This window comes from Idiotropiscis lumnitzeri, chromosome 7 (genome assembly GCF_059441095.1).
Source record: "Idiotropiscis lumnitzeri isolate Australia: NSW breed Sydney's pygmy pipehorse chromosome 7, RoL_Ilum_1.0, whole genome shotgun sequence".
Taxonomy (NCBI): Eukaryota; Metazoa; Chordata; class Actinopteri; order Syngnathiformes; family Syngnathidae; genus Idiotropiscis; species Idiotropiscis lumnitzeri.
The window spans coordinates 8,879,337-9,099,810 of record NC_142397.1 but is presented as its reverse complement, the minus strand read 5'-3'; the positions used below and the strand labels follow the sequence as shown (position 1 = coordinate 9,099,810).

General features: G+C 41.5%; 17 protein-coding genes and 1 long non-coding RNA gene across 36 annotated transcripts; 12 read left to right on the top strand and 6 right to left on the bottom strand.

Moving 5' to 3' along the window:
* Window positions 1–29,658: 29,658 nt before the first annotated feature.
* pld3 (phospholipase D family member 3) lies at window positions 29,659–37,263 on the top strand. 2 transcript variants are annotated; one of them, XM_088300670.1, is made up of 12 exons: window positions 29,659–29,826; window positions 30,810–30,882; window positions 31,518–31,568; window positions 31,634–31,788; window positions 32,456–32,639; window positions 32,703–32,820; window positions 33,974–34,101; window positions 34,768–34,965; window positions 35,035–35,174; window positions 35,419–35,584; window positions 35,668–35,767; window positions 36,029–37,263. In XM_088300670.1, the coding sequence occupies exons 2-12, from the start codon at window positions 30,856–30,858 to the stop codon at window positions 36,214–36,216; spliced, it is 1,455 nt and encodes a 484-aa protein (XP_088156796.1). In that variant the 5' UTR covers window positions 29,659–29,826; window positions 30,810–30,855; the 3' UTR covers window positions 36,217–37,263. The 2 variants fall into 2 exon arrangements, with proteins under 2 accessions (XP_088156796.1, XP_088156794.1); XM_088300668.1 differs by having other exon boundaries at window positions 31,503–31,568.
* An 810-nt stretch (window positions 37,264–38,073) lies between these two features.
* Window positions 38,074–66,753, top strand: prx (periaxin). Its single transcript, XM_088301342.1, has 10 exons — window positions 38,074–38,203; window positions 46,098–46,153; window positions 47,035–47,142; window positions 48,411–48,536; window positions 48,837–49,005; window positions 49,982–50,175; window positions 50,796–51,025; window positions 51,391–52,467; window positions 52,513–63,998; window positions 65,347–66,753. The coding sequence occupies exons 1-10, from the start codon at window positions 38,146–38,148 to the stop codon at window positions 65,595–65,597; spliced, it is 13,755 nt and encodes a 4,584-aa protein (XP_088157468.1). The 5' UTR covers window positions 38,074–38,145; the 3' UTR covers window positions 65,598–66,753.
* A 1,966-nt stretch (window positions 66,754–68,719) lies between these two features.
* LOC148333436 (uncharacterized) lies at window positions 68,720–78,852 on the bottom strand. The gene is made up of 4 exons (XR_015844297.1): window positions 78,718–78,852; window positions 73,402–73,520; window positions 73,090–73,172; window positions 68,720–69,182 (listed from the first exon to the last, which is right to left on the bottom strand). It is a non-coding gene; the product is annotated as an uncharacterized LOC148333436 (long non-coding RNA).
* Window positions 68,820–76,708, top strand: LOC148333437 (uncharacterized). Of its 2 annotated transcripts, none has more exons than XM_088301336.1 (6): window positions 68,820–69,233; window positions 70,122–72,612; window positions 73,041–73,210; window positions 73,434–73,549; window positions 74,165–74,288; window positions 74,826–76,708. In XM_088301336.1, exons 2-6 carry the CDS (start codon window positions 70,368–70,370, stop codon window positions 74,955–74,957), a joined length of 2,787 nt encoding a protein of 928 aa, XP_088157462.1. In that variant the 5' UTR covers window positions 68,820–69,233; window positions 70,122–70,367; the 3' UTR covers window positions 74,958–76,708. The 2 variants fall into 2 exon arrangements, with proteins under 2 accessions (XP_088157462.1, XP_088157463.1); XM_088301337.1 differs by having other exon boundaries at window positions 68,820–69,659.
* Window positions 78,853–78,906: 54 nt separating the features above from the next.
* Window positions 78,907–85,686, top strand: kcnk6 (potassium channel, subfamily K, member 6). The gene is made up of 4 exons (XM_088301341.1): window positions 78,907–79,024; window positions 79,539–80,006; window positions 82,634–83,026; window positions 85,159–85,686. The coding sequence occupies exons 1-4, from the start codon at window positions 78,913–78,915 to the stop codon at window positions 85,359–85,361; spliced, it is 1,176 nt and encodes a 391-aa protein (XP_088157467.1). The 5' UTR covers window positions 78,907–78,912; the 3' UTR covers window positions 85,362–85,686.
* Window positions 85,687–85,726: 40 nt separating this feature from the next.
* Window positions 85,727–89,632, bottom strand: sertad3 (SERTA domain containing 3). Of its 2 annotated transcripts, none has more exons than XM_088301338.1 (2): window positions 89,510–89,632; window positions 85,727–87,405 (listed from the first exon to the last, which is right to left on the bottom strand). In XM_088301338.1, the coding sequence occupies exon 2, from the start codon at window positions 87,396–87,398 to the stop codon at window positions 86,565–86,567; it is 834 nt and encodes a 277-aa protein (XP_088157464.1). In that variant the 5' UTR covers window positions 87,399–87,405; window positions 89,510–89,632; the 3' UTR covers window positions 85,727–86,564. The 2 variants fall into 2 exon arrangements, with proteins under 2 accessions (XP_088157464.1, XP_088157465.1); XM_088301339.1 differs by lacking the exon at window positions 89,510–89,632 and adding an exon at window positions 88,816–89,039.
* Window positions 89,633–92,493: 2,861 nt separating this feature from the next.
* rsf1a (remodeling and spacing factor 1a) lies at window positions 92,494–103,516 on the bottom strand. 2 transcript variants are annotated; one of them, XM_088300408.1, is made up of 20 exons: window positions 103,281–103,516; window positions 101,876–101,967; window positions 101,691–101,783; window positions 101,089–101,294; window positions 100,881–101,005; window positions 100,499–100,585; window positions 100,294–100,379; window positions 99,870–100,218; window positions 99,226–99,685; window positions 98,314–98,485; window positions 97,865–98,068; window positions 97,651–97,755; window positions 96,728–96,807; window positions 96,590–96,638; window positions 96,412–96,512; window positions 96,226–96,290; window positions 95,779–95,947; window positions 95,398–95,618; window positions 95,148–95,333; window positions 92,494–94,757 (listed from the first exon to the last, which is right to left on the bottom strand). In XM_088300408.1, the coding sequence occupies exons 1-20, from the start codon at window positions 103,432–103,434 to the stop codon at window positions 94,054–94,056; spliced, it is 3,708 nt and encodes a 1,235-aa protein (XP_088156534.1). In that variant the 5' UTR covers window positions 103,435–103,516; the 3' UTR covers window positions 92,494–94,053. The 2 variants fall into 2 exon arrangements, with proteins under 2 accessions (XP_088156534.1, XP_088156533.1); XM_088300407.1 differs by having other exon boundaries at window positions 99,870–100,379.
* Window positions 103,488–110,772, top strand: LOC148333432 (pannexin-1-like). 2 transcript variants are annotated; one of them, XM_088300410.1, is made up of 8 exons: window positions 103,488–103,558; window positions 105,749–105,938; window positions 106,456–106,565; window positions 106,764–106,951; window positions 107,726–108,010; window positions 108,885–109,107; window positions 109,253–109,481; window positions 110,138–110,772. In XM_088300410.1, the coding sequence occupies exons 2-8, from the start codon at window positions 105,758–105,760 to the stop codon at window positions 110,224–110,226; spliced, it is 1,305 nt and encodes a 434-aa protein (XP_088156536.1). In that variant the 5' UTR covers window positions 103,488–103,558; window positions 105,749–105,757; the 3' UTR covers window positions 110,227–110,772. The 2 variants fall into 2 exon arrangements, with proteins under 2 accessions (XP_088156536.1, XP_088156535.1); XM_088300409.1 differs by lacking the exon at window positions 103,488–103,558 and adding an exon at window positions 104,346–104,498.
* A 1,944-nt stretch (window positions 110,773–112,716) lies between these two features.
* On the bottom strand, window positions 112,717–137,669 carry LOC148333431 (fibroblast growth factor 12-like). Of its 3 annotated transcripts, XM_088300436.1 has the most exons (6): window positions 137,531–137,669; window positions 137,211–137,421; window positions 121,054–121,164; window positions 118,348–118,451; window positions 116,598–116,796; window positions 112,717–114,899 (listed from the first exon to the last, which is right to left on the bottom strand). In XM_088300436.1, the coding sequence occupies exons 2-6, from the start codon at window positions 137,236–137,238 to the stop codon at window positions 114,715–114,717; spliced, it is 627 nt and encodes a 208-aa protein (XP_088156562.1). In that variant the 5' UTR covers window positions 137,239–137,421; window positions 137,531–137,669; the 3' UTR covers window positions 112,717–114,714. The 3 variants fall into 3 exon arrangements, with proteins under 3 accessions (XP_088156562.1, XP_088156561.1, XP_088156560.1); XM_088300435.1 differs by having other exon boundaries at window positions 137,211–137,608; XM_088300434.1 differs by lacking the exons at window positions 137,211–137,421; window positions 137,531–137,669 and adding an exon at window positions 124,448–126,119.
* A 1,211-nt stretch (window positions 137,670–138,880) lies between these two features.
* Window positions 138,881–146,373, bottom strand: LOC148333430 (nucleotidyltransferase MB21D2). Its single transcript, XM_088301424.1, has 3 exons — window positions 145,980–146,373; window positions 144,572–144,954; window positions 138,881–143,726 (listed from the first exon to the last, which is right to left on the bottom strand). The coding sequence occupies exons 1-3, from the start codon at window positions 146,227–146,229 to the stop codon at window positions 142,845–142,847; spliced, it is 1,515 nt and encodes a 504-aa protein (XP_088157550.1). The 5' UTR covers window positions 146,230–146,373; the 3' UTR covers window positions 138,881–142,844.
* Window positions 146,374–146,912: 539 nt separating this feature from the next.
* Window positions 146,913–150,314, top strand: LOC148333429 (presenilin-associated rhomboid-like protein, mitochondrial). 2 transcript variants are annotated; one of them, XM_088300105.1, is made up of 10 exons: window positions 146,913–147,060; window positions 147,617–147,839; window positions 148,411–148,539; window positions 148,629–148,677; window positions 148,865–148,960; window positions 149,049–149,198; window positions 149,404–149,474; window positions 149,585–149,686; window positions 149,793–149,890; window positions 150,013–150,314. In XM_088300105.1, the coding sequence occupies exons 1-10, from the start codon at window positions 146,984–146,986 to the stop codon at window positions 150,134–150,136; spliced, it is 1,119 nt and encodes a 372-aa protein (XP_088156231.1). In that variant the 5' UTR covers window positions 146,913–146,983; the 3' UTR covers window positions 150,137–150,314. The 2 variants fall into 2 exon arrangements, with proteins under 2 accessions (XP_088156231.1, XP_088156230.1); XM_088300104.1 differs by having other exon boundaries at window positions 148,411–148,551.
* A 777-nt stretch (window positions 150,315–151,091) lies between these two features.
* LOC148333428 (claudin-7-like) lies at window positions 151,092–154,157 on the top strand. The gene is made up of 6 exons (XM_088300107.1): window positions 151,092–151,456; window positions 152,541–152,763; window positions 152,919–153,083; window positions 153,196–153,277; window positions 153,658–153,780; window positions 153,901–154,157. Exons 2-6 carry the CDS (start codon window positions 152,547–152,549, stop codon window positions 154,004–154,006), a joined length of 693 nt encoding a protein of 230 aa, XP_088156233.1. The 5' UTR covers window positions 151,092–151,456; window positions 152,541–152,546; the 3' UTR covers window positions 154,007–154,157.
* Window positions 154,158–156,569: 2,412 nt separating this feature from the next.
* Window positions 156,570–175,773, top strand: LOC148333427 (exocyst complex component 3-like protein 2). The gene is made up of 15 exons (XM_088300103.1): window positions 156,570–156,841; window positions 163,019–163,489; window positions 163,666–163,904; window positions 168,063–168,331; window positions 168,431–168,682; window positions 169,656–169,774; window positions 169,888–170,002; window positions 171,148–171,258; window positions 171,833–171,933; window positions 172,009–172,125; window positions 172,409–172,550; window positions 172,767–172,889; window positions 172,994–173,149; window positions 173,414–173,535; window positions 173,666–175,773. The coding sequence occupies exons 2-15, from the start codon at window positions 163,044–163,046 to the stop codon at window positions 174,000–174,002; spliced, it is 2,649 nt and encodes an 882-aa protein (XP_088156229.1). The 5' UTR covers window positions 156,570–156,841; window positions 163,019–163,043; the 3' UTR covers window positions 174,003–175,773.
* A 290-nt stretch (window positions 175,774–176,063) lies between these two features.
* LOC148333426 (uncharacterized) lies at window positions 176,064–182,242 on the top strand. 3 transcript variants are annotated; one of them, XM_088300836.1, is made up of 7 exons: window positions 176,064–176,437; window positions 177,132–177,327; window positions 177,490–177,797; window positions 178,008–178,077; window positions 178,959–179,140; window positions 179,480–180,063; window positions 180,559–182,242. In XM_088300836.1, exons 1-7 carry the CDS (start codon window positions 176,282–176,284, stop codon window positions 181,367–181,369), a joined length of 2,307 nt encoding a protein of 768 aa, XP_088156962.1. In that variant the 5' UTR covers window positions 176,064–176,281; the 3' UTR covers window positions 181,370–182,242. The 3 variants fall into 3 exon arrangements, with proteins under 3 accessions (XP_088156962.1, XP_088156963.1, XP_088156964.1); XM_088300837.1 differs by having other exon boundaries at window positions 176,067–176,437; window positions 177,132–177,315; window positions 180,559–182,233; XM_088300838.1 differs by lacking the exon at window positions 176,064–176,437 and adding an exon at window positions 176,755–176,899 and having other exon boundaries at window positions 177,132–177,315; window positions 180,559–182,241.
* Window positions 182,243–182,902: 660 nt separating this feature from the next.
* Window positions 182,903–188,993, top strand: rnf168 (ring finger protein 168). 8 transcript variants are annotated; one of them, XM_088300839.1, is made up of 10 exons: window positions 182,904–183,256; window positions 183,471–183,512; window positions 184,236–184,288; window positions 184,447–184,653; window positions 184,946–185,147; window positions 185,424–185,488; window positions 186,079–186,234; window positions 186,377–186,471; window positions 186,888–186,960; window positions 187,689–188,993. In XM_088300839.1, exons 2-10 carry the CDS (start codon window positions 183,497–183,499, stop codon window positions 188,268–188,270), a joined length of 1,449 nt encoding a protein of 482 aa, XP_088156965.1. In that variant the 5' UTR covers window positions 182,904–183,256; window positions 183,471–183,496; the 3' UTR covers window positions 188,271–188,993. The 8 variants fall into 8 exon arrangements, with proteins under 8 accessions (XP_088156967.1, XP_088156965.1, XP_088156968.1 ...); XM_088300841.1 differs by lacking the exon at window positions 184,236–184,288 and having other exon boundaries at window positions 182,903–183,256; XM_088300842.1 differs by lacking the exon at window positions 183,471–183,512.
* Window positions 188,994–189,143: 150 nt separating this feature from the next.
* clns1a (chloride channel, nucleotide-sensitive, 1A) lies at window positions 189,144–193,433 on the top strand. Its single transcript, XM_088301041.1, has 8 exons — window positions 189,144–189,557; window positions 189,974–190,110; window positions 190,605–190,757; window positions 191,023–191,133; window positions 191,303–191,308; window positions 191,405–191,578; window positions 192,360–192,429; window positions 193,210–193,433. Coding segments are annotated over exons 1-8 (771 nt in total). The 5' UTR covers window positions 189,144–189,438; the 3' UTR covers window positions 193,211–193,433.
* On the bottom strand, window positions 192,845–196,298 carry aqp11 (aquaporin 11). The gene is made up of 3 exons (XM_088301040.1): window positions 195,528–196,298; window positions 194,430–194,546; window positions 192,845–193,782 (listed from the first exon to the last, which is right to left on the bottom strand). Exons 1-3 carry the CDS (start codon window positions 196,123–196,125, stop codon window positions 193,706–193,708), a joined length of 792 nt encoding a protein of 263 aa, XP_088157166.1. The 5' UTR covers window positions 196,126–196,298; the 3' UTR covers window positions 192,845–193,705.
* Window positions 196,299–197,256: 958 nt separating this feature from the next.
* On the top strand, window positions 197,257–218,821 carry pak1 (p21 protein (Cdc42/Rac)-activated kinase 1). Of its 2 annotated transcripts, XM_088301220.1 has the most exons (17): window positions 197,257–197,429; window positions 208,988–209,201; window positions 209,529–209,623; window positions 209,998–210,072; window positions 211,251–211,323; window positions 211,410–211,447; window positions 211,925–212,038; window positions 212,771–213,020; window positions 213,149–213,172; window positions 214,251–214,314; window positions 214,397–214,445; window positions 215,418–215,530; window positions 215,644–215,761; window positions 215,847–215,946; window positions 216,278–216,474; window positions 216,835–216,972; window positions 217,716–218,821. In XM_088301220.1, exons 2-17 carry the CDS (start codon window positions 209,009–209,011, stop codon window positions 217,800–217,802), a joined length of 1,728 nt encoding a protein of 575 aa, XP_088157346.1. In that variant the 5' UTR covers window positions 197,257–197,429; window positions 208,988–209,008; the 3' UTR covers window positions 217,803–218,821. The 2 variants fall into 2 exon arrangements, with proteins under 2 accessions (XP_088157346.1, XP_088157347.1); XM_088301221.1 differs by lacking the exon at window positions 213,149–213,172.
* The last annotated feature ends 1,653 nt before the right edge of the window (window positions 218,822–220,474 follow it).

Below are 220,474 nucleotides of genomic sequence, written 5' to 3'. Positions count from 1 at the left end.
AGGCATTTCAAGGTTCTGGAACACAATCAAGTCCTAACTCAAGGCACCACTTTCACTTGAACTTACAAAGTTTTTTTCTAAAACAAAAAAAAAAAGCTTGTTCAGCTCTTGGGATTAATGTTTTAAAAAAGTGGAAAAGTGGAAGGACCTGGGGCAAAAGATAAAAGTTTTGCATATTTACTGTCAAGAAGAAGAATAGGAGGAGTAGGAAGAGAAGGAGGCAGACGAAGAGAGAAAGTGCGCCAGCGACACTCTTGCCATCTTGTTGACTATTTGACCCCTGGGGCACAACAGACAACTCACAATCATGCTTGCAATTACACAACAAAACTGAGAAATGAAGGGGGAAAAAAACAACAAAAAGGTGGGAGAGAACCGAAGAAATAAAAAGAGAAGACGTCGTGACAGAAAGTGCGACAAATTAAGAAATGAGAAGAGGAGCACGAAAGAGAGAAAGCTGTGTGTGTGTGTGCGCCGTGTGTTTTCAGGCCCTAGGATGCAAATGAAGCGATGCATCCTGGATCCTGTTAGGTGGATGCTGTGTTTACTCTGCTTATAGCCTGTGGGGAAGGAGGGGTGAGGAGAGGGGGAGGAGGTGAGGATGGGGGAAGAGTGAAAGATGGGGGGGGGGGGTGGAAGAAGGCCAGGCCGGAGGGGTGAGGAGGAGGAGGAAAGCAGCACTTACAGTTCTGCCTTGGGGACATACACTCCCTTTCTTAATGGGTGACATGATGTGACACACACACGCACACCTACACACACACACACACACCATAACTGTAAACTTACATGTCATACATATACGTAACAAACATGCATTTGAAGATGGAAGTTGACGTTAAGTTGGTGTCAGCGTCCAAACAAAGTAGTCAAAAGGAAGTCAGAACAACGAAATTAATTCTGCACCAATCGACAAACCACCCAAGTAACCAACCAACTGACCTTGCACTAAATAACTAACAAACCACCGGTCAAACTCCCAATCAATCGATTGATCGATCAATCAAACAACCATTCACTCAACCAACTAGATAAACAGCCAACAACCAATCAATCAATCATCCAACCAGTTAGCCAGCTGAACAACCAACCAAAAAAATCAACCCAATCACCCAACAGACTAACTCATGTGGACTCTGCATGTCTTCCTCTTTGATCCATGTGCCTCCCTTTTATGATTTTTTTTTTAATGAGCAACCAACCATCTTAAACTAACACACAGCCAACCAGTCAACAAACAAACAAAGCAAGCAAGCAACCAACCTGTAATATCTTCTTCCTTGTCAATTCTCTACAGCACCAACCAACCAAAGTAACTATGTATCAAAATGTAATGTTTTGTTCCTTGATCTATATGCTAAACAATTAAACAAGCAACCAACCAACTAGCCAACTAACTAACTAACTACAATACAATAGGTCTGTAAGAAAATGTGCTAGTTTCTCTTTTACAGTCATTTTAAGGTCATAATCCTGCTCACTTTGATGAAAATACAAGAGCGGAGAGAGTTAATCATTATTTACTGACTAAGTCGGCTTTGAAAGGTGAATAATGCACGAATACATGTCGCAACCCAAGATTCATCTTGCTGATTGGTGAACATGCGCACGCACGCACACACGCACACTACACTCATACAAGCCGGCATTAAAAAAATGTTACATAGCAAAAGGATGTCAATTTTAACAAACTTTAATCCCAAAATAAAAAAGAAGCTGCATAAAAATGCACTCACACACACACACACACACGGTGAGTTAAGTGTGTCAGTCAGACGTTCAGATAAACGCTTGGACTTTGTCCTGCCGGGCAAAGAGACCTGATAAAAATGAACGTTGCAGAGAGACAGACAGACCAGAGTGATTGCGTTAAACACTAAAAGTGTGTGTGTCTGTGTGCGTGTGTGTGTGCGTGCGCGTGTGTGTTTGCATGCGTACAGACAAAAGTGTACAGTAAAGATGGCTCGACAGCAGGCAGGGGAAAGTTGACCAAAAGGTTGCTGCTTGAACCGCTCTACACGGTCCAGCTCTCATCTATTTAGTTTTCAATTTTCTTCTTCTTTTCCGCATATATATGCAAGTTGAGCCGCGCTTTTTCTTGTGACTTTACCGGCACTGACCCACTTTCCCTCCCTCCTAGAATCATTAAACGCTTTTTGTTCTTATCGCTGTTCTGCTCTCTGTTATGACGGCACACCCGCGCAACAAATTGCTCGCGTACATTTCATAATACAAAGTTAGACATTTTTCCAAACGATCAATTATCTACACATGCTCAAGATTCATTACGCAAGTCATTATATTGCTTTTTGCCGTTCAAATGACTAGTTATGTAAATAAGCTGTACAAGGAATATATAATTCAGTAGCAGTACGTTTATTGGAATGTGGCGTGGCATGTATAGCACTCATTACAGTGGAAGTTGTGCAAACTTGAAAACCAAAATTTAATGAATAAACCTTGTTGATGTTTTATTTTCTAAATACTGTGGTTTTTCAAAGAACGCTTTTGTTCACTTTTATTTAAAATTCAATGTATTTTTTTTCTCGGATGAGGTGAGGTTACCAAAACACTCCATCCATCTGCTCCTGGTCCAACCCCCCTGTCAAATTTTTTAACCCATTGTGGCACACCAATTAAAAAGTTTGCACACCCCTGATGTAAACGGTAGTAACGTGTTGATTTATTTTAGCTTGTACAGTAGCTTCAGTTGCATGTGTAAGTGTATTAGTAAATTTTGTATTACCATGTGTGGTAGCACATGTGAAAGTATGCGTAGTATTTGCCATGCGGTTCTACAACAAAGCAACGAGTTTTTAGAAAATAAAAAATATATAATATGGCATAACTCCTCCTTGTGACTGCCCCCTGGAAGGCCCTTCGATGATTCCAAATCGTATTGCCGAGGAGAATATATTTCACAGTAATTCTTGTTTATGGCCTTTCAGAAATGGCAGTTTTGATGCAAGGAAACTAAATCAGGTTCCAAGTGCACTTGTGCGAACCTGCCGTGCTGAGCTGGGCCATGTTTCACCAGTGTCTTGGGGATGTTTGTTCATGCGTCAGAAAGGAGTTGTCAAGGCAAATATCCTCGGGACCCGAGGAAGGGGGGGAAAAAAAAGAGGATTTGATGAGGTTGAGAGGCGAGAGCAGCTCAAGCGACAACGACAGGAACACTTTTTTGTGACGGGAATTAACACCAACGAATAATTAGCAGCTATCTCAACAACACTGTCACAAAGCCAGTCACTCTTTTGGCACCTCGCAATAAGCCAAAATGTTCTGTGTAGTAGAATAGTTGTCGGACAGTGATGACTGCTGTCAATACGAGAGATCAACTCTAGACCTGACTAGTTTTTCGACTGAGCTTCAGTATCTTCCACGCAAATCGATATTTTTGCTTTCACCCCCAATCAGATAATTAGGTTATAACATAGTTATATGACAATGACGACTGATTTTAACACAACCCAGGGCACACTTCCAGACCTGACTAGTCCATGGATTGAGCTTTGACAAATTTTTTTTTCACAGAGATCTCAATGTACACGCAATCAGCCGATAATATAATACAATAGTTGTATGACAGCAACAATTACATTTAACACCACAGGTCGGGAGAAGCGAATGCCTGGCGGTATAGGCTACATCACGTCTCGGGATTAGAACTGCTCCAGGCCCATGTAGTACTCGGACGGAGTTTAGTGTCTGTCACGTGACCATAATCAGAAAATAAACAGCGATGAATACTTTCAACAGATCACGCATAAGACGTGAGTGTCAGGTGTTAAGCTTTACACCCCGTCCCCGCATTACCTTACACAGAGACGACATCACATCTTTATTACGGCTTTTATTTGATGTCTACACCATTTATACAAAAATGATAAAAGACTATTACGCCTCTGTTTAGCTGATTTAAATCAATAAAACTGTGATAAATGACAGAGAAATGTTGATATGGCGTGTGTGTGTGTGTGCATAACAAAGCATCAAAAATGTGACTTTGTAAATACGCCGACAACACAGATTAGTTAGCTGCAAATATTTGCAGCAAATCAGATAATTTGTGTTGTTTGAGAGCAGCACAGACAAACTCTGATTGTTTAATATGACACCAACTCAACATCTCATTGACTTGCCTCACTCTGACACCGGCCACCTCAATAGGTACGCTAACTCATGAGTTCCAATTGAAAATAAAAAGCGCACACCTTGAAATGACAATGCTAGTACATACTCAATAGGTTTTCTATTGTGCTTGTCTAAATTTGAAATAGTCGGGTTACCTGAGAATAGGGTCTTTTAATGTCTACCAAATGAAGTGGCCAGAGGGTCTATTTTATGCTGCGTGAGGAAGAGTACACACACACACACACACACACGCACACAAGCCCTCAAGTTATCTTATCATTCATCACAGGTGTGTTGAAGGGACCCCACCCTTTACCGGTTTCCATCTGGGACTCAGACACTTGTACAGTGTGCGTGTGTGTGTGTTTGTGTGTACACACATAAAAGATAATTGAGTTAGAAAATTATATATTTTCTGCGCAACTCGGTTCTTCTGACAAAACAGTATCTGTTATGAGATAGACAGACATAGATACAGACATACTTACAGTCATAATAAAAATAATAAAAAAATATCAATACTAAAGGGCGGAACGTGGACTTTGCATGTTGCCGGCGTGGCTTTTCTCCAGGTATTCTGGTTACCTCCCACAATCCTGAAACATGCATGGTAGGTTGATTGAAGGCTCTAAATTGTCCCTCGGTGTGATTGTGAGCGATGATGGTTGTTTGTCTTTGTGTGCCCAGCGATTGGCTGGCAACCAGTTCAGGGTGTACCATGCATCAGAAACTCTGAAATGAATTACAGGCAGACTATTTGACTGTTTCACAATATCTTGTCTTAAAGCATTTACTTAACTTGACAAAAGAAAAAAAAGTCATCTGAATAATCGGTCGGGCACTGATAAACACCTTTCCAGATGAACGTGTTCAACATCAACACATTTCCTGAATGAAATGGGTTCATGCTCGGTTCATCAACACTCACACTTCTTCCAATGGAAAGAACATTTTCTAGTGAAGATGTTCAGCAATTAAGTTTTTTTGCAATGAAAGGGTACAACACCCACACAATTTCTGTTAAAAGGGCACAAAACATATTTCCTGATCAGGGGCTCAGCACCCACACTTATTCCAGTTCATCGATACCCACACTATTCCTAGTGAAAGACTTAAATACTTAAACCCAGAAAAGGGGTTAAATACCCACATTTTTACCTCTGGAAGCCCTCCACACACATTTTCTAAGTGAATGTGGTCCACACTCTTGTTACAATGCAACACAGTTTTCCCAGTAAATGGGTTTAACACCCACATTTATCCCTGTGAAACAAGAGTAGAACACCCGCATTTTCCCCGGCTTGGATGGCCAGTGTGACAGGGGCGTAAAGACTAAATAGCTCAATGAAAAAGCAAGCAGAGGCAGAATGTTTGATGCAACAATTGTGCGCAATACATTGCGTAGCAAACTTAACTAATTTACTACCATTGACGGCTAAAGACGTCAAAGATCCATTTTTATTTATTTTTTACTCGGCTGGTCGTAAATGAGTTAATGATGTGTCCCAAGGGCCTTGTAATTTTGGTCACCACAAGAAAATCTTCCTGTGATGACATCATCACGAGGCCACAATGGCGCCACATACAGATCGAGCCATGGTGAGTGGCTAGCGTGCTAGCGTAGCATCCAAAGAGCAGAGGCGGTCACACCAGCGTGACAACACACTTCATTAACACTGTGTGTCTGTGTGTGTGTGTATACAGCTGGACACACAAAATGTGCGAGCACACACGCACACACACACCCACAGACACACACACTCACACACAACAATAGAACAGGTCGCCAACAGCTGGCAGAATGAGTGCATGCGATGCACAATAATAGGAAAACCCTCTCACCTGTCGGCTTTACACTGACGTCCATTTTAGAATGCGCACTACTTCATAAAATGAGGGCTGCAAAACAAACGGTTAGGTTTTGGCTTATTTTCCACATCAATACATTGCTGGACTTAAAGCGCTCTCTTTGGTTTACTGTTGTACTATGTTATTGTAATTGATTCACTCCTTCGATATGTACTAGGAAATATCAAGCAGCTGACAATAGGGCTGCTCGATTATGGAAAAAAATATTAATCACGATTATTTTAATAATAATTCAAATCACAATTATTCAAATGATTTAGGTATAAATGGAAACAATGTTGAGACAGATCAGATTGATGTTATCTTAAAAAAAGGTGCAAATGTATAATTCCGAGTATGGTTTCCTTGTATCAACAAGCAGTGCATTCGAGTTTACACTTAGAATTTGCCATAGAACTGTTGTAACTTCTAAATAAACAATTTCAACAAGTATACACACTTTAGTATTAGTCATTGGAATATCAGTACTATTTTAACAATGTTTTTTATATAAAATAATACATACTGTATAGAATAATCGTTTTTTATGATTATGCCAATTTTGTCATCGTTGAGTGGAATAATCGTAATTGTAATTGAATTTCGATTAATTGCACAGCCCTAGCTGACAATGTCATTAGGCGATAGCAATGATGTCTTCAACTGAGCCTTAAGTGTTCTAATATTTTTTTCATATAATTGATTAATGAAGTATATATTAAAATCCACATATAGTAATTAGGTAGAATGGGATGAGTGAATAATTTCAAACGCGGACACTGCTGATTCATCAGTGCAACACTGGGCCAAGACAGCCACACAGATGAAATTGGTTGGGTGAGCTATTAGTGACAGCTGCAGACGTCCCGACCCGCTCTTCCATCCACACAGGAATTCCATTCTTACTTTCACCCTTCTGTGACTTGATGTTGTTTGTACGCCGCCTCCAATCGGAGGACCCCCGGCCAGCCCCAATTAACAACCCTCCGTTGCGCCCGACCCCCCACCACCCGCTTCCCTCACACATACAGATGCACTGAGTGTGGCACCCAGCTGTGTCAGATTAGCAGCCTCCACCCAGGCCATTAAGACAGGAGCTTTGAAATTAACACTCACACACCACAGAGACAAAAAAATCCTTATGAAGACGACACGTGTCACCTGAGGAAGATGTTACACCGCTCTCGTGTCTGCCCCATATCAAAACCCAACAAGCGACACCTCAACTCAACTTTATTTATATAGCGCTTTAAAACAACCATTGCTACATACACAGTGCTGTACATGAAGACTGAAGATACAGCACCATAAAAAAACTAACGTTAGCATGCGGGTTCAGTCATCCGATTTGCTACGTGCTTCGGCAATGACAACACCAAAGTCGGACTTGTTCAAGTTAACAAGGCTTTGTGGTGAACATCAGCTAAGTAACATGACTCAGCACTGAGCTTGCGCTAGCTATGCTAAGCTACACTCGCTTTTTTTTCTTTTGAAGGGCAAGCAGGGCAGAAGGATGAAAAAAAGTGAGAGGGAGGACGGGGGGGGATGAATGAATGAATGCTGCTGTGTCTTCAGTACGCGCCTGCGAGTGTGTGCGTGTGTTACAGTCAGGTACACAAGCTCTTCTTATTTCCAGCTGGAAATGTGCAGCTTGGCCCTCTGCAGCCACCGTAGACATGGTGATACCATAAATACCATATTACAAATGTGTAACTATTGCCTGTCATGTAATATGCATGCCAGGCCAGTTGGTGGCGATGTCACGTTTACGGCACTGATGGCCTGCGTGAACAGTATTGCAAAATCAATTGGCACAACATTTTTTTCTTTTAGACAGCACTCAAAACCTTTTAAATGCTAAAATGTACAAAGTAACATTTTTTTTTTACCAAAGAAAAAAGTAGTTGAACATGAAAGCAATACTTAAAAGTGTTCTGTGGAAGTTGATCCAAGAAAAGCACATTTTATGTTTTTTTTGGCAATAGGAGAAACAAAGTAAATTCTATAAGTGGCTAAAAATCTAACCTTGATTTGAATAATGTCATTTTCATTTTCTATAAAAAATCCAAAATCAGTTTTGTTTGCCTTTTGAAAAATAAAAAGTCACATCCTAAGCAGGGAGTGATCCTCAAACACAATGAGGATCTCTTTGGCGTACGTTTAAACTGTCAGAGATATAACTGCTGAATAACCGACAGCATCTGCAAGTTAACAAGCTAGGGGCCACCCAGAGCTCGGCAACAGTTATTCCCCAAGGCCGTGTTGTGGGAAAAAACGACTACAATTGGAAATTGGATATTTGTGAGTAATAAAATAAATATATCTTATGTGAGCTAAAAAAAAAAATCTATTAAATGTATTAACCCAATTTGTGTAAAAAATATTTTTTTTGTTGGGAAAGCATAAAAGTACAACAAGATTATGTGAAAATGTTTTAGAAAAAACAGAAATTGGATTTTGTGAGGAAAACATTTTGAAATAGGAAATCTAATTTATCAGAAAATTGATTAAACAAATTCGATCTTTGTAAAAAATAAAAAAAAAAGATTTTGTGACTTTTGTGAATGAAGATGATTACGAACAGAAATTGGATTTTTGTGGGAAACAGTGGATTCAAATTGGATATCAAGATTTTATGAAACTGCCATTGGCAGGCAACCAGTCCAGGGTGTACACCACCTACTGCCCGAGGACAGCTGGAATGGGCTACGGCACGCCTGCGGCCCAAGAGAGGAGAAGCGGCTCCGATAATGAGTGGATGGATGGATTTTATGAAAGAAGTGGTTCCTTTTTTTTGTTTGTTTTGTTTTTTTTTAACTGTGACTGGCTGGGAAGCAGTTCAGGGTGCCCCGACCTAGGAAGACAGCTGTGATAGGGATAACCCTCGTGAGGATGAAGCGGTTTAGATAATGCATACATGGAAATCACATTTAAAAATGATTGAAATTAAACTCAGACTTTTGTTAGTAAAAAAGCTGTAAGGTTCTTTTTATGGAAAGAAATCATGAAAATATATTGGCAATTGGTTTCTGGGGGGGGGAATCTGATTTGATGAAATTAAAAAAAAGTTTTTGTAAATTTGAAAGCAGCTTTTTGTGAAATAAAAAAAAAATAGTGTTATTTAAAAAATATTTTTCGGGAGGTGAAATTTGAATGAAATGGACTGGTTAGCCTCACAGTGCAGAGGTGCAGGGTTCGATTCTGGCTGCAGCCTTCCAGTGTGGAGTTTGCATGTTCTCCCCGTGCCTGCGTGGGTTTCCTCTGGGTACTCTCGTTTCCTCCCACATTCCCAAAACATGCATGATAGGTTGATTGGACCCTCGAAATTATCCCGATGTATGAGTGTGAGTGTGGATCGTTGTTCGTCTCTGTGTGCCCTGCAACTGGCTGGCAACCAGTCCAGGGTGTACTCCTGCCTACTGCCCGAAGTAAACTGTCATAGAAGACAAAAAAAAAAGAAAAAAAAATCTACAGCCGTGTGCGGCTTTAACAAGGAGGCGCCATCAACAGTTAACCCCCGGGGCTGCTTGCAGACGGGCCTTGTTGTATTTTAATAGTTGCTGCTACCTGCCTGCCTGCCTTATTGTTCTCCACCCCCACCACATAAGCCCAAACAAGAACCGAGCATCACCTTGGTCTTTTCGTCCTTTCCTGTCAAATACTGACTGCACAAGAGTCAGAACGGTCCTACCTGAGCTAAATATTCCAACTCTGGCCATTCCCAAGAAAGAAACCACCCTTTCACTCTCACTGCCTCCTGTCAAAATAAACACATTGCGAGCTCATTCAGTGTGTGTGTGTGTTTGTGCGTGCGTGTGCGCGCGAGTATTTATAACACACGGCGTGGTATCTGACATAAGCGGCGGCGTTGGGCCTTCCTGGCAGATAGAGGGGCCGCCGGTCGGCCGGCCCGCAGCCCAACGGGGGGAACTTTCCTGGCTCGGGGAAGCCTCAGGACAATCCCACCTTTCATGGGGGAAGGAGAGAACGCCGCCGCGACGGGCCCGGGGAATGTCTCTCTCGTTCTCTTTCTACCTCTCTACCACGGCCCAAAACCCGCCCTATTCCCCCAACTCAAAGCAGGACGTCCTTGTTCTGCTTTATCGTCGATACAAAATTATTCAGCACATGTTACAGCATAGTATTCAAGCCATCAACTGTTAGAGAATAATTTCAAGATCTTTAAAGAAACTTCCTTATGATAACAGCATTATTTCCAACATAAAAATGTAGTTTTTGTTAAATTGCACTGTTCCAAATTACTTCGCACAGCAGTGTTTCAATATATTAAAAAAACTGTAAATATTTGTTGAATTTGCAGCATTAGGAGGTTGTAGTTGCTGAAATCTAATATTTTTTCAATCTAAAACATGGTGAAGTGACAGTTTAACATTGGACCTCTTCGCAAGTCTTGTATACATTAAACTTGGGAGTTTTTTTGCAGAGTCGAAATCATGGAGAAAGCTGGTCGGCACCCTTCAGGTCCCGGAAGGTGTGAAAATAACATCAGAAAAGTATGTGGAGTTTCTGACTGACTACTTTCTTCCATCATTCAAAATTGAGAAATTTGACAAGAAAAAGTCAAATATGTGCATGACAATGCATCATCTCATGCTTGAAGAAATTCCTCTACATCATGGGTTGCTATGGGCATAAAAGGAGAAAATTCCTGATGATTAACACCCAACGTTCGCCGCTCAATGTAACAAGCGGGCATCGTACGTGCTATCATTTGTCATTTCGCTAGCTTGTGTGTTTAATATTAGCATCTTGACATGCGACAACTGCAAGTTTATTTTTTTTTTCCATCTGTGCAGTCCGCCACGGCCGCGTCCAAAGGAGCCTGGTCCTGGTCCGCAGCCCATGGGTTGGGGACCACTGATATAAATGATGTTTTATGATATGAAAAGTTGAACCGTGATTGACTGATTGGAGTTTGATGGCCTTGGCGGAGGTCATCCCCCTGCTCAAGTTTCTCTAATATTTTGTGTAGAAGCCATCAGTCGCCATCTGTGAAAGTGCACATATGAATATTCCTCTTGTATGTCATGTTATGCCGGCTGCCATAGCTTCAAAACATTCCTTCATCCGCAACTTCCCCGCCATAATCTCCCCCCCACCCCCCCACCTTGAGCTCCACAAAGCTACCTTTTAGTGGGTTTAAAATTAGAATGTTCTGCAGTCGTAGTGACGGAGGGAGGGAGACTCTCTTTTTCTCTCTCTATTTGAGAATGCTGGTTGGACAGTTTTTGGAAGATGGTGCTGTTGCTGCTGCAAGGCCGCCACGCTCTTCCCGTAAGGACGCTGAGTGGCGTTATTCAAAGAGCTGCGGTAAGACGAAGATCCAAATAAAGATGGCATCAATTTGCATGGAGGAAGTGAAGGTGGGTGGGAGTTGGGGGTTGAGTCGGGATCCAAGTCACCTGGGACACGGGAAATGTCCAGGAACAAATTATGGGAAAAAACACGACGTGTGCTATATCTATCACTCAGTTGAGTTTATTGGGACAGAGCTACGGCCGTCTTCTGCGGGGTGGGTAACGTAAATGCAGTGCTACTGGGTGACCACTTCCTAAACCTAACCAGATATGAAGTAAAAATGTGCAAAGGATCATGCTCTTAATATATTTCATTTTTGCTGCCACATTTTTCAATGCATGTATGAAAGAGCCAATATTCTAAGACAACAACAAAGGGTTTGAAGTAAACAACACCAAAAAAAGAGCTCTCATGCATAAAAATTACCATTCAAGGATGACACAAAACTGGTGACCAATAAACCAACATTAAGTGCAAGAAGTTATTTTGTAAATGTTTAAAAAAAAATATTCTGAATTAATTCAAGAGCTACTCCGTTAAATTTGAAATTTCAGACGGCAAATTCCCAGAATTTTGCAATCCAAGTCTTCAAGGGAGGTCAAATCGCCTATGACAGGACAACATAAAATTGATCGTATAAGTGACTGATAGCTTATTGTTTTTAATGGTGGTTTTCATTCTGATGGCTTGAGGCACGCCACCCTGCATCCTGTTGTCACGTCAACCGTTCTTGATCCCTTCCAGGAACCTGCCCGAGTTTTCACACTCAACAATGTGTACACACACATGACTCACTCGCTGCCGCAATCAAACGTGTGTGTGATAGTTCTTCAGAAGACTCGTATGATTGGGCCATTGAGAACTGGAAGGGCGAACTCAACTCATTTAGATACTATTTTAAATTAGCCAGATATAACCACAAAACTGAGGAACTGTCGTCAACTTTCGTTTCATGGATTTGATCTTGGTCACTATCATCTAGATTGTCTGGAAAAAAATAATGTCCACTTACAAACGCTCTCCATGTAATGTGAGAAGTTTTTTCTTAGTATAAGTACTCAAGTCCGTCAAGTATAATTTACCCAAAAAGTTAGTTTAGTAAACGAAAGGGAGTAAATGTAGCACGTTACGACTCACCTATGATTCCAACAGCACTATAAAATCATTTCATAATAGGAGTGATTCCCAACCCCCTCAATCTGTCTTTCATGGCTGCGCGTGGCTCGGCGCTGGGATATCTATGGTAAGGCATCTATGGGCTCTTTCAGTGCACGCCGCACCACCAAACGTATCACTGTCATGCTGCCACAGCACCACATCTGCCAACTTCTCCCAGATGAAGAAAAGAATTCTGTTCTGCTTTGTAAGACGTCTCACTCGTGTGGTAAGACGCACTCGGACACACGAGTGGTCAAAATTAGTTTGATTGGTTGTCAGGAGAGTCCGAATAAATATTAGTTTGAGTTGACCACATGAAATCCGGTAGGTATGTCAGGTCAGGGGTAGAGCCACAAAAATGAAGAAGAAGCTATACTGGAAAAGATAAGCAAAGTAAAGCTACAAAAGTAGCTTAGTAAAATAACAAACAGAACATACAGTGAACAAGAACATGATCATGGAGGCAAAAAAAAAAATTTAGTGGTACGTTCCAACCTGCTTTTTTCCCCCCTCATGGTCCCCTGCAACACTAGATCGACTTATCACGCAGATATTTTTGTGTATAGCGGCATCACACTCCCTTTTTGCCATGTATCACTCATACGTGACAAAACTAATCATCCCTGCTGTTGTAGAATTATACAACTCTCACGTTTCCAAGGAAAACATGCTGCTAAAATTGCCCAAAATGTCAGTTCAGCTCAAAAGATTCAGACTCAAAATATGAGGAAAATACCCTCTTCTTTTCATATTCACATGGCTGTTAAGAATGTTCACATGTTAAAAAGCGGAGCAATCCTATCATCCTAAAAGCAAACACGGGTAGTTCCCGTTGAACACTTGGAAAGAAAACAAGACAAAGTGAAGGCGGGAACAGAGCCGCTGGTTGTGAGCAAACACGACTGGTTCAACTGGTTACTGCAGGGAACATTTTGTGGAAACCACAGGAAAGGTACGACCAGGGACGGGGATGGAGTTTTCCTCCTTTGGAAGATTAATCATCAACATTCATATCTACAAATCGACCATTGTTTAATAATGACATTTGTTGTTTTGACCTTAAATATTGTAGTTGTGCGACGTTACACGGACATAGAGATGAAATATGGAGTCAATATAGTGTATAAATATTAAATGAGAGGCAAATATGCTATATTTGGTGTATGGACATTAAATATTATGTACATGCACTACATTAGATATACAGTACCGACATTAAATGTAACCTAAATTAGAGATGCATAAATATTAAATATGGTCAAAATATGCTCCATTAGAGGAACGGTATATAAACACGACATTTGATGTAAATATGCTACATTTGAGGCGCACTGTATACAAAGTGAAATAAATACACAAAATTAGAGATGTCTTTTAAACCAATGTGAGAAATTGAGTTCATTCAGATCAAAGTAAACCATACAAAATGTAACGTCAAATGTTTACTTGCATCTACTCTTATGTTGTCCTTATTTGTGTACATTTTTCTTACGCTTGTGTTGTTGTTTACATGATTTTAAGAAAGTTGTTTCACGTGTTGCGTCAGTTAAAACACAGTAATATGATATAAATATCACTCAAACCTATTCAAAGGTCGATTCCGATCTGAGACAAGTCCAAATACGGAACGGGAAACACTTAAATATTCACCTTTACAGCTCAGCCGCATGTTTGACTTTTTCTTTCTTTCTTTTTTTATTTTTTTTATATGCACTCTGCTTTGACAGCACCACTTTATAAGCGAGATGGAATTTCTGATTGGACGTGCGATCTGTCGTTACTAAAGGAGAATTCCGCCATACTCCGCAAACAACAACATTGACTTTCCTCAGCTGTGTCAATGAAAACAACAACAGACCTCCACACACACACACAAACACACACACACAGATATACAATTGTACAAGAGCGTATACACACACAGACACGCACACACACTCTTACACTTGTTCCTCACTTTTGGCCAGAAATAGCAAAATAAACAGAGATGTTAGCCGAAAGGAAAAAGGTCAGAGTGGCTCGCAGGCAACATGAAGGAAAACAAACCTCACTTGACCCCAAAGGGACCAAAACAACATCATCTACACGAGCATGATGTGATTATTTTCTTTTCATTTTTTCCTATACATTACAACCCCCACAACACACACAACCATTAATATAAAAAATGCTGGCAACAAAAGTGAGGGCGCCCCTCAGTCAAAATGTAAACATTGGGACAAATAAGGCCTTCTCCAAAATTCCATAATCTTAATAACATTATTAGGTGAGCCAAAAGATTCTAATTCCTACTAGAATGTAGTCCTAATTTTTCAAGTAGAAAACATAATTTTATGAGAATTAAGTCCCATTTTTTAAAATAATAGATATTTTAGGAAAAGTCATGATAAAACAGAATACAGCTGTCAAGAAAAAACATTCAGAAGTTGTTTCGTATCCAAGAATAGTCAGTTTCTACACACAGAAAATGTAATCTTATTCGAATAAAGTCCTGTTTCTTTTTTTGGGAGATAAAATATACTTACAATACAACTTATTTCAGTCAAACAGTATATCAAAACTGTATTTCGCTTGCAATTTCTTTCTGTTCAGGCTGCTCAGTGCAAAATGGACAAGTTGACCCAAATGAATGATGAAATAGAAATAGAAGAACGTTAAAAAATCTCTTAAAATATGATTTTGCACTCTTAAGAAAAGTTTCAGGATGCAGACGCTTTCACCTTGGAAGGAATGAATTTATGATTCCCACTATTCACAAAGAAGAAAAACTGTTCTGAAATATAACCAAATAATATGAGGTGAATTAGAGGACAACAAGAAGATCACCAACGATACTGACGATGTTAACGGGTTCTGGCAGTGAACGCGGTCGGACTGGATCACCGTTTTGCGTTAATCATTTAAATCAACAGAGAAGCAACAGTGTGACGGCTCGTCAATAGCGTGCCCGTGTTTAAATATGGCGTTAAAGTAAAAAAAAAAAAAAAAAAAAAAAGATGCTATGCTAACAAGCTAATGAGGCTGAAAGGACTGAGGGTAAGAGCTAAACAGAGCGGGTCCAGTTGAGCCCGAGGGTACAGTTAGTGCAGCTCCATCCTCCGTACGTTTCCTTCAAAACATCCGCCGCATGAATTAAGACGTCTTATTTCGCCAGCGGCCTCCACCCGCTGGCCCCTCCCGTCCTTTTTCTTCTCACTGGCCCAAGGAAAAAAAAAATCTTGAAAGACTTTGGGTTAGCGCGGCGGCAGTTTTTTTTTTTTTGCTCTCAAAGAGGCCCTAAGAGTTATAAAAGTGGCCAGCAGACTCAATGAACAAGCGCGGCGACCATGCCGAAATTTGTTTTAAGACAGCGACTGATAACTTGTTTAATGACATGCATAAAGAACATCTAAGGAAGGGGTGGGCAAACTTTTTTATTGGCGGGCCACAATGGGTTCTAAAATTTGGCAGAGGGGCCGGACCACGAGCAGATGAATGGAGTGTTTTGGTGACCTCACCTCATCGGAGAAAAGAAATATTAAAAACAATTACTTTAAATGAAAGTGAACAAAAGCATTACAACAATATATATATGTCTTTGACACACCACAGTATTTTGAGAATAAAACATTAACAAGGTTTATTCATTTAATTTTTTTCAAGTTCGGCGGGCCGGAATAAAACGTTTAACGGGCCTTAGTTTTCCCACGCCTGATCTAAGGGATACTGATATTTCAGATATTTGACACAGAGATCTTGCCGGGCTGCTGTATTATGCTGCAGATCCACTATTCATTCAACGCACACACAGAGAAAGGGATGGATAGATAGATAGATTTTTTTTTTTCAACTTTTCGAAGAAGCGGGGATAAACCGCCAATAACTACTTTGAACGGTACAATTCATATATTTTAGTACGGTATGAGACACAAACCAGAATGTTTGAAAGAGTCAGTCAGTTCAATAATTAAAAGGCGTTTTCACAGCTATAAGTCGACTTTTTGGCTTTTCCGATATAATCCACAAATTTCCTGTGCAGCTCACATCGACCCCCGTCGAACGCAGATGGCTATTTGACCGTATTACAACACGATTATGTCCCTGTCACCTCATTCAACGGCATGTCATCTCCGAATCACAAGCTATAAATATTGTTTCCTCTCTTCACTTTACACACACATGAGCACACACACACTTACACAGCAGCGCCACAAGGCTGCAATTAAAGTGCATTTAATTTTAGTCTCATCTGGCACGGTGCTGGCACAAAGGTAGCAGTGTTGGCCCAAAAGGGAAGGAACACAGCGAGGTATTGATGCTGATGGCCGCAGTCTCCTGTGGAGGGAAGTAAGCAAGAAGAAGAAGAAGAAGCGAGCAGAGAGGAACGTTGCAGTTTTGTCACCATCGTCTGGAGGGTGTAGTAATATGAAGTGAAGAAGTAATCCTCACGTTAACGACTAAAAAAGTGAATCATCCAATGGCAAGGATTCTTGAGAATTTTTTGTGGGTCGTCAAATGATTGACATGTCTACCAAATCGTGGTGAAACTGGCTTTGGGGGCTCAATTTTTTTAACAAGTTATACTTGGACTAAGATTCACAACAAAACGGAACGGTTAAACATTTAATTAGTTTGAAGAGGAGCTGAGGATAAATCCTGGCGTCAAACTTTACCACCATGTTCGGCCCCGACACAATTATGAGAACTAAAAAATACATTCTCACAATTCTAACTAATATTACACGCACTTTAGCACTGTACATCAGTCTAAACCAGGCGTGGGCAAACTACGGCCCGGGGACCACATGCGGCCCGTTAAACGTTTAATCCGGCCGGCCGAACTTGAAAAAAATTAAATAAATAAATATATATTTTGTTGTAATGCTTTTGTTCACTTTAATTTAAAATTAAATGGGTTTTTTTTTCCGATGAGGTGAGGTTTCCAAAAAACTCCATCCATCTGCTCCTGGTCCGGCCCCTCTGTCAAATTTTAGACCCCATTGTGGCCCACCAATCAAAAGGTTTGCCCACCCCTGCTTTTAAATATACTAGTTGACTTCCTGAGTCTTTTCAAGAATGCCCACTTGAGACTTTTTATGTGAGTGAAATCATACCAGACATAACTAACAAGTTGAATGTTTCCAAGTCAAACATTTTCAGATGCTGAATTTTCAAAACATTGTCTAAAGTACAAACAAGGTTTACCAAACACCTTGAAATGGCCAAAATGAAATGAATATTTCACTTCAAACCGAAATGGGAGACTTCCTACCGTTTCAGGAATGGCATATTGAGACTTGTGGGTCTACTCGTGATAGATTACCAAAATATTTTTTTTTTACCTGTCTTCCAAATTTCATGTTGATGAGGGAATCTTGGGATTGGATTTTTGAAATGTTCCATTTTGCCCAAGAATAGCACACTCAAAACTGATATTAATAATTTAACATTCATGAGTTTGAAGAGGAGACGAGGATGTTTTTAGGGCTTCAATTCCGGCTGTGCCTCGACTCCGCCCTGAGTTTCTGTTCATTGTTACCGCTTCAGGTGCTGCGTTAATGGTTAATGGCGGGCTGGGCCCTGGCGGAGCGAGCTGGGAGGCAGCGGCGGCAGTCACGAAAGAAAACGGTGACGTTTGGCTGCCATTATTCACGGCGGCTTTTGTTCCTGCAGCAGGCAGGAGTGTTTGCACTGGGATGAATGGGAAGGGGTGTGGAGGGTGGCCATGTTGAGGGGGGGTGGGGTGGCATGCCAGGTGAACAAGTCACAGGGTTAAAGTGTGATACAACTTTTGAGGAGCGGATAAGACACACAAAGGCCTCTGTGTTTCTACATTGGCTATCTTACACTTTTAATCGTGGCCTCTTTTCCTTTGCTCCTAGCTTGGTCCGACACTTGTTGGTTGGCCGTATATACGTCACACATGCACACACACACACATATGGTGAGCACAGCCATGTTTGCATGGTGTGTTTGCACAATATGGTGACAGAGGAGGAGCAGGGATGTTCCCCTCGCTGGAGGGATGCTCTGCTCCTGCACATCTAATAACAAACCTCTTATGCAACAAGTAGGGTTGTTGGGAAGACATTTAAATATTGATACCAAAGTTGGTTTTGCAGCAGTTTTTGTTATCCAAACCCTTTTTACAGTAACTTGAACAACTATTATCCATCAAATGTATTATGGCAATTCGACATTTATACGGTTTGACAGTCATGACGGCCCTCTGAGGGAAACCGTAACTACAATGGCTCGCAACAAAAACGAGTCTGATACCCCTGCCTTGGGAGGACGCTACATGAAGCTTGTTAATGCTATGTATATTCTATGTTACCGGCGTCCACGGCAATCACCTTTCAGGTCACAACAGAAAAAGACGGCTGGTTGGGACACAACAGGAGGATAAGATGGGCAAACTTGAACGGCTGTGATTCCCATAGATTTTTACACGATCAAAATATTTGCCAGGTTGCACATAAGAAACCGATTTGGCTGAAGTTGAACGGGGTGAACGCAACTAAAACTGACAGGTAAATATGAGGTAATAAAAAAATTTGGAGGTGGCCTGTAGTGGTTTACGAGGCGTATTTATTCCAGACTTCTCGCAATTGCCGCCTACAACTCTTCTACATCTAAGCCATGTGTTTAATTTATCCTCAATGTCCGCGCTGGGGGGTGCAATATACAGCTTGGATGTAAATAATCATCTTTTGCTTGTTTGGTACAAGAGATGTATTTGTAAAATAGCTGTTGACAGAAAAGTAAAACTGTCAAACATTTATTTAGTGGCAGTAAGTATTAACCCGCACTGTCACAAACTCTGGAGCTTTGTGGTTTGCATGCAAAGCGGCGCTACCGTTAAGTGCTTGCGCTGTTGTGGTTATGGAGCTCGAAGCAGGCGACGTGCATTACGCAAGCGGTGGCAGGTTAACTCAAACAGTGGCTTGCCCCCCAAAAAAGACAGAAATAAAAAAGCAGACGCGTGGCTTCTAATGCCCGAAACCAGCTTGAGTGATCGCATGCGAGCTGTTGCGTGTTGGCGCGTGCACATGGGGTGGTATATATTCTCTCACACGCACACACACAGTGGAGTCTCAGAACAATGGCCGGCTTTGACTGAGGCCGACTGACAGGAGGAGATGGGCTGGATCCATTGTCTCTTGTGTTTACTCACAGACTCACCTGGCACTGAGCTAATAGCACACGCTCTATCTATCAGTGCAGGGGGACTGCCAACCACCCCCAACCATACACCCCCCCCCCCCCGCCTCCTCATACACACCCACTCACAAACACACACACACACACACAAAAATAAAAATAATTCAAATTCTATGCATTGATTTCCGTGCTTGAATTAATGCTGTTAACAGGCGTCTATGTCAGTTTATGCAGCTCTGTGTGTGTGGGGGTGTGCGTGTGTGTGTGAGGGGGTGAGTGCGTGCGTGTGAGTAGTCACACCTGGGTGTCCCGGGAGGTTGCGGTGGTGGTAGAGGATGGTTTATGGAGGAGAAAGAGGTGAAGTTGGGGGAAGGTGGGTGGAGGAGGTATCGGGGGATTCTTTCAGGTTTTTACTACTGTGCAAACACACACACACGCACCCCCCCCCACACACACACACGCAGTTGATAGGTTTGATGGGATCAGTTGGAAGCCTCACACTGACCCTGCCCCAACCTCGCCCTTGTTTGATCCAGAGAAGATGGGTGTGTGTGTGTGCATGTGTGTAATTGTGCAGACATTATGAGATTATTTGGATTTTGACAACAACAGACATCAACAAAAGCCATGAACCGCACGCACGCATGCACAAACACACAGGTTGTAAAGTTGGTTTGATTTTCACCCTATAAACTGTGCACACGTGTGTGTGCTCTGTACATGTGTGTGTGTGTGTGTGTGGAACGTGAAGATTTTAACAGCAGACACCAACACGAACACAAGCCATTTTAGAAACCAACATTTACTGATAATTCAATTACAAATAGAATGAAAATATGAGACTATTGTATTATTACTCAAATGTTGACATATTTGACAGAAACATTCAATTTAAACTCTTCTACATCTGCTTGATTTAAAAAAAATTAAAATAATAATAAACAAGGTTCTGAGACATAAAGGTTTGCCCACCCTGTCTCACCCCATATGTCCCCTCACTCCTGACCTCACATCCACCAATCAGACGCCACTGCTGATAAAAGTTTTTTTTTTTTTAAGTTTTTCAAACTCCAGATCAAGGCTGCCTGCTAGCTGATAACGCGTGACATACCTGTTGCATTAATGATTACTCAACTTGCCTTTATTTTCATATTTCTGTTCAGGCACTAACCAGAGAGCCTCTCAGGCCCCATGAGTGCGGATTATTGCAGACAGTCAGCTCCAGCCGGCGGCCATGAACATCAAACAGACTTGAGTGGGCAGTAATGGAGTAGGACGGGTGGGGGTGCGGGGTCGTTATCTCGAGCGCCATCAGGTCACCGCGCGCCCAACTTGCTGCTAGTGTATGCCCGGATGCCCGTTATGTGACATCTCTCAGTGGAGAAGATCATTAATCAGCAGAGTGATTATTTACACATGGAAATATTTGCTTGTATAGAATGGCGGTTGATGAAATGCGCATGTCTTGGTATTGAATTACATTTGATCAATGTATCTGTAAAATAAGCAATGAATTGTAACTCTATGAAAAAAAAAACTGCAGATTGGTATTATTTTTAAAATACTTCTTGACCCAAAGCCAGGTTGACTTATCACCATGAAACTTTGGGGCATGTGCCTATCATGAGTAGACCCTCAAAAAAGAAAACTTGCCTGAAGTGATTAAGGAAATTTGTCAAATTGGTTTGAAGTTGCTGTGTTAGGGCCATTTCTAAGGGTCCTTAAAAGCAAACAAAGTCCTGGAGATTCCAAACATCGCGCGACTTCTTCTCTCTAAGCTAGTTTTACTATCATGAGTTGACTCACGATTGAATCTCAAGAAGCCACGATTGAAAAGACAAAGTAAGTCTGCCATTTTGTTTTTTAGCAACCATGTTACGATTCAATAACTCTTGATAGCGCCTCCTGAATTATTTGAAAATTCAGCCCCACAAAAAGAAGTGGAAAGGTTTCCATTTTGGTTTGAAGCGCTCTTGGAATTTCGTAAATTCAGCCCCCTTAGCCAGTTTGACTTGGCAACGTGAGATTTGGGAGACAAACAGTTGGCAGAAGGCATGCCTAAAAAGCCACAGAATGTGCGTCATTTTGGCTCCAAAAATGGAAAATTTGTCCATTTCCAGAGTTCCTTATAGGGCAACTTATCCTAGAAATTTTGTCCAATTGCTACAAAATTTAAAGCATATATACTTGACAGATGGCTAATACAAAATTGTGAGGGATTTGCTTTTGTCACAGCATGTGGGCGGAGTATGGTGGGGAGGTTGGATGAGTCACTATAAAACGAAGAACTAACGCTAGAATTCTCTAAAAATTCAGTCCATGAAGCCAGTTTGACTTAAATACATGAAATTTGATGGACGTGTGTATCATGAGTCGACGCACAAAAACATCTCAAAATGCCATGCTTAAGAAGACAGGAAGTCCTAATTTCTGGCTCAAATCAGCGAGTTAATTTTGGCCATTTCCTGGGTTACTTTCTTCACACTCCGTATACTGGCATAAAATCTTTCATCAATTGCATGTAAGTGAAGTAAGAGGAACAAAGACTATTGAGAGCGCCAGTAAATATAACCTAAGTTTTGAGACACGCCCAATAGCGAACGCTGCGGGTCGGCCAGTGACCTGCTGGTTGTCTGGGCTTGATAAAGGAAGTCCTGGTTAATGAGTAATGAGCCTGGACGCTACAGGTGGGGCGGGCGTGGGGGCTTTCGGCCGGGACGCCGCGCTGATAAGAGGGGACGACAGAGTGACTTTTAAAGGGGGGGCGGTGGTAGAGGCAGTAAAAAACCGTCGCCTCACATTAGCGCATCCACGCTCACGTCAGCGACGAGCAAGGGGAAAGGAACATACGAGAAACGATGGAAAAACGTCAATTCTGTGACAGGGTGACGGCCCTTTAGGCAAGAGGCGGGATGATTAATGGTCACACTGAGAATAATAAACGACTATCTGAACTGGTAGGCTAAGATAATATACAATGGACAGTACAAGTCATGACATAAGCACACTTTTCCACATTTCCAAAAGGTCCAACATTGATATTTTTCAGTTGTTTTTTTTTTTCAATTGCTACATTCATCAAATGGAATAAATTGATGAACTCAAGTAATATTTTTCTTTATGACTTTCCATGTTGAAAAGACAGCATGACCCTGATTTCACAACACATAAATTGAATGATATACAATATACTATATATGATATACAAAACATATGTGCAGAGTAATATTGTAGCTTTTGTTAACATTAATGTTATTAGAATGTTCCGTTTTAATAGATTACACGATCATCTAATTATGCAAAGTCGTCCAGCCACTGTTTATTGTTAATTTCATTCTCAGGTGCTTGTATACTACCACAATAAACGGCTACTCTAAAATGTAAGGTTTTACTCTATTGCGTCCATTTCAGATGTTCTAGTAAACTTTTCCTGACCTGCCCTCACCAAGATTGAGTATATCTCTTCAAAAACATTTTTTATGGTTAGATAAAACAAAGGTTGAACATTTGGTCATACTTTGTGTAGTTTTAAAATGTATATTCAGTCCGAATTTGAGCTGTCAATATCAAGTATTTGAAGGATCAAATATTATATTGATTATGCCACCAAATTAATTGAATAATCTGATATATTGGTTTGCATTAATGAGTATTACAAAATAAATTTCTCCGATTACTGTCGAACCAATTATTGGTGCTTATTTGATATTGTTTAGTAATGAAAGAAAATAACTAAACAATTAAGAATTATCACACGAAAGGAATTTATATGGTATTCGTCTTATTATAAGTCTATATTATAAGTCTGATTTTTGTAAAAGTATTATTTTGGTGGCTGGTGTGTGCTAAGTCCCATTTAACAAAAATGTAAATGTTATAGGTTAATTCTCAACACAATCACATTCATCTTGGAAGATTACAGGTGTGCAACTACATCAGTCGTTTACTTTTACTTTCCATCATAAACAAATGTTTAATTGAGTTATACAGGATATGGGCCCCTAATAGTGGAGACAGTTTTGAAATTATTATCTTCATATAATTTTTACTGTACACAGTATCACAAAAAAAACTCATTTGAATAGGCGTGCGTAGACTTTTTATATCCACTGTAAAAATTGTGAAACCTTAAAGTGCCTCCACATAATTCCTTACTATCAGAGGTAGAAACTGATTCTTGATATTCAAGGCCATACAAACATTAACAGTCGTATTAAAACACATGCACTATTAAACACATTGATGTTTCACCAGGAAGTGATGTTGGCCAATCACCGTACAGGACATCCCATAATGTACAGCACACGCCTGATCACAAAAGAATAAAATGGTGGAATGTGGCAGTGAGTGATGACATTGAGACTGATAAGGCCGCTGATAGTGAACTAAAAGGGGTTGCCATGACAACCCGCTCACTTTTAACCTTGCTGGAGCTTGACTTCCTCATTTTGGATGGCCAAACGTGGGAATAGACATGATGAACACCACGGTTGTCACTTAAAAGGTGTTTAAAAAAAAAAAAAAATCATCTTTGTCACCTGAAACCTTGCCTAGGCTCCAAATCCTGTTTGCCAAAGCATCGAATGGGCTCCACCTTTAAGAGCTGGACTCCCGCCGTGTTTGTGATTCTTGCGTCTTAGACCAACAATGTAAAGGAAATCCTTGTAAAAGCTTTAAGGGTTAAAAGTCCTGAAGAGTTTAGAAACCGGGCCCTCCTCTGTCCACCCGCACTCACTTCGACCGTTGGGTAATCAGTTACCCGCTCTATCAGGCCCCTTACGCACACTCACATCAAATGGAGAGTCCCCCAAAGTCCACTTGTACGTCGGCTTCAATGTGGACGCAAATAAAGAATCAAACTATCAAAGTACTTTGTTGTCATTAAAAAAATAATAATAATAATAATAATACATTTGTGCTCAAATTCATGCTGTGTTGGTTTATGTAATAAATGCATGTACCTCTATCAGAATTGTTTTTTTTAAATAATTTGTTTGTGTGGAGCATTACGCAAAAAAAAAAAAAAAACAGTTTTCATGAACGCTTGTACAAAGGTGATTCTGGAACACCTTCGAAAGATTTACACCAAACTTTGTAGGTGGGTTGGCAGCGTGTACACTGTACGTGTCTTCCTGTTCTTTGTACTACAAATCTGTATCTTTACTCTTTCTCGTGTGTTTATTCTTCTATTTTGTAATCATTCAGGCAAATCCCCGCATTCCCGTAATTGGTCCAAAAGTCCAAAGAACTGCAGCGGTCTCGGAATCTATCCGCCTCTTTCCATCCCACCCAAATATGGTCCTTCAAACACCAGGCCAGCTCACATTTTTTCGGCGGTTGTGTTGGTCCTATCATGCTGTCACTTAAACCTGGCACCACTCCAGTGCTATGCCGGGGTGGTCCACTTCCTGTTGGTTCCGTTCTGATGTGCATCCACAAGGCCTAAGCTGTCACCTCACTTCCTTGAGCAATTCTGAGTGCATTCCAACGTGACCAAGAATCGATTTTGACTCTTGTCCAGTTCTTTCTGGCCCCCGCCGCCCACTCTCTGTGCGAGCTGGACTCTGAGACTGGGGAGGTGGGAACATTGTAGGAGGTACACCGGTGAAACTGGCAGTGGCGGAGGGGGTCAAGGGGGGGTTGGAGGGGTGAAATGGACTGCTTGTTCTGCATCAGGTGAAGGTTGACAGATAACCTATTTGCAAAGCTGAGCTAGTTTGAACCTTTCATCAGGATTGTATGCAGTTTATGTTATCACTAGTAAAGGACAAGATGGACGGATTTAGTGATTCTGATTTAATACGTCTATCAAGTTCTGTCCATTTTACTATATTTTACTCATACATATGAAACAAGCCCCAAAAATAGTCGGAGGATATACTGTATTCCTGCCACTGAAGGCTTTGAGCAGATATATTTTCAGAGCTCTATCACGCAGGTATATGCTGGAAAGTATAAAGTAAAATTGACTGTTGAAAATTGAGCGGAAAATGTTTTCAGAGCATTCAACAGATACCCCACAAGGTCAGAGAGCTGAGGGAATATCTCGATTTTTCATGCCGTTGATGCTTCATTTTATATACTTGGTAAACATTTTAATTTACTCATTCAAATTCGGCAGGCTTGTTAACTGTTCTCTGTGGTTATGTCAAATTTACAAGACATTTCTCATTTTCATTTTACATGGGCTTTGTGATCTTTGGAGACCCAAAGAACCCAACACACCTCAATGCTTAAGTTGAGCCACTCAAAAGCAACTATTTCCTTCTCCACATTCTTTAACTGCACAGTTGACTGGCTTTGCAAAGATCGGCATGCATATAAACGCAGAGTGAGATAACCAATTGCGAAATCAAACAGATCAATAAAAAAATGACTGGCGAAGCTGACTAAGATTGAGGTCAGCACAGCACGGCTAGTTGAAGAACAACAAAAAAGGGGGTCATTCCGTGTGACATCACTTAGTGGGTTGAACTGAGCGGATTTTGATTTGAACGAAACTTACTGTACTGGTGGATAGTGACGGCACAACATTAATTCTCAAATTTGAGGTCAATCGGCGCAAGGGTTTGGGGCTACGCCATAGCGAATTTTAACGAGTTAAGCAAAAAGGGGCGTCACTGCCTTCGTTTGAACCCTTGTACTTGAGAACTGCTGGGTCAATCTTCGCAAAACAGGTATTGTCGTAAAGGGAATTCAACAAGGAATCACAATCTGCAATAATTTTGATGTGTGCATATTTCGGTTGCTGTACATTTTGACCAATAATTTGACCTTGAAATTAATTTTGTGGATCAGGTGACCGTCACAAATCTTTTCATGAAATTTAATCTCTGAAATGTTCTTTAAAACATGTAAAAGTTTCAGATATGTCATTTTATCAGCAATAAAGAGTCAACATATCCATAAATTCAGATTTACAATAAATATTCAATTTATATTCACTTTGAATGAATATCCAATGAATATTTGATGTATTGAGATCCCAACTATGTCATTTTGTCTTGTTTGTTAGCACGAGTTTGCTTTCCTAAAGCAAAGCTATGTGGTTACTTGAAATACACAAAGTACTAGTCTCCTTCTTTTATTTTTATTTTTACAGTAAAATTCAACTAGGGGTGGCAATAAAGATGAATGGTTCACTATCTTCCAAAGTGCTTCTTGTTGTGAAGTGAGTTGCATTCAGTTCAGCACCACCATACAGCGCTTGTCATTTAAATGTTTGCTCCCAAATCAAACAATATGGCCTGACGACAGCTTGTATCTCAAGAAAAATGTACAAGTCAGGTCACTCATATCTCAAGAAACCACTGTATAGTTGAAATTTTATAGGCCAAGAAGATTAGATTAGACCAGTTGGAAAACTGACTGGACAAAAAGAAAAATCTAACATCCACATACACTTATGGGAACCAGTGCAGCCAATACACTTTTACGAATAAACTAATACAATTTTATGGAACTAATGTTATAATGTAGATTGTAAATATTAGGTGGTAATTTTAATGGTACAGTGGAAGGCCTTGCTGGTCCTGACGTCCCACCACTGCATTTTGTTCATGTTCGTGCTTTGTGAGTCACTGTTTTCCGGGATGCAAACAAACCTACCACGACGTCAAACAGTTATTCATGCAACAGCTTGTGCACGATGAGCGTGTGCGCACACACATACACACGATAGGAAGTAGTTTGTCAGTTGTCTAAGTGATAATGATGCAGTGACGTCACCAATGAGTCATTTTATATCATTAACAACTTAGCATGGAATTTACCTTACTATACAAATCAATTTAGGATGGAATGAAAGAGCAGAAATTTCACTGTGTTACTAAACTACCTATAACTGTACAGCAAATAACACAAACAGTGTTATTACAGTGAATAGAGTACACTAAATGACAGAAATGCATCATCAAGACTATTCTAAGTGAGGGTTGGCCAGCTTGGCTGTGGAAGTCGACGTTTATGACTGTGTCATAACTGGGCCATAAATGTTAAATGAATCTGGGAAGCACAGATGACACACATTGTCGCTAACAATAGATAATAGCACACATGGCCTTGCTGCCTCACCATACTTATTTTAACTCTCAATTAGGGGTGGCAGAGGGTTTCGTTTACTTTTTTCAAGAGATAATCCTGGAATTTCTTTTCTTTCTTATCAAACGTTAAGTTCTAGCACCCGACAAAACTGCTCACCTATCATACACACATTCCACACTTTTAACCCTGGCTGCTGTTGAAAACATACAGTCACTATACAACACACTTCCTCTTTTGTATTGCATATCCGGTATTATTTGGACAGACATCAGGATGTGCGGCTTTGCGAGTTTAGGCTTTACAGTTTTTGCAAACAAATCATTCCTTTGCCCACGGGTTGCCAATTGACATTGGAGCAGTGCAGTGGTTGGACGTTACCTTTACCCCAACTGCGGTTCAGCACTGTCTTGAGAAGCTTAATAGCCACACTGCTCCAATGTGTAATGCAATTGTGCCATCAACGACAAGGTTCTTGAAACGGTATCTGTTCTTGAGGAACCATGCACGGAAGGCTTGCTTCTGTAGCCACTGATGAGCAGACACCGAACCCTTCAAGCAGGTGTTTGCACAAAGCGAGGGAAAGACTATCTGGATTTTGAGGAAGGCTGCTTGGAGCTCAGCAGCAACAAAAAGTTGATGCAGCGGATCCTTCGGAAAATGATCAAGCTTTACGTATACTCACTACAGGCTGGGCAAAGACTTTAAGCGGAAGCTTATGATGCACAACTTTGTTTTTTATTTTCTATAGGTAGGGAATTTTGGATCAAATCTAAGACTTTATCTTAAATGTATACCACATAACCTAATCTCTATTATGCTAGATATTTAGCTAGTTTAACCAGTCAACATTTCTTTTTAGTTCCCAGAAACACCACAGTTTACACAAAACGTACCAAATTTAAACACATTTTCTAGATACAACACACGATAGAAATATTCTATTTAATCTAGTTCCTGTTAAATTGGATGAATATGGTGCATTGTACAACGTATTAACACACAAATAATCATTTATGCCAAGTAGGAAAAATGAATCTGTACTTCCAAGATGGCGCCTTGAAGCTTCCACCACTTCCTACAAATGGCGTCCTTCTCAGCTAAAGCCGATGTAATGCTTAACTATAATACACCCTTAAATGGCAAAAATACTTTCGGTATAAATTTGTTGTCCTCCTCACCAAGCATCTTCAAGAAGCAGAAGTAGCTTTATTAACGTTTTTGCATGGTCGTTCAATGGCATATTCACTGCCGAAGAGTACGCACACACAAGAGCAATATCATCCAGTCTGTGAGTTTTCTTGTGCGTTTTTTTCTTTTACATGATGACTTAGCAATTCCTTACTTCTCGTTCACGTATATATATATATATATATATATATATACACATGTTAATATTATTGTTATATATTGATTCACGTACACACAAAGGTCCAGTGGTCTTTAAAAAATCTTAACTGAAGTTTTAGTGAAGTTATTAAATGGCGACGTCGTTCGTACTTTCAAAGAGTAAACAAGTACAAGATTCCATCCAGTCGATCTGTACAAGTATAACTAACTGCTGATAAAACATAATGAAAAAAACATATACCATAAAAATTAGTTTGGGAACTGTGTGTGAATCTTTTCTTTTAACATTTTTGCTTTTGCTATGTCTTCTCTTACTATTCGGTTTTGCATGATTAATTACACATAGATATTGGTTTATTTACCTGCTCGGGGCATGCGTTACATGTGTCCCCACTATTCTAACGCATTACGTTATACGTTTGTGGACATTTGTTTTTTAAAAAAATGGGAGAAAGTTATGTTGCCTACGGGCTGACACAAACAAATTTAATCACCTGGCAGCCACTTTTACCTAATGGTTTAAAGTCAGTCATCCGCGGGATTACAGCGATATCTAGAGGTAACCTTTGACACTGCATGCGTATAAATAAAAACGCAACCTCGCGCGTCACATGACTCTGCTCATCTCTCATTGGTTTACTTAGGTCACATGACTGATACAGGCGCTGTACCACTGTAAACAATTTGAAGCTTGATCGCTCCATCGTGACACAGTTTCTTGTTTTTGTTTGAAAGAAATCGTGAGGGAAAGTGACTTTAAATGACATTTAGTGACATGTGGAGAGACTAACTCTATTGTCCAGGACTTCAGTGGAAAGACAAGCTTGAGAGCAGGTGCGTAAAAAAAAAAGAATTGCTTTTTTAAGGCGACGTGTTTGTGCTGGCTAAGCAAAACAAGCGAATCTCAGTGGAAAAATTTGAATTGAATTCCTTTTGACCTGTTTCGTATTACGTCGTGTGCTTTTTATTAACGGCTTTGATATGGTGACACCTTTATGATAATTAGCTCTTAGCGTAGCTTGTCTCTGTTGTGTCTAAAAATTAAACCATATTTTCATTTTTTTTTACTTTTGAAGGACAAAGGAGGAAAATAGTTATCAGAGATATGCCGAGGTAATTTTAAAGTCACTGTAAAAGTAAATCAATGCAAACGTGTTAAAAAGTACAAGTAAAAGTAAATGGGATTAGCTTTTAAATATTATTCTAAACCTTGTTAAAGTAAAAAAGTATCTAAAAGTTTAAAAAGTGCACGTAAAAGTAATAAAATAAATAAAGTAACTGTGCGGTGAAGAATGAGTAAGTAATTTTTAGGTACAAGAGTAAAAAAAGTAACGTAAGTACAGTGTAACTAACAGTAAAAATCTATATAAATGTAAAAAATATAGTTAGAAGTTAAAGTACATGTAAAAGTAACTTTAAGAAAAAAAATTTAAAAAGTTATTTTGAAATACCACTTAACAAAAAACAAACGTTTAAATAAATGTAAACATAAAATTAAATTAAACTGAAAGAAAAATTAAGTAAAAAAAACATGCAAAACAGTGACTATTACACACAAGAGTTGCTGAATGCTGCAATAGAGTGAACTCATGTGTCACCCAGTAATTCGATTTTATTATTACCATACTATATTCAATTAAAGACATCAAATTTAAATCTGCATTGTTAGAATTAGTTGTGATGGTAATGCAACGCATGTGATTATAATTAAAGAGGATATCAGCTAAAGTCAAAGCCCTAGAAACTTCTCTTTGTGTGTGCGTGAGTGAAAGCATGTGATTCTTTGTACTGTTTCGTCACGTTTTTTTTTCTGACAGTTGATGTCCTCAGAGGCATCAAAACAGAGCAACTTCCCGAGTGAACATGAAAATTGACGTCCCCTATGAGAAGGTACCATGAAAAATTAGTTACTACTTGTATCTCAAGTTTGATATGCGCAACTTCTGAATGGCATCTCTAACATTCATCCATTATTCAATGAGAAATTAGAGAAAATGTTTTTGTAATAGTGAAAAAAATCAATCCTGGAGCTTCATGAAAATGTAATAGGCTTTTCCTAAGCCTCTCACAAGTTTTGCATTAGATCGCTTTTTGCATCGTTATTCTAGAAATGACAACAACTACGAGAAAGCCTGAAGATCTACGCATTTGTACATTATCAAATCTTTGTTTTCCTAGAATTGGTATGTGAAAACATTTGCATTTATTTGTAAATACAAAAATAGTATTAGCAAATTGAATAATTTTGTTAATAGTTAATTGATTTTAAAGATTACAATTCAAACAATGAAAGAATTATTTTATTATGGAAGTGTAAAAAATGTCCAATTTTACATGTTGCATCTATGAATGATCCTGCGAGTCTCTCTGTTTTTAAAAACAAATCTGAAGTGTATATATCTGACTGGGCGAAGTGATACAGCTTTCTAAGAATAAGATCAAGTTAATCAGAATGACACTCCCTGAACTGAGTCATGTGAAGATCTGAATCTATTACTTACGAGTGTTAGTGTTTTGTTCCACAGTTGGTGGATGTCGGGCGGAGGCGGCCGGACTCAGACAACAAATCTCAAACGGTACGACCCCGAATGCCGGTTCAAAATTCACCTCACAATAATGTTCTGGGCCTTTCTACTCACAGTACTCCTGTTGTCTGGTGGCAATGGCCGCCATCGCCTCGTTCCTCCTCGCCGCCACGGCAATATACAACCTGCTGGCGCCGGCCGCTTCCACCGTGACATCTAAAATTGGCAGCGATCTGCAACTTGGCCTGGAGTCCTGCTCAGACCCCTGCAAGTAAGAATTCAGCATCAGAATGAATACTGTTTACATATGTGGTTTAAAAAGAGGACGATAAGGAAATTCATAAGTAGTAAGAAGTACAGTACAGTGCAACTTCGCCTTGACAGACCCTGATTCAATGGATTTCAGATTTAACAAACTGTTCATGCGCAATGAAAACGCCCATTTGCACACTAGTTGTCAACAGCAGTTGGTTTCAGAATTGTCCGCTGTTGTTTACTGGTAGTGTGACTCGTAGACATATTTCTGTGTTGTGCCGCTGTTGAAAATTGCAATGACAGAAAACATAGTATTATATAATTGGAAAACTACAACTGTCAAGAAAATTGGGAAGTCTGATCATTTTTGAGAAATTGTGTAAATTAAAGACTTTAATAAACAGTGAAAACTTAAAAATGGGGTTATAAGAAAAAAAAATTGGAAAAGATCAAATGGGAGAATGCTGCTTTCCAAAAAACTGGGAAGCCTGAAAATGGCAAAGCAAATAATTAATAAATTGTTGTAAATGCTGCTTTTAAGAGAACTGAGAAGTCTGAATATTTGTAAAAGAAAACGACTTTAAATGTTTCTTTCATTAAAACACGTCAGAAAAGACCAAAAACACATAATAGTTCAATTCAGAAAAACCTGACGACATATATCCTCTTTCTCTCCGCTTCAGGATCTCCCTGGTGGAGAGCATCCCTGAGGGCATGCAGTTCAACTCCAGCAACCCGTCGCACGGCTCCATCTACCAGGCGTGGCTGCAGCTGATGTTCCAGGCCCGCAGTAGCGTGGACATCGCCTCCTTTTACTGGACGCTCACCAACCAAGACACGGGCACCCACGAGCCCACCGCAAATCAAGTGAGCACACTTTTGTTCTTCTCCAGCCGTCAGTTCGCTAATGTCTTCTGTACGTGAACGCAGGGTGAGAACGTTCTGAAGAACCTGGCCGAGCTGTCGGGATCCTTGTCGGTCCGCATTGCTGTCAGCGCACCGCAAGGGAGTCAGCCAACTGAAGACCTCAAACGGCTCAATGCTTCAGGTGACTTTCACATGCAGTAATATATAATTACAGCTGTAAGGTACAGGTGTAATGGAAACCAATTTGAATCAGAAAATTGGTTTTGCTCTAAAAGCATCGAGTCAAAACGAATTATTCCGCTTTAAAATATCTTGAATCATCTTATTGGGGAGAGATGGAGAGGAAACGTCACATTTACAATACTTACAAAATCATAATAAGGAACACATTGATCAGACACTCTTGAACTCAGCTGTACCGTACCAAATCGTAATACCACTGAATCGAATCATTCCACTTTAAAATCGAACCATTCTTAAATCGAATTACACCCCATCTATCATGATACGAATGGACTGTGCATAGACATTAACATTAACTGTTGTGTAAATTAGGGCCGGATGATTTTTCTGAGTCGGATTTAGATATTTGTCAGAATAAAATTCCAATAACTCATCAATCGGCCTATTAACTTTTTTTTTTATTGTCCCTTCACCCTTACAAAGGATATGAATTACAGACAAAACAATGTTTTGCAATACTTTGTTTTCTAGTATTTAACTTTAAAAAAAAGACAAAAAAACTTGGATGATTTTTTTCGGGGGCATGGGGATGCTTAAACATTATCTTTGTCTTGTTTTCTAAAATGTAAAAAATTAAAAAATCTGTCAATTTTAAAAGAGCCAGTCCACCGATTAATTGGTAAATATTGTAAATATTAAATTTTAGTTAACATGATGGATTAAGTTGAATTGAATTACAAAACAAAGTACAATGTATCCAAAATGTTACACAAGTAAATGTAATGGTGTAAATGTAGCGTGTTGCTACCTACCTTTGATTATAGCAAACATTACACATGCCGATCATTAAAGGGGAAGTCAAGTCAAACATTTTATTTCCAGTAATATTATCTATACAGCCCTACTTGTCTAAACATGGTATTCTGATCAATATTGAATTTAGCGGATGAGCTGTGACAGTCATTACTTGAGATTTTTTGCTCTGTGATGTCATTTTCAGTCGACAGTAAATCGCAGCCCCCTGAGATAAAAACAGGTGGAATTTTGGTATTGACTGCGCATGCAATATTTTTAACCCTCCTGTTATGTTGCTGGTTAAAGTTACCCATTGTAAAGTTAAAAAAAAAAAAAAAAGTCTTTCTGTGTGTTAGGAGCCGCCATCAGGATGGTAAAGATGAAGGAGCTGACCTCAGGGGTTCTGCACACCAAATTCTGGGTGGTGGACAAGAAACACATTTACATAGGAAGCGCCAACATGGACTGGAGGTCCCTCACACAGGTACACTTATTAATTCCAGGAGTACCTCCAAGAGGCCACCAGGTGTTAGCATTTCTCTGCAAATGCCTTCTGGCTGAAGGATGATTAAATTGACTTAATTTAATTTGAACATACTGCGTGCATTGAGTAAGTTTATTTTGTTCCTTAAATGATCTTTTCTCATTGAAATGAAATGTTTGTAATGTGTTTTTTCTTAATTAAGAAAATAGAACTCTTTAATATTGTACATTATAAAAACACACTACTGATATAATGAAAAGGAATATGAAGGAACACGTTTTGTTTCAGTTCAGTGGACATTGTGCTGCTGCTTCTGTTGTGTGTGCCTTGGCCAACTAAGGGCATTCAAATACAAAGATACAAAACGTGAACATGGACACAAGTAACTTATAAGCTGTAATAACATTAATCATTCTCCATGGGGGATAAAGAACATATGCCAGCGAGTATTGTCATATCTTTCTACATATGTTGCGCCACTGTTTGTGTTACTATTAACAAATAAAGTTATTTGGTTGTTTTCCATTCAAATTTAAATTTGTGTATTTCATATCTCAAGGCACCACTGTATGGAAAATTGTAAATATTAGGAACATCTCAATGTGTGAGCCATGTCGTTTTTTTATAAGTAGATTTGATAAAGTTATGTTTGAATGTGATCGCCAGGTGAAGGAGTTGGGCGTGGTGGTGTACAACTGCAGTTGCCTGGCCTCAGACTTGGGCAAGATCTTCGAAGCCTACTGGTTCCTGGGAGGGAGTCAGTCTATCCCATCACCCTGGCCCTCCAGCTTCTCTACCCTCTACAACAAAGAAACGCCACTCCAGCTGACACTTAACAACACCCTGTCCAGCGTCTACTTGACGGTGAGTAACAACAACAAACTAAAATTTGTGTTAGTGGTTATTGTGTTATAACCTCTTCTTCTTCTTCAGAGTTCTCCTCTGTCCTTCTGCGCCGCCGGCAGGACCTCTGACCTGGATTCCATCCTGAACGTGATAGATGACGCCCAGAGTTTTGTCTACATTGCTGTCATGAACTACATGCCCACCATGGAGTTCTCACATCCCAGAAGGTAAAGCAGGCTACGTTGGTATGTCCAGCTTTAAAATTAGAATTGTCGGGTTTGATAGTTTTCTAAGCAGAAGGGAGAGGGGAAATTAATTTTAACCGACATGGCAAGACTCAGGATCGTCTTTAGGGGCCGTTTTCTTTTTTTCCCCTATTTGTTGGTATGTGTTTACCACTTTTAACGTCGTTCTTGGAGAAACATTCATGTGGTTTTGAAAAGTAACCGGTCGAATGTGGCATCACTGTAGGTACTGGGCAGACATTGACACCCAGTTGCGTCGAGTGGCCTACGAGAAGAACGTGAAAGTGCGCCTGCTGATCAGCTGCTGGTCCAATACGCCTCCTGCCATGTTCCCCTTCCTCAAGTCGCTGGCGTCAGTTTACGACCCAAAGAGCAAGCTGGATATCCAGGTGGTGAGTAGACATCGTGTTTGTGGCGAGCAGGCTTGATGTTTGTCACAAGCTCAAGACAGCCTCCTCGTCTCTCTCGTCAACAGCGAATCTTCGTGGTTCCCTCCAGCGCAGAGCAGAAGCACATCCCTTTTGCCAGGGTCAACCACAACAAGTACATGGTGACAGACCAGGTCGCTTATATTGGTGAGACATGATTGTTAATGTTTGCCACCTGACTGTCAGGAATATCGCTGAGAGTGAGTTGATAGAGACCCCAGGTTGGGTCAGGTGAAATGTGGGGATCTCCACTGCAACAAACACTTAAATTCAAATTGTGGAGTTCAAGTAAAAAATGTTCTTCAAATGTTCCCCTGCTCACAATTAAGCAAACAATCATAATTGTTTTTTTATGTTTTGTTTTATGTTATGATTAAAAAAAATTCAGAGTTGCTTCTATTTCTTCAGGTACATCCAACTGGTCCGGCGACTACTTTGTGAACACTGCAGGCTCTGCCCTGGTGGTCAACCAGACAGCATCCTCATCCTTGAAGCCCACCGTTCAATCACAGCTGAGGGACATTTTTGAGAGAGATTGGAACTCCGACTACAGCGCCCCTCTCACGCAGCACACCAACATAAAAAATGTCTGTTAGTCCACGCGAACCAACTGGTACAGCCCATGCCGCAGAGTTGGAGGAACATTTTCAACACTCGGGAAGTAGCTTTTGACAATCCTTTTTTTTTAACATTTTAAAGACTTGACTCGTGACTATAATGTCACCATTAAGACATCCTCCATCATAGCTCATCTGGAGTCTGCAGTGTGTATGTGAATACATGTTCTTAGAATTTAAAAACTAAAACAAACTGATTGAGCGCTCGCTTCTATCATTCATTTTTTTTTATTTCTTTTATTTTTTTAGGGAGAGTCAATGTTGTCATGGCAATTGTCAAATGAAGCATAAAAGAGCAGAGCTTGCTAAACTTGGTCTCACAATCGATAAACTAGACAATGTGGCCTGCAGGGGGCGCACTTTGTGCTCATATCTCCTTTTAGGATTCAGGAAAGTGCTGAGTTCATCCAACTCAAGTGGACCTCGTTTTTTCAATAACAACTATCTCCTAAATCGGTAAATGTATGTCAAATTCCAACTTTTTCTGGTTGAAGCAGAATGAACTACGTCACATAAAACGAGACAAAAAAAATTACATGCATATTTGAAAAGGAGAATACATGTTATGAATGCATATGTAAATCCTAACTTTGTCGAAATGTTCGCTAAGTTAATGCTAACATAATGGGAAACACCATAGATATGCTAACAAATAGCAACGTTAAGCAATGGCTATTTGAACACGAACGGTGGAGCAATACATGTAGTCAGATAACATAACAATAAATGTTCTATTGCCGTTCTCTGTGGAGCTGTGACTGTCTCCATGGATATCCGAATGTTTATTATACTGCCCCTAGGTGGCCTAGCACACCCACTAGAAGGGGCAGTACAAAGTCGATTAATTTGAAGCAAAACGTGTAAAACAGTTCATTCTTTACTTTGTGTTTAATTGTGTCTTAAATGCATGTGTTTGTAAAGTAATGACATTTGAATTCATTTCAATGGGGAAAGATGATTTCCGAGGCAAGTGTTTTGGGTTACGGGCGTGACCACGGAACAAATTAAACTTACATGTCAAGCAAACACTGTAGTCTCGCTCACCCTGTCCTTCAACAATGATTCATTACTGAAGCTTAAACAGTCTCAGGCTCTTCTCCTAGCTCTTAATTACACTGCAGTCGAGCTCGGTGCGACTCGGCATATTGTGGCACAATTTGGTATTACACTGAAGGCACGCAACTCTAAATTGTGACTAGCCTGTATACTAAAAAAAAAAAGACCACAAAAACGCTCACAATATAGTCGTGGTGCAAATGAGGGGGACTCTGTATTGCACATTATTTTTTTTCTACCCTCAAAGTATGACTTTCGAACGCCCAAGAGACCGGGGAACGCAGTTCTAGAATGACTTGTTCCGCATTTCTGTGCAAACTTTCTGCCTCACTACTTGTTGTCCAAACCAGACTGGACATATTTCAGCCATGGGTCTTGTCTAGCCAACAATGGAGAATAATGTGTTGATTAAAAAGGTGTTCTGATGCCGCAGTAATCAACGCGCTGAGCTTTGTGCTCCGTGCTGGGTGTCAGTCGTCAGCCATCCAGCATGCAGCAACCACTAAGCCCACCAACAACAGCCTCTGCTAAAGCCTCCAAAGGTAACAACAATAAGAGCTTTGCAGGGACACTGAGCAAATTGCTGACTGTCCTCAACTGTTAATGCACGCCTATTCTGTGCTGTCAATACACACACACACACACACACACACACAGTGGTTGAGGATGCAAAGTTGGGTATTGGATTGGATCCCCTCCCATCTTTTCCATCCCCCGGTGTGAGCCACACTGAGAGCGTCGCTGGTTTGCCGGCCCCAAAGAGTCAAAGCCACCCCGGGATCGCCTCCACCTCGAGAGCCCCGAGTGCAGGCTGCTGTGTTGGTGTGCTCCAGTGGCGTCCTTCTGCAGACCATGTGTGAGTGTCTCCGTGGAATATTCCGAGTCACCTGGACACCTTCCTCTGATGCAGGTCAGGATGAACGACTTTTGTTCTGGATTGGCAATAAGTACCAAAGTTTGAGAACCGCCAAACTTCAAATTGTCACTTGGGTGATGAGCAATGAGCTTTTAAGTACAGGAGAGTGCATCAATCAAGCTAAGAAGTATTTGATATCTTCGATGGTGATTGTTTTCTATTCACCATTAATCCATGTTTCCACTTCTTTGACTCTTTTTCTGTGTACAAGAGAAAGACACTTGTTGATGACATGTTTACCGAATAGTGTTATCTTGTAATGTGATAGGGTGTTTCAAGGCCATGTAAGGTAGCAAGTTTTGGAGCCTATTATGAATTTCAAATTCATCTGATTCCACAAGTGAGATCTAATCTAATAACATCTAGATTTTTCATTGCAATACGTCACAACACAGCTAGGTGGCATTAATCCTGAGCCTATTTCACTTTGGGAAGTAAACATGCATGGCAACCGCAAAACTAACAACAGCAACCTAGCGCCACCAATGCCTGAACCCCTTCCAAGCCCAGATACCACATATAACGTATGACGGAATAATCAGAAATCCAGCCTTTGTAGATCAAAGTATGGGAGCTGCCCCATCCCAACACAATCCTAATACCAGACAAACATCTGTCTTCTGGGGTTATTTTATCATACAACTTCTCGACAAAATCCTAATACTGTACTGAGGCCTTCCCCACAAAATTCCAACAACATCCCATCAAATCCTGCCCACAACATCTTAACACTCTCCCAACACCATCTCAAAAACATTCCCACACAATTCCAAAATCATCCCCAAAGCATGTTGGCTAGATTCTACCACTACGGGAGCAATCTCTCGACAAAATCCCCAATCCATCCCATAATATCTTCACAACATCCTGAGGAAACCCCAACGTAATCTTCATAAAACCAGTCTGGCAAAATCCAATTTTCATCCCACAAAATGCCTTCTTTCAAATAACATCCCAACACAAACCACACATCATCTCCACAAAATCTCCACATCAACGTCCAAAGACTGAATTCCCCCCTGGTGGTCAATGAAGGATTATCATAAAACATTGTCACAATTGTAAGACTACATTCAGACCATCCCCACATTCCAACTCCATCCCACAAAAATCCCCACATCATGTCCATGACATCCAAACACGACACTAAAACCATCTCCAAAGCATCGCAACTACACCCGAACACTATACGATTCCATCTCTGACACTTCCTGACAAAATTCCATCACCATTCCCACAAATTCTTCACATTCTGAATAAAGCCCAACGCTATCATCATAAAATCTGACAAAAATGCCAGTCATCCCCATAAAACTAAAACCTCTACATACAAATAAAATCCCAACACAAACCAATCATCCCCACAACATCCTGACGAAAAATCCTAATACCATCCCGACCCAATCCCCCCAAATCCTGACAAAATAAATCACTCTAACACCACAATATCCAAAATATCCCCACACCTTTCCAACATAATTGAACTCTATCCCAACCCCAAACAGAAAATGTGCCAACAAATACCTTAATACCATCCCAATGAAAACAGCCCAATAATCTCGTAACCACAACAACACTTCAACAAATACCAACAGCATTCTGAAAAAAATCCCAATGCCCACTGCACAACATTCTAATGACATCTTGACAACCGTAGCAACAAAATCCAAATATCACCTTGACTACGTCAAAACAAATTCCCAAGAATATTCTAATACCAGTCGGGCTTCAGTGTTGTTGCTGGATTTGATCCGTAGCTTCTGGATAAAGTCACAAAATCTACCACGAATATATCATGTTGATGGTCCAGTCCTGATTTCAACTTTACAGTCTCGGGTTCAGCTGAAGGGAATTCTGGGAACACGCCTTGTGTTTTGTCATCAATCCACCTCATCACAAAACAGGAATTTTATGCTGGTTCTGTTTGTGCAGTTGGGTGAACTCACTGTTTACCACACTAATAATACACACACAGATACACACTAATAATAGAGACGCGAGCACACACACACACGCGCGTGCACCCCCACACACACGGTGTTGCAGCTGCTCGAGCATAGTGAGAGGAAACTTCACCCTTTCTCCAAATCCTGATCTTTCTATTTTTAGACCTTGCCTTTAAAAATAATCTTTAAACAACATTTCCCGCCGGGACCGTCGTTCTGTGAGCCCACCAGAACTTTCTCTCCACACTTCTAAACTTCCCACTCTGACAAAGACATAAGCTAAAAAATAAAAATGTCTGTTGAAATCAGTGCTGGTAGAATGTGGAGTAACACACTCAAACTTCTCACATAAACGCTTCACCATGACCCAAACCTTGTTATCTGTTTCTCCCTCCCTACTTTATCAGTAACGCAGCCCCCGCCTACCACTGACCTAATATGGGAGCATCTTCCTGCCCGCCATCCAATGAGTAAACTGGCCCCGTCCCTCCTGGAGATGCTGTGGTCCCGTGTCGGGTCAAAGGCTTTCAGTGAGGGGAGCTGCGGGCTGGCTGGTGACGAGGGGGGAACGTTATTGACAGACGGGGGGGGGCGATTATAAGAAATACCACCAACAAGAGTGAGAGACTGAAAGTTTTAGGGCGGGAAGAAGACAGGGGATGAGATTGAAGCTCTGAAGGGAGACCTTGAGAAGACTGAGAGGAAGGTAGGATGGACCATCTACTTCCTTTAAAGCTCCGATGAGTAGCTCTGGAGAAAAATGTGAAGTACTTACTCTGTAGTTGTCATGGGAAGTTTTGCGGAAAGTTGCTTGGCCTACACGGTGCGGAATGACTGCACATGGCGGAACAATAGCATGCTGTTTCAACAAACACTTGAGCAGTGTGTGTCACCATGACTTTTAGTGTTTTGTGACAAGACGCTTAAGGAGTTCATGGAAATAAATGTGAACTACCTCACAAGCCACATTGGGTAGCTTTTGCAAATGGTCAGGATAAAACGGCTTTTGTTGAGGTCTAAAAGGCATCGGAAAGTAAAGTGACGCAGAGCTGTCAGAGGTTCTGGCATGGCATTGACTTGGTTTAGCCCTCATCTTAGCGTTACACACCAGTGACAGCTGCAGCAAGATGGTCATTGGATACGTTTGCCCCCTCCTACCCAGAAATGACCCCCCCCACCGTAACCCGCCCCAGCCTGGTATGTCGGCATGGCGAGTGCACAACGATGACACCCAAGATAGTTGTGTCTGTACTAGAACTTGTTTGTACACCCTCATCTTATCTGTAGAGTTTACAATGCTTGATCACTCGGATGTTATTATCAAAACTTTCTTCTTTTGTAACCTTTCTTGGATGACTAAGAGGTAAAAATTCATGGTTAGATTATGGCAAGTTTCAGATAAAATTTTCAAGGGAAGTTAAGATAGGGAATGTTGGAAATATTCCAAATTGGAAATTTTCCATGGGGATTATGGGAATTAACTGGAAGACGGACAATTGATGGAATGGTGTTATATCAAAGAATGAGCATAAAAATTGTGTTTTGTCATAAGCAGATATCCATGGCGAACAAATAACTCTACTGGCCCACGAGAGAGGGCATGATAGTTATTTCATTTTTTTTTTATTTTGGCTCACAAACTAAGCAAAAGGAATACCCAAGCGACATTTCAAAATTGGAAAAACTGGGGCACTCGTAAGTCAATGTACCACTTTATGTAAATCCAAACCCTTCCACTTGATTGGTTTGTAATCTTGGCTTTCTGGTGCTGCAAGAGACATAAACGAGGATCATTAACAGGCTTGTGGAAAGCTTGCTGATGAGCTGATCATTTGAATCAGGTGTGTTGGAACGGGGTTACAGATAAAACAGGCTGAATTGGGGCTAAGGAGCACCAACCGGTCTTGATTCGTATGCAGGTGCATTGTTGGGTAATTTGGCAGACAGCGCTGTGCCATTGTGGGCGTTCTGGCAGGCCGAGAGCAATTTCTAGGACATGCTCCCTATCTTACCTGACAATTTGGTGGCTGAAAGTAGAATAAATTTTACGCCTGCTGAAAGCAGGTCTAAATTGTGGCACAGGTAGTGCCACGTGATTTTGGTTGAGGTGCACAAATACAGACGTGTGTTGATGTCATCGTATTTCATTCAGAAATTTAACAACAGCGTGCATAGAACCCTCTGAATCATTCTATGAATCATTAATTGAACAATTATTAAGATTACCGTCTTTAAGATATTTTAAAAAAAAAAACCTTTAGCCCGAGCACTGCTATTTCGGGGGGGATGTAACACATGAACACAAACGATCACATTGGAAGGTGGTCTCCAAGAGCACACTTCTCAGAGATGATTTGTAATTGCCTTGGCCAATTTAATCAACATAATCTGCAAGTGGAGGTGTTCTTGCGATTCCTTACGAACCTATGTGTGTTTATCTCCTACATGGATTCCAGTACACCCTGTGAATTTAAAGTGAATGCGAGAAATCTCTGGCAAACAAGCAAGTCGGCTCTGTTCACGCCTACAACTTCTTTCTAAATGCACGTATCTGCGAAAATACCAAAAGAAAGAAAACTTCACCATTGCGCACAATTAGGCCAAGCCATGTGCTTGACTTGCACTCGGCATGAAACTAGGGCTCCATGTGTCAATCATTTTCCTGTGATTTGTCGAGACTCAGCATGCTACTCATAAATGTTGCAACCCGATCCACAGCAGTTCTCGTACGACTACATCATTAAGTCAAACTACACGGTAGCTGAAGATGCTACAGTTGGTTATGGTGGCCTTTAATCCTCGATTCCTTGAATGACCTGGACTTAATTGAAGTCACAGCCAGAGGTGGCAAAAGTACTCACAGTCCGTACTTAAATAGAAGTACAGATATATGTGTACAAAAAGATTGGTAAAAGTGACAAATCTATTTTGTCAATTGAGATGTAGAAAGTACAGACAAATTTCTTTATTATCCGAGCCGATTATCCTCATAAGGGTCGCGGGCGTGCTGGAGCCTATCCCACCTGACTTGGAGCAGCAGGCAGGATACACTCTGAATTGGTTGCCAGCCAATCGCAGGGCAACACTCAAGTATAGATGCCTCAATAATCTACTTTGGTATATCAAAGAGGTAATTGTATATTGTTACTTCCCACCTCTGGTCACAACACACGTTCGGAATTTTCTTCCTGTCTTCATGGTACATGGTGGATCAGATGTGGTGTCATGCTGCTTCTAGCGTGAGACATCTAAATCCTTTATGAGTCCAGCTGGCGTGACAGAGACCAAGAAATGGATTCTCCTAAAAAAAAAAGCGTGGCAGGCTAGCGGAAGAAGCTCGATGACATCACATGAACCCTTTGACGCTAAAGTGTAAACAAGAACCACAAGTGACATGATGGATCATGATGGTTTCCTGGCGTCCGTCTTTGGGCGGTGGCTGTGGTGCTAGTGGGTGGTGTTCATTTTGAAGCAGGAAGTTGGGTCATGAGAGGATCGGGGGCTCGGGACAGAGCCCCCCCCTCCCGTGAGGAAACAATGTTTGACATATGATGGAGGGTGAACTTCCCTCCACATGCTAGTGAGGGAAGAGACATGTAAACACCATTATGTACGTCATTGCTTGGTGATGTTTTTTTTCTTTGCTTGGCGTCGTACGCCAATATTTGAGTTACGAGTGAACCTCAAATATGATGCCGAAAAAATGGCGGCCCTTCAACCCACATTTAGGAGTAAATGAAGTTGAGCTTGGTCAGGAAACAACTTGAACTTGTACATGAATGTAACATATGAGAGCATCTTTATCAGAAATATCACTTTCCTGTTTACATGGAGCCACTTCCTGCTCAGATATGGGCTGATCTGATTTGTGGACCACCAGAACTAGAGCTGGCGTTGCACACTTGATCCTGACGATGATGCTTTTGTCTGCACTTGGTATCTCATAAGTCCAACAGGAAGTCAGATGACGTGTTTTGTGTCAAAGTTGGCCGGTACCAAAGTACTTGTACAAATAGTGTACTGAAGGTATCTGTACTTAACAGATTGTTCTGATGACTTGAATTTCATTGGCTATATTTGAAACCGGGTATCTATACTTTCTATTCTTTTGACAGAAAAAGGCCTCTTACTATTTTCAACATCTGCTGAGATTGATTGAGATCTTGAGCTCGTACAAGGTGTAAAGGATATTTGACATCCATGGCCGATTTAAGAATTGTTTGAAGTTCTTTCCTCCAGAAATGAGTCATAGTAAGTGTGTTGTATTTTAAAATCTAGACAAGTAAAGTATTTTTTTTGTTGGTTTATTTTTATCATTAGCTAATTTAGCATTTTTTTGTTAATCAGAAGATGAGCAGAGCTATGGGAATGTGTTGTTTTGATGGTATAAAAGCCTGAGTCAACACAAGCGAGAGAGCATTTTCTTTGGTCTCAGTTCAAGCCATCTGTAAATTATTTAAAAAATAAATAAAATTATTTGGTGTGGATTTGTTGTTGTTGTTGTTATTGTTGAGCCATGTAATTAAAATGGGAGTTACATATAGCTGTCAGGATATTTTGGGCTAAAGTACATCTCAGTCTGTACTTTTTTAATTTTATTTAAGTGCAGGAGAGATATGTGTATGTTCATGCACATGTGTGTGCGTGCGTGCCTCAAAATGCTGCTCATCGCCTCTTAACTGGAGGATGTAAGACAGATTTGGATTCTATCCTACCTCCACTGTTTGCCTGTGCATTTTAGAATTAATTCTAATGTTGTTTTATTTGATTTTAAAGCTCTATATAAGGGTTCTAAAATTCACAGCTCTGCGACCATTTGTAGGATATTTAGTTTTTTTTTTAATATTACATCAAAGTTTAATGTTAGTGTGGCCCCAACTGTCATTGCCCTGGGCATTTTGTGTGCATTATTGTTCCTGGGCACAGCGGAATATAGACATGTCTTGGATGAATAGAGAAAGTTGTGGTGCTCAAGACATCAGAAGTCATTACTCAGTTGGACATGTTGGGGAGTATGCAAAGCACCAGGGAGATGTGAGACAGGACCGGTCCACCAATCTTGTTCATGTTCTAAAGAACCGTTATTATTAGAACTGTTACTATGATTTTGTATTTCAACTCGGCATGAGAATCTTCACCTCTTTTAGTGTTTTACATTGTTTTTTAATCATTTTATATTTAAATTGTTTCTTATCTTATGTTTGATTCTTGTCTGTGTACAGCACTTTTTTTCTCACTGTAGTTGTTCTTAAAGTTCTTTACAAATGGAGTTGAGTTGAGTTAAGTTGAGTGTGTGTAGAACCTGACATCCCAGCCCCTCAACATTTTAGGAATGGCTTGGCTTGCAGTCACTGCGGACCTTCAGCTATTTCATGTGATCACTTTTTAAGGACCTCTCGTTGGCTATGATTGTGCATGCACCTGTGAGTTTGTGTGCGTGCGTGTGTGCAGGCATTCGTGCGTGTGGAATGGCGAGCCCGTTAGGGGCGTGTAGGTGGGTGTCCGGTGTCCAGCGGATCACAAGATGACATAACTAACATTCTGTGGCGCTCACTTTAAGAGTGAGCGACCCTTGCTGCAATAAACGTCCAAACCCAAATAAGTCACCAGGTGCGTCATCCACTTAACAAACGCCTTCCTTTTCACTCCAATCAAGAAAAAAATGCATTGTAATTAAGTTCACAGATGATATTGTTCACACCATCTCCAAGTCTATTTGAACTCTGTTGCTCATCAAAACAGCAGCACCAAGCGTAGCACAAAAACCAATAGCACTCCAGTGCACTCTGATAAGTGCTCACCATTTTGTGTGTGCCCAAGATTATTTGGACAGCTAAGCTTGATTATTTTATTAACACCACTTTCACATGGCAACTGTTGCGATACACCACCAATGTGGTTTAATATGCTTCCATGATGCGTTTTGTTGTTCCCCCTTCCAGACTCTGACAGAGAAGACGACGACGGCCATGTTTACAGCGCCAGCAGAGATCACGGCGTAAGCAAAATGCGGACATTGCAAAAATCACATCAATTAGAGTTTACTACTCAGGTCAATTTTTGTTTCTCTATTTTTTATTTTTTTTTGCAGCCTCTGTAGTTCAAAGTAAGTCACTGCTGATGCGCATTGCTTGCATTAACAAAGTGGCTAAAAACAATGAGGAGCTGGTTAACAAAAGCATAGTCAGTGCTCAGAACAAAGTTTGTTTGCTGTATTTAAAGTGGAAGTCAAGTCAAAAATGTTCTTTGCAATAACGTGCTCTATGTGTCCCAACTAGTCTAAACACAGTATTGCGGTAATGCGACATTGGTGGAATAAGAATTAAGCAGATTTTTCATTCACCTCAGGGCGCAGCCATTTTGGCATTCTACTGCCATCTGCTTTATTCTTTTTCCACCAACGCAATAATAATCAAAAAACCTTGTTTGGACTTGTGTGGGCTCGTAGAACAAATTGCTAAAAAGAAAATTCATGTCTTGATTTCCAATTCATAGCAATTTTTCCAACCCATCCAAGTGACTTTTTTTTCCATAAAGGCGAAAAGTGACTTGAATTCCGACGAAGAAACAGACAACGAGCAGAATTATTTTCAGACTCTTTTGCGTCTGACAAAGAAAGGACCCGATGAAATGTCGTATCTCCCATCCTTAGTGACAAGATGACAACAGTGAGACTCAAACAAAAATTATGACGACTGGATAGAATTGCTATAATACTCATTGCATCCATTCAACTAAACAGTCACACTCTGAGGTACACCATCCAGTGAAGGTCCAAACAAGCATTCTATTCTGCCTCAACAATGAGATTAATGCTCCCTTTTGATTGACACACATTCTAATATGTGCGTCCCATCACAGTGTTGTTTCTCTGCACAGGTGAAAGATAAGAAGCGTTCTCCACCCTCCAGCAGATCTCCAGCCCGCCCACAACGCAACTTTCACCACAGCGCCTCCGCAGAGGAACACGAGAGTCCCGAACGAGTGGTGAGACCCAAATACGACGTAGCATACCCCATTTATCAACACTCCATAAATACTCTATAGACAAATAGGCTATCTATGGTCACATATGCTATACAGACAAAAATGTAGGGGACAGTGTGGAGTTGCTTTCTCCTTTAAACAGCTTCTATTTTTCTGGGAAGACTTGATACCATTGATCAATTAAAAAAAGTGTCTGCAGAGACTTTCATTGGCTGCCACTGATGAGCCCAGTCGGCAGCACAGCCCCGGCTCGCTCACTACACTATTGTGGACCACAATGGTCGGGCCACATAAACAGCTTTTCAATTGTGCAGAGTCAGCAGAGATGTCAGCAGTCTTTACACGAGGGCATCAACAACAAACAATGAGGCTCATCTTTCATGAATTAGAGTAGAAACAGAAATGGAACTTCTGGCTGCTTGTTACAGTATAAGCTAGACACTTGAAATGTCACTTTCATACACACAAATGAATATTAACAAATTGAATGTAAATAGCATAGAGCTGAATGCATTATGCCAAATGACAAGAGCTAAAGACACATTTTTTTACCGCATTTTAAACGGGTTCAATAATTGGAATTGAAAAAAAAAACATGGGCGTATTTTCTTAAGTCAAAAATTTCTGAAGATATATATATATTTAAAAAAAGATATTTTTGCAAAGTTCTAAACTTTTCAAAAATGAATATTTCTGAAGGAAGTTGTATATTTCCAGAGAAAGAAAAATTTTTATTTTCCCAAAGTTTCGTATTCCCCGAAATTTCTAAAAAAATGTGTATTTTAGAAAGTCACGTATATTTCAGAAAATGTCATACACTGTATATTTCCAAAGATTGAAAATATCCCCCAATATTATTATTATCATATTTTCTGGAGGAAAAAATAACATTTCAGGGGTAAAAGGCAAAGTTGTAAATTTCTGCATAATTGTATATATCTGGGAAATTTTTTTTTTTAAGTTTACATTTCCTGAAAGTTACATATTACCTAAGAAAAGTGTTATAAAAGTTGTATATTTCCCTAATAAGTCATACATTTTGAGGATAAAACTGCATATTTGTCAAAAATTTGTGTATGTCCAAAACAAACTAAAATATTTCTGAAAAATGTAACATAGTTGGGAAAAGTTACCATAGTATAGATTAAAAAGTAAAACAAATAAAGTAGTACAATTCCGTAAATTTCCCAAAAAGTTGTATGTTTTTAAAAACAATAATACTGTATATTTCCAAAAATTTCCAAAAAAAGCATTTGTGTCTTGTACAGGAGCAGAAGGAGAAGCTCCATGCAGAGTTGAAAAAAGTGCTGAGTCAGAAGAGAAGTCACCTTAGAGCATCCACCTGCCGACTGGCCCAACCGGAGATGGACCCGGAACCTTCTAACGAGCAGACAGTATGACCCCTTTGCATCAATTCGACAACGATCGGGATTGAACAAGAAACACTCAAGTCATCTCCGAAAAATGCAAAACATGCAGTAGACTAAGAATTTTGAAAATGCGAATGTAGGCTAAAGACAAACAAGCATTCACACTTACATTCGTATGTCTGGATAATTTTAGAGCAAAACTGAGCAATGTTTGGGGGTCAAGGCAGACATGCTAGCCACTTGTACATGATGTCTTTATGCTTATTTGATTTGACTTCACAATAGTGACAGTGCAGACTGAAAAACTTTACATTTGTGTTTGAGGACCAAACCACGGTGGAAGCCACCGATCCACCGGTGGAGATCATGGTGGAGACGGAGGCGGAGGCTGGAGCTAGTGGCTACAGCGTGACCGGCGGTGGAGAGCGAGGCATATTCATCAAAGACGTCCTCAAGGACTCGCCGGCCGCCAAACATCTCAGCCTGCAGCAAGGTGCCTGCATGCTAGCCTACTGCCCCCCACTACACTCCACACTCACTATTTGCAGCGGTTAGGGAACAAGACCTGCTGGTCTTTAAGCCAAAACTAAATGCCTTACAAATTATTTGGCTTGGAAAAAAAATACACAGGAAATGCAAGGATTTTGGGTATGTCGCCACTTGGAAAACAGTAAAAATACCTATAATGCCCACCCTGACCACCACCCCAGTCTTCCTCACAAGGGTCGCAGGCGTACTGGAGCTTATTCCAGCCATTTACGTGGAGTAGGCAGGGTACCTCTTTGGTCTGATTGTCAGTCAATCGCTGGGCACACAAAGACGACCAACCACTCACGCTCAATCTCACACCTAAGGCCAATTCAGAGTGTTCTATTAAACTGCCATGCCTGTCTTTTGAAGGTGTGAGGAAACCGGAGTACCCAGAGAAAACCCCCGCAGGCACGTGGAGAACATGCAAACTCCACACAGAATCAAATCCTGCACCTTTGTACTGTACCACCATGCTGCCGAGAAACAAAGTGTTTTTTAGAGAGAAACAAAAAAGTAATTCATTTCTATTTAAGTTCTCCCCGTGCATGCATGGGTTTTCTCCAGGTACTCCGATTTCCTCCTACGTTCCAAAACATGCTCAGTAGGTTAATGGAACACAATAACAATTATCCCTAAGTGTGATAGTGAGTGTGAATCATTTGTTGTCAATCTGTGCTCCGCTATTGGCTGGCAATCAGTTCAGGGTGTACGCCACCTACTGCCCAAAGACAGCTGGGATTGGCTCCCAACACACCTGCAACCCTGAAGATAAGTGGCTTGGATAATGGATGGATGCATAGAGTTATTTTTTTTTTAAAAAAAGACTATTTCTTCAAACTTCTGCACTGCAGCAATCATTCAATCAATTAAAAAACGGATTAGAGTAATATTCTGAGAGTTCAAAATAGTACTTGCTGACAGACTTTTATCCACATCAGGTGACCAGCTGCTAAGCGCTAAAGTCTACTTTGACAACGTGCGCTATGAAGACGCTCTGAAGATCCTCCAGTGTGCCGAGCCCTACAAAGTCAGCTTCCTGGTCAAGAGGACAGTCCAGGGGGAGGAGGTCTGCGTGCGGCCACGCCTCCCCAGTGTGGACATCAAAGGTCCTAAAGCCAAGATGGCCAAAATGGTATTCAAAAATGTTCATTTGTCCAACCTTTACTGGGTGTCTGGCTTGCTAAAACTCACCTTATTATTGGCCAATCACAATCACACCATGCTTGAAGCTGAGATTTCCACTTTGAATGGAGGAACTGTGTAATTGTTTGTTATTTAGCCCATATTTTAACTATAAAAATGTGTGACCCAATCGAGCATTCTAAGAGTGAAGGTTGACAATTTAGAATTAGATTAGCATGTTTACAGTGGCTTGAACAGCGATGAGCAAGTAGTTAGCATGCTGGGTGTCTAGCTTATGAATGTTTTTGTTAGACCCTTTTACGGATGCTTTCAAATAAGTAGTGCTACTTTAAAAGTTGCACTGTGAGTGAAACAACTTTATTTCCCACACTCCCACACTCCTGAATATTACTAAAATGAAACCAAACAAATACAAATAAAGGTTTGGTGACCCCATCTCAATATGCAGTACATGACGCTAATTTATCGCTTAGATTAACATGAGTCCCTTCCAGTGTGTCCAGTCCACTATCGTACTAAGATCATAGCAACTGTTCAGAGACATTTTCTTAAGTCGATTTGCTTTGCACATTAAGACAAAGGGTAGCTGACCTTGTCATATGTTTTCAGAGCGTGAAGGCCATCAAGCCATTCAAGGCAAAGAAGAAGAGAGGTGGTCGCTTTGGTCTGAAGAGGCTGAAGGAGAAGCGACGCGAAGAGCTGGTGATCGAGGGAACGCCGCCTCGGCTGGAGATGAGCGATGTGGATGTGGAATTTTGCCTCCCCAAGTTTAAACACAGGCAGAGCGGCCAACTGAAGACAGAAGGGGGTGCTGCAGCGAAGGCAAAGAGGAAAATCAGGTTGGTCAAGGTGTACTTCTACATATATGGATTGTATTTACTGTTCTCTTTGAATATTTATAGTGTATATCTAATTAGTCTCTCTCTCTCTCTCTCTCACTCTCTCTCTCGCTGTCTCTCTAACATCGTCACGTCGGAAGTAGGGCTGCCACACACATGTATTTTGGTAGTCACTATTGTTTTAAACTCCACACTCACATGACATACATTGAAATATACTGCAAACATTGTTTTATTACATTAGCGGAAATAGACTCCCCCACCCATTTTTCGCAGAATACTGTGTAAGACAGACAGTACAGAGAGCTTTGTTAACAGGAGAGTTGAAACATTTCCAACACTTTTTACATTGTTTCATGTGGCAGGTTTCCTCGGATGAAGACAAAAAGTCAGAGTGGAGGAAAAGAGGACAGTGGAGGACTGGAAGCAAAGGTAAAGGTCTCCTCAGCTGAAATTCCCGCAGCCAAAGTGAAAGCCAAAGGCAAAGCCCCCAAGTTTGGAATCAGCTTTCCCAAGAGTAAGGATGTCAAGTCTGGATCTGTGGAACTGAAGAAGCCGGATGTAAACATTCCATCACCATCTTTAGAGTTCAGTTTGCCTGCTGGGAAAGGTGTAGATGTGGAGACCGGGGGAGCGTCATTGAATTGCCCGAATGTGGAGTTTGCCGTCTCCTCCACCAAAGCTGACGCATCTTTGCCTGCTGAGAAGGGACAGGTGGAAGTTAAAGCTCCCAAAGTTGACTTAAGAGGAGACGTTGCCGAAGTTACAACAGGAAAAGTTGACGTTGAAACAGGCAAAGGTGATGGAAAACTCAAAATGCCAAAGTTGAAACTTCCAAAAGTGAAACTGTCACGTCATTTGGATGAGATTGATGATGACAAAATGAAGGTGAAAGGAGAAGGAGAAATCAGCGTTCCAACAGTGGAAATAAAAGGAGGAAGTGGTATTGTTCTCCCTGAAGTACACGTCACCAAAGGAGGCATATCAGGAAACGTTCCATCCATGCCTTCGGTTGACATCTCTTTGCCCAAAGTCAAAGGTACATCAAACATGGATGTGAAGACAACAATTAAAAAGCCTGGAATTTACTTCTCTGTGCCAGACGTGGACCACCAAATTCGGAGAATTCCTGACGAGGTGGAGGGCACTTTTAAAGGACCCGAAATTACCATGCCCACACTTGATATCTCTTTACCAAAGGTGGGATTGTCTGATATGGATGTTGATGGAGCAGAAAGTGGAGGAAAATTCTGTCTGCCTTCTGCTGAGGTTGGAGTAGACATGAGCCATTACATTGGTGGAAATGGGAAGTTCACACTACCTAATTTCAATATATCTCAATCACAAGAAGTTCATCTGAAAGGACCAGATGTTGAAGGAGAATTCAAGTTGCCCAGTGTGGAGGTGACACTTAACAAAGGCAAAGATGTGAACGTCGATATGCCCGATAGTACCATTTCTTTACGAAAGATCAGTCTTTCAGAGAGTAATGTCAAGTTAAAAGGTCCGGACCTCAAGGGAGGGAAAATGGAAATGCCAAACATTGGGGTCTCACTTCCCAAAGGAAAATTTGAAGGTGGCGTTGACCTTGAAACCCCTGATGTCAAAGGAGGAAAGTTCAAAATGCCAACTTTGGATGTTTCTTTACCAAAAGTTAATCTGCCAGAGGGTGGTATTAAACTAAAAGGTCCAGAACTGAAAGGAAGGAAGATGGACATGCCCGATATCGATGTCACACTTCCAAAAGGAACATTCGAAGGTGATGTTGAGCTTCAAGGCCCTGATGTCAAAGGAGGAAAGTTCAAAATGCCGTCATTGGATGTTTCTTTACCAAAGGTCAACCTTCCAGAGGGTGGTGTCAAACTGAAAGGTCCAGAACTCAAGGGAGGGAAGATGGAAATGCCGGATATCGATGTCTCACTTCCAAAAGGAAAATTTGAAGGTGGCGTTGACCTTGAAACCCCTGATGTCAAAGGAGGAAAGTTCAAAATGCCGTTATTGGATGTTTCTTTACCAAAAGTCAACCTTCCAGAGGGTGGTGTCAAACTGAAAGGTCCAGAACTCAAGGGAGGGAAGATGAAAATTCCAGACGTCGATGTCACACTTCCCAAAGTTGAGGGAGATTTTGACATTGAATGCCCTGAAGTCAAAGGAGGAAAATTAAAAATGCCGACACTGGATGTTTCTTTACCAAAAGTCGATCCAGAGGGTGGTGTCAAACTGAAAGGACCAGAACTCAAGGGAGGGAGGATGGAAATGCCGGACATAGATGTCTCACTTCCCAAAGGAAAATTTGAAGGTGACATTGCGCTTCAAGGCCCTGATGTCAAAGGAGGAAAGTTCAAAATGCCACCATTAGATGTTTCTTTACCAAAAGTCAATCTTCCAGAAGGTGGTATTAAACTAAAAGGCCCAGAAATGAAAGGAAGGAAGATGGAAATGCCCGACATCGATGTCTCACGTCCAAAAGGAAAATTTGAAGGTGGCGTTGACCTTGAAACCCCTGATGTCAAAGGAGGAAAGTTCAAAATGCCGTTATTGGATGTTTCTTTACCAAAAGTCAACCTTCCAGAGGGTGGTGTCAAACTGAAAGGTCCAGAACTCAAGGGAGGGAAGATGAAAATTCCAGACGTCGATGTCACACTTCCCAAAGTTGAGGGAGATTTTGACATTGAATGCCCTGAAGTCAAAGGAGGAAAATTAAAAATGCCGACACTGGATGTTTCTTTACCAAAAGTCGATCCAGAGGGTGGTGTCAAACTGAAAGGACCAGAACTCAAGGGAGGGAGGATGGAAATGCCGGACATAGATGTCTCACTTCCCAAAGGAAAATTTGAAGGTGACATTGCGCTTCAAGGCCCTGATGTCAAAGGAGGAAAGTTCAAAATGCCACCATTAGATGTTTCTTTACCAAAAGTCAATCTTCCAGAAGGTGGTATTAAACTAAAAGGCCCAGAAATGAAAGGAAGGAAGATGGAAATGCCCGACATCGATGTCTCACGTCCAAAAGGAAAATTTGAAGGTGGCGTTGACCTTGAAACCCCTGATGTCAAAGGAGGAAAGTTCAAAATGCCGTTATTGGATGTTTCTTTACCAAAAGTCAACCTTCCAGAGGGTGGTGTCAAACTGAAAGGTCCAGAACTCAAGGGAGGGAAGATGAAAATTCCAGACGTCGATGTCACACTTCCCAAAGTTGAGGGAGATTTTGACATTGAATGCCCTGAAGTCAAAGGAGGAAAATTAAAAATGCCGACACTGGATGTTTCTTTACCAAAAGTCGATCCAGAGGGTGGTGTCAAACTGAAAGGACCAGAACTCAAGGGAGGGAGGATGGAAATGCCGGACATAGATGTCTCACTTCCCAAAGGAAAATTTGAAGGTGACATTGCGCTTCAAGGCCCTGATGTCAAAGGAGGAAAGTTCAAAATGCCACCATTAGATGTTTCTTTACCAAAAGTCAATCTTCCAGAAGGTGGTATTAAACTAAAAGGCCCAGAAATGAAAGGAAGGAAGATGGAAATGCCCGACATCGATGTCTCACGTCCAAAAGGAAAATTTGAAGGTGGCGTTGACCTTGAAACCCCTGATGTCAAAGGAGGAAAGTTCAAAATGCCAACATTAGATGTTTCTTTACCAAAAGTCAATATTCCAGAAGGTGGTATTAAACTAAAAGGCCCAGAAATGAAAGGAAGGAAGATGGAAATGCCCGACATCAATGTCTCACGTCCAAAAGGAAAATTTGAAGGTGATGTTGAGCTTCAAGGCCCTGATGTCAAAGGAGGAAAGTTCAAAATGCGGTCATTGGATGTTTCTTTACCAAAAGTCAACCTTCCAGAGGGTGGTGTCAAACTGAAAGGTCCAGAACTCAAGGGAGGGAAGATTGAAATTCCAGACATCAATGTCTCACTTCCCAAAGGAAAATTTGAAGGTGATGTTGAGCTTCAAGGCCCTGATGTCAAAGGAGGAAAGTTTAAAATGCCAACATTGGATGTTTCTTTACCAAAAGTTAATCTTCCTGAGGGTGGTGTAAAAATAAAAGGTCCAAAACTGAAAGGAAGGAAGATGGAAATGCCAGACATTGATGTCTCACTTCCCAAAGGAAAATTTGAAGGTGATGTTGAGCTTCAAGGCCCTGATGTCAAAGGAGGGAAATTCAAAATGCAGACATTGGATGTTTCTTTACCCACAGTCAATCTTCCAGAGGGTGGTGTCAAACTAAAAGGTCCAGAACTGAAAGGAAGGAAGATGGAAATGCCCGACATAGATGTCTCAATTCCAAAAGGAAAATTTGAAGGTGGAGTTGACCTTCAAACCCCCGATGTCAAAGGAAGAAAGTTCAAAATGCCAACATTGGATGTTTCTTTACCAAAAGTTAATCTTCCAGAGGGACGTGTCAAACTGAAAGGTCCAGAGCTCAAGGCAGGAAGGATGGAAATGCCGGATATCGATGTCTCATTTCCAAAAGGAAAATTTGAAGGTGGAGTTGACCTACAAACCCCTCAAGCCAAAGGAGGAAAATTCAAATTGCCGACATTGGATGTTTCTTTACCAGAAGTCAATCTTCCAGAGGGTGGTGTCAAACTGAAAGGTCCAGAACTCAAGGGAGGAAAGATGGACATTCCAGACGTCAATGTCACACTTCCCAAATTTGAAGGTGGTGTTGAGCTTCAAGGCCCTGATGTCAAAGGAGGAAAGTTCAAAATGCCGTCATTGGATGTTTCTTTAACAAAAGTCAATCTTCCTGAGGGTGGTGTCAAAATAAAAGGTCCAGAACTGAAAGGAAGGAAGATGGAAATGCCAGATATCGATGTCTCACTTCCAAAAGGAAAATTTGAAAGTGACGTTGAGCTTCAAGGCCCTGATGTCAAAGGAGGAAAGTTCAAAATGCCGTCATTGGATGTTTCTTTAACAAAAGTCAATCTTCCTGAGGGTGGTGTCAAAATAAAAGGTCCAGAACTGAAAGGAAGGAAGATGGAAATGCCAGATATCGATGTCTCACTTCCAAAAGGAAAATTTGAAAGTGACGTTGAGCTTCAAGGCCCTGATGTCAAAGGAGGAAAGTTCAAAATGCCGTCATTGGATGCTTCTTTACCAAAGTTTCATCTTCCTGAGGGTGGCGTCAAACTGAAAGGTCCAGAATTCAAGGGAGGGAGGATGGAAATGCCGGATATCAATGTCTCACTTCCCAAAGGAAAATTTGAAGGTGGTGTTGACCTTGAAACCACTGATGTCAAAGGAGGAAAGTTCAAAATGCCGTCATTGGATGCTTCTTTACCAAAGTTTCATCTTCCTGAGAGTGGTGTCAAAATAAAAGGTCCAGAACTGAAAGGAAGGAAGATGGAAATGCCAGACATCAATATCTCACTTCCCAAAGGAAAATTAGAAGGTGACGTTGAGCTTGAAGGCTCTGATGTCAAAGGAGGAAAGTTCAAAATGCCAACATTGGACATTTCTTTACCAAAAGTCAATATTCCAGAAGGTGGTATTAAATTAAAAGGTCCAGAACTGAAAGGAAGGAAGATGGAAATGCCCGACATCGATGTCTCACTTCCAAAAGGAAAATTTGAAGGTGGTGTTGACCTTGAAACCCCTGATGTCAAAGGAGGAAAGTTCAAAATGCCGTTATTGGATGTTTCTTTACCAAAAGTCAACCTTCCAGAGAGTGGTGTCAAACTGAAAGGTCCAGAACTCAAGGGAGAAAAGATGGAAATTCCAGACGTCGATGTCACACTTCCCAAAGTTGAAGGAGACATTGAATGCCCCGAAGTCAAAGGAGGAAAATTCAAAATGCCGACATTGGATGTTTCTTTACCAAAAGTCAATCTTCCAGAGGGCGGTGTCAAACTGAAAGGTCCAGAACTCAAGGGAGGGAAGATGGAAATGCCGGATATCGATGTCTCACTTCCAAAAGGAAAATTTGAAGGTGGCGTTGACCTTGAAACCCCTGATGTCAAAGGAGGAAAGTTCAAAATGCCGTTATTGGATGTTTCTTTACCAAAAGTCAACCTTCCAGAGGGTGGTGTCAAACTGAAAGGTCCAGAACTCAAGGGAGGAAAGATGGAAATTCCAAACGTCGATGTCACACTTCCCAAAGTTGAAGGAGACATTGAATGCCCTGAAGTCAAAGGAGGAAAATTCAAAATGCCGACATTGGATGTTTCTTTACCAAAAGTCAATCTTCCAGAGGGCGGTGTCAAACTAAAAGGTCCAGAACTGAAAGGAAGGAAGATAGAAATGCCAGACATCGATGTCTCACTTCCCAAAGGAAAATTAGAAGGTGACATTGAGCTTGAAGGCCCTAATGTCAAAGGAGGAAAGTTCAAAATGCCAACATTGGACATTTCTTTACCAAAAGTCAATCTTCCAGAGGGTGGTGTAAAACTGAAAGGTCTAGAACTCAAGGCAGGGAGGATGGAAATGCCAGATATCGATGTCTCACTTCCAGAAGGAAAATTTGAAGGTGATGTTGAGCTTCAAGGCCCTGATGTCAAAGGAGGAAAGTTCAAAATGCCATCATTGGATGTTTCTTTACCAAAAGTCAACCTTCCAGAGGGTGGTGTGAAACTGAAAGGTCCAGAACTCAAGGCAGGGAGGATGGAAATGCCGGATATCGATGTCTCACTTCCCAAAGGAAAATTTGAAGGTGGCGTTGACCTTGAAACCCCTGATGTCAAAGGAGGAAAGTTCAAAATGCCAACATTGGATGTTTCTTTACCAAAAGTCAATATTCCAGAAGGTGGTATTAAACTAAAAGGTCCAGAACTGAAAGGAAGGAAGATGGAAATGCCCGACATCGATGTCTCACTTCAAAAAGGAAAATTTGGAGGTGGAGTTGACCTTCAAACCCCTGATCTCAAAGGGGGGAAGTTCAAAATGCCAACCTCGGATGTTTCTTTACCAAAAGCCCATCTTCCTGAGAGTGGTGTCAAAATAAAAGGTCCAGAACTGAAAGGAAGGAAGATGGAAATGCCAGACATCAATATCTCACTTCCCAAAGGAAAATTAGAAGGTGACGTTGAGCTTGAAGGCTCTGATGTCAAAGGAGGAAAGTTCAAAATGCCAACATTGGACATTTCTTTACCAAAAGTCAATATTCCAGAAGGTGGTATTAAACTAAAAGGTCCAGAACTGAAAGGAAGGAAGATGGAAATGCCCGACATCGATGTCTCACTTCCAAAAGGAAAATTTGAAGGTGGTGTTGACCTTGAAACCCCTGATGTCAAAGGAGGAAAGTTCAAAATGCCGTTATTGGATGTTTCTTTACCAAAAGTCAACCTTCCAGAGAGTGGTGTCAAACTGAAAGGTCCAGAACTCAAGGGAGAAAAGATGGAAATTCCAGACGTCGATGTCACACTTCCCAAAGTTGAAGGAGACATTGAATGCCCCGAAGTCAAAGGAGGAAAATTCAAAATGCCGACATTGGATGTTTCTTTACCAAAAGTCAATCTTCCAGAGGGCGGTGTCAAACTGAAAGGTCCAGAACTCAAGGGAGGGAAGATGGAAATGCCGGATATCGATGTCTCACTTCCAAAAGGAAAATTTGAAGGTGGCGTTGACCTTGAACCCCCTGATGTCAAAGGAGGAAAGTTCAAAATGCCGTTATTGGATGTTTCTTTACCAAAAGTCAACCTTCCAGAGGGTGGTGTCAAACTGAAAGGTCCAGAACTCAAGGGAGGAAAGATGGAAATTCCAAACGTCGATGTCACACTTCCCAAAGTTGAAGGAGACATTGAATGCCCCGAAGTCAAAGGAGGAAAATTCAAAATGCCGACATTGGATGTTTCTTTAACAAAAGTCAATCTTCCAGAGGGCGGTGTCAAACTAAAAGGTCCAGAACTGAAAGGAAGGAAGATAGAAATGCCAGACATCGATGTCTCACTTCCCAAAGGAAAATTAGAAGGTGACATTGAGCTTGAAGGCCCTAATGTCAAAGGAGGAAAGTTCAAAATGCCAACATTGGACATTTCTTTACCAAAAGTCAATCTTCCAGAGGGTGGTGTCAAACTGAAAGGTCCAGAACTCAAGGCAGGGAGGATGGAAATGCCGGATAACGATGTCTCACTTCCAGAAGGAAAATTTGAAGGTGATGTTGAGCTTCAAGGCCCTGATGTCAAAGGAGGAAAGTTCAAAATGCCATCATTGGATGTTTCTTTACCAAAAGTCAACCTTCCAGAGGGTGGTGTCAAACTGAAAGGTCCAGAACTCAAGGCAGGGAGGATGGAAATGCCGGATATCGATGTCTCAATTCCAAAAGGAAAATTTGAAGGTGGCGTTGACCTTGAAACCCCTGATGTCAAAGGAGGAAAGTTCAAAATGCCAACATTGGATGTTTCTTTACCAAAAGTCAATATTCCAGAAGGTGGTATTAAACTAAAAGGTCCAGAACTGAAAGGAAGGAAGATGGAAATGCCCGACATCAATGTCTCACTTCCAAAAGGAACATTTGAAGGTGATGTTGAGCTTCAAGGCCCTGATGTCAAAGGAGGAAAGTTCAAAATGCCGTCATTGGATGTTTCTTTACCAAAAGTCAACCTTCCAGAGGGTGGTGTCAAACTGAAAGGTCCAGAACTCAAGGGAGGGAAGATGGAAATTCCAGACGTCGATGTCACACTTCCCAAATTTGAAGGGGATGTTGCGTTCCAAGGTCCTGATGTCAAAGGAGGAAAGTTCAAAATGCCGTCATTGGATGTTTCTTTACCAAAAGTCAACCTTCCAGAGGGTGGTGTCAAACTGAAAGGTCCAGAACTCAAGGGAGGGAAGATGGAAATGCCAGATGTCAATGTCTCACTTCCCAAAGGAAAATTTGAAGGTGGCATTGACCTTGAAACGCCTAATGTCAAAGGACGAAATTTAAAAATGCCCACATTGGATATTTCTTTACCAAAAGTCAATCTTCCAGAGGGTGGTCTTAAACTAAAACGTCCAGACATGAAAGGTAGCAAGATGGAAATGCCAGACATTGATGTTTCACTTCCCAAAGGAAAATTTGAAGGTGACATTGAGCTTGAAGGCCCTGATGTCAAAGGAGGAAAGTTCAAAATGCCCACATTGGATATTTCTTTACCAAAAGTCAATATTCCAGAGGGTGGGGTCAAACTAAAAGCTCCAGAACTTAAAGGAAATATGGGAATTCCAGAAAGTGATGTTTCACTTCCAAAAGTTGAGGGAGATTTTGACATTGAAGGCCCTGATGTCAAAGGAGGAAGGTTTACAATGCCAAAATGGGATGTTTCTTTACCAAAAGCCAATATTTTAGAGGATGGTGCTAAACTAAAAGGGCCAGAATTTGAGGGGACAAAGATTGAAATGCCAGACTTAGATATTTCATTCCCGAAAGGAAAAGCAGAAGGAAAAACAGGAATTGAAGGACATGTTGGCAAGACTGGAAAGTTTCACATGCCCTCGGTTGATCTTTCTCTTCCTAAAATGAAAACAAAAGGTCTAGAGATCAATATTGAAGCACCTGAATTTAAAGGTGGAAAGGACACCACTCCAAATGTGGTTTCCCTTCCGAAAGTGGAAGGTGAGCTGGATCTTGAAGGGCCTGATATCAAAGGAGCGAAGTTCAAAATGCCCACATTGGATGTTTCTTTACCAAAAGCCAATCTACCAGAGGGTGGTATTAAACTAAAAGGTTCAGAAATGAAAGGAAGGAAGGTGGAATTTCCAGTCATCGATCTCTCACTTCCAAAAGGAAAGGTAGATGCAGGTGCTGGTCTGGAAGGCCCTGACATAAAAGGAGGAAAGTATAAAATGCCAACATTGGATGTTTCTTTACCCAAAGTCAGTCTTCCAGAAGGTGGTGTCAAACTGGAAGGCCCAGAATTTGATGGGCAAAAGATTGAGATGCCAGACATAGGTATTTCATTCCCTAAAGGAAAAGCGGAAGGAAAAATAGGAATAGAAGGGCCTGTTAGCAAGGGAGGAAAGTTTCACATACCCTCTGTTGATCTTTCTCTTCCCAAAATTAAAACACAAGGTCCAGAGATCAAGATTGAAGTTCCTGAATTTGAAGGTGGAAAACTCACCACCCCAACTGTGGATGTTTATCTTCCAAAAGTTGAAGGTGACCAGTATCTTGAAGGCCCTGATGTCAAAGGAGGGAAGTTCAAAATGCCAACTTTGGATGTGTCTTTACCAAAAGTCAATCTTCCAGAGGGTGGCGTCAAACTTCAAGGCCCAAAACTCAAGGGAGGAAAGATGGAATTTCCAGACGTCAATGCCACACTTCCCAAAGTTGAGGGATATTTTGACATGGAATGCCCTGAAGTCAAAGGAGGAAAATTCAAAATGCCGACATTGGATGTTTCTTTACCAAAAGTCAGTCTCCCCGAAGGTGGTGTTCAAGTAAAAGGTCCAAACCTTGATGGAAGAAGGGTTGATATTCCAGACATCGATGTCTCACTTCCCAAAGGAAACACTGGAGGAAAAATAGGAATTGAAGGGCATGTTGACAAAGGAGCAAAGTTCCACATGCCCTCTGTTGATATTTACCTTCCTAAAATGAAAACAAAAGGTACAGACATAGACATTGAAGGTCCCGACATTAAAGGAGGAAACATCACCATGCCAACGGTTGATGTTTCACTTCCTAAAACTGAATCTCCAGAAATAGATGTCAGTTTGGAGGGTCCTGATGTAAAAGGTGGCAAAGTTGCAATCCCAGCAATGGCTGGAATGACAGGAGAATGTGCAGGTTCAGGTTCTTTTAAACGTGGGACAGTCAAACTTCCAACTGTTGACATCTCAGCTCCGAAGGTGGATCTTGACTTTGGCCTCACCAAACCAAAAGGTGACGATGTGGAAGTCGCGCTACTGAAAACAGAGGGAAGTCGGCCTTCTTCTGGGGGAAGTTTTGATTTGCCTAATGTTTCTCTCAAAGTCCCCAGTTTTACGCTTCCCAGGTTTGGTGGCAAATCCAAGAGTGGCCATTTGGAGGTGTCGGGACAAAACTCTGAGGGTGAGGTTTCTCTAAGGGAACCATCCGCGGAGTTGGTTCTGGTCGGCAAAGTGAAAAGCAAAAAAGCTATACTGAAAAAACCCTCCTTTGGAATATCCAAAACAGATGCAGATGTGTCAGTGTCTTGTCCTGAAGTAGATGTCAATTTAAAAAAGGGGGGCATTGACATTCCTAAACCAGACACCACTACTGATGTAGAAGAGAGAAGTCGCTTCCATGCACCCGATGTCACTATCAAACTGCCAAAGTTCTCAATGCCAGTATTTGTTTCGAAAGATGGGGATTTGGGAAAGTCAAGTGGTGACCTTGAAGCTAAGGCCAAGGCCAAAATGCCCTCCGTTGAGTTATCACTTCCCGCTACTAAATCACCAGAAATGGAGGTTCTTCTCCCCAAAGCAGAGGTGGACGTATCAGAGTGTGACATCCGAACCTATGAGGGAGACCTGATAATTCCCAAAAAGCCTGTAATTGATGTGAATGTGGCCAAAGTAGACCAGGCTATGGCACTCCCCAAACTAAAACTTGAGTCCAGTTTTGAGAGAGAAGGAATGAAATTCAAGATACCTGAATTGGATTTATCCCTACTGAAAGGAAAAGTTACCAGCATGCCAAAAGGCAAAGCTTTAAAGCCTGAAGCACCGGAAGTTGAACTCACAATGCAGTCAATAGATATGTCCCTTCCCAAGGCACCAGATGCTCACTTAGATGGAGATGGACAAGGTAACTTTAAGACGCCACATGCCAACACTGACCTACCAGAAGCAACAATGCATAAGACAGAAATATCCATCCCCAAAGACAAAGGTGATTTGCATGTAAAGGGAGAGCAAATGGGTCTGAAACTGAAGATGCCAAGACTGGATATCACCGGTCCAAGAGGAGACCTGGAGCTGGACTTGCGACTTCGGAAAGAAGACACCAAGGTGGAAGTAACTGATGCAGAAACCAACAGCAAAGTCAAAAGGCCCAAAGTCAAGGGAACAAAGTTCAATATCGGAATGCCTAAAAAGAAAAATGGTGGCGGTGTAAAAGCTGAGCATGACATTAAGATGACTAAGCCTGAAGTCTCAGGTCTCACAGCCACAATTCACAACGGACACAAAGAGAGAAACAGTAATGTCCAAATGGCAGGTGTTACGTTACCAAGTGCAAGTGTGAAAAGCAAAGAAGGCTCAGCAGAAAGTGACCCCCCGTCATTATCAAGTGCAATCCCCAGGATTCCAGACATAGACTTTGATATCGGCACAGCACAGGATGAGGATGAGGACAAATTAGGCAAGAAGATAAAAATCCCCAAGTTTGGTGTCCCACTCCCCTCCCTGTCCTCCCCAGAAGGAAGAATGGAGATCTGTGGACCGGAGAACAAACATGAAGGCCCTAAAGTAAAGAAAGCAGTTTTTGTTTTAGTAAATCCACCTCAAACCGACGACGTGACTTTAAATACGGGTGACGCCAAGGTGAAGATTCCCAAGTTTCAAACAAAGACCATAGAAACATCTATTAGCACACCTGGAATGTCAGTCCATGCCAGCCCATTCAGGTCAACTGACGTCACACTCATAACAGAAGGTACAAGTTCAAGGATCCGCTTTGAAAAAGATTTGAGTACTCACAAGGACTTGAAAGATGAAGAAGCGGCAGCTGGTGGAAAAGTAAGACTTCCAAAGGTGGAATTCACTTCTCCTTATGGAAAGAAAGCAGCTGGTGACGCCAACTTGGAAATGGCAACCAGACTGGGCAAACCTTCATTGTCAGGGGATAGACAGATAAAACCCACTAAGGTTTCTTTTGAAGGTTTTGTTGAGGAGCCCTCAAAGGAAGTTGTCTCACAGCCCTCTAGAACGGAAAGGCTGGATCAGGACAGCTCAGGATCGCCAGCTGCGTTTACAATGGATTTCAGCTCGACAAGGGTCCAAACCTGGCGGGAGGGAGACACCAAAGGAGACCCCCAGGGAATAGAGGCTCCCCCCTGGTTCAAGGTCCCAAAGTTCACCCTGAAACCTCACACCACAGGTAGGCCTGGTTTCTCACCTTGAAAGCAGTTATTGTCCTGTCTTTTTTGTTTTTTTTGTCAAATAGTACTTGGACCTCGAACAACTATAAATATGTATTTGACGCTTATGTAAAGATACTGTAATGCAGAGGTACTTGCGTACTGATTAATGTGAGGGCCGACCAGCTTGACATACAAATTTACACAAATAACCTCTCAAAATGTAATTATAAATAATTAATGATAGTAATTTATGCGAACACTTTGGACATGGTAATAATTTCTCACAATAATTAGTAAACACGTAAAATGTCAATGTGCAACACTTGTTTCTCAAAATCTCTGCTGAAGTTTTCAAATGATCATGTCTACAATTTTCCAAGAAAATCACAATGTTTCATCACTGGTGAGCTATTTTTAGAGCAGGCCCGCAGGCTACTCATATCGTGCTGGGGCTGCCCGATGCCCATGGGCACCACAGTCTTGACTAAGTTTTGTAAAACATATCTTCCTTAAAAAAAAATAATTAAGAAAAAAATAAAGAAAACTAGCACGGAAACCACAAAATAGCAAGACAAAACTGCAATAGATGAAAGTACAATCACTAATGAAAATCTGCAAAAGAATGAAACCGCAATAACCGAACAGCAAAGACGAGAAGGAACACAGTATTTGCATTTTGACTTTGTGTATAACATAACAACAAATTAAAATCTTCATGTTTTAATGAGTATCTCCAGTGGTACTGTTCTTCCACTTTAGACCCTACCGCCGCCATTGACTTTGTTTTGAAGATGAGCCATGAGCTAATATTCTCACTTTGTTTTAATAACCAAAGGGCGGGGAAATTGATGATTGTGACAACAAATTGCTGCTTAACATGATGTATAGTAGGAGCCCAACTAAAAATAAAGTCCTTTGCAAAATACGTATTGAAAATATTAAAGTATCGATGTATCACAGAGTGAAAATGTCAAAAGGCTAAAAGAAAATCAGTCTTTAAAAAGTAGTGAAGCGACGACATACAGGTCAACATTTTTTCAAAAATTACATTGTCTGAATTTATATTTAGGTGTATCATTAGATGTGTTTGCAAATATATTAAAATTTTAGAGGATTATACTTTGGAGTAGATATAGAGGCCAACTATTAATATAGGAAATTGGAAAATATGTTAAAGAGGAACATCTACTGCATGGGAATTCTCACTCTACTGTACTTGAATTTGTGATCAGTTTCCCTTTTAATAACTGTCCCGTCTTGCTTTGTCTTTCTGCTACAAAGACTAACTTTCCCTTCTGTCTTACATGCTTCTCCTGCTGTTTTCCCTCTTCACCTCCTGTCCCTTTTGGCCTGGTCTCCTGGCAGGCTTCCTGCAGATCACGCCAGAGGGTTCCCCTCAGGCACAGCGGCGAGGAGAGCTAGGAGGCGAGGTCAATATATCGGGCTCCTTCTGCCCGCACTCCTCTGACGTCACTACAAGGGAAGTGACATCCTCAGGGGCAGGAGGCTCAGTTACCGTGGTGACCAAGACCACCAGAACAACGCGGCACTCCACGCCGGCCGAGACGTCAGCAGGTGTTTCGGTGGTAACCACTCATCCACCGTCAGACCTCTGAGGAGCCAGACCCAGACACGCCTTCAAAATTAAAGTCTTTATTTTGGTAAATACAGACACGCCCCAACCAACTTTTTACTTTGTATACTGAAGGGAATTTTTCGTATTTCCAAATGTTCGTAAGTAGGGGAGTGTCTGGATTGATGCGATAAACACTGAGTCAAAAAGCCTTCATTTTTAGCAGAGTAATATATATTTACTTTTTCATGTTTAATTATGCCATGTTTTTTGTTACTGCATCTCCAAGTGTGTTAGTGTAGTTTGAGTTACTTTCAAGAGTTCACACTATGTCCAAGAGGATTTATTGTGAAGTGATTTCATTGTAGTTGTAGTTACATTTGACAGTACGCCAGGGGACAATGTAAATACAAGTTTGTCCCTTGTGCTGGTAGTTTATTCATTAGCATTACACTGTATTCACCAAGATTAGCAACGGGAATGTTTTTGTCCCAGTGGTTTGTGTGTCTTTGAGGCTTCTTTGAGATTGTGGCACATTTTGTATTTTTAGCTTGTCAGTCATGCCGTAAATCTTTTTTTTTTTTTTGCCATCTGTGTGGATCATACCTGTAAACTTCTGACTGGTGGTCAATAATTTAGACCAAAATGCTGGTGATTTAGTTCAGATTTGTATTCTTCATGCATCTCAAGTTAATATCTTGCTATATATTTAAATGATTCTTCGCATGGACACAGTTATCAACTCCTTTGTGTGGGATGAACAGAATAGAATGGAAAGACTGGTCGTCCAGTTAGTGAATATACACCTCAGTCTCATATTAACAACGTAAATATTGTGTCATGTAGAGTACAAGTGACTGTTTATAAATGATCACATTCTGTATAAATAGAAAACTGGTAGAAAAAGCCAGCCCGTCATCACATTTCTTATGAGAGACATTTGAGAATGCATATGCATTCATGTTTTTGACTTCGGTTGCTGTGCCTGTTTTGCAGGTGAAATTTACATTTTATTTGACATTTTTCAAATGCTGGATGAAAAGTATGTGTCTGTACACACTGAGATGTAATGTGTAGAAATGATGACTTTTCTGGTTTGAACGTGTATGTATTTGTATCTTTAGTGCTACAGTTGTCACAATTGCATTGGAGAGATTGTTGGTGAAGATACTACATAAATAAAATAATATATTCACACATTATGAATGTCGAATGCAAGGGTGTTTCGAGTCACCTTGGGGGTACAAGGCAACAGTGACCATGGGGCCGATGACAGCTCAAAAACCCTGATGGTCGGATATACGCCTTTCATTTTTCCTCGAGTTTGACAAAGCACATAAAGCCGACCACAGTCGCGGGGGTCCCTTTTAGAGCGGGATTCAATGTGTCAACGCAGTGTCTATAGAGGTTTCAGGTTTCATGTGTCATTGATATGTATCGAAATTGGCCGTGTCTCTAAACACACTAGGCAGTGAGGGACCTGTGCGGTTTTTTTTTCCCAATGCATCGACATTACATGTCTAAAAGCTCAGTCATTTTGTCATTGACAAAAGGACCAATGTCAGAGCAGTCCTGGGGGGCCCTTTCCAGCTCGAGGCCCAAGGTAATTGACTAGTCTTCCTACCCCATTACAGCATCTTTGTTCCAATGAGAGTGTAACAAGCTGCTACACAACTCAATTGTGATTCAACACAAAAATTAAATAAACATTTAAGTAGCTCCCAGACGCCGTGGATCAACAGAATTCCTCTGGCTCTTGTTACCAGGCAGAATTCAAAGGGAGCACCCAAGGGTTAGGGTTATGTAAGATTTTGTTCAACAATTAGCATTAGCATAGCTAGAAAATACCAGCTTGTCATAAACTCAACGTACACGTCTATTTCAGAACACACACAATTTGATACAATTGAATAATTGAAATTATGGTGTATTATATTCATTAAGTACCTTTTAAATGTGAAAACGAAGAAGGAAGAACTTAACTTGGCAACCATCGTCAATCAATGCTTCGCGCCCCTCCCGAAGCAAAGGCACTGCCAATAGATCGTTGCACAATGGATTGAGAAAAAGCGGTCAGACGATTTTCATTATTTACAATAAACATTAATATAGAATTTAAACCACGGTTTCGGTACCTTTTTTTTACGCTCTTTGAGTGACAACTCCGTGGCTACTGAATTCAAGGCACAGACAATAGATCGCTGCACAATGGATGTATCGAACTGTCGAAATAAACGGATGGAAATGGAGAAAGGCGCGCTCTTAATTGTTTCAGTAATTAATATCTAAACGTATTTCACCTTCATTTATTCATATAAACATTGGTTTCTAATGAAATACATTTGACTCAATTGCGTTTCATCTCGTATTTTTTTCTTTCTTTGAGCGACATTCATTGGGCAGTGGGCTCCGCCTTATTTGAGGCCAATTCAGCACTTTTGTTGCTAGATTAGCAACTGTATGGACTACCCTACCCAACCCCATAGCGTAGGTTGCTAGTAGCAACTATTTTCCCAAAAAATGTATTTTAAAAAGAAGTGCTTCATTACAGACTCGAGGTCCAGGCATGCACAAACAACACAAAAACAACAACGTACAAATATACAGCCACACCAAGAATATCAAACTTGCACATTGTAATGTAATTCTGATTAAATTCCATCCATTATGCAAGCCGCTTATCTTCACGAGGGTCGCGGGCGTGTGATTAAATTAGAAAAGCTAAGCTTATAAATTCAAAATGAATATCACCTTTTATTCTAGATTTTGTGTTTGTGTGTGGGGGGGCATGTTTTCAATTGGCACATTTGTTGCCAGTTGAACTTCCACTTCTACAAAAAGCACCAATTCATTTTGTTTAATGCAAATGTAATGTAAATATGGATGGATGAATGGATGGGGTTTTATTTTAGATTCTATGAGATGGAATAATAAAGTAAAAAATATATTAATTTTATTTTTAGGCAAAATTGACTTACGTAATAAAACGGGCAACTTTACGACGAGAAACGTGCCACAGCGCAACCTTTTCGTCCACTAATTTACGCAATGATGTAAATATCGTCATGTATTGTATTGTATTATATTTATTTGGCAACTTTTAGCAATCTTTAGCAGCGTAACTTGAAAATTTGTTGGTAGCGTACCACAGCTCATTGACCAACATTCAGACATGTAATTGTTATTTATAATAAGCATTCCATGACATTTTGACTCACACCCCGCCCCCCTCTAGCTCCCCTTCTTGAATGACAGCTCGATGGGCTTGCCATATTCGCCTGCAGCCCTCGCCACTAGGGGCTGGTGGGCCGTCCTAGGCTACACAGAGGAGGCTGGCTGGGCTTGCGAGTGTGTGAAGGCGAGCTGCGGTGATGATGCGGTTGCTCGCATGCAACGCGTGTCGCAGATGACGCGTAATGGCCGCAGTGGTGCTGCTACTGCTACTGGTGCTGGTGCCGCTGGAGGGGAGAGGCTGACGATGCTGAGGGAGGCTGAGGGCGAGGAGGAAGGACGCCTTTGTGGTGTGGTCGTGTCTATTTTAAGCCATCTTGGACCGGACGAACATTCGGTGGATCATCAAGGCCCACAGCGAGGATTAGAATGCTGAACAAGGACGTTTATCCTGCGTCTGTAATTACGAGAGAGAGACATAGAGGGGACAATTTAGTCATCGAATTGGGTGAGAAATATTTGTATAAATTTTTTTTAACGCTGGCCCCATGACGTAAGTGACGCGCACGCTTGGATACGAACGAACGTGACTGCCCACGAACGACTATTGCGTCACTTTGGCCTCTTCAGGCACACAAGGGCCATCCTATAGCGAGATTGCTTTTTTATTCAACTCCTCATCTGAACTAAACTCACTTCTTCCAAAACAGGCTATGTATCAAAAACACTTGTAATGTAGCGATAATGTTCCCTTTTGGTTGGCCCAGTTCATTACATGATGCCATTTGAATTGCAAAAGGGTCAAAATAAGCAGCACGGTTTAAGAGTAGTTGGTCTGTCTGCGACACAGTTTTGAGGTTCTGGGTTCGAATATTGGCGTAGGGCTTCCTGCATGGAGTTGTGGTATTGTACTCTCCGTTCCAAAAATATGCATGTGAGTATCATTGAAATTGTGTGATTATGACTGTTGGTTTTGTCTGTATGTGCCGTGCAATTGGCTGGCAACCAGTCCGGGGTGTGCTTGCCAAAAAGTCATCTGGGATAGGCTCCAGCTCACTAGTGACCCCCAAATGAGGATAAGCATTAAAACCAAGACATGGTTGTTGACTGCATTTCATCTAATGACACACAATACAAATCTCAAAACTCGACTTTTTTTGTTGAGAATCTATTACTTTTTTCTCAAAAACTCCAAAATATTTTGTCAAAAATAAGATGTTTTTCTAAAAAATATATATGATTTCTTTCAATGTTAAACTTTATTCTCAAAATAAATGGTATATTTGTGTAAATCTAAATGTTTTCTCTCTTTATTTGTTTATATACTAAATTGTTTGATTATTTTCTAAAGAATATATTCAAGTAAATATGTTTTTTTAATGTTTTTTCTCTTTAGGTTTTTCATAGAAGTGGTCAAGAATGACGTGGAGCTTGAACTCATCCATATAAACTTCCTGTTATCTTCTGGGTGTCGTTACCAGGAGGACCACTGGGGGCCACGCAGAGGCGTCCTTATTGCATGTTTGTTGGACAAAATTTTCTAAGCGATGCTGCCCCCTTTAGAGACTATTTGAATGACTTCTTGCTCGAGAGCATCTTTTATACGTATTGCGATTATAAAACGAAGCAAAAGCCTCTCTAGATGAGGCTTACGTGGAGCGCCATGTTGCAGCACAACAACAACAACAACTACCCCTGCCTGAAAGCGTCACCCGGCGAGGCGACCCTGAAGTGCTCCTCGGGCTCCCAGCCACTCCCCAGCAGGCTGGAGCTCGGCCTGGCCGACCTACCGCTGATCCGGGGCTTGCGAGCTTGGGCACTGTGCTCCAAGAACCGTCAGAAGGGCACCACCACACCGAGCGGCGGGCGAGCACCAGTGACACCCCCTACAGGTCGGAGGGCTTGTTGTCCCAGGCCGGCAGATGTGCACTTGAGTGGGGCTTGGTCTTCCGGTTACGGCCTTCCCCAGGCCACGGTGGGCTCCCTGGTGACGGTGGCCACTCTGAAGACATCCGAAGGTCACGGGAAGACACAGACCCAGTGCCTCTTTCTGCGGAATGATAAAGGTGGTTGGTTGTACTCCACATCTGGCGAGACAAGTGGGGCTGGAGGGTGGCTCAGAGGGAAGTCTGGTATCAGTACTGGGCGGCGGGACGTTTCTGCTCTCCAAACTCAGACTGCGGCGAGCCGAGTTCGAGTCCGGTCAGGCCGCAGATGGAGAAAGTCCACTCACCCGGTTGCCCGAGAGAAAAGACATCCTGATGTGGAAGTCACAGAGAAACAGGAAAAACAAGGCAAAACCGGTCTGCATCGCCTCGCCAGTCCCAAAGGAAAAGTCTGTCAGGAACACAGAGGACCAGGTGGGTCTCCGGAATGCCTTCAGAATTCGTCAAATGAAGGAATTAAGAGGAAGTCCAGTCTCACTGACAGCGAAGACAACAAAACACTTGATGAGGAAGTCAAAGTGAAGCAGGAGGAGCAAGATAAAATTTGTCTGGACTGTGTTGTCAGTCCTGAGGGTGCAGCCTGTCAGAAAAGCAGAGGACCCAGTGGAAATCCTGGATTCCATCAAAATCTATCTAACGAGGAGAGCCAGAAGAAGGCCACGCACGAAGCCGGCCACAACAAAAGAATTCCTGTGGAGGAAGTTGCTGAGAAACAGGAAGAGCCACACAAAGTGGAGCCGCAATGCGTCACCAGTCCAGACGAGGGAGACTGTCAGAAAGGCTGTGGACAATGTGAGAGTCCTCGATGCATCCAGAACGAGCAAAGTCTGGGGAAGTCCAGTCACGTGGCCAGCCAAGACAAAAGACTTCCAAATGAGGATGCCACAGAGAAGCAAGAATGGGAAAACAAGCTGGACCTGGTTTGCTGGGATGGTCCCGATGAGAGCATCCGTCGCAAAAGCCAAGGCTTGAGTGCGAGTCCTCGATGCTTTCAAAATTATCTCCATGAGGAAAGTGAGAGGAAGTCCAGTCATGCAGCCTGCCAAGACAAAAGACCTACTGACGAGGAAGTCACAGAGAAACAGGAAGAACCACACAAAGTCAGTCCGGAGATCCTCGCAAGTCCCAAAGGGGGACTCTGTCAGAAAAGCCGAGAGCTGCGAAGGAGCCTTCAAAATGTTTCCAAAGAGGAAAGTGCGAGGAAACAAGGCACTTTGAGTGGGGAGATAACAGGAACGAAGAGGGAGTGGGAAGAGAATGCAGAGGAGGACGAGGAGAGGAAGGCTCCCTGCCAGGATGATCCATCTATTTTGTTGGGGCCCAACCCGGACCTGGAATCTTCTCACTATTCCTCGGAATATACGTGCGGCAAAGACTCCATAAACATAAAAAAGACACCAGATGAGGAAAACAGTACCATCCAGACGCCGTTTGATGACATCACAGCCACAAGCACATGCGTTGAGGACTCCTATCCCACAGGGGGCAGCTCTGGCCAAGCAAAAGATGAGGGTGGGACACCACTCAGGAACAGCGGGCCGCACCCGGACAATGTGACCAACACAACAAGTGAATCTTTTTCCTTTTCTTCCTCAAGAAAAAACTTCAAAGTGGACAATGTGGAGGGGAAAGAAGCTGATTGGATGCCAAAGGAGTTTGCACAAGGATGCATGCTAACTCCCGCTGGTCCCTGCCTGAATAATCCCACCCCCGCCCTGCCCAGCTCGGGCACCATGGCAACCAGTCAGCCCTACGCCGAGGCAGAAGAAGTGGAAAAAAGAGGCCAAGACGGGATAGAGCTGGAGAGCCAGGACAGAAAACAAGAGGAAGAGAAGGAGGGCAAAGAAGATGAGTTTGGCGGGTTCATGCAAGCGGAGGGAGGAGAAGAGTGCAGCCAGGGTGTTTCCGTTTCTATCCCGGTGCCTTTTGGGAGCTCAGTGGGTGAGTTTACACAACTTTTAGTGCATGTTTACACCAGCCAATGAGAGTATAAGAGTTGGGCCAAAAATGGAGAGAGGTGTCAAATAGAAATCAAAATATATTTCTCTCTGACATTTTTTTTTCTTATCTACATTCCCCATATTTATTTCAAATCTTCCCATGTGTTTGATATTTACATGTGAAAAAGATTCCAGGCGAGGTCAGACCATGACGCTGAGCTGTTGGATTATTCACATTTACTTCCTCTCCTGTGATCCGCCTAATTACATTTTTGGAATTATTGCTCGGGATTAGCCACTGTTGTTTCAAAGAGTTATGCTTCTGTTTTTAAGACCGTTATGGACTAAGGTATTGGGACAGCTCCAGTTGTTCCAGCAAACGGACAAATTTCCCTTTTCAACATTGTAATGTTTGTGTGCTTTCAACAGCGTTCGGGAGCAGTGAGGTCTCCGGGGAGTCGTGTGACTCCGAGCCCACCTGGATGGGAAGTGCAGATGCTTGGGCGGCCTTTCCTCAGGACGTGTGGGACGAGGGTCGGGATGCGGTGGGACAGTGGTGGCCTGGCGAGGAAAGGGCAGACATCATCAATCATGAACTGGTAAGAAGGTTGCCTCTTCATGGTGACCATTCGCATAACCTGTTCTCAGTTCAATTCCACACTATTCCTATGACACTCTCAAATAATATCTAATGCACTCCAGTCATGAGGCTGACAGTTGCAGGTCACTACCTTAAACCGATCAAAATTTATACATGTTCTAAATTTCCTTGCAACAAGCAGTCTACCACCGTAAACCTGATGTGGTCTCTCCCTCTTGCAGGGTCTTCTCTTTGCCTCGGCCTTCCCTTCACTGCCCACCTCGGCCCCACATCCTCCTGCTGACAACATCCCCACTTTGACAGAGCTCCTGGAAGGAGGAAGCAGTCAGGAGCACCGGTCAGTCAAACTTGGGTGTTTGAATTTGTTCACGTTGATGGAAATAATGCCATCGTGTGGCCATAAGTGAACTGCAACATTAAAAAAAATGGCATGGAGGGCTGAGGTAAAATTTTAAAGAGTAATTTATTCTCAGTTTTTTATTTTGATATTTATAATAACAGTATTGCAATAAATCATCATCTAATGTATTATCTGAGTTAAAAATACAAATCTTTATTTGATGTAAAATATAATATTTTTTAAAGAATTATAATTATGAAATTATTCACCTAACACACAAAGGTAAAATTGTCAATTTTACTGTATTTTAATGTATTTTATCATTTGATTTTAATAACCAAATATTTTTTCATTTATAATTAAAACAACCAAGTATATAATGACATTTAAAAAATACAATATTTGAATATTTGTATTTTTTTATTTACAATAACTCAATTAATACATTTTTAATTAGGTAAATGAATAAACAATGTCAAGTAAACACATTTTACTAACAGGACTCTTTCTAATGAAGCACAGTTTGGCAACCCTCCACTAGGTGGTGTTCAATGTCACTTTTAATGACAATTTGTTCATGACAAATAATTACTTTTATGGTGGACTCTTTAGGCTGTTGGCCAGGTTCCACGACATCAGTAAAATGACCGTCCACAAGTACAAGCGAGGTAGCGGTGGTGCCAGCGTGTCCCGAGGTCTTCTTCTGAGCTCATTACACATGGAGCAGCCCAACGGCGTAAGTGTGCACACCTGCACTATATATAAAAATCGACGCACTAAACACTCCATATTCATTGCAAGGTTGCTCCTGTATATATAAAAAAAAATAGCTGGAGATAAATCATTTCAAAAAATTTTCCACTATTAATATGTCCTATTACCTGTACAACGCAATTATAAAAAAAAAATAACTGAGCGTGGAAGTCAAAATAAACACCTGAGATATTGTTGTCTCAGCTATGCGGCTGTACTTACAGCACATACCAAGAAATTGATTTTTGTTTTGTTCAAATTCCCAGTACAGTTTCAAAGAATAGCATTTTTCTGTCAATTATTCAAATTTTCAGAGGCCCCACAGATACGAGAATTTTGAGGTTGATTATTGAGACTTAATTTTGACTTAATACAACCGAGAGAAAAATCTACCATCGTCGGCAACATTTTTATTTATCTAGTAATGTATTAATACGGAAGGGAAAAAAAGGCAAATTGACATTTTTCAGGCAGGTTAATTGACTAATCAATTGACTTTTGATTGACGTTCTCATTACAGGAGAGCCATGCCACCAATCGGTGGGTGAATCGGCGCCCCTCGCCCGGACTGCATTCACCCAATCGGTACGCTCTCAATCCGGTGGCCAAGCGGCGGCTGTCGTGTGACTACAACAGGAGCGGCCTGGACTAACGGTGACATCTGGTTGACATCCAGTTGTTTTTTTTAACCTGCTGACGGCACAGACTCCCCTCTTTACTTTTACTTATTTTTTAATTCAATACGGTTTGTCGTGGGTTTTGACCCATAAAAACCCAAAGTCAATTTTTAGGTGAGAAGCGCACACTTTTAACAGATTCACAACACACATGAAAAATCATGTGTAGGACGCAGCCACTACTTGCCAGAAATTGCTGCAGCTTTCATTGTTGTCACGTTTCTTCTCACTTTTTCAGTTAATTTTTAGGTAACAAATCAATTTTACACTGTTAAGCTTCACCATAGTTAAAGCGTATGAAGAATATGGCAGCTCGTCACAGAAATTCCTGTTCCGCCTTTGTTCTTCTCGTCTTTTCAGTAAGTGTATAATTCCGTTACGCTCCAACATTTTGTTTTTAAACTGAATTACAAGAATCCAGGTGATTGCTGGCACGTGTAGGTCACATACACTACTCGCTAAAATGACTGTAGCTTGTAACACTGCTTTTCATGATGCCACATTTCTTCCCATTTTTGCACTGTTAGTGTTTTTGTTACATTTGAATACAATTAAGTTTTATTTTAATGCATCAGATTATTATCACACGTAAATCAGACAATGATCACTGCAACTCCTCTCATCTTTTCAGCAAGTGGATTTTTTATATTCAAACCACAGCCACCATTTTCCTATTTCATTTATTTTTTTTGATTCTGGAACCCACAGCACCGACGAGGAGATTGTTGCCAGATGTGGGCCACTACTTGCCAGAAATTCCAGCAGCTTATTTAATGTTTCTGGTCTGATTTTGAAGGTTCACTTTTTCTTTTTGTGACACTGAATACTTGTACAAAAACAAGTTTTATTTGACACTATTTAGCTTCCCAATAGTCGATGCATATGTAAAGTAAGGGAGATTGCTGTCACGTGTAGGACAAGGCCAGAAATTTCTGCATCTTACTTTTTCTTACCTTTTCAGGAAGTGGATTTTTAATTTTATTTTTTTATGTGAATCACAACCATCATTTTGCATATTTGAAAAACACAAATATAAGATTTCCCAGTGGCTTGAAAGGGGATTCAATCTGGCAGATTGTTGTTGGATGTAGGACAGCCGCAAAGTCCTGCAGAGCCTTAATTCTTCACATCTCATCGTTTCACTAAGTGTTTATCTTGTTTTCCCCACCATTTAAAAAAAAAGGAATAATACAAGACTCCCCAGATTCCAGATAGGAGATTGATTATAGTCTTTTCTGTGGATTTTTTCATGCGTGCAACCACCATTTTTTGTTTTGGAAAATAAAAACACTGCGATACAAGTCAGTCAATTGATGATAACATGCCTGCTCCAATGGTCAACCCTCATTGGTCACCAGTAGATGGCGCTGAAGAGTACTTACATGATGGTTCCGTGTCATGTGTTTATACAATGCCATGGTTTTTTGTTTTTTTTTTGTTTTTTTTGGGGAGTGGGGGGTTGTTGCTATTCCATGTTTATAAGATGGGCCAAGCACGAAGTTGCGTAGCTTCCTATGTGGACTCAATCTCCATTGGCTGTGTTCCGACGTTTCCATGCTGTCAATCAAAGTGTGTTGCTATGGGAATGTGTTATGTTTACTTTGTGGAGTGGATGGTCTCTCACTGGTTTGTTTGTGTTGTCCTGCTGTCTGTATCATCGCGATTTTCACTGCAATGAGGAAGGCCTTCACCAGATAATCAATAAATTGATCCTGCTTCCTTGTCACATGCTCTGCGTCTTACTGATCAGATGACATTTAAAATCTAATTCAAGTCAGACCTGTTTAATGAGGGCCAACTCTTTTATAGTGGAAAACAGAGCTTTGGCCACTAACATGGACTCACAAGACCACTGAGAAAGAGTCAATGAGGCTTGCAGGGGTCAACCTAAGTAAACAGCCAAGAAAAACAGCTTCCACTGTAAATTTAGTCTTGGCTTCAAGGGCAGTCTGAAATAATTTTTTCATGCAAAATATGATTAACATCCATCCACTTATCCATCTTTGCACATGTACATTATCGGTATAACATTTATCTGTCAGAGCTATCATATCCATCTAGCTAGCTAGCTAACTAGCTTGACAGTCTCAACAGGTTTCCATATAGAATGTTTGAGTAGTGGTTACAAATATGAAGTCAATTTAAGAAATCTATATCTGTATCTGTCTCTCTGTCTAATGCTACCTTCATGAGAGTCTGAAATAAATTCCTTTATAAGCATTATGAAAGAAACTGTTGAAAACGTTATTTAATCATGCCGGTGTTGCCTTCAGGGACTGAAGGCTGAGATTGAAAATGACTAACGAAACTGAACAGGGTCAGGGGCCGACAATTTTTATTTTTATGAATAAGGCCGGAGGGTCGAGGCCGGAACGGTACCGAGATAGCGGCCAGAGGGCGGTGGGACTGACAGGCAAAAAAAGGTCAAGTGCTCAGCTCTGCTCATTTGTTTGAATAGGATTCACGTGTCAAAGTCACTAAAAAGCAATGTTCCCTCATCATTTTAAGAATAATTTATTAAGTCTGAATAGAATTATAATGGTTGTTTTTTTTTTTTTATGTAAGGCTGATTTTATCACAAATCTCTAGTCAATGATTTGTTCTGTTTTCATATGTAGACAGTTTGAATGTTTTTGTAACATAGTTTGGCCGCCATGTGCATGTTTGATGTTGCACACTGTGGTCCAAGGGATGCTCAGGGAGTCTTTCTGAATGCTCAGATGCATGAAGAATTAGAGGGAACATTGAGTCAGAAGTGATAACAATGTGAAATGAGACTTTCTATACATAAGTGGAAGGAACTAATCACAATTATTCTTTTTTAGTTCAGCAGCAATAATAGTTAGCAGCAATATACAATGGATATGAAAAGTCTTCACCTCCCTGTTTAAAGGTCATTTATGAGTGATTTAAAAAAAAAACAGGGGACAAAGTTATTTATCTTTTATAATCTTTCGCTACAACTTGATTGAAAATAAAGTGTCCCGTAAATACAGTTAGAAATGACAGGCTATTCATAACATCTTTGTTCAGAGATTGTTTCTCACACATGGATGCTAAGGCCGCGCTATAGCTAGGTGGCCTTTTTTTCCCTCATCTCCCTGCTAATCACTTCTAGTCAAAGTGTTTTATTTTTCTCCTCCTTTGAGCTGCGAGGAAACAGTTAAGCGCAAGATTTGCTGAGTCAGCTCAGCAGCAGGATGAAGAGAAGCGCTTTAAGCTACAGAGGAAGCAAAACAAGGTTGCATAAAAAGAACACACCAAGAGAGAAAACACAAGTTAGGCAAACAAGAGACGTATGAACGAACGCTCATGTGATCCCAAGTTCAATCAGAGTGGAAAACAGCAATATCAAATGGATTGACATCTTTGTCATGTGTGCCAGTCACAAGAAAGCAACTGCATGCGTTCAAATGGATTTGTCAGAATGCGTCAGATAAATGGTCTTTGAGCACAAAAAAAAAAAAAAGTCGGATATGAGTCGCATCAAATTTTCTGTGCATTTTAGTGTTAAGATCTTCGGAAACATAATTAGGTATGCCAGATGACATTTTGAAACTTGTCTCACAGAGTAACACGAAATAAATAGGAGGGAAATGAAACAAAAATCTCTCATGAAAATGTCTCAAGGACCCATAACGTTCAAACCAGTCAAACGCAGGGCACACATAGACAAACAAGCATTCCGACTCAGAATCATACTTAAGGACAATTTAGAGTCCTCAATTACCCTACCGTGAATGTTTTTGGCACTAGGGAGGAAACCGGAGTACCGGGAGAAAACCCACACAGGCTTGGATTAAGAGTTTGCAAAAAAATAAAAATAAATACATAAAAACCCTGCCACAGTTTGGCTTTAGCCACAGGTGCTTCTACTCAAAATCTCGTTTACCTGCTCGTTGAGTAAAAGCACCTGTGGCTACCACCAAAATGTGGTATGGGTTTTACTTTCTGGACCTGGATTCGGCACCTCTGATTATATCAAAACAAGTTTCCCAAGAGGGCTTTTGCACTTCAAGGTTCTTGGACCTAAAAGTACAAGGTGCTGGTTTACCTAATGAAGTGTTCGATGTCCACGTTTGTTAATACATTTAAGAGATTGTCAATCATAAGTGAACATCTTGGTTTTGACTGACTTTGTGATTAAATCGCTCGCAGGTGTAGATAATGACATATCGGATAGGCACTTTTGTGAAAAACAAAAAAAAATGTTTCTGTTGAGTATATGTATATTTTTTTTTTTGGGAGGGCACACTAGATAGATAGATAGATTTTTAAAAAATAAAATACAGTTAAATTAATACAGCGTCAATCAAAAGTAAATAGTATTATCTTGGTTTTGATTGACACCGTGATTACACCGCTTTTGATTTGATGGTTCATGTGTACCTAATGAAGTTTTCACTTTGTGGCAAAACACAAAAACAAACAAATGTGGTTTTGCCCCTCGGTCGAGTCGTTGTTTTTCATACGAACGTGGACAAAGACTGTTCGAATTTATTTTTTTTTCGGGTTTGTCGATTGTGTAACGTGATCATGTGATACCGTGGATCCAGGATCCAGGATGAAACTCCCGGACGAACCCCTCCTCCTCCCCGGGGTGAGGAGGTGGAGGAAGAGGAGGAGGGCGTCGCTGCCGCGGCTCGGCCCCCTCAAAGTTCCTTTGGGGAGGTTGGTGTGTCTCCGTCCCGGTTTGGCGACAGACATGAATCCCCTGGGCAGGTCGTGGCTGCTCCTCATCGGCTTCGTCCTCTTCTACGTCATCTACCTCTTGTTCGGCGGGCTCGTCTTCTCCAGCCTCGAGCGGCCCGTTGAGGAGCAGCTCCGCCAGGACGTGGACGTCCTGAAGCGGCGTTTTCTCAATCAGAGCTGCGTGACCGCCGCCGCCCTGGATCACTTCGTGGGCCAGGTGTTGGCGGCCAACAGGTACGGCGTGGCGTTCTTCCCGAACTCCTCCTCCGACGCGTCCAACTGGGACTTGACCTCGGCCATGTTCTTTGCCAACACACTGGTCACCACTGTGGGTGAGTCAGGCAAACTTTTTTTTAAACTTCTAGCCGCCTCATTTTAACTCGATCTCGACATCTGGAAAACCTCAACCATTCGTCAAGTACCTTCGAGGATATCGCTCCATTTTGACCGCATTTAGCCACGTGTGTGTTTTCGTTTCAAAATGCCAAAGAAAATGGATCTGATAACGCTCTACCGCTGGAACTAATTAAACCTTCGGACTCGATAGTCCTTCGACTGCTTAAATTAGCGCGTTAATTTGTTTTCATTTAGGGTGAGATATTATCTGACTCGGATAGATGGATAGTAATTGAACTCCACATGGTGCATTTTGGACAATAAACTTCAGAGTTCTGTGATTTCACACGGTTATTGAAGGCAACACAAGGCTTGAGATGGGATATTTTGGAACAATCAATTTTGTTTGGATTTCTGTGATTTCAGACCATTGATGAAGGCTGCACTCGACTTTTTAAAAAAAAAATTTGTTTTAAGGTTGTGATGACACTTGCAGTAGACATTAGAAGCAGTCATTTAATCGTGCGGTGCTTCTGTGGTTTCAGATTGTCCCTGGAGGCAATACAATACTTCGTTATAGTCGATTATGGGAGACTAGAAGCTCATGATATCTGGAGCAATCAATTATGTGACTTAAGACTGTCGCTGAAAGGTTTGGACATTTATGATTTTAGACTGTCACAAAAGGCAGCAACCCGACACGGTTTTAGGAGGAAGATGGACTAATTAATCATTAAAGACAGTCACTGATGGCAAGCAAAACTATAGACTTGCTTTAAGTAGGGCTGCAAGCCTCCAACAATTATATTAATTTATTAATCTGTCTTTTTTTATCGTTGAATTTGATTTCCATTCCTTTATTGAAAAACATCAATATATTCAAATTTTGAGTGCAGAAAACGCACAAGTGTCACTTAATTGTGATTGAGTGGCTGGTTTGGTCTGTAATGTCAGACATCGGCAAAAATGTTTATTGTGGTTTTCAAAATAAAAGCTTGTTTGTTTCATTTTGGTTTAATTCACAGGTAATCAGTCAGCTTTTGATGAGGACGACAGAGATCGGAGAATATTTACTGTTTAGAAGATGAAATTCATATTATTTTGAACAACTAATCGGTTATCAACATAGTTAATGTTGATAATCAATGAGTTGCTGATTAGTTGTTGAACCTCTAATTTAAACTTGGACTAAATATTCAAGGACATTTGGAACAATAAAATAGTTGTAGAAGCATCTCATTTCAAACTACCGCTGAATGCCATAGACTGGATGGATTGATTGACACTTGCTACACGGTTTTATGACATCTCAAATAGTTCTGTTATTTCAGATTGTCACTGAATGCAACATAAGCGAGAGGGAGTGGACGGGACATTCTCACTCTCACTGAAGGCAATACTGGAGTTAATAGGGGAGATTACTTTGTAAATAGATAATGAAAATCAGAAGACTTGTTGGTTTAACATGAGAGTAGTTCTTTGTTATAAGGGAATAGATGTGTATAGAACTGACAAACTAGTGCATGGACAGATTTAATCTATTAACCGAAACACACATGGACGGACAGACCGTTTCCTCCAGGAAATGTGTTCCCAGTCAGCTAAAATGTCAATGGGAAATGTGCTCCCAGCTGGACATTTGTACGGTAATTGATAGTCTGATGAGAACGAACTTGACCTTTTTGTGCTTTTTGGCTGCGCCAGACTCAAACTTCTCCGTCAATGTTGCCGTTTGAACCTGAGACCTCCAATCACCTGGACGTGATGTCTTGCTTAGACCTATCAGACAAGAGCAGAATGTTGTATTTCCATATAGACTGACTGATGACACCAACAGCTTTTTGGGAGTGTTTTTTTTTTTTTTTGTGCCCCTCTGCCGAATGTTTGTCTCTGTTAACGGTTTAGCCTTGGTGGAGTCTGCGCTCCATTGGTATGCAAGTTTCCTTGATCGACTAATTGGTGAATTATTAATGTTGGCGTACCTCAGGGGTCTGCAACCCATGGCTCCAGAGCCTCATGTGGCTCTTTCATCTTTCTGTTGTGTATCTCTTTCATCTTTCTGTTGTGTATCTCTGTGACTTTGGAACATAAGGAGTATTTTTTTATGTACAAAGTGTATGTATGTATGTAAATGTGTATGTAATGTAAAATTACATTTTATTTTATTTACAATACAAACAGGCTGATAATCACTTTAGATGTCAAAAAGGTTTTGTGGCTGTTTTTTTTTTGTATTGTTTTTTTCTTCCTGTGGGAGATCTTTGAGTGTTAGTTTGGCGCCCCCTGGTGTAGCTAAATTGCCCGTAGCTTTCATTCAAATATTTAGCCCACTGACTAATCAATCAAAGGTGCCTCTGCTAGTTACAGACGAGTACTGCATACCATTTGGATTCAAATTGTATCAAAATAAATTTCACACAATAGGTCGTTCAATGATGGACTAAAATGTAATTAATTCCTTGTCTGAATCATCATATCGGAACTCACAAAATTGAATGTCTTAATACCATCATTGTCATTGTTTTAAGTGCCTAATCCTTGTCATCAAGCATTTGAGTCTCATAAATGTCATCTTAAAATCATGTTAAAACAACATTTGTTGTCAATATTTTGTGTTGTGCAGGTTACGGTCATACCACGCCGCTGTCGGACATGGGCAAAGTCTTCTCCATCGTGTATGCTCTGGTGGGTGTGCCCTTCACCATGCTTGTCCTTACGGCATGCGTGCAGAGGCTGATGTACCCTCTGGTGGCGGCCCCCCTCAACCAACTCCAACGTTGTGGCCTGGAGGCCCGTCCGGCGGCCGCTGTGCATTTCCTGACACTGTTGACGCTGGTGCTGCTGTGTCTGTTTGCGGCTCCGGCGGCCGTGTTCAGCGTCGTGGAGGGCAACTGGTCCTTTCTGGATGGCTTCTACTTCTGCTTCATCTCGTTGTGCACCATCGGCTTGGGGGATTATGTGCCGGCCGCCAGACCTCATCAGGATTTCAAAAACCTCTACCAGGTCGCCGTCATGGGTGAGTAATCCCACCCCCACCCACCTTCCTCATCAATATTGTTCCAACAAGCTTCTTTGATGCTACTTGCAGCATCTAGTTCCTGCCAAAGTGCCAAAGTTCCTTTCTGCGTCAAATTATGGCCTCTCTAATACTCAATCACAGAAAAACAATTTAAAGACTGAGATGTCCAAATCTCATGTTAAAAAAAAAAAAATAACCACGACACCACTTTTAAAATGTGTCTTCAAAATTTGTAAAATGATGTGTGGCCCAAAAAAATATAACCAATGCCAAATCCCCACCAGTCAGAGAAACACTGGCCGGCCAGTCACATTCCCAGAAACGTCCGCTGGGAAGCTGGCGTCGCACGGGCCTGCGACATGCCAACCGAGTGGTCTGGCAACAGAATGTCACCAGCGGACATTTTCTCATCTCAGTGTTTAATGAGGCCACGGTGCTCTGCAGCGGCGTGGAATTTTGTCTGAAAGGACCATCCAGGTCATGAGTGGTAGCTTTTTACTTAAGTTTTTTTTTTTTTTTTTTTAAAGACTGGGCTTAGAAAAAAATTGAGACCCGCAAAGAGGAAATTTGTTGGAATAATAAACCTGAGTTCTATCTTTTATGCTAGACCAACAGTCCCAACCTCGTGTTTATCCAAACAAAAAATGGTGTTGCCATTCACGACCCAATTATAGTACATGAGCTTCTCGCAGCGACTGATCTGTTCATGCTGCTGCTTTGTTTTTCTGAGCTGGACATGGCGTCACATGAACGCCTGGGTGGCGGCTCTTTTCTGCGCATCCGAAAACCTATCAGAGCGCATGCTGAATGGCCTTTTTGTCTCCACATAAATTCTATTATTAGTCGGTCTGACTCCCCACAACCAATTGAGTCAGCTGAACAATGACGAAGGACATGTCAATTGGTTGTCTTCGGCTCTTCCACATCAATCCACATCGCTGATGTCAACCTTGAAGGACTTTGAATATATTTTGAACAGATCCTGGTTAATCCCCATCCTTCCAATAAAACAAGATCAGAACCTGTCTCAGATGTTTGTAGTGATTTTGGTCCTATTCAAAGACGAGACCTACTAAGAGTCACAAGGACAGACTAGTCTAGACTAGCAGGCGCTAGAAATGATCTGGGACAGTTGAGGTAAAGCTAGGACGGACCATGAGTACTAACTAAGATTTTCTCAAGGACATTGAAGAATGTCCTGGACCTTGACAAATGTTTCTCTAGAGTTTTGGGGGTGATCTAGGACAGATTCTGACATGTTTTCGGTGAAGTGTGGACTACTAGGACAAGGCAGACTAGCGAAATCTGGAACAGCATGGCACACACTAGGAAAACCAAGAAGATAGAGTATGAGCAAGAAGGAATTAAAATTGATGAGGAACCTCTAGGACAGAATTAAGATCAAATGTGAATACCGGTGACTAGAATCTTTGAGGACTTTCTCAGATACGAGAGGACAGACTAGCAGCAAGTAGAATGTCCTTGAAGCAATTAAGACTGATCTTAAAATCTGATAGGATAGTTAGAACTAGCAGAGATTGAAATGAACTGAGACACTATCTTTTTGTGTTTTTAGTGTTTTCATTGACCAAATTTTGGAGTTTGGACCGTTTGACTGGTAGTTCTGTGTTTTCATTGGTTGATTTTTGTCACATGTGCTTGAAGCTCATTTGGATATTTATTAAGGGTGTCACTGATACTTCAAACCGGACAAAAGAAAGTGAACTAATCCCCTAGCCACTGTTCACTCTTGGTTATAATCCTTCACTATTTATTGGCTGCAGAGTTGTGGTTGGAGTTTTTTTTTTTTTTGCTTGCATGTGACCGCGTGGCCTTCATATCAGGAATTACAGACCTTGTTATTGTCACCTTTGGCATACATTTCTTCCATCTTCATTCTGAGATTTAAAGGGCTGATATGGAAAGTTGACCGTTTGTGTGGAATACAAACAGCTGTCGGACAGGAGGCCCTGTCAAACGAGGTTATTATAGTGGACGCGAAATAGTTTTGAGTTTTCCTCTTTGTGAATTTCATACATGAGCTTTTGGTGTTCATTAATTTTTTAACGTATTGTTTGGCCATGCAGAAGAACTGATTTGATTTTTTTTTTCATACCCATGCTTTGCAGTCTACCTGTTCATTGGCCTGATGATGATGTACCTTCTGCTGCGCGCCTTCCACAAGATGGCCGACCTGCACGGCCTGACAGCCTTCCTGCAGCTGCCACGCTGTGAAGAGTCCGACCAGGATGAGGACCGCGAGCCCATCGTGGAGAACGGGCACGCCGCCGCCCAAAAGCGGCCTTCGTACAATTCCATCGGTGACCGGTGACACGTGAACACATGCTCTCCCAAGAAACTAAAATACATGACTGAATGGGGAGTCTTGACTTTTCCAGGAAGATTTGAGGTTTGCAATTTTTCGATGAACTTTTAAACAAAGCCTCGCATCGACGGCTCACCCAACACCAAAGTATGTTTTTTTTGCATCTCACTGCTCTCTCCCCAGCAGTTTGAATTATTGATAGTAAAATGTTCATGCGGGTGATTTAAGGCCAAATATCTCAGGTTTAACACTTGAGATGCACTTTAATGCTCAAATTTTAACTAAAATGATGAACAATAACTTGGTATCGGTAATAAAGCTGTTGAAATAAGCTTTAGTTGTGATTGTGGTGGGGGTAAAAATGGACTGGCTAACATTTTCATTGTCAGTTTAATAAAAGTTAGCATTGGTTAAGAAAAAAACTGTTACAAATATCTTAAAAGAAAAAAGAGGACATTTTGCCCTTCATTTTAAAACGAGTATGAAAAATGAGTGGCAAGTTCTTCTGAAACTGAGACCTGCTTGAGGCTTACTGGAACACGTGAATGTAAACACTTTGTGTCAACGGACATAAAAAAAAAAAAAAAGACACTCACTCAGTGCATCCCCAAAAGTGCATTCATTCCAAAAAGGAAACAAAGGTCAGTCTTGACTGGCACTTGTGAATATGAAACATGGACCAAACGATAAGAAAATCTTAAACAAATCCTTGATAAATATGCAGTGAAACTTTTCTTCACGGAAGATTCCACGTTTAAGTGTTAAGACACTTAATGGCTGCCAGCTCACGTTTATAGGGTAACAGATTAATCAAGTTGCTTCAACGTCCCGGGCTCACTGCTTTATGGGAAGCCCGCTGAGCATTTATTCCATATCCTTGACTTTCATTGTAACTAGTACATTCTTTGTCCTCGCAAGACATGTCCAAAATTAAAGTATTGTTCTGGAGGCATCTTGCCATTAAACAACTACAATGATTTTTTTTCTACAAATAGTAGATGTCCTACTGACATTCTTAAAGGAGTGGGGGAAAAATAATTACGGTATGTAGCAAGACAGTTATACCATCATTGGCTGAAATGTCTTACTAATGAGGATAAAGGGCATACGAGTACGACATGGATATCAAGAATATGGAATACAAAATACTCAAACAGCTTTCAATACTGCATCGCAGCACAAGTTAAGATCTGACCCCCTGGTTCGCACTCAGGACTCCACCAGGATGGTCATTAGGTGTTCCAGATCCAGTCCGTCTCTGACAGAAGTCGGTGGCGAACTGAAGGACGAGAAGGATGGCAGGCCCTTGGCGCTGTGATAAGTGTGGTCCACCGCTGGGGGGCACCCGTCACTCCTCAGGCCCAGAATCCCCAGGTCCCGTTCTAGCTGTGATGTGTCTATATCCTGGAACATGTCCTCGGTCGTAACGTCCTTCAGGTAGCTGGAGCGTGCTGTCTCCGGGTCTCCCTCCCACTCCATCAGGTCCTGGCTGTGAGCCCCTCGGGCCAGCTGTCTCAGCCAGAACCCGCCGGTGTCCGGGCAGGCCTGCAGGTTCTCAAGGGACCTGAGGGCCGCCCGCGGCGATGGCAACTGCAGCGGTGGTGCGCTCGCGTCGAGGCTAGAGTCGAGGCCGGTGAGGATGGACGAGACGGCGGGCGAAATGGTGAAATCTGGGTCGGCGGACAGGGAGCTCCAGTCCTCCGCTTCCTCGGACACCAATCGCTGGCATTTGGCAGCCGACGGGCGGTCATTCACCTCTGTGGTTATCACCTGCTCGTGCTGTGGATGCGCAACGAGTGAGGTAGGTGCCCTGTCGAGAGAGGGCACCCGACACGCTTCCATCTGCCGTAGGGTGTTGCTGATAAGGACATACCGCCGCAGGCTGGGTTCTGGGAGCTCCTGGTCCAGCTGGTACTTGTGCAGGGAGACGCTGAACACAAACTGACGCTGACTCTCCCACGCCAAGGCGGCGCCGCCGCTGCCAACCGGAGACTCATCGCAGGACTCCGGCTGGAGCTTACGCTTGTGCGTCTTCATGATCATCTTCACACTGGTGGGAGAAAAAGAAAGTGGCTCAAATTGAGGTGTTTTTTGGGGGTGGTTGGTCGGGTTGGGGGGGCACTATTAAACCACACCCACCATTGTAAATTATAGTGTCTGGTTGATTGGCAATCGCTTCACTCACAGAGACAAATTCAGTCCTGCATGTTTACTTAAAACAGCCATTGGAACGTCCCCATCCAATCTCGACTTGCTCATTTGTCATTCAACCCAACCAATTTAAGCTTTGTTTTACTCTGTCATCTGCAGCCAGGTAGTCGTTGCAATTGAGAAGCTATTCTCAAATGCCTTATTTGTATACACACAGGTGAAATAAACTTAAGTTAAGATGGGAAATAAATTGTTGCAAAGCCTGTTTAGTATCTAGAGAAATAAAATAAATTTCATACAGGAAAAGAAAAAAAGCCCCAATAGTTGTGCCTGATACAGCAAGGAGGGTAGCGTTGTAAATGTGGCGTATAGTTTCACGCAATCAAGAATTGAACATTGATGCAGTTGAAAGATGTTGATGCAGCATGTGAAACAAAAATATTTGGCAAAACGATTAGGGCCCCACAAAAAGCAAAAGTAAAGCTTAGGGTAAGGATAAGTAGGTGGTTGATAATAAAAAAGAGGTAAAATGCTTTAAAAATGGGGTTGGGGTTAGAATTAAGAAAAGTCCTAGAGTTTAACCAATCCCCAAAAATAAACAGTTACTATGATTTGTAAAAATAAAGTTACCAGACTGACATTGTACTGTAATCACGGTAAAAAAAAAAAAAAAAAAAGAGCCGATTGACCGTAGGCCCAGAATTCCTCACACCGGCCATTGACCAATCAGAGACGTTTATGGCAAAATAACGCGAGGAGGAAAGTTGCCAGTCACTGCAAAAATAATCACGGTCTATTTTAAAACTTTCAAGATGGCGGCCTAAAACATAAACCGTTTAAAGTAAAAGCTAACTCACTTTTATTAGCATAAATGACATACAAGACATATATGAAAGAACTCTTTTCTTCAACATCGCTGTGCGGTATGGGTTGCTTTTGCGTTTCATAAAACGCATTTAAAGACACGTTATAACACGATGCTAACATGACTAGCTGTAGAACCTGCCCCGCCAAAAACATCCCAAATTTTACTTTTTGAACGCCATTTTTTCTTAAGTTGTTAATTTTAATAGTTTTTTTTAGTGGGGAGAACATCATAATGCATGTACCGAAAATTAACAAGTGTGGAATTAAAAAGGCAGACTTAAAAGCAAAAGCTTCCGCGTTTCGCTTTACATGACGTCATGGGGCTGAGAGTATTACGTAAAATGAAAAATACATTCCACACGCTTATGTGCCTAACCGTTCAACGGATAGTTTAAAGGTAAAACGTTTGGAAAAAGAAACCGCTTCAAAAGATCAAACCGACCTGTGGATTCTCCTCCGACTGCGACTGTTGAGCTAACGTTGAAAAGTGTTCATTAAAATGTCCCCTTTTCCTTGCCTCACAGGCATCAACGTTGAATGCATAAAAAAATAAGATAAGATTGCAACAACACGTCAGGGTTTAAAGTTTAAATGTTGCCACCATTTTCTTCCTTGCTTGCTTCTTCTCCCGCCTGCGATTTAAGCAAAGGGGGGAACGGGCTGGTAGGAGCAAGGTGCATCATGGGTAATGAAGTTTTATCACGGCTGGCATTACCTTGGACATTTTTAAGGCAAAGAATAAATACATAAATATCGGCAATTTTGGCATTCCAAACGATAGGGTCACAATCTGCATCAACAATGGACAACTACAGACACAATCGGTGATTTTCTACCATTGTGTTCGATTAGCTGGTATGTTTTAATGCACGTTGAGTTGAGTTGCCGTAATTCCAACACGATGACATCACCGATGAGAAGAGAGACTCCCATCAGTTTCACCACGAACCATTTAAACGAAACGAACGGGTTTGTTTTAGGGTTCAATTTACTGTAACAGAGCATTAATAACAATGAATACAATTAAGATGTTATATTTTTTGGGGTCACGAATTTCAACACGTCGGCTGGGACGTGGGGTCCGTACAAGATGACAGGAAATAGAGCATTAATGTTCAAATGTCACTATACCTTACCTGAAACAAGTCCTATAGTTGAGACAAAGTCACGCGTTTGCCGTAAAATAATAATACCGTAAAAAGTTGACTATTTTGAATTTAAAATCCACTCGTTTGACCGTTTTGCCACATGAAACTCGATCAGCCAATCAGTGAACTGACTCCGTGCCGGATGTTACACAACACTGAGACTTCAAAATAAACTTGAAAGCACCTTAAACGGTTAAAGAAACACGTTTGTTATCAGTCAAGCAACACATAATAATTAAAACATTGATTAAAATACGTTATGAGCAGGATTCCTTTTGTAATGCGATCGTAGTAGTTTCGTTGTGCCAAACGCTTAGTAGTTTATATTTTGAAGGTACTACTTCAAGAGCGATTTCCGGCAATGAGTTTCTGTTTTTCCTGGGCGTGATATTAAACTTGGCAGGAGTTGCGCAACTATTCCCGACCTTTAAATTATGCTATGACGCACGTCGCTATAAGGTAAAGATACTAACTGATAGTTTAGCGGTTACAAGTGTGACCCTTAAATCATAATGTGACGAAATAAAATATTTGGGTGACTCGTGCGTGACAAACGGTAATGACGCACGGCTTCTACCTTTAATTTTGAAACACCAGGAAGTGTTTACGTCCTAATAGTAATTGTGCATAACTTTACGTTCTGTGTTGCTTCTCTAAAGATGACGTATGCATTTTTTCCTTCCACATTTTCATAACAGCTCTCAGATGTCTTAATAACCTGATGTTGACATCTTTTCATTAAAACACGCAGAATATGTTAAATTGCACAGCACTGCCAACCTTTGGGCACAAATGTACTTCGGTCAACATAGTTATTCGCACTTGAACTAATGTAAACTATGTCATGAACTTGTGGGGTGATGTAAATAAGATGAAATGTGATGTCACAATGGGGTAGGAGATCAGAATGGCCCAATCTCGCACACATTTTTAGAAATAGTCAGATAAATGATTAACTTGGTTGTTTAATTTCACACTTTAGGGGTGGGCAGGAATTCCAGACATGCAACTATGTATTTGCAAACAAATATTAACAAGTCAAGTTTCTATGTCCCCTTTAAAAACATGATGATTATGATGGTATGGAACATTCCACCAAATTGAATGCATGTGTATGTGTACATTTTCCTATTGTGGGACAAATGAAGGTGATATTAGACTTAAGTGATCAAATACTGCCTTTTTAAATAAATAAGGGGATACTCCTGTCCCGTGATTTCTTACAGTAAATAATAATAATAATAACAGAAAAACATAGAAGACAGCTGCAGTGTGTTTTGAGGAGATGCTCGCAGTGCTGGCTTTTAATAACTTAGACAACATTGCGGTGACATTATTGTGACACTACAGTAACAGAACAACAGAGTCACACATCCATGTCCAGTCCAGTTAATTTCAATCCCGAAGTAAGGTGCACTTTGGAAACACGACCACGTCTTTTTATTTTTTTTTTTGTCTGATTCAGAGTCAGCAGATTTGTTCACACCCAGGCGAGACAAAGTGAATTCTTTAACAAAAACTCAGCTTTGATTGGCTAAAAAAACAGTATCAGTTAAACCGGGAGCTTGAATATAAAATATGAGATATACAGTATATAATTATACAGTAACTACAGTACTGTTTTTTTTTTTTCATGTGTGGGAAATAACTACATATGATTCCATTGGCGTACCTTCCTTGAAGCCAAACTATTGCTGGAGCTTGTGAAAAAGAAACAAAAAAACCTCCATTAAAACCTTTTTATGAAAAAAAATATCCTAATAGCAGTTATAACGTGTATGGAACGTCATTTGCGCTTTTACTATATGTCAAACTTAACAGTTTAAGACCCATGTACTAGTTTGCTCTCTGTCCTCAATAGTAAGACACTTTTGCGCACAAGAGGAAATGTATTTTTTTTTCTTTTTTTTTTTTACAATTATGTGACATTTTTGCAAACTCAACAGGACATTTTCATGCTATAAGCAAGGTAAAAAAAACTGTACTAGTTGACACCTGTGTGCTATTAGCTAGTCGTTACTAGTGAAGAAGCTCTTTGTCAACTCGTGCACTGACAAGTCCAACTTCAGTACTTTGCTGATTTGTCTGACTCGTAAGGTCAAAGGGCATACTTGTACATGGGACCTTGAAGTGCAATTTAATGTGCCTCAACTAGTCTAAACATGTTATCCGGATTAATATTGCGTTTGTGGAATATGAATTGAGCAGAAGATTCACTTGTTTTGCTCGATCCACGGGGCTGCCATTTTGCCCTGTACTGCCACCTACTGTTGACTGAAATTGATGTCACAGTTCCCATGGACTTAGTGCTTGTTACAAAAAAATAATTCATGGGAAGAGTACCTTGAACAAAGAATTACATATTAAATCACAGGGGGGGCACTTTGTCACAATTGCACTGGTCAACAAATATTTCTTTTTTTTTTTTTAATCAGAGAAGTAAGCAAGCTAGGTGTTTTTTGTGCTGATTCTGAATCTGCCCTAATTATTTTCTCTAACATATCAGGTTTTCATTATTACATAACATGTAATACTGTAATATATTTAGTAATATCTATGAATTAAGGGTTAGGTTCAGCAACAGGTGGATTTTTTTTCACCGTCAAATTACAACACATGGTAAAATCCATATTGCACAAATTTCAATAGGTCAAATTAAAAAAAAAATCTAAAAAAAAAAAGTTTTGTGCTAGAAAAAAAAGTAAAGACATTTTTTAAATCAGCATCAAAATATATTTAAGGACACATAAAGCCATCTCTGATTAAAATTTGCTGTTGACCAGTGTGATTATTTTTTTTAATGGTTCAGCCCCAGTTTTAATGACCCCATTCTATTATAGTATCCTGAATTCTCAGTTAATTCCCATGGAAACCTTCCAATTTGGAATGTACCCCAAAGTCCTCATCATAAAATTGCCATGGAAATTTATCAGACATTTTCTAGTCTGACAAATGCAAATTAAAATGAAGGATCTCCTTCGACTTGACATCTTTATGACCGTCTGTCTGGTCTTTTTAACCACATCCAAGGCATCGCAACACATCAAACTTGGCGTCCTCCTCCTTCATTGAGAAAATAGAACACTATATTTTACAAGAAGACTAAAACGCAACATCTATTATTTTACAAAAGGAACAGAGAGGAAGCGCACGACCGGGCCACACGCCATGTTACAGCATTGTTGAAAAGTTATTTTAAGTCACGTGATCCAGAGTGCGGAGGCCGAGGCTACTGAACAAGTGCTGCCAAAAGGACCCCGAGGCTCGAGGGGAGACTCAGGTCCGCTATAATCATGTGATCATCCGCTGTTTCTTTTATGGTCTCAACAACCTGCAGGGTCGCTACTTGTGCGTTTATTTGGAAAGAGGGGGGAGGCCAGAGCAGTGGTTCTCAAACTGGGGATGCCGGAGTTTGGGGATTTGTGAAATCATTATGTTGTACCATTTTAAAAAGTGATCACCGGTGCACCAATTACACAACCATAATAAACAAGTAATTACAATTATTAAAGGCTTTGTGATGTATCATTACATAAATCTGACATCCCTGCATAAATAGTCTCATTTTGGAGACGTATTAATAAAAGGAAGGCATCTTTTCCAAAATTAAGTGAATATTATTATGAGAATAAAGTTGTACTTCTGGAATTAACTTGATGACGTTGTTCCCTTGTTAAACTAGCTGTCATTATAACATTCCAAATTTACCTAGAAAAAAATGTGACAAGTAAAATATATCTTTGTTCTCGTAAAGATAACAACTTGGGACTTTATTTTCATAAGATTCAAACTTTTCTTCTAAAAATATACATCAAGGAACTTTTGAAGTGAGTTGAGGTGTTTCACTCACGCAAGAACAGTACATGGCCGCCAATGAGTCATGAATTTTTGTTATTTGTGGTTTCAGGTTTTTTTTAGCGTTTTAATTTTATTTTTGTTGCAGTTACAATATTTGTGAAATTTAAAGAATAGAAATTTTTTTCTTTTTTAGAACAAAAGTCAATTCAAGGAATAAAAACATTTTCAAGTTCACTTGTATAGTTCTTGCTTTGTTAAAACTTTGAGTTATATGTAATGAATGTGAAAATAATAATAAAATGTTATATTAAATCTTCATTCATAAGTTGTATTGTTTTTTTTCTTTTCTGTGCCACTTTTAAATAGCTGGAAATTGGAATGAATATTCTGACTTCATCGTGGCAAAATATGACTAACTCTTAAGATTACAATTTTTTATCAAATCAGAATACATCTTCGTTCTTGTAAAGATCAAAACTTTTTTTCATTGTGGGAATAAAAACAACTTTATTCTCATAACATTTCAATTGTTTTTCCTCTAAAAAATATGACTTTGTTTTCGCAACTTTACAACTTTTTACACTTCCTCTGGCATTTCGGGTTGGACGCGGAAGTTACGTTTAACTGGCTTTACGATTATTTGGGGGAGGAGGAGATCTTTGGAAAAATGTCTCCTCGGGGCCTATAAAGTTTGAGAACCCCCAGCCTAGAAAGTAGAACCGACGACGAACGGATCACGAGAGCGGACTGTTGTGGACAGAGTTTAACGAGTCTGATTTGGTCTCTTCGTCCTCCTCGTCTTCCTCGGTGTGCGAGGGGCCGTTGTGTTTGTCCTGCCCGCCCGCCGCTGCAGCGTCCCCGGGCGAGGCGCCATGTGCGGCCCCCCTGGATTTACTGTGTCTACTTTGCGTTTCTTGGACCTTGGCCCCAGCATCACTGTCATCTTTCGTCTCCTCCGAATCCTCTTCCTCTTCGTCCGAGTCGATGCGGTTCAGTCTTTTCCGGACAGGTCGGTCCTCCTCAGAGGACGACTCTGATTCTTGGGACTCGTCCTCATCGTCGTCCGTGGAAGGTCTTCGCTTCTTCAGCATCTGAGCCAGACGCTTGCGCCGTTGTTGAGATAACATCTCCCGCCTCTTCCCTCTGCCCATCTTCTCCGGGTCATCGTCCTCTTTGCCCGTCCTCAGAACTTTCCTCCTTTCGTCCATGTCGTCCTCTGAGTGTTTCCGTCGACGTTGTTTTCCTCTCTCCCGGCTGCCATCGTCGTCTTCTTCCTCCTCCTCCTTGTCCTCTTGGTCGTGTCGCCTTTGCTTGGCTTTGGCGCGGCGAGCGCAGACGTCTTCCTCTTCTCTCAGTCCTCGCCGCTTCTCTTGTTTCCTCTTCCCCCGACCACCTTCGTCCTCATCCTCCTCTTCAGAGTCGCGTGAGGAAGGTGACACTGGAAGAACAAGTATGATTGTTTTTAAACAAATGGAAGTCATGCAGTGTTTTATTAATTCAGAGCTTAAAGGATGGAAATGATGGAAAAGAGCCTTTTTAATGTCTTGCATGCAAATAGTTATCAGTCTTGATGTGTGAATTCATCTTTTTGCTATCTGACTACAGTATTTCTAAAATCATGTCCGTACTCACGTTTTATATGGGTCACATTGTGTTCTTCATAATAAATATTCCTGAAATTATGACTTTACTCCTGCGCTAGAATGGGTTAATGACTTGGGCACGTTCCGAGTCGCGTGCAAATTGAGCGCCGCAGGAATAAAACAGTTATAAACCGAAGACATGTTGTATATATATTCTCATTAAGATTTCTGTGGAGAGCACTGACCGTCACTGTAGTCACTAGAGAGACGTTCCTTACGCGGCCGTCCGCGCGGTCTCGCTTCTTTCTTTTTGGCGGATGTCCGTGAATTGTCTGACGATTCTGACGTTTCCCGGTAGTTAACTTGCTGCCGCTGGCCGCGCCTCAGCCCGCCGCGCTTTTTGTCGGACATGTCGCTGTACTGATCCGAGTCTGTCGGAAGAAGGCACGTGAGCATATCTGAATGCGATCGCTTCATGAGATCAGTGAGACCGACCTTCATCGCTGCCCTCCTCCTCCTCTTCCTCAGAAGAGTGTCTCCGCCGCCGCCGTCCCGGTGGCCTCCCGACTTTGTGTTTAGTCCTGCCGGCTTTGTGTTTAGCAGCCACTCTTGCCGGCCGTTTGGGCCGTGACGCGCTGTCCCAGCTACCGCCGTCCTCGTCTTCCTCGTCATCATCGTCGTCGGCCCCCGAGCGTCTGAATTCTTCGTCCTCAGAGCTGAACAAGGAAAATTCAGCAAGTTCCAGTCACGAATAATTTAAACCAGGAACGGGAAAACATTTCTGTTCAGGCACCACACTGGCCAGATGAAATGTGGACCATTGTTTTCCCAGGCCTGCTCCAAATATCCGATATCTCGCAGTGATCATGATGTCACCTGTTGCTGAGCGTGAAGTCGTCCTCGCTCTCCGCCGCCGTGCTGTCGCTCTCCAGGTCGTTGAGACGCCGCCGCTTCCTGTTTCGCGTGGCGAGAGTCATCAGCCGCCGGTGGCTCACTGTGCCGTGCTCGGACAAAGCGGCACCCGCGGCAATGTCTCTGCCTCCCCCTGATGTGACAGCGGCACCATTGCGGGTTATTAAGAGGGAAGGTTCTCGCGTGAAACAAATAAAAGACCCTATTTACTCACAAATAGTGGCCCCTACTCTAAACTATGCAACCATGTGCTATAATTCATTCATGAAAAAAAAAACATGCAAATCTATAAATATAGATTCACATTAAACAACAACTTGCTTGGACAAATAAAGCCCGTGCTTCCCCCTCTACATCAAAAGCGAGTGAAGTATCATTTTTATGTTTTTAATCCTAACGTGGGCCACTCACCACTGTTTATGTCGCCAACGTCTTCCTCAATGGCCTCGTCGATGGCATCGTCAAAGTCGTCAAATCTAAAGCACAAGTGGTACCATTTCGTTTTTGATCAGTAAAACAAATTAAAACGCTACTACACATTAAGAAAGTAAAACATCCTCAGTGAACACGAGCAAGAATCAGCAGTGACACACTAACCTGTAGCTGATGTGCTTCCTGGCTCTGGTTGACCTCCTCCCGAGATTTTTACTCTTTTTGGCATCTTTTTTTTTGGCCGTCTTTTCATCTTCCTCGTTTCCCTTAAAGCAAACAATAAAATGTGTCAACTCTCTCTCTTGCAGACTTTGAAGTGTCTGCCATTTTGCGCAGGACTCACAGGGATGATATTCTCCACGCTGATCCCCACGTACACCAGCCGCTCCCGCCTGACGAAGACAGACAACTCATGAGTGTATATGCTGCTTGACTAGTTTGTAATCTGATAGAAAGTGTGTGCGGGTGTGTGTACGTTTACCTCCTCTCAGCACGCTCTCGCTTCTTCAGTGCGCTGTCCAGGTTCAGCAGCTGCTCCTCTAATCTCTCACACAGAAGCTTCTGCGCACACAAAACACAGCTTATTAGCAGCACCGCTAATGAAGTAGCAATACTAAATCAATTAGTGATTGGCCACATGCAATATTCCAGCTACTGTACTTATTTCACTGTTGACAAGACAGGTACCAGAGGGCAGCATAGGTTGGATTTAGTTGCATGCACAAATCGCAATATAGTTCTCGTAAGTGCCACAATTGTAGACTATGTCACAGCAGCATGAACAGGGTAAAAAAAAAATAAATAAATAAAAAAGACTCAGATATTTTTAGATTGTAATCAGGTGTCTTCCAAAAGTGGATAGAAATCAAATCTGTAATTTTGCGTTAACAACACAAATAAACATTAAAATAACGCCTGCTGTAAATATGTCTCTAGTGAACGTACAGACATTCGAATATGGTGTAAGCCATCAAATATTAAATAAATATGACACAGAGGTACATAGAAACTAATTATGATGTAATTACAGGTAATATGGTACGACACAAGTGTATATGTCAATATAGCACATTAGTAGTCAATTATATATATATGTATATATATATATTTTTTTTTCCCTAGATTTTGAACCATGCGGCTAATACAATGGTGCGGCTTTTCTGTGGATTTTTCTTTCACCGGTAGGGGCGCTATATATTTCAGAAAATACGCTAAATAAATCTCTTTTTTTCTCTTGGGTCTGTTCTGTTTTAATTAGAAAAGTTGTTGCAGTGTTAGAAGGCACTGTTTTAACAATCTGTTTATGTACCTTTATGTGCATTCGCAGTACAAAATTGTTCTGTACATGCAGTAGACAACTCATTTTTTCAACATAGAAAACTGCGGCTTAGGAGGGTGACTTACGTGCTGGCACGGCGGGCAGAACCACTCGCCATCCGGGATGAGCATGAGTGGCGGTCGTAGACAGGCCGTGTGATATCCACTGTCGCACGAGTCGCACAGCAGGATCTAATGATGACACGTGCAAACAAGCTGAAGCCACAGCAAGCCCTAGCAATGACATTGCTCAGTTTAAAAAAAAGAAGAAGAAGAAAAAAAAAAAGAAAAAGTTACACACCAGTTCTGGGTGGTTGGGAAGGCCGCAGTGAGTGCAGGCGTCCTCCTTGGGAAGATCGTCTGATTGACACGAGTCATCCGAGTGGCTCCCTCCTTCGCTGGCCTCCTCGCCTCCTCCAGCTTTATTTGCCGCCTCCTCATCGTCTTCGTTCTGTTTGTGGCGCTTGATGTTGGACCAGCGGGGGCGCCGGTGTCTCCGCTTACCCTGAAAGTGAAAAAGGCAGCAGTGGCGGATCATTATCAAAAGCACTGACATATTTATAATTGAAATTTGTTCTGTGAAATCGTATGAATTTATTCTATTCTCTTTGGTAGTGTTTCTCTTGGCTGCTCCGCTTACAATACATATACAGAACGTGGAGGAGTTTTTTTTTCCATATGTCGCCATGCCAATCTAATCTGCCCAGAGAATGAGCTGAAACGGTGATAGTGTAGAAGAGGATACGATACCCTGCGCTTCCTCATTTGAACGACAGCTTTTGCTTTTTCGTCTTTCTTGGCAGCAACACCTTGCTCTTCATCATCGTCGTCGTCGTCTTCCTCCTCATCCTCGTCGTCTTCTCTCGTCTGCTTTCGTTGGCCTTTCTTTTTTTTCGGGCTGTCGGCTGCCTTGGAGCTTGGCCTGCATAAAAAAAAAAAGAGAGAATATATATAAAACATATAATAAATAAATATACTTTTTTTTTAAGTTTCCGTAGTTCAGAGCACATCTCCGCTGATGCACATTGCTTGCACTAAATACATGGCTGCAAACAGACAGGAGTCAGATGAGGACAGCACAGGTAGCATTGGCAGGTCAGCGAAATTATATTTTATATTTATACCTATATTTAATCAATTTCCCAACCCCTCGAGCAACTAGTACAAAATAAGAAATGAATGACTATAATTCCCACTAGGAAATAGAAGAAGCGGAATCATTTCCCTTTTTTTTTTTTACAATGTGACAATAAAGAAACTCAGAGGAAAGCAATTGCAGTCAATGACACTGAATATTTCCAAAAACATACGTGCAATTTGTGTAGATTTAAAACATAAATTCTTCAATATTACAACAGATTTTTTAGGGCTTGTGTTTACATGCATGTTTTGGGGAAAAAGGACATTTGTTCCCAAGAGCGAGAACTTATATTTTCTTATTTCTGTGGAAGTTGATGCAAGTTCATGATTGGGAAGAAATTTTATGACATTGTTTGGTATTAGAAGAAATAAAGCTAATTAGGGTTGAACAATTAAATAAAAAAATCTATTGGCTGGCAGTTGAGGGGAATTTTTTTGGGTGAAATAAGACGGAGATCTTATTTTTAAGTCAAATGGCCCTGGCCTACTGTTAACGAGTTTATGTCAACGTGGGTGACAAACCTGGAGATCCTGGCAGACCTCCGAAGGGACCTCCCCCCCTCCGACGTCTCCTTCTGCTGCTCTTTGACCTTCAGCTTGTTCCTACGATGAGGCGGAATCTTGATCTTCAAGCGAATTCCTTCCTTCTGGAGCTCCGAGGAGGCTTCCTCCCTTGGTCGCGGCTTCTCCCCAGCATCCTTGTTCCTCGACTGATCCGGCTGACCACCATTGATGTCTTCATCTTCTTTCAACTCTGATTCCACTTTTCCCAAATTACTCACGTCCATTTGGTGGTCGTCTTTGCTTTCTTCTTTTTCCACGTGAAGTTCTTGTGTTGCCGAGTCAGCATCTTCCTCCTGAATGACACCTTCATCGGCTTCTTTGTCCGTACTTATTTTCGCACCCTGGTCGACATGTGCTGTCTCCATGACGACGGGCTCGTTCCTCACCAGCACAGACGTGCGTCCCACCTCCTGGGTTCCTACACATTTCAAATGTCAAAATTCAAAACGTTTTCCAAACCAAAGACTTATTGTTAAAAAAAAAATCCTTAAGGTCAATGTTGTAAAATTAGGTTGAAATATTGCATCTTTGACTGTAGTTTTCATTTTGCAGACTTATCCAGGCCTAGAAATGAACCAAAACAAATTCCATATTTTCCGTACTTGCGTTGGAACCCTGCACAATCTTCTCATCCTCCGCCGCTTTGCAGCCATTCTCTTCGTTGGACGTCGGCCCACGGATGACTCCCACGTGACGCGACACAATTGACGACCTCCCGTTAGCCAGCTCAGGATGAGGTTGGGCCGTCGCCTGGACACCGGTCGGCGCTACTGAAGCGTCCTTACTCTGTATGACTGAGGGGTTGCACACTATGATGCTGCTGCTGCTATTGTTGTTGTTGTTGGGGAGGTGGTTGCCATGGTAACTCTCAGCCAGCTTCAGCTCTCTCTTCTTTAAAGGTATCTTAGCCTGTTGGCTGCTCCTGACCACGGCCCGCTCTGCCTCCTCTTCCTGCTTGGGCACCATTGTCGTGACGACAGACACATCACGGCACTCGGATTTGATGACAGAGGTGATGGTGCTCACGTGGTTATCTATGGGAGGAACTTGATCACTGGGCTTCTCCTCTTTCACCTCCTGCTTGATGTTCGCCGTCTGCTCCTTGTATACAGCTAGAAGCAGAAAATTACAAGACATTTGTTTTCCGCACCAAATCCGATTTCTGATTTCTATTAATTTAAAAAAAAAATAATAATAATAAAATTGCTGAGTGCCACCAGCCTTATCTTACCTTGTTTGAGGAGTGTCTCGTCTTTTTCATCTTTCACATTGTCAGCGACATCCTCAGTGGTCTTGTGACGGTTTCCATCTTCGTCCACTTTTATGCCACATAAAAAGAATGTTGCATTCAGTTGACTGCAGATTTCACCCACTATAACTCAACTTGACCAAATAAAATTCATTTTTGGCGGCAGTTTTACTCATTCAAGATAAAGTAAGCTGGAAATTAACCCAACGTTAACAATGCGATATTTAGTAACTTAAGTAATGTGCCCTTTTTCTATTTCCTCATTTTCGTCATGTGAGAATTCTGCATGGCATCCTGTAAACTGTGTATCACTTTAGCGTTTGCAGTTAACTCGAAAATAATAAAATATTCCTCATTCACTTACCTGCTTCTCTGTGAGCAGGAGTGCTGCTCCCGGATTCAGCCAGTTTCTGCTCTTGATCCTGGTTCAGGTTTGGAAAGACTTGGGCCTTCAGGAGATCCAGAGCATCAGCCAGGTCATTGCGGGTCCTGAGGGGACCATCGGGAGGCACACACGGTTTAGATAAATGCAATTCGGGTGGCAAACTAGGGCTTCTATTCGGTTACGGTACCTGACAATGCATCTCCAGGTGGAGCCGTCCAGGTCGTCTTGCTCTTCAGTGTACAACCGGATGTTTTGCTCCTGGTCCAGCTGGAGCCAGTACATCAGGCCCTGCTTGTCCCGCCCAATGGGCTGCAAGCGCATCTTGTCCGGCTCCTCCTCATTGATCACCGCTTTAAACTTTAAGTTTTCGTCAAACTGGCACTCGCAAAGATACTGAGAACGACAACACAATTTTCAGTCACAAAAACTGTTCAGTTAAATGTTTGCAGACGCCAGAATTCAACCTTGTAAAGACTAATTCAATCATATTTATATATCATATATATAGTATTAATTCAAACTTATTTATTAATACAGATTACTTAAATCTACAGAATCCATGTGCAACAAAATTACTGTGGGCTACTATGAGGACTAGTTTCAGGACCTAAGAACAACAAATTTCAGTATTAAACATCATTTTTAAGGACTTTAAGACTTTTTAAAGACAGGCGGACCCAAAAAAAAATAATTATCAACCTATGACACTGGCTCATAATCTTTATGAAGTGAAGTCTGATTGTAACATTTTCCTCCAGTGTACAATTGGAAGATACAGGAATGGCATACTTTAAGGATGCTGGACTTGCACTCCATGGACATGTCCTGATAACCGTTCTGTTCTAGCTCCCACGCCCAGGTGCTGTTCAGCTCCTGGCAACTCTACAAGAAAAGCAATAGCAGATTTAGCGCTTTGAAGCCTCATGCTAACACAAATCACAAGTCAGCTTTGGACCAATGCGGGCGTCACTTGCTTTGGCCAGGTATTTTTCCCAGCGCTCCGTCGTCACACTCTTGCCGAGTTTTCGGAGCAGCTTCACGTGAAGTTCTATAAGAGGTTTGGGAACTGGAAGAGAAATTGAAAATGCAATGGAAATACAAAACTTGAAATGTATGCAAAGATGGTCCACTTGTTAGAACTACCTTCAACTAAATAAAGGCTATTAGATAGCTAGATAGATAATTACCTGCTAATTTATATGACGGCAGATGGAAAGCGCTTTGTTACAGCTCCAGCTGTTGTGAAATGCGCTATATAAATAAAATTGTATTGTATTGTATTGTATAGAAGCATGCGTTTATCAACAAACTATGGTTACAGTCTGTCCTTGAATGCTACAACTGGGTTACGATAAGAAAATATTATATTATGATATTAAGTTGACAATAAATGTAAGTTCAGGCACTAAGATATATACTTTATTATATCAATAAATTAAAGTACATCCTCCACTGGTGTCGGAAGTATTGTCGTAAATCGCGTTTACGACGTCACGCGACATTTATAACTGCAACTAAACTACTCGATTTCAAAAGCAGGCCCTAGCGGTGTGCAGTACAAACGCAAGACTTTAAGTGGCATTTATTAAGCGACAAATACGAAAATAATCATCAACCCGGCTTGGATCAACTCTCAGCATCAATGCTAATTTCTCGAGCTAGCCGTGAAAGTCGCTACTGCGCATGCGCATATTTGACAGCCACCAATTATCATCCCGTGTTTTTGCGATCTCCCTCCTTTTTTTCTTTGACCGTGACGATTAAATTAATATTAAAACAAGCAAACGTGACGTTAAACATCAGTTCAAAATGCAGTTCCTGTTATCGGTGAATAAAAGCAAAAATAAGTACACCTTACAAGACTCCAGTCGGAAGAGCTAACAAGACTGCATCATGGCTACCTTCTTCACATTCACACATTTTACGTCTTGTTGTTGCTCGTCTTTTCTTTCGCACATACGCTACGTCTCGTCTTTTCTCAATAACACCGGACAACATCGGGCTACTAACTTAAGATCGTTGACGGTTTTTTTTTATTTCCACGTCAAATGAGGGGGAAGGCTTTTTTAAGGGGGTGCTAGCTTCGTGTTAGCTTCGACGCTTCCTCCGTGTTCAAACTTGGGAACTTGTTCTCATTTCTGTCTGCTTGTTCATCAAATGGCGGAAATCGAGGCTACAATCCCCCTATGCGGTGTAACGCAGTACGTAGGCTGGTGATGTTCACCAGGGCCAACAGACATCTTCATCACCCTCACCATCATCGCGATGATAGTGGTGATGGTGCCCCCCTTCTCCTCCTCCTTCCCGTCCTCCGAGTGTCGCAGCTTTTTCCGCCACTTCTTCCCTTCCCCACTCTATTGACAAAAATGAACATCTCACCTGATGTCTTGTCGCGCAGGTAGCCCTCCATTTGCGGGAACGTCATCTCGGGCAGGTCGAGGACTGGCCCGTAGCGCTCCAGGAACGAGCAGACCTCCGCGAAGCTCGGACAGAGCGCCGGCTCCGAGCTCCTGAGCAACGCCGGAGCAGCCATCTTTCCAGGCGGACTGAAGCGGGAGGGGAGGGCTGGCCGCGGCTGGGAGGGATGCGAGTCAAAGGGAATGAATGGGGGACACGGGCAGGCAAGGCAGAAGTTGTAGAAAGACTACAACTTCCGGGTAAGCTTTTTGGCATAAAACCAACTATCCCAGAACATCGTTTTTGCTGGTTGTTGTGATTCTTTTTACATTGACAGCAAATCTATATCGATGTTTCTTGTGTGTGATTTCAACTTGATCGCAAAGTGAGCAGTTATCGCGATTGAAAAACAACAGCGGCAATCCAGCGTGGTTTTGAGTTTTTTTATGAGCTTTCAGTAACTACATGTGCACAATAAAGCATTTTTCACGTCTCATGTGAACTCGTTTACGTTTCCGAAGCACAACGACGTTTACAACATTAGAAGTGTGTGTTATGTGGCGTGGGTATGAAAAACATTAGAGAGATATAACAAGGTCCACTTGTTTGGACTACCTTTAACAAAATAAAAACTATTCGGTAGATATTTGGAAAGGTAGATAGATATACACACATCTGATTTCGTAATAATACTAGAGACACAACCAACAAAGTGAAAAATAAATACAAGAGCAGTATTTTGGAAGACTTTAAAGTAAAACAAAAAGGCTCAACCTTGCTGTGAAAACAATACAGCATTTTAGCGCCCTAACTGGATGGTGTTGCGTTCCCAGACTCCTTCAACTACATTTAAACAATACTTATCGTTGTTCTTGACCATAGTAAAATCACATTTGAATAACCCCTAATAAATCTTAACAATTAAATTAAATTGCGAGCGCAAATTTATGTTGGTTGAGGAGAACCTCTCCGATGTACCTGAAGGCACCATTCAAAGTCCTAGGCAATTTCTGGACTATGAACGCATCTCCATAAAAAATACCGGAAATGGTTTCGTAGTGAAAGTTATCTTTTGTTTCAATTCAGCTGTTGAATGTCGCTGGACACATGCGCCACTTTCTTTTCCCACACTCGTTAATTCCAAACGTATTGGAAACAAAGTCATGTTAGAGTTGTAAACGACTTGCTAAGAAAGGAAAGGTGAGTTCTCATTCATTTCACTGCTTTTATTGTATTTAGACTGGCCGCTTTTGCAAATCATTTTTTTCTAAATCTTTAGTGATGCATTCACGTCCGTTCTTTTAAAGTAGTATGAACCGCTTACTCTCTTATGCTTGCCGGTGAATTAAGTGTTTAAAAATGTATACCCATTTAACTGCACATTTTGAGTGAAACCCAATTAATAGCAAGCGTAGACAACTTGACAAACCTCTTTTTTTGTAACAAAAAAGTTATGTTTTTGTCGCAGCTTGTTTTGTACTTGCATTTATTTTTAACCTACAAGCAGACAGCTGCGCTTGCAATGCAATGTCGCGATGGTGATGGATGCCTCAGACAAGCTCATTCATGTCTGCTGTATTTTTGTAACATTATTTAGCGCGTTGTGCAGAATTATGTTTTTGTACCCATGCACCATGCTACTAAGTCATGCAAATACATGATGACAAATGGGGAGTGTCACCCCTGCAGGTAGTTAACGTTTCACTAATTTACTATGGAATACATAATGATTACTTTCATTTTATTGATGCGAAAGGAAATATATGTCCTCTATATACTATCATTGGATCTTATGGCCCGTTGTTACACACCGTTTTATTCTTTTTACTAATCACGCAAGAATTTAAGGAAGTTTCCTTGGCATCATGTTTAAAAACACAATGCTCCATGTGATGGCTGCCGTGTGTCATTCTAATTGCACGTCATGAGTCACATTGGGCGTTACGTTTGCGTGTTTTGCAATTTTAACTACGTCTGCTGTCTGCCTACCAGTGGTTTCATGACAACTGGCTGCCACGTTTACAAAAATAGTAAGGTGGAACAGGTCCTTGCAGTCTCGCAGCAAAACGTTATCAAAGTTAACACGGCCTTTGCTCAAAAGAGTCCAAATTTCGCCTCCCCCAGCTGTCTCAGACACTTGGTTCCAATCGGAGCTCATTTGGACAAATTCCCTCGTGTCATTTCTTCAATATACAAGGCCTGGAATTCGGCCAAATGACCGATTTCCTACTTAATTTGGGGCATGAGACTGGTGCATCTATTTCGTGTCCGCCCAATTTTGTGTCTATCTGTAAAACCGATGCGGAGGCTTTCGAAATTTGTCAAAGTACCAGCAAAATAGAGCTTCCCGAATGATTAGGTATGTCTCCTGGTAGCTAGGATATTACTTTTTGGAAATAGCAGTCTGCAGTCTTGTATTTTATTTTCCTGTTCCTAATCTTTCATTGCAGAGCGTGATCATGGCTATTGCCCACGTGGCCACCGAGTACGTGTTTAGCGACTTCCTCCTGAAAGATCCCAACCAAGCTCGATACCGCAGCGTACGCACTGAGCTGGCGGTGGACAAGATGGTGACCTGTGTGGCTGTCGGCCTTCCTCTCCTCCTCATCTCACTGGCCTTCGCGCAGGAAGTATCCGTCGGTAAGCCCCGTTTCGTTACCTCCGCCTTCCACGAAAAGATAGATTGGGTTGTTTGTCACTTATTCAGAAGAAAACTCCACTCATCAAACCCGTAGCCAAACTAAATTGGTTCAGTCCATCGCCTCACATCATTCTCCATGAACCAGGAAGTCTTATGTTAGCTAACAAACGAAGAATACATCTGAGTAAATATTTGAAACTTTTTGGAAAGGAATTGATTTTCTTCATTTTTAAATGGTTCTCACCATGCCCGAAAACCAAAATTGGTGCAGAACTCTTGTCCAATGCCATCCGCTGTGAACCAGGAAGTAGCCTGATGGCTTCCTATCAAACCCAAGTACGATTTCACAGTACGGAATTTCATTTCTCTTTTTACAGTTTGAATGGTACGCTATCGTCTCCAAATATGATTCTGCAGATTGTTTTTGACCCACCTTGGGCATGTCTCCAGAAGAGTCCCCCCCCCCTAGTGGAGTTTGTTATGTGAGGTGTGTTGTTGTTTGTTTGTTGACTTCAGGGACTCAGATCAGCTGCTTCGCTCCCAGCAACTTCTCATGGAGACAGGCAGCGTACGTGGACTCGTACTGCTGGGCGTCCGTGCACACGCTGCCTCTCTGGCTGCACAAAGTACAAACGCACGCACGCACGCACTCACTCACTCACTTGAATTCTCAGGCACACGCACAAAATCACACACATTTTTTTTCTCTCTCTCTCTCTCTCTCTGTCTCTCTGTCTCTCTGTCTCTCTGTCTCTCTCTCTCTCTCTCTCTCTCTCTCTCTCTCTCTCTTTTCATTTGTGTTTGTGTTTGTGTTTGGGGTACAGTTCTTTCCGTACATCCTGCTGCTGGTGGCCATGCTGACGTATAGTCCGGCTCTGTTCTGGAGGTTCTGGTCGGCGCCGTTGCTGCAGTCGGACCTCGCCTTCATCATGGAGGAGCTGGACCGATGCTACAACCGAGCCGTCACGCTCGCCAAGCGCATGACCACCGACGCTTTACAGGGAGGCAACAGGTACGATCTCGCATCTCACCGCACGTATTAATTTGAGATTTTTCTATTTTGATCTTTGTTTGAATTTATTTTATTTTTTACTTCCCATTACAGTAGTTTACCTTACTTGACTTTATTTGTTTGTTTGTTTACGTTAAAATTTCAGCTTGTAGCCATCATGAGTGATGTCATGCATCCCTCATATGTAATTATTTACTTTACAGTTCTTTATTTAAAAATAGTTGCTAACTTTAGTTATTTATTTTAGTTTACCTGCTGTTTATTTAAAACAAATTTTACATTCCCCTTTATTCCAATGTATTTGACTTTTACTTATTAATTAGAATTTTTTTTTACTGGTCTGTTTAAAGCATTTTGTGAGTTACTTTTTGTTGTATATTGTCTTGTCTTACTTTATCTCATTGGACTTTACTGAAATAATTTTTTTACGGTACATTACTTTTTACTTTTTAATTTTGTTATCAATTTAATTCTACTTAATTTTGCTCTATTTTATTCTGCTTTTTTTTCATACTTTGCTTTTGTTTTACTCTACTTTTTTTATTCACATTTAATTTTTACTTATAATTTAACTTTTCCTTTAATTTGAGTTTCATGTATTTAACTTTATTGCTATTTTACTCCTTTTATTTATTTATTTTTTACATTAGGTTCCGCTCCCATTATCAAATTTTAAATTAGTTTCCTTCCTGTTACATTTCACCTTTCAAAATAAAAGTTCCTGCTTCGCTTCTTTTCACTCAGTTAGGACTATTCATTGTTGTCGTCGTAAAGTTGCAGCGACCCGACGGAGGGCTGTTTCAACTACCCGCTGGTGGAGAAGTTCCTGATGACCAAGCGTTGCTCTCGCGTCTTGCTGGCTCGCTACCTGCTGTGCCGAGGTCTGACGTTGGCCACGTTGCTGTGCGCCTGCCTCTACCTGGCCTACTACCTGCGCTTGGCCTCGCTCACCGACGACTTCGGCTGCATGTTGAAAGTGGGCCTGCTGGCCAACGACTCGTCCGTTCCCAACGAGGTGCAGTGTAAGCTCATCGCCGTGGGAGTCTTCACGCTGCTCAGGTACGTGCTACGTGAAGTTTTTTTTTACTTTGAAAAGATTTTCAAACTCCTCAAGAAGAGGGACTGCTCATTAGGAAGTTTTATTTTTGAAAGGTCAAATGTTACAGAAGAATGGAAACTGCTAGGAAAGGAGATGTGATGACCAAAAGGATGCAAGCTGAAATTAAATATGAACTTTGCTGGACAGGAAGTTTTATTATGAAAATTTTGGAGCAGAGATGGGCGAGTACCGATTCAAGGTATCAATATCAGCTGATGAAGCCGAGACGAAAGTCTAGCTACTGGCTAAGTTATATTTTGAAAAGCCAGACACTGCAGAATGTGAGAGACCGAGATGAAATGTTAGGAAGTTTCATTTGGAAAAGACAAAGATTTTAGAATGATGGAAACTAAAAAACTGTGCAGAAAACATCCTGCTTTTCAAAAGTCAAAAGGGTGTAAACTGAAAAGAAAATTGACATGCTGGGCAAGGCGTTTTAATTTGGTAGTCAAATTTCACAGAACGTTGTAAACTAAAGTAAATGGTGAGATAGTGGGCTGGAAGACTCATTCCGAAAAGTCAGGCATTACAAAAGGATTGAAAACGAAATAAATGAGGTGATGTTGGTCAGGAAGTTTTTTTTGGAAAAGTCGCAAGGACAGAAACTGCTAGGTTTTAATTTGAAAAGTCAGATGTTACACATGGATAGAAATAGGGAAGGACGGCGTGATACTGGGCAGCGATTTTTTTTTTTTTTTTTTTTTAAGATGCATGGAACCTGCGATGCTGTGCAGGCAGTCTTTTTGAAAGGTCAAGATCAAAACTGAAATGAGAGACTGGCTGCTGGGCAGATTGTTTTATTTTGAAAGTCCACCTCAAGCGTTCTCCTCCCAGCCTGGTCAATTTGATCATCTTCTCTGCGCTGATTCCCGTGGTGATCTACGCCAGTCTCCGTCCCCTCCTATGTCACCGCTACGGCCATTTCCTGGAAACCTACCAATTGCTGCCCACAGTGAGCGTCCTGCCCACGCCTAGCGGCCAGTGGGATGACCTCTCCCTCTATCTGCTCTTCCTGGAGGAGAACATCAGTGAGCTCAAGTCCTACAAGTACATCAAGGTCCGGATGTATACGACACATAATCCAAAATATGACTGTATAATATAAAGTCGCCATTTTTTTCCATGGTGTCCTATTATGTCCCATTCTGTCTTTTATGTCCCATAGTGACCCCTTTTTACATTTAATGGTGAATTGTGTGTAGGTGCTGGAGTTGCTGAAAAAAGGAGGAGAATGCTCGGGTGAAGACTTCGACGCCCTGGGTCTACTGCAGACGCTTTGTCTCGTCAAGATGGACACAGTGGACGCCAAGAAAGCCGCCGCAGCAGCGGCCAAATCTGACCAGCTCGTCATCCACAAGGAGGAGTTGGACAAGAACAGCAGTAAAAGACTCAACAAACACGAGGATGGCACGATGGGAACTGAAATGAAAGGTGAGACTCTGGGCAGGAAGTTTTAATTAGAAAAGAGAAAAGATAGAGAAGTATGAACATTCAGATGAAAGGTGAGATTCCGGATAGGAAGTTTATTTATTTTTGTCAAAACATTACAAAAGATCAGACTCTGTAACTTCAAGTGGGAGGCTAGGTTGGAAGCTTTATTTTGAAAGGTCAGACCCTACTGAAGAATGGAGAGCAAGAGGAGAAGGATTTTAAGTGAGGAAAAGCCACAGGACAGGAAGTTTTATTTTGAAAATAACAATGAGTTACAGCTCGGCTGGCAACTGAGATTCCAGTCAGGGAAGAAAACAAAAATGTAAACCGCAAGGAAAAAGTGAAAAGCTGGACAGGAAGTTTTATTAATTTGAAATTTCAATGCCAAACTGTCAACAATTTGAAGAAAACTGATTTGAAGAGATATACAGGAAGTTTTATTTTGAAAATCAAAATGATACAAAGTGATTGAATGACAGATAATAGGTGAGAGGCTCAATTAAAAGTTTTATTTTGAAACGTCAACGGTTTCTGAAGAAGCTAAGTTGAAATTCTGAGCCGGAAGGTTTATGTTTGAAATTTAAACAGAAATGGTGAGATGCTTTGCGGGAAATATTATTTTGAAAGGTCCTACATCCCTTAATTTTTTTTTCTAGAGCTGACTCCCTTGTTGCCAGGCAACGGTGATGTGACAGGCAGCAGAACAAACAGCGAGGCCGGGGCTGTGCGTCAGCGAGCAATGTGATTGGCTGCTGACTTTCCCGCCAGAACCACGTGTCGTGACATTTGCATATCCATCTTTCTTTTGCATGTTGTGTGTGTGCGCCGCCATAGCTCAGTTATGATGGGATGTACCACTACCATTGGAATCATGTAACAATTTAAACCAGCCTTGAAGTATAATGAACAACACTTGATGTATTTATTTGCACTGATTTTTTTTGTGTGTATTATGATTGTTATACAAATATTCTCATGTATGTAATGTAATACTCATAATTCTATTTTGTTTCTGGACATACTGGAATAATGTAAAAAAAAATTACAGTAATGGTACAAAGATATAATACTGGAATGGCAGCTATCATGTTGCTTCATAATACAGTTTTTTTTGCATGTTTTATACTGGCCACATGAATGTAAACGTTTTTAACACCCTCATGAAGTTACTTTGGATGTTTTGCAGACCTGGAAACTTATTTTGAAGTGGTACCTTTTGTGCTTTGTGTTGACTCAATGTGTATTTTTTTATTGTTGTCTGTCATTTGGAAAATAAAGTAGCTGCTTATAATGCTTTGTATTTTAGTTTTGGCGCTCATTTAAACAAAAACACATGATATTAAACTTTGGATAACAAACGTCAAAAGTAAGGGACACGTCTTCAATTTTTTAAAAGATAAAAAAAAACACCAGGCAATAAATGTATCATTCCTTTTTACATTTTATTTTTCAATCATCTTTTCATCCTGCTGCAGTGTATTTGCGATGATATTTTCTACTACATGATGTCTTGGATAAGGCGCAAAGACAAACAAGAAGGCAAAGAAAATGTTCAGGTTGCAGCGGGTTCAACAACGGTTCACCATGGCCTACCAGCTGCCTCTGGTTCCTCGGTTATGACATCAGCTTTTCTTTTCCAATCATTTCAATGGCTAAAATGATTTAAAGTGAGCAAGTTTGTTCCAAATAGAAAATACAAAACATAATACATTACCAATAAGACACTCCAGTGATTACAGTGTTACATTAACTAACAAGTATTCCAAATTTACAAAATTTCATATTTTCCAGTTTCGAGTAAGTCAATTTTTTTGGTTTTGTTTTGCTATTTGATATATGACTTACGCATGAGCTTCACACTTTCCACCGCTAGGTGGCAGCGTACCATCAATTCTAAATGGGAAAGGACAGGTCACTGTTATGGTTTTGGGCTTGCATTTGAAGGTGAAGTATGAGCTAATGATGGCAATATCAATAATGTCCTGGTATTTGTCCATACTTTAGGGCAACCATCATTTTTTTTCCACTTCATTCAAAATTAGAGTGACAAAACTGAGCTTCCAATACGCTGTTTGGCACTCATAAACTCGCAACTTGAAAAAAATTGTAAATTGGGGTAGTCGTAAGTCATTGTACACTGTACTTTCTTGACATCTGCAATATCCACATAGAAAATTTTCCAACTTTGATTTTGGAACCCTCAAAAGGGCCACACGACGAATCAGAGATCGCTGACAAACGCCCGACATTCTCAAACGATGCCAAAAACTCTGATTGGAAGACTTTCTCCGAGGCAGCGTGGCGTGGATTGTGATTGGTCCGTTGCCCACGTCAGTGCTCGACAGACAACACGACAAACGACAAAAGCATGCATCACAATTCAGCTGTCGGGTGGATGGAAACTTCTTATGAAGTCACATGCAAATATTCTGTGGTATTTCTGGTAGTTGTTACTGTAAAATACAAAACAAGTTTACGTGTTGGAGGGAGGCGGGCTAATGGGAGGCAAAAATATTTTTGAAGATTTTTTTTCTAAAATAGAATTACAGCAACATTTTGTTTTAAAATGATTTCCTCTCCAATGAATTTACATTTTTTTTAAATCGATTTCAATACATTACAATGCAAATATCGTCTTAAATAAATGGCACTAATGTTCTTTCGTTACCTGATAATGAACTTTGATACTAGCTGTCCTTTACCTGGTAACATAATATGACTTTTGCCAATTTCCGTCTCTGTGATGTAGTGCTAGCGATGGACAATTGTAAAACAGCCAAATGTTCTGCCTGAAATTCACATCTTTGTCGTAAGCACTCAGCGACCGAAAAAGTTATTTCATTCATGATACATTTGTTTAATTAATCGGCCATTTTAATATGTCAAAAATTTCGGAATCACAATTTTATTACAGCAAATATTGGAATTGGCATCGACCTAAAAAAAAATATATAAATCTATATCTGTCGGGCGATATTATTTTGATTGCCAACTATTAAAATTTTACCTCCCATAAGCCAACATCTCACAGTAACAGCAGAGGGTTAAAAATACACAAGAAGGTGTCATGCCTTCCTGACGTGCAAGTTTTAGCGCCCACTTTTAAGACTTTAGAGTGCTGTGACGGGTGAAAAAAAAATTAATTGGAATGCATTCATTCCATTCCCTTGACAACCTGTTTAAGGTACGTGCTAGTATTCTCCTTGTTTTCACAAGTAAGACAATTCAGCCCCTGGTAGATCAACACTTTTATTCATAATGTTGTTTTTCCCATTACTATATGACATTTCTACTCTCTATTAGTACAACTACATAACTAGAAATGACAAAATGCATACTAGTATCTAGACCAAAAGATGGATATCACTAAAATAAAAAAAAAAAAAAAAAAAAAAAGCTTGACAAAAAGCCGTTTGAGCATTATTTGCAGGACACAAATTTCATTCAACGCCCTAGTAGGACATGGATTCATATTTCATATTCAATATCCTACTAGCGCTCTGAATTGTCTTACTAGTGAGGACAAAGCACGTGTTAGTATATGGACCTTGGAGGCAGATGGATGAAACCTGATTGGCGGAGCCTGATGACATCATCAATGCCTTTCCACATGATTGGCTCGTACGCTTTTACGCTCACAATTGGCTTTTTTTCCCTCTTGGTTTGATTTGAACCAATCAGAAGCCAGCATACAAGGGGGAGTGGGGAGAAAGGTCGTGTTGAGTGCACACTCATTCATCTGCATGCTTCATGGAGCCCTCTAGTGGCCTGGCATGCACACTGTAGCGTCTGGTCCAGACACTCTCTTGGCAAAAAAAGCCTTGCCATGTAAATGTGGCCTAACATACTGAATGCTCATTAAGGAGGCGGTGATATAGCTGACACATGAAAACTTTGTGGATGAAATGTTAGCAAAAAACATGCTTGATATGAGATTACATGGAAGTTTTCTGTACCATAATGCCGTGCTTTGGTGAAATTTTCCGTATAAGGCCATGTCCATATGTACACGGATATTTTTTAGAATTGTAGATTAGGGTAGAAAAATGCATCCCTGCAATAAAGACAATTTGTCACGTATTTCAATACATGGGGTGCGATAAGATTTGCCGGTAGATTTTAAAGTGGAAATCATTGATTCGGTTTGACTCAACACACTCACGTCTTTTAAGACAAAACCTGTTTAGTTATAGTTGTTTAAAGGTTCAGAATTATTGGTTCATCTACACCAGAGGACTTTAATAATATATGTTAGCATTTGGCTAGTGGACTTTTGATGGATACTGTAGCTCAGGGGTGGGCAAACTTTTTGATTGGCGGGCCACAATGGGTTCTAAAATTTGACAGAGGGCTGATGGATGGAGTGTTTTGGTAACCTCACCTCATCGGGGAAAGAATTACATTTAATTTTAAATGAAAGTGAACAAAAGCATTACAACAGTATAGATGTATTTGAAAAACCACATTATTTAGAAAATAAAACATTAACAAGGTTTAATCATTTAATTTTTTTCAAGTTCGGCGGGCCGGATTAAAACGTTTAACAGACTGCATGTGGCCCCCAGGCCGTAGTTTGCCCACGTCTGCTGTAGCTGGTTTGGTTAGGATGTATCACAGTGTACACGTGGACGTGGCCTCAGAGTTACGTTTTACAAACAAGTGCGTGAAACCAACAGCCTGCGAGTTTAACATCTGAATGATGACCGGCAGAGATGCAATCAAAATTAAAGAATATGTACAACTTCTTTCGACAAATGCATCATTAACCATTTATAAATATTGTTAAATACATAAATATAGGCTGCGATGTGGCAACACAAAACGCTTACGTGTGACTGGCCACAAGAAGAAGAAGTTGCGGTGCTAAAAAAAAAGTGCTGAAGTGTTTGCATCACTAAAGGAAATAAAAGCGCACGTGATAATGGCGACGACGACGAAGTTTCTACATGGCTTAAAGCTTTGGAGTTCTCAGCGCTCGCCCGACCCGGAAAAAAACGCTTTGCCGTCACGGTGACGATGACGATGAAGAGTAGATGTGCTAGCCTCCAGGCTTTTTGCATAAAATGTAAATCGTCATCACCAAAAGAAGATTGAAAGAGGATTCTTGCCCTTTTTTTTTGCTTCTTTTTTTCTGCTTGTTTGGGTTGGCGTTTCCGTCGTCATGGCGTTGGTTGTTTGGTGCTGAACAGTGGCGAGTGTTACATGGGAGTTCTCCAGCGGGGGGCGCTGCAGGCTACGAGCCTTCTCGCTCTGTGCAGTCCTCGTCGTCGTCGTCTTCCCGCTGCCCGTCCTCCTCTTGGCCCTCCGAGGCTCTCCGAGGGCTCCCGGCTGGCTCGTCGCCGTTCATGGTGGGACTCCGCGAAGACTTGAGCAGCTTCTCTTCCAGCTCATGCAGCGACGGCTCCTTGTACATGCACACTGACGACAAAAACACACACAATAATTCCGCAAAAAGTCGTCCTCATCAATGTGAACGCCTGGGGGATTGCGTTCCAGAAGGCTGAACAATTTTGAAAAATAAGATAATCGCATTTTGAGTGTGACACCAGCAAGACCAGCACGAAAACACAAATTATGATGGAATTTGCAGTATTTTTTATTTGTTGTTGTTAGCAGGGGACCTCAAATGTTTTTTTTTCATTTCCTAAAAAAAAAATTATAATAATAATTTCCTAAAAAAATTAAAATATTAATCCATCTAAATAAATGGCAAAAGTGCCGTGTGGCATCGAAGCTACTTTGAAAACGATAATCCGGAAATCAAACCACAATCATGCGGTAAAAAAAGTTTGCTTGGGTTTGTCTTTCTTTGCACGATTTAGTAAAACTTAATGGCTAGCCTGCTAGCTAAACGTCAGTGCGGTATCCATCTCAACGTCAAACTAGCACATCTGAGCAACAGAAAAGCAGTTTATTGCCAGTATCTTGTCTATGAATTGCCACGCCTATTTCTGAATCAATTTTCCAATTGAAAATTATATTACGGCCGGCATTTTGACGCCCGTCCATGCAATTTTTTTGTTTACAAACATTAGGAATTAGCCTTGAATGATGTGCTTGATAGTAATGAGGTGAAGCGAGAAGTGTTAGAGGACAAGGTTGAAGGACGAAGAGGAGAAGTAAGTTGACAGATATTTTTAAATGACACCATGGGATTGAGAGAGGGAGGGTGAGCCGCTCGAGCTCTGAAAGTGGAGACGGAGCTCGCCGATACAAACTTCCATGTGACACATCGGAGCGTCGCTTTGTCCTCGGAATGACAAGAAGCGAACATCGGATGACTGCAGCCAGCGCGCTAAGTCAGCGATGGCAATCATCCCTCAGACCTTGTTGGATTTTACAACAATTTTAGCGTTTTTGTTTTAATTGTAGAAAGTCTTTAGTTCGTTCAATTCTTGTCATTAGTATCAAATATAGGGTGGTGAGTCTTGTATGAAATCCATTGTACTCAACTTGTAGGATTCATTTGTAAAGTCATTTAAAAAAAATGCTTTTCATGGGCTTCAATCAATTATAATTTGGGAATTTTAATTATAGTTCATTTTTATTTAGTTTTGACTTTTGTTTTTTAACTTTAGTTACGGTAGTTTTAAATAGTTTTCAGGGCTTGTTTGTTTGTTTTTATTACCGTAGTTTTATTTTTTTCAAAAGCACTTAGTTTTAGCTTAGTTTTATTTTTTTCCACCACATTCAAGATTAAAAAAGGACCATGGTAAGTACTGTGCAGTGAAAATTCAACAAAAATATTATTTCAAAACAATTTGATAATAGAGGCTACAGTTTACCGTCCTCAAACCTCAAACATTGAATTACAATGCCGTGCATACACCTTATAAAGTTAGTTCTTATTTTATTTCGTTAATGAAAATGTTTTTTCAATTTTAGTTTTCGTTTCCTAAAATAACCTTGGTTTCAATTGGCCAAAAGTGGCCGTGATTGAGCCAAAAGGTATAATTTTAGCAAATTAATTCAAAAAGCAGATATCGGAAATGACAAAAAGAGGCAAAAATCCCCACTCGTCAGGAATTTGATTCCATTTGCATCAGCACAACTCCAGCTAAAACGATTCAACCCCTCCCGCAGTACGTCGTCATATAAACGGAGCCAGAGCGGTACCTTCGATGGGTCTGGGGACAAAGTGCGAGCAGGGTTTGGTTTTCTTGACACGGTTTCCCTTCATGATGACGCCCTCCTTGTTGAGGCCGAGGAACCAGGCCCGGCCCGACTCGTGCTGCCGGTACAGCGTGGATGAGTAGATGACGTAGTAGTTCTCAAACACTGACTCCTTGAACTTACACTCAGCCGTGAATATGTCCTGAACGACACACACACACACACACACAAAAAACAATGAGTACAATTTTTGCCTATTTTATGACATAGAAACCAGCACCATAAAAGAAATCTTGACGTATTTTCTGCACTGTCAGTTTCGGAGATTTCAGCTAACGGAAATTAGCATAACGGTTATAACTTTTAAATAAAATGGTACTTTCCACAGTGGTGCCCAATCAATGGGCTGCGGCCCGTTACGGGTCCACGGGCCACTTTGGACCAGGCCACGGCGGGCCGCTCAGATGAAAGAAAAAAAACTTGAGTGCTTCAGGTTTAATTATTCTTTGAGGCTGCAAAATATTTTATTCTGAAAAGAGAGCGGCTTCTCTCCGTTACATCGGACTCTTGACGCATGTCCAAGATGCTAATTGCCCCGGTTGCATTATGCTAATATTCAACCCACAAGCTGGCATAATGAATAAAAAAACAGACCACGTACGAAGCACGCTCTGCACAGTATGCGGAGAGCACCCGTGCACAAAAAATTCAGACTTACCTATGCACTGGAAAAGCTCATAAAATGTTTTTTTTTTAAAATTCTGTAAAATAAAACAAAAGGGGCACAAATGATGAACCGCGATATAGCGGGGGTTTCACTGTATTAGATTTTCAAGTCATTCAGAGCACACGTAAAAGCAACACAATTTTCCTCCTGCTTGACTCCGTCAGCAAAGAATGACATTTTAAAGTTTCATGCGAGCAGAAAGCTGAATAATGCATAACGCAGCATCATGAGCTCCACTGAGAAGAAGCTGTTACAACAAGGACAGTGAAGATGGACTGCAACGACATTTAAATGTGTTTCTAATGGCAATGTTTCATATTTTGAGAAACAAAAAAAACTTTTTTTTTCTTTATTACCTAACTACTCTTTAATGAGAAAACCAAACTCTGCTGGCCTGAGCACTATAAGAAGCACTGACCTACATTTTCAACCTAAATTGTAATATTTGTTGCATGAAATTGCATAACGGTCTCCATTTAGTGGTGTTTCTCCTGGCTGTGCCGCTTTCAATACATGTATGCGAAATTGTGCAATCCGATTTTAGCCTTTATGTGTTGTAATCTGCCCAGGATTTTGCAATCTGATGTCGGCCGATGCGACTTCAACTATATTCACAATGGGAATGTTTCTTTCGCATTTCAAATTCATCCTCATATTAATGATGTCAGCATTTACTGTCCTCTGATCGCCAAGACATTTAAGAATCAGCATAACTGCTGAGTATAATGTATTTTATATGAATGGTTTATGTTTTTGTCTTAAATTTGAAAAAATGTTGATTATGAATGATGTCAAGGCAAAGTTGTTTGCTGTTATACTCCACTTTTGTATAGCATTGATGGTTTCTGTAATTGTGATGGAGTAGTGGCGCTATTACAAGGTGGATTAAGCCAAGTAAATCCCCTCTGAACGCCTACATATCAAATTTACCGCCTGGCTCAGAATAACCAGAGATGATGAGCCACATGCTGCTTCACCAAGACTTTATTTTGGATGATTAACTGAATGAATGAATGTTGTTCTTACCGACGTATAGAGGAAACCCTCCGCATTCATCGCCACGTAGAGTCCCGCCTTGACGCCCTGCATGGCCACCACCCGCAGACCCACCGGGATCAGGTTGAAGAGAGCTGCAAACACAAGCATGAGACCGTTTTTTATGTGACTATGTGCCCCCATATTTGCAAATGATTCATCGCAGATAGGAATTTTCCACTATATACATAAATAAAAAAATGTCTTCATGTATTGTTATATTACCTGTCTACCTGTGTTGTTGCACCATTTGTGTTCAAATATCTGTTCTCTAAAGGTATATAACACTGCAACACTTATGCTATTTGTTTACCATTTCCTAATCTGTAAGGCACATCTATGTGTGTTTACCCTGCTACAAAGATTAAAACATTTTAATTACTCACAAAATTAGAGAGGGTTCCCTTAAAATTTTACACAAAATAGATCCTTAGAATTTAATGAAAAAAAAAATGAGAGCCGTTATTGATACCCGTTTATATTGCTCAGCGTGTCTTGAAATGGTATTGCATCTTTTCTGAGAATGTGAGCTCACTATGAAATTATTGAAGGAAGATCTATTTGTGGTAAACTAATTGCAAATTATGGATTGCAATGGAGTTTTTTTATATATAAAGAGTAAAATGATAAATCTGGTAATTATATGAAGAGGTTTTGCATACATAAATACGCTTTATTTAGTATTTTATAATCTGAATTATATTTACAATCGACCAGGACCTGAAAAGAGGCTGAAAAGATGTTCACTGCAAGTGTGAAAAAAAAGAAACTATTTATTTGCCTTTTTAAAATTTTCTTGTGTATGATAGGCCACTGGCAATTCTTAATTTCTTTGTTTAGAATTTTCTCTATTTTGTGACATGTGCAATTTGTTCAATAAAGCATAAAAAAGAGATTTATGTGTGTTTTTCTAAATAAATACAGAAGGTGTAATTCCTTGAGTTTTAAGTTTTATAGTCACCCGGGAGTGGCATTAAACAGCTTGAAGCCACTTTTTCAAAGAACTATCTGCGAGTCGTGTGACTCGTATCTCTATGCACCAGTGGATTTCTGAAAATGCAACAAAATGTAAAGCCACAAACCATTTTCATTTCCATTTGTCAGCAATTCAAATTGTGAACACATAATCCAATTAGACTCGTATCTGTGCGAATGTTTAAGCCTTGGAGGAGGTCTACGTGAGCCGCGACTGTTGCATAATTCTGCTTGAAGACCTTTGGAGCCAATCGGGATCCAGGATGATGAACCTACTCCACAAAGGAACATCAACATCTGTGCACAATTTTTGGACGGACGCTGACGATACTAAATGCCGTCGACACGCTCAAAGATAAAAAGAGCGCGGCATTATGGGTGAGGAGGAGGAGGACGAGGAGGAGGAAGAAGCCCGTGGCGCTAATCCTCTCCGGGAGAACTGGGAGACAAAAGTGCATGAGAGATGAAAAAAAACAAAAACATCTCATCTCTCTTGCTCGCCTCTTCTTTTTGGGAAGCTGTGGAATGTGTTTAACGTACATTTCCACTGCATCTCGTAGCATGCAATTGCCTTTTAGTGGATTTTCCTCTATTCATTGTATCGACTTTAAAGCTGTTTATCTGTTATGTAAATTGGAGATGAAACACATATCTGCGCTTTATGTTTGTGGGTGAAATTGAGTTGAAATGTGAAATACCGGTGGAATGAGTACATTTTGCAAAGAATTTATATAAACTTTCAGCCACTTTTGCCTGGGTTCAAATTAAAAAAAAAATTGAACACATCCATCCGTCTATTTTCTATAATTCTATCCATTCATCCATTATCAGTTCCGCTGCTCTTCACAAGGGTCGCGGGGGTGCTGGAGCCTATCCCAGTTGTCTTCTATGTATGTATTATTTCATTTTTGTTATTATCTTATCTTAATTATTGTTGTTTTCTTCTCATTGCTTTCTAAAAAGTCTCTTAAACTCATTCACTGGCATGGACGTCTATATTTGTAAATTGTGATCCAACTGTTTACAGCAGGGGTGTCAAACTCATTTTGGTGGACGGGCCACATCGTATTTATTTTTTTCCCTCAAAGGGCCATTATGACTGTGAACCCATAAAAATGTTTCGTTATCGCATACACACAACAAATTGATGGAAAGCCAGTTTTGAAATCAGAAGCCAGTAAGTAATTATTTGTTGAACAAGTTTTCAATATAGTTTAAAAGAGGAGGATTGGTATCAAATAAATGTCAATATCTCATATCTCAATGTTGTTAAAAGTGAATCAAATGTGCTAGAAACAGGCAGTTGACGCACATGATTTTCCCCTTTGCGGGCCACATAAAATGAGGTTGCGGGCCAGAAATGGCCCCCGGGCCTTGAGTTTGACACCTGTGGTTGACAGCCACCAACATTAATATTCATATTCCAGTATGTAAATGGTGGAAGGCAGTAGAAAGTATGTGTTGTGACTCGTGAAAGCCATTGACGTTCAATTCTCATGCCGTATTTTTTTTTAGTTGAGCATAAGCAGTATTGTGATTTTTTTCTTTTTTAATCATATAAAACAGATGCAGCAGGTGTGTTTGAGAAGAGAGATTAAAACATGGCAGGCATTCTTTTTTTAATTTTATGCATGTATTTTATTTTAGCGCATCATATTGCATAAGTAATGTATTAACAGGTAATAACAGTTTTCTGGTCAGCTCAAAGATGGCGAGACTCACTGTTATCGCTGTTCTCATCCTTGTTTCCGCTGATGGTTCCATCAGGTTGCATCTGCAGGAAGAAGCCCTGCTCGCTGAAGAGACGCGTCACGATGCCCTTCAGCTGCGGCTCTGCAACCCAACACACACAAAAAGTATAAAAATATATCGTTTGTGTGAGTGCTACAAAGCCAACAGCACCCATCTGTCCACTCTAAACACTCTCAGCACATTTATAATTCAGGTGTAGGATTATATTGGAAGTTAGCACAGCGGGCTACATGCGCCGCCATGTCGGTGGACATTTTACCTCCTCACCCTGTCCGCCCCCAACCGTGTCTCCTCTGTGCTTTTCAGTGCTTTCTATATTTCTGTGCTCAAGCATGAAAGGGAGTAGGACTATCCAAAGTTCCAAACAAAGAACACTGAGAGAAAGACAACTAACTGAAGAGCGCAGATGAAGCTCCAAGTGAGCAAAAGCGACTTTTCATGGCATTTAACAGACATGTATGGGAATAAATGAAGAATTTACAAAACTGATGGTTAACTCTTCATATGGAACTTAGGCCAATGTCGGTCACACAAAAACACAGACCGGCATCACAAAACATAGTTGGCAAGAATTTATATTGTTGGAAGGAGTTGAGCGAATTGCTAAAATAACTAGATGAGCAAAACAATAACACCAATAAACAATAACATCAGCATCATTTTTCACCTCAATTCACTTTGGGCGTGCCTTTTTTCATCAAGGGAAGAAAACGGGAACTAAGAACAAAATAGTGAGTATTAATGCACTGGAATTCTTTTTGCTAACCAAAACAGCAGCACCAAGTGAAGCAGGTGAACAGTCTCTGAGATTAACTGAAATGTGGAGCGTGTCGTCCACATCTCTCTCTCACCAATTAACAGCTGTGCGTCACACCTGGTCACGGGATCGGTCACCAGACAGCACTTTCCGTGAGAACATTAATGTGGATGATAAATGAATCCAAGTACAACCAGCTCAATTGATGTACTCTTTGGAAAGACGTTTGAGTATTTATAAAAATAGTAAGTCAGTGAATAAACTTAAGACACAGTGAACCCGTGTCGTTCAACTAGTGGACGCCAGTCCGCATATTGAGGATAGGAACTAAAAGCTTCCACGGCATTCCGTTGTACCTCAGTTTGTAGTCACAAAATAGCATTTAGCGTCCCGTCCCTTTAAGAAACTGCTTGCGGTATCGCCACGGAAACACAAGGCAGCTCATAAATATGTCTGTCAAATGCTGAATTGACGTTTCTCCAGAGGAAGACGAGATGATAACCAGGCCTAACAATTACAGCTGGATAAATAATTGGCTTCCTAATCAAGTCAAATCCAAACAGATGTTTGACACCAAAGAGTTTGATTATTAACTCATTCACTACAAGCCGACTAAAAAAAAAAAAAAACGAATCTTTGACGTCTTTTTCCGTCAATGGCACTAAATGAGTTAATAATCGTCCAGACTAGTTAGTAGCAATTTGATCTTTATAAACACTTAAATAGGGCATCAACTGGGACAGATTCCAGCTCACCCCGTGACCCGAAGAGGACAGAGGGTCCAGAAAATGAAAGGATGGATGCTACAATAGGATTGAACCCGATCCTCTAACTCGATCACGACAGGTATCAGTATCACGTATTGTACTGAGCTCTTTCCACCGTTGTGAACAAACAACAGACCGTTTTGAAACAATTACGCAATAGACATCGAGCACTCACACGTTGACATTCCGTCCATTGATCGCAACACGTGAGCATATGCATTGTGTTAAAAAAAAAAAATGAAGAAAAAAATACGATACCCTCACTGAAAAAGTTCAGGATTTTGGGTGAAATTTCAGGATGAACGTAAAATGCCCAATATCCTTTTCAGGTTGACTGAATTTGACCTTGTGTAAACCTTTGAACACATGTCCAACTGTTTTTTCCTGTGCTCCAAGTGAAAATTCACAAGAGGTGCTCAAGCAAATCCTTGACTTTGGTGCAGGCAGGGTGAGTTCAGTTCCCACGAGAGGTAACTTGACATATTTTCGAGATGGGGAAATGGGGGCGAGGGGGTTACTTTACCTTGTTCACAGAAGCAAGATTAAGCAACAGGAGAAAAATAATGTGCAGCCATTTTTAATGTCGCTGACCTCCAAGAGGAGCATGGCACGAATGAGAGGCACAGGACAGGACAGGATTCTTTTTTTTTTTTTTCTCGCTCTGGTTCAGGACTGCAACAGAACTGGATATTTTTCTGTGGGGTTGGAATGGGACGGAGGTGAAATCCACTCCCATGTCACCCTCTAGTTCTCACTCAGTGTGACTGCGAGTGCAAAGTCGCAGAATTCTATGTGTGTCTAGAGTCTGACCGGCGAGCAATTTCAGGTGTAGCCAACCATTTGCCTGAAGTCGGCTCGGTTAGGTGCCAGCACCCCGTGACGCTAACGAAGACAAGCAGTCTTGAGAATGAATGAACCATGAATTGACCAATACATTTCGAAGGCTACCCACGTCTAAGCCTTTCTGTGACCCTTCAAGTAAAGTAGACCTTCTTTAAAGTTTTAAATGCCCATCTGTTCAATAATTCAATACTTGCACAACTTGCTGTTCTCTAACAAGGAGCTGAACAGTAAAATTCACAACAGCCATTAACTTTATGAATGAGTGACAGTGCTCATTTGGTGTGCTCCTGAGGCTTGAAACCAAATGACCACCCTCCCCTTGGATTGAGAGTGGAGTGCTAACCAGCGGCCGAAAAACGCAGGGTAACAACCCACCAGAGCACAGTAGTGTTTGGGCATCAGGGCGGAGTTGTTTTACGTCCTTTATGTGCAGCACTAGCGCTCATCCTTTACGAATGGACCATTACATTTTCTAGTTCAGTTGGTATTGAAGAAGCCTTTTTCTTTTGACTGGAAACATTTGGACATCAGGAGACCAACAGTACAAAGCATCGGCTACTGAGTTCAGAAGAGGGGTCTTCAATCCTGTTCCTCGAGGGCCGGTGTCCAGCCTGGTTTCCATCTCGAGCCTGCTACAACAAAACTGAAATGATCAGATGATCAGTAAAATCGACAAAAGCGAGATGACAATCCTGATCGCTTGAATCAGGTGTGTTGCAGCAGGGACAGATGGAAAACAGGCAGGACACCGGCCCTCGAGGAACAGGATTGAAGATCACTGGTTTAGAGTGTCACAGAGTTTCATGAGCAGGTTGCAAAGCAAATCTAGATCGACTTGAATTTGTGTGAAGTCTCTTGCCTTGCCTTGGAAGAATCACAAAAAGGCAGAGAAGAGGACAAAAAAAATATATTTTCATATATAATCAATTTAGAAATAAAACTAGCCCAGAGTTTTTGTGAGTCTTGTCCGATCAGGCTACGGCATCCGGCAACCCACCTGGTTTCCGTCGCACTGGTTTCTTCTTGCCGCTGCTGCTGCAGAAGCGGACTTTGCTAAAGACACTGAAGATGTGCCTCAAACCTCTCGGGTCCTTGGTAGGACTGGAGCGCCTCTTGTTGGTGGCGACTTTCTCACTGTTGGACTCTCGGGCCTGACGCTTCTGTCGGATTAGCGAGCTGGCGATGGCCGCCGCCATACTCTCTGCCAGGTGCGGGGCGGTTTTCAGTCCAGGACAGGCGTCATGGCCGAGAGTCTGAAATGTCCACGCCGGTCACGTCACGACATCAAGGTGAGCGTGCTGGAGCAAGTTCTACATCACCAGAAGGATCCTTGACAACGAATGGAACTTTTTAGACTTCAGTGTCATTCCAGATGATGGGTTCGGTTTGCTTTATCGTAATGTTTACATCCAGACGGGTTCTGCGACAGTTTCAGTCACATGTCTTAAGATTTGTTTCTAACTCGCTAAGAGTTGTTGCACAGTGACATCAACCAGAGGAAACTGGAGAAGAGTCAAGAACACCTGAAGGATCTTTGGTGACTAATTTTAATTGAGCATTTCGATCCAGATGACGATAATTTCAGCTACAAACTTAAGAACATTTTTTTCCTCAGTAACGACTATTGCGTCAAGTCATGAAGCTGAGAAATCTGGAAAAGATTCTACAAGACATGAAGGATCTCTGAGAACAACAAACTTGACTTTATCACCAATTCAAGCCAGATGACGATTTAGCTAAAGCTTCAGTCACATAAATTTAATTTTACCGTTCCAGAACTGTCTCGTCATGACATCTCCTGAAGGATCCGTCCTAACACATTTTATATTGTTGGCTTCTGGTTAAAGCCACATGAAATGTCTTTTTTTTTTAAATCTTGAAGTTGACATCAAGGTTCTTCCTTGACAGTATCGGTCACAAATGTAAGAATATTTTTCGTCGTTTTGCTGTCATGTCACAACATCAAGCAGGTGGACCTGGAGAAGGTTCGAACTTTACATTTTGGCCTCCCGTTTTGCTCCAGACAATCAAGCTCGTTTGTGGAAATGTCCAGGAGAGAGTTTAGTCACAAATTTAAGACTAGTTATTTCCTATTTACATTACTTGAAGGATCCTCGATTACTTTCTAATAAAATCCAAATGATAAATATTTTTTTTCTCTTCTTGACTAAAACGCCAATTTCCCGATGTCAGCTGTATTTTAATCCATCGATTGGAAGTTTGAAAAGTTGCCTCCCACCATGAAGAAGCTGAAAATCAAGGTAGTTAAGCTTGATTTAATGCCGTCCGTTGGATGTATAAAAGCAAAAAAATAATCGTGAAGATGAGCAGGAGTTAACCGTAAGAACTTCCCTTCATCCAAGTTCGGTGACGCCACAATCACGATGCATCCTTGGTAGCCATTTCTCAGAGGCGCAAGGAAAGAAGAAGATGCACCACAAAAAAAAAAAAAAAGGAACCTCTGCTTTAGCTTTCGCCATCAATATTCATGAGGACAGCAGCAAGCGTGTCGACATGCCTGGCAGGAGGTTTTTTCCGCGGCTTCAACTTCAACCAGCACAATGCGGCAACACGTGATAACTTGACAGGGTTCGGGAGAGAAATCCAAACTCTGGCAGCTTTGACACGGTCCAGACGCTCAATCGGTCTCGATTCCTCGTCACTGACTGAACGCTGCCGAGTGTGGCGGGATTCCGAGAGACGGGGGAGAAGAAGGGCGAGAGAAAGAGAGAGAGAGGAGAGAGAACGACAGTGAGAGGGGAGGGAGGTGGAGGTGTGGAAGAAGCTCCTAAAAATAGTCAGCCTGATGTTTCATGTTGCTCCCACATCACAACGTTTCTCTCCATCGACACAAACGCCGACTCTTAGTGGACACACACCAAAAAACAAAAAAAAACAAAATCCAGTTTGTTGAGACTGTAATGGAATTTATTCCACTCCGATACAGTTGAGTGATTCAGAAACTATGAGGATCAAAAAGGTGGATGCAGCAGAAGGAACTTTTTTTTCCTCGTCAAAGGCTGCTGCTGCACCAGAAACCTGCTCGTGAGATTTCACATGTATGGGGATTCCTTTGAAAACACTTCCAAGCATCAAGAGTCTTTGACGTCGTCATTTGGTTTATTTCTTGCGAGAAATAGTCAAATATAAAACAAGGAATGCTGTAGACAGTCTTCTGAGAGCTCTCATGCGGACATCAAACATTGAGCTGTCTCGTGTTCACAAACATTTTACAGTTATTAGGACAGCACACTCAAAAACATTTATGGAAAATGAACCACGTGCTGCTTCACCTAAATTGGGGCAGCAAACCGATGGCTCTTCCTTGCATTAGCTTTGGGCCAATTAAAAGCTCAAAAATTATTGCCACATAATATCATTGTATAACTCTCACATTCTTGCAAAAATTGGCCGTTGTTCTTTTAGCACAAAAGGCATGTTGTATTTTCTCGAGAATGTAGTCCTATTTTGGAGTGATTGAAAGCAAGCACCTTTTCCAGAATAAAAAAAAAGACTTTCATCCATCCATCCACTCTCCAAGCCCTTTGATAAAATATGACTTTCGTCCCTTTTGTTCGGAACATAAAACAATGTAAAGATCAGATCTAAGTACAAAAAAAAGGTTTATATTTGATTCAAAATGCCACAAGATGGCAGCAAAGCACTAATTTTGTCTAAATGAACCTCCTCAACTTTCAAATAGTTTCTTTTCACCAATATGTGACAAGATGGTGACAAAGCACAACCTTTGTCCGTCAGAAGTTACTCTCTTTACTTTAATATAATTCCCTGGAACCAAGATGCCACAACATTGCACCAAAGCACTATTTTTGTCTAAATAAAGTAGTTCATTGATGCCAAGATGCCACAAAATGTCACTAAACTGCTACTTTGGTCAAAATGAAGCTCCTCGACTCACTTCTACATAGTTCCTTGACATAAGATCCCACAGTCTGGCTGAATAGAACTACTTTTGTCAAAATAATTCTCCTCAACTTACTTCAATATAGCTCCTTGGCATAAAGATGTCAAGGCAGTACTTTTATGTTTGACTTTATTTTTGTGAGATTAATTACTTTTTATCCCAACAAAATTCACGTTTGTTCATGCAAACATTAAAGACAACTTTTTTCAATGAAATAGCCAACTTTTGAGTTCACTTTCACAGTACATGGGAGCTGTTGAAAAACGTCCTCCCCTGAACCCAAAACATTTGAGAACCCCTGTGTTTGGATGCAGACGCTCCAGTTCACAATGTTGTGGTGACCAGCATTACACAAGCAGACGCAGCTTTTAAGCTCCAAACACTCACTCGCCGTTCACTGAATATTTCAGCAAGCAGCACACACACTTTGATGCTATTAAAAACTAATCCACCACATCCAATCAGTTTGCCTGTGGCGGCAACACGCACACGGCAGCGTCCACAATGCGCAGATAAAGTAGAACTTTAGGAGGAAGGGGAAAAAAATAAAACAGGTCAGCGCCTTCAATTACCGTCGTGTATTTGTGTACCTGCGCACTGGGACGGATATTTTACACCTCAATGTGTCCACCACTTTGCTTTTAACACCAGTCAGTGTGACTAATACAGACCATAATTACAGCCTCATTAACGTCTGCAGTGCAAACCACACTCGCTTTGTTTTTCAAGTCAAACTTTTTCACAGCAATTGCTCTTAACTCAACTTAGTTGCATATGCAGTGGACCCTTGAATCACAGGTCAGAAATTGGAGGGGCATCTATGCGCTGATTTATTCCCTGTTATTTGTGGAAGAAACTCCTGCTTAATGGCACATTATTCCCCGATCACCCGGTTTATTCGTTTTCTTTTTGGTGTATTTTTTTTTTTCATGGCAATTATAATAAGTGTATTTTTTTCCAGGATTTTCACTATTTGTGGTCCGTCTTGGTCCCTAAACTCCACAAACAGGACAGTCCACTGTATATCAAATCAATTGTCTTGAATCAATAGAAATGCCGACAATCCAGTCCAGCCGCGCAATAACATGTTTTTAAAAAGAAAAAAAAAACATTGAATTGCAAAATATCAAAACACACTAAACGAGTGAGCATGTAAAATACGTAAAATAGTTATGTCTAGCTTAAAAAATATAGTTGTCGCAATGTTAAATTCAATTATTTATAACTAATTAATTAAAAGTTTAATTTGTTTATCATTTATAATAAATAATTTAACAATGATTTACTTTTATTTTTTTATTTTAAAAATTAAATAAAATAGAATTAATATGGAAAAAAATCTAAACATTAAACTAACTGGCAGAAAATACTGTACTATTTTTTAGTATCATACAATAAATCAAATAAATAATTACAGTTATGATCAATTAAATTAGAAAATGCTGTTACAAATTCTTATTCCTGATTGTATTATTTATAATATTTTCATTATGATGTTTTAAACAATTATTATTTCAGATAACACAAATACATACAGTTTCTATATCCATGTACACTATATGTATTTTTATACATATCAGTTAAAAACCAAATGAGGCAAATTTGCCCATCTCTGCTCTACTTACTTTTAGACTTGGTGAAGGTCAACATTTTACTTAGTAACACTGTAGTACATATATGATCTTTGTTACGGCTTTTTTTAAAACAATACATATAATGGCAACCTGAGACTTTTGCAAAGTGCCGTTTGTGAATTACTTACTGCTGACATGAACCTGACCTGCTGCATCATCAGGCACACACTGTGTGTGTACGAAGGGGTGTGTGTGTGTGCGTGAGATTGTGTGCGTGCGTGCAAGTGTGAGTGTGTGAGTGATGCAGGTATGTTTCCTGATCAATACACAAAGTGCCAAGATCAGAGGGCAGAATAAAGTCATCAAGTAAAGACGAAACCTCCATGCAGGTAACACACGCGCCAATAATCAATGATGAGAGATAAAGTCATCGTAACTCATTTACTGCCATTGACGGCTAAAGACGTCTAAGACCTTTTTTTTTTTCTTTTACTTGGCTGGTAGTGAACGAGTTAATAATGAGTTATTATTAACAGTGTTACTAAAAATGAAAAACAAAAATCAAGAGCATGCATTGTCAGCATTGTTGATTTTTAAAGACTTACGATTTTCAAATATAGGAGTGTAGAGGGGAATTTATTTAATTTGGGGGCAGCGGGATGGTTTACTATATCTCTGTCGCCATCCATTCATTTTATTTATGGATTGGTTGCCAGTCACTATCAAACATATAGACAAAATGATGGATGGATGGATGGATAGGTCGCCAATGACAGGGTGTATACTGACAAACATGCATTTCCGGTCACATTCATTCACACCAATGGTGGACGGTCAAAGCCTTCAAGGCCTTCTGAATCAACACACCTGAAAGTCGTAACTGGCGACCGTTCGAAAATCTAAAATATATTCTTGCTTTTTTAACCCACAATGGCCGAAGGAGGGAAAAGGGTGGATATGATTTTAGATATATTTACAAGGCCATTTTGAAGAAGGACCATTCAAAAGAAGCACTCTCGTGAGCCGAGGTGAGTGTGTCTGTATTTTATTTCTCCAGCCTAGGCATCATAAATGACGGTGCTGTGAGGGGTATTTTTTCAAACTAAGTAGAACTTCACTGAAGGCCTACGTGTGAAATGCAAGGTCCGCCACTGATTCACATGACCAATATAAAGTATTAAATGAAGCTAACTTGCGATGTGGATTTTAACCCTGAACCTTTTGACTGCGAGTTTGACGTGCACACGAGTCCAGTGTTGCGCAAATGGACATAATAGTTGACTCCCCAAAAGAAATCACAGGAGAGACAGACAGAGCAAAGTGGAGATTCGTCGCCATCTGCTGGACACAAGCCTAACTGCAGTTGTACTGTTCACATTTCACCTTCTATGGAAAGCCGTTTAAGCATTCCAAATCCTAACAGTACTTCACTAGTAGTTTACGAGTAAGGCTTAATAACATACTAGTAGGCCAAAAGAGGCACTAGTAGCTTTTTGACCAGGCTAACCTCCCGCTTCTGTTCATCTGGTGATTACAGCTTTAAGGTGAGTTACCTAACACAAGCACACGTGCGCGCAGGCACACGCGCACACTTACACGCACACACGCGCACACACACAAAGTGCACGGCATTGCAACAAAGTACATCCTGAGTGTGTGTGCGAGCATGTCTTTTAAATATTTGATAGTAAACCCTTAATTGTGGACTATCTGGTACTGCAACATTTATGAATGTGAAAACAAAAAGAAGAAGAAGCACTGAGTGATCTCAGTGTTCTCACATTTCACCGCACCTCCTTGTCATATTCACCGAAATCAGGATCTGCACTTTGGCACAAAACTCACGTGTGGATTTGCCGGCATAAATATTCATCTTTATTTCCGCCGCTAGAGGGAGACAGAGAGCTCTCAAGATAAACTCCAAACACACAAATACTTCCCTTACTCCCGAGTTTTTCTCATCAAAATTACTTTTCCTACAGGAAATTGTGTTTATACAGTGAATATAATATGCAAATTTGTGAATGAGGTCATGCATGGGAAATTGAATCAAACATAATAATTGGCAAGGACTCTTGCAGTCTGTGTTGGATCTTGCAATGGTTAGGTGTATCCCCAGCATTAGTCTCACGATGTTGAAATGTGAACCATCCACCAATTTTAATTGTACCAGGAATTTTGCTTTGACTATATCAGTTTAATTAATTGTTAGAGAACAGCAAGCTGTGAAAAAACCACAAAGAAGTTGAGCTTCAGTGACATTAAATACACTGCCATAACTGATGTGACTGACGTGATTGCCATGACGACTCACCCGGCTTGCAACTCTCTTTGACAACGTTGCCTTCATCCCGGTGCACCTCCTCGCTCGTCTTCTCACAGAGACCGCAGTACGGACTCATTCGGTCCCTCAACTATTCGATCAATGGGCCAAACTGGGAAGTCGGGGAAGGGAATTGAATGTGTTGAGCTGTGTGCCGCTTCCTCGGCTTGTTTGTTGGCCTGGCAAAACACTTCTCAGCTGTTTTCACTGCAACACTTTTAGCCACCAACAGTGTCAACACACTGAGGAATCATGGGTAATAAAAGGCCAACCATGGCAACCGATCAGATATCTGACGCTTGAGCGGAACTTGACACCATGATTTAAAAATTGTGTTATCTCGTGGTTATTTTGTTCTTCAACTAAAATGGAGCTAGTCCGCTATCACTCGATAAAGATCTACAGATGTATACATAGGATGCCAAATTTGTCTCTGGAGCCTGTGATTCTGTCATGCGCGGTGGGGTTGAAGAACGTGACGTGTCAGTAAAGAGAGCAGCTATTCTGGGACTGGAAGGTGAAGCGGTGACTATTTATATCGGGAAGGCTCAACAAATGCTGTCAGAGGGCGCTGTCGTCCCTGCAGCTCCATTCATGCTGCGTATCCAAACTGCACCATCATGTCAGGATGGAAACACCACAGTTGAAAACGCAGGCCTTTATCAATTTTAATAGCCTACAAAAATGTGTTTTTGACTCCTATCACTGCATAAATGTTTTAATTCATGCCAAACCTTGTAATTAGTTTCAATTGATTTTTTTTTAATTCTTCATGTCAGTTTTTTAGCACAGGAAGTAAATCAACCGCAAGAAATTTAAATTCTTAGATGTTCTCAGTCCTAGTTTTCCTATATATTTGTTTTGCCTTTTGGGGAAGGTTCGGCTTATACTCTGAGCGACTTGTAGTCCAGAAAATACGGTACAATACAATACAATACAATTTTATTTTTATAGCGTAAACGTCCCGATACAATTAAACGCTTACCAAAAAATACATTGAGTAGTTGTCGATTAATTGCTCGGCCTCTAGTCTGGAATTAAACTCACTTTACCTAAACTATAATCCAATCTAGTAAAAAAAAAAAAAAAAAGGTATTTAAAAATAGCCAGTTTTTTCCTGACATGTTACAGACCAAACCTGCACTTTGAAATTTAAAATAAAGTCCTGTTTTTAATTACGGATAGATTTTTGTTTTTTATTATTTTAAACGATTCACCATTTAATAAAAATAATAAAAACAACAACAGATTCATCGATTATTAGACGAATTATCAGTTGCAGCCTTTTATATATCTTCTGGAAATCATAATCATATCAATGCCGCAATACGAACAATGCTTCCTCATTCAGGAAATGATGCGTTGCAGCAGTTGAGGTGGTGAAGCTGCCGGGGTTGACGGCAGCGTTAATGCAGCTCTGCCCTCCATCTGCTGCAGTCATGTACCGTACTTGCATTACATTAAATCATGCATCAAGACAGTCACACCGTATATTATCGTATAGTGCACGTCTCGCATAAATAATCGGGTAATCGCCGCTTCATTCACCATCCCTCACTGGTCTCCATGGCGACAGTGTTAAAGGAGCATGTATGGTCACACGCACTGGTGTCCGTTAAAGTTCCCCGAAAGGACTGTAAAAGCATTTGCAAAAGGCTTCACGGTCATGTCGTCCTTGCACCTCAGTGCTCGTGATCCATGCCAGCGCAGCAACATATTTTAAACTTAATGGGACTATTTAATCGATGGAGAACACTCAACAGCCGTAAGAGACTCTTCTGGCTTCTAGCACATAACCTGACCCCTCCCTATAATATCACTGAAGCTGCTACTGCAGCATGCCGCATGGAAAACGACGTTCATGATCAGTCATAGAGGATGGAAAGCTGTAACTTTTTATTGTCACTTTGCATTTTGTGGAAAGTATTTGAAATAAATATAATGGGGTGAGTTGATACAGTAAAAAGAAAGGTAGCAGAAATTCATTTGTTGAAGATGGTGTAACAGGACGCAGTTGACACAAAAGTAACGCAATGGAAAGTAATGGACGCTAATTGAAGTCAGGGAACGTCAAGGGGAGCTCGTGGACATTATTTCACAGTCGTGCACGGCTCCTGAATCCTGTTCCTGGAGGGTCACGATCCTGCCTGTTTTCCCAACTCTCCTTGCTGCAACACACTTGATTCAAAATGATCGGATAATCACCGAGGTCTGCAGAAGCGAGAAAACAATCCTGATCATTTGCATCAGGTGTGTGTTGCAGCAGGGAGAGATGGAAAACAGGCAGGACAGCAGCCCTCGAAGGAACAGGATTGAAGAGCCCTGCAGTCGTGAGATTTAAGGGGAAGTAATGTACATTGATTCAATTAAGAGGAAGATGGGGTGTACTGGGTGTTTAATTTAATGGAAGATAGTGGAGGTTGAGTAAAGTTCAAATTCAAAAGAAAGTTTTAAGTTTTATTTTCAGTAAAGCCAATGCAAGGTGGGGTGAATAGTGAATATTCGTTTGTGGGAATTGAGAGAAGAGGAGAGAGTTAATGGTTGATAGTGGAACCTGACTGAAAGCCATGGAAGTTATTGGAAGTGGACTGAAGTTGGATGAATTTAATAGAAGGTAGCAGAAGCTGGCTTTCGGCAAAGGCAGCTCGTGGAGGTTTATTGGAGTGAATAGAAGCTAATTAGAAGTAGTGGAAGTTAATCAAAGGTAATGGAAGTTTACTGACAATCACGCAAGTGAACAGAAGGTCCTGGATTAAAGGAACTGGTTGACTTTAGAAAATGGAAGTTGAAGGTAAATAGAAGATGGTTGAAGTGAATGTACTTTTTGACTTCTATAGCCGTCAATGGCAATGAATGCGTTAATGAGAAGTAGTGGACGTTAACCCAAGTTGCTAGAAGCTAGTAGAAAATTACCTGACTGACATCTTAGATAACAACAAGAAAAAAAGCTCGCAGTGAACATTTTAGCTGCACTTAATGCCATCTTCATTATTAGCATCAGCATAATCCAAGCCCATGAAATATGGACAACTCAGTTCCTGAACACAATATCCATCTAATCATTCACAATGAACCGGAAAAACTGAACAAGGATTGTAGAAATTCTGAGTCAGTGTTCAAGATGCGATGCGCCACTAGTGACTCTGAGACTACATTAAATTGTGACTGACTGCTAAAAATCCATTAAAAGCTTATTAGCGGAATTATTTCAACTGTCTGTCATTGATGGAAGCAGAGTGCACTTGGCATTGACATCCACAAAGCGTTTACAAGTTTAGCAAGTGACAATCAGACGCACACACTCTGGAAGGGATGGAGCATAATTAGTAGCAAAGAAGTACAGGCGGAGAAGGTCCCCAACTAAGCTCCAGTAATAGTGGTTGCTCTTATAAAACAGAAATTTGCTCATTTCTGTTAGTCTGTAGTCTGTTTCCCCATTTTAGTGGACTCTTGTCACACTGCGACTCAAATTGAAATTAATTTCTTGACAGCGAGACTGTGAGAGCTGGTGCTAAGGACTTTGAAAAAAGTTCTAATCCCTTTAAAAGTATTTGAATGTATTTAAAGCTTTTGAATTGGGGATAACTTTTTTTTTTTTAAATCACCGCGATCCACGGTGTTCACTGTATATCGTGTTTGGGTGCGTCGCAACAGAACGACGACAAGAAGAACACACTCGTCCTCTGGGATGGAGTCTCTCAGGTTACTGGCAAAGATTCACAACATTCCATTATGGCGTCGATCCCATCCCACAATCAATACAAACAAACACACACGCACACACGCCGTTGTCTGCTGTAAACAAACCCACGCTCACAAGGAGGATGACGGTTCCGTTTACGTCTATGCGTTGAACAACTCAACTTCAACTTGCCGAATATATTATGCTCCTTTATTTATGGTATTTGCCGGCTATAAACGGACGGCCATGTTGGGTTCGGGACCCGCCGCGGGACACAAAGTGAACGAAGGCTGTCCGAAACACTTCGGATCAAATGTGAGAATGACTCAGCAGTCTGCTCTTTGGAGATACTATTCCGGCTACTAAGTGGCTTCTTATTCCGCCTCATGTCGGCTCAAGTGGAATTCCTGTAAAGGCAAATTTGATATGTCGCAGCGATTCATAGCAATCCACAGACAGTCCAAGAAATGTCACGGGATACTTAGTAAAAAGTGTTTTAACGCCTTTAAGCTGATTATGTCACATGTCACACAACCAAGTGTACTCGAAATGATTCTTTCTTTTCTAGAGTCAACGGGAAGCCATTTATGCATTCCATACATTTGATGACAATTTTAAGGTCTACATTATTTGTCGTTCTGTCTTTCTCTTGCTCTTCTCACCTGTTTTTTGTCTCTGCTTTAATCCTCATTCTACCGACCTGTTGTTCTGTCTGTTTCTGTCAACTTGTCTCACTGCATTCATTACAACGCTGACACAATCTGTCATTCATGTCAGTCTCTCCATCTCCTGTTTGCCTTCCTTATATCGTCTCTCTTTCTCTGTTTATCGTCATGAACTGTCATTTTGTCCATCTGTCTTGTCTTTCCAGGCTGTCTGTCGCTCTTCCCCTTGGCCCACCTATCTGTTTGTGACTACCCTCACCTGTCTTTCTGCCTCCATTACAATTCTCAATGTCTCATTCTTTTCTGAGGTACATCTCACGACAGTATCTCGAATGTCATGTCAAAGGCTAACTTTGTATAAAGTAGCTAATTGGCGCGCTGTACTTTACCTTTTATCCCCTTGATGGATATTTTGTTATCGTGGCTGCAGTACTAAAGTGGTTCTAACTACCAGAGACAAATTCCTTGTGTGTTTTACCAAACGTGGCTAGTAAATATAATCATGATTCTGATAGGAGACCTGGATATGTTAGAAGATTCTGTATTTTCGTGCAAGAAGAAACAACATCCAAAGACCAAAAGCGGTGTCCACAGTCATGCCCTACTATCTTCACCAAACATAGACAATGCTATGGTGCAAATCAAACAGCAACTGTCACCAAATCACAATTATACTAAACCAGTAATTAGTCAGTTTTCAGCAAGTTAGCAAGAGAAAGCAATTAAGTCGCTAAGAATTTACATAAAACTAAACTATTATTGTATTCATTTTCTATCAATTTACAACGCTGTCTCAATACCTCCTGTCTCACTGTCCTCCCAGTTTTACCAGTGAGTCCAGTTTTCTGTCTCCTTTAAACTTGCCTTTCTTACTTCTGGTCTCAATTTTGAATCCTCAATAATGTCTCTCTGTCCTCTAGTCCATCTCTTTAATCTTTCCAGCCAGTCTGTCCCGTTCTACTCTCGCCTGTCCTTCTGCCTTCATTAGAATCTCCATGAAAGTCTCCTTCTCTGCTGTCACTCAACCTCTTTACCTGTCTGTCAAACTTCCAGGAAGTCACCATTTTTGTTTGTTTTACAACGACATCTCTCTGGAGACCTATCCTCCCTCAAAATCCCTACCTGTCTCACCGTCTTTATTTACAACCCTGCCTCATTCTAATCTCTGTCTTGCCGCCTCCTGCTTGCCTCTCCCTTCTCAGCATTTTCATACACACGAATGTCTCTGTCTTCTAGTCCATCTGACATTTGTCTTTCTGCTTATCTCTCATTCTGCCGTGCCTGCCTGTCTATCTCCCATTGGCCCACCTGTCTTACTGTGTTTTGCTGCATCAGGATTTTTTTCATTAACTGCTGGGCCCATAACAAACCCAGCACACACGGACTGCCTGCACCCCATCCCATAACAACCACACCTAAAATCTGGGGATGAGCAGCTGCATTGAGGATACCGCAGTGTAGTCCACTTCTACCCAGCATGCATCACTCCCTCCACCCTCCCATCGCGGTCGTCCCCACCCTCTATTCCTCAACTTCCCTGCCCGCCATCCCGCACCACAAACTTGCATCATCGTCCATATCTCCCTCCTACCTGCCGGTGCCTTTTCTTTGCCTTCCATCTCACGCTGGGCTCGGCTCGGTTCGGCTAAGCTTCGGCTGGCGGCTCAGTCCGGCGAAGTGTTGGCGGAAATCCACTCGTCGTCGCCGTCTTCTTCTTCTTCGTTCCCCCTCCTTCCTGACTCAGCTGAGCGAGTCGACACGCGTAGCCTCTGGGCCGCTGTGCCCGGCCGACAATGTCCACCCTGGAGGGGTGTTAACGGGCCAAAAATGGAGGTTAAAAGGCGGGGGGGAAACAGCCGAGAGACGGCGGTGGAGACGGCTTGTTTTTCCCGTCGAGGATCGTGCGTTCACCTGTGCCGCTCTCTCTCCGTCTTCCAATGTCTCTCCCCCCCCTCGCCTCTCTCTCTTCTCCCTCTATTCCAAGCGCTCTCAATTTTCCAATGCCTCTCTACACTCTCCCTCTCTTTTCCAATGTCTCTCTCAGCGTCTTTCTCTCATCCAATCAAACTCTCCCTATTGCTCTCTGCTTTTCAATCTCTCCCTTTCCTCTGACATCTCTCCCATTCCTAGTTTTATGCCCTCATCCCTCTTTTCCAATGTCTCTCACCCCTCTCTCTCATCCTGTCACTCTCCTGTCCTCCAAGCTCTCCCCTTTCAAATGTCACTCCCTAGATATCTCCCCCTCACTTTTCCCAAATCCATTCTATTGTGTCTTCCAATTTAGCGCTCCACCAATGTCTCTCTTCCATGTCCCCCCCCACACTATTACAATCTCCATGAAAAACCGGTGGTGATTTTTTTTTATCCCCTCAGTCTCAAGGAAGACTTTGTCCCCCACAGGCCAAAGGTCAAAAAGTCTGGGTTCAGTCCTGAGTCCATGACACGCGATACGCCCTAGGTAAATCTGAAATCCTCAATCTCAAAAACAGACCAATAATAAATGTTCTATTCCGAATCTCAAAACATGGACATTGTCTTGAAATTCAGTCTTCAGAATCAGAATAGAACTCATATGGGTCACATGACCATAAGCGAAGATCCTCAATCTTAGATTAACTCCCTGACAGGTGAAACAATGTCATTATTTTAGTGTTTATTAAAAAGACACTTCTTTGTGCCCTTGTATTTCATCTTAGTCTTGGAACTGACATTGTGTTCATTTGTAGTTGAAGCAGACGCATGCATGTGAACACACATCTAGCCTATTCAGCTGAGGGACAGCTACACTCTCTGTCTCTCTCCGTCCAATGCCTCTCGTTCCCCTTCTTGATGTGCACGCAGTGTTGCTGCTGCAGCTTGTGCTCGGAGAACTCAAAGTGACATCACCACCAGCAGTTTTTTTTAAGGCGACACCAGGAGGAGGATGTTTGCTTGGCAAATAGCAGGACATAGAATTTAGACAGAACAACCACAGATGGTCGCACGGATAGATAGACATACAGTATACTGCAGTTAGATGACATCTATTATATGTGTGGACTGAGAAAGCAGTTTTTCGCTCTTTAAAGGGCCAGGAGATAGAACAGGACAGAACAGAGGATGGGACTGGAAAGCACAGGACTCAAGGAATGCAGGACCTATATATGCGTTACTCGCTAACAATGAATGCTAACTCACGACGGTTATATTAAACAGCAGTAAAGGACTTCCATGATGGCTGGAAGGAACATAGTAAGAAAGGAGGCTTTACGAACGAGTGAGTTCTTGTTAAAAGACTTTATATTGACTCTACTGTACAGTGAAGAAGAGTGAGAGTCTGGCGCCAAGGTGGACGTTTGCATAAAGAAACCCATGGCAGAGCAGCAGCAACAAAAAAAAAGAAAAATCACAGTTCAAATATTCTCAACAAAAGAGCACAACACATGGATTACATTGCAACAACCACGAGTGTGTGTGTCTGTCTGTGTGGCACTTCTATTTTGTGGTTGTGGCGTAGAGGGTCATACATTGTGTTTGTGAAAGTGATTTTTTTTTTCACTAATTGCACTTAAGGATAACGGAATGGGAATCGCAAGACCACATGATTATATTTTCTTTGCTTTTTTTTTTTGCTGCATTATTAATATGATGGAAATGTTTCAGCATTTTCACAACAAAAACATCAAAGAATAAAAAGTTACAAAAATTGTGTTCAAACCAACCAGCTCAGGAAGGAGTGCAACCACTATGATGCTTTGATACAACACGGCTCTCAACTGCAGTTTATAAAGTTTGTATTTTAATTTTCCATGGTTATAACCATGATAAATACAATTTGTCCAAATAGATCAAGAACAGGTAAACAATTTAGTATAAACTGGCCCAGGGAGCACTTACAAAATCTTGAGTTCTGTAATATTTTTGCATTCATTTAGTTGTCCCTTAAATTCGGTAAATGAAATGCATATATAAATAAAAGGGATCCATACAGCTCATTCAATTGCCTTACTGTACTTTTAGTAGTATTAGTACAGAATTGAAATGAAATAATTGCTTAATAGTAATTCTAATAAGAAATAACATAAAAAATTGGATTAATAATCACAGTATATTTTTCCATGTTCATACAAAACAAAACAAAAATAAACAAATGCCGAACTGTCAGTTTTAAAAATTAAATGTGGTACTTCATCTTAAAAATCTGCCCACTTCTGAACTAGACTGTAACAAATGAATATACTAATACAGATTTTTTTATCTTAAAAATGCATGAGAATGACAAAAAACTTGCATTTGTTATGCTGGACTTGCTCATATGAGATGATTAACTATTATACGGTACATGATATCTGGGCGTGTCCGAGCTGGTTGAATCGAACACGACAACAACGAAATTAAAAGAGAAAAAAAGAGCACAAAATATGTTAACGTAAAAAAAATGCACAGGTCATTGAGGCTCAACAAAAGTGAATTTACAAAGTCCACAGTATACAGCAGATATGTCATTTTAGAACTAATATAATAAAACATATTAAAGTGATCTATAGCTGCAGCAGTGTCACAAAAAATAAATAAATCACAAAGCAGAGGAGCGATTAGTGCACGTTGTCTACAAGGAACATTCTGTCACGATGCAGCAGATTTTCAAACCTGAGTGCTGACGAGCAGCGGGTACGAGATGCGGCGGTAAAACCGGGATTGGGCGTACAATCAAAGCTGAGCTCTGGTGTTTGCATAAAGACCAATCCTGCCGCGTTTACCATACAAGTTTCACGCACAAAAAAAAAAAAATTAGTGTAATAAGCATGCCAGGCCACTAGGAAGCGGTGTGATGAAACGATACATCATCTGTTCATATGAATTGATGATTTGAATGCAGTGGTATCTAGACTTTGTATTTAAAAAATATTCCCGATATTACAGTACCTTAACTGTTCCAATTTTTCCACTTCACTCAAGTTGAGGCAACTCAAACTTGGGCCCGTGACACAAAGAGAAGTCAATCAAGCGATAGTCCGCACCGGGAAAAACTCGTAAATTGGGGCACTCTTGACTCAACGGACCGTCGTATATAAAAAGGTGAACCGAGTTGGAAATTGAATCATTCCTGTTCCAAAACGCAGATACAGCAATGTAAAGATTCCACAATAAAGCATGACATAATGCTGGATGCTCTCTTTACGACACTATGAATTGCGCCTCACTCACAAAAGGTTTTCAGCATTTAGCCAAACCCGCTGATGTATCATTCTGAAAAGGAGGCCTATTTACAAACACCCAAAAAAAAAAGTAGTGAGTGCTTTTTATCATTGATCAGTTGTAAATGGTGCCACTACGCGGGAATGTTAGTGGTTTTAGTATATCGTAGTGTGGCTGCGTACAGATTGCGTCTCCTCGGGCTAACGCACACACACACAAACATGCCCTCTCGCACTGACACACGCTCACACTTTTATGCTACCGCACTAAGAATTGCATGGTAACACAACCGCACAGTCACACGCATACATGCAACATTCCCACACACTAACATACATATGACAACACACACACACTCACACACTTGTTCAACTCGTTAATGAACATACAGATTAATACACACGCACCCAATATACTAAAAAACACACTCGCTAACATGCGCAAACACACTTAACATACAAATGCCAAGACACTTGCTCGCAAACATACGCACTAACACACAAACATTCGCATGTACACGCACACACAGACACACACACACACGCACACGTACGCATAAAGTAGTGTATTTAGCACCATGGCTCACTAGCGTGTGACTACAATCAAGAGGAGTGTGGTTGGTGCTTTTTACATTCTGTGCAAAATAAGAATTCAATGATAAGTATGAGTCGTCATCTTACTGGCTTCGTGGAATTATTTACATTTGAGTACCGTCCAGACATCGATATATATATTTTTTTTCTACAAAGATTTTTGTTGACAATCGTACAGTGAAAAGAGCTTTATGGTGAGAATCTCGCTGTTGTACCAAGTGGAATTAAAAAGGAAAAAAAAAATTGTAACAATGCTACACGTGGAGGCCAAATGGGTTGAAAATGGAGCATCGTTACATTCACACATTGCGGTTTGAAAATAGGAATTTGTTTCACATTCAGTTTGTAACAATCAATACATGATCAAATTGTGATCATGAATGCTTCATACTGTAAGAAAAACGCAATTGCAATTAGTCTGAGGAATCTTCATTTCTCATTAAAAAAAAAAAAGTTTGAGAATATTTTCTCTTTTGATCTTACCGGTTTAACTTTGACATGTTTTTAGGTGCGCGTCGTTAAGTACAAAATGTGTTTTTTTTTCTCCCCACATAGGGTTATACTGAACAACAATAACAACAAAAAAATTGTACATTTGTTGCCGTGACGAACTGACGTACGTGCATCGTGATGTGGTCCTGATGAGTGAACACACAGCAACTTGGTGAAGATCGGATCGATTGTTTTTCGACTGATCAGTTCGGTGTCATTTAACAGCGGACGTCCAGGTGGATTCCTTTGAGCAGATGCCTGCAGGTGGATTTCTCTGGTTACGTCTGCAGTTTCTTGACTCAGGGTGGACATCGTCGAGGCTACTTCTCAAGATCGATTTTTCCTGATGGGATTGTCCAGGTGGGTTTCTCTTGGAAGATTTCTCCGGGGGGATTCCTCCAGGTGAATGTCCCCAAGTCGATCTTTTCAGAGCTATTTATGAAGGTGGAATATTCCAAGTGGATTTTTTCTTGGACGATTCCTTTAGGTAGAAGTCTTAGGAGAAGGTGGATTTCTTTTGGAAGATTTGTCCAGGTGGATTTCTTCAGATGGATGTCTGCAGTTCTCCAGGTGTATAACTCTGAGTGGACCACACCAGGTGGATCACTCAGAGTGGTCAGGCCAAGAGGATGACTCCAGGTGGACAAGTTCGAGTCTGGATGACTCCGGGTACACGACTCCTGGGCTATTTCTATCTTTTAATTTCTCCAGGTAGAAAAGCCCAGGTGGATTTCTTTTGCTGGATGTCTTCATGTGGCTTTCACCAGGTAGATTTGTGACTTTCAGCCTGAAAGCAGAGCAGAGATCCAAATGGATTTTCCCAGTTGGCTTTATGGATGTCACTCAGAAGGCCTCCAGCAGGTAAGAACACAGTGAGTGAGGAAAACCAAGAAGACTACAAAATAGACACCTGACTGACAGTGTGGCAGAGGAACATAAAAAAACATGGGGAAAAACATTTTTTAGAAGAACTTGTCATCGATACGGAAGTGTGGCCGTGTGACATCATCTGGGTTGATGAAGACTGAGATGGACTTCCCAGGGTTCTCCGTGACCAATTGCTGGAGCTTCTTGGCCAGACGGTCATCCGGCTGGTTCTCTCCGCCGGCGTCCGACTGCGGCGATGGCAGGTTGCCGGTGCTGCCGCGCCACTGCAGCTCCACCGTCAACCTGTTGGCGGCCTTGGCATGCTCGATGGTGGTGCGCAGGTGTTCGGCCGGGTCGGAGCGCACCGACGAGAGCTTGCGGGCATGCAGTACAGCGGTGTCGTCTGACAGGTGCTCCAGCATGTTACATTGTGGGATGAAGTAGTTGGGACAGGTCTTGTTGACCAAACAGTGCTGCAGGTCATCAATCAAGCCGAGCAAGAAGTGGGCGGAGAAGTCATCCTGAGCCAGGTAGTTGGCGGGGAGCCGGTCGCAGGCCCACAGCATGACGCTGCGCAGGTGATAGGGGCTTACCGCCTTGGGGCGTGACAGCAGCTTGACAATGATGGCCTTACATGCCTGGTAAGCCTGCATCAGGCCGGGCGAGATGCACTTCTTTAGCTGCACCTCACTGCGGGCAAATGACAGCCGCCACTCGTTCTCCCGCCGGCCCTTATGTGAGCAGGCGGGTACCAAATAGAAGCCGCTGATCACCTCCTCCTCAGTGATCTTGCCGTCCCAGAAGTGGTTCTCCATAAGCCAGCTCTGGGCCACTGCCGGCCAGCCCTTGAAGGACACCACCGGAACAACGTCGTAAAGCATGCGGCTGCTGCCGACGCCGAGGATGACCGACACCACGGTGCCATTGCGCTCCACCTTCTCCACACGGGGAACACCCCTCTGCGGCTTCTTCTGCACCTGTATGGGCGGGAACACTTTATGACAATTACAAGTATACCTCAAGGGTCGGAGCTTGGCCCGACATTCTTTTTCGCATGTCCATCAATGATTTAGAAACAATAGTGTAATCATATATTACGTGAGGTTACTGTACTGCTACAAAAATTTTCAAGAAAAAGCTTGATTTTTTTTTTTAACACCCCCCCAAAAAATACTATTTTTCTAAAATCAATATATATATTTAGATTAAACGCCCTCAGTCGTTGCTTTCGCACTTGTATAGGCAGAAATATTTGACAGTTTGAAATGCAAAATTTGTAACCTTTTTTTAGGTCAAAACTGGTGTGCCTCAGGGGTCGGTGCTTGGTCCTACATTTTTTCTTACATCACTTATTTACAATCAACACAGTGAAGCCCTTAATACTTACTGTTGTACATTAGCATAAACATTAGCTTTCACTTTGAAAAGAATTATCAAAATTTGTTCCCTTTTTTTTTTACTAGTTACGGATCAAACTAGTAAACAAATCATACGTTATGAATGTGCATTTTCTGCACTGCCTATCTGAAATGTCCTGTTTTTGTTTTTTTGACCGGAATCATCTATTAATCGGCTAAATAATAGACAAAGTAATAAATTATAAAAATAATGATTATTTGGAGACCTCCAATTCAAAAACTCGCCAATGTTTTTTTTAAACTGAGGAACCTATCCACTTCCATTTGAAAAATATAAATCATTTAATCAAAATTCTCAGTACAAGTTGGTGCTCTTTCTATAACAGTCGAAGATGCAACAAGATGCAAGCTACTACAAATAATGTGTCTTTATTCTGGTATACTACAATAAAAATTTAACAGACCTCCAGAAGCACCAGCGAAACAGCCTGGTAGAACCAGTCAGCCACCAACGTGGGCGAGAAGAAGTAGTTTGCAGCTCCGCTGATGTGCTCCACCACCGTGCAGCAGTCCTTCCACTTGCTGATGGTGCCCTCGTCAAAGAGGCGCAGGCTGAGCCAGGAGTGTCCCAGTGCCGAGTGTCTCATGTCCAGCGTGACCGGCTGATTGCGGTCGTGCAGCTTGAGCGCTGGCACCAGCAGCGTAAAGTCCATGTCGTAGTCTGCGCCCCGCGCGTATACGCTCAGCTCGTCCGGGTCCATGTCCACCACGCCCTCGCGCACGCCGCCCGATAGCAGCAGGTACTCGTTGGCCACGGGCAGCTTCTGGTCCAGCTTTTGGACCATTCCTGGAGGATCAGTATAAACGGTTGAAGAAAGGTAATAGAGTGCAGTGGACCTTCACCATTCACATGCAGTAGGAATATTATTGATACAATATTTGTAATATATGACCCCCTCCACAAGCCGTCACCTGACGGTGGTGGAGGGGTTTGTGAGGGGGGTGGGGGGCGGGAGATTGACAGGCGGATCAGTGCAGCGAGAGCTGAGCCGGAAGGCGAGGGTCTCAGTTTACTGGTTGATTTACGTTCCTACCCTCACCTACAGCCACAGGTTGTGGGTCGTGACTGAAAGAATAAGATTCCGGACACAAGCGCCCAAAATGAGTATCCTCTGCAGGATGTCTGGGCTCTCCCTTAGCAATAGGGAAGGGGCTCAGAGGCGAGCAATTGCTCCTCTGCATTGAGAGGAGCCAGATGAGGATGCCTGAGCATCTTGTCAGGATGCCACCTCGAAAGCCTCCCTGATGAGGTGTTCCGGGCATGTCCCAAAGGGAGGAGGGGCCGAGGACGACCATGGACAGCTGGAAAATTGTCTCTCAGCTGGCTTGAGAATGTCAAGGGATCCCTGAGGAGGAGCTGGACGATATCGCTGGGGAGAGGGAAGTCTGGGCTTCTCTGCTTAGGCTGTTGACCCTGCGACCTGACCTCTGATAAGCTTAAGAGTATGGATCCATGGATGGAGGGCTATTTCCATGACTTTTCCAAAACTTTGTAGAAAATGTTTTTTATCAACTTTTCAAGGATCTGGTAAATGCATGTTCAATAACTTATCCACGTTTTTCATGACAACACAAAACCTGATGTATGTGTATGTTTGTGTATTTATATTTGTGCGATGTAAATACAAAATGTATTGTATGTTTGTGCGTGTATATATATATATATATATATATATATATATATATATATATATATATATACACACACACACAGTTTTTTAAAGATATGTTTATTTATGTTTTGTAATTTACGTTAATGTGTGTATACATGGGTGTATTGTATTTACATATATGTGTGTGTAGGCTCCTCACCCAGCATGGAGAAGATGAAATCCTTGGCCGTGTGTATTTCCAGGGCCCGCTGGTCGTCGTACTCGCGCTGGTCGTGCTTGCTGAACTCCTGGATGAGCCGGTTTAGGTCCTCCATGCGGGCCGCTGACCTGAAGTCCAACTCGGGCCCGACGCCACTGCCGTGGGGCAGCCTGCCGGCGGCGGCCATAGTGGGGCTGTTCCCAAGGCTTCCCGCCGAGCCAGCACGACTGGAGACAGCGGGGGCGGCCATGATTCCTTCTCCACAGCAGTTTCAGCGGTCCTTCACACTTTACTGTTGCCCGGAATAGTGAGCCGAAACGGGCGTTAACGAACCGAGCCGACACCAGCGAAACGCATCCAAAATCACATCCACATCAGCTAACACAACAAGCGGAAATAAGGGCTGAACTTCCGCTAAATTGCCTTCACAATCATAGCTTTTGTTTAATCGGGAGTGTGTACAGGTTATGAAACGTAAGCTGTATAATATTATTTTCAAAAAATGAATGAACCACATTGTAAATTATGTTATATTATAACGTCACAATCCAACTAATTCCACATTCCAGATTAAAAACGAGCTCTGCGAGTGATTTATTCTGAAGGTTTTTGGCAGATGTGGCAAAGTACTCTCGCGCAAAAAAGCAGCTGGCAAAAGTACAAGTCCTTTATTTAAATAACACAAGAGTACAGACTCCGAAATGTACGAAATGAACTTAAGTACAAAAATAAATGTGTTTTTTTTCACCACACAGTTAAAATGTGTTGTAAATGTGGGTAGTTTATGTAAATAGTAATTAGTAAAATAAATACTCAAGTAAAGTACACATAACTGAAAAATCTACTCAATCACATTAGCTTTTGACTCATCATGAGAAATAAAGTTGTATTGTATTGTATTGTATTGTTGTCCTCTTGGAGTCGCTGTGGTTATTCAGTCAACCGCTTCTCGCTGTCTTGAAGGTTGTTGTCTCCCTGACCCGGAAGGTAATATTAGCATCAACATGGCGGCGTGGAGGATTTACGCTGTCTTGCTCTCTCGCACCGGTGAGGACGTTCTCCCGAGCGTCAGGGGAGGCAGGTGAGAGACGTTACCGAAGGGAGAAGCCGTGGCTGGTTGTCACACTGGCGACCCCCCGCTCTTCTATGTTAGCAGTGTTAGCATCAGTGGAATCGAAACAGGTGCTAGCCAGCCAGTAAATTACAGATTGAGAGATAACTGTGTTTGGAAACTTACTTTGACATGTCTGCGTAGTTTATTAATTGTGTAAATACCAAAGAAAACGTATTTTCTATTGTTTCGCCATAATTTCACCTCATGTGAACCCCTTTTCCACTCATCCAAAATTGCTACTTTTGCCATAATTCCACACTTTACATGAAGAATGGAGACATTTTCTCAATTTTAAGTTTCTCAACTTATTCGAACGATTCAAACCTAACTTGAAACTGTTCATCTCATTGAGGACATTTTGGGTACAATTTATTCCATTCCCCACATTCTCAAATCTTCACAATGAAATTCCCAGGTTAAAATACATTTTACATTACATTACAACTTCATCCTTCCACAGTTCTTGACGGGTTCTAACCACCTGCAGCCATGAGTTACGTTTTGTAGTTCTCCGTGTTTACAGCAGGTGGACTCACAGCTTCCAGCAGCGGTCTGGATTCCGGAAAGTCACCAGGAAACCTGAAAGCAAAAAAGTGGAGGATGAACTTGGACATTTCGACTCGTCAGAATTGGCATCACACCGACGGACGTCCGGTCCTCACGGGGAATCGCTGCCTACTCCGCCATCATCTAGCTCTCCGCGAGCCTTCGGGCGGCTGGTGCGCCCATTGCTCTTCACCGTGGGGGTAGGTGGTGACAGTGGTTCCTTGAGATACGAGTGGCAAACGTTTTTGAGATAAGAGCCGTCGTTCAATTTTCTTTTTCTTTAATTTTTAATTGTATTAATATTTATTTATTTAGGGGTTTTTTTTAATTAGTCGGTGAAAATGTGTTTTAAAAGATCTAACATTGACAGATTAATCTGTTGGCCCCTAGTTTTTAATATAGAAAATAGCACTGTAGTGTAAAATCTAAACACAAAACACAATGTAAGAGAATGTAAAGTGGTTTTATGAAGTGTAAATAAGACATACACGCTCACACACTACTGTAATAAACATGTGTTGAGGTGTGCCTTTAAGTGGGGTGACCCATTAAGCGACAACAGGAGCTCTAGACTCCAGCTTTTGTTGGCTATTTACAACACACGTCTATTGCATGCTCCTTGCGAGTGTTCTCCTTTTGATTAAATGTTTGTCCTGTTCAATTAACGTCTGAAAGCGCTGCGGCAATTGTGGCTCTCCTTACCCACATGCCAAGGCATTACATTACATACATTCCTGAGTGATGCGTACGCGTGTGCTGACATCCTGTCAGTTTACAGGCTGCTCCTTCGGATCGGCGGCCATCTGGCAGTACGAGTCGCTCAAGTCTCGTGTGCAGAGCTACTTTGACGAGGTGCGAGCCGATTGGCTTGAGAGGGTCCGGCCGCAGAAGCGAGGAGACGTACGTAAAGAGGTGTGCAGATTGATTGGCATCTGTGCCCCGCCTACACATGCTTTGATCTCATCTCCGATTGGCTGGTTGTGTTTCAGGTCAACCTGTGGTGGAACAGTTTGAGTGAGGGACAGAGGACGGTCACAGGTGAGCTGGGTCATTTTTCTGTAAATTAATCAATTCAGTCATTCTATCGCTTCCCGTAACTTTCTCTCCATTTACTTATCTGTTTATCTTCACACTTGTCTATCTGTTCCTTCACTCATCCTTCTGTCCATTGAATCGTTCAGTTTTTTTAAAGCCAGAGATGATATCCTCTGCATTTGTTTCGCAGCTATCCTGGCCGCTAACATGGTGGTGTTCTGCTGCTGGCGAGTCCCGTGGCTGCAGCGATCCATGTTCAAGTACTTCACCGCAAACCCTGCCTCCAGTCAGACAAACATCATTTTTAGCACTTTATAAGAGCAACCAAGTTCCTATTTATGTTGATATATTGTGCGTTTGTGTGTTGACTCCAGAGACGTTATGCTCTCCCATGGTGCTGTCCACCTTCAGCCACGTGTCCTTCTTCCACTTGGCTGCCAACATGTACGTCCTGTGGAGCTTCTCCACCAGCGCCGTCTCCATGCTGGGAAGGGAACAGTTTATAGCTGTCTACATGTCAGCTGGTAATAAGGCAACACACACTTATTAACACACACGCACAGCTGACATGCACACACACACAGGAGGAAAGACACACAAACAGATGCACACACAGGCTTTCAGACGAATACACACATAACAGAGAAACAAACACACACACACACAAATGCGCATACGCAGTCACATTTTGTGCTCAGCTGTTTTTGTGTGTATGTGTGCGTGCCTCAGGCGTGATTTCCACCTTCTTCAGCTACGTGTGCAAAATGGCCACCGGGAGGTTCGGTCCTTCTCTGGGAGCGGTGAGCCACTTCCTGCGTCATGAAGCCTCATCATCACAAATACATACAATACCATATGGTGCTGAGCAGTATATGATGGATATGAAATGTGATATGACGTGTGTTTTCAGTCGGGCGCCATCATGACCATCCTGGCTGCAGTTTGCACCAAAATGCCTGAAGCCAAACTGGCGATCATCTTCCTCCCAATGTTCACGTTCAGTGCGGCCAACGTAAGACTGTCTGTCCATTCACGCATCTGTCTTTCCATTGACGAAGCTTTGTCTATCCATCCATCCATTTGTCCATTCACTCGTCTGTCTCTTTGTCTGTGCGCAGGCACTAAAGGCGATTGTTGCCATGGATACCGCCGGTTTGGTGCTGGGTTGGCGTTTTTTCGACCACGCGGCTCACCTCGGAGGCGCCATGTTTGGCATGTGAGTTGAGTTCATGCTGTGGTGCACCTCCACTCCACGCAAGGGTGATGAAAGCTAACTTCTAAATTTGGGTTTCAAGAAAGTATCAAATTGTTCCCTTCCATCCTGTTTCCTCCCCCTAGTTGGTACATTCTCTTCGGACACGAGCTCATTTGGAAGAACCGCGAGCCTTTTGTCAAATTTTGGCACGAGCTGCGGACTGGTCGCGGTGGCGGAAACGGAGGCGAGCGAGGAGGCTCAGCGTAGGACGTTTGAACGGACTCATGGGAACGACTAAGTTCTCGCGACTTGATCAATACTTGATAAACAGTTGCTGTACAGATCATCCACTTGCCGTACTTCCCCATGATGATGTCAAAATGTATTTCTTACTTTATCGTTGAAGTTCTGAGAATGATGTTTCAGAACATGATTCGTTAATGTTCATCTTTTTATTCTTTCCTGATTATCTTGCCAAAGTGCAAGCCAAGAATCGGATTCAGTTTTGGTGGGGATTGACCTTCCGGAGTTAATCAGTGACAAGGTCAAGCATTTATTTGGAACAAACCACATCAAGTCGCACTTGAAATTAAAGTGTTTGATGAGGTTTCTGGACATTTTATATATTTTGTCAATATTCTGTTAAAAGAGGACGCAATGACCAGAAACATGTTTTTGTTTGGAAACGTTACCAATCACCAATTGTTAAACTGACAAGTCAGCGCAAAATCATGTTAAGTGACATGGCGTGGCACTTTGGCAAGATACCCACTCACCCTATGGGCGACCTTAATAGACATGTTGCTTTATGTTGTTTTATGTATTTATGCGACACCAATGAAGGCACAATTTGAAACCTCCATCAGGGAACATTTGGATTGATTTAGGTTTGCAACAAACCTCATCAAGACATTCAACAAAGAAATCCCAGGCTGAAGAAGTTCTGTAATAAATTTACCCTCAATTATTTAAAAAAGGACCAGGAGGCGGGGGGGGGGGGACAAGCTTGAAAATGTCATCAATCTTGATTGCATTTTAACATAAAAAAATCAGCATTAAACCTCTTAACGTGTCCAGTAAACGTTGGAGTCGTTTTGGTGTGATTTTGGATCGAGTCCACTTTTCCTGACAGCAGATGACCTGTAAACAACTTTTGTTTGACAGTCTGAAGTCCACAAACTGCCTCTCTTACACACAAATTGGGTTTTTAAATTAAAATAAAACGCCCGTCTTAACTATTAAGCTTGAATGAAATTCCAAGTTACCTTTTAATTGAATTGTTCTTTAGTAAGTAATTGTCTGAATATTTGTCTGAGCCTGTTGCTGAGTTTGTAGGCGAAACTGAGATTTTGGCGGGTCAACACAGACGGACGAGTGTTTTGGAGGGTCGGCCTTCTGTGGAGTTCGTCGACCCGAAACGCGGTTCAGAGCCTCGGATCTTCACGTCAGTTTTCCCATCACATCACACAAGCGACCTGAAAGAACTGCTGCAGAGGATAATAAACCACAAGTCCTCGTCGCCCTCCTTCCTCAGACGTGAGCGGACGGGAAGATCTCCACCATTTGGGTCACTTTATTATTTTCAAGGTCAGAACTGATTTTTTTTTTTTAAATATAGTAACCTATAACACTACAGTGATGTCATCACGGCCTTATCATTTTTAAGTTTCACATTCCGCTTCTTTTTTAAACCGCATCTTACTGCACTCTGAATCGCTTTATTTACAACCAGGATCCTCTTTAGTTAAACTGATTTTTTTTTTTTTTGTGAAACACTTTCAGATCCTTTTACAGAAACTTGGGAGAGTACAATTTTGTTGTTCCTGTTACAATGATGAGATTTTTTTTTTAATCAAATTCTTCATTTCTGGTTGGTACTTTCATCACTCAAGAATTTTTCGGTGGTAATCAGCCAAAATCCCACGTACGGGTTTGTCTTTGGAGGACCCCTGGGAATTACGACTTCAAACCAAAATGGCAGACTTCCATTGTTTTATCAGGCATGGCCTCCTAACACTTTTCGTATCAATGTCTACCATGTTTCATGATGTTACGTCAAAATAGCTGGGGGGCTTCAAGTTTTTATTTATTTATTTTAATTGGAGCAGCCCAACCATGACTGATGATTCATTTATTTATTTAGTCGAGTCAACAGAGACACATTTGATGTTGCAAAGTGTAACTGCCTCAGTGGACTAGATTTTCGAAAACATGTTAAACAAATTATCCGGAAGATTAAAATCAAAATGGCAGACTTGTGCTTGTTCATTTATGGCTTATTGGTATTTTTGTGGGTCTATACTCGGGATTTGATACGTCCAACAAATGTAATGTTTCTTGGGCATTTCTTTTTAAATCCAGGATGTGCCGCTGCAACTCATCAGATTTTGTGTTCTCAAGCATTGCAATTTGGGACTTTTCATGTTGCTAACTCAAACAGGTTTGGGGGTAGTCGTTTTTTTTTTTGGTTTGTTTGTTTTTTTTTTTTTAAATGGGTTAGTTGCAACTGAGCTTAATAAGCCCAAAAGTAATGCTTCAAACCATAATGGCCAACTTCCTAAGTCTTTTCAAACATAGTTCCTTGAGACTTTTGTCTATTCATGACTTACATGCCCACCAAATCTGCCGTTGCTAAGTCAAATTGAAAATTGCGTCCTGTGCGTGGGTGCAGTGCATCATGTCGATGGGCCTGCAGATTTGCGGCCTGGTAGCGGGCGTGCTGTCGTGGTGTTTTCAGTCCAGCTGCACGTCGTCGCAGCTGTGGAAGGTTCGGAGTCAGGCGGAGTCTCTGAGCAGCAGCCAGTGGCAGTTTGAGGGCCTTTGGATGAGCTGCGCGGCCACCTCGCTGGGAACGCTGCAGTGCGCCAAGTTCAAGACGCTGCTTGGCCTGCCAGGTCTGTCAGCCACCGTCAGACGCTACACTGTGCTCACATCAGGCACGACTGTGAAAAAGTTACTTTCCTGGTTACTTGATTTTAAATGTAACTTAGTTGCTTTATTGGTTACTTTAGAAACTACCGTTTGCCCACACATATGTGTGTTTTGTCAGTGCATGTGCAGGTGTGTCGTGCTCTGATGATGTCATCTCTGGTGGTGGGCCTGGCCGCCATCATCGTGTCCATTTTGGGTCTGAAGTGCAGCAAAGTGGGCGGAAACTCCGAACAAGTTAAAGGACAATTTCTCCTGAGTGGAGGCGTCATGCTGATTCTGTCAGGTGAATGGATGCTCAGGACAAACATCGGCAAATGAGCAAAATGACAACGTGCCAGTCTGTCTGTCTTCTTACCTGTCTGTCCAACTATCTATCTATCTGTCTGTCTGTCAAGGTTTGTCCACCCTGATCGCTGTGTCTTGGTATGCTGGCAGAGTGATCCATGACTTCTACAGTCCTCTATACAATGGCGTCAGGTGGTCATCTTGATTGTGATAATGATGAGGATGACAATGGTTATTAAAATATGATGACAATGGCACGATGATTATGACTGTATTCATAGTGACTCAGTGATTATATTCTGATGACAATCAGAACTTTGATTATGACATGGTGACATCCATGATCATGATAATGACCACAATGACATGACGACAATCATTATGTTGAAGTGATGATTCAAATTAGGACAATGACACAATCATAATAATAATGATTTTATTCCATGATCACAGTCATAATGATAACTAAAATTACGATAATTACGCAATCAATTCTGATGATGATAACAGTCATGATTATGACACAACAATCATGATCATGATTATCATGATGAAGAGGATTTGTGTTGCAGGTTCGAACTGGGAACTGGTCTGTATCTGGGCTGGGCAGGTTCCGGACTGGCGCTGCTGGGTGGCGCAATGCTCTGTTGTTCCTACAGGGGGAGCGTTTCCTCCTCATCCTTTCCACCTGCACGGTATGCATGCAAATGAAATCCATCCTGTAGTACACATTCTTCACACACAGGGGGCACTGCTACACTGATCATTCTTTTTATTCTTATTTGCGTTTGTACGCGTGATTTGTCCCCTCACAGAAATTTTTCGTACAACTACTCGAAAAGCAGTCAAGGTCATAACATGAACATCTACAGAGCAGCACACGCTTCAGATGGCGGCAGCAGCAGCAAAGCTTATGTGTGAGCCGGACATCGCAGTTTCACCAGGAATCATCACGACTGATCTTTGCATTTTTGTAACCATCCTTTTTGACTTTTCTACGCTCTGTGTCATGATTTTGATGAGGACAACATAAACTTTTTGGTGTAATTAAAAATTATGACTAACAACTTTATTGAATTGTATCCCTGCATACTTTGTTTAATATTAAATGTGTTTAATAGTTATTTTATATTAAATATATATTGTAGTAACATAACGTGTTGCGTTTCAAGGTGAAATTGACTCAGCAATTGTTGACATATTTTGGTTTTAAACGAGGTTTGGAGTATCAAATTAAGTTTTCAAGTCCGGGCCTACTGATTTTTTTTGTTCTCTTTTTGGCAATTTTGAAATTGCCAAAAATTGGCCCTTGGCAATTATATGATATTATTTATCTTTTTTTCTTAAAATAATCAGCTTTAATTAATCCATTCACCAAATATAGGCATCGTCCAGAAGAAATCCAATTTCAAGCATGGGTTTGAGTTTAAAAGTAGGGTTTCAAACAAGCGTGGTATCAAGCCTTAATTAGGGTGTCAAATTGGGGTTTCAAGTCAGACACTTTATTAGGTACACCTGCCCATTCAAACAAATATTGAAGCAACCCCCAGGGATGCTCCACTCATGACATGACATCATTGTTTTGTCTATTTCTAGCTCACTCCTGAGTGTATATGCATCACATTTATTTATAGACACACTTGTGTGTGTGGGGGGGGGGAGTGTGTGTGTCAACAAGGGAGGAAGAGGAAAGCATGACCATTTCCTGGTCCAGCTAGAAAATAAAGCAAACAGGAAATGAGTAGCACAACTTTCCGAGAGCCCGACCGGGAACCATAGAAGACCGTGGGCCACCAGGACCAGAACCACTACCGCAGACCAGAACCTCACTTGGATACACACACACACATGCACACTTGTGGGAGAAATGTTGGAGTCTTGAGGAAACATTTTGGAATGTTCCTCTAATCATCACAACGCAAGAAGAAGAAAAAAGAAAGGTAAGAAGTTTTCCTCCCTTCATTGATTGGCTGATGAATGAATGACTGAGTGCTGATTGGCTGGTTCTGGATCAGACTCAAGAATGGCTTATTCACATTAAACTTTTATGCAGTTTTTTCAATGACATGAAGCTGGGTTTTGAGCCTGGATTATGGTGTCGATTAGGGGTTCGAGACAAGGTTTTGGTTTGAGGACGGGGTTAGGGTCTTTCACAAGGATAGGGTTGTCCAATTTGGGTTTTAAACAACGGTCATGGTGTCAAATTAGAGTTTCAAATCAGGTTCAGGTATGTTGAAACAGTGTTTGGAGCCTGGTTAGGGTTTCAACAGGGATTAGGGTGTCAAGGGTTTCAAGTCACGGTTCGGGTTTGAAATATGTGTTAAAATGTAAAAAATGGGGGTTCAAGCCTGTGTCAGTTTTTCTAATTGGTTTTAGGGTGTCAAATTAGGGTTTCAAGTCAGTCAAGGTTTCAAATAAATCAAGGAGACGTGTTTCTTTTCTATCTGTGTACAGTTCTGTGTGTGTGTGAGTATGTGCCTTTTTGTGTGCGTGTTGCTGCGTGTATACGTGTGTGCATGTGTGTGTGTGTGTGTGAGAATGTGAGTGCGTGTGCGCGCACGTGTGCGAGCAGACGTGTTATGTAACAGCCATGTCATAAGGGCAAGTAGTGAAAGTTGAAAGATGACACACGCACGCACACGCACACACACACGCACCCCCCCATATATATATATATATATATATATATAGATATATATATATATATATATATATGTGAACACTCATGTACTGCATGAACCCCAAATGAACTCACCTATATAATAATAATAATAATAATAATAATAATAAAAATAATTATAATAATTATAATAATAATAGCATATTTCTGGACACGCAAAGACGCTTCACAATGGATACTCAAATATTAACACTCACACACACACGCACAAATTAATTCTCACAAATACTGTGTGAACATACAAACAGATTGGAACATGCACGTACTGTATGAACACACACAAGAACAAACACGAATAGACAACACGCACACAAATATGAATAACAACCACAAACATATATTAACACGCATACTGTATGAACACACATAAACTCATGATTACATTCACTCGTAAATCCTCACGAACACGCAAAACCACACACGTAACACACTTGTAAATTTACCTCCACACTGTGTGCGTGTGTGTGTGTGTGTCGGGGGGGGTGTGCGTGTGTGTGTCTGTGAGTGTGCGAGTGCGCGCGCGTGTGTGTTCGTTTTCATGTGTGTGTTTATATTAACGTGTGTTCGGTGACCAGTGTTGAAAGTCCGAGAATATTGTGTCAGCACTGTTGCCAATGTGTGTAGATGTGGTTATTTTCTGTTGCGTGTGTGTGCATACGTGCATCAGTCATCAGCTGCTTATACATGCTTTGCACGCGCGCACACACTCACACGCACACGCTACTTAAACCCGAACGCACACACTTACACGCGCACTAATTGTACTTTTCCTGCCGGTGTAGTGGGCGTGGTCCATTTAGAGGACGAGCATGTGACCTCCAGAGACTGGAGGCAGTTGTCACTCTGTGTCACCCAATTTTTATTTCGACATTTCCGAGAAGCTGTGAACGCAGCACGGCGCACTGCTCTCAATCCCTCTTGCTTCTTCTTCTTTTTTTTCTGCTTTTGCTCCTTCTTCCTCGAGGGAATCGAACCGAACCGAGCCCACATTCGCCCCGACAAATCCACTCACTCACGCACTCACTCCTTCTTCTCGTGGGAATTTGACCACCGAGCTGCCAACATGGCTCGCAGCGGTGAGTGAGCGTGTTCGAACTCCATCGTGTTGTCGTTCAATTAAAAGTTAATTTCAGAAAACTGCGGGAAGGATTTGAAACATCATGCAGTTTATTTGAGGGGCTCCTCATTCACATTTCTTTCTATAAAACACCTGATGTTTACATTTAGGGGCAGAATTAATGTTAATTATATTGACGCTATTGTTTGTGTTGCTGTTGTTGTGTCATTGTTGTCTGCACGGGAATTATTAGCGGTCAGTGAACGCAACATTTTTAGTTATTATTTAGTAGGTACTTTTGTGTTTTTTGACGTTTTGATAAATGTACGATTACTAAATTCTTGAAAATAAATAGCTAAAATAATTCTTATTCATATTCCATTAATATTGACTTTTTTAAATGTGTAACTTCATTATCACTCGCTACGTTCAAGAAAGTAGAAACTTGTCTTGTAACTACATGTTGATCATTGACAGACATGGTTACGTTTTTTTACGTCCATTTAAATACATATTTCAGTTGTATTTGACACTTTTACTTGATTTTTGTTGTGTGTGGTTGAAGGTTAATTGCTGACAAGGTGTGTTAAGCGTGTTTGCCTACAAATGCTCAATGTTCACTGGACAATTCATTGGCACACTGTCCCCATGAGGGCAAATATCATTTAGTGTTTGTCATTTGTACTATTCCGACTATACACAAATAATAATTGAAAATATATAGGTAACGCTGTGGGGGCATTGTCGCTTTCATGCTGTTTTGGGGGGTACCCAATTAAGTGTCTGGTGATGGTGATATGTTCAAGTGTCTTGAGGAAAGTTGTTAAAAAGCAAATCTGACAAGTGAAAAGTGTTTAACGGTCTGATAAGCTGAATAAATGATTGACTGTGATAGACAATGCAGCTTGTTTGCATGTCGGATGACTCAGACAAAACATTCCCTGGAATTTTCTCACTTGTCAAGGAAAGACAAAAAGTGGGAGTGTGCCTATGTGTGTGTCTGTGTGTGAGTCCTTCAATGTCATGCTCATGCTGATTTTCTTTTGTATTCCGCACTACATTTGCTGGCACAAGAAAGAAAACTCAGTTTAAAGTTGACATCCGTCTTTTTCATCTCATCATCTATTTCCTGCCTTTTTGTCCAACAATGAATGAATGAATGAACGAATGAATGAGCCAGAAATAATTCAAAAGCTCTTCGGAAGGATTTTTTTTTTAAATAAAGAAAAAAAGCCCCATGGGGGTTGTTTTCTTTTTGCTGGCATTGGCATGTTTCACTTCCTGGTGAAAATCAAAGAACTTTCCATTGAACTCATGTGACCCCAGTGGCTGAGAACTCACTGTTGACCCCAGCGCTAACTGCTAACTGCTAGCTGCTAATATCCGCACTACTTGGGCTGGGCCGTTAATTCGTCTTTGTCTGAATTTAATTTAAATTTTTATTTTTTTAAGTTAAGTTTAATTTTTTATCAGCTGAGTTGAGTCTTACGTTTTTTTTTAGCAGCATTCGTTGTTGGCACTTGGCAAGTTAACAAAAGCTGTGTTACCCGTTTAGCATTTTAGTAATATTCAGACACTTTTGCACGAGTAACTTTTTATTTATTTAAAAGTGACTGTAATTCAAAACGGAGTGACCTTTTATCTTTTTATTTCTTTTTTTTTTACATTGTTGGAAACTTGGACTGGGGTTTGTGCTTTTGAGCCATAAATATCTTTGCAGAGGTGTGCATGACACCTTCACATTTTTATGTCAAATGTAATGAATAACATACTGTCAAAGGTTACAAGTCACATACATAAACGCATATTTGTTAAATTTAATATACCTTTCTATTTTTCTCAAGTGACATGATTGTGTATTAATAACCATTTGGTAGATGGTTCAATTCAGCAAATGCCAGAAGTTTTAAATCATGTCATTGTTATTTGCTCTTTCTATTAGCAAATTAAAATCAGAAATCCAATTTTTGTAATAATAATTATACTGATAAATTATCTGAGATTTTATTTTAGGCTATATCACCAAGTTCGGAATCCGGGCGGACTTTAAAATGCAATAAATGCCGACACGCCCGACTGTAAACGCACAGACTCAGTGCAGGGTTCACACTTGTTGCCATTGAAACCAATACACTGACATGCAATTGTAATAAAAAGTTTAAACAACCTGGTAAAAATGCCAGGTTTTTGTGATAACAAAAAAAAGCTATCAAAACTTTTTCCACTGTTATCAATGCGACCTATAACCCGTACTAGGGCTGGGCGATATGACCTCAAATCAATATCGCGAGAAATTGAAGCAATTTTACCTCGATAACGATAAATGCACGATAAATTTCCCCCGTGGACTAAAATCAACATAAATGTTTTTTATTGACCAACTGGTACACATTACTTTCAATGAAAAATAAAAGTAATAAAATCATTTGAATAAACATTCCAAATGTGCTAGGCTATCGCGTCCACCTCTGAGACGTTCTCTCGTGTGGTGTCGCCTCCGTTAATGGGCTGTTGTCACTTGTCGAACCTTGCTTCTCACTTTGAACTTTCAGCACAGCATGGTTGTGTTGTGGGTGGTGAAAAAGTTTCTGGATTTGAATCCCAGCTACGACAGCAACGTCTGTTTTCTTTCTCGAGCAGACTGGTAGAGTCACGTGACTAGAGGCGCTGTTGCGGTCTTAAAGGGGCATGAACATTGCCGCAGACAGAAAAGGCTTTTCTTTTTTTTTTAACACCGAATTTACCGACATGGGCAAAATGATTTCGGTCATTGTAATAAATTTCGGTAACGGTAAATTTTCGGTTTATCGCCCAGCCCTAACCCGTACAATTAAATAGATTTATTTATTTATTTATTTATTTTTTACTAAAAACCTTTTGAGAGGAAAGGTAAAAACGAACAAAATAATGTGGTTGCACAAGTGTGCACACCCTATTACAACCACTGGTGCCGCAGTTACCTTGAAAATGTAACGTAGTTACTTTACTAAGTGTTTGCTTTAAAAAGTAACTTAATTACTTTCCTGATTCCTTGATTTTTTTTTTTTTAAGACGTCAATTTTTTTTTCTTTTGCTACTCGCTGTGGGTAAAATGCAACTGTCTACGCGGATAGAAAGTGCTATGCTTTGTAGAATTAATTCAACTCGAGTGAATCTAGAAGTGAATACAATCTACAAAGTAATTTTTTGTGAGTTTTGAAAAGTAACTGTAGTCTGACTACTTACCAAACAAAAGTGACACATTATATTTGTAGTTACTTCAAAATGTGTGCAGTTTGGAGTAACATGCTACATTGTGACGCATTACTTGGGTTTTTTTTTTTAGATAAAAAAAGACATTTAATCAAGGGTGCATAGACTTTTTCGTTACAGTATTTCGAAGATATTGTCAGGAAGACAGTAGTATAGTGTTTTACATACTGTAATTTGGATTTCGCTAGTTGATCAGTCCAGGATGCAACCTACGGAGAGTGATTGTGGGCGGGTTATGCTGTCCTGTGGCATCACCAAGGCTCATCATGATAGACTTTGTGAATGTGGCCATCATTCAGGTCATGTGACTTTTGGGATTGGTCACAGATGTTTTTGCTCACGTTTTGATGCTGAGCCGACATTTTTCTTTGGCCAAAGTCACCAAAGATCCCAAAGAATGACTCATTGATCCTTTTGGAATGTCAGCCCGCGGGCTCCATTCATCATGTGGCACACTGCTGCCTGGGATTATTATGGAATTTTTTTATTTGAGAGTGGACATTTGCACTGTTTCACTCTGCAATGTATAATTTCATTGGTATTTCTATTATGATTAGACCAACAAAAAAAAGTCTTAAGAGATCTCTGTCTGAAAAAGATGCAGGAAGTCTTCCAAGTTGGTTTGTAGCGGCTATTTTGGCTCAGTAGCAGCGGCCAGAATTTTCAAAAGAATCCACACCCTAAAGCCAATTTGACTTAGCAACATGCTATTTGTAAACATGTCTGTCACGAGTAGACCCACAAAAAAACTTTCAATAAGCCATGTTAAAAAAGACAGTTTGAATCTCTCATATTCGGAACATGTTGGCTATTTCTCGCTTTTAATTCTTGTTCTTATTTGGCTCCTGTTTAGTCGAAACTCTTTCACTCCTAGAATGCATCGGTCCTCATTTCCATGGCAACAAATGGCGGTCTTGCTTGTTCTGAAAAGTCACTTTCTCATGTCACATGACCTGACGCCATGTTAGGTGTTTCCCGTACAAATAAAAAAAAAAAACAACAAGCACTGAAGTGGAAGTGATGATAAACTTACAGGAAGCACTTATAATTTATTTGTGTCTGTTGTGTGTTCCCGTCTGTTTCCTTTGACATCGTTGGCTTATCTGCACTTGTCGTTAGTCATAGACACACACCCCACACACACACATGCACATTGAGCAGTTCAAGGCTGAAGTTTGGGCTGCCGTCTGATTGGCTATCGTCTTCTCTTCCGGGTTTCCTGTTTGTGCGTTATGACAGTGGAAGGTGACAACCTCTTGCCCTCTTAATATGGAAGCTCACTGCTGGAGTCGAACAAAAGTGGCCACAAGTCAAGTTCTTCAGACTTTTTAATGCATCCTGTTATGAGAGACATAATCACACAATTGCTTGTCCATTGGTGAAAGTGGTGTTGGTGGCTATTTTTTCAAACTTTCCAGGGAGGCAGTACTGAAGGAATTTGCCTAAAATAATCAGTTTAAACCAAAATGGCTGACTTCCTGCTACATGGAGTGTCGTGTAATAATTGACATGTCCGCACAATTTGGTGTTACTTGGTGAAACAATTTTTTTATTTTATTTTCAGCGGATACGACTGAAGGAATTTGCCCAAAATGGCTGCTTCAAATCAAAATCTCCAACTTTTTGAGTTTTGGGTTTCGGTACTTGAGACTTATACATGCAGCTTATGATAGCCATGTCCATCCAATTTGGTGTTGATTGATGAAACTGATGTCTGGTGTTGTAAAATTTTCATCGAGATACACGTGCTTGCCAAAATTGTTGCGTTTTGGTGAATGTTGGGGGTCCTCAAATAGGCAAATAAACAGACTACCCTCCTCACCACCTCAGTACGTCAGCCGCCCCTGGCCGTTTGCCACCGGCCGGTACCCGGAGCGTCTCAGTGGCGCCCCCTTCCTCCACCCCACGTCTGTTGATGTCCTTCACACTATCGCTGTCCTTTCCGCTTCATTGTTTGTGTCGGCACGCTTCCGCGATGCCCTACGACCCTCTTGAAGAAAACAGCGCGGTGGCTCGGCGTGCGTTTCCTGGCCTGCCGCCGGGGCTGCTGGGTATTTATGGAATCCTTGCCGCGGAATCGTTTCCCGCTCTACATTGACACAACTTTGTGTGTGTGTGGGGGGGGGGTGCGTGTGTGTGGGTGTGTGCCTGTCAGTGTGTGTGTCTATTTCTGGCAGCAGCAGTGTGTCCTGCGCTGGTGAGACTGGAAACTGACTACATGACAACAACATCCGCACACTCACACTTGTGCACACATGCCCAGACACACACACACACACACATGTACTGTACATAATAGACACACGCGCACACACACACACTTTACGGAGACACTGCCCCTCACGCACGTACTGTGAATAAACCTTGTTAATGTTAATGTTTTCTAAATACTGTGGTTTTTCAAAGACATATATATTGTTGTAATGCTTTTGTTCACTTTCATTTAAAATTAAATGAATTATTTTTTATCGGATTAGGTGAGGTTATCCAAACATTCCATCCATCTGCTTCTGATCCGACCCCTCTGCCAAATTTTAGGACCCATTGTGGCCCACCAATCAAAAAGTTTGCTCACCCCTGGTTTAGCGGGTCAAATAGTCGGACCCGTTGTTGGGGCGTCTGGGGGCGTGTTCGGCTGAATCAACGTAGAATCGGTTCAGGCTTTCGGGGTAAATGAATACTGTGATTGGCTGTTAGCTAGCAAATGAGTGCACTGGACAAGTACGGGAAGTGACGAAAGCGGCCTGTGAAAATTGAAGCTATTCCTCATGAACTGAATCAACTTCGCTCATTTTCACATGGCGAGTCAAGTCAAGTCAAATTTATTTGTATAGCCCTTCCACTTCCACAAGTGATAAAAAAAAAAACAACAGCTAAAAATAATCCACATGCAGAGTTGCATTGTAAAATGTATGCCCTAACCTGCCACACATCTCTATTGCAGGTTTCTCCCCACCACTAGCTCCATCATGCCCATCCTCAAGAACCTTCCAGTGCGCCTGAAGGGCGGAGGCCCCACTTTGGACAACGCCTTGTTCATTCGCAGAATGAGCCTCAACATCAACCCCCGCCACCACAACCCCTTTGACCATGACGACGACGGCGATAGCCGTGGCGAACGATCCTGGTCGCCAGCCGGATCCTTCCTGGACGGCAACGTTCCCGGTGACCGCAACCCCTTTGAGGATGAGGAGGACGAGAACGAGGCCAACGAGGGCAAGAAAGCCAAAGGTGGAGGAGGAGGCTCAGGGAAGGGATCCTTCATCAAGTCACCCCTGAAGAGTTTAGGGAAACTAGGGAAGAATTTGAGGTTGTCGGGGCGAGTGAAGGATGGCACACCATCACCGCAAGGGACACCGTCACCGGGCGACAAGAAGAAGAGAGGTCGCAGGAGCTCAGAAGGAAGTCTGTTGAGGTAAACACACACTTGTAGGAAAAGACTCAGAGATCAGAGCAACATACGGTCCTAATGTTGATCAAACACAGTATCACAAGTTTCAGACTTTCACAAGAACAGAGACAAGAAAAGGTCTCAAGAGTCTGGGACATGGAACAGTCACAGTAACGACATCCTCTTTGACTCCTGTGCAGGTTTGCAGGCAAATATCGCGACACCCTGAGCTTCCGCAAAGAGTCCTTAGCCAACGGTGATGTCAATTGTTCTGAGAGTGAATGTGACTCATCCAGCCGCCGCCTGTCCTTCATGAAGATGGTCGGCCTGGGCAAGACCAAGCGGGATCCCGGGGCCGACCCGTCCATGCAGGGTCCTGAGGACCAGCCCGTGCACAAGCAGCACGAGGTTGAAGTCAAGCCCAGGGAGCCACTGTCAGGTAACGTGAACTCGTGGAAGTTGGTTCTTTCCACCATGTTCTGTTAGGTTTTGATCCTTCTAGGACTGTTCCTCTAGCGTTTTTTTTTTTGCAGCTGGGAATGTGCCAGATATTTCTTAGTGTTTTTTCCTGCTGTGATTGTTCCAGATCTTCTAATAGGGTTTGTCTCTACTTGGAAGGTTTTAATTGTTCTACTAGTGCTTGTTGGCGGTAAGATTGTTCAAGGTGTTGTAACACCGTTTGTACTTACTGGGAAAGTTCTAGATCTCCTAGTGTTTTTACTTACTTAAGATTGAGCTAGATTTTCTACGATTGTTTGTTCATACTTGGAATGTTTTAGTTATTCTTCAAATGTTAGTGCTGACTGAGAATGTTACAGATGTTTGCTACCAATTTGATCTTACAGGGAAAGTTCTAGATGTTTTCCTCCTCTTTATTCTTACTGGGAATGTTATAGATGTTAACCTAGTTCTTGTTCTACTCAGGATTCTGTAGATGTTGACCGTTTGTTTTTCTGGGAAGGTTTTAGATCAGGGGTCACCATGTTTTACATTTTTCCTTCCTCCAACACACCTGATTGAAATGATCAGGTCATTAGCAAGCCTGCTAACAATCCTGATCATTTGATTCTCCTACTATTTGTTCTTACTGGGAAAGTTCAAGATGTTCTTTTGTTTTTGCTTTGCTGCAGGGGATGCTGTTGCTTTCTGCTAGCATTTGATTCTTCTACAAATCTTGTAGATGTTCGACTAGTGGTTGTTCTTTCTGTAAATGTTCTACGTTTTCTCTTTTTTTTTTTAACTAGAATTTTCTTCTCGTGTTAGTTTCCACCGGGAATCTTTGATATGTCTTTGTGTTTGTGCCGACTGGGAATGTTCGGCAGTATGTTCACTCAAGTGTGGGCTTGCCGTCCTCAGATCGGCTGACGTGTGTTGATGTGTGATATCCAAACACGATTCTGTTTGCACCTTCATCATGGTTGTGTACCGTTGACACACGGGCCGCAGCAGGAACGCGCCCACGCTCACTTTCTACCCTTTCACAGTGTCGGCACACTGAAAACCGGCTATCTTAATGTGTCCTTCAGAGGACCTTTACAAGCCGGCAAGAACCAACACGTTTTTGTTGTGCTTGTTGTGGTCATGCGCGTTAGCGTGAAGAAGGTAATGAAGAAGAAAAGATGAAGCGATGAGGTTCTCTGCAGGCTTCTTCTGATGGCCAGGCTAAGATAACGAGGAGAAAAAAAGGCTCGGCAGCCCACACTCAACTTTGCCCAAGGTTTCATACATTGGGACACGCAGCTAATGCTAATGGTAATGCTAACAATAAAATTTAAGCCAAAATAGCAGCTCAAACTTAACTCAACCCACAGGAATTCTCAGTTATTTCTGATTTGAATGCTAATGGTCATGCTAACTGTAAAACAGTAGCCTCACCTCGACCCAAGGTTTCATCTCCTGAAACATGCAGCAAATCCTAATGTTAATCCTAATGCTATTTATTCTCTGTTTCTATGACTCTGAAATCTGCAAAGGCGCAAGTCATTCAACAGTGGAAGCCGTAAAACTCCATTAACCGTTTCCACAGAGTCGTTGTAGTGTTCTATCCGTTTCCCAATTGTGTAACTTTTCATTGCGGATAAGACGCTCACATTCCGTCTATTGGGACCGGTCAATGATTAGTGTGTCCTTTGCTGCCTTGGCATAGGTCAGTGCTGCCATAAAAGTTTGACTTCCCGTTAATCACTCTTAACACACCTCAGAGAACAGAAAGGCAGCACTGACCAAAGTCCGCCCCGGGAGGATGAAAGACGCCTGCGGCCTTGTGATGACGCCATGAAATTAGAAAATGATTTATACAGCATAGCATTGCGTTTGTTCCCACTAGAAATGTTCCGTTTATATGTTTAGGTACAAACATCCCCATCACTACGCTGAAAACGCCACGCAACAATCGAGTATGTGCTGCTTATCAGAAGCTGACTTTTTTAGCAAACCTGTTGCTGCCGAGTGATGCATAGAAAATCAGTGTGGGGGCGAGATTATGTAAATTAGCCAAATTGTAACATCACATTTCCACATTTTGTTTTTGAGAACTTTCTCTTTTGGTCCACTATATTTTATAACACAAATTTATACTTTCATTCCAATACATTACCCACAACCCTCTTGGTTACTTGCTACTTCGCAATAAAATTCGAGGAAACCTAAACGTCGCTCATTTGCCAATATGCAGATTTTCAACACAACATTTAAAAAAAATACAATAAAAATTCAAACCAGTCACATTTTAAAAACAATTTTATTTCAATGAATTTAATATGAAGAATTATTTTTCATATTCAATGACATTATTACTAAACGCCTTTTACGCCAGTATGACTTAACATGACTTTCCTTTCTACCAAAGTTATATTCCGTTAAGATACTTGTAGTTTTACTCAAATGCTGCTTTCAAGTACTTTATACACGCCTACCTTTACGTTCCTGCGCGCTCATTCACCAGGATGTGACCGTGTTTTGCTAGAGCGCCACTGGTGGCCTCCCAAGGAAATGCTGACTAAGCTGTCAGTAAATGAAATTCAATGTATGGCGATTTATGGTATGAGGAAGCAGGTGAAGGTGGGCGGGACATCACCCACCCAGATGGAAGACATTTCCTGCCGCGGAACAATAAGTGCCCTGTTCATGCGCCACTATGACACGTGTGCGTGTGTGTCCGTGCATGTGTGTGTGTGCGCACATGCGTGTCTGGAGTGACGGTGCTTTGAGTTGACTGATATCACCGTACAGGGGCCCAGCCCGGTCAGTCCTGAACTCCACTGTTATCATTCCAGTCAATGCATACTACTTGCAAAAAAGTTTGGGATCCAGTCAAGTTGTCAACCCTCGCCATTTTGCAGTTCACTTTTTGGGGTCTCACGATATTGCGGATTTTCAATCCTTCTATTGAACAGACATAGTAGACAGGTAATAAGATCAAGGCTCTGCCTTTTGAAACCACACGCATTCAAATTCACAGATGCTACAGTGTAGAACCTAAGGATGGCTTCAAACTGGATGATCTGGGGGAAAGTGTTGACTGATCTTATAGTGTCAGGGAGACAGGCGGAGTCACACAAAGGCTTGGGAGCCCACGTTCGTGGACATTTTCAACACTCAAACATCTCTTGTAAACTTTGACGTCCAATTCCTTGTTAGAAAACAATGTGGCATCATATGACCGCTTAAAAAAAGGCCCGGGAAGTGGACGTGAGTGCTATATGACTGGAAACATTCCACATTTAAACATTTAAACATGTGCGTTTCAGTGGAAGTTCAAACCTGCCATGTTGGGCCCACATTGTTCCGTTCTACTCATACTCTTCCTGTGTGTGTGTGTGTGTGTGCCATCCTGTCTTCCTTTGTGGACGCTGAGGCAGACAAACACCACATCTGCACATCCTCATGAACAAACACACATTTAGGTCTGACATGAACATTGTACCCTTGCATCTTTGTCCCATATTTCTCGTGTCCTTGTCCCCTCTTGTCCCCTTGTCTCCTCCTGTACTTGTCGTTTTGTGGCCGTCATTTCAACTTGTGTCCTTATCTCCTTGCTTCATTTGCATCCTCGTCCACATATGTCCTTTTGTCCTTGGATCCTTGTGACTTTTTCTCCTTGTGTCTTCTCCTTGTGCTCATATGTCCTTGTATCCTTGTGACCTTGTCTCCTGTGTCCTCGTGTCCTTATGTCATTAAATATCTCCTTGTTTCCTCATCTGCTTATGCCCTTGTGTCTTTATTGCCTTGCTTCCTCGTTTTCTCTGATCCTTGGCTCTTTGTGACCTGATCTCCTGATTTCCTCAGCTCCTCTCTTGGTTTCCTCGCCCCCTTGTCTCCTAGTATCCTCATCACTTTATGTCCTTATTGATTTGTCTCCTTATAAAAATGTGTCCTTACGTCCTTGTGTCCATACATTCTTGTATCCTTGTCTTCTTGCATCCTCGTGTCTTCAGCTCCTTGTCTCCTTCTGTTCTCATCTCATTATGCCTTTGTGTCTTCATCTGCTTATGCTCTCCACATTTCCTTAGTTTCTTTTCGCTTTGTGACCTTATCTACAGGTTTCCTCAGCTCCTTTCCCTGTTTCCTCATCACCTCATTTCTTTGCATCCTCCAGTGCTGGAGATCCTTCAGCTGGTGAAGAAGCGTGACCTCCTACTGGCCGATACTCACATTCTGGAGCTGGAGCAAGAGTGTAACGGACCCGAGGGTGGCTCGTCCCCGGAGGAGGTTGGCAGCCCTGGCATGGGTGTGAAGGACGGTGGGCGGCGGAAGGCCAAAGACGTGGAGCTGCTGTACGAAGAGCTGCAGAAGGAGCTGTGGGCAGTAGTGCGGGAGTCACTGCGCTCACCCACTGCTGGGCCTAACCTAGGCCTGGTGGTTCAGGTGAAGATGCCGAAGCAAAGCACTTCACTCTCAAGGATTTTTTTGGGGACTGAGCAAGATAGGATGACTAAACTTATGACTTTCTGGGATCTCGTGCAGGTGCTGCAGCAGGAGGAGCTGGTAGATGTGGACTGGTCGTCGCCAGGCGGACCGAGACCGCGGCAGCTTAAGCGGCGCTGGAGGGAGGCAGTGGAGGACGCTGCAGACGGATCGCTGCCTCAGAAGGCCGACTTCACGGCTGGGGAGCTTGCCGGGTATCTGGACCGCATCCGGGTGCGCATGGTAGATGACTTGAACGCTGCTAAGAAGAACGTGGTCAACATCTACCCTGAGGACTACCAGGCTCTGCAGGTGGGAAGGGAAATAAGGGATTCAGTCATGGACCCCCGCTAGTAGCAGACAAAGAGCTGTCGCAAAAGCTTGCCACTATTTCAAAATTGTCTGTATTAGAAGTTTAAAGGTGTATTTAAAAGTCTGATGATATTTTTATAAACATTCAGTGGATGAAGAAAAAAAGGAATAATAGAAAAGCTGAACTTTACTTAGAATTAATCAGTGACACTTGAAATGTAGCGTGCAACCATATTATTTGAGCTAGTTTTATTTTCCGTCACAAAAGTTTTTTTCTTTTGAAAATTTTAGTGGTACTGTTTAAAGATCATAAATTGTGGGTTTTTTTTCGGATTTATCTGGGTGATAACATAAAAAGACAAGAATGTGAACAGGGGTGTGCAGACTTATTTTTTCTCCATGTTTGTTGGTTCAAAGACATTATTTCGGTTCGTTTTTATTTCCCTTCTCAAAAAATATGTAATGAGTTCTCTAAAATAATTAAATTTAGTAAAAATTATTAAATTCAAATGACTACTTCTCTAAATTATATATTTTTTTTGCTTGTGCGGTTTCTAGGTCATTAATGGTGGAAAAAAGTATTTTTTAATTCTTTAGCTTGGTCTCATTTGCAACATCACAAAAACATGGTTCTGGAACAGGGGTGTGTAGACTTTTTATATCAATTGTAATTAATTTAATAATATTCGAGCAATTATTTCATAAACTAATTAAATTCTAATATTTTTTTCATGTTATTATTCACAATAAATAAAGGTCAGAACGGTTAATAACAAAAGAATTAATTCTCGTGATCAAATGTTATTTATAATTAATTCATTTTTGATAGTTTAAACAATCATTAAATAAAATGCATTATTTTCTAGTTTACTTTATTATTTACTTCATGCAGTTGTTATTATTATTATAATACTGCCCTGAAAAAAAATTTCCTTTTTTTTTTCTTCATTTTTTGGATTTGTGACCTTTTCAGGTGTACATGCAAAGTTACCACCAGGCGGTTGCCAGACGACTACAGAGCATCACCAAGCAACAGCTGCAGATCACTGACATTTACTCACTGCTGGACTGGCTACACAACATATACAACAGGTAAATACACACACACGCGTACAAAGGCGCACACACACGAAAGACACTATAGTGCATGCGTGTATGCTTATTCATGTTGTGTGTGTATGTTTGCACGTGTGTGTGTGTGTTAGGGATGTTTTGGCTAAAGTATGCGTGTCGGATCCTTTGAGGGGCTCTCAGCTGGGACCTCTGCTTCCTTCAGATGTTGTGGACAGGCTGGAACAAGACTGCCTCAACTCTGTCAGGGTGAGATGCACATGACAACTATGTAACAACTGCACAACAAGCTGATTTTGATTGACAGTGTTTGATGTGGACTTTGGTGGGTTTGATTGATGGGAACTTCCGAGGGGGTCCTCAACTCACTTCAACGTAGTCCCTTGGCACCAAGATGTCTCAAGATAGAACCGGAGCTCCTCGGGTTTTGCTGTTTCAACTTTACGAAGCATGAGCCTCGTCCGCAAGTTTAGGTTCACTCTGCAGGCAAATGCGACCCAGATCGGATTTTTTTGTGTGTACGCGACCTGTATTAGATTGCTTAAAAAAAAATCTGGGTTAAAAATACCTCAATTTTCGGGAAAAAAAGATCCACTAATTGAATCAATTTGACCCACCTTCTTGCCCAATTGTTTCATTTTTTGGGGGTTGTTTTGTACAAAACATCCCATTTTTTTGGATTGCGTTCTACAAAAAAGAAAATACAAAAACAACCCAAAAAATTGGGTGAAGTTGTGTAGTAGTGGATCGGTCCATTGGTGACCCAAAATTGTGGTATTTTTAACCCAAGTGTTATTAGAGTAGATATGTCTGAACGGGGCGGCACGGTGGCCGACTGGTTAGCACGATGGCCTCACAGTGAGAAACAGCATCGGGCGTGGGTTCAATCCCACCTACAGCCATCCTGTGTGGAGTTTGCATGTTCTCCCCGTACCTGCGTGGGTTTCCTCCGGGTACTCTGGTTTCCTCCCACATTCCAAAAACATGCATGGCAGGCCGATTGAACACTCTAAATTGCCCCTAGGTATGAGTGTGAGTGCGGATTGTTGTTCGTCTCTGTGTGCCCTGCAATTGGCTGGCAACCAGTTCAGGGTGTCCCCCGCCTACTGCCCAAAGATAGCTGGGATAGGCTCCAGCACCCCCCGCGACCCTAGTGAGGAGAAGCGGGACAGATGATGTATGGATGGATGGATGTCCGAACGGCTCAATTTTGATTATTTTTTTTTTTTTCAAAATCCTTATACAAAACAACCTACCAAAAATTGGGCTTTTACCCCAAATTGTGTTATTATTAACCCAACTGTTTTGATAGTGGGAAAGGTCTTACTTTCCAGCCGGCTGCAGGGTCTGTTTGTTTTAACTTCTTGCTTGTCTCTCCCCGCGCCCGCCTGCAGGCTAAAGTGACCACCGAGTTGAGTCAAGTACTGGACGAAGAGGAGAGGAGGTGGATGGAGACGCTTCATGTGGAGGAGTACCACAGCCCTCTGGCAAAAACCATCATACAGGTAACGCCCCACACATCCCCTATGTTGTCATGGTAACAGTGGCACACACATACTCACGCGCACACGCACACACCACACTGTTTAGTCTCCTGAGCAATTGAAGTGTTGTTACGTAAAGGTGCATTCCGCTTGGTTTTGTTCTCTGATTATCAATCTGTCTTTGTCCTTCAGCTAATGCCAAAATCAACATGAGCAGCTTCCTCTACTAACGCGTGCGCACACACACACAAACACAAACACACAATTTAACTCCTCATTATGGGAGCAGGGAGCAGACACCGCCTCTCAGTGGCCACAGAAAGGACAGAACAAAAAAGGGTTCAATTAAGTCTGGAAGAGCATTTTGAATTTTCTTCTGATTTTTTGCACCAATTACAATACATTAAAGGGGAAGTCAAATAAAAAATAGTCTTTACAATAATATGGTCGGCACCATTAGTCAGTCATTATTCAGCTTCAAGGGGAAAATATATATATATATATATATATATATATATATATATATATATATATATATATATATATATATATATAATTCTTTAATTGGAATAAATATATCTAATTCTTTTTACAGAGGTTACAAGTTGATCTGGAACGTTCCGCCTCCATCAACAAAAGTTTGGGCTCGAGAGTGGCTCAATGCAGCCTCAACGGCCTGGCGGACTTCCTCTACAGGTACACACACACACACGCAATCACACCCCCTCTCTCGCAAAAACACACTTTGCCGTTAATGTTGTGCTCTTTCAGTTTCCAGCGTAAAGTGGAGATGTTTCACGAGGGAATGCAAATTGGAATGTTTGGGGAACACGAGGACGGCTACGTGTCCAAAACCGTGGCGCTGGTCAACTGCTGCCCGCCTTTCAGGTTTCTATTTTTGACCTCTCACACACACGCACTCATGAGCACACACATTCACTTACACTCATTAATCTCGTTGCACACTTGAGTACAATGACAATAAAGGGATTTCTATTTTATTCTATTAGTCTTTCATTCGGAAAGGGTTTCATTATTCTGAAAAATAAGACTTTATGGCAAGATTTACTTCTGGTGACCACACAAATGCGCTTATGTGATGCTGCTGGTCCCCATATTCCATTTTAACCAGTGTGTGTATGTGTGCGTGTCTTTGGGTGTGTGTGTTCAGAGGTTTTGTTCAGCGTTGCATTCCCTGCGAGACAATGACAACAGCCAGCGATGATTCACTGCGGCGCGCCAACAAAGCGCTCGACCACATTGTCCAACAGGGGGTGCGAGTGCTCTCTGAGCGACTCTTTCTCCACATCAGGGTAACACACACACACACACACGCACACACCTACACACACGCGCGCGCAGACACGTACACGAAGAACTCTCAGAAAAAAATCCCACTAAATATTGGTTGCATCTTCAAGCAACTCCACTGGTCACAATCTTTAAATGCTTATTGTGTGTCCGCGTGCGTGTGCGTGTGTGTGGGGGGGTGGGTGGGGGTGTGTGCGTGTGTGCCTGTGGTGCGTCAGCCGTTCTTCGAGCGCTTGGTGAAGAGAAAGTGGCTGACCAACACGGAGGCGTACGAGCAAATCGAAGCAACCATCAAGGAACACTTTAAAAAATATCATAGGATGGATGACCCTCCCTACCAGGTATACAAACACACACACACGCGCACACCCCCTCCCCACATACACGCACACACACAAACTTTTTGAGAGTAGTGCTTAGTTGTGTGACTGATTGTTACATTTAGCTGCTGGTGGCGGAGGTTCACCGGCGTGTCCTGATGGAGTACCTTCGCTCTGTAATGCGAGGGCGAATCATCTGCACGTCACTGAAGATGAGGAAGAGGATGGCCGGGCGCCTCCGAGATGAAGGACGGCAGATCAAAGTGCTCTTCAAGGACCTGGTTTGTGACGTTATGCACTTTAGCAACACATTAGTTAAGCTAGCAGTATTGTCACATTAGTTAACTGGACTGTATATCATAAGAGGTAGAACATGCTTCAAACGTGCTTGTCCATGCTCGCTATGAGCTAATCGATTGTTAAAACCATTTTTTTCTCCCTATGTTAACATCATAACTAGCTGCTTTAGATGTATGAACTCATAAGTGATGTGAAATATTCAACTATCAATCAATGATGCTGTATTTTGTGTGCGTGTGTGTCAGGAGTCGCCTTCGAGTTGGTTGGATGGAGCTCTGTCTCACATCTCGGAGCTCATCCAACTAGAGGACGTTCCTTCTATTCAGATGGAGGTTGGAGTTCTGGCCCGAGAGTTTCCAGATGTCAGGTCAGTCCGTTGTCTCGTCAACATGTGGCCTGATATTGACTGGTGACTAGACCGTTATTTGTCTGGATGTACCCTGACATTGTCTGATGGCCAGTCAGCTGCTGTTAACGCGTTATTTTCCCCTTTCTAGGAAGAAGCACGTGTCAGCCATTCTGAACATCCGCGGCATGACGCGGCAACGGGAGCGACAGGAAATCCTCAACATCGTCAAGGACATCGAGAGCGGTGCGGGGGCAAGTGACGGCAGCACGGCCACGGTGGGCGGGGTCGCAGGTGGTGGGGGTTCGGCCCGTATTACCCGGGACCGCGCTCTCTTCTCAGAGGTCCCCGTGACTTCTGAGGTTCACTGCCTGAACGTGGGGCTGAGCCGCATGGCCCTCACAGCATCCTCCTGCTTCGCTGCACTGCGTCCCCGCGGCCGAAAGGCTCGGACGCCAATTTACGACAACCCGGATGACATCCTCTGAGGAGGAGGCGAGATTGGTTGCGGTTTTAGAACAAAGACTTCAAAGCATTCTTTTGGTTTTGAAGCATTTTCACCAATTTTGAAGTCAAATGTTTCCTCGAGGCCTCCACAAATTCTATTCCTTCTGTTTCAACTCAGGCCACCTTGATGCTAAACTATGCTTAGCTAAACCTTTCCAAAGTTTTTTAAGACATGCTGTGCCCTCTTCAACAGAGTTCGTGCTCCCTCCAAAAAGCAAATGCATGTAATTGGATGGGTGGATGAATGGATGGATGGATGGATGAGACATCTAGGATGGATGCATGGATGGAGACATCTAAGAAAGATGGATGGATGGTGACATGACCAATGGATGGCGTGAGACATTTTGGATAGATGATGGATGGATGGTGATGTATCGTCAATGGATGGATGGATGAAGACATCTAAGAAAAATGAATGGCTGGATGGATAGATGGGTCACATATACACTGAGTACAATGACAATAAAGGGCATTCTGATTCTGAGAGCAATGGATGGCTGGATGGTCGGACATCTGAGGAAGGTCAATTGCTGATGGATAAATGGACTACATAAAATTGATCAATATATGGATGGATGCGTGGTTGGGTGGTGATATAAATTCACTGCATGGAGGGATGGATGGCTATATAAAATCAATGGCTAGATGATGGAAACACCTAAGAAAGATGGATATATGGATGATAGCGATATAAGATGAATGGAAGGAGACATCTACGAAGGATGGATGGTGGAGACAAATAAAGATGGTTGGGTGGCTGCATCCAAGAAAGGCTGGTGAGTGGATAGATGGATGAAGACATCTAACAAGAGCAATGACTCATGGATAGATAGACCACACTAAAGAGAGCAAAGGATGTACGGATGAAGATATCTAAGAAAGATCAATGGATGGATGACCTCCAAAGTCAATAGATGGATGAATAGAGGGATGCACGATATCAAAGCTGAATGTGACAATGAATGGATGGATGGGTGTGTGAATGGGTGGGCAACAAATAAAGAGCAATATATGGATGGATGGACCAACCTTATAAATGATCATTAGATACTTTATATTTGCAAAAGAATGGACCATATCGTGGATGGATGGTGGCAAAAGATAGAGATGGCTACAACACATAATAGATGGATGACTACTGGTTGGATGAAACACATCAAAGACAGAATTCTGCTAGCTAATACTATGTGAATGAACGCAGCAGGATCCTTATCTTTTTCTTAGTTTTCTTCTCACTTATATTGTTGCACATGAAAAAAAAACGCATAAAAATATGAATCATGGTACTAGATGACGTCATACTGATTGTATTAAAAATAAGGCCGGAAGAAAATGTGGAGCAAACAGATAAAAGTGATGTTTGGGTGGTTAATTATTGTTGATTGAAATGTAGTGTAAAAAAAATAACATAAATAAAGTAAATAATTCACTGAAATTCTAATGGTGACCTTTGAATATACGTACAGATTTTTTGAAGGAGTTCAAAGATCAACAGAGGGAAATAATACTTTAACTCATACCTAATTTATTAGTGACAAATGATGCCGATTATCGTTGATGGAAATCTTTGCTGGTGATGAACGTTCTGCTGAAAATTACAAGTCAATCAGTAGATATCTGACCACCTTTTCGGCACTTTTCAGGATAAAACGCAAATGAAAGTTTACCGAATCTTCTCCTGTCAACTTTGTATATGAAATGTGGATTTATGTAAATTGATTAACGACAATAAAAGCAGATTTTGTGGGATTGCATTGTTACTGGCCCTGAATGTTGATAACGTTTTTCTAAAGTGCTAAGGGGATTCTTGTTTTTGGAATCTAAAATTGTATTTGTGTACTGTTCAGTCTCTGTCTAAAAAAATAAGAAAATGGTTATTAAATTTGGATTTAAAACAATTTTTAATTTTATAATGAAGACTTGTTTATTGTTTAACTATCATTATTGAAGAAACCAAACAGTATTTTTTCCAGTAGGGTAAAGTCAGAACGTGATTTCCTATTCCACGTAACTTTACCCTGTCGCTTCCTGATTACGTCACACGTCGCAGTGAACTGCACGAATGCGTCAGGGAGGAGTGACCCGGATGTAAACATCGAGAAGCCATATTGAACGTCCAGAATGCAGATAACCATCTCGAAAGATTCACTCTGTTTTGTTAAAGACTGCTCCCGCATTCGTCAGCCGAAATTTTGTGGTTCATTCTAAGGATTTTTTTAAACTTTACATCCATCCCGGTGCGCTGCCTTAAGTCTGGATGGAGCGGCCAAGCGACTACGAGGCGACAACCGCCGAAACTTTCCGCTCGCAGGCGGCGCTCATCATGGAGGTGGCAGTGGAGGCAGCCGCGGGGGCTCTACACAACAGTCTCACCGGCGGGCAGATGGAGGCCGCAGGTGGCGCCGAGCTGAAGGTGAGTGTCTCTTCTAAATCAGCGCGTTAATACGAACAGAGCGGAGGCTGGAAGTTTATTTGAAAAGAGTAAAGAGCGCCAGATAGGAATCCCGTCGTCACTTCCCTTTTCGCCGAGGCGAATAAATCAACGCCGCCAATTATAATTTATTTTTAAATTATGTAAATTATAAGACAGTTTGTATTATGACAGTTTAAATGTATGTATTTTATTAAATCGGCCGTGGTTACATTGAATATTTGAACTGCTGACACAACTCAAATAAACATCTGCGTTCCAGTACAGAAGAGGGCGCCATTTCCTTTGTCATTACCCAATTCGCCAATCTTTTTTGGGGCAGCAATTTTTCAATTTTCAAGATTTGCTGCATGGCTCGGTGCCTATCTCATTGAATAGAGCTGCAACATTCGGTCGTGAACCGTCGTTTTTATCATTTTCATTTATTCAGGCTTTTTAATCCAGGTAATGTAATTAACAACTCTTTATCATTTGCAATGTTTGTCTAGCTGTAGACAGCGGAGTTAAACTAGGGAAATATCAACATATAAAAACCTAACTAATAAACTGTAGATTCTGATGTACACTTACTGTACACTAAACGAAACGTAAAACATACTCAGAAGTTTCCAGTTTTCAGAGCGAAATGAGTTTTGAGACGAAACATGTACTAGTAGCCTCATCTTGTCCTCCGCAGCGTCAGTTGACGGCCATCTTGAGTGTGGCAGCGAAGGAAGCTGTCCGGCAAATCTGCAACGTGTTTGGACTGCTGCTGGCTAGCTTGGCCACGGAGAATGGCGCATTGGCAGACAAAGTGGGGCAACTGGAGGTTGTGCTGAGTTCAAGGGACAAGCAAACATCTACAACAGAGAAGACTAAGAGTAAGAAACATGGTGCTGTGAGGATACATCGAATGTTCTAGATGAACTCATTTAATTTAAAAAATGTCAATTACCATGTTTTTCCAAAATTGCTCAACCCTAATCAAAGCGGGTATAATTTGACTGAAACAGTACTTAAGGGTTAAGTTAACATGTTTGTTTTTTGTGTCTCAGCTGCAGAAGCCAAGCGACAAGTCGCCGCCCCCAGTAGCCTTGCCATGTCCATCATCAACTCGGCCAAAGCATCTTCCGGCAAAGCGAGGAGTGGCGGCGGTGGTGGTATGGCTCAGGCTCCTCTGGTGATCATCAGCTCGCCGTTTCACGCTGCATTCAGAGTCCCGAGCAGCTCCTCTGTGACGCCATCTGAGGACAACCTTGTGGACCACGCTGAGGATGAAGCCTCCAGCATGATGTCACTTCCTGAGGCGGATGAGCAGCTGGAGCCTGAGGAGTCGGCCGCCACCAAAGATCTTCATGCAACGGTTGGACATGTTTTATTGACCATTTCAAAATGTTAGTCAACTATAAGGATGGACGGGGATACTTGTAGGGGGTTGAAAGTGATTCACTACTGCTGACCTAAAGCTTGTATGTGTGTGTGTGTGTGTTGTTGTTTTTTTTTAATAATTTCCTTCCCACTGCATTTATTTTTATCACACTAATAAGGTACTGGATGTTTATTTGTTGTTCAGGAGGCCGAGGAGACGGCACAACCAGTTGAAGTTAAACTAGAAAAGGAGATGGTGGCCCTCGCTCAACCAGGTCTGTAGTTACTGTCATGGGATAAATAAATTATGCGCTCTGGTCTGTCTGTCCAGCTTTTCTTCCGTCTGTCAGTCTCTTACCCGTGATTTGATTCGGTTTGACATTATTGTTTTGCAATATTGAATGAATATATTATAAATACTAGGGCTGTGCATTGTTAAGTACCGCATAATTTGATTCAATTTTGATTCTTTAAGGTTACCATTCAGTTTGATTTAGATTTTTCAAGTTGTGATTCAATATCGATTTAAATCCTCCAATATTGATTCAATAAGAAGTAAAAATATACAAATTGGAGCTTGATGCACAAGGTCTCTTGAGTTTTAAGGGCCGTGTTGCGATTTTGCCATTTCAAAGAAGACACGAGTTTGCGTCTTTACAGTAGTGAGTCTCCAAAGGCACATATCTGAAGTTCAAAAAATGTCACAGCAGACCACCAAAGAAAAAATGTCACAAAACCTGGATACGTGTCCATTTTATGCTTTCTGTGATCTAATAGAAGATCATTTAGTTTCTCTGTCACTAGTCTCTGTCATATATTGATGAACTAGCGTACTTCATTTGTTTTGAATAAATGATTTTCAGACCAATTACGGAAAGTGAAACTTGATCATCTCCCACAAACGACACACTAATGTGCCCCAACACACTGGTTATGAATCATTGATTTAAAGTTTCGCGATTTTACATTGCGGTACTCTATCATTACAGGCCTAATATCTATCGCTTGACGATTCCTAAATGAAGTGGATACTCCAAAGTGGCCATTGCGAGGTCACTCAAGTTCCAAATTGTCCGACTCAGTGACATTCACCTTGGGAGCTTCCGTGCCGCACATCACCTCTCACCTGATTGAAAATGTTTTCTTTATGACGCAGCTGCTAGTGAAGAATACCTGAAGGAGCAGGAGAATAAGCGCCGGCGCGAGCTGTACAAGAACAAGCGCTTCTTCTGCGAGCTGTGCAACAAAGGCTTCCACCAGCAGCACCAGTTGAGGAAACACACGTTGCGCCACGTCAAGCCCTTCCCGTGCACGCTGTGTGACAAAGGCTTCTACCAGGTGGGGTGGGGAATTTTTTTTTCTCCCCTGGCCAACATCATAAATTTGTTTATGTTTTAAATAAATAAATAATTCTAATTTTCGGGTTCATTACTTTGCTGCTGGAATGTCAAAAGTGACTCTTGCATCCTTTGATTTTTAAAATTTTTTTTTTAAGTTTTCGGCCCGTGGGGGAAAAAAACCTTTTTGAGAAGCACTATAAAAGTCTTAAAGTAGATGACACCAAACCTAGACCACGGGACATTGGCCCTGCTGCCTCTTGCTTTGTATTCTGTGTATCTTTTGTCTGACTTGCGTGTCTGTTCGTAATGCTGGTGGATTTTTTTTTCCATTATACAGGCTACGACGTTGCACAAGCACCAGCAGGCTCACCGGTTACGCGAGGCCCAGGAGCGAGACCCTGACAAGATGCTGGCATGCGAACAGTGCGATCGTAAATTTCGTCTGGCCCGGCAGCTCCGTGCCCACCAGGTGTCGCACCGGTTGGAGAAAACGCCCCTGAGCTGCTCTACCTGCGGGAGCACCTTCACCTCGGCGGCCGTGCTGCGCTACCACGAGATCTCACACAATGACGTCAAGCCCTTTATGTGCGATGTGTGCGGCAAAGGCTTCCTGCGGAAGAGAAGCCTGCGCGAGCACCAGAGGGTCCACACGGGGGCACGGCCATACCCCTGCCAGATATGCGGCAAACGCTTTTCCACCTCTGGGAATTTGCGCGTGCATAAGCGCTCGCACTCGGACGAGCGACCTTTTAAGTGCGGCGAGTGCAGCAAGGCTTTCAAGTGCCGCATGGGCCTGCTGCAGCACCGCGTGGTCCACACGGGGGAGAAGCCTTTCGTCTGTCAGACCTGCGGATTAAGCTTTGGACTCAAGTACAACTTCCAGAGACACCTGCGCCTCCACAGCGGAGAAAAACCCTTCAAGTAAGATATGTGTTCTTTAGAATTCCTAATGCGACAAGTAGACAAAGAGTTGATAAAACAGCAACCTATACAATCTCGATTAGTGGTGGGAAACATATGCTGTGTTCTTGTTCAAAGACAGTACAACCTTCGTTTTCATTTGACCTAGGTTTTGTATGATTATTTTTTGTACAAATTTCGGTCCTGTTTTCTTTACATCCGCTCAATTTTCATAAAAAAAAAGGTACGTGACTCCAGCCAAAGCTTGTATGTCATATCTTGTGTAGAATGGAGGGATCCAACCCCAACAACCGCTCTTGTCTTCTCTCTGTGATGCGTGTGCACTCTCTGCTCATAGGCGCTCTAAAACCACCATGCTAGCTAACGATCCAAAGGGATGATAAATACAAATTGGAAAAAACTGAAATGGTGAAAAAAAATTCGTACCAAACATTAAAAAGTCCATTTAGAATCATACGTTCCTTTTAAATGACAATGGAATTGTTTGTATGGCAGGTGTGAGAAGTGTGGCGAAGGCTTCTCAGGGACCTGGGCCCTAAAAACGCACATGCTGGTGCATGGCGTGAAGAAACCCTTCATGTGCGACCTGTGTGGCAAGACCTTCTTCTACAACTGCCAGCTGCAGAAGCACCAGTTAGTGGTCCATGGGAACAAGGAGCACGCTAAGGCGGGGGGCATGCCTGGCAGCAACAGGACCCGTCGGCGGTCGTCAGCGGGCATGAAGGCCTTCAGCTGTAAGAGTTGCGCTAAGAGTTTCAGCAGCGTCAGCACACTTCGTACGCATGAGAAGAGCCACGCCGAGCACAAGGAGTTTGTCTGCGAAATCTGCGGGAAGTCCTTCCACCTGCGCCATCTGTACATCTACCATATGCGGCAGCACAATGGCGACCGGCCGCACGTCTGCACAGTTTGCCAGAAGGCCTTCCTGCTTCAGTCGCAGCTGCGCCAGCACGAGCTGCTGCACACGGGCGTCAAACCGCACCAATGTCAGGAGTGCGGTAAGGCCTTCAGGACGCCGCAGAACTACCACCGACATCTACTAGTGCACACAGGGAAGAAGCCCTATGAGTGCGTCACGTGCGGCCGAAAGTTTCGCCAGTCCAACCAGCTCAAGTCGCACATGCAGATCCACACGGGCATCAAGCTATACTCGTGCCAGAGCTGCGGCCGCGGTTTCTCAGACTCCAGGCAGCTCAAGAAGCACCGCTGCGGCGATGGGTTGAAGGCGTCGCATGAGTCCGGAAGCAAATGCAAGAAAGAGAAGAGTACAGTTTTCCCTTGGAGTGATGGTTTCGTCAATGAATGATTGCGCTCCGAAACAGATAAGTCAGAAAAAAGGTGGAAAAGTGCCAGTTTTAAAGGCAGTGTCATGATTAACTCCTCCAGCGTAACGGTTCTGAGAACTAGAAGAGTGTTTTCTTGCGGAGGGCCCGTTGAGTCAACAAGAGATTCCTCTCAGCAAAAATAAAGATGTGGTTAGATTAGATTAGCATCAATAAAAAAGGGCTTTGGTTTATCACATTGATGACATCACAGCTATTGTAGCAAAGACAACTTTGTGTCCTGGAATGGACTGCGCTCTGTGCTTTATGTATTTATGTAAATTTTAGTTGAATAAATGTAAATATAAATTAATAAGAACAACAAAAACTGACATAAAAAAACAATAAAAATATTTAGCCAAATTTGAGAGGACTCTATTTTGTTTGTGCCCCAGCAGCAGCATTTCCTGATAGGTGCTGTCAGATGGAATCCTTCAAAAACATCACTTTTCAGCAATTATCACATTGCCGTTTGCATTACGTCATCAGAGAGCAATATAGTGGTCAACAATTTGTCAGATTAACCTCCCCACTCTGGTACTGAGAAAGAGTATCATTTGTGAAACCCGACACCGTTGGAATGTGTAAATAGTATTTTTTTAAACAAAAATCCCTCTCAATGAACCAATATGTGGATTTGTTATTAAAGACATACTCAACGCACTCAACTATATTTACAAAGCACTTTAAGACAACCACCACTGTTTGCAAAGTGCTGTACATGGAGAAAAGTAAGTCATACAACAATCAAAACTAATTAATAATGAAGACATTAAAAAGCACAAAAACAGTTAAACCAAGTCTCATGCTGAGTCAAAAGCCAAAGAATAAAAATGAGTTACAAAGATGGGAAGCGAAGGCGCTTGCCGAAGGAAGAGTGGTAGGTCATTCCCAAGAGAGGGACCGACAACGGGAAAAGCTCGATCCACTCTGAGCCTTTGCTTAGCCCTTGTTACCTATAATAGCATCTGGTCCTGAGGCAACTGACAGGTGCGCAAGGGTGGAAGAGCTCAGAGAAGTCAGGTGGGGTGAGGCCATTTAAACATTTGGAAAAAAAAATAACAGAATCTTAAAAAGAACTCTAAAAATGTAGAGAGAGCTAGTGAAGGGACGCCAGAGTAGAAGTTACGCGCTCCCTCTAAGTACCAATCAAGAGGCGAGCAGCAGCATTTTGGAGCAACTGGTGATGCCTGATGGAGGATTGGGTAACTCCAAAATAAAGAGCATAACAGTAATCCAGCCAAGATGTGACAAAGGCATGAATTACTCTTGCAAATTGCTGTTGAGAAAAGAGATCCTTTACCATAGACAGCTGCCTAAAATAAAAAAGTTAGATTTAACAACAGCATCAATTAGCTGCTACAATATAAAATCATTCTCTCGCAATACATATCACAAAAATGATTACCTATTAACGACAGTAATTGTCTATGTATACAAATAACATTTTAGATAAATTACATTACCATGTCTGAATTTCTTTTTAAAATACATTTTGAAATTAATAACACTCAAAACTGTTGTCATCGGCTTTTCCCGACAAATCGTCATACTTCACGTTTACGTGCTGACCGCGCGTGCGCACTGCGCAGACGTCATCAACCAGATTGGGCGGGTAATGGCACAGATTTTGCCTCGAATTAATAAAATAAGTACACTTTGTCAGTCTTTCGATTTGAGGGGCCAACATATACCGATATAACCTTTTTGTCGGAGCACTCCAACGCCTGTCCGAGCTGGGCCCGTGTCCGGCCTGGAAGACGGTTAATCGTCGTAGCTTGAGAGCTAACGGCTAACTGGGCTTGTTTGGGACCACCAACGAAGTTAAGCATTGGCTAATAAAGTTTTTGAGGGGATAAAAGTCAGGACCGGTAAGCAGCTCATCTGAAAAAGTGTCTAGATTTCTAGTTAGTTTGAAAGTTGACACTTGTTCTTGCCATTTATGGTTAATTTGAAAGCAATGTTTTGCTAAAGTTAGCAGCTAAGCTTTGATACACGTTTGTGGTGTTTCCTCAACTTCTGCTCTACTTGTTGTCTATTGACTCTTTTCTCTCAGATAATGTGAGTATCTCTATTTAATTTCAGTTGGGAAAATACGTGATGGCTAAGGAATGTTCGCAGGAAAGAGTATGTTCATTTTACCTTCAATGTTCACGTCTGATAAGGACCAAAACTGTAAAGGAAAAGCATTAATTTGCGAAAACGTATTCTTATTATAATAGAGGTACTTAAATGTTTGTGTCCTGCAAAACATGACTGGAACACGTGGTTAGTTTGGCAATGGGCCTTACGCAGAACGTCACTTGACCAAATCAAAAAACAGGTCTGCGAAGTTCCTGCGTGTGCTGGGATGTCTATGTGCCGATGAGATGATGCAGTTAACTAACTCTTATGAGATAAAGTTAACATAAAGAAATATAATGTTAAGAGGGGAAATACCCATTTTCTATATGCTAACATTCAAAAACAGGTGCAACATATAGTTAGGAGGGATGTTTGATGTCACTTTTTTCAAACCGATACCAGTATGAGTATTTACTCTTTGATTACTCACTGTTACTGAGTACTGATACCTCTAGTACTTTTGATAAATAATTTTTCATTTTACACATGATTTGGAACATATCGGGTGTGTTATGCATTTAGTTTTTGCATCTCTTTAATTCAAAATAGTTTTAATCACTCAGCGTGTTTTACATGATATACTGTGGTCATATCCAACGTGTGTTGAGCTACTCTCGCAATGTGATTACATATATTGGCAATACAGTTTATTTAGATCCAGGCTACACGCGAGGTAAAAGTGGAAAAACTGACAAAATAATCATTGTGGTCTGTGGGCACCCTCAGCGACTTCAGCAGGAGCACAATATGATGCAAGCAACTTGAAGCTGTTTAAGAAAGTAAGACTTGTTTACAGCTATTGAACTAATTGCAAAAGATCTAGCAAAAGCCCGCTACGAGCTGAATGACCGGCGATCATGTTCATTCTTTGTGATTGATGGCTGTCGTGTTTGTTGCGTTGGCTTCACTGCACCGCTTGCCTCTACTGGCCACACAGGAACAAGAACAAGGAGGACGGGGGAAGATGATGTTGCCAGATCCGGATGCCGAGGTGGCTGTCCCATCTGCGTCAGGCGGTAAAGACAAGGGGAAGGGCAAAGGGAAGAGAGAGGAACCGCTGTCCCTGGACGACTGTCTGTGTCCGGTGTGTTTGGATTTGTTTCTGGAGCCGGTGACGCTGCCCTGCACACACACTTTCTGCAAGGTGCGTACTCTCTAGGCACAAACGCCATCCATACCTTCCATGTGTTGTCGTTTGGGTGGAGTTGACTGGGATCAATCCCAGTTAACGTTGGTCTATCATTGTCAGAGCACATGAAGACAACAAAAGCATGTACTCCCTCTGTGACGCCTATGTTTTTGTAATGTGGAAGGGAAACCCCAAACCTCAGAAATGCGAGGCGGATGTGCTAACCATGAATTTACCATCCCGCCAATGCAGGACCGGCCATGAGAAAAGGAGGCTCTTAATGTCCAGTTTGCAATATTGTGGTCAGGTTTGCTTCCTGGAGTCGGTGGACAAGAGTACGCTGTGCTGTCCCATGTGCAGGAAGCGCGTATCCACTTGGGCCCGTCAAAATAGCAAGAACAAGACTCTGGTCAACCAGCAGCTGTGGATGCAGATCCAGGTCAGCTTCCCGCAGCACTGCCAGCGACGCCTCGGCGGACAGGACGCCGTCAACGATGACGACTTGGCGGGTACCCCCACAGCATCCCATAATACTTAGTAGTTCACCATGTGTCACTCAAGTGTGTGTGTGTGTGTGTATTTATTTGATCTTGTCTGTGTGTCACATGACTTTTGTGTGTGTATCTATTTGTCTCCATGTGTCCTGTGTGCATCTGTATATTTTTCCTGTTTATTTTCTGCATTTGTCTGTCTTTTTGTGTATGCCCTTGTCTCTTCCATGTATGACCGTGTGGGTGTGTGTGCGCGTGTGTTTGTTTGTTTTCAAATGTGCGTGTGTGTGTTAGTTTTTTTCCCCAGGATGAGTCAGCCCGGTGAGCTGAGACAAGAATATCAGGACCAGATCAGCAAAGTAAGTTTGACCTCGATGGCCAACACACATTTTTTTTCCTCCATCCTTGCGTATAATACCGTTCCCCCGATTTGCTAGTATTCTTTGTCAGAGTGAATAATATGCATAATTAATGATTCAAAACATACCAATAATGTTTAAATGCTTTTAAATCCAAAATAAAAACTGCTCTTTTCCCATACCTGTGATTAAAGCTGCACTCTGCAGGATTTTGCCGCAAAATATCTTTACAATAGCCTTTTCATTCGACCATTTATGATTCGGTACCAGGAAATATTTTTTAAAGGGTCTGGCCAGCCAAGATAAACAATTTTTCACTCTAACAAGCTCAGTTTATATATATATAAAATTTTAATCAGGAAACTTAAATGAGTTATTTTTGTTTTTATCCATTAATTTAGGAGAAATTATGAAAGTGCTCACTTTTAATGTGGAATATGGCCACTCCCCCAATAAACAATTTTTATTTATTTTTTTAATTTAACATGCACTTTTAATACCTCTTTTAAAATGTCACTTAATCCTTAAATCTGCTATTCTACAAATTCTTCCAACACATGGTCACTCAGAACTTGTGTTGATGTTGTCAGCTGGCTGAGGAGAAGCGAGAGCTGGACGAGGAGGAGCAGCGTGCCAGCGAGGAGTACATCCAAAGACTCCTTGTCGAGGAAGAGGAGATGCTGGTGGAAGAGCGAAGGAGGAGCGAGGAGGATGAGATTCTGGCCCGGGTACTCAGCAAAGAGCTGGTCAGTCACAGCGTGTGAACTCTTTCGAGTGGAGGGAGTGTGAGGGCGGGATTATCGTCATATCTCCCGCAGTAAACAGTTTCACTGTAAATGACGTTGACGTCTGGTAAACATCCACGGTTGTTGGTTCCCTTTTTTGTAGAATGCTACTCCCATGTCGCCCGGACAGCCATCATCCTGCTCACATCACATCTCACCAGCCAGGAAGAAAGTAAATATGGCGGGACACATTGAAAAGTCAGTGACTTATTTCCATGTTTTTCGAAATAGTCTTTTGTCAAATCAAAGACACCATGTAGACACTTGATGCGTTTCATCGGTTATTTCCACCATTTTCTGTGTTCTTATAATTCAGGTGTTAAAAACAATATTTATACACATTCATTAAACATATACTTTTCAAAAGACCATCTGCCACATAATTTCAATGTTAAAAAATAATTTTTGATTGTTGATTCGATATGCTATGTCAGAAATCGCATGGCCGATTGATCTTGTCCACTATCTTCTCATTTATTAAGACGCACCGATAAATACACGTTTGACAGTTTTTTTTGGGTCAGAAACACATTGATCCATTTGTGTAAAGAAACAGTGGGATACATTGTGGTCGTCTAAAACGTTCTTGGATGCGTGTGTTTGTGTGTTTTCAGGTACTTTTGTCGTCTTCCGTCCAAGTCGAGCCCGTCAGAGTGCAGCTCAGCTTCCACTCTAATTTCTAACAAGGTCTGTCTAAAATATCGAAATAAGAATGTGTTTATAGTCATTGTAACAGGTACAATGGAAATGAAGATTTTTTTTTTTTTATCTCTAACAACACCTTTAATGCATTCATATATAGAATATTTTTCCCTCCTCAGGATAAAGTAAAACTTGTCATCTGTTCCAGGGTCACACTACAAACTTTATTAGCTGGACAGAAATGTTTAGTCACATTTTAATATTTTTACCTGACATACATTATTTAATTAACCTTTTTTCATAGTTGTTTAAAAATTATTTTTTTAATTTTTTGGGGATGGGGAGGCTGGATTTAATCTAAATAAACACAATGCAAAAATACATTTTAGGATTTAAAACTAAATTGCAATTACATAATTTTGAGTGACACATTACTAGATTTTATGATTAAAAAAAAAAAAACAAGTTAAAATTATTTTTAGTGAAATAGCTTTAAAAACTTAAACCCAGAAAATAGGTGAGCCGTGACTGTCACAATGTGAGCCCAAAAACACCTTGACATAATTTTTAATCGACAGCAGCGGCCGTTATTGTGTCAAAAATGGCAGACACCTGTTCTGGATAAAAACGGGTGGATATGTTGTGTTTAGACAAGCTGGAACATATTGCAATTTTTTTTTTTTTTATTAACTTGAGTTCCTGTTTGAATCATTATGGAGACAAGATGTTTGCTGTAACTTGCAATTGTCACTACGACTGATTGACATTTCCAGGAGAATATCCTCCTCTCTCATGGGCATGACATCCCTCATGCGGACCTGTACGGAACTCAACAGGACCAACCGGAACCCCCTCGCTCTGGTCCGGCCTCGCCACTGGAGGCGCGACACTGCAGAAGCCGTCCTACTGGTGAAGGAACGTCCAAGAGGAAGAGCTCTGAACACGCCGATGAAGAGGAGGCCAAGCGAGGATGCCTCCGTTCTCCCTCTTCGTCTTCTTCATCTTCGCCCCTGGAGGGTGCCTTGGTGTTCCAGGCTGAACTGGAGGCCCAGCTGGAGAGGCGCCGTCAGCAGGAGGAGGCTGACCGACAGATGGCACTGCTCCTGCAAGAAGAGCTCAACCAGAAGGAGAGTTTACAACAAACAGACCGGAGAAAAGGCAGTGCCGACGCGTACCCGCTCAGACGCGGGGCCTCCAGCCCACACGGGAGAACCCCCAGGACTACTAAAACCTCCCCCATGTCCCTGTCCTCCTCCTCTCCCTCCTCCTCTCCGGAAGCATCCACCTCCTCCTCGCAAAATGGAAGTGGGCAACAGCCCACCCTCACTGACATGTTTTCTGGCCTGGGCAGCTGAAGTCCCCCCCCCCCTCCCTAAAGGAGCCCCTCACTGGCCCCTGTGTGCTCACCCCATAATGGGGTCTAAAAGCTGCTTCCCGGGACAACACAAACAGACCAATTTGAGCCTTAATACACTGAACCCACATGTATTTGAAGTTCAGCAATCACAAGTTAGTGAACCCCGGCATGTTTACGGTTTGGCATTTGAAAATTTGCCTTGCTTTTTTATTTTTTTTTTTGTGGCGGGGTCCTATCTGATGTTATTCACCAAAAGAATTACTCAATTGCTGTTTGCGTTAAGGCCAAAAGCATCTCTAGTACAAAATTTTTGCTTTTCGGCCAGCATGTGGAATTTTCAGTGAACCACGCATATTGCTGGGTGAGCGTTCATAATTTTGCCTATTCACGGCATATTCTTATTTTTGGGTAACTTATCCTTTGTTGCTTACTGAAAAACTCAGGTATTCTCCGATTTTGTGCTCAGGCCACAACCATATCCATCCATATGTTCTCTATACCACTTCTCCTTGCTAGGGTAATATAAAAATATTGCTTTGGTGCCAAGCAGCTACAGAGGATTACTTTAGAGTCACAGTTCAGCATCTGTTTATACACTATTAAAAGTTTTTGGAACGTTGGAGGATGTGATTACCTCCTGATTGGTTTCCTGTGACATCACTACCTGTTTTAGCTGCTGTTACTTTAATTCTCTGTGAAATAAAATAGTTGTTGAAAAGTCTGTGCTTTTTTTAATCATAAAGAATAACAACAATACACACACACACGATTATTATTAAATTATTCATTTTTTTAATTGTAAAAGCATGAATCCAGCGGGGGGGAACTTTCGTACGCACGCCGAGGGGATGCGAGGTCCTGTTGTTCTCGCGAGAATTCACGCACACGTTTAAACGTTACGTCACAGCAAGTGCAGCATTAGTCGTGGACGTTTCACGTCGACCCAGTTTGTTTCTTAGTTTTGGAGGTTTTTCGAACTCGACAAGTTCTGTTCTTTACGCCCGGGAAGCCCACGCACTACCCGGCTGGTCTGATTAATGTCTCCGTCGGGTAAATAAATACATGATCTGGGTTTGTTCTGCTCCACAAACACGCACGCTAAGCTAAGGTTTAGCAACACGGAGCGCTTTTAGGATTGTTGTCGTCCACGTTGGTGAATACCCGCCATGGTTTTGTTGAAGAACCTCCGACCTCCTACTGAAGGAGTTCGGCTTCAACAGGCCGACACGGCGGCCGTTCTGGACGGACACAAGCTGGGCAACGGGACGCTCTTTGTCGCCGAAACGTGAGTTGGCGGAGCATTTGAACTGCTATCGCTAATTTTACTTAAATGTGTGGTGTGTCGCTGACTGGCGACCAGTCAGTCCATTGTTTGTCTGCATGTCTGCTATTTACTGACAAAAAGTGACATTTACTGCCCACCAGTCTGGCTATGATATGAGATTTGCTCCCAGAACATCTATGGCCTGAGTAAATAAATCCTATCCTAATTGAACATGGATCCTTGGCACCAAGATACCCGATTGCGCCGAAGCAACGTTTTTATTTTAGATGGCTTTGGCATGAGCACAAAAAACGTCAAATAGACTTTTTTTAGTAAATAACTGAGGACAGGTTCCCAAATAGTATCAACAAGTGTTGAAGCACGAATATGCAGTATTAATTAAAATAAAAGCTGTGTTTTAATATTGACATTTGCAGGCGTCTGTCGTGGTTTGATGGCGCTGGGTTGGGTTTCAGCCTGGAGTACCCCACCATCGGCCTGCACGCCATCTCCAGAGACGTGAGCGCGTACCCCCAAGAACATCTCTACGTCATGGTTAACGGAAAACTCAGCGGTCAGGACTCTACACACTTTTTGTCTTTAACGCTCTGTTCATTCCTTTGGGCTTATTAGGTCTTTACCTCAATGGAAAGACATTTAGGCCTGCAACGATTAATGAAGTAACTCAACCAATAATAAAAACGTCAGTGCACTTTCAAGTCCGATATTGAATGATCATTAAGAAAACAAACGTGCTAAAAGTGCAATAATTCCAGAGCTGCCAATGGCCAGGTCACTCAACATGCAGACTGACAGCCACCTCAACGCTCTTTTTCTCCGACAAACACGTCACTCACCACCTGAGGCTTCTATCTATTTAAAGCACCCACAGTCAAATCATAAATACTTCAGTGAAAATGTAAAGATGTCAACCTCAAGTGGACAAAAATTATACCTGCCCCTTATGCCCATTATTTCGTTTAATAATGCAAAATATATATTTTTTATGCTTAATCGACATCTGCAATGAATGCTCAAACGACTTTCCATATGCTGCCTTCCTTCCAGAGGAGAACGAGGCAGAAATGGCAGAGAAGCCGGCAGATGAGGAGGATGACGGAGTGGGTAGTGAGGAAGATGATGATGATGATGATGATGGTGGAGATGAAGAGGGGGGAAGTATAACGGAGATTCGATTTGTGCCTGGGGACAAAGCAGCATGTGAGTCCTTCGTTTCTTTTATTTAGAAACTCATTTTATGCTAACCTCATGTGGCGTTGTGCATTACACGTTAACATTAAGCTAGTCGACATTTATTAGATAAAATTATATCACCGTGCGTACTTAAAATGTACATGTATCATAACCTTAAATCCTGGTCTGTCCATCTGTTCTTATGCGTCTATATCTGTGTCTGCCTGTCTGTCTGTCCTTATGTCTCCTCTGGTGTCCGTTTGTACTCACGTCTACTCACTTGTGTCTACAGTAGAGTCAATGTTTGCGGCTATGTGCGAGTGTCAGGCACTGCATCCCGACCCTGAAGATGAGGACGATTCTGACGACTTTGAAGGAGAAGAGTATGACGTGGAGGAGGCCGGTACGACACTATTACTTCACACACTATTTCCAACTTGCCTGTCATAACTACCTAATTGCCATAAGTACAGCTCCTACTCCTAATAGTTACTGTAGTATTTGTCAAGAATGTGACAAAATTAACTCATCTTTTTTTTTTTTTTGGTCTTTTCTTGTTTGTGTGTTTGCAGAGGCTGGTAAGATCATCCATCACACTCACTGAACTTGAACCCGTTGCCTCCACGGCAATCGCCATCCATTTTAAACACAGCGTGTATTAATGTCTGGATCAGAGCACGGCCACGCCGACATCCCGACGTTCTACACGTGCGACGAGGGTCTGTCTGCACTGACCCAGGAGGGTCAGGCCACGCTTGAGAGGCTCGAGGGCATGTTGGCGCACAGCGTGGCACAGAGATATCACATGGGCGGCGTACGCACCGAGCAGGGAGAGGCACGCTTTGAAGGTGGAACTCAATTTCATAGTACCTATGTTGTAACCTTGACTCACCAGAGCTACAACTTTTTACACTTACTATTTAATCCCTAATAGCCATCTTACATTACGTGTATCATTACACTTTGTCCATATGTGTAGGACAATTTTGGCATTCTCGTAGGACATCTTATAAGTAGGGAATTGACCAACAATGAATTAAACTTGAAAACTGGCGCTCTGTGTTTAGACATTACCTGTGCAGTCCCTCGTGGGTCAATATTGGGTTCCAAACTGTTCATTAGGTTATATGTTAATTATCTATCTATTATAATTGACAGTTATAGAACTCTTATATTCCAATGTGTGCGAATTTAACTCATGGTTTGGTATAAGTAAGATTTTACTAAACTATTATGTAGGGCTGAACGATTAATTGCATTTGCAATATACTCGCAATTTGATAAATCACGAGTTCCTAATTGAAAGGCTGCGATTTGCAACATACCATACTATATTGGGACATTGACAGCCTTGTTGGTGTCATTGATCAATTTGATCCTGAAATTAAATAGAAATAGAAATAGAAATCCCTTTATTGTCATTGTACTCAAGTGTGCAACGAGATTAGTGATTAAAGATTGATGCCCAGAGTGTAACAGCATGTGGCGTTATTTGTGTGTTTGTTTTGAATTGAGGACATTGATGTTTTTTCTCAGTTTTGCGTGTTTGTGTCTGTCTGTGACTCTATCTCTTTTTAATGTGAATTGAACATTGACGTGTGTGTATGGACGTGTTTTATGTGTGTGTAGATGGCATGGACGTGGATGGAGACGCCGACGCAGAGGCTGGACAGTTTGAGGATGCAGACGTTGACCACTGGTCAGTCATGCAAACGCCCACACACACACTCAGAAACATTACCGCAAACACCCGCATACATTGATGTACACTGATCCGCATTGTATATAACTAATAGACGCAGAATTCTAATGGATGGGTAGAAGTGCTATTTATAGAACAACTATACAGAAATGGAACTGCAATCAAACGACGGACAGGCAGGTGGTCGACCTTGGTGAGGTTAAGTGTTTCAGAAAATGGATGTCGTAACTGTCACAAAAGTCATTAATCCTTGTGGGTGTAACGGTCATAGCTCGCTGGGAGTGGAGCTATGTTCAGTGATATCTGAAATAATTCATTTCGTTTTGAATATCTTCACTTGAAAATGACCATCAGCATTGAAATAGGGTTAAAAATACATGCGCGCCAGTATATGCAAAAGTCACACAGTCAATAATTCTGTGAGTGATTTATTCTTTGAAGCATTAATATTAAATATACAGTAAAACACTCCCATGCACAGTCCTGCTGTAATGTTCGTTAAAGAGTTAAAAAAAATAGGAAAATTAACATAAATTGTTCAGGATGTGTATTCCTGTAACAAGTGCAGTACATTCTCAATGTTTGAGGTTGAATTCACGAAACCCAGATGTTAGGAGTAAAAAGGTCATATTTTCGCTTAACTACCGTTGCTTACTCTGAGTGAGAGAGAGTGTGAGAGAGAGAGTGAGTGTGAGAGAGAGAGAGCTAGATAGACTGAAAGATAGCTAGAAATTAACTATATGTACGAAATAGATTGTTTCATGTGTGTGTTTGTAGATGGACCAAAAGTATATCATGGGAGCCGCACTTCTTCAAGGCATCCTGAGTACTTCTGGTTGTCCCAGGCACTTCCTGTTTGTCGCTGTCAGTTATCCTAATTCGTGTTGTTGTGACTCAAACCAGTTCATTCCCTGTTGACTTACTTTTTGTATGTAAACAAATGTAACAATGTGGCATCCTTCTTATCAATTACCAATAAAATAAAATGTTCTATATATTTACATTTTTTTCATCTCTTGTTCTCAAAACGTGTGAGAAATTCAATCAGTGATCAATTTAAATATTATTAAATATTAAAACACCACTCATAAGCGCACTAAACTAAAATGTTTTTAAATAACATGCTACTTTTACCACTAGTTGTTATACATATAATTTATCATCAGTAACAAAATCGATATTTCAACATATCAGTACTTCCAGGAACTACTCGTAACAACACTTGTCTTTTAGTTTGTGCTCTTCATGTGATGTGCTGTTGATGGAAGGTTCTTCATTTAGTCTTGGTGGCATCCTGAAGAGATGGATGGCTGAACGTTTTGTCAAAAATCAGCACGGAAGCCATCATGCCTGCAAGACAAAAACAAGTTACTGGCTTGAGCATGTCTGTCTTCTCCTTGTCGCACTGCCCGGCTCAAAGCATGTGGCAAAAATGAGGGGAATGCTGCGACGCAAACAATAACATATGCCAATTGAATGGTTTATTGTAAATAATATGTAGAGTAACTGAATAATACATAGGAATAGCCCGGAACAAACAAAAAGGAGTATTATCTGAGGGCAGAGGTGAGGAGCACACACATTGTATGGAAGCCAAGTGGACCTTCCCCTGCCTGCTTGAGGAATCACCTCAGCAGGACGGGGGAGAGGTTGTGACATTGGATATCCAGCTTCGGATACAGGCCACTCCATAAGTATAGGAATGGATATTTCAGCTCACTTGTAAAGTGGGTTGCTTTAAACAAAATGTGTTCTGTCCAGTGTTTAACATTTGGATATAAATAACATGAAATAAAAGCTGTCATTCTGCCCTTTAGTCTCATAGTCTCCTTTCGATCTGAAACCCAAATGTCTTCAATATACAGCAAAAATAAAGGAAATTGACCATGCCGTCCCAATACTTTCAGAGGGGACTGTATATCAAACTTTAAGTGGATAGCCACAATATGGAAGACAAGCTCAAAAGGGCTTTACTCGCAGGATAGTATGTGTCTCACCCATCAGGGGTCCCATCCAATAGACCAGGCAGTATTCCGCCAATGAGTTTCCACTGCAGCCAAATTGAGTTGAGAGAGCCAACGCAGGGTTGAACATTGCCCCTGTCAAGTTGCCAGCTTCCGGTACATGCACAAACACACACACAACAAGAACCTTCAGACTCACAGTAATGTGCACAGGGCCATAAATACACTGAGCTGTAAAGTAACATCAGCACATAATGACTCACACACAGCATACTCAGTGACATATACAGAAGACTAGTCACTATAACATGCACATACCAATTCTGTTTCACCGTAAAATGAAATCACCACACATAGATCACACACACAGTCACATGGACAGTAATATCAACATGCAGCTGTTGTGCAAGACAAATAAAGTTCTGTTGTATGAACAGGCACAGCGACACTGCACACACATGGTAACATCAACACATACAGTGACAAACAGACACAGTAACATCAACAATCAGAAACATGTACACATGAACAGGCACAGTAAGAACACACTGTCAACACACACAGGAACAGGCACAGTAGCACCAACACCCATACAGGAATAGACAGTAACAGCAACATACACAGGCATAGTAACATTAACACACAATGTGGCAAACTGTTAAAACATACACAGGCACAGTAACATTAACACACAATGTAACAAACTGGAAAAACATGCACAGGAACAGGCATAATAATACCAATGCAAACATTAACATCAACCCCCATGCACACCTCAGCATTACACAGTAACAGGCACAGTAACGCCTACACACAAAGGAACAAGCACAGTGACAAGCAAAGTTACACTTCTCGTTGTGTGTCTGTCTCTCTTGCACGCACACGTACATGCGCGCACACACACAATAGCATGCACTGTAACTCAATATACAAGAATAGGCACAGTAATATGAACACAAAGTTACTGTGTGTAACTGTACAGTAACGTCAATACACACTGACAAAGGACAGTAACAAGAAGCAAACAAAACGTGACATGCACAGTAACAGCACTTCCGTCACAGCGTACATTGGAATAAGGATAGTAACATTGAAACATGGTAACCGCAAGAATGCGAGTTTATGTCAGACCCGCGTAGACAACAGACGTGATGACGGCGGCGACAAGGTGCACCCGGTACTTTTCCTGGATCCTGCACGTGTGCGCGTGCACGCTCTGGACTGCGAACGCGCACGCCAGCTCCACGCACACAGCCTCGGGAAGCGGCCCGTGGATGGCACTAGCACACCGAAAGTTGTTGAGAGCGTGCTGGTCGTGAATCCCGGACAGGCCCCGCCCCCAGAACACCTGCACGGCGGGGCGCGCGATGGCAGCGGCCAACAATTGACAGACGATCCCCAGCAGTGCGCGCGCTCCCGACGTCCCGTTGCGGTACGCGTGCTCGAGCGCGGCAATGGGGTTTCCAGTAGCGCCGCGGAAGGTGAGCATGTGCACCACAGCTGCCGCGTACGTGAACGCTAGCGCGGCTCCACCTCGGAGCGCGCCAGTTTCACCCAACAGCCGAAGCTCGTGCGTGCAGCAGCATAGCTGGAAAGTGGACGCAAACTCCGCCGCGTACACGCCCATGCTCGTGCCCGGTAAGAGCCAACTGGAGATGCGGCGCGCGGCGTTGCTCAGGATGACGACCGACGCCATCAGCGCCAAGGACACTGCGATGTCCGCGAACATGCTGGTGACCTGCCCCTGACTGTCTCAGAGGGGCCTGCTGCTCCTCTCGGAGCCCACCTCGATGGAGCACAGTATCGCAGACTCGCAGGCTGGGTCACATGGTGCGGAAGGGGGAACCTGATGTCCTCCTCCTTCTGCTGATGCACCCCCAACCCCAACAACCCACACATGCGCCCACATGCACACACGCACACACACTTTATCTGTTCGTATGAAATCTTTTTTTTAAGTTGAATTTTATGTTAACTTTAGGGGAGGGGGCCCGGGCGGTGGCTGGAAGGACGTGGGCGGTGGAATATACCCTCAGCCCCGTCAACCCCTCACTTTGCACGCCACTGGCTCATACATACAATTGATTTTCTATGTTGAAATGAACTAAAAGGTCACTAATCACCTCCAATTGTTGGGTCTTTATTTCTAATAAAGAAAAAAGTAGGAAACGTAATTTATGGAATTTTATGGGGGAGAAAAAAAGGATAGTATGCAGTTGTGCTACTCCTTTTTGGCCTCTCGATGTCGCTATTGTTCAGTATTCACCTCGACTAGAAAGCTAGATAGATATATAGATAGATAGATGGATAGATAGATAGATTTTTAACGTTTTCCTTAGACTAGAGCACGCGCTACTTCCAAAGAGCTACTGTTGGATTTCATTGCCGCTACTGACTTCAAATCTGATTAAATCAAATCATTATTTGTGCTTTATGTGGCAAAACACTGAATGGCTTCCAGTGGGATTGTCTGTTTTTTTCTCCATACAAAACGGAAAATAAACTCTGATGATAAACAAACAATAACAACAAAACATATACTCATGAGAGCAGTTAGATTCTTCATATTATTGTGCTAATGAACGCGTCACGTGACCGCGTGACATGAAATATTTAAAAAAAAATAGCAGGTAGATGACAGCCTACAAGGCGTTGCCGGTTCATGCGCATTACGCCTGCGTAATTCCTCATTGTCATTGAACGCACCACCAGCGCTCCCTCCTTTTGGAAACCTCGTGGTTTTTAAGGAACAATCATGACAGCCAATCGGCAGCGAGGGAGAGGACGCATTTACCAATGGCGAGGCCTCTCTGACGAAAAGGAGGTGGGGTTCAAGTCGCCGGGGTGGCTCCCCGGTGGCTAGCTAACAATAGGCGGGGAGAGGCGGCTTGGCTCGGCTTGGGGGAGAGGGACGAAGCAACCCCTGTGGTGGCGTTACTTCAGTGGCCACTTCAGACGGCGTGGACCCGTCTTGGATCCGTACTTCATTCCTATTCTACCCCCTGTGGATTTTGACCAGCAAGCAGACAAAAGGTGAGTTTCATTTCTCTACTTTTTCATTCAACTTGTGATCAATGTTCGAGCGAAGCGAGGTGTGGCGTACCAGAAGCACAAGAAGGGTTAAGAACACAAACTGGACCATATCTTTTAGACCGGTTTTATATATTTATTTTTACTCTTATATTTCTCGTTTTTTAAATGATTAAAATTTGCTTAATGTGGCCATGCCAGCTTTTAATTAGAACAAAAGCAGTGAGTGAACAGTGATGTGGTCACATTGACTTTTAATTGAAGTGTTGTGGTCACGTTGTGTTAAATAAAAATAATAAACGCAAAGTGTCCGATGAGCGCACGCTGAAGTTTTATTAGAAACCAAAGGCACAGAGGATGGAGTGCTAAATGGCATTGTTTTAAACCAGTGTAAAGCCAATTGAGATCTGATCCGGATTCAACTTGGTTTAATGTATTGACAAATGATTAGGTATTGTATTTAGACAGGCAGGCAGACAGACTGACAAATGGATGGATGATTGAGTAGACAGTGCTAAGATACAACTACTATCGATAATGGGATAGACAAAACTACTATATACAGATGGATGGGTAGAGCTAGGATAGCTAGACACAACTAAGGGCTTGAACGCCAATAAATGTGGTATAATTAGTTGATAGATAGATAGGTAGGACTCCTCGACTTACAATATAACTGCTGTAGTTAGATAGAGATATTGATTGATGATAGATAGAATTGATTGATAGAATTGATAGATGGGTAGATACAGTATAACTAAGGTGGATAAAAACATTGTTATATACACTCTGAGATGGCACAGATTGCCGCTAACCTGCACACGAAGTTGTTAAATTGTTTGTTACCTTAAAGTAGTGTAAATGCAATCTGGATCAGATCTGAATTCAACTTGGTGTGATGTAACAGCCGATGACAGCTGCGGGTGTAGGATTTTATAAATTTTGCGTTGGATTCAGCATAAATTGTGATTTGTTAAATATCAATACTTTTCTGGTGTGACTAATGTTTGGATTCCTATGGTGGAAAAAACACCAGGTTGATGTCGATCTTAAACTAGACATTATGTTGCCCACAAACAAGCAGATCAATAAAGCTGCTCTTCCTTGGCCAAGGTAACAAGTTGGCGTTTTAATCTGAAGTGAGTCAGTGGGTGTCTGCGGTGCTCCCGGAGGAGCTGATGGATAGTGGTGAAGGTTTCCACATGGTCACGTGGCTGGATGTTTCCGTATGCCTCAGCACAAAGTGCCCAGTCGGCTCGTTTGCATAATCGATCAATCAGTAAATGACCTAATGAAGGTAGAAATGAAAGAATGTTTTCTCTCGTGACTTGTCTCTGTTTCCTGGTTGGAGACAAGTTTGTTCATAAAAGTCCATCTTGGCTTGCCTTGTGTGCTTTGCAATGACAAGAGTATGACATTGTTTTCTTCTTCTGTGGTTTATTGTCTAATGTCCATGTTTTTGTTGGGCTAGGTGATTTAGCATACAACTAAAATCTTAGGTTCCCCCAAGGCGCCCCCAACACAGCTCCCCCAAAACTAAAATCCCGTTTTTGATTTTAATTGACCACTCCCTCAATTTCCCTTACAGAAAAAGCAGGTAAAAGTGATATTCTCATGCCAAACAAGTCAGTCTCATTAATCCAAGCGATAGAAAAGTCATGCTTAAGTCATCAACGCCCTCTTGGTTAGATAACAGGTCTATAGAAAATTTATTATAGCATGATAGGTTGCAATTAAACGGAATGGCTCGCCAAAAGAACCACACTCTGTTTTTGTCGCTAACAGCTGGTAGTGTGGGACTCCTCAATTTTTGCCTTTTTTTTGGTGTGTGCAGAAATGAATAGAGAGAAGTCAATTTTTAGATGACAACTAGCCTACTGGACTGTTGGTTTACTGGCAGTTGAAAATACTCAAACTGAATGAAACACCAGTTTGCCCGTTATTTGAATTTCCCTTTGCGCACAAAATATGGAATTGTTTTTTTTTAACTTTCGGTTTTGTTCTGAAAAGCAAATAACCGAATCAAACACAAATGAATTTAGCTCACACAACTACCCATACTTTTTTGCGACATAGAATTCACACATCTGAACAGAAGGCTAAAATAACTTTGCTGATCAACAAAAAATTTTAATCAGAGATGGCTTTATGAGTCCCTGAAGTTATTTATTCCTAAAAATATCTTTACTTTTTTGTCTTGCACCTGAGGGTTTTGATTTTTTTTGTTTTTAAGGTTGATCATGTCTAATACGGGTTTTACAATGTGTTGTAATTTATAGCAATGACATTTCAGAAAAAAAGTCTATCTGATGGTGAACCTACACCTTAATTTATAAATATGACAATATAAATTACTTTATGACGATGATGATGGTGATGAAGATGACGGTGAAATATTATTTTGAAAACCTGCTCTGCTCAAAATCTGTACATAAAAAACAATCCAAAAGAGTATACTTGTATCTCAGATTAAAAAAAAATGTAAAAATGTGTTGATCAGTGTAATCACGCTGTTTCGGCTGTTTTCCCAAGGTTTCTCGAAGAAGGCTTTGTTCACTCTCTGTGCCATCTGATAAACTTCTATTTTTACCTCCTGGAAGCACATGTAGTGACATCATGGTGAATTTTTGTATTGATAAAATAGATGAATTAAACCCAGCCCGATGTTCTCGTAGATGTTTGGTGTGTTGCTCCTGAGGCCTTGCAGATCTTTTCTGGCTCTTTCCGGCTCTTGTGTGTCTGACACGTGCAGTGGAGCAGCGCTAACTCCGTCATCTATAAATACTCCATCACACAGGAAGTCTCTCCTGCTCTCGTCTCTGAAAAGAATTTAAAACGACATTTAGGACCTCCAGCAAAACCAAGAAGCCACTGAGCATTCCTGTGAAAATCTAGGTTATCTTTAAAAGAGACAAACAGTCATATGCAGTCTTCAAGCAATTTGAAATTCTCCTTACCGCCATCTAAAGGACTGGAGTGGAATATGGCTGACCGGAACTAACTTAACTCAATCAGTTGGTGAGATTGTTAGTTACTTACTTACGTAGTTAGTTAATGTAGCTCGTTGGTGAGTTATTGAGTCAGTAAGTTGTCCAGTTAGTTATTTAGTGTGGTAGTTAGTCTGTTGATTAATTTTTAAGTTAACTGGGCAGTAAGATAATCAAATCTTGGTTGATTAGTTTGTCAGTCAGCCAGCCAGCCAGTTGTTCAATTAGTCATTCATTAAGTCAGTCAGTTGGTCAGTTAGTTAGACAATCAGTTAGTTACACATGCATTTGGTTCATTAGTTATCCATGCGTGGATTTAGTCAGTTAACGTTTAGTCAGTTGGTGAGTAATAGTTAATTAGTTAGTCTCTTAGTTAGGTAGCCTTTTAATTAGTCTGTTAGTTATTTAGTCTCTTGGTTAGCTAGTCTGTTATTAGGCCGCCGGTAAATAAGTCTGTTAATTAGTTAATTAGTCACTCAGTTGGTTAATCTGTTCATTCATTAGTACGTGTTGGCTAATTAGCCATTTTGTTTAGTCAGTTTTTTTTTTGTTTTAGTCAACCATTCGGTGAGTTGATAAGTTATTCGGTTAGTCAGTTGGTGACTTTGAGATTCACTCAATAAGTTGGCTAGTTTCTTCATCACTTAGCCACACAGTTAGTTAGCCAGATAGTTGGTCAGTTAATACGTCTGCAGTTGGCAGCTTGGGCAGTCAATGCTAGTTAATTAGTTGCTTAGTTCTGTTGTTTAGCTGTTAGTCAGTCAACATATTAGTCAGATTGTCCGTTGGTTAGACAGTGAATTAGTTGCTTTTGTTCATTTAATTAATTTATTTTTGTCTTCAATGTAGACAGTGGTCTACGCTTCATCCACTGAGTGACATGGAGCTGGACTGGCTCTTTTGGTGCAAATGTAACTTGAGTGTTACAGTCTTGACCTACTTCCATTTTTTTCCCTTCTTCTTCTTCCTTTGACACCTTTTTGAGTCAACCTCCCCACTCAGCCAAAGGGCACATTGGATTTGTTCACACCTCGGTAGGAAACCATACTGACACACCTCAACTTTAATGTGTCCTTTATGTGCCCTCTGACGCACAAACACGTACACTTTTACACTTTTAAAATGTTCCTCAATAAGTGTGCGCACGAGCATGATTAGCGCGTGTTACGATTAGCAAAAGCTTCAGAAGAGTTGACTGTGCCAGTGAGTTTAAATGTATGCGTTTGTGTATTTAACATAAGTAACCACGACACACAGACACTCGAAAAGTAGATTCACAGGTGGCGAAATGTAGCATTAGCCTGCTGTAATGAGAGCTTAGCGGCGGCTAAATCTCGACTGTGTGTGTGTGGGAGTGTTTATTGTGTCTGTGAGGTGTGAACGTGTGCACAGCTGTCAGCCTTCTGTTCACATTTGTGTTTTTCTTTGAGTCCCCGCTGATATGCACTGCTGACACTAACAACCTGACTTCAAACAGAGTGAGGTTAATTTACAAAACACAGGCTGTTTTGACAACTTAGCTGCTTGGTCGCTCTTTTTAGTGAGTTTTGCAATCCTTCCAGAGACTAAAAAAAAAAGTTATACTGTTGAATATTTTAATAGAATGCTTGGAAAAAACTGTCTGGTATTGTTAGGCGAAAAAAAAATCCCAGAAGGAAAAAGACATTTTTAAAAAGCCAACCGATTTGGAATAATGTTACGGTCTTTTGAAAAAAACTCGTTGGAAATCAGAAGTTGGTGAATAAATAGATTTTAGATTTTATTTATATCACCCCTGCTCTCTAAAAAACAAAAACAAACAACTTTTTCCTGAAATCCGTTTGATTAATTAAGGCGTAAGAACTGATCCATTCTGTTGAAATTGATTTAGCCCGGTTTGAAGCCATTGAGCAAAAGCCAAACTGGGGCACAGTTTTGGTAGCAACAGTCAACAATGGCAGAGGAATTCAGAACATTCTGTTTCTCAACCTCCTAAAATCTCAGCAAAAAAATAATCAAAAACCTAATCACATGAAGTCCCAGTAATTGTTTTATTTTAAATTTTTATTTTTTCTTTTCTTTTTTTTTAATTCAGCAAAAAATAGTTGCAAGCCAAGTCGTACAAAGTCCCAGTGAAACAATTGTTAACAAAAAAAGAACAAACAAAACAATTGCAAGTTTACTACTGATCACTTTCAAACCGATAAAACTGGGACTGAATTTCAGTGAAATAATTTGCCAACAAAATATCCAAGCAAGAACTCTACTGATTTTAAGATGCTTCTTATGTTCACCTTGTGACAAGCTAGCCCCCTCCCATCCTGCACTGTGGCGCCCTCCATTATTGATGAGGTCACCATGGTAACCACCCTGACAGCTGTGTGTGTGTAATAATGAATGTGAGTGAGTCTTTAAAAAGCGTAACAATGTGTTAAAAGGAAGGAGAGAGGGGCGAGCGAGGTTCAGTTATACACATTGTGTGTGCGAGAGGTTTCAATCTGCTTCACTTTTCTTCTTTTTTCGCTTCATCACTTACTTTGTATCTTTTTGTCTTTTTGTGTGTTTTTCCACACTTGCCATTGTTGCTTCAATACTAATGCACGTCATTTGTTGCCTTTACGCTTTCATTTATTTATTAACTCACATGATAAATAGACACTGACTGCAATGAATTGGCCAAATGAATAATGTATTTGTATGTAATGTGTTTGTTGTATTCACGTGTCAAGTACAGATGCATCTCAATTAATTAGACTATTAGCATAACTGCCTCAGTATTTTTTTTTTAAAATCATTTTCAGTAAACTTTTTAATGATCTCTAATCAGAAATCATCTTTCACCATTGTAATGAATGGAAATGTCATTAATCTGTTGCCACTTGCTCCTCCAAAAAAAAAAAAAATCTCCAAAAATTAAATAATATATGAACGTGAGTTTTGTCATATTTCTGTGTTTGTGTTCGAATATCTATATAATATGGCTTGAAAAACTGTAAGTCTCGTTGCTAACTATTAGCATGTCAATGGCGCTATGCATTGTTTGTTAGCAGTGAGCTGGACCCTGGCAGTTAAGTCCTGTTATCAGGACAAAACAGGCTCAGTTTTAATTTTAATGGCAAAGGCCAAAGCTGTTACATGAATAATACTGTCCAAATTCCAGTCCAAAAGGCAGCGTCAATCCCCTCATAGCCTTTTGAGTCATCCTCCAAGAATCATGAAGTAGCCCGAAAACGGACAAAAAACAAACGGGAGACTACATTTTGAATGTTTGACTTCAGAAGGCAAGCATGAGGATTTCTTTGTTGTTGTTAGACTGAACTGGAGCATGAATGTGATTTTAGTTGAGAATGACAACGAGTCACAATCACAATCCATCAGCACGTTGCCTCTGCTTTCCTTGGCGGCTTACAAACCCTGCGGTAACTGCTGCTAACCATTGCGAACTTTTACTCTTAGCTGCCATTAGCATCTACTAGCTTCAAATTGTTGCTTTTTGCTTTTCTTGGCAACTCATGTCTATTTTTGAGTATTCTCTATTTTATTTTTTGTGGAGCTTGGCTACTTGTGTTTAAAACAAAATTTCTGCTATTCTTGGCGATTAGTGGCTAATATTGACTAAATAAATGAAATAGTGACTGCATTTGCTGGCCCTACTTGTTTTCTTACATTCTTATCTCCAAGTTTCTACTTTTGGCTACTTCAAGATGATGTGTACTAGTGTCCGTTCATTTTTACTTGCGGCAGTTATTGCTTCTTATGCCCATTTGGCTTCTACTAGCCTCAGCTTGTTTATTGCTCTTTCTTTTTTTTTTCTATTAATGGCGCCAAATTCTTGCTCATAGCTGCTATAGTAACTACCAGTGTGTAAGTGTTGCTTTTCTTGGATTCTATTTTCTGGCTGCTACTTGTTGATAGTAGCATTCGTTGGTATTTTGAATTTACTTTCTGCTCGTCATAGATTCTAGCAATAACTAGCTTCTTCTCGTTGCTCTTCATCATTATTTTCTGCTAATTTTGGGACACTGCCTTTCATTCTTGGCCTTTCTGAGCTGCTACTGCCACTTATTAGCTTCTAGTCATTGCTCGTAGCAGCTCATAAATGTTAGCTTGCTTGTAGATGCCATTGATGACTTTGAGGTCCTATTTGTTGCTCTTTTTATCTACTATTTCTTGCCACAAGGTTCTACTTATGGCCTCAATGGCAACATCTAGCTTCGACTTGTTGCTGTAACGTATGTTCTGCCATTTCCTTGCCAGTGATGTCTACATTTGGCCTCTAAAGCAACTTACTAGCTTTTAAATGTTTCCAATAAATGTTGTTTGACATTTCTTTTAGCCAGTAGCTTTGACTCAAAGTCTTGATAGCAACTGTAGCATCTACTTGTTGCCATGACTTGTTACTTTGTGCTACCTTTTGGTCTTTCTAGCGACTATAACATTTTTAACTGTTTATTTCTAGCACTAGCATCTTTTAGTTTACAAGCCCTTCAGCCACTAGGTTGCTTTTGGGCTGTGTATACAGTATACTACTATAAAATACACACTAAGTGTATATTAATATTGATGTGAAGTTGACATATAAAGTGTGTAATGTTGACTCATGAATGATGTTCTGGTTTGGGCGTGTCTGTCAAATATTAAACATGATATGAAACAGACGCTGTGGATTTATGTGACATTATTATATTATTATTATGATGATGTCATACTTATTTTTACTGCACTAGACACACACATATCCATGCACACAGATGTGCACGTACACGCACGCACACATCCAACCATCTGTCACACGCCCCTCGTCTATATTGCATTCAGGCACCAGCTGAGACTACAGTGTGTGATATGTTAAGTGCATGGGTGTCACATTAAATGTCTGTCTGTGTGTGTTTGTGAGATTTATTTTTTTCCATTCACAGTAATAGTTTCATTTTTAAGTCTTAGTTTTTACTCCGGTGGCACGGTGGACAACTGGTTAGCAGGTCTGCCTCACAGTGTGGAGTTGAAGAGTTTGATTGACCTTCCTGTGGGGAGTTTGCATGTTTTCCCCGTGTCTGCGTGGGTTTTCTCAGGGTATTCTGGTTTCCTCCCACATCCCAAAAACATACATGGTATGGTAATGGGACATAAATTGGCCCAAGATGTGATTGTGAGCGCGGATGGTTGTTTGTCTTTGTGTGCCCTGCAATTGGCTGGGAACGAGTTATACCCCACCCACTGCAACAGAGACAGCTTGGATTGGCTCCAGCACCCCAGCGACTCTTGAGGAGAAGCGGCTCAGATAATGGATGGATGGATAGTTTTTACTCCCTCTTTGCTACTTCCTCATTGTCTTATTGCATAGCCTTGATGACCTGACACTCACACACACGCACGCACACACACCGTTAGAGGTTGCTGTGGCAACGTTGTTGTTGTTGGGCGGGGCATCATACTCTTTTTGGCTCTGACTCCACAATGCCTCTTTCCAGGAAGTTGTCACACAGACTCACGAACGCTCACATTCTGCATGTGTGTGCGGGTGTGGGTGTGTGTGTGTGTGTGTGTGTTTGTGGAGGCGGGAGGGGTGGCGTTTGTATAACCACATCACATCTTACGGTCTACAGTGATGAAGACTTTGGTTTCTGGGACCATTTCACTTGATAACTTCGCATTTCTTTTTCTTCATGCATCTTCTTGAAAATTTTGCACCTAAGGCCAGTTTGACTTGACAACTCAAAATTTTGTTGGCATGTCTATCATGAGTAGATTCACAAAAAAAAAAAAAGTGAGAGGCCATGCCTGTAATGATGTCAGCTGTCAGGAATTTTCATTGAAATGATTTTTGGGGACCTTTGAATCTTTTGAAAATTCAATCCATTAAGCAAATTTGAAATGGAAAAATGAGTTTTTGAAAGAAATCTAATCATAAGTAGACCAACAAAACAGTCACAAAGAGCCATACCGGAAAAGACACAGGAGGTTTGCCAATTTGGTCCACTGCAGCCGTATTGATTCGGTTGTGCACAACCGGATGCATAAAATAATTCAACCCCTGAAGCCAGTTTGATTTAGCAACACAACGTTTGGCAGGCATGACTATCTTGAGTAGCTTCACAAAAGAGTTTCAAGAAGCTTTGCCTGTAAAGACACAGGAAATCATTTTGGTCTTTTTTTCCCCCAGTCATTTCTAGTAGTTCTTTGAATATTTTAAAAAAGCAACCCTTTAAACAGCCTGACCTGAAAAAATGAAATCTGGTAGACATATCAATCATGAGTACTACAGATCCACATAAAAGTCTCAAGAAGTCATGCCCAAAAATACAAACAAGGTCAGCCATTGTTAATTTGTGGCGGCCATTTTAGGGTCATTTCTAAGGCCAGAGTGTCGCGGCAAAATTTAAATGAATAAGTAAGTTAACCAAATCTTTTGTGTGTGATGAATGTCCAAATATGAAGCGACTCAACTGGGCCCCACACTGGCTCAATAGCAGACATAGCTCCCATCTTGGTACTTCAATATTTTTCAAACTCTGTCTTCTTTCGTCTGAGGATCTCAGGTTTACCAGCAGAAGAACAAGTGCAGCTTTGTAACGATGAGCATGTAGGTGTGGTCCTTACCAATACTATACAACACACAACTCTCACGCGCACACACACACACACCCCCACACACCCCCACACACGAAAAGAAGCTTGCAGGGAGGTGCTGACAGAGTGTCTCATTTCAGACACTATCATCAGGTGCGCACACGCACGCAAACACTCACACACACACACACAGACACGCAGTATCATGTGGTGTTTCCTCCAAAAAGACAATATGACAGTTGTGTGTCTCGAACAATCGACACACTAAATAAAACACTACTGCAGTGTGCTTTTACCTTTGAACTTTGCCCACATGGACATAATCGTCTTGAAATTTAATCTCAAAGTACAGTTGCAATAAAATTATGGACATAGTCAAGCCTCGGCATTTGGCAAATGGCCATTGGTGAACTCACCAACTGGCAAGTTTTTCGGAAGAAAATGGCACCTATTCGCAGCTGTCCACATATTTTTGTACTCTTTCCGTAATGTGTGTCCTACGAAGATGTATGGACATCGTGTAAAAAGAGCCACGCTGTGCGTCAATGTCACTCTCACCACATTTGTTTTTCCGTCATTTGCAATCAAAAGCTCTTTTTTTTTCTACGTTTTGAGATGGCAAAAAAACTAAATATTCAGTTCAGCTGTTTTTTTGTTGATATCGACCCATCTACTACTGCTAATATACCGATCAGAAGACCATAGAGACGTTTTTTTTCTGCAGAAGAGAGGAAAAACCATTCCTCGTTTTAGTAGGCTCTGTGCTTGTTTTGTTACGGAACACAATATTCTGTGTGCCTTGAAAAATCAGTCGCAATACTAGAAAACTGATGGCAGTATGGGGAACTCTGGAGATTGCTTGATTGATGGAGATTGCTACTGGGAGATTATCAAAGTCCATGAATACACAGGGTGCACTGTATGCATGTGCGTGTGTGTGGGACGAAAGAGTGACAATAGTAACAGGACTCAGCTGTATCATGTTATTTCCTATTGTGTTGCCTCTTATAAGAGCTGAGGCAAGATACCCTATCTTTACACCTGTGTGTGTGTGCGTGTGTGTGTTCAAGACCAACAAACAAAGAGTTACTCACCTCCTTGCAAACGTTTGAATGTCTGACGGCTGTCAACAAAGTGCACTTTGTGTGCCTGTGTGACTTTCAGTGACTCTTCCGGTCTCTCTCTAATTTGAGTTTTGGGTTGAGAGCATAGCATGTGAGTAAAGTTCAAAAGTGCAGTCGAGTTTTATTTAATGTGTCACTTGAGTGTCGTCTGGGACACACAAATGTGATATTGTCTTTTTGGGGGAAACCCTACATGACTCTGTGTGTGTGTGTGCTTGTGGGTGAATGTATTATTGGAATACTTGACAATGCCATCCGCCATGAAAATGAACTAGGTCGTCTAGGTAGTGTTCAGCACGCGTGACATCACAGGAATTTCATCGAAATGGAATTACGTCCAAAATGTCCAATTTGGCTGCGTTACAGGGTACGTCGTTGTTTTGCTACTTAATCGGCTTAAACCTTGCACTTTTGTTCCTTAGGCACACTAACTAATTGAACGCTGGAAAATTAATTTCAACCTGTCTGTTCCTTTTGTTGCCTTTACACTTAGAATATGTGTGAAATATAGCTAGGGGCGAAATTTGTTTCATCTGGAACATTAGTAAAGTTAACTGAAATTTTTCATGGTAAGCATTATTTTAGTGATGAAAAACCTTTCAATGTTTAAATTACTGCGCTGGGAAAAACTACTTAACTGTAAAAAAATAAAGTTACTGTTCGGACTGGTGAGAAAATTATTTCACTTTAGTTTCAAAACTAAAGTTAGTTTTCCAAACGAAACAAAATGATACTTAAATCGAACTAGGGAAATTATTTCAATGTGGAAAGTTACTTAAATGTGGAAAATGTGATTGTGGAAAAAGTACTTTAGTGTGAAAAGTTGGAGTGCTTTAGTAGTATTAAAAATGAGTATCGTGCCGATTGTTAATTTGTGATTGGTGGCTGTTTTGTTTTGCAGGTGTTTGCGTAGTAATAGAAAATGTGCGACAACGGGGAGGTGGAGGACAAGCCGCCGGCTCCGCCCATGAGGAACACCAGCACCATGATTGGCTCGTGCGGCAAAGACCCCGCCCCCGTCAATCATGGCTCCAAACCTCTGCCCCCCAACCCTGAGGACAAGAAGAAGAAAGACCGATCCATTCGCTTCATTTTGACAGGCGGCGGGGACAAGAGTGAGTGAAATAAAATAATAAACTCATTCTGTAGCCACTTTCACGCAGCGATGCCACAAAATTGACCATTCATTTTTTTATTTTGAAATAGTGTGCCCCCGCAAAAAATATAACTTACTTCACTTCCAACTTTCAGTTACTACTCTGCCTTTTCCCACTACGACTTTCTTCAGGCTTCCAATTGGCGAAAATGGTCTCCCAGTTATGGATTATAGCGCCACCTGTTGGTCTGGCATTCACATATGTGGGAAAATGTTTTGTTTGTGTTTCCTTTGTGTCCTAACCATGAAGACGTAGAACAAATGTTTGTCGTGTATGTGTTTTCAGCGTACAAAAAGAAAGAGCGGCCTGAGATTTCTTTGCCGTCTGATTTTGAACACACCATCCATGTCGGATTTGACGCCGTCACGGGGGAATTTACTGTAAGTGTGTGTACAAATGTGTGTGCGTGTGTGTCGGTCTCACACCGTTGAACTTTTTTCCTTTGAATAATCCCATCAGACAAAGAGCCCTTGTTTAGTTTCAATCTTGATCCGCCTCACTGAGCTCTTTTGGCTACTGCGCGCGTGTGTGCACGACTGTGTGTGTATATTTTTTTAGTCAAGTCACTCCGGTTGAATTGTTTTCGCAGCGAAGAAGTGAAGTGTAAACTTTGATGGGATGACCCTGTCTGAGAACAAGGTTGTGCGACCCATTTATGTGATTACAAATAGGGCGTCTTCTGTTGTGTGTGCGCGTGTGTGTGTGTGTGTGTGTGCGTGGGGGTGTGTGGGTCTGTGTGCGTGTGTGTGTGTAGGGCATGCCCGAGCAGTGGGCCCGCCTCCTGCAGACGTCCAACATCACCAAACTGGAGCAAAAGAAGAATCCTCAGGTAATATCTCATACCTACCTACCATAACTACAGGACCGCTATCAACCAATAAAAGCCCACCAACCATGATTACTTAACCAAACTACCTACCTTTATGATCTATGTGCCAAAACTACCTACTATAATACCTACCAAACTGCCCAACTACCTTTTTAACGTAACTATTTACTGTACCTATCTTGCTACCAACGTTACCTACCTACCTACCGAACCTAAGCTACCTACCTACAGTTCCAATTATTTCCTACCTGGGGTCGGCGTGACTTAGTAGTTGAGTGGTCGTTTCCCAACCTAGAGGATGTGGGGTCGATCCCCGGCCATTGTGACCATGTTGCATTATGCTTGAATAAGATACTGAACCCCCAGTTGCTTCTGACGGTATGTCATCAGTCGGTAGGTGATATGAATCGCTTTGAGTGCCTTAATAGGCGGGAAAGGACCATACAAGTGAAAGACTATTTACAGGGTTGGGCAAAGTTTTTGATTGGCGGGCAGCAATGGGTTCTAAAATTTGGCAGAGGGGCCGGACCAGGAGCAGATGGATGGAGTGTTTTGGTCACCTCACCTCATCGGAGAAAAAAAAAAATACATTTAATTTCAAATGAAAGTGAACAAAAGCATTACAACAATATATATGTCTTTGAAAAAGCACAGTATTTAGAAAATAAAACATGAACAAGGTTTATTCATTTAATTTTTTTTAAGTTCAGCGGGCCAGATTAAAACGTTTAACGGGCCGCATGTGGCCCCCGGGCTGTAGTTTGCCCACGCCTGCTATTATAAGCAACTCGAACGTACTATAACTACCTACCTAGAGTCTAATTACCACCCACCTATTATACAGTAAGTACCTATCGAACGTCCACCACTAATGACTACCGCCTACCACAATTACTTACCTACCTACTCCCCACCATACTTACCGACCTACCCACCTGATCTACTAAGTACCAACTAAACGACCTTCCTTAACGGCCTAGTTCCAACCATAACTACCTCTTACCAAAGCTCCTTAAAACTACCTACGGTAATTACCATCCATAACTACGAACCTTTTTACCATACCCACCTACCTGCCTGCCTACTTTTAACTATCGCGCTAGCTATCATAACGACTCGGTTTAAAAACCTGCAGTAGCTACCTACCCACCATACTTACATGCTGCATTATTCTTCAGGCCGTGCTGGACGTTCTCAAGTTCTACGACTCGAAGGAGACCGGCAACAGCCAGAAATACATGAGCTTCACAGGTGTATATGTATACACACACGCACGTGCACACCAACACGCGTACAAAACTTACTTCCTGGCCTAATGTCATTCTCTTGTCACGCAGACAAAAGTGCAGATGTCTTCGCATCATCCACCACAACGGTAAGAAAACGTGATCATCTCGAGTGCTCTTGCTCTCTCGCTGAACGTATTTCTTAATATCGATTTGTTGATGAGATGCTGACAAGGTGACAATGAAGAAGAGGACAGATGGTGATGACCAAAACTCTTTTTATTGCTTTTCTCTGCAATGTGAATCAGCAAATTTGATCTCCTTGTCTATGCAGCTTGGACGCACGCCCAGCAACCATTCAAGCGTCCTCGCATCCGAATAAACTTGTCCTTGCATCATAGCCTTTTAGCATCTTTGCATCCTTGTTGGATCCTTGTTTTCAAGTGTTCTTGTATCCTTCTAACCTAGATTCCCAGTGTTCTTGTACATTGGCACATTTACTTAGACAGGATAGTGAAAAGTAACGCTGAACAAAGCATTCAGTCTTTAGGATGACCAACAGGATGTGATGATGCAGTTCAACAATGTCACTGATGGCTGTCTGACCTCGTCTGCATTTTTCTCAGATTTCCAAGAACGTCTCGGAGACGCCCGCCATCGCCACCGTGTCAGAGGACGAAGATGAGGATGAAGCCGAGCCGCCGCCCGTCATCGCCCCACGGCCGGAACACACCAAATCGGTGGGAGGACACTCAGACGCAGACAAACAAAACAGAGAAACACACTAACGTACAAAGACACAAAAAAACGGAAGAAAATTAAAACATTGACAAGCAGACAAACATACAGAAAATACAAGTACACTTACACAAAGATATGAACACAAAAACTGTCATACACGCATCGACAACTCAAAAATACAAGCACAAATCTCGAAACGCATAAAAACACTGACAAAAAAACAAAAATACTACAAGAATTTAAATTAACACAAACAATACACAAATATGAACACACTCTTGTATACTAAAATTACGCACTATTAGGAAATGACTAATAAATGACCATACCTTCTGTCTCATACACACACGTACACAAGCATACACACACACATAGTTGCGCTGAGACATGTTGGCGGTTGACAGGCTGCTGCTATGGTGCCCTCCAGCGTCTCCATAGTGATGACTTTATTGGACCTGATTGGAACACACACACATACATTTGAGGTTCTGGACAAACTTTCACTGATGATTTACATTGTGGGAACTTGTTTCCTCACCATGTGACTGTTGTTCAGACTCCACAGGATGATACACACACACTCACACAAAGAAACATATAAAGATAAATGCATAGTAACACATTATAATTATAATAAACACAAGAACATACAAACATAGAAAAACACACACGGCAACACGAATTTGCATTTAAAAATATGAAAACATTAACATTAAAATGAATATCGTCAGATTTACACCCGCTCTGTGATCGAGCCGCTCCTGCCGCCTTCAACCAAAGACGCGGCCACCTCCCCCATTGTGGCGCCAAGCTCCATGACGTCCACTACGGCCGTCACCCCACCCAGCTGCTCCGCCGCGGAGGGCGCACCTCCTGGTAGCCCACCAGGAGCCACCCCTGCCCCCGGACCCTCCCTGCCCCGCCCTCAGGACAAAGGACGCAAGAAGAAGATGTCAGACGAGGAGATCCTGGAGAAGCTCAGTAAGTTTTACGCCATCAAAAACAGTCAAAGATTGTCTTTTAAAATGAAGATAAGAATAACAATTTATTTTAAAAAAAAAAACTTCATACATGTATTATATTTTCCTAAACTGCACACGCCTGTCCAGACGTGCTCAGACCACCCTCTGCTGGTAAGATGTGGATACTGTCTGTCTGCCTCTGTGAGTGACAGGCCTGATATCCACCAGCACACTGCCCCCGCCCCCTTTGTGCAGTCCTCTCATCTGATTGGTTGTTCTTCCAGGTTTTGTCCAAAACTTTCCTGCTGTGGTTACGTCACTGAACAAATTTATGAACAACTTCTATATACTATTCTTTTTGGACTATTTGTCATCTACTATTTGTATTGATAGTTTTTAAAATCTATTTTTATTTTGTTTCTATTCTCTTGCTTTCCATATTTTAAATCCTACCATATTTTAATGGCCATTTTATTTCTGTTCCATTCTTAATGCTTAAATAAACTTTACTTTATTTTTAAAGTCTAATTTGATTTAGTTTCTATTCTATTGCTATTTATATTTTAAATCATTCCTTTTTGTGTTTCTATTTTAATGGCCATTTTATTCGTAGACTATTTTTATTCTTAAATAATTAGTACTGTATTTCTATTTACGATAATTTCTATTTAATTTCTACTGCTCTGGGTTATATTTTTTGTAATATTCTTGTTTGTATTTCTATTACACTTTTCTACTTCTACTACATGACTTCTTTTGTTTGCATTTTTATTTTTTTTGTTGTATTCTATTTCTGTTTCTGTAACATTTCTATTTTAATTCTGTCTCCAGTCTATTGAATATCTAACACATTTTCTTTTGTGTTACTCTATATTGTTTCCTAATTGTTTTAATTCTATTTTATGTGTTTTACTTCTATTTCTTTAAGAGAACTAATATTTCTATTGGATACCTTTGTTTTCTATTTCTGTTCTACTTCTGTGTCTGTACTTTTTTTTTTTGACTTTATATATTACTTTGGGGCAGTTTCTTATCCCTCTGTGTTGTTTGTGGCCTCTCCCCTCCTTTCCTCTCTCTCTCTCTCTCGCTCTGTTTTTGTCTTCACTTCCGTCAGCATGCTGTCAAGTGTCAATGATCAACAACATGGATGATAGACACACATTGCTCTTCTATCATCTTATTCTATCCTTATAGATTTTTTTGGACTTCCTTATTAATTTTAATAAAATGTTCTGTGTGTGTGATGCAGGGACCATTGTCAGTGTCGGAGACCCCAAGAAGAAATACACTCGCTTTGAGAAGATTGGCCAGGGGTGAGCACATATCGATTTTGTTTGGAAAGTCACAATATTGTCCAAAAAGTGACATTTTATTCTTCTTCTGTGGTGAACACAGCGCATCCGGGACGGTTTATACGGCTATCGACGTCGCCACCGGACAAGAGGTTAGTCGAATATTTTAGGAAAATGGGAAGCATGTTTTTGTAAAATAGGTTGGATAGATAGACAGATTTTTGTTTTGTTAAATGGTTTGCAGTTTTGTTAGTTTTTATTTTAGTTGTTGGTTATTTTGGTTGTTAGTTATCTGGTAAGTTTGTACATCAGTTAGTTGGTTTAACCGTTATTTGGTTCTTTTGTTAGTTTTTTTATTGTTATTTGCTGAGGTAGTTTACCAGCTAGTTAATTTCATTATTTTGTTACGCAGTCCATTACTTGGCTGCTTAGTTTATTTGGTTCATTTGTTTAGTGGAGTAGTTGGTTTGCTATTGTGTTTCTTTGTTTGATTGTTATTTTCTTAGTGAACCAGCTAGTTAACTTGATATTTTTGTTTGGTAGTCCATGACTTGGCTGCTTAGTTTCTTTGGTTAGTTTGTTTGGTTTAGTAGTTGGTTTGTTATTACGTTTCTTAGTTTATTATTTGGTTGGTTGGTTGTTTACTTGGTTAGTCAGTTGCTTGTTCCATAATTCGCTTAATTGTTAGTTATCAAGTTACTTAGTTTATTTGGTTTGGTAGTCCATTAATTAGTCAGTTAATTTCCTTGATCATTCAATTTGTAATTTTGTTAATTTGTTGTATATTTAGCCAGATTAATTAGTTAGCTAGCTCTTTGTTCATTAGGTTGACAATTTAGTTTCATTATTTGATTGTTTAATTACTTCATTATTTTGTATTTATTTAGTTTGTCACTAGTTGGTTGTTTTATTTGGTCAGTTAGTATGTCAGTTGTTAGATTAATTGGTACTTTGTTGTTTTGTTATTATTTTATTTAGTTGGTCCATTAGTTTCTTTAGTCAGGAACAATTTTTATTTGGTTAGTTCATTGATCAGTTGTCCATTACGTTACCGAGTTAGTTGATTAATTGATTTGGTATTGGTTTGTTGGTTGGTGCGAAGATGATGTTGTTTTGTGGATCAGGTGGCCATCAAGCAGATGAACCTGCAACAGCAGCCCAAGAAAGAACTCATTATCAACGAGATTCTGGTCATGAGGGAAAACAAGAACCCCAATATCGTCAACTACCTGGACAGGTCAGCTGCTTTTTTTTTGGTTTCGCCTTTTTCAATGTCTGCTGGAACGCGCCTCATATGATTTTTTTTTTTTTTTTTTTTTTTTTTTTTTTTTGCGCAATGGGTTGCCATAGTTACCTGGTGGGTGACGAGCTGTGGGTTGTGATGGAATACCTCGCCGGTGGCTCCTTGACGGATGTCGTCACGGAAACCTGCATGGACGAAGCTCAGATAGCAGCCGTGTGCAGAGAGGTAAGAAAAAAGGCCAACTATAATTAATTAAAAAAAAAAAAAGTAACATTGGTAGATGATTGTGACGGACTGTGTCGCCCTCTAGTGTTTGCAAGCGCTGGAGTTCCTCCACTCCAATCAAGTCATCCACCGTGACATCAAGAGTGACAACATCCTGCTCGGGATGGACGGATCTGTCAAACTCAGTCAGTGACCCACTCATATATATATATATTTTTATTTACTTTTATTTACTTTGGTTTTGAAATTAACTTATTTTTTTTCATATATGCCGTACAAAAAAAACCGAAATGCAAAAAAAACTACAATAGGAATATCCCATTTATGCATTTATTGTACCTAAGTGACATGTTGTTGCTGTTGTTGCTAATTTTGACCAGTAGGAGGTGCTTTGGTTCCATTTTAACATATTTTACAGCTCCTGATGCCGTGTACTTCCTTTTAAGTACACATTTAAACTTACAGTAAATATTAAACATTTGTTGTATGCTCCCCCCTTTTTGTTTTTGTTTGCAGCCGACTTTGGCTTCTGCGCTCAAATCACTCCAGAGCAGAGCAAACGAAGCACCATGGTGGGCACCCCCTACTGGATGGCTCCCGAGGTGGTGACCCGCAAAGCCTATGGCCCCAAAGTGGACATCTGGTCCCTTGGCATCATGGCCATCGAGATGGTGGAGGGCGAGCCGCCGTACCTCAACGAAAACCCGCTCAGGGCAAGTGCCTCTTTGTTCTTTGTGCAAGGGCTTATTTTTTATAGTATTGTTCCTGATGTCTATTAAACATAACTGTTATGCAGGGTATACAATATAAATACCATGTGAATTGAAAAGATGCCTATTCTTCCAGAAAAAGTTCATTTTCCTTTACCCAAAAACGCTGCATGCTGTCAGATTTATGTGCTATGTCACACTTATAACGCAGCTTTTAATTGGCCCAAAGCTAAAGTAGGGATGAGTCGTACGTTTAGTACTTTCAGTGGACTCCAGTTTGAGAACCACCGGCAAAGTAGAGACATCTTACATGACCAGTGGGTTCAGTGGAGTAAAAAGTGTTATCACGTTCATGTGGTCCAGGCACTCTATCTGATCGCCACCAACGGTACGCCGGAGTTACAGAACCCCGAGAAACTGTCTGCCACCTTCAGGGACTTCCTGAATCAGTGTCTGGAGATGGACGTGGAGAAGAGAGGCTCAGCCAAGGATTTGCTGCAGGTACGGGGAAACATTCTTAACGATTTATAAGGTGCATGGTGAGTTATACGATGCAAAAACAGTGACTCGTTGGAAACTTTTGCCCTTCAAAGCTGAAAATGTTTTACGATCACCACAACTCATGAAAAAGAAAATAGGCGTGAGTGGTGAAGCAGCATTACTCTTGGACCAATGCAGTTTGACGGCTCATTGTTTAGTGTTAAAATTTGGAAAATTTACAATGCTAATGTAGTCAAAATTGTGTTAATATGCAAATGTGTGTACCCACAGCCTACCATAAACAGTGAGAAAAAAAAACAAAAACAAACTACTACAATTGCCCAAAGATGCCACAAGTTGGTGTCAAAATACTACTTTTGTCCAAGTGAAGATATTCAACTCACTTCGACATTGTTTCTTGGCATCAAGATGCCACCCACAAGTTTGTGACAAATCATGGCTTTCGTCTAAGTGAAACGCCTCAACTCATTTCAACATAGTTCTTTCATGTTAAGGAACCACAATATGGCAGCAAAGTGCTACATTTGTCTAAATGAAGATCCTCAACATAGTACCTTGGCACTAAGATGCCACATGCAATATTAAAAACCCATTAAAATGATTGCCTAAAAATCTTTTATAATGCAGGCATCAATTGATGAACCACAATATGATGGAGGTTCACTGTCATTCAGCCTTCTTTTATTATCTTACATTCCGCTTTATTTTTTTTTACAAAAAGTGTTTCTTCCCTTCCTGCCCAGCACCAGTTCCTGAAGATGGCCAAACCTCTCTCCAGCCTGACTCCACTCATCGTGGCCGCTAAGGAGGCGGCCAAGAACAACCGCTAGCTCGCGCCTGCAACCCCTCCTCCTCTTTCTCCTCTTCCTCGACACTGGACTCTCAGGGGGAGTGGGCGGGGACCAAGCCAATGATGTCATTGCTCTGATCAGTGATGTCATCTGTAGAGAGAAGGACTCCATTTCTTGTTTTCTATGTTTGTGTGTGCGTGTGCGTGTATTGTCTGCTATCAGAATGTGCATCTGTTGTTTTTTTATTGCATCTTTTTTTTTTTTTTTAAATCTGTGTGTGCGTGTGTGCGTGCTTGTATGTGTGTAAGAGAAATGATAATGCTGGAATATCAAGTGATTGTAGCATTGACGCAGCTGAGCTTAGCTGCGTCCGTGGTCCAGTCTGCACTGTGAGTTAGAGAAGATGATTAATAATAATTATCATAGTGATAATAATAACTAGAACACAGGTTCTCAAAACTGGGGTCTCCACATGCCACAGCTCTTCCCGACGATAGCTTTGTGGAATTGCATCCATGTGGGCGTTGTTGGAAATGTGTCCGTGGACCCCAAAAATTTGAGAACATCTGAGCTAGAGAGTGCAATGAAGAAATTATGTGCAAATGCTCTTCAGCGTTGACACAAAGAAAGGCAAATGAAGTCTTAGGATCCGCTGGCAGGGAACAAGTCCAAATTTATAGGAGACATGGATTTTTCGGGAGGGCGCTCGCGCCTCCATCAAGTGCTATCTTGAAAATGTAGCGATGAACAGGAGCTCATTTGCATGAAACAAGCCTCTTGAAACAGGCTAATTTCAGCAAAGCTAAATAAAAAAAAAAAAATAGGGCGGCCGTGTAAAGATTCCCAAATTGTTTAAAGAAAATGTCTCCTTTAATCAATGAAAACTTGATGATTAATTGCCCGTCAGCAAACGGCCTCCATCAGTGCAGTAAGTGAAGAGAAGAATGTGCATGTTTTTGTTTAGTTTTTTAATTATTCTCGGTACAATAGAAAAGTGATGACGACTCCTCCCTAAGAACGCTTGTGTACAAATGAAGAAATAAACTGCGATGAGTCAATGTTTGGCTTCCTGCCTTGAAAACATACCACATGGCACCACATACTATACCAAAAATACGTTCAATTCCTACAAAACAATCATAATGAGAGCTATTTGACTCTTTCCATTATTAAGTCCCGTATGAAAACCCTCAAAGGTCTGCTTTGAACCAAAATGGCAGCCACGCATGATGACTGGAGCCCAGATTCAAACCCCAAACCATAGAACTGTGAGGCATACGTGCGGACCACTTGTGGAACGTGCTGCCTGCTTGTAAAATTAAAAGAAAATATAACAAAATCCTTCGGTTGCAACTTTATCAGACTGGGGCTGTTAAGCCATGAAATGAGTTATGTCATATTTCTCTCATCAACTAACTTGTATAAACTACTAATTTAATTGAATCAAAAGTGTAATCAATTTGCTTGCAACTATCATTATGGAGCTGTGCTCAATGACAAGATGAAAAGACAAAAGTGAGTTCTGTCAATTGACTACCTACTACAAAAACTTGACTTCTCTTTCATCCTGTCATCACTTTGAATCCAGAAACATGTCAACTCCCACCCCTCCCTCAAAGGTGAAGCTTTCTGGTTAATGTCTCCTAAGAATCAAGGTAAAATATTCATAAATGCTAAAAATACGTGTACTCCAAGAGTCATTTTGTGCTATATACATGTGTGTGTGTGGGGGGGGGGTGAGTGCGTGTGTGTGTGTGTGTGCATGCATATTGTTCGATGCCTCTTTGCATCCCCTCCCCTCACCCCCTTTTTTCATTACATTACATAACAGCCAACACTGCAGAGGAAGAGCACTGCAGAGAGATGAATAACACACATATACACAAAAGACACACAAACACGTACGGTACACTAACATAGACATGACACACACCGACACACACACACACATGCAAGGGCAGACCTACACACTATTGGACATCAATGCCCATCAAACGCACACAAACAGACACACGTGCACAAAGAAAAAACAAACAGGCGCACATGCAACACAAAATACACCCCGTCACACAAGCACTCACGAATGGACAGATAGAAACACACACGCACACGTATTCAGTACACACTAACACAGTTACACGCACTGGCAGACACACAGAACCATACAAAAACCCGTACGGGCACAGAATACACGTTACCGGCCTTATGTATTCGTGATGAAAAAATGTAAAGGGTATTCAGGATATAAAAACATCTAATTCATTAGAGTAAAAAAAAACATTGGGTTTAAAGGTGCATGATGAGTAACTTTGGCGACGCTATGCTAGGGGCAAATAGTAGATTCCATGTTTATGGAGGGCAACAAACCAAAAACAAAGGATCCCAGTGGGCATCTGATGTCAATTCCACATAAATTTGACACCCGTTTATATATATATTTATTATTTAATATAATATAATATATATATTATATAATATAATATAATAATTTTGATGTCATACTCATGTTGAATTGGCATCCGGTGCCCACTGGGATGCTAGCACATTGCGCTCCATAGTGGATAAAGTCGCATGCATTGCACAATGGCACCTGGGAATATAACATTTCATGTTTAAAAAAAAAAAAAAGCTTCCTCCTCCCTAAACATTCTGCACAGATAGCACATGTTTTAGAATTAACAGAAAGTAAACCTCATGAAAATCGGTTGAGA

Excerpts from the sequence above, each read along its gene's own strand:
- pld3 (XM_088300668.1), top strand. The coding sequence starts at position 30,856 with ATGAAAATTGACGTCCCCTATGAGAAG. Across the intron at positions 32,821-33,973 it reads CAAACGGCTCAATGCTTCAG|GAGCCGCCATCAGGATGGTA; the intron begins GTGACTTTCACA and ends TCTGTGTGTTAG. Across the intron at positions 34,102-34,767 it reads ACTGGAGGTCCCTCACACAG|GTGAAGGAGTTGGGCGTGGT; the intron begins GTACACTTATTA and ends TGTGATCGCCAG.
- prx (XM_088301342.1), top strand. The coding sequence starts at position 38,146 with ATGTGTGAGTGTCTCCGTGGAATATTCCGAGTCACCTGGACACCTTCC. Across the intron at positions 46,154-47,034 it reads GCGCCAGCAGAGATCACGGC|GTGAAAGATAAGAAGCGTTC; the intron begins GTAAGCAAAATG and ends TTCTCTGCACAG. Across the intron at positions 63,999-65,346 it reads CCTGAAACCTCACACCACAG|GCTTCCTGCAGATCACGCCA; the intron begins GTAGGCCTGGTT and ends GTCTCCTGGCAG.
- LOC148333437 (XM_088301336.1), top strand. The coding sequence starts at position 70,368 with ATGAGGCTTACGTGGAGCGCCATGTTGCAGCACAACAACAACAACAAC. Across the intron at positions 72,613-73,040 it reads GCCTTTTGGGAGCTCAGTGG|CGTTCGGGAGCAGTGAGGTC; the intron begins GTGAGTTTACAC and ends TGCTTTCAACAG. Across the intron at positions 73,211-73,433 it reads ACATCATCAATCATGAACTG|GGTCTTCTCTTTGCCTCGGC; the intron begins GTAAGAAGGTTG and ends TCCCTCTTGCAG.
- kcnk6 (XM_088301341.1), top strand. The coding sequence starts at position 78,913 with ATGTGGTATGGGTTTTACTTTCTGGACCTGGATTCGGCACCTCTGATT. Across the intron at positions 80,007-82,633 it reads CACACTGGTCACCACTGTGG|GTTACGGTCATACCACGCCG; the intron begins GTGAGTCAGGCA and ends TGTGTTGTGCAG. Across the intron at positions 83,027-85,158 it reads CTACCAGGTCGCCGTCATGG|TCTACCTGTTCATTGGCCTG; the intron begins GTGAGTAATCCC and ends CATGCTTTGCAG.
- sertad3 (XM_088301338.1), bottom strand. The coding sequence starts at position 87,398 with ATGATCATGAAGACGCACAAGCGTAAGCTCCAGCCGGAGTCCTGCGAT.
- rsf1a (XM_088300407.1), bottom strand. The coding sequence starts at position 103,434 with ATGGCTGCTCCGGCGTTGCTCAGGAGCTCGGAGCCGGCGCTCTGTCCG. Across the intron at positions 98,486-99,225 it reads AGGTCTGCCAGGATCTCCAG|GCCAAGCTCCAAGGCAGCCG; the intron begins GTTTGTCACCCA and ends TTTTTTATGCAG. Across the intron at positions 95,619-95,778 it reads GACTTCACGCTCAGCAACAG|CTCTGAGGACGAAGAATTCA; the intron begins GTGACATCATGA and ends TTCCTTGTTCAG.
- LOC148333432 (XM_088300410.1), top strand. The coding sequence starts at position 105,758 with ATGGCTATTGCCCACGTGGCCACCGAGTACGTGTTTAGCGACTTCCTC. Across the intron at positions 105,939-106,455 it reads CGCGCAGGAAGTATCCGTCG|GGACTCAGATCAGCTGCTTC; the intron begins GTAAGCCCCGTT and ends TGTTGACTTCAG. Across the intron at positions 109,108-109,252 it reads AGTCCTACAAGTACATCAAG|GTGCTGGAGTTGCTGAAAAA; the intron begins GTCCGGATGTAT and ends AATTGTGTGTAG.
- LOC148333431 (XM_088300434.1), bottom strand. The coding sequence starts at position 124,646 with ATGGCGGCGGCCATCGCCAGCTCGCTAATCCGACAGAAGCGTCAGGCC. Across the intron at positions 118,452-121,053 it reads GGATGAGAACAGCGATAACA|CTCTCTTCAACCTGATCCCG; the intron begins GTGAGTCTCGCC and ends TTGTGTTTGCAG. Across the intron at positions 114,900-116,597 it reads TGTCCCCAGACCCATCGAAG|TGTGCATGTACAAGGAGCCG; the intron begins GTACCGCTCTGG and ends TTTTGTCGTCAG.
- LOC148333430 (XM_088301424.1), bottom strand. The coding sequence starts at position 146,229 with ATGGCCGCCCCCGCTGTCTCCAGTCGTGCTGGCTCGGCGGGAAGCCTT. Across the intron at positions 144,955-145,979 it reads TTTCATCTTCTCCATGCTGG|GAATGGTCCAAAAGCTGGAC; the intron begins GTGAGGAGCCTA and ends CTGATCCTCCAG. Across the intron at positions 143,727-144,571 it reads TTTCGCTGGTGCTTCTGGAG|GTGCAGAAGAAGCCGCAGAG; the intron begins GTCTGTTAAATT and ends CCGCCCATACAG.
- LOC148333429 (XM_088300104.1), top strand. The coding sequence starts at position 146,984 with ATGGCGGCGTGGAGGATTTACGCTGTCTTGCTCTCTCGCACCGGTGAG. Across the intron at positions 149,199-149,403 it reads AGCTGTCTACATGTCAGCTG|GCGTGATTTCCACCTTCTTC; the intron begins GTAATAAGGCAA and ends TGCGTGCCTCAG. Across the intron at positions 149,475-149,584 it reads TCGGTCCTTCTCTGGGAGCG|TCGGGCGCCATCATGACCAT; the intron begins GTGAGCCACTTC and ends GTGTGTTTTCAG.
- LOC148333428 (XM_088300107.1), top strand. The coding sequence starts at position 152,547 with ATGTCGATGGGCCTGCAGATTTGCGGCCTGGTAGCGGGCGTGCTGTCG. Across the intron at positions 153,278-153,657 it reads CCTCTATACAATGGCGTCAG|GTTCGAACTGGGAACTGGTC; the intron begins GTGGTCATCTTG and ends TTTGTGTTGCAG. Across the intron at positions 153,781-153,900 it reads TCATCCTTTCCACCTGCACG|AAATTTTTCGTACAACTACT; the intron begins GTATGCATGCAA and ends GTCCCCTCACAG.
- LOC148333427 (XM_088300103.1), top strand. The coding sequence starts at position 163,044 with ATGCCCATCCTCAAGAACCTTCCAGTGCGCCTGAAGGGCGGAGGCCCC. Across the intron at positions 170,003-171,147 it reads ACTGCCTCAACTCTGTCAGG|GCTAAAGTGACCACCGAGTT; the intron begins GTGAGATGCACA and ends GCCCGCCTGCAG. Across the intron at positions 172,890-172,993 it reads TGGATGACCCTCCCTACCAG|CTGCTGGTGGCGGAGGTTCA; the intron begins GTATACAAACAC and ends TGTTACATTTAG.
- LOC148333426 (XM_088300836.1), top strand. The coding sequence starts at position 176,282 with ATGGAGCGGCCAAGCGACTACGAGGCGACAACCGCCGAAACTTTCCGC. Across the intron at positions 176,438-177,131 it reads CAGGTGGCGCCGAGCTGAAG|CGTCAGTTGACGGCCATCTT; the intron begins GTGAGTGTCTCT and ends TGTCCTCCGCAG. Across the intron at positions 180,064-180,558 it reads AGCGGAGAAAAACCCTTCAA|GTGTGAGAAGTGTGGCGAAG; the intron begins GTAAGATATGTG and ends TTTGTATGGCAG.
- rnf168 (XM_088300839.1), top strand. Across the intron at positions 184,289-184,446 it reads ACTTGAAGCTGTTTAAGAAA|GAACAAGAACAAGGAGGACG; the intron begins GTAAGACTTGTT and ends CTGGCCACACAG. Across the intron at positions 185,489-186,078 it reads ATCAGGACCAGATCAGCAAA|CTGGCTGAGGAGAAGCGAGA; the intron begins GTAAGTTTGACC and ends TGATGTTGTCAG.
- clns1a (XM_088301041.1), top strand. The coding sequence starts at position 189,439 with ATGGTTTTGTTGAAGAACCTCCGACCTCCTACTGAAGGAGTTCGGCTT. Across the intron at positions 189,558-189,973 it reads ACGCTCTTTGTCGCCGAAAC|GCGTCTGTCGTGGTTTGATG; the intron begins GTGAGTTGGCGG and ends TGACATTTGCAG. Across the intron at positions 190,111-190,604 it reads GGTTAACGGAAAACTCAGCG|AGGAGAACGAGGCAGAAATG; the intron begins GTCAGGACTCTA and ends CCTTCCTTCCAG.
- aqp11 (XM_088301040.1), bottom strand. The coding sequence starts at position 196,125 with ATGTTCGCGGACATCGCAGTGTCCTTGGCGCTGATGGCGTCGGTCGTC. Across the intron at positions 194,547-195,527 it reads CACGTCTGTTGTCTACGCGG|CTGGCAACTTGACAGGGGCA; the intron begins GTCTGACATAAA and ends ATGTACCGGAAG. Across the intron at positions 193,783-194,429 it reads TTGGATGGGACCCCTGATGG|GCATGATGGCTTCCGTGCTG; the intron begins GTGAGACACATA and ends TTTGTCTTGCAG.
- pak1 (XM_088301220.1), top strand. The coding sequence starts at position 209,009 with ATGTGCGACAACGGGGAGGTGGAGGACAAGCCGCCGGCTCCGCCCATG. Across the intron at positions 209,202-209,528 it reads GACAGGCGGCGGGGACAAGA|CGTACAAAAAGAAAGAGCGG; the intron begins GTGAGTGAAATA and ends ATGTGTTTTCAG. Across the intron at positions 215,762-215,846 it reads TAGCAGCCGTGTGCAGAGAG|TGTTTGCAAGCGCTGGAGTT; the intron begins GTAAGAAAAAAG and ends GTCGCCCTCTAG.